This window comes from Cyprinus carpio, chromosome A21 (assembly GCF_018340385.1).
Source record: "Cyprinus carpio isolate SPL01 chromosome A21, ASM1834038v1, whole genome shotgun sequence".
Classification (NCBI taxonomy): domain Eukaryota; kingdom Metazoa; phylum Chordata; class Actinopteri; order Cypriniformes; family Cyprinidae; genus Cyprinus; species Cyprinus carpio.
This window is the reverse complement of record NC_056592.1, coordinates 14605043-14893400: the sequence shown is the minus strand read 5'-3', so window position 1 is coordinate 14893400 and position 288358 is coordinate 14605043. Positions and strand designations below refer to the sequence as shown.

At 37.5% G+C, this 288358-nt stretch overlaps 16 protein-coding genes and 2 long non-coding RNA genes across 22 annotated transcripts; 7 read left to right on the top strand and 11 right to left on the bottom strand.

Annotated features, from left to right (window-relative positions):
- Nucleotides 1–3394: 3394 nt before the first annotated feature.
- Nucleotides 3395–14316, top strand: adra1ba (adrenoceptor alpha 1Ba). Its single transcript, XM_019082829.2, is given in 2 exon segments — nucleotides 3395–4536; nucleotides 12391–14316. Coding segments are annotated over 2 exon segments (1485 nt in total). The 5' UTR covers nucleotides 3395–3608; the 3' UTR covers nucleotides 12948–14316.
- A 2911-nt stretch (nucleotides 14317–17227) lies between these two features.
- ttc1 (tetratricopeptide repeat domain 1) lies at nucleotides 17228–20218 on the top strand. The gene is made up of 7 exons (XM_042711013.1): nucleotides 17228–17382; nucleotides 17888–18352; nucleotides 18493–18553; nucleotides 18748–18860; nucleotides 19211–19247; nucleotides 19402–19550; nucleotides 20063–20218. The coding sequence occupies exons 2-7, from the start codon at nucleotides 17912–17914 to the stop codon at nucleotides 20201–20203; spliced, it is 942 nt and encodes a 313-aa protein (XP_042566947.1). The 5' UTR covers nucleotides 17228–17382; nucleotides 17888–17911; the 3' UTR covers nucleotides 20204–20218.
- A 7481-nt stretch (nucleotides 20219–27699) lies between these two features.
- Nucleotides 27700–34797, bottom strand: pwwp2a (PWWP domain containing 2A). Its single transcript, XM_042711012.1, is given in 3 exon segments — nucleotides 27700–29815; nucleotides 33535–34299; nucleotides 34301–34797. Coding segments are annotated over 3 exon segments (2991 nt in total). The 5' UTR covers nucleotides 34591–34797; the 3' UTR covers nucleotides 27700–27879.
- A 2490-nt stretch (nucleotides 34798–37287) lies between these two features.
- On the top strand, nucleotides 37288–38860 carry fabp6 (fatty acid binding protein 6, ileal (gastrotropin)). The gene is made up of 4 exons (XM_019082818.2): nucleotides 37288–37441; nucleotides 38260–38435; nucleotides 38549–38638; nucleotides 38721–38860. The coding sequence occupies exons 1-4, from the start codon at nucleotides 37375–37377 to the stop codon at nucleotides 38781–38783; spliced, it is 396 nt and encodes a 131-aa protein (XP_018938363.2). The 5' UTR covers nucleotides 37288–37374; the 3' UTR covers nucleotides 38784–38860.
- Nucleotides 38861–43052: 4192 nt separating this feature from the next.
- On the bottom strand, nucleotides 43053–53068 carry ccnjl (cyclin J-like). The gene is made up of 6 exons (XM_042711011.1): nucleotides 52876–53068; nucleotides 52194–52289; nucleotides 49383–49593; nucleotides 44516–44815; nucleotides 43675–43834; nucleotides 43053–43570 (listed from the first exon to the last, which is right to left on the bottom strand). The coding sequence occupies exons 2-6, from the start codon at nucleotides 52269–52271 to the stop codon at nucleotides 43096–43098; spliced, it is 1224 nt and encodes a 407-aa protein (XP_042566945.1). The 5' UTR covers nucleotides 52272–52289; nucleotides 52876–53068; the 3' UTR covers nucleotides 43053–43095.
- Nucleotides 53069–61668: 8600 nt separating this feature from the next.
- Nucleotides 61669–70233, bottom strand: slc23a1 (solute carrier family 23 member 1). Its single transcript, XM_042711008.1, has 14 exons — nucleotides 69411–70233; nucleotides 67289–67459; nucleotides 67030–67187; nucleotides 66858–66946; nucleotides 65895–65962; nucleotides 65630–65811; nucleotides 65421–65541; nucleotides 65021–65177; nucleotides 64724–64871; nucleotides 63791–63896; nucleotides 63559–63688; nucleotides 62785–62928; nucleotides 62582–62677; nucleotides 61669–62454 (listed from the first exon to the last, which is right to left on the bottom strand). The coding sequence occupies exons 1-14, from the start codon at nucleotides 69717–69719 to the stop codon at nucleotides 62198–62200; spliced, it is 2136 nt and encodes a 711-aa protein (XP_042566942.1). The 5' UTR covers nucleotides 69720–70233; the 3' UTR covers nucleotides 61669–62197.
- A 593-nt stretch (nucleotides 70234–70826) lies between these two features.
- On the bottom strand, nucleotides 70827–95746 carry pfdn1 (prefoldin subunit 1). Its single transcript, XM_042711010.1, has 4 exons — nucleotides 95599–95746; nucleotides 94802–94968; nucleotides 94628–94712; nucleotides 70827–71260 (listed from the first exon to the last, which is right to left on the bottom strand). The coding sequence occupies exons 1-4, from the start codon at nucleotides 95629–95631 to the stop codon at nucleotides 71177–71179; spliced, it is 369 nt and encodes a 122-aa protein (XP_042566944.1). The 5' UTR covers nucleotides 95632–95746; the 3' UTR covers nucleotides 70827–71176.
- Nucleotides 95747–96694: 948 nt separating this feature from the next.
- hbegfb (heparin-binding EGF-like growth factor b) lies at nucleotides 96695–101690 on the bottom strand. Its single transcript, XM_042711009.1, has 6 exons — nucleotides 101577–101690; nucleotides 100995–101207; nucleotides 100467–100653; nucleotides 99936–100091; nucleotides 99752–99840; nucleotides 96695–99679 (listed from the first exon to the last, which is right to left on the bottom strand). Exons 1-5 carry the CDS (start codon nucleotides 101617–101619, stop codon nucleotides 99765–99767), a joined length of 675 nt encoding a protein of 224 aa, XP_042566943.1. The 5' UTR covers nucleotides 101620–101690; the 3' UTR covers nucleotides 96695–99679; nucleotides 99752–99764.
- Nucleotides 101691–104203: 2513 nt separating this feature from the next.
- Nucleotides 104204–109547, bottom strand: hnrnph1l (heterogeneous nuclear ribonucleoprotein H1, like). Its single transcript, XM_019110255.2, has 11 exons — nucleotides 109412–109547; nucleotides 108789–108895; nucleotides 108532–108687; nucleotides 108293–108436; nucleotides 107734–107872; nucleotides 106276–106457; nucleotides 106069–106178; nucleotides 105843–105978; nucleotides 105667–105750; nucleotides 104876–104974; nucleotides 104204–104783 (listed from the first exon to the last, which is right to left on the bottom strand). The coding sequence occupies exons 2-11, from the start codon at nucleotides 108871–108873 to the stop codon at nucleotides 104695–104697; spliced, it is 1224 nt and encodes a 407-aa protein (XP_018965800.2). The 5' UTR covers nucleotides 108874–108895; nucleotides 109412–109547; the 3' UTR covers nucleotides 104204–104694.
- Nucleotides 109548–112207: 2660 nt separating this feature from the next.
- On the top strand, nucleotides 112208–123073 carry brd8a (bromodomain containing 8a). Its single transcript, XM_042711482.1, has 18 exons — nucleotides 112208–112405; nucleotides 112843–112936; nucleotides 113571–113640; nucleotides 114249–114298; nucleotides 114389–114511; nucleotides 114589–114669; nucleotides 115147–115211; nucleotides 115340–115464; nucleotides 115552–115743; nucleotides 117629–117722; nucleotides 117976–118110; nucleotides 118257–118441; nucleotides 119456–119747; nucleotides 120918–120961; nucleotides 121084–121352; nucleotides 122399–122491; nucleotides 122593–122661; nucleotides 122742–123073. The coding sequence occupies exons 1-18, from the start codon at nucleotides 112387–112389 to the stop codon at nucleotides 123049–123051; spliced, it is 2310 nt and encodes a 769-aa protein (XP_042567416.1). The 5' UTR covers nucleotides 112208–112386; the 3' UTR covers nucleotides 123052–123073.
- A 174-nt stretch (nucleotides 123074–123247) lies between these two features.
- On the top strand, nucleotides 123248–124952 carry LOC122134175. The gene is made up of 2 exons (XR_006153033.1): nucleotides 123248–123495; nucleotides 124559–124952. It is a non-coding gene; the product is annotated as an uncharacterized LOC122134175 (long non-coding RNA).
- A 3628-nt stretch (nucleotides 124953–128580) lies between these two features.
- Nucleotides 128581–136229, bottom strand: dnajc18 (DnaJ (Hsp40) homolog, subfamily C, member 18). Its single transcript, XM_042711481.1, has 10 exons — nucleotides 136199–136229; nucleotides 135960–136162; nucleotides 134358–134553; nucleotides 134138–134283; nucleotides 133364–133576; nucleotides 133092–133204; nucleotides 131837–131946; nucleotides 131590–131762; nucleotides 131366–131517; nucleotides 128581–128628 (listed from the first exon to the last, which is right to left on the bottom strand). Exons 2-10 carry the CDS (start codon nucleotides 136099–136101, stop codon nucleotides 128581–128583), a joined length of 1293 nt encoding a protein of 430 aa, XP_042567415.1. The 5' UTR covers nucleotides 136102–136162; nucleotides 136199–136229.
- Nucleotides 136230–136235: 6 nt separating this feature from the next.
- LOC109096642 lies at nucleotides 136236–138216 on the top strand. The gene is made up of 4 exons (XR_002018959.2): nucleotides 136236–136905; nucleotides 137438–137605; nucleotides 137756–137842; nucleotides 138083–138216. It is a non-coding gene; the product is annotated as an uncharacterized LOC109096642 (long non-coding RNA).
- Nucleotides 137600–139954, bottom strand: LOC109096638 (endothelial cell-specific chemotaxis regulator-like). Of its 2 annotated transcripts, none has more exons than XM_042711007.1 (5): nucleotides 139763–139954; nucleotides 139589–139687; nucleotides 139476–139509; nucleotides 139135–139202; nucleotides 137600–139007 (listed from the first exon to the last, which is right to left on the bottom strand). In XM_042711007.1, exons 1-5 carry the CDS (start codon nucleotides 139824–139826, stop codon nucleotides 138907–138909), a joined length of 366 nt encoding a protein of 121 aa, XP_042566941.1. In that variant the 5' UTR covers nucleotides 139827–139954; the 3' UTR covers nucleotides 137600–138906. The 2 variants fall into 2 exon arrangements, with proteins under 2 accessions (XP_042566941.1, XP_042566940.1); XM_042711006.1 differs by having other exon boundaries at nucleotides 138664–139007; nucleotides 139135–139205; nucleotides 139763–139951.
- A 93-nt stretch (nucleotides 139955–140047) lies between these two features.
- LOC109106179 (cell wall integrity and stress response component 4-like) lies at nucleotides 140048–143413 on the bottom strand. Of its 2 annotated transcripts, XM_042711541.1 has the most exons (6): nucleotides 143320–143413; nucleotides 143000–143077; nucleotides 142591–142710; nucleotides 142482–142523; nucleotides 140333–140428; nucleotides 140048–140174 (listed from the first exon to the last, which is right to left on the bottom strand). In XM_042711541.1, exons 1-6 carry the CDS (start codon nucleotides 143378–143380, stop codon nucleotides 140119–140121), a joined length of 453 nt encoding a protein of 150 aa, XP_042567475.1. In that variant the 5' UTR covers nucleotides 143381–143413; the 3' UTR covers nucleotides 140048–140118. The 2 variants fall into 2 exon arrangements, with proteins under 2 accessions (XP_042567475.1, XP_042567476.1); XM_042711542.1 differs by lacking the exon at nucleotides 142482–142523 and having other exon boundaries at nucleotides 140104–140174.
- A 600-nt stretch (nucleotides 143414–144013) lies between these two features.
- On the bottom strand, nucleotides 144014–195284 carry ppp3ca (protein phosphatase 3, catalytic subunit, alpha isozyme). Its single transcript, XM_042711480.1, has 15 exons — nucleotides 195118–195284; nucleotides 177490–177690; nucleotides 170159–170306; nucleotides 166056–166089; nucleotides 165363–165414; nucleotides 161005–161150; nucleotides 160734–160873; nucleotides 156086–156163; nucleotides 155606–155700; nucleotides 154976–155101; nucleotides 154472–154549; nucleotides 153748–153832; nucleotides 152353–152450; nucleotides 151798–151845; nucleotides 144014–145841 (listed from the first exon to the last, which is right to left on the bottom strand). Exons 1-15 carry the CDS (start codon nucleotides 195170–195172, stop codon nucleotides 145663–145665), a joined length of 1563 nt encoding a protein of 520 aa, XP_042567414.1. The 5' UTR covers nucleotides 195173–195284; the 3' UTR covers nucleotides 144014–145662.
- A 12673-nt stretch (nucleotides 195285–207957) lies between these two features.
- Nucleotides 207958–233052, top strand: cxxc5a (CXXC finger protein 5a). Of its 3 annotated transcripts, none has more exons than XM_042711005.1 (3): nucleotides 207958–208429; nucleotides 218031–219077; nucleotides 232219–232473. In XM_042711005.1, the coding sequence occupies exons 2-3, from the start codon at nucleotides 218255–218257 to the stop codon at nucleotides 232221–232223; spliced, it is 828 nt and encodes a 275-aa protein (XP_042566939.1). In that variant the 5' UTR covers nucleotides 207958–208429; nucleotides 218031–218254; the 3' UTR covers nucleotides 232224–232473. The 3 variants fall into 3 exon arrangements, with proteins under 3 accessions (XP_042566939.1, XP_042566937.1, XP_042566938.1); XM_042711003.1 differs by having other exon boundaries at nucleotides 207970–208429; nucleotides 218031–219073; nucleotides 232220–233052; XM_042711004.1 differs by lacking the exon at nucleotides 207958–208429 and adding an exon at nucleotides 208443–208661 and having other exon boundaries at nucleotides 218031–219073; nucleotides 232220–233052.
- Nucleotides 233053–265047: 31995 nt separating this feature from the next.
- On the bottom strand, nucleotides 265048–280475 carry zgc:100829 (uncharacterized protein LOC445149 homolog). Its single transcript, XM_042711002.1, has 8 exons — nucleotides 280343–280475; nucleotides 279101–279423; nucleotides 275308–275455; nucleotides 274363–274480; nucleotides 273101–273142; nucleotides 272947–272988; nucleotides 269818–270049; nucleotides 265048–265373 (listed from the first exon to the last, which is right to left on the bottom strand). Exons 2-8 carry the CDS (start codon nucleotides 279270–279272, stop codon nucleotides 265147–265149), a joined length of 981 nt encoding a protein of 326 aa, XP_042566936.1. The 5' UTR covers nucleotides 279273–279423; nucleotides 280343–280475; the 3' UTR covers nucleotides 265048–265146.
- Nucleotides 280476–288358: the final 7883 nt, after the last annotated feature.

The following is a 288358-nucleotide window of genomic DNA, read 5'->3' as shown; positions in this document are numbered from 1 at the left end:
GTAGGAGGAGTTCTAATCCTAAAATACCCATGTGTAACATCATCATTTTAAAAAACGTGCCTTATGAAAAACGAGCATTAACCTTCTAAAGCCACGCATCAGACATTGCATTTCTGAACTGCTGCAAAACGTGCAACAACCAACATAGTAAAACATTGCCTGATTCACGTTCATTTGTTTTGGATAAAACTGAACATTCTTTTAGCACCACTCACTGGACATTTCACTTTGAAAGTGTTGCTAAACATGCAAGAAGCAATGTAGTATCAGAAATGTCACCACAACCATGTTTTTCCAATGAGCCTAGGTTTGAACTTTTAGTTTACAAAAATACAAATAAATAGTCAGCTGGTGTTACTTCTCTATAGAAATGTAAAGCTAAACTTAAAGGAATAGTTTACCCAAAAATAAAATTTTTTTTGATGATTATTAACATCATAGATTATTCTTCTTATGAGATTTTTTGGAGTTTTTTATCATTTGTTGCCTTGCTCACCATCACGTCAGAAAAAAGTTCAGATGCTGATAAAAAACATCACAATAAATCAACAATAATGCGAATTTGATGTTTTGGAAGAACTATTCCTTTAATAGTTGGATTTCCAAATAACAGTTTGTGCCACAACAACAAATTCTCGTGGGAATTCATAACTGCTCTATGTTTTGGCTAAATTGTGCCAAATATGAAAATGAAAAAGCCAAGTGTGGACGTTCCTGCTTAGTATTTTCCTAAAAATCGTACATTACAAAATCGTCAACTCATAAAACAGTTATGAAACCATCAATATTCAAGCAGAAATTTATAAACCAAAATTAAAGAAAATTTATATAAATGTTCAGAATTTAATAATTAAAGATATAATAATACATGTAGGTATTTGATTTCTAAAGACAGTTTTGCTTATATTTGTACAATAAATTATTTTATCTGTTACTGTTGGGTCACCAATCGATGTGTAATTCAAAAACTAAATCAGTCTCACTGGTAAAGACAATTTTAATAAGCCCATTTTATAGACAAAAGTGTTTTTTGTCCTTATGGAAGATGAGCAAAACAATTTGACATCTGTGATATTATGGCTTCACAGGATGCCTACTAATTATACTTCCTTTCCAAGCTTTATTATGCCCACTTAATTATGTGCACTGCATAGAAAACACCTCTAGCTCTTCTGTTCTTTTTTAAATATCTTTTCACAAAACAATGAATATTTTGATTCATTATTTTAAAAGCAATTCTTTATTCAAGACATATATTTCTGTGGCTATAATGTAAATGTAAATGCTTCAAGAGAATTATTCCTATAAAGAAATGCTTTCTGTCCAATATGGAATATATATACTGTCACTCTGCCATTTGACAGATGCTTGCCATTGCACTGGGAGAAGATGGAGCAGTTTAGCGTGGTGCGGCTGACAACTCAGCATTTTTTTGCCTTTAAATCTCACCTTTCACTTCACATTGCCTTCTGCAATTCATCATCCAAAGCGGCGATGGTATTAAATGTAATCGCCTTAATTCACTTGGATTGTGTTTGAGCTAATAGTTGGATGGTTTTCAAGAGCTATACAGTGCCACAGGGTATGTGTGCACGCGTGTATACTGGTGGTCACACAGTGGTCTGGCTGCTGTTTCTCCTGAGCTCAGCACTGGCGTCGGGGTTGAAATGCATCAGCCATACATTTGGTGCGATCACCTACCGACCAATCCACAAAGGATATAACTTTCCCCTTCACGTCACATGCTCTGCTGTCTCCCTATGAGTCTCTGGTGGGAGTGCAGTTTAAGACTCCTTAATCTATTAGCTGTGTCTTTATCACTTTGTAATGAATAATTCTTAAGGTTTGGAAGCTTTTATGCCTCTGTAAAGTCTGATTTTTTAATGGCAAGGCTTATTTTGCCACTATAATTATTTTCATGAATGTCGGTAGGCTTGTTGCATTTTCTGGCTTTTTTCGATTTTTTTGGTTTTTTTTGTTTTTTTTATTTTTTTTTTGTTTTTGTATGGGTTTTTTTACATCTGTTTGAGTTATCTGTTTTTGTTTTTAGCACAAGCCATTAAGTACTTCATCACTGTCAAAGTATATTCCTGTTTGGCTGGCATTTGCGAAGAGATCGGGTTAGTGGCTAGTTTATAAAATTACAGATGATTTTCAGGAATATTTGGACACTCATGGCAGTCTTTAAAGATGGCAGAGTGTGGAGACCTCTGCCAGTGAAAGACTTTGTGCTTTCTGCAGTTCATTTGTGCACTACATTAGGACCAGACACTAGAAAATGTGCTTTGGGTCTAAAAGTGGTACTTAATATCTAAAAATAAATGTTTTTAGAAACTTGTGGACATATGGCATGTGTGAGTGATTGGTATTGTATAACTGCGTAACTGCGCAGTCCTTGTGGGACTGAAATGGGCACCTAGATACCACCGTGCATCAACAACCTTGATATTGTTTGCAAGTTTTCCATATTTTAAATCGCAAATGATCCTAAAAATAGCGTGGTTGGTATGTCCATTGGCATGCTTTCCAGTTGACATTGTATTGCATTACCTGACAGCAAGCTGTGAAGCTCAAGTGACTGATTTATTAAAATTTATATCGGTCAGCATGATGGCTAAATAGGTGTACATGACGAGAAACATTTTATTCTTTAAAATAAACTACAGTACCATCTATTTTTAAGTTAGTAGTACTAAATTTATACTACTTGTAAATAATCCAATCGTGGCTAGTATCTTTTACAGTTTCTCTAGTAATTAGTACTTATGACTCGCATTTATTAAAATAGTCACATAGTCACTATTTTAAAAGTGACAACAACATTTTCAGTGGTTCTGGTAACAAATCACACATTTGTGCCATTGAATATCATCAGTGATAAATAATGGTTCAGATATCAACTATTCATTTCCGGCTAGACTGTATTTGAAATATTGCTGGCACTGATTTATATTTCTATTACTTATACTATATGCTTTATTGTAGTGCCTGTTTCTGGAACTAGTCACATTTCTTATCTCAGTAGTTATATACTTAGTATTTACAATTTGTAAATAGCTAAATTATAGTTCAGTTAAAAAGTTGGTTGCACTTTATTTTAATGTGTTCTTGTTACAATGTAATTGCACATTAAGTACTGAGTAATATTAATAACCAGCATGTAGGATTAATTCTAGTAGTAAAAACATGTAATGTGTAACAGTGAGGGATTGTGTGGCAATAGGTCACTATTAGATTACTCGTTATCAAAAACAAGCAGATACGAGTATGTTTTAAGAAATAAAGGTTACAACGGCTTGCCAAGTAAACAGGTTAATTGCCGTGAAAATGTCTCTCCGTGACAGCCTGTATAGTCTCCATAGGGGAGGGGGTTATATGCAGGAGTGGTCAGAGGCAGTGCGCTGGATCAGACGGGAACACCGGGACAGACACTGCGGAGAACTCGGCCAACCAAGTTCCTGGACCTTATGCAACGTTTACAATTGTGGACTTTTCCTATTTCGCACTTTTATTTATTTTTTCGCTTTGGCATATAGAAATAGTAACAATTTGCGCATTTGTAGGTGAATACTGCTCTTACTTTGGTATGGAGGTATTGCAGACGCAAGATGAGTTCTGATACAGTTCATGCCGTGAACTTCTTGAGTAATGCTTCCTCCGAACTGTCCGACGCCTCCAATTCGAGCTCCGCGGGCAACGGGACCGAACCGAGCTCGTTCAGCCTCAGCCGTGCGATTCCACTGGGCATGGTTCTGGGCGCTTTTATTGTGTTTGCTATCGTGGGCAACATTCTCGTTATTCTCTCCGTAGTGTGCAACAGGCACCTGCGCATCCCAACTAACTACTTCATCATCAATTTAGCCATTGCAGACCTGTTGCTGAGCACAACTGTCCTGCCGGTGTCCGCCACGCGTGAAATTCTCAACTACTGGGTGTTCGGGAGGATTTTCTGTGACATCTGGGCTGCGGTGGATGTGCTGTGCTGCACCGCGTCCATCATGAGTCTGTGCGTGATCTCCATTGACCGCTACATCGGGGTGCGTTACCCGCTGCAGTACCCGAGCATTGTGACCGAGAAAAGGGCGCTCTTGGCCATGCTGGGTGTTTGGATTCTTGCCTTTGTCATTTCCATAGGACCTCTGCTCGGGTGGAAAGAGCCTCCTTCGGAGGATGAGACTGTGTGCCTCATCACGGAGGAGCCGTTTTACGCGCTCTTCTCCTCGCTGGGCTCCTTCTATATCCCTTTAGCGGTGATTCTGGCCATGTATTGCCGCGTGTATATAGTTGCCAAAAGAACCACGAAAAACCTCGAGGCTGGAGTGATGAAGGAGCGCATGGACTCCAATGAGCTGACGCTTCGGATTCATTATAAAGGCTCTCAGACGCAGGATGACTGCAGCAAAGGCCACATGAGGAGCTCGCTGACAGTCAAATTGCTCAAGTTTTCTAGAGAAAAGAAAGCTGCTAAAACGCTTGGTGTTGTTGTGGGCATGTTTATCCTGTGCTGGTTACCATTTTTCCTCGCACTACCCATCGGTACGTATGATGGTTTATTCATTAAAATGATTAATTATAGGCTAACCCACAAACTTTTAGGTAGGTATTATATGTCCATCCTCCCGGGTTCCACTGGTCACCAAATCAAAATGTTTCTTCATTTTATTTTACATTCAACATTTTTACAGTTAAATGTTTAACTTGTTTGAGCTATTTTGTAAACTTTGTTCATTTCTATAGATTCGTGATGCAAAATAGATTTATAGACTACTCTCAGCCTGTGAGTTTCTGTGGTGCTAAATGTAAATGTACCAAAACGAAATTTAGTATAATTTAAATGTAAACATAACAGACACTGATTTAAAACCTTTTTTTTTAAGTAGGACAGATCAGATTCGAAGTGAAATAGTGTTTTAAATCTTATAGCAAATATGTTTGCTGCACTTTATATGCAAAAAAAAAGTTAAAAGTAAAAAGTGACAAAAATTATAATTTTGGCAAATTAGGTCTATGACCCTATTGTAAAAACTGTGTTTTTAAAACACGTTTTTAATGGTTCAGCGTGGTCTACCAGCCTAATCAAGATTCCCACTAGCTAATCAGTCTGATCCAACATCTAGATATCAGATTTGTAGTTCATAAATTATAGGAAACATATAAACATAGCTATAAGCATTCTAAGCTTATCATCTGTCCCATTTAAAAGAACATTTAAAGCCTAGTTCATTCATCCTAGTTATATTTCTGACCACTCCTGCAAAGTGTTATTATTTTGACATAAAGGAGTCTCAGGGTAAACAGTCTGAGACAGTCTGTGCAGGATGCCCCATTATTTTTTTAATTTTTGGTAAGAATTTTTGTTAAAGTTTGTGAAGTTGGAGAGTATATCATGTGAAATTAAGTTTATAATTTGATTTTTATAAATATTTGTAGCGGCGTGTGTCTTCTGTAGAATTCATCTCCAATTACAGCAGTTCCTGAGGTGGATGATTAACAGTGGAATGCATGCAAATGATTCTATCAGCTGTTGAAGCATGTCATATACAATATATCACACGTTTCAAGAGGGAACCAGACAAACCTGTACAAGCTGAATATATTTTGGAGCATATTTAGGGCTGTCTTAAACTTTCATGTGACACTTTGCTGGTATTGCTCCATGTATTACATGAGACCATCTTAAAATATCATGCTATATTTTATCATAAAAATCATACAATGTCATGGTGCATTATATTTGAAATATATTTTATTTTAGTTTAGTAGTTACTACATGCAAGGCTGTTACAGTTGAATGAACAGTCACATATAGTGATATTATTTAAAATAATAATAGCAGTAATTTTACAGATTGAATATCAAGATAGTGCCATATCTGACACTTTAGAATGTGATCCTCTTGCCAGAAAAAACTACATGTCTCCAGCTCAAATGCTCCGTTGGTAAATTCATTTTCTGTTTGTGGTACCCAGCTCAGTTCTCTTGTTGTTCTTCAAAAACATCTTAAACTGTTAAAGTTCTATACGTTTACTCACAAAATGAACAGTTTCAATTTCTGTCATGGACGAGAGCCAGTGGAACAGATGCAGAAGGTTAATTGCAAAGACATAATTTATGACGTATGAAGTCTTCCCTCATGAATTTATTCATTTTTTGTTTTGAGTTGCGTATGTAATTTTGTCATGTTGTGTTGTCGTTTGGTTATTTTTTGTATTGTTTTGGTGACCAGACGTCACGTTTTCCCCAGGACAGTCCCGTATTTCAGCTCTATGTGTCCCAACTTATTTTGAAGAAATCATGTTTTGTCCCATATTTCAAAATTTCTTTGTGACTGGGTGATCAGAGCGAGTAGTAGTAGTGTTCTGTCAAGCAAGAACAGCCTAATCAAAAGTAAATTATGCCTGTGTCCCAATGTGCCTACTTATACTATGCCCTTAATGTACAGTACTCTTTTGGTGAAGAAAAAGTACACACTTTTGAGTGTAGAACAGCAGTCAAGCTTTGGGACATATGTCATACAGTTGCGTCTTTAATGGAATCATTCATCAAAGTGCAATGGATTGTGGGTAATATTAGCCATTAGAGTGTGCACGGATCCACACTTCTACAATCGACCTGAAATATTAGACCATCCGGGGACTTTTGGCATACTCTTTTCAACGTACTATGCTTTGGGACATACTTATTCTAATCTCACATACTGTTTAGGATGGATAGTATGAACATTGGGACACAGGGTAAGCTTGTCATAGAACAAAATTACCATCCAATCACAATTCGTTATGGATTAACTTGCAGTAAGTGAAGGTGGGATAGATAGGCGGAATCAGGCAGAATGACACACAACAGAAATGCTCTCTCGGCCGCACGTCTGCTCGATCCCAGTTCTGCGATCAGTTCTCCTTGCGCCTTAATTGTCAAATACACACATGTCTGTCAAAATGTCCATCGTGTGAAGTGTCTCACGTAAATACAGTCGGTTATGGCTTAAGTAAGTGAATGTAAACAGGTGGTTAAAAACTGGATATGTGTCTGTATATTACATTCATTCGGTCTTAAAGGGACAGCAGCCTTATTAAAGACCTGTCCGTCTCAGTAATGTTAATCAAACAACAAAAGATGTTAAATAAATGTATACATGCGAAATAAACCTATATGTAGTAGTAGTAGTAGTCGTAGTACTTTATTGTTCAGCCTAAGCTGAAAATTGATCTTTGGTCTCGCCATACAATCACAAAACAATTAACAATACACAACATCCAATAAATACATCTGTTAATGAAATTTTTCCTTCCTGATTGTTGGTTTTTGATATTATTTTCTTACATATTATTCAAAAGACTTATTGCATTTGGTACGAAGGTTTGTTTATATATTGCTTTCGTTGCTTTTGGTGTTCTATAATGACGACGTGATGGTAATAATTCAAAAACATGATTCAAGGGGTGTGTTGTGTAATCAAAGCTTTTCTCTGAAGAGCAATTTGGTATAACTGAGCGACTGACTTTTGCTTTAATCCTATAATTTTCCCAGCTACTCTTATAATTCTGTCTAATTTAACTTTATTCGTAGAAATAACTCGTCCGAACCACACAGTTATATTATACCCTAAAACACTCTCAATTAAACCTGTATAAACTCTTTGCAACACAGCTTTGTTCACACAAAATTCTTTCAGTTTCCTTAGCAAGAATAGCCTTTGATTTGCTTTCTTACAAATAAGAGCCACTTTATCAGAGAAGTTCAATTTACAGTCAATCATGATTCCTAAATACTTAAAAGTCTTCACAATTTCAACAGTCTGATCACATAACATTATTTCTGTTAGAGGATCTGAATGATTTAAAATCAACTCTTTTGTTTTACTTACATTTATCAATAAAGAACTTTCTTTACACTATTTTTCTAGTTTCAAAACCTGCTCCTCGTACTCAAAATGTACACAGTCTTTCCATAAAAGTGCCACAAGTGCCATATCATCTGCATATTTATATAGTTTGTAATTCTCATGCTGCTCTCTTATACCACTTGTATAAACAGAAAATAAAAGAGGTGACAGGACGCATCCTTGGGGTGCCCCCGTGTTTAAAGATATAATATCTGATTTGAACCCCCGAGCACAAACTCGCTGTGGTTGATTTGTTAAAAAATTCTTTATCCAATGAACTATTCCCCCATTCACACCTAGAACCAGGAGACGTTCCAAGAGTAAATGCATCTGCATGGTATTAAAGGCAGAGCTGTAATCAATAAAAAGAACACGCACATAAGCCTTTGCTTGTTGTAAATGGCTAGCAATTGTATCGACCAAAGTGAGTGTTGCGTCCTCTGTTCCTCTCTGTGATTTATATGCAAATTGCAGTACATCTAATTGTTCTGATATGTATGGTTTTAGATGATAACTAACTACTCTTTCCATGCATTTAGCTAGTATTGAGGTTAACGCCACAGGACGAAAGTCCTCTAGATCTTTTGCTCTCACTTTTTTCGAAAGGGGTCGTATAAATGATAACTTCCACGTACTTGGTATCGTCTGTAAGTCTAATAAAACCTGAAATAATTTTGTTAGGGGGTCAGTTAGTTCATTTACACATATCTTTAAAACTCTGCCCTTAAGGCCATCTGGACCCGGCGCTTTATAGGGCTTAATGCATTTAAGGGACCTTCTAATTTGGTCCCCTGTCAACCAAATGGGTGGCCCCACTGGAATCTTATCACTTATTTCTTCAATCTTATTCCATTTGTCGGCTGCATCATTATCTTCCATAAAACAAATTCAAACCATTAACCCATTTAAAAACATCCGTCCCTATAGTGATATCATTATTTACATTTCTTGAGTCACGCCCCATCATCTTATTCAAGCCTTGCCAAGCACTCCTTACATCTTGATTCGCTAACTGATCCTCTACCTTATGTTTGAAATCAATTTTTGCTTTCTGTATCATAGCTCTCAGTTCCTTCCTTTTAATTTTAAACCCCTCGTGATTATTTTCACGAAATGCCCAATTCTTTTCAATAAGGAGTTTCTTTAAATCTTTAGGGAGCCATGGCTTATTATTTGAGTAGATTTTAACCATTTTAGTGTAAACCTATATATATATATATATATATATATATATATATATATATATATATATATATATATATATATATATATATATATATATATATATATATATATATATATTAGATATAATGGAATAAAATTTGTCATATCGTGGTCATAAAGCTTGCTGAAGTCTCCTGGTGGAATGCATTGGAGATGCCAATGTATTCAGAGCTCTCTCATTCCCAGGCTCACTCCCTGTCTGAACCCAGAGGTTTCTGATGAGGTGTGGGAATATAGGAGAGGTACTTTTCCCATTACAGAAAAATCTGGTCAAAATTTAATTACCCTCCTATATTCACTTTATGACCTAGAAGCTTAGCTCCCAGTGACCTTCTAAAGAGTCGTATTAGCAGATGGGCCGATTTGTTTTTCCTGCAAATGAGTAAGGAATATTTTGATGGAAAATATATTCCATGTGTTTGACCTTGAGGAGTTAACTTCCCTTCTTTGAGTACCCTTTGTTTTCATATGCCATGTTATGAATATTGAAATGAATGGTGTATGAAAAGATTGTCATTTCTAGTTGCATTGCATCAAGATTTGGTTGTGATAATTAATGTCCACAGGCAAATGTTTGACTTCCTTAAACATTCTCATTTTTAATCACAATATCTATTATGTTTTATTTCCACAAATGCTTTTTTCAGTGTTGATTCAGCTCAAAAGGCTTGCAAAATTAATTTAATTTCTTTAGGTTGCAGAATAATTAATTTTCTCTTCTATATGGTAGACTGAATGCAAATTGAATACAGATAATTGAAAAATCTTTGTTTATTTTGTAATTAGGTTAATTTATAGTTTGTAGATTAAGTGATGTGTTTTTTCAGGGCATTTCGTACTACTTTTGGCTTTATTTAATCACAGATGGACTAAACAACTAAATAACAAAGCAGTAAGGTTTCTCTAAAGGTCAGCTGGACAACAGAACACAGACCATTTGCTGAAAAGAAACAAGGTTGCTGCAAGATTGTTTGTTGACTTCTTATAGCTGCATATTGTCTTAATTTATAGCTGCTCTGGCTGAGAGATGTCTGAGTGACATGTGATTTAGAGAAGGAAGAGATGAGAACATCTTAACGTAATGGAATAATTCACTTACTGGCAGAGATAGGAGCTGATCGCAGGCCTCACACCTGTGGCTCTTCTTGAAGTGTTGTAATGAACCTAAGTCTCATCCAGCTCTGTACTGATACATAACATAGTGAATTATACAAAATCATTCACTTCAGGCATCCATCCTGTCAGAGGAAGTATTTAAAGTAAATAACTTTAAAACGTTCTGATTAACAGAGTTATTTTTCTTGACTTATTTTGTCTTATTAGTAAGATCATAGCCAAAAAAGAAAAAAAAAGGGTATGGACTGCACATCAGGCATTTGCAGGCGAGTGAAAATGGTGAATTCCTCAGGGAAGAGTGAGTTAGTAAACTCATGAGTGAAGATGAGCTACAGTCAGAGTCTGGAAAATTATGATGGATCTGTGTGACCCTTTTTTATGTTTTGGAGACCGGGGGAGTAAAAACCTAAGAAAGATTTCCAGTTTGGAAATGGGACCTCTATTTTTTGGCTTGTTTCTTTAAATAGATTGGTTGTAGCTGGACTACAATTGTAAAAGCACTATAATTTTTCCTCATAAAACATAGATTTTGGAATTTAAAAACTTAAGATAACCATTTTAATAAAAGCTTACAGAGTGCACAGCAAAGGATGGGTTATTCAAATTATGCTCTTTATGACAGGATGAGAGTGTTCAAAAAATAGACTTACTTTTTAAGACAAAGACAGACTTAATGTTGAATTAGAGACTTAGAAATATGACAGATAAAACTTAATTTTATGAAACCTGTCAAGAACATATATGGATCTTATTCCACCCCAATAGCAAAACACAGAAATAAGGAAATTATATTTGCACAACTTTTATTGAGAACATTTTATTATTATATACATTTTATTTAATACCGTTTATATATTATATATAGGTTTATATCAGTTTTATATAGAGTGATTTTTGCCTTTGTGACACATTTTAATGACAAGCTATCATACTGTCCCACTTGCATTGTCCCAAAAAAAAAATTCTAATTAGTGTAAAGTATATATATATATATATATTTAATTTTTATTTTGTATTGTTACAGTGATGAGACTTATGAATTTTGATGTATTTTGTAGTGTTATTTATGTTCGAATAACGTTAATGAGAATTTGGGGAGAAATATGTTTATTGGCATTAAGATTATAAAAATTTACAAAAATTTTGATTCTTTAAAGGATTAGTTCACTTTCAAATGAAAATTTCACCCCCGTGTAATCCGAGATGTTTACGTCTTTCTTTCTTCAGCCGAAAAGAAATTAAGGTTTTTGATGAAAACATTCCAGGATTATTCTCCTTATAGTGGACTTCAATGGCTACCAGACCGTTGAAGGTAAAAATTACAGTTTCAGTGCAGCTTCAAAGGGCTCTACACGATACCAGACAAGGAATAAGGGTCTTATCTAGAGAAACAATCGGTCATTTTCTAAAAAAAATGCTTTATAAACAGAAATGCTCGTCTTGCTCTGGTCTGCGATGCGCGTCCATGACTTCACGTAATACATAATCACGTTGAAAAGGTCACACGTGTCGTAGGCGGAAGTATCAACTCAGTGTTTACAAGTCGAACGTGAAAAGACCAAGTCAAACACAGTTTACAAAAAGTGTCATGTGTGTCATTGAACATACAACAACTTTTGAACGGTCCTCCTTCTCCACATTTGTAAACACTGACAACAGGTGGTGCTTCCGCCTACATCAAGCATGAACTTTTCAACTAATTATACGTATTACGTGAAGTCATGGACGTGCATCGCAGAGCAGTGCAAGGCAAGCATTTCTGTTTATAAAGCATGTACATTTTTTAATTTTTTTAGAAAGTGGTTGATCGTTTCGGTAGATAAGACACTTATTCCTCGTCTGGTATCGTGTAGATGCCTTTAAAGCTGCACTGAAACTGTAATTTTGACCTTCAACCATCTGGTAGCCGTTGAAGTCCACTATAATGAGAATAATCATGGAATGTTTTCATCAAAAACCTTAATTTCTTTTCAGCTGATCTTGGATGACATGGGGGTGAGTAAATGATCAGGAAATGTTAATTTGAAAGTGAACTAATCTTTTAAGTTATTTCTGTAGAGTACATGTGAGTTGATAAAGTCTGCCATCTATTGGTAAAAGATGAAAACGCATTGTGCATGCAGATTTGTTTACAAATGTTCCCTTTTATTTCTCCTGATTTTTAGGGTCGTTTAACACCAGTTTACGTCCTCCTGAAACATTCTTCAAAGTGATCTTCTGGCTGGGTTACTTCAACAGCTGCCTGAACCCCATTATTTACCCCTGTTACAGCCGTGAGTTCAAGCAGGCCTTCATTCGGATCTTACGGTGCCAGTGTCAGCAGAGGAAACAACAGGGCTGGAGGGCGTACAACTACCGCGTCCAGACAGCCTCGGCCAACCAGGTCTACACAGACACTAGCTCCATTTGCATGAACAGCAGTCAGCAGACCCTGGCCCCAGTGCAACCCAGCCCAACGTTATTCAGCAGAGTTGTGGACTCTGGGTCGGTATTGGGTCTTGTTTGACATCAGGGCTTGTTCCAGTGTGGTTCCTCTTCCTCTCTATCTGGGAGCCCTTTTCCTGGTATGATGAGATCCAGTTCTAGGGCGATGAGTCCCTGCAAATCTAACAGGATGGCCTTGCTTTTCTCCAGTGGGCCCCAACATACCGATGGACAGAACGGGAAGCTAGAGGCAGAGCATGGGCAGATATCTAGACACACACCTGAGACTACAATCTAGCTTGGTGTCAATAGACTTTCATGCTCGTGATTTTTTCTGTCTTTCAGTTCTTTCTGGATGGATCTGATTCATTATTATAGGCGTGAAATACATTGGGCGTCTTGTCATGCATGTCAGCATTGTTTCATTTGAGAGTTGCAGTTGCTATGTAAGAGATAATGTACAGTCAGCCGGTAATGATCACAAAATAAAACCCGACCAGGTGATAAGGATGCAGAAACGAATAAGTAAATAAATAAATGGACATGAAATATTGATTTGAGTTTATATTATTTTATCTGCATATTGTCTTAAAGCTTCAGCTAAGAAAAAAAATAGTCCATTGCAATATATATAGTATATAGTAATATTAGTAACATTAAAGTTCTCTGAGTTCTCTGAGTCTAAGATGCATGATGGAGGCAGTTGCGTATTTGTAAAACGAGAGAGAACGAGTCTGGGACATGAAAATAGTGCCAGTTTCATGTTAAGAAGTTTGACTGCGTTGTCATGCATGACGGTGAATAAGTGCAACTGTTCCCACCGACCATTTTCTATCTGCCTTGGTTCTGGAAGTATTTTATTTCTATTTTCCCATAGAGATTTTTTTTAAATTATAATCACTAAACCAAACAAACCAGCGATTCAATTTAAAACAAAAATCTGTTTGAAAATTGTACAAGAAAAAACAGTCTCATGAAGTATTGGGAATGGCATAAATTAAAAACCATGGAGATTATTATTTAAAAATGTTGATTATGAATAAACAAACAATATGTTATGTTTATTACATTGCATATTGTTTGAGAGACTGAATTTACAGTGCTTCATGGGAGTGGGTGGGAGTTAAGAGTTATTTTGATATGATTTGTTTGTCGCAGTTTTTGATTGGTGGAAATTTCTTTGCAAAATCATGTGTAATGTAGTTTTTCCATCAGGAATTTTAATGTAAGACATGATTATTTAAAAAATAAGTTGAAATCATGTGGGCTGATGGCTTCTGCATAAGCGTATTCCATCGATTGACAACCTCATAGTTCACAGTAGGATTGTCTTTAAAGGTTTAAAAGTTAGAGTTAAAAATCGATTCCCCTATGGAGAAAATGAAATGGGATTTTTACATCTGGAACCCAACTGTTGCACTCTAATACTATATAGCAGTGTTTAATAGATTTAACTAGTTTACTTTTCTTAATTTAATGAATATAAAAAATAACTTTGCCAGATTTAACTTGTTAATTATTGCGGAAATGCATCATCACAGTCTGTGAAAAATCTCTGTGCATTAGAGAGACAGAAGGGTTGGAAATCTGAAAAACCAAAATCACTACTTTTTCACATTTTAACATCAGTATCAGTATTATTGTGTACATGTGTTTGTTTTGAAGATTTTTTATTTTTGTAGACTGTTTTTTTTTGTGGTTTTTATTTTTTTAGTTTGATTATTTTGGCTATTATGGTGGGTTTTGTACCTGGACTTGCTGCAAAGCTGTGAGCAGCACTGATAAAACTCAGTGTGACTTGCTCACTGGTCTGTTCACCTCATTTATTTATTTCCCTGTTTGATGTTCATGTTGTTATTCAGGTTGTGTCAGTTTTATAATAATGCTTATTGGACTGGTCAAGATTATCCAGTTATATTCATAGTTAGAGGTAAATCTGTGACGCCTTGTGATTTCCAGTTCAATAGGTGAGGGTGTTAAAGATGTCAGATGTCTAAACTGATTTTGGTTTTGGGTCATTACAGCACACTTTTTAACAAATGAATGGATGGCATGAAAAGCTAATGTTTGACTGAACAGTTCAAGGCACAAACCAACATATTGTGTGTGCTCTGAACCAGCAAATTGGATTCTTTCAAGGTGTAAATGTGATATATACAACAAGACTTTGTACTTAATAAGAAAATGTGGTCATTGGTTCTAAATTTTCTGTTCAATTACAGTGACTATAAAAGGAAAATATCTTTCACTTTCAATTTATTACAGTCTTAATTTGTTTGTTTTGTGCAACTGAAAAGTTTAAGGGAAACATCAGTGCTTTATCAACAAAAGAAGAATGTGTACATTTCTCCTGATATGCTTTTCTCCTTGTACATTTTATTTACTAAGTGGACCATATCAGATTTGTCTCCCTATATTTAGTGTTATATTGCGTGCTGTAGTAAATAAAGACTTATTTTCATTTCTCTCGAGACAAGTGTATAATGAAGAAATAAATAAAATTTGTGGAGGTTCCTGATGCAATGATTTTGTAAGTTATGCATTCTATTAAAGTGTCCACTTGACATATAAGATTTAAGATGATACCTTTGAAAATTACATTCAAGCATGTGTATTAGGGGCTTTTATATACTACAAGTCCTTTTGTATTTGTGATGTTTACATATGGACAACATGTTTACATTTAAAGGAAATTCAATATCCAAACTGTTCATAATACGAACTTGAAACTTTATGTTTTCTTTATTATTTCATATAGAGTGGAGATCAAAATTAGAGAACAATCTACAACTTGGCAGGTGAATGCAAATATTTATCAGAACATGCTGTTCCTTTCCTGCAAGCATCTCTCAATCAGCAATTTTCATACAAGGCGTGTTCTCTAATTTTGATCACCATTTCAGCAATATAAAGGTTTCTGTTGAAATGCCTTGGAAATTTTGTCAAAGTACATTTTGTTAGTAGAACAGCTAATATTCCTTCAAAATTTGAGTGAATTTTTTTTTTTTAACTATTAATTTACTAAAGACACATCTACAGGAAAAATGCTGTTCACATTGAAAAAAGAAAGACAGCTTGCAACTATTGTTTTAATGTAACCACAGCACAGAGCATCACTTCCTAATAACACTTAATATTTGTAATATGCTAATATACTAGAAAGTTTCTGTTATTTCTGTGACTCACTTACATTTGATAAACACTGTAGTAGTTCTGGCAGTTGTCAAATTTAGCATTGCTTGTAATGCTTTGTTTGGTGGTCTGTTTATGCAAGTTTTTGTGTTGCTTTTCTTCCCTATTTTGCACGTTTGTGTCTGTTTTTAATTTATATTTGTATAACAAGTGTTTGCATGAGCATAGCAGGATGTCACACAGACTTCTGTTACTATCTTGGTCCTTCTCTCCCCTTTTATTTTCACTGTTGTCAGTGGAAAAGTGAAGTCATACACTGCAAATATATGTGCATGTTATGTGTGAAGTTTTAAGGGCAGTTTTTTCCTGTCAGTGGGTTTTACAATCTTTTGCTATGCCAGGATGTACCAGGTGGCCCAAAGGCGAGCCAGACACAGAACATTGCTGGACGCATTATGAGCCAGAACTGTCTATCATGTCATTCTCTCAGCTCCTCAACACATCAAGCTGCCCAAGTGAGAACTCGGAAGTGAGAGAGGAAGACTGCCAAAACTCAGACTGGCTTCATATTAGTATTCCTGTTCTGCTGGCCTCATTTTACCACTGTTGCACATACACTCAGTGTGAGAAATATGATGAGATAGAGGAAGATTAACAATGCGGCCCATACAAAACATTTCATGCCAGCCGAAATACTAGAATGAACTATGCAATGGTGGGTGGGTGTTTGTTAGACTGATGCTGGAGCACTGATATAAGTTAAATGCAAACATAATTTTTTGTTAAGAATACAAACATTTTCCTTTTTCTACGAAAAGTTAAGATCTGCATCACTACTGGAAAATCATGTCATGAATAAACTGAGTTGGTCTTACCAGCTTGATCAAGGACGATGGCACCTATATATAGTGTAAGAGAATATCCAATCATGTTGTGGATTTTTCATGTGCTAACTGAGATCATTTAGAACATATGACAACTACACTTTTGACAGTAGCGAATGACTATTATATTTAATTGTCTCCTCTTATGAAATATATATATATATATATATATATATATATATATATATATATGGTGTGTGTGTGTGTGTGTGTGTGTGTGTGTGTGTGTGTGTGTGTGTGTGTGTGTGTGAAAGGAATTGTCTCACTTTACCTGCTGCCCCATTTTTTGCTTGTTCATTATTTTTAATAATAAAATAAATAACTTGTATCCTGATTCTTACAATCAGTAGCAATTTTTGCTTATATATACATTGTTGCTATTTATTTGAAAAAATAAATCAAACTTTCTCATTTTATTTATTTACGTATTTATTTATGTACTTACATTTAATTATCTCTTGATAATCTATCATGAAATTATTTGTTACACTTGTCACATTTTTGTTAATATATTATTATTATTCCTCTTCTCTTGGCTGTGAGGGAGTTGAGCTCGAGTCCTGATTGGTCTGGGGAACAGGGATAAGTCTCTGATCATTACCCACAGTAGATGGCGGTAGAGCTCTATTTCAGAATGCGAACCGCCAATTAAAAAAAACGAAGAAGAAGATTAACCGGAAGAGACGTTATGGCTCATTTCTAGAACGTGAGGCAGAGGTACCGAGTGATTGTTTTTATCTAAAATGTTCTGTTTTAAAATGTTTTTTCATCCTGTTTGTAAATATGAATACAAATGAAACTGTAAAATACTGGATTCGTGTTTCCCAAGTACTACACAGCTGATAAAGTAAAATCAGTCCTGTTAATATATGAGCTAATAGTATGTTTTGACTGATATTTTGGTCTGAGTTATTAATGCAAACAGCTAAATTCCATGTTCGAATGTTGTTATGGTTTCTCTTTTTATTTAATACATGCATGCAGAAACAGTTTAGTATAAACTAGGTTTGTTACGAGATATGTCAGGTCTAAAGTAAGCATGACATTTATGTTGATGATAATAGAGTCAAAACCTATATGAAATTTAATGGGAATGCGGTCTCTTTTTTCTTTTCTCTCCATATGAGTTTATTGTATTATCCTAATTTTATGATGTTTTTAAGTTTTGTAGTTTTATATGATTTGACGTCATTTACATTTACTTAACTTAAATACTGTTCAGGTTGTGACAGCACAACTCCAGACGATGGAGTCTGAGACCAGAGAAACCACTACAGAGCAGGAGGAAGACTGTTTCTATGACTGTGAGGACAAGTTACCTGGAGAAGATGAACACACTGACATTAAACGCACAGAGAGGGAGCACAGCGACAAGCAGGAGTCAGATGACGGGACAGAAAGCATGAATGGCATTGAGCGGCTGTGTTTGGATAACACATCAGCAGAGGATACCGAAGGGCACGAGGACCATTCGGCTGAAAAGAGACGTGACTCATTAACAGAAGACCTAAGTCACGAGAAAGACAGTGATGAAGAACAGGAGAAATGGGAGGGGTTTGTGGAGAGCGATGAGCAGAGAGAGGGCGACTCCGATTCAGAATTTAAAGAAGAGACCGTCAGTGTGAACGAGGATGATGAGGAATACCTGCGTGAACTGGAGAAAGACCTGACGGAAGAAGAAAAAGAGGTGAGCATTATTATCCACTTATTATTATTTTTCACATTCTTTAAAATCTCCTCTAGTTCTGCCTGTACCATATCTCACTCAATTGTTATTGATATTCTCTTTTATATATATATATATATATATATTTCTTCAAATTACAGAGCAGAAGAAAGGAGAGTTTAGAGCTGAAGGAGAAGGGCAACACACAGTTTAAGAGTGGAGGTAAGACAATCCCACAGTCAAAAATAAACACTCACATTTATTTTAGTGGCACTAACTTGTGTTTATGTATATATACTGTATATATCTTTCATTTTAAGCTAAACTATCCCTAATGTTTTTTGCATTGAGGTTGTTTCATAGATTTGAAAGATATTATGGATGAGCTTCTGTTCTGACACTGTCGTTGTTTACAGAGCATGTAGAGGCTGAAGAGTCTTATACGGCGGCTCTGAGAGTGTGTCCTGTGTGCTGCGGTAAAGAGAGATCCATACTCTTCTCTAATCGAGCTGCTGCACGCCTGCATCAGGTGAACTGTTGCTTGTCTCATGCAGATGCAGAATGCTTATTTCTTTGTTTGTTTTCTGAACACATTTTGTCCCTGTGAACTATTGCTTGTTTAAATGTCCTCTGTTTGCTCACTGTACTGCACCTCATAGATATTGCTCACAATGTGTTCTTATAATCTAATGCACACATTGTTTTTGTTTTTTGACTTGATGGTTAATAGATTTAGTATTTTAGAATGTATTGGATCCAGTCTAGTGTAATAGCATTTGATACAATCATTACTTTGAGTACTGAAATTCAGCTTTTCTTCCAGTGTTTTTGTATATGATAGTTTTGCATAACAACTTTATTCCTAATTTTATCTGCCAGGATAAAAAAGACAGCGCTATCAGTGACTGCTCTAAAGGTGAGAGCATATCCTGTGCACATCCAGAGAAAGTACACGACTCCCAACACACATTTTATGGCTATTTTATTATTTTCTGTCTCTGATGTATATCTTAATTTCCTTTTCCTGTGGAAATGTCATTTGAGAATGTGTAATATCTTGTCTTCCACAGCCATAGAACTAAATCCAAATTATGTCCGTGCCATTCTGCGGAGAGCAGAACTCTACGAGAAGACGGACAAGCTTGATGAAGCTTTAGAGGACTATAAAACTGTCTTGGAGAAAGACCCGGGCATCCCTGCAGCTAGAGAGGCCTGTGTGGTGAGTGGGATTAATAAACTGTCATGGGTGTAGATACATGGTTCTGTGCAGTAAGAGAGTCTTCATCAGTGTTTGTTTCTACATGTTACATATTCGGGTTCCCACTCTTTTTAAAAATAGCAGATAGCTGAAATAACTACTTAAACATGCATTCTTCATGAAAATGAATGTGGTGTTTTAAAATAAAGACTTTCCCACTTGGAAGTCTACTGAGGCCCCCTAGTGGGCCCTGAGAGCCACTGCTCTATATGATTGTTCTATATGATTGAATATATCCATCATCTAATGCATGTTGCATTATCATTTGAAAATTACATGTGTCTGATTCCTTTTAATATTTCATGATCTCAAATCAACAGCCTCCAAATATGGTGTTTTGTGCACAATGTATAAAAGAAAATGTATACCCATTTGAAACAACATAAGAATGAGCAATTGAAATTTTTTTCTTTTAAGACTTTACTGTCAGGACATCACAGAGTCTCAATTTCTCTTTCTGTTCTCTTTCACAGAGACTGCCACGGCAAATTGAGGAGCGCAATGAGAAGCTGAAAGAAGAGATGATGAGTATGATAACTTTTTTTCTTATAAAAATATATTGTGATTATTTTGTTTTATATTGCGATTGTGAAAGGACATTTCATTTCATATAAAAATGTCTTCTATCGCTACCTCTGAGACATTCAGACACTAAGAACTAAGTTTGTACTGCTAAGAAAAATTCATTTTAAGGGAGTTCACACCTGGGTTCATGCTTTACAAGTTGCAATACAAATATTTACGTCTTTCAGTGTTCAAACTCTCGAGCTTTAAACGTCAAATCCTCAAGCTTTTAATAATATTGGTGAAATGCTGTAAACTAAATTATACAAAATGATTCCCAAATGCATGTTAAACTCACACCACTTGCAGAGATGAAGTTTATGCGAAGCAGCATTTACTGTCAACCAAGCTGCTCTGAAAACACAGTATTGTAAGCTGCACGCAACTAAATGTATACAGTGCTGCTCTTCTCTCTGAAACATGCTGTTCAGCAATCTATTATACTTCTTTTATTAATTGCAGAATTTGATTTGATAATTGCAGTATTCTGTAAAATTCCCTCAAAATATTAGTAAATATGACTACACTGTAATTTAGCAACACTCATAAGGCTGCAGAAGTTATGACATTCTGTGTGATGTCCTCAGTCTCTAAGTGCTTCAGTGCTGTTTTTGTTTTGAAGGTTGTTTGGGAAAAAAACCTTTGGTTGCTATTAAGCATATTGCTCTTAGAAAGTTCTAGTCTGATCCATTAATTAGTATGTATCAAAGAGTCCTTTCAAACCAAAGAACCTTGGATTGAAGAAAGCCCTTGTTGCATAAATCATATTTGAAATCTCTAATGCAGTCTTCCTGAATTTTTCATTTCCACTAGACTATAAATTGCACTGCATTCAGACAAAGGCTTGTGGGCATCTGATAATTGGCCACACTTTGACACTTAAAGGGATACTCCACCCCAAAATGAAAATTTTGTCATTATTCACTTTCCCCCATGTCGTTCCAAAACCGTAAAAGCTCCGTTCGTCTTCGGAACACAATTTAAGATATTTTGGATGAAAACCTGGAGGCCTGTGACTGTCCCATAGAAAATAATAAATAATAAATGGCAAGTAAATAATAGTGTCAAGGTCCATAAAAGGTATGAAAGTCGACGTCAGAATACTCCATCTGCCATCAGATGTGCAATCTGGGTTATATGAAGCGACGGGAACACTTTTTGTAAGCGAAGAAAAACATAAAGTCTTTATTCAACAATTCCTTTGTCAACAGTCTCCTCTGTGTCTCTACATATCACCACATGCTCTTCTGTATCATCCGAGCCACAAGGTTGCACTGTTTTCTTTCAAATCAAAGCTAAATACATATAGAAACAGCGCATCCTTGAGGCATGGATGATACAGAAGAACATACGCAGCATACGGTGATATGGAGAGAAACAGAGGAGACTGTTGACAAAGCAATTGTTGAATAAAGTCGTTATTTATTTATTTTTTCACTTACAAAAAGTGTTTCCGTCACTTCATATAACCCAGATTGCACGTCTGATGGCAGATGGAGTATTCTGAAGACGACTTTCATACCTTTTATGGACCTTGACACTGCTATTTACTTGGTAGTCTGTGGGACAGTCACAGGCCTCCCGGTTTTTGATGATAAAACAACATCGGCTTAGAGTATTTTTTGGCCACAATTTGACACTTTACATTTTTCATAATAAAAATAAGTACAGTATATAAATGTGTTTTAATTCTAACATCTAATGTCTGATTATTTTGTTAAAAGCAGAAAAAATCAAAACAACAAAAATGGTTTATATATCGACTGTAAAACAATTAAACATTAATACGTGGGTATTAATATTGATGATAGAGATCGACTGATCTCTAATACAGTGACAAGTTTAACATTGATTTGTACAGCTTTCTCTGGAATCCATTACTAGTTAAATGTTACTGCACTTTCTCAGAGCACATGCTGGTGTTATCTATTTCAAGGTATTAATAAATGTTGCAGCCATTGTGTGTTTCCTCTAAAGCTCAGATTTCCAGTTTGAGGTAAAGACTGTTGCTAGCAGGCTGAATTTCCTGCAGTTCGCAGTGAGGGTGTGGCTGTTCAACACTTCATATTGATCTCACTGCAGTCCCAGTCACAGAGACAAAGCTCTCCACAATCACTTTACACCTTTAGAGTCCTCAACCTTTTTTGGACCAATGACCCCTTGGTGGTAGAGATTTGGAAGCAGGGACACCACCCCTTACATATTGCATTAAATTGAGTGTTGCATTTAAAGCCTAGCCTATGAAACAAATTTAGTACCATATTAATGTATTTACACACTTTATTAAAAGTCTTAAATTGATTGAAACTATAAATAAAAATACAAACTAAAAATAAAATGTTCATTATTGATGTGAAGAGTCATGTACTTTACATGTAAATTCTATTGAATGCATTTTAATGTAGGAGGGATAAACATTTAGACCAGCTTTTGGTTGTTAATATTGTAATTTTGTTTAAAGCACATTTTCATTTTGTTTGATAGAAAACCACTACTTTTTTAAGAAATTAATTCTTAAAACATTTACTCAAGAACAAATTTATTACATTTATATCCGAGGCATTGTTACAAAAGATGACTGTTTCAAATAATGTTTTTTCCCCCTCTATTCATCTAAAACAATTCTGGGAAAAAATAAATGTATAAAGGAGTACAACTATTTTCAACATTGTTTCTTGAAAACCAAATCAGCAATTAGACTTTTGAAGGATCATGTGACACTGAAGATTGGTGTAATGGCTGCTAAAAATGCAGCTTTGCTAACACAGGATTTTTAAATATAATAAAATACAAAAATCTATACATGTATATGTATCTTAAAATAGTTCTGTTTTTACTGATCGGATAAATGCAGTCTTGGTGAGCTTGAGAGACTTTCAAAAGCTTTTTGTTATTGGATCATGTATTTATCATCTCCTCTCTTCTTAGATCTCTAATAACATGTTGGTTATTTGTGTTTTATTTATTTTTGGTCTCTTTTTTTTCTAATTCTAGGTTGAAGGAGTTTGGAAAAATGGTTTTTAGTCCATTAATTTTGTTCAGAATCCCAATAACAACAACAGATAGCTATTTAGTGTCTTTTTATAGAGTGGCACAAGAGTGAACTGCCCCATTTTTGTGTATTGGTCATTTTCAATAACAGTTGGCTATGTAGAGTCTGCACTAATTCATTGATACAAGTAATGTGAAGCTGTTTTTCCATTGACCAGTTGACTTATCAGCTCATGTCAAGTGGTTTTTGGCCAACTTTTAAGCCTGTATTGTATAGATATTCAGTTTTTTGGCATGCCAGAATGTTAGATTTGCTGTGAAGCTGGTGTCAGTAATCCACAGAATGTCAGTCATGAGCAATTAGATGATGGGCTTTCATTACTTCATCTTTACTTGCGTTCACATTAAACCAGCGGATAAGATCCTGTCTGCATTGTCCATTGTGTCGTTTCTTGGATATAATTAATACAGCATGATTTATTACTAAAGAAAACACAGTACACACAGCTTGGTACAAGGCAAAAAACAGGTTTAATTTCATAGATCTATACATTTAATACAATAATAAAACCAATTTACGCCCACGACCACCATCTTCATATGTATACCCGGGATTGTACTGAAACGCACGTATGTACAACAGCGAGAAAAAGTGTGAGCGTGTCAAGCAGCTGTTTCTCGCTCACTCTAAATTCCCTTTTTACTGGCCTCAGGTTGAGCGTGTGCAATGAATGATGCTAACAGGAAAACCTTGAAGCAAAGACTGAGAGATAGAAAAGATGCGTTCTTACTGTCATGTTTGACTTGTATAGTTAGAAAATCATTTATAAATGGGGCGGGAGAAAGAAAGGTATAGGTCAAATTGTGGTTGTGGGTGATTTTTATTTGTGTTGATGTTGAGTTTGTAATTGAAAGTGTGATGTACCACAGAGTGGAAAACTTCAAGCTCTCTTCAAGAACAGTCTAGACTGTATTAAGGCTCAGAATTTCGCAATATAAAGGAGCACAGATGTTGGGAAAGAACACTGGGATTTTATCCAAGACTAGAAGCACAATAAGACCGATTCCTCTGTAATTGTACTGTGGAGCATAGCACGTGCAATATTTATTGCATTTTTACATCAAATATTTTAATAAGTTATCTCTTTCAAACACTTAAAACCCTGCTTTAACATGTGCTGGATCGCTACCTACAATCCACAATGGCCGTAACTCCCCTGTGCTGTTCAGTATTTGCAAGTGTCCTTTCACATGCTTTAAACGAAAGCCTGTGTAAAGAAAAATCTAGTTTGAAAAATTCATTTCAGCATGACTGATCGGGAAATAGGTGTAGAGTCTGTAATTCATAGTTATAAATATAGAATTCTTTTCTTAAATAAAAATAATTTCTCCATTACACCTGGTTCTCCAAGTGTGGATGGCTCCTCTCATGTTACCGGCTCTTGACCAATGGCAGTGCTTTGGGCAACAGACCAATCAGCAGCCCTTCAGAGTTGCAGCACTGGAAAAATATAAGTAAATATGGATATTGTAAGGATTGTTATAATTGATGTTTATTAGGTTTTTTATATTATATATATTGAAAAGATATATATTTTGTTTGTTAGTTTATGTTTCTAACATCTTAAAAAATAAGAAATTATCCAGTGTAACCTATATTTTGGCATCATCAACTGGCTAATAATAGAAATTAATTCACTTTTCAGAAAATGCTTAATTTCAGTCAATTAATGTTTAAAGAACAGAGAAAATCAGCTTCTTACTGTGTTTGTACAGTGGGCCATTGCACTTAAAATAACTGAGAGTATAATAACACTGAAGTTTGGGCTTATTCTGACTTTCAGCTACCAAAAATTATTGACTTGGTCCATAACTGACATTATTGGATAGAGGATTTGGTTCACAGAATTTCACAGAGTATAGAGATAAATGAGCTGTTAAAGTGGGACTGTTATTTTTTGATGTTGGTGTGGGAATGTTTTTTATTTTCTTTCAACATTTGATGTTTTTTCCACGTATATTCAAAGCAAATCAAACACTGAATTAAGTTATCTTTACATTAAAGTTTCATTTCATGCACCGCTGTTTTTTTTTTTTTATTTTAGGTTTTTTTAAGCCAAGAAAACGCTGGCTGTGACTGAATGAATGCAAGAATAGAATAGCAGGGATGGGCTGAAATGTCAAATCACTAAGACTATTTATGACAACCCCATGTATCTTAATAATTTACTATATGATGTGTAGTTACAGTCTGGCACATTTTGGTTCAGTCTGCCCTAAAGTTTTCTCATCTGTTTGCAGGTATGAAAATCTGTTCCATTTTAGTTCATTGAGAACTGACAGACAACAGTCACTAGTTTGGTTAGGCTGTCATGATTTGTCAAGTGTTTTGTTTTTGAGAAACACATGGAAAAACAGCTCTCCCAAAACAGGGTTGTGCACTAGGCCACACCTGAGACAAATACGGTTTGGAGTGAGAAATGGTATTAAGAAGATAAAATACGAAAATAATGACAACTAGATAAAATTCTTGAAGTTCACAGTTTATTTATATACTCTTAAAACATCAGAAAACATGTACACAATATCTTCAACTGTTACTTTTTTTCAATGGTTTTACAGCATTCTCTGACCTGCAAACAGATAGAAATGATAAAAGTAAAAAATAAGATGCTGAAATGAAACAAAGCCAACCACCAAAATAAATACAGTTTTTACTCCTTTACACAAACCTCCGTCAGTCAGTCAGTGTGGTCTACCAAGCATTGTTTTTTTTTTTTCCTCAAGTCATCGAGCTCTACCTGCTAAAGTCATGTGTGTGTGGAAAGAGCAGTGTATTTTAGTGTGTGTCTTCTCTTATGTGTTTATATAATATTACAGGGTTTTTGTGTGCTTTTTGGTATGTGTAAATATAACTGGACAGATTACAGACAAGAAATAAAATAATAATAATAATTAATGCTCCTCCATACAGATAAAATCGTTGGTTCTCAGCATTGAAATAAGATCCAGGCCATTTATCTTCAATTCGGTTAGGCAAAATACATTTTGAACACTTTACATACAAGACCTTCAGCCCTATTTTGCAAATAGTGAAATGACAGAAAATAAAGTTCAGGCACAACAAATAAATTTAAAAGCACAATAATCCTTAGCAAAACATTTCAGATGAGAGACAATGAATACTGGAATCATAACAAATCACTGAACTACTAAACCAGCCAGAGGCCTATAATTATGACGAACATATTCACACATATGAGATTTGCTGCGTTGCGCTCCAATACCCCACTTTGCAGTGAGACACCACAGTTGACAAGTGTTTGCATTAAGTTACTTACTGGAACTCATTTTAAAAAAGTTTTGCATTCCACTGCAGCTACATCAAAACTTATGGTTTGCTTTTTGATGTGATATGCCTAAATTGGATAAACATATGGAGCCATACAAAAGATGCTCAGTAATCCATTTAACACGTATGCACTCCCAAATTCATGCAAAAACAAAGTCAGAATAGCCAGCGGGTTGACTGAGTAACAGTAACATTTTCGCCATAATCAGACATAAAAAACTGTCTAAGATGCAAACATATGACAACGGCAGGAGGGAGCAAAACAAGTGGAGGAGAAAGAAAAAGAAGCTGTGAACAGGGCAAGTAGATTAAGGGAGGAATGAGCTTGGGAAGCAGATGTTGTAGCTGCGAGGGGTGGGGAAGGAGGACGCACAGATATGCTGGCAGGTTTCTCCGTGTTTGAGGTGTACTCTCTGCGTTTACAGAGTCGCTGTGCTCTCCTCACAGTGGCACTTGAGGTGACTTCGGCTTACAGGCACCTCCCCCCGTAACAGCAGCGCGACTGGCTGCAAATCCAAGGCTGGCCAAGAGCCACGCCCAGATCAACAGCCATCTGCTCAGATCACTGCACTTGAATTAGTCGTCTCAGAACGTCTGAGAAAGATCAGCACCAATTAAGTCCCTTTTTCTACCTGAGCGAGGCACTACCCAGCAGGGTCAACTTTATTACACAACTTCCATGATAAAAGAAAACAATTCAAGGATGGCCTAAGTGAAATCCAAGACTTGAGTTCATGTAAAGGAGACACATTACGACGTCTAGAAACAATGTAGTGATAGAAAATGCAGCAGGAATCTGAACCTGTAACACTTTCTCTGATCATCCAAAAGGAAGCATTAACTGTGCTGAATTAGGGAACCAGACTAAGTAGCAGTCGGCCACAGTTTAGTTGGTTTAAGAATGGGTTCAAGTAGACATTTTCACACATGCCTAATTCTTCAGGCGAAAGCTAATCAAGCTAAAAAAACCCACTCTTTTCATGTTTACAAGGACCTTCGACAGCAGACATTGAATTGTACAAATAAGTTCTATGTTCAAGGAAAACAAATACTGTTACCACTCAAAAATCCATAAAACCTTTTTTCTAGAACTTTCTGTTTTCAGTATAATAAATGTATGATGATATGACAAGATCAGAAGACTCGTTACGTAGGGGCGAACACTAGATACATGACATGAGAACAGTTTGCTTTCATTTACTCAATTCAATCACCTTCTCTTGCTTTCTCAATGAAAATAAATTAGTCCTGGTTGCCTGGCTGACGTTTTTCTGTGTTTCATTCTGGAAGCTGACTGGGTACAGCGAAGTTTGAGAGGTGTCAGAATGGGTACAGGGCCAACTCGAGTGCCTGTTTTGCCTACCTTATCGAGGCAATACCACCTCACGTCTCAAACTGAGTTAGCAAGGCTCTGACCTCGGGTGTGAGCTGTTTGGCAGCCTTGGCGGCCTCAGTGATGGCTTTACGATAGAGGCCCTTTCTCTTCTTGTCAAAGCGAGACTGGAAGTTTTCTAGAAATGGGGCAAGTTGAGTAATGGCCAGGAAGGAAGTGGTGGGTGACCCAAACCAAGAGACCCGGGCCTCCTGCCTGACTAAGAGCCCATTATCTTTGCGACTCACTGTGATGGCTAGGATGCGGGCGGGCCACCAAGGGAAGCCAAGGATTTTGGCCCAAACAATGTCCCCTACACAAATTGTCCTGCCATCCAGGGCAACGCACTTTGTGACGTTTTTGGAAAAGACGGCAGCTTTGAGGGATTTACTGCGCTTTTTGTCGTCCTTAGGAGCAGAGGGGGATGCAGAGGCAAAAGCGGAGGATGTGCCAGGGGCAGGGGCCGATCGCAAATCACCAGGAGGGGGGAATTCAAACGTTTCGGTAGAGCTACACTCAGAGTTTGATGACTTTAAGTCATCTGCACTATCGATGCTGCACATGGAGGTATTAGAGGAGTCGGGATGGCTGGGGTTAAGGGTCATGTAGACCACTAGGTTACCAGCCTTGCTCCCACGCGTCTCCCGCTTTTCCTCCCGCCCCTCCTGTTCCTCTGGCTCAGCTTGGGGTTCCCTGTATTCCGGGGCTGGGAGGGGCTCGGGTTGGGCCTGGCTGAGCAGGGACTCGATTGCTTTTTCTGGCCTCTGGGGCTCTACAGCTGTGGTGACTTTGCTTGCAGAGCAGGAGGAGGAGGAGGAGCGTGTGGAGGTGCAGTGGGGCACGGCTGGTTTAGGCAGCGTTAAACGGCCCCCTCCCGGCACTTTCTCCAAGCAAGGCGGCTTACATGAGGAAGAATCGTTCTCTTCGTTACGGTACCTTTGGGGCTTGATGCGCATCCTGGGTGGCAGGGGGTTGGAACCTGGACCTCCTCCACTGATCTGCTGCAGTCGCCTGGTGAAGTGGACCTTTTGGTGGGCTTCCTGGAGGGCAGCGGCCCTAGTTATGGCCTTGGTGTTCCCGCTACTGCCTGTGACTGTCTCTCTCTGTCTTCTCTGAGCCTTGGCCATCTTCAGCACCTCTCGTGCTTTGGAGTGGTCAACATTTTTGCTCTGAAGCACTTTTTTGGCATTGAGCTGCACTCGAGAGTTGGCCGAGGATGTGGTTGTAGTAGACACCCCCTTAACCATTTTGTTCCCTGCAGCTGCACCTTTGACCTGACTATGGCCCAGAGAAGAGGCAGTGGCCGACGACACTCGTACTGCCGAACCCTGCCGTTTGGGCCCATCAGTACCACGACCCTTCTCTTCAGAACGTGGATCACTACGTGGCCGCTTACCAGTGGCTGCCGTTGCGCTGTCATTACGACGTCTTTTGGCATCGTCACTTCGGCAGTCTGAAATGGGGCCTCTGCGTGTCTCACGCTTGTCCCCTTGCACCACAGCCCCTTTACATTTATCACACAGAACTTGTCTTGGTCGGAGCTTGATGGCATTCATTATAGAAGTGGGCTCCTCTCTATACAGCCTACGCTTGGGCCGCTTGATTTTGCGTGGTAGAGGCTGAGGTAACGACTGGTTGTAGGTGTCCCTGATGAACAGTGGAGGTGGATAAGGGGCCCCCTCCTGAAACAAAGGAGGTGGTTTTGAGGTCCATGGGTTAGGTTGAGGGTCGGGACGGGGTTGGGGCGCTGCAGGAGTCTCAGCAGGGTCCTTCAGAGGGGCATCCGGAGCATCCGCAGGGTCCTTAATGGGGGCATCACTAGGTCCTTGAGTGACACCCTTATCTGTCTCTGACTGGAGTGCTTCCTTCTTTAGCTGCATAGATTCTGGTTTGTCCTTATACTCTCTTTTGGGGAACACGGTTATAGGAATCCCATAAGGTCCAAACCTGAAGTACAGAAGAAGAGAAACAACAAAAACACTAAGATTAAACTCAATGTGGATGGGGTCTAAACCTTGTTTGCTCAAATCTAAAAAAAAAAAAATTCAAGCATGCACTACCAGGCTATATTACATCTACTCATATGCAATAAAAAACATCTAGCACATATATGATTATTCTTTCATACAACTGAAGAATTACTGTGAGGTCTTAAAGCAGGCATTATTTTACATCAGTCACATTATTGCTCTGTTTTTATTTAAATGTCATTTCATCTCGTCATGTTTGTATTCATGAGATGGGAAGGATGATTAACTGACAAAGCAGGAGTACAGATTATTTCCTGCAACAATAATACAGTCCCAACAAAGAAAATGCATGATAGAATAAAATGCCACTTCAGCTGACTGAAATACATGATAGGATAAAATGCCTCCAACTGTGGTGGCTTTAGTTTTCAAAATTACAGTATTCTTTCCAGTGTAGTATATTTTATTACATTATAATATTATATATATTTCTACAAAAGGAGGAAGAACAGGCAAGTCTAAAAAATGAACTGAAACATTCTTACTTTGTCTGAAAGCTGATCTTGTTTGGCCCAAAACGTGATATTAGAAGTAAAGTGCAATGAAAAAGAAGTTATAATTGGAGATACTTTGATGTAAGAAAAGGACAATGGAGAAACATTGCTAACAAAATGTTTGGATCTCACCCTGTTCACATTTTTCATTTTATCCAATGTGGGTCAAGAAGAACTTACTCCACAATCACTTATATTCTGCAGAGTAAAGTACTAACCACCATACAGCTTATTTCAGAAGTGAATTGACAACTTTGCACACAGCTTTAGCTTTAATAGGCATACAAAAACATGCATGTTCTATCTAATACACTGATACTTATGTGTCAAAATTAGATGATACATTTTTTTGTCTATTTTGCATACCGTCCTGTAGAATAAGAGAGTGTAAAAAATGTGCCCTGGAAATACGGCCCCATAAAAAAAATGTTGAGTTTGTGATGTTAACTGGCAGACGAATATACGTTGTACCTAACTTGCAATACCCAGCACTTAAAGAGGGAGTGCTCTGACAATCCTGAGATATGTTTCTCCCATTAGACATTTCATCCAGAAACTGGAATGATCTAATGTTGAAAAATGCAAATGAAGATAGCCTTTAGAGCATAAGCTAAAAATAAACTGGACAGTATGTCTGGCAAACCACTTCAACGCCATGACACTGACTGTTTCAAGTTCGCTCAGTGTACTGCAGTTGTTACGTCACAAAGGAACAGTGGGACCTTCAAAAGGAAATTATTCCACACCCAGGACATTGGCTGCTTTTAACCAATTATAGAATGAATAGCCATCTATCCATCCGTCAACACGTCCATCTTGCCACCACCTCAAAACATCAACAATTACACTAACCCATTAAAGACAAAATGGAAATTGAAGAAAGGAAGCTTGAGTTTTTCCCCAACACCCTGACAGATGCCTTACTCACAGGAAGAATGAAATTAGCTGAGCTAGTGACACTTTCTCAATTAAGAACATCTTTTTGCTTCTGTTTGAGATTCAGAGTGGAAACACATTTCATCATTAACATGTTAAACTCAAAACACCAATGCTGTGGGTCTTAAAGGATCATCATTAACATGTTAAACTCAAAAAACACGAAATACCAATGCTGTGAGATTTAAAGGTTTACTAAGTGTGGAGTTAAAATTTAGTGGTTGTAAGAGAACAACAGAGGGTTCCTGAGTTTAGCCAATAATTAATTATTTTTAGAAAAACATATGAATCATGAGTTTTGCGGATCATTAATTAAATTGAATGTTAAGTTTTGATTTGGTGTTGAGTGGTAGTTTCTGTGAAGTTATGTGTGGTACTCAAAACACCAATGCTGTGGGTCTGAGGCTATGTTTATTTCGTTCCATCTAAAGAGGAAGAGATGATGCTGCTTGAACGGAGGCACTACAGCGATCGGTCACAACACATTAAAGAGCCACAAAACAGTATTGATTGATTGGCATTTGAAAACTGAGACATGCAATGCTTAACCTACTCTGTATGTTGTGTCACATGTGCTGTCAGTGTCATCTTTTCTCTGCGACATTTTTGTGAGAACAGATGTGTGGCTGAGATTTCACTGGCTTATCACACGTAGCAAAATAAAAGCTTGAGGGTCAAAATTAAAATGCGTTCATGAAGCTGGACAGTTTGGGTTTTACAGCATTTCAGAAGGTGGAATTTAATACAGCAAAATCTGTCTTTTAGTGAGTTTAATATCAGAAAACAACGTGGTGTAAAAATAAAAGTTGCATTACTAGAATTTTAAAAAAGTTCAAAGCTTAATAAAGTTTGAAGGTTTTTACTTTACAATTGGTAATTTATATAATTATTTTCAAAGATTTTTTTTATCTTTTAAAAAGTAATTTACAACAGTAATTTAATTCAAAAATATTTATCTTTAAAAAAAATTTAATTCAAAAAGGTTATAGTTTGATTGGGTTCTTAAAACACTAATGTGAATATAATGTGGACTTAGACACTATCACAACTAAAAAGAAAGTTTAAATAGTTTATCTATTTACTTGCATGTCATGTGACCACTAACTGACCTCAGAGAACTGTAGACATGCAAATTTGTCATTGAATTATTGAAATATTAACTTGAAATCTCAGAGCATTCTTCAAGTAAATATTTATCGCTTAAGGGTTTCGGTTGACAAATAAGATTGAGAATCCCTGGTCTATGATATTAGTGTAAGGCTAAAGATGATGGCCATGTTTGGAATATACCCACAGCATCATTTCAATCCTTGAATGACTGATTACTTTTGATTTTATTGTTTTTGTTTATTGGGATTTTTATATTTATGTTTAGGTGTTGATGTTGTCCTGGTGATGTAATCACTTCCTAACAATGTTACGACACAGGCTCTTCAGGACACATTCCCTACACAGCAGCTTCACAAGAATGTTTCATGTTGACTTATCTAAAGAGAGAACTGATCTGAGACTGGAGATCCAACTATAAGCTGGGCTCTGCCATGATTCATCCCTGACACCCAGAGAAAATGTGTGAACGAGGGTGTTGAGACAGACAAACTGTGGGAGCAATTTGTAGGGTGTTAATCACCAGCATAACACTGTTATCCCCCGGATATTACGGTCATGAATACCTAGTGACAAGCAGTTATATGGGTGACATGAAAATTAAAGTAGTGACAGCCGTGTCCTGTAATGAGCGACTTCAACGTTTTTGTTTATTCTTGTGTAATGTCATTTTATGACCTGGATTACTTTGTAAATTTAATCAGTTGCATGTCACTATTTACACAGTTTATTAAAATGTTATTTAAAAATATTTATAATTATATTATTATAATATTGTTGAATGGTGGTGGCTGGTAAAATATGTATTTTTATTTGTTTTATATTGCTTTTATATACAGAATTAATTTAGAAGAATAAAACGAGTAAACCAATAAAATAGAACAGACAAAAACAGTAACATAAATGGCTTAATTTTTTATAAAGAATAAAGCTATAATCCAAATTATGGTGATAGTTTATGAAATAACAGATTATTTCTAAACCAATATGTAATGGTGAATACACTGTTTGCTGACGTTTTAGCTTGGAATGAAATGTTTGGTTAGTAAATTTGATGTATTTGTGAATTTGTCTTTGTTTGCGATTTTGCAATGTTTACCTTTTCGAAAGGTCCATGAGTACCCCAGAAAAGATCTTCTCGCCCAAGCGAAACGACACCACGAGCGCGTCGTCGATGATGTGGTCCAGCGTGACTCGAACCTCGGAGCCGAGCACCAGGCGCTCGACCGTGTCGGGCTCTGTCGCACACAGAACCGGGGCTTTCATCTCCGACTCCCTTTCGGGCTCGCTAAGGTCCGTTTTGAAGCTCTGCTGATGAAGAGGATGCGAGCGCATTTCCTGCGCCTCTGCTGTTGAGATGAGCGACTGATCCACCTCCGCTGGAAGTTCGGGAGAGTCCTTACTGGAAACAGTAGAAAAGTCACTCATGCAGCTCTGACCCACCGATTCTCCCAGCGAGGTCTCCTCCGCAGCGGACAGGGAGGTTAGGTGGTCCGAGGGGTGCGGGATGTCATGGAAAGCATCCTCGTGAGTTTTGAGTTCCGACCCGGGAGCATCGGTTGCGGGTTCGGGCTCCGGGTCCGGCTGCGTGAAGCCTATGAGTTCACACTCCAGATCGGTAGGGTGGCTTGACGCGGGGTTGGAGTCGTATTCGACAGCCAGAGACAGTCCAGTTTTGGGCTCCGACGGAACCTGAGCGGGAAGGGAATGCAAGAAGACCACAGAGGGCTGGGAGTCTGGGATGGAGCTGGGGAGCAGAAGGAAGGGGCTGGATTCGAGAGCACTGACCTCGTTTGCAGCCTCCACATTCGGCGAGAAGGATTCCTTGTAATCTGTGCACCTGTAGTCCATATGCACGGGCTGCTGTGCCCAAGCGGCCCCAGGAACCCCCCGTCTCGGTGCGCTCACAGACCGCATGGGCAGCGAGGGCTTTTCCCGCGGCTTGAAGGTCCGGCCTTCTGATTTCCATTTGGACCTGGCTGCATTCCTGAACTGCATCTACATCCTCGGGTTGGTGACAAAGCTCCATTTCTGGGACGGAGTGGGCCTCTAGGTCGACCACATGCTCTCCTGGCTCGGGTTCGTAGTCCACCCCGTCCCCCGCTGTTGTTGTTGATGCAGCAGCAGCTCCTGGCTCCGCAGCCACGGCCGCCATTTTCTTTCCGCTTTGCAACTACTACTTGGCCCTGTCCTCCTGATGAGATAAGAGCCCGCCTACTTACAACTACTGACACTTCCCATTGGCTGCTTCAACGTGCGGTTTTCATCGGTTGGCTCATGTTCTTGCCTTTCAAAGGAAATCTCTTGAAACACTATTGTGATTGGCTTCTATTATGTCAATATACTTTATTATGAAGATACAACTTTGGCGCCACCAGGGGCGATGTTGAGTTGTATATTTACGTCAGGGTTTGTTGGTGTGGTCCATTTTTATCTTCTTACACGTTGTTATTGCCAACTAGTGTTGTCATTGTTAACTAAATCTTGAAATTAAAGTTGAAATCAAATTAAATTAAATATAGATATTAGACGAAAGATTTAAAAACACAAACGAAAACGAGAAATGTTGATTTTGCAACCAAGTTAATTTTTTGTTGTTGTTGAATTATTACACATAATAAAAAATGTTTATAAAAATGTACTAAAACGTAAACTAAAATTAAAATGAAAACCGAAATTACAAAAATAAAAACTATTTCAAAATATGAATATTATAATAATATTCCCTCAATGTCACAATGTCATCTGAGTGAAACACTCTCTGAAAATTTGGGTTTTATTCACATTTTTACAAATGTGTTTTATTAAAAATGGTTCATAGGGCAATGAACTATGAACCATTTGGTTAATGGATAATTTCACTTGTAAAATGTAGCTATTTAATGAGCTAAAGGGTGGTATTGATTCATAAAATTTTAATGTGTGCCAATGCCATCTAGCTTTCAGAAGTCTTTTGCATATTTGATAAGCTCATCTTTATCAGCGGCTACATGTCATTGTATATTCAATGACCTACTGATCATCAGTTCACTGACCTTTCACCTTTCCTTTTGTCTGATGATACTTTCTCTTTTATTCTGTGAGGAGAAAGCTCAGCTACAGTGAATGAACTCCTCTAAAGAGGACTTGATTTGAATTTCTCTGAAAATGAAAGTACATCTTGCACATTTTCAGAATGGTTTAAGCTTCCAGGGCTGAAAAACAGTTAAACTAATTGGTAAATGTTCTGATTTCATGAAGAAACTGCAGGCAATCAGATTTCTTTGCAAAAGCAATTGGTCACCATATAATGTTTCAACATGACACATTTATTGTCAAACCCACAGACATTTGAAAAAGAATGGTGGTGTTATAAAAGTTTATGTTTCACTATGTGGTTTTCATTCATTAAACTTTTCTTTTGGAGACTATATTGTGAAGGACACAGTTTAACGAGTGTTTTGCAATCATACCATATAATTTAAGTGAATATGCTCTTCAGGGAGATATGAAAAGTACCTGCTTGTGTCATTTAGTAAGCAGGGGTTTACCAGTCTGTTTGCTAATATATCAGCTTTCCTAATCCATTTAATAAAGTGCAATACAATTTTTTATTATTATCATTTGAAACTGCATTTGCATTGTATTATGCTGTTGTAGCTACATATTCACAACAAAAGTGAAGAAAAAAAAATCTTCCTTGCAGCACTATCCCATGATAGACCTCAACTTCACTGATAATAATGACCTTTTGATGCTTCAGAAGTGCCCGTTCCCCAAGAATCAATGTGTGCTTTCAGAGGTGAGAGCTTGCAGCTAAAAGAGAGCTCCTGCTGTTCTCATCCTGCTTTTATCTCTCTTAAGCTTATCATTCTGCTAGATTTGTGTGTGGTGGAGATCTTTGAAGCTGAAATTTATCTGTAAATCTCAACATAAGACTTGAGGGGAAAAAATGAAAATGTAAGGCCAAGGGGAAGGGAGATGATGCAATGAAAGCTGTATTCTATGCAGAGGTTTATGTGCTGAAGGGCATTGGCCTGTGGCACAGATTTCCCTCCTTTAAACTTACAGACACTCAGTTTTAAGACGGTTCATCTGATTACAGTGTTTTTAATCGAATAATTTTAAGAATACTCCAGACAAAAATGAAAATGCTTATATCATTTACTCGCCTTCATCTGCAGAAACTCAAAAGAAGAGATTTGAAAGAACATTGGGAATCAAACAACACTGGAGCCCTTTGGCTTCCATTCAAAATATCTTCGATGTTCCAATTTTCAGAAATGTCATTTTTTGGTAGAAAATTCAAAGTAAAGAATAGCATATCCTGATTTTTTTTTTTAACCCTCTTAGTTGAGTTTTTTAGATGTATGAAAGATTTGTGTGGGTATGAATCACTATCTACTGGAACATATAGTTCAGTCTGACATGAAGAGCTTTCTATCTTTTCAAAAGCAAGGTCAAGGCAGATGGTCTTCAGGACTACCAAGCTTCAGGCTCGACAGCTGCAATCTAAAACCTGTTTTGTAGCTGGTTCATTATAAGAGATAGTCTGCACAAATGGGAGATATTGCTATATTACTCCCATTAATCATCTGTTTGTCGTGAATATTGACCATATAGATGGCAAGTGCTATGTCCATTATATCCAGTGTTGTGTCACTGTACACACTGTATTGGAAAAGATTTTAAGCATGAATGATTATCCTTCATTGCCCATGTACGGTACATCATTGCTACCGATGTACCAGGGTTGCTGTCATTGAGTTGATGAATTTTGTTTTTGTAATTGTGTTTTTGTGGTTTATTTCTTGGTTATGGTGATGGTGTGCCCATAATATCATGAAAAAAGAGGCAGAGTTGAAGATCGGTAGGGTATATAAGAGCAGGAAACTTCACCCATCAGTACTTCATCTCTCAGCTTGCTCTTCCTCTCTGCTCAACAATCAACGCCCAAACCATGGCTTTCAATGGAAAGTGGGAAACCGAATCTCAGGATGGATATGAAGAGTTCTGCAAACTGATTGGTAAGCTGCAACTTTTCAAACAACTGATTTTTGCTCTATTGATGGCGGAAAGCCACGCTCTTAAAAATAAAAGTTCTTCATAGGGTTCCTTGAAGAACATTTAACATCCACAGAACCTTTCCATTGCAAAAAAAAGGTTCTTTATAGAAGAATAAGGTTCTTTAGAATACCAAAATGTTCTTCACACAAAGAAAAACCCCCTTTATTTTTAAGAGTGCAGTAGAAGAGTTTATTCAAATGTGAAAAGATGATTTTTGAATTGCTGTAACTTGAGAATTTCTGGCTGCACTTCCATGCACTTAATCCCAGGTTGCTCTAGTTTAGACTGTCCTTGTACTATAAATTGCTTTGGAGAGAATTTATGTGTGCACTTCCATGCACTTAATCTCTGTTTTCTTTTTTTAATTTTGTTCTTGTACTTAAGAACCTAAAAAAAATTCTATAAATTATTGTTTTTTCTATGGCATCGCTGGAAAAATTCTGATTTGGAATCTTTATTTTTAGGAGGACACATTTAAATTTCAACTTCTACTGGTAAAATTTTGGTTTTGTAATAATATTTTTGTTTTTTTATGTTTCTGTTATAGTTTTTTGTATGCAAGGCAGCATTTATTTAACCAAATGCAAAGCAAAAAATTTACAGTTATATTATTTTACTGTTAATCAATACATTTTTGTGTAATTTTAATATGTTATTTACTTAATTTTATGGTGTAATTTAATTGTGTGATGTCTTAAGCGTATTGTGATCTTTTTTAAGTATTACATGATCCTTTAGAAATCATTCTAATATGCTGATTCGGTCCCGTACTCCTCAGGTATCCCCGATGATGTCATCTCAAAGGGCCGTGACTTCAAACTTGTGACAGAGGTCATCCAGAATGGAGATGATTTCACATGGATCCAGTTCTACCCAAATAACCATGTTGTGACCAACAAATTCACCGTTGGCAAAGAGAGTGACATGGAGACTGTTGGAGGGAAGAAATTTAAGGTAGGACATCGTAACTTTCATGAGAGATCAGACTGAAGCTACAATGACTTCAGTGAGATTCTTGAAGGCTATTATGCAAGTGATGAAAACTCACATTTGCATGTCCTCACTAGGGCATAGTCTCCATGGACGGGGGCAAGCTGGCCATAAGTTTCCCCAAGTACCACCACACATCTGAGATCAGCGGTGGAAAGCTGGTGGAGGTGAGATATCATGATATTTGACTTTGTGAAATGAGTTTTATTGCTTGTAAAGTAGTTAAAGTACTTTTGCTTTGCTTTGCAGACCTCCACAGTCACTGGTGCTAGTGGTCCAGTTGTTTTTGTACGTACAAGCAAGAAGATCTAACTGCATTACTGAGATAAATGACCCTGTTCTGCTCTGACCTCTCATTTACTTGAATAAAGTGTAATGAGCTAAACTGACTAATGTCTCCTGATCTCTCCACTTTATCCTGCTTAATGCATAAAGTGATTCAGTGATGAAATGAGTCACATTATAAAGAGATAAAATATCTAATCAAATTAAAATGATTGCTGGCTGGATGCCTGACCACCACAGGAGGGCAGTCCACACTTCAATCCTGCATGTACCCTGCAGGCCAGTCTCTAACAAAGACAAAAGCATTTTTTTTTAAACACTCATAACAAAGAAAGCAGGTGGAGGCTTGATTTATCAAGATACCTTTTTTTAAGATTAAGGTTTTCTTAAGCAACAACTAAAATGAACATTACAAGTGAATAAAATATATTAATAGCACATGGAGGATGGATGGGTACTTGGTTTTTCAAGGCAATTTTTAAGGTTTTTAAAGATTAAGAGATTTTTAATTAACAAATAAAATAAAAATACTGAGGGCAACCGTAATACATAAAGGAGGTGTGGCCTGATTTAAGATATTCTTAAGCAATGTTCAAAATAAAATAAAATAAAGCAAAATAAAATACTGAGGGCAAAACTAATAAAGAATGATGGTGAGTTCAACATTCTTAAGAAATGAAATAATAAAAACTGAGGGTAATACATTAAAACATTAATAAGGATGTGGTTCTTGATTTTAAGGCATCTTTAAGATTTAAATGTGTTTTTTGATTTTATAACAAATAAAATTAACGAAAAATAAAATTTTATATGAACAAATAAAATTAATTCATTACAAAATTGTAGCATGTTTAATCATTAACTGGCCAAAACACTGTTAATCCTAAACCTCTCTCTCACTCCATACATAAGCTAAATATCCATTTGAAGATTTAGCATGAATTAAAAAATAAATAAAACAAAAGCAGTCGAGGGCACGCTTCAGTTTAGAGGTACCCCCTCCTGGTAATTAAGTCAAAAGGTGCCAGCCCCTCCCCCTGCCTTGCTTTGCAAACAAAGGTTGTGAAAATGATCCATTACCCAACTGCCCCTTTTCTCAACCCCCAGCCCCCCGTCCGATTCTAAAAATCTTCATCATCACACAAACTCAGAAATACTGAAGCATCATCGCACCAACTCAGGCATGTGGCCCACCTCCCAGGGCCTGCCCATGCACCCCCCACCAGGATCATCACACCAACTAACCAATCTCTTTAATTAAACCGATAAAAGCCCTAATCCGCAACGGTGCAGCAAGCTCCACCTATCAAGAATTCATTCTTTACAGTTTAAATAGATACTCCACCTAAAAAAATAATTTACTTAGGCCATACCAGATCAGATGAACACAAATTAAGATTTTAAGAAAAATTCAGATGAACACAAATTAAGATTTTAAGAAAAATAATGATTCCATATAACGGACATGACAGGAATCCGATTTGATCGCTAAACGGACATGACAGGAATCCAGTGATCGCAGTTGACGAATCAATCAAGTCTTCTGAAGCAAAATGATAGATGTATAAGAAATGCTAATATTTAAACTTTTTTTTTTTTTTTATATGGCCTCCTAAAAGAACAGTTATATAAGGCTCCTCAAGTCAATTAAAAAAATATTATTTATTTAAGGTTCAGTTATTTAAGGTTTTTCAAGTTAAGTAAAGAAATTCATCATTCAGTCATTAAAAACTGACTCATCTTTCATTGTTTACCTTAACAAAGACAGAAAACATTTTGAAGAACGTTGAAACCCAATAGTTTTCATTCATTGACTTCAAATGTACTTTTTGTCCATACAATGGAAGTAAAAGGGAACTTGAAACCGTATAAAATAGGTTAGTCTTCAAAATATCTTCTTTTGTAAAGAAGACAGGTTTGGAACGATATGAGAGCTAGTAAAATATCATTTTCATTTTTGGGTGACTATCCCTTTAAGGACTAACACGTTAACCCAGCTAAATCATGGCTGTCTCAATTAGTTTTAAGGACTGTATTTAACTACCAACTCAGTTAGTCCAAAACCCCCAAGTCCAATTCTTCTTCTCTGTCTTTTGCACGACACAGATGTTTCCTTAAAACCCCCACTTACAGAAAAATCACATTTTGTCCATCACACCAAAACTACTGTATCTATTGTCGGCTGTTCTTTGAGCCCAATGGCTTTTATCTCTGAAACGATCAGTGGTGCTCAGTTGGATGCGCCTTATTTGTTTAGTGGTGTTTAGTGACAGGAAGAACCACCATGTGGGGCAGGAATCTACCCCATTGTCTTCAGTCCAGCGCGTTACATAGGAAGGGAGGAAGGGGGAGGGCGGTGGTATTTGGGGTGGAGTCAAGTGAACACAACCCCACCACCACCCAAAGACCTTTTCATGTGCAATGAGTCCAGACATTCATATGAAACAACTCGCCCCGAGCCATGCAAATCCAGCGTCTGAATAGCTTGTGTTTGGAAATTTTAATCCAGAGTTTTTGTGGCTTTTGTGCTTTTTTTCCATTTTATTTCTGGGGTTTTCATCCAATTTACACCCGTTGTCCCCTTCCCTACCCAAATACAGGCTTTTAAATAAACCCATTAGATCATTGAATGAGCAGAATCAGTTTTCTCTAGTCTACTTAATTTCTAGAGATTCATGAGACATTGGTTGCAATGTGCAACATTTTCTTGGTGGAAAAATAAATCACTGCATGTAAGCAGTAATAGTGTGTTAAAACAAACCAAACCAACGAAAAACTAATTCTACATTGTAAAAAAAAAGTAGTGGTACAAAATAAAAAATATACAGTCTAAAAAGTAACAAACTAATGATTACATATTGCACACACAGAGGCTTCAACAAGAGAATGGCTTGAAATATCAAACAGTGCGTGTCTGTTACAGTGAACACAGTTCTCTACCTATACAAAACACGGGACTTCAACACAAAAAAACTACGTTCTGGGTAAAAAAGCACTTGAATGATTTGACCGATCGAGAAGAAGAAATAAAATGAAAAGACGAGCCCTGCAGAATCAGCACGTAAATGGCAATATATTGAGGTAGTTTAAAGTTCAGGACTATAGGAGAAAGATTTTGATCCAAAGTCCAGTAAAGTGGTTGAAAAAGCTTCTCATTCAGCAGGACATAAAGCAGACACTTTGGTCTTAAGGCCATTCAACATACAATATAATTCATTGTGTAGTCTAAGAACCTTCTGAACAACAAAAAAGGACAAAAACAAAAGGAAAGAAATGTAGCATGTTTGGTTAATCTTCTCTTTAGTTTACAATAATAATAATAATAATAAAACATTTTGGACCCAATATTAAAGTCTGCTTAACAGAAACTAGACATCTGGACTAAAATGTTGATGCTACAGCTGAAGCACATTGTAATTGAAGATAAATATTTTATAATGTTGGCCTTTAGGTATTAGTTTTTAGCATTGTATTGGAGGTAAGTGTGATTTTTTGTTGTTAGGTTGAGGTAGTTTTTAGGATGCACATTGTATGTTGGTGTGAGGTACAGCACAATCAAGTCGTCTTCATAGCACTAGTTATTAGAATTTCCTTGGAGATCATTGTTGTTTACTTCAGTGGGGGGGGGTACTAGTTAATGGTTGTTTCCTCCAGGGTGGGGAATGGTGGGAGCATGGTTTCCTCCGTCATGTGAGGCGTCTCCCTCCATCTGCCTGAGGGAACTGGAACCTCAGCGTAACGTCAACCTTCTCCAAAGACCGCATCGGTTTAAACGGATTTGGCAGGAAATACGGACAAGAACAAAAGAAGCTACTTCATACAAACATCAGCTGGTTCAATGGTTTGTTGTGTGTTAGTATTAAAGTGTTCTGTACATCCCTGATATGTGGCATGTCACTGTAAACAAGACCAGAAGGGAGACAGGATTCTTGATCGTAAAGCCATCAGTTCATATAAAAAGGCAGCAGCATTAAAGGACCGTACAGCAAATCCAGTGTGAAAGTTCAAGGACTCATTTGAAAATGCTGGTGGGATAGAATGTGGAGCTCCACGATTTCTCTTCTTAAGGCTGTGTGCTTTAAAAAGGATCCCCAAGTCACAAGAGCATTAGAGTGTGTCTTTTTTTGGGGTTGATTTGAGAACCTTGTTTTAGTTTATCTGTTGTGGCACTGAAGGAAGGCTCTCATTTTTTCTTTTGTGGGGATGAAGGAAGGCCCTCACTTGGCTAAATAAGCTTAAAAAATAGACATCCTCAGTTCATAAATGCCCAAAAGGAAGCATCCAAATCGAAGGAGGTCGGCGGAAGCCCCAGGTTGAGTTTGTCCTCCCTCTCCTGGCGTCACCTGTCGAAGCAGCCGGCTGTGAACGTGTGGTGGGAACTCAAGCAGCCGCTCCCGTAAGTCAGACCGAGGCAGTGGCGCTCGGGCCCCATGCTCACCTGCATGGAGATGGGACCCTGGAGGGGCAAACCTCGAAGCCCCGACGCCAAGCTTGGGAATGATGTGAATGAGCTGGCCGGCATTGAGGCCGAAAGCAGACTGGCCTGGTGGGGCTGCAGATATTCCCGAGAGCCCACTGGTCCCAGGGCCTGGCAGTCGGCCAGCATGTGCAGCTGGGATAACGCCGGCGAGTGCTGGGAGAGCTGCGGGTAACTGCTGGCCTGGAGCAGCAGCTGCTGGGAGCTGGAGGCGGGCTGCCTTTGCAGAGAGGGGGTGGCGGGGCTGTGGGGGACGTGAGCTTGCGGCTGGAGGCTCTGACTGGTGGAAGGAGAAGATTTGGATTTGTTGGCTTCTTTTACGTCGTTGTCGTGAGCGCTGAAAAACGAATTAAAAGAGCAGGGTGAGGTGCAGCATGTGTGGTTTACTTCAGGGCACATTGTGTTCTAAGAATGCGAGCATATACTGTGGTTCGCTCTTACAGTAACATGAGCTGGATGCACTGCGTCAGATGATCCCAGGAGTAGCCCGTGAGCAGGTGGAGGACAGTGGTCCAGCTGGGGGAGATCTGCAGGCAGATTCTGGACGCAGCTATGCAGGCAGCTGCCACCTGAGAAGGCCTGAAGCTCAGGAAAGCATGATCTACAACAAAGACGCATACAAACATATGTTTTGTTATATCCTCAGTGATTTTACCATGGTCATCAATATGCTTATTAAGTCATCAATAACTGACATATAAACCATATAAAAATAACAGTAATTTATTTATTAAGCATGGAAATAAAACAGATATATTAATTGACTTATTAAAAATATATTAATTTTAGTTTTTATATATTAATAATTCTGTTAATGTCACAGCATGGAAAAGAGGTGAGTTAATAGACTATTTTATATTATTGAACATTGTATTATCTTATATAATTAATTATTATGTTAATGTGTTAGAAAGTTTGGGGTCTGTAGGATTTTTTTTTTAAAGAAATTAATACTTCTATTTAGCAAGTCTATATTAAATTCAAAAGTGACAGTAAAGACATTAATGTTATAAAAGATTTCCATTTAAAATAAATGCTGTTCTTTTGAACTATTTATCAAAGAATCCTGTAATGAATGTATTACTGTTTCCACAAATATATTAAGAAGCACAACTGTTTTCATCATTGATAAGAAAAATCTAAGCACCAAATCAGCAAATTAAAATGACTTTTGAAGGATCATGCAACACCGAAGACTGGAGTAATGATGCTTTTAAATCACAGGTCATCATTATTCCTTTATTTTTAGAATAAAAGAAAAGAAAAGTGGCATTTTTCTCACCTTGCAACGAAACCTCCAGGAAGTAGTGTGTGTATTTGTCCATGAAGGTTTTGGTCTTGGACATGGAGGAGAGGGGCCAGCCGTTGTGCAGGTCCCCCTCCTGGACAGCAGCGTGGAGGTAGTAGTCGATGAAGTGGGCAGGTGTGGGCATGCACAGGTTCCAGCCGAACGTCTCCAGCAGCAGCAGCTCCATCTTGATGAGGTCACGTTTGTTGAGGGTGAGGTTCAGACTGCACATGAAGCCAAGAGTGTTCAGCTGCTCCAGTTTGGGCACACGGTCCTCCTTCTCCTCAAACTTACCTGTGCAAAAACAAGCAAAAAAACAAAAGTATTTAAGCTTAAGCATTTCATTTGTTTGACTTTAAATACTTTGTTGCAATTACAACATTAAAATAAGAATGCATGGATTATCCTGCTGGTATTCCAGACATCACATCAGAGATATCTTGATGCAGATTCATGACGTTCAATGGATGAAAGCAAGGACCTTTTATAGCTTTAAAGCCTTGTTAAAGAATCTCCCGTTATCAGATATCACTAAGATCTAAGACATTCTTGATCTAAGAACCATGCATCGCTGTGCTTCATTCACATACTTGGGTTTCTTTAAAAGGATTTGCATTGACATCATTAAGGTGAGGCATTTTGGGAATTCCTGTAATGAGAGAGCACAGCTGCCTCATGGTGAATTAGCCCTTCTCTGCAGAATTCCTTTGTTCTCTTCGTGCTAGGTGTTAATATCTTTTCCCCAAAGTCCAAGGCTCTGTAGTATTGCTTCCCCCGCAGTCTAATGCTCCAACAATAAGGGCCCCACGACCTCTGACTTCTGCAGCTCATGCTTGAGCGCTCACAGACCCCCTCAGATCACTGGCTGGCGTGGAGGAGAAACAGTCCAAACAGCGAAGAGAGACCAAGGTCACACCTTCATTCCTCGGGACTTTCAAAAACTATTTCCTCTTAAAGGAAACGCAAGTACTATCAGGTCTTTTATACATCATGACACTGAGTTTCAAATACTTGCACATTTTTTAATACACTATTTAAATAATATACCATTTATTTTAAAAAAAAATTTGTTTTGTTTGTGAGTATTTTATATTATAAGAGCTGACATAAACAAGTGATTTATTGAGTCAGATATTATTTTGTTAAACGCTCTCACAGATTTAGTCAATTGTTACACCAGGTGTACACCCAGACAAACCTCTACAACCTAAAATATTTACTTGAAGTAACCCTTGAGATTAACCCTAGATCTCTTCACTTTTGGTTCAGTGGACTTTCAGAAAAACACAATTTTCACTCTGGGTCTAGATTCTCAAACGTGTATACAGGCTACATGGGTCACAGGACAATTTTTCTGAAGCATCCATAATGACATTCTTTCATATTTCATAATCATTTCACTTTTTGCTAAAATGTATTTTACCAAATGTATATCAATTAATATATTCATGATTGAAATTCTGTGTCTTGAAAAATATTTATACACAAAAGGCTTTTGAAAAGTATCAAAAACAAATAAAAATCTAAATATAATCGGCATATAATAAAGAAAAAAATTGTGCAAAGTTAGAGAGACAAACAAACATGAAGTATACACATTATTTATAAATTACCTTATTATTACATTATCGTTATATTTCAGTATAATTACACAATATTTTAGTACTGTATATATTTTATATAATTATACTACTTATATACTACTCCTGCCACAACTGTCACTAAATTAATTTGCAATTATGTTTTAAATTAAATTGTAATAATGTGTGATCCTGTCAGACTGCAAACCCAAAACCCATGAGTCATTTGTTCATGTATCAGGCTGCACTATTTGAACTCAGTGTGTTTTTGTGTGCCGCCCACAAAGACAAAGCATAGAAACGTGTTGCCTATTTATTGTCTTTCACATCATCACATTTAATTCAATCTAAAATACGATTTCTTTTGTCGTGTTACTGTAGATTCAGCAGCAGAACAGGAAACACTGGTGGACTTTCACGGTCAAAAATGCCCAGCTGACACAAAAGCCACCGCACAGTGCACAGCGTCTTTTCTTAATTATCTGGGGTGTACAAATTCTTTTCATTAGCATCAAACCACAGGGGGCATCTGTCACACTAATCTGAATTTTAGGAACCCTGCTGAGTGTTTCAGTTCAAACATGCCCCTCCAGGGCCCTCATCTCCCCACCCCTCCCTCATCGTTCTGAGGAGAGAGCCAGCCTGCATTTGACATGCTACTCTACAACGTTTCGTCAAAAAGGAGCGTGCTGCAGCTCCATTAGCTACAGGACAGATATACCATTTCAACAGGGCTTCTTGCTGAATATGGAAAAGTACCACAGGATTTGGGTTTCACCTCATCTTGTTTTCGTTACTCCTTCAAAATGCAGAAATCATACTGCTAATAATAGAAATCAGATTTGATTAAGAAAAACTAGTTTCACGACATGCATCATGAAATAAATTGGTCACCATTAAAACCCCCCATCACCCCAGCTCAGGACAGGAAATGAGCCTGATATCTCACCCTCTCCTCCTCCAAACGTTTTCAGCTAAAAGAATGAGAGTGGGTGGGTGTTGGGGGCTAATTGCACTGATAACATCAAGCTCAAGTGTTCGTCCATGCATATCCTCAAGCTGCAAATAGCCATCATTCATCCCTGGACGGTATCATCTGAAAGTCTTTAATGCATTTACTTTATTATTGTAAAGTGATGTTTTTGATTAGTTTGTTTTTAATGTTGAATTCTTTGCACGGGACAATTTCTGCTGACTCAGTCTTCAAGATGATCATCCTGTGTTAATACGGGGTTAAGGTCTGGCTTCAAATTACACAAGCTTAAACCTAAGTAAATGAGCTTTATTTGGGCAGTAGTGTTATTACAGTATTACTATTATAGTATTTATTTATCTTCAATTAGCTGTTATGTCTATATTTTAAGTTTTCGTCTCATTTTCATTTTTAGTTTAGTATTTTTTTATTAGTTTTAATTTATATTAATTTCAATTTTACTTTGTAATTTTAATAAGGCTGCATTTCTATTTTTTCCATCTAATATTTATATTTTATTTTAGCTTCATTTAAATTAATAAACAACTTTTAATAGTTTTAGTTAACGATAACAACAATGACAGGCACACAAACAATATTAATCCTTGTACTGAGCTGAAAATCCTTTACCAAATTTGGGGTTTCTGGCCAGGAATGACTGGCCTTTTAAAACTTGCTTGTAAATCTCTCAGTATGCTATATTAAATCACCAAAACTCAGATTCAATCTTTTTGTTAACTTGTTTTCTTTTGATTAGCAAAGGTTTTGTATTTCTTTTTGGAACTGACTGGTCATAGCCCCCACTCAGATTATGTGCATGATTATGTGCATAATCTCATATGAGATTATGCACCTCAATTTTTGAATGAAAAAGGCATCCTTTGTGGAAAAATTTTCATTTTGTAAATTCTCACTGCATAAGCATAAGCGCAGATCAAACACAAAACCTGTGATAACTGAAAAACGAATATGACAAAATTAATCAAATTTTTGGCAAAATAAAAAAAAAATATACAAGACACATTTGAATTGTAACCAGGTGGAGAATAATAGCGCTAAAATGATGATTTTTTTTGTGGCAATTGTTAAAGTGTAAGCCAAGTCAGTTTTAGTCCAGTACGATGACATTAGCATTTTAAGGAAAAAGAAAACTCTCTCCTGGTCAAAGTGACCTGAAGACAACACAAGGGTTAAAATGAATATTAAGATGGGATTTTTTTTATAATATGAAATCACAAACCAGGTTGTTCTATGCAAACACGGCAGCTCCCTACCACTGGTCATAATAAATCTTGGTCTGAATGGAAACTTTCCAATGCTCTCAGCTTTAAGCTGAGTCCAGCCCTGAACTTTGCTACGTTATTGGATTTGATTGTTGGGTTGGATAAATGCCCACAGGAGACTTTGTCTGTGGGTTATTGTTAGGGAGTGATATCTTCAGATTGAATATGTGAATTGGGGTTATTCATTCAGTCGAAAACAATTAATTAATGCCTGAACACTGCCAATTGCTGGCCAGCGCAAAACAACCCTCCCCCAATCAAGAGGCGGCTGTAATGAGGGTCAGAAGAACAAGAGACGCCATTTAAAGACAACCTTTCGATTATTCAGGTCATTATTGTATAAATGCAGATGCCAAAAACTCTCTGAATTAATTGTCATTTTGGTCGTTCCAGATTTTAATCTGTGAAAAACACCACCACATGGTTAATTGTGTTTTTGGCTGTATTTTTCTGGGTTTCAGATTTTGTTTTGTGGCAGACGTGTCACCACTGATAACATGTCCTGCCACATTACACAGCACTGATATATTATGAGTCAGACTTCCTTGTTTCCTGCACTACAAATCTCCTGGAGACATCAGTCGACACTTCTGCATCACTGCAAGATTGTCTCTCTCGTTCTGCTGAATAATGCTTTTGCAATCCACCTGAAACTGTCGGTTAGACTTGCAACATGCCGGAGCAGCTGTAACTTGCTCTGCAATGCCAAACTCGATCTGATCTGTGCATTGGATAGGTTGCCTTGGAGACTGACTCAGGGCTCTGAAGGACAGCGGAGGCCGTGGCCTCTTCTGCACACAGCACAATACAGCAGCCAGCTAGTGCAGAGAATCAGACACGCTCACTCGGTTCAATAAGAGCACCTGAAGTCATCTAAAAAAGAAATTTCGTCAGTTCAAATTTACTTCATGGAACCTGCAATGAGTTTACTGCCTGATCAGGTAAAGGTAAGAGGAATCAAACACTGGCATCACAGTCACATAAAAGCATCAAATGATGTGCAATCAAATTCATCTTCAACTTACTAGCCAGGAGGAGGCATGAGAGGGCGATGACGTACAGCTGCCGCACTGCTACATCATAGTGGTCCATAAAGAGGTCGAGCAGGTAGACGGCCAGGTGACGTGCCGTGGGGCAAAGCTGGTATCTGTTACTGAGAACAGCAAGCAGGTCGGCAAAGTACCGCCGCATCCCAATCTGTGGAGACTGGGCCTGGTACGTTGGCAACTTCAGCTCCTAAGGAGAAAAGGATGGTATTTTTTTTAAAAAATAATAGTATATATAATATTTGGACCATGGTACATTACAAAAAAATATCATGGTGTTCAGCAAGGATGCATTAAATCTATCAAAAGTGACATTCATAATGTTACAAAAGATTTCTATAATAAATGCTGTTGTTTTGTCTTTCTATTAATCACATAATGTATCACAATTTTCATAAAAGTATTAGAAACACTACTGTTTTTAACGCTGATAATATAAGAAATTTCTTGAGCATCAAATCAGCATATTAGTATGATTTCTGAAGAATCATGTGACACTGAAGGAAATGTGACAGCTTTGCCATCACAGAAACAAATTCTGTTTTAAATTATATTCAAATAGAAAATTAAGCATTACTTGTATTTTAAATTATATTAAAAATATTTCATCACAATATGTTAGGGCTTTAAATTTTCTTGACCAAATAAATGCAACCTTGATGAGAATAAGAGAGAACAGTCGTTTTTGTGTGAATTATTAAAAATAATTGTTTTATTCTGTGATATTACCATATATAATCTATATATAATATAGAAATGTATACAATCTGTGAAAAATAGTAGTAAATAAAATAGATTAGAAAATATGTCAAATTAAAGATAAATGTATGAATCATGATTATGCAAAAGTATTTTTAAATATTTGGTTATTTATTAATAGGGGTATAAATTTATGAACCATTTTTGTGAGATTTAAAAATTTTCATGAATGAGGCCTATTAAAGTAATTGCCTTTTGTCAGCACTCTCTGTAACCAACTAAACCAGAGCCATTCTCAAAATTTAATCCAACACCAACTGCGCAGAAATTACAACTCAAACATACCCTGAAAAATCTCCAGTCACACTTAATAAGCAGCTAAATTGTCAAACTCTTTCCAGACATGAGTCCTACAGGCAGAGTGTGCTGCTTTAGTGGCGGTTGAGGAGAGCGCTGGTTGCTTTACAGGCCTAGCCATCATGTCTCGCAGCCATCTGTCCCCTGTGGGGTGAGGGGCTGGGATTTGACCCTCTCAAGGAGCCCTTTTGTGGGGCCTGCCCGCAATTTAGACAGCCCTACAGCTGCTGCTGTATTTAAATGGCTGATCAGTTTATCAACTGCATATCTTGATGCAAACCTTTTTCAGCAGAACAAGATTTTCCAAAGCATCTATAAATAATATAGCAAGGTAAAGCTAGAGGAAATAAAACATTTTTTGCTCAGCAACCGCTTTGTGGTTTTACATTTTTGTGGGTTTCACACAGGTAAAATGGGAATTGGCACTTGAACATCACACAAAAAAGAGGAAACAGACTACAAAAAAGAGTGATTGAGTATTGTTTTTTTGTTTTCTTAAGACAAATTTAAGGCAAGTTTGATGATTGACTTCTTACAAAAAGGATTTACAATTAATTGCAAAGACCCTTAGGTTTGGGTATTGACGTAGTAGAAGTTGGCCAACCTCTCACACAAAACAAATTAAACTATAGCCTATCTGTCCAAAGATTTACACCAGCTAAACGTTTCTGCTCAACATCAACTGAAGATTGCATGTTGGTGAACAGAGAGAGAGATTGTTCTGTCTAAATAAAATCCACCAACACCAAACCTCCGATCTCCACATATTTCCCCAAACAGCTGAACCACTTTGCATCTGCATTGCATTTTTGCATCTTAAATATTGCTTTATTTCATAAATATAAATATATTTCTAACTAAGGTTGTGAATAGAATAGTTTGGGAAGAGAATATCATGCACATAGTACAACTCTGACTAACCAAGTTTGCCACTCCTTGACACGTGCTGAATAAACCCAGCAGGATTGTTCAGTCCGTTAATCTCAAGCTAACAGACAAACTCAAGTACAAACACACACACAAACAGACAGAACACTTCACATTCCAAAAGGGTTGTGAGAACACCCCGCAATAAACAGGATGGACAATAAAAAGACAACAGAGTGCACTAAATAAATGCACTTAAACCTCACTGTCAGTTCACATGGTTTAGCAATACACTTCCTAGTGCTCCAACACAGGTGTGTCCAGTTTCAAGAAAAATTTTTAGGTGTGTTGATTTTAAGATATTTTTTTTTCTTTTTAATTATATTTTATATTGCTTAATTATTTAACTTAATTTTCAAATTGTTTAATACTGTGGCTAAAATGACCCCATATTGTATTGTAGTTTTTTGTTATTTGTTTTTAATTTATAGAACTTTTAAAGTAAAATAATAAAGCTAAACTAAAAGTACACTGTACCACCTTAATGGCTTTGCAAACAGTCCTGGTTCTTGGTTGTAAATGATATTCAATATGATTATTAGGGAAATGTGTTTACAGTATGAATGCAGACAATACTAGACGGTGCTTTGGCCAGGACCCTTTATAAGGCCACAATCAGAGGATGTTTTCTGAGGGCTGTGTGACATTTCACACTTCCCCATCAAAGCTTGGACAAGCCAAACCAAACCTGGTTCAAGATGTGGCAATCGAGCCGTTGGAGACCTGGATGTTGACGTTTGGATTAAAAGTTTTAAAACTGCACTGTGATAACCTGTGATGAATGCAAAGCTGTTTATTACAACTCACCTTAATTCGCAGAGCCTGGTGGATGTCCGCTGCAAGCTGGCTTTTCCACCACTGGCCCTCTGATTCCATCTTTCCCATCCAGAAAGGGCCCCAATCCTTCAACGCAAACATGAGTGTGTGAGGGACAGAAGCAATTCGTGTTCAGTTTAAGCACTTCTGCCACACTACTTCTATTTCGGGTTTGTTTGCGAGAAAATGTCACAGTGCTTCAAGGGAACTTAAGACATAAGATAAGTGGGCGCTTGTGGGCAAGTCTTTTCTAAATTTGCTGAGCTTTAAGTCGTCCAGCAAAGTTCAAGCATCTCACGCTCAACTCCAACAGCTGCTTCGCCGAAAAGCACGACTTTATCCTATTAATTTGTGGAAGACTTTTCTAAATTTGTTGACACACTAGTCTAGCGATAAACCTTCCGTGTCTAGTTGTCGTTTATTTCTAAATAAAATAAATAAATCGTTCCGAAATGAAAGTGACCGGCGCAGCACATCCAGTCCTGCGGAACGCCACGAGACCCTTATTACAGCGATATCAAGTATAGATGAGAGTTGTAAACACAAATAAAGCGTAGAGTTTCGGTTTAAACGCGCTAATCAACCACGACTATCCAAACTAAAACAGAGGCTAAAAATGCAACATTATAGGAAACAATATAACGCTCTTTATTAAAACAACTGCGCGTCTTACCACTGAGACAACGGCGCTCCAGACCCCTTTGTTTCAAAACTGCCGCATACTGAGTTATATCCTTTAAATACGCGCGTGTGTACTTTTCGAAACAAATCCCATATCGAGGTAAATTCTTCTCGTGTATAACAAAGTCGCTTCAATGTGCAGTTGGGTGGGTTTTTTTTTATCAAAACACCGCCGCGTGTGTATCTAAATGTGTGTATTTGAGTTTTTTTTTTGGTTTTTTTTGGTGTGCTGTGTAGTCGGCCTGAGAGGAGCAGCTCTGAAGGATGTTGTGTGCGGAGCTGCAAGGTCGCTCTAAACGGGGAGGAGTCCGCAGCGCGGACATTAACACGAGCGTTGCTTCAAACAATCCGTCAACTTATTTCAAACGCTGATAAATCAACTGAATGGACTGAAATGTGCATGCATGTAAGTTTTATTAGAAAACAATCATCTAAATCTACAGGTAAAATGTGGTGATTATGGTTTGGTGAGATTACTGAGATTGTAATTGGTGTTGATGAAATTAATTTATGATATTAAGAATTGGTGATTGTCACGATAGTGCTGTTTGAATGGGTCCCACGCAATAGCAATGTTTATAAATTGAAAACTAAATCCCAGTTTTGTGAAATAAAGTGACCAATTTCAATTTATGATATGTTCTGCCTGTATTTGGCCAGCAGGTGGACCCTGCACTCTTAAACACCCTGTGTACTACTTAAAACTAAACCCCGGTTTCACAGCCTGGTCCCAGACTAAAATGCATTGCCTGGGCTGTTTACCCATTAAAGAAACTTGCACTGACATATCTTAAAATATGTCAGTGCCATTGTTTTGCCTCAAGATGCACACGAGTAATGTTACTTTCTAAGGCATGTTTATAAAAGATACTTAAATGTCCTAATTAAACTATGGCCTAATCCTGGTTTAACCTCAACCCTGTCTGTGAAACCAGGCCTAACTGTAGTACAGGATAAGGTGAAGTTCATGTATAATCTAATAAATAGTAGCCTACTATAGAATACAACAATGCCTGATCAATGTGCAAAGGATCCAGTTTCTTATAATAAGATATGATGAAGTTAAAGAGTCAAAAAATGTAGTTTTCTTATAAGTAGCAGTTTAGCTAAGCTATACTTAAAGTACTTACAGTATGTGGCCAATCTGATTATTAATGCCATTTTTAAAGTGTCATCCAAAATAATAAATACAAATGTGGCACAAAGATTTGTATACTCTATAAGAGGATGCTAATTTGATATTTACTGTATGTAACTAAATTTGGTTTACTAGGGAACATTTTTGTGAGAGATGTACTTAACCATCTCACAACCATTAAACCAAGACACTTACTGTATGTTCCTTGATTTTAAGGCTTTGGAGAAGTGTCTGCCAAACGCATAAATGTAAATATAAATGAGATATGTGGAAATCTTCACTGTTATTATGTATTATGCCTCTTGTTTCCATGTTTCAAGAATCTGTAACCATGTTTTCAGGGTGAAATGCTAGTATGGAAGTTATGTTATAGGCTAATGCTCGTAACTCCATGTAATGCTACACACTTCTCACAACTTAACACCACAGTGTTGCTGGTCCCCTCAGGTTTGATGTATGTGTTATTATGTGGATAAGAAACTTTTGGAGCACTGCTGGTGTGAAATTAAGCAGTCTTGTATCCTTGCTGCCCACTATATCATGTCATTAAACCATCAGGCACAGCCGAGACCAAGTGGGTCAAATGCCATAGCTGTCATGGCCTGCATGTCATGGCCAATTCAGTGAAAGTCCCGACCCAGAGTTGGCTGGGAACGCACAACATACACTTGAGAGGATGTGCACATCTGCTCTCGAACAACTGTGTGCTTTCGAACAACAGTGCTTCCTCTCATAGTTTAGTCGCCAGTTATCTATCTAAAACAGACTACATTTCACATCAAAATTAACTTCACACAAACAAAGTTCAGATCAATGTTCAGTTAATTTAGATATAGTGATACCTTTAATGCCTACTTTAAAAAAGGACCAATTTACACCATCAAATGATAACCTCCCAGTGAGACCATTCTATTTGCAGTGGCCGTTTAAAGGCCCAATACTTACCAAAGCGTATCCAGAAGTCTTCAGCCATATCTCCCTGATGATAGTGTTATGGGGCCTGGGGAACTATATTTAGCTGGCCCTGTGACTGCACTGCCTATGCTAGTCAGATTCCAAAGGGAACGCTCAAGCACAGCCAGACCAGCACCTGCTGTCAAAGCTGACTGCCACTACCTTAGCTACTGCTGGGCCTGGACCACATATCCTGATCCAGACCTCAGCAGCCAAAAAATAAGGTCTGCTTCATCTCATCTGCAGTCCCTAGCTTAGTGTACTTTTTAAGAAGGCACTCATTTCTTTTTATAGATATCTCGTCTGTTTACACAATTCTTTGACATTTTTTCCCCTTGATTTCTTACTCAGATTTAACACCTCATTGGTTTTTTATTAAATTTTCTTTAATAAAGTTGGATTGGTTCAGGTGGGTTGGGTTGTTTGAATTGGGGTTGAGATGGCGTCAAGCACAAGATCTGCAGCTGCCTCTCTAGAATACATATTTGCTTTGACAAACACTGTTAAGTCAAACACAATGCAAAATTAATCTGTTTCATCTTACATCTAATTTTCCTTAACCATAAACATTTCTGCACTTCCAATATAGGTCTGACCTGCACATCCACCCCACACTAGTGTGTAAAATGTCCAGTATTACTGCAACAGAAAGTTTTCAAGCAACACAGAAGGACAGTTTTGAAGTGAAATTTTAAAGAGAAATGTCTAAATCATCAGCATCTATCAAAGAAAAAAACAGTCTGTCTCTCCAACAAAGAGATGAAGGGGAAAGTGACCTAGAGCAGACTGATGATATCACTGATGACTCAGCAAGTTCATACTACACTGCTCTTTGTTCTCTGTGAAGCTTTGGGGACCAAACACACACTCTCTCTACAGAGCGTCCTGCTGAAGGTGGCACATTTGAGTTCTTGGATTGTGCTACCACAATGGAAGGCATCACTTCAAAATCCTTGACCACAGACACTACACTATCACAAGACTACAAAACACAAGAAGAGAAGGGTACAGAAGTGCTTCCTGATGTGTCCCAATGTGAACAGGATAAATCTTCATCAACTGAGAGTTTAGAATGTGAATCAAAACATCTGTTGTTGGGTACAACAGCAACAAATGTGGATTTGCAGTCTGTAAAGGCAGCCTATAGAAACCCTGTGCAAAAGCTGGATAATTCTGACGTGCTTAATTTATCAGGAGAAGATTCATTGGTTAAACCGAGGGATTATTTTGGAGGCAACAGGACTGTATTTCATACTAACATTAGAACCGCTGAGGAGCACAGCTCCCCAGAACCCATATTCGCTTTAAACACTATTTTGATAACGCCTGGGAGAAATCAATACAGCAAGGGTAGGGAACAGGAGCATGGTGGCACAGAGCCAAAAGAGGACCACGCGAAACAAAAGCAAAGACCCAGGGAACGTTTGAGTGCACCCAGGGCTGAATGCAGGCTTGAGAGAGGCGGGCATATTCTGGGTCATACGGAAAAGGAGGGGGAGGGCCAGGGTAGAGGGGTGAGTTGCGGAAAGGAGCAGGTTGAGCTGTCAGTCAGATCTAGAAATAGAAAAGCGTCTGCAAACTGCATCTCAACACTCACAGCCAGCAAGCAGGAGTCAAGAATCCCGCCGCACTGTTATTCAGAGCGTATCCCCGCAACCAGGCACCAACACCAGCTACAGAGACTCGCTGATACTCGGACGTTGGAAAAGCAGAGCCGGGAAGGCGCCTGGCAGTCCAGACCACTCTCCTGCAAGCTGTGTAGCAGCTCTTGGCAACCCTGCCACACTACAGACAATACCAGAGGATCAACCAGAATGGGAACAAAGCTTGCTGAGGCCAGTAGTAAGGTGGGGGGCCTTGTTAACCAGGCCCAGGTAAGATCTTCCTGTTCTGAAACTGACTACATGCATGTTTTCAGTTCAAGCTGTAGGCCCTCAAGTCAGCCCTCTGCTGAGGAAAACCACAACAACTGGACAGATGATGTTCTCTCTTTTAAAATGCAGATGTATTCAAACACTCAAAACACATCTGCTTGCTCAGAATCCAGCAGCTTTGAGTGTGTTGATGTGGCATTGGAAACTACAGATGAAGTAAACCGGGGCTTAAAGACTGTGCCCAAAAGACAAATCCAACTGAAGAGACGGGACACAGCAGAGGCGCATGCCAGAGAAAATAACAATCAAATCCTTCAGGTTGCAAACACACCTGTGCATGCCCGGGACATATTTCAGCGTCAACATAGCACCCCTGCAGCTTTTAACCAGGAGTCCCATGTGGCTGATCAAAGGTCAGTACAGGCTGAGAGAAAGCAAAGGCTTCAGAAGTCATTTTCCCTGGATGAAACATCCTGCAAAACCCAGATGGCTTCCTGCATCATAACAAATGTCCTATCAAAAAAAATGCAAAATGAACAGAATCTTCGTACCGTGGATGTTTCTGATAAAGCTTTTGCTTTTATCAATGTGAACAACAGGCCTTCTACCACCGAGGAATGCATCTATTTGTCAGGCAAGGAGATATACACTGAAACTACCAAACTAAATCAAAGTGCATCTCTTAAGAGGGAGGCCCAGAGAGAGTGCAGCCCTGTTCAAAAGCATTGCAGTGTTAACTTTAAAACGCAGCCCAAGCTGCTGAGCAAACATGGCTTCAATCCTCTTTTAAGTGCAATTGTCAGGTCTGAAGTTCAAGGCAGTTGCACTGAAATAATGGACCCTTCAGAGAATGAGAAAGCAGAGAAGTTGAGTCCAAGAGAGGAGGTGTTGCGGCTGCCTAACCTGTGCCCTGGTGTGAAGCTATTCTGTGACTCAGCAAAAAGCAGAGCATGGAATTCGAGTGCAGCAACAAATGTAGCCATCAGCACACAGTCCTCTGTGAAAACCACACCTGAAGAATGCCATACAGGGCAAGGAATCCATAAACAACACAATATGACCCTTACCAATGTGCTGGAAAAGCAACAGCAACAGGCTGGCATTATGGAAGGTACACTCAGTCCTACTAATATTGCATGCCTAATCTCTGATTTGGAAGCAAAAGCAGTGGATAACACAATCCTGCAAGCTGATGAGAGCAATGTTGGCAAGGAGCAAGAGAGTGGCAGAGAGGAAGTCAAGTCTCCAGGAGAGTCTGTAATCCTAGATATGCAAAGCCAAGGCAAATTGAAAGCCATGGCCTCTGTGCATGTAGTAAGAGATATGAGAAGCCTGGTGAAAAACACATACAACATGTCCTTCAAGGGCACAGGGGAATCAGCCCATGAAAAAAATGGGAGTGCTCCTTTGTTTCAGCCATTAATGCACAATCTATGCAACAACATGGGTGAAGGAAAGGGAAAGGATACAGACGAGTTGGGTGAAGGATGGTGAAGGGATTCAGGCGAGATGTTTAACTGGTGGTAAGGAGAGTTAAGTTTGCACTAAGAGGATGTTTGACTAAGGTAATGCCTCCAGTGGAATCAAATGGCAAAAGTCATACTGTTGGATTTACAAAGGTCAGCCCAATTAGTATAACCAAGGCAAACAGTAGTGCCTTGTCAAAGCCCTCAGAGACACAGGATAGCCAAGTTGGCATGAGTAAACCTGATGTTGTAGTCAGCAATACAAACTTGAAACCGACAAACAGGACAGACCTGGCACTGCAAGCTAAAGAGGAGGCCTCTACTGACAAGCCTACAAAAGGAGACTTGAACAAGGCAGAGCATGAGATGACCATCAGCTCTGACAAACTCTTCCCAGTAGCTCTGCAATATTGTCCACCCACAGCAATTTCTGAGCAACAGGACTATGGCAAGATAATCAATGATGGCCTCCAGACCCCATGCCTTCCTCCCAGGTCACAGAGTTCAGTGGGGCCTCTGTCTGCTTGCGTCCTAACAGTTGCTTCAACACCCATGGTTCCCTCATATTATTACAAACCTAATCCGCCAATCCACTACCAGACAATCTCTCCTCATATTGGAGCTGTTCATGGTTATGTTCAAGGGCCTGTCTTGTTTCAAACACCTTTTTACAACCAGCATTCTGCATCAATCAGTCATACCCCCCTACTGAGATCCCTCTCTGAGGATGGAAAAATGTTTGTGCAGCCAACAGATGGCTCAACCAGTCAAACTCAGAACGGGGAAGCAGAGCTGAAAATATCTTCTCCAGAAAGTCAACACAATACAATCCTTGTTGCTCCCATGAGTGCAGAAGCCAGGCTTGGGGCTACAGGTGTGCTGTATCCAGAAGCCGGAGGAAGTGTAGCAGCAGGACAAAACCCCTGCCAACTGTTACTAGACCCGGAAACTGGCTGCTATTTCTATGTAGTCATGCCTCAGCTGCCACAGTGCAAGATGCTGTTTGACCCAGAAACTTGCCAGTATGTTGAGGTCCTACTGCCACAGCAGATGCTTCCCAGTGCTGTTTTGCCCACACCGTGCCCACACATACCGTTTGCCTCTCTTCACATCCCACCCATGTATACCCCACAGTGCTTACCTTACGTACAGTCTCATCCTCAGGTGCTCCCACCATCAGTACCATGAAACCTGACAGGACCTATAGACCGGCGGTTCTCAATTCCAGTCCTTGCGCCGCCCAGCTCTGCATATTTTGTATGTCTCTCTTTGTTAACACTCCTGATTCAGATAACCAGCTCATTAGAAGTGAGCTCCGTGCATGAACTGTGTTCCCATTGACATGGTCCCTACACAGTGTTCATTGCTCCCTACTCCCTGAGCAGGGGAGATATTTTGAAGTTTACCTCACTTCGGAACATTCATTCACGGATTTACACTGCGCAACGTCTTTACACAAGGACAAGTGTGACATCATATACCTCTGTAAATAAATACAATTTAAATACACATCTCGCACACTTCAATGCACTTTGAATGGAACATATACGTTCGCTCCGAACTGGAATCTTGGCGGAATATCCTGTGATGTCCACTTTGCAGGGCACTTACATTCGAATAGAACAAACGTCTGAAGAATAAGAGAAACATACCAAATGTGCACAGCAGGGGGATGCAAGGACTGGAATTGAGAACCTCTGCTATAGACTGTAAAAGACAATAAGTCATGCCCAAGGATCAGATTACCCAGTGCCTATTAAGTGCTGGAAGGGAGCTGTTTATAAGTTTCTGGATGAGTGAAACATGTTGACCATCTGCTGCCCTTGCCTTAAGGCATCAAATCTGAAAGTGTATTCAGTTAGCACTGCATTCAACACTCCTTGCTTCGTAAAGGCTACCTCTGGACTTGGCAATTGACATGGGTGAGACTGATTATATCTGTTGAAATGTTGTAAGATGCATATGCATTCACACATTCAGGCTACATAAACAGAGCAGGGGCTTTGAAGGGAGAGGGGCTCAAATCACCACTGGTATGGGCAATTGAGACTCACCAAGGGACTGGAGTGTCTTGAGCTTGTTTAGAAGGAATGACAAAGGTCATGAATTTGTTATTATAAATTGTATTTATATTTACTAAATGGCAGTTTGAGCAAAACCATGGCTCTGCTTCATGTAAACCATGGCTTAGTTAAGCACTTCATGAGAACACTTTATTTTTTTACATTTGTAAACTTAAACATAATTTTAGTGTCTTATACTGTATCTTTTAAAAATTGGTAACACTTTATTTAAGGACCAATTCTCACTATTAACTAGCAAGCATATTACTAGCATATTGGCTGTTTATAAGCATATATTAATGCTTAACTCTGCATGACCATATGATCCCTTAATGCTACCCCATACCTAAATTTAACAACAACCTTACCTTCCTGATTATTAGTATTATTAATAAGCAGCAAAATGAGGCCAAAGTCATAGTTAATTGTTAGTTTATAATGAGAATTTGACTTTAAAATAAAGCGTGACCAAAATTTTTGATGTGAACTGGTTTCAAAATCAATTTGCCCCAAAATGAGTTCAATGTTCTCCTACTGACACCTGACACTTGTTTATTAGAGACCTTTGCTTTAATCCACAGAGCCGTTATCTGAGATTCAGGATGGCTTATTGACTATATATAACTGATACTATTGGCGCATGACCGAATGTTCTGGTGTCAGATGTGAACACAGTGAGAGGATGGATGAGAATACATAGATATTTCCCTAAAAATCAATAAAGAAGATTAAACAGGGCCGAACCTTCTGAAAAAAATTTTTTTTAGACCAAACACTGCAATAAATCAGAGCCTCTGGGCTGTATGGAATCAGATCCACTACATAATGTTTTAGTTCCCATGTTTATTTCCGCATTACTGTTTGTTGTTATAAATGTCATGAAGAATGAATTGGTAATCCTTTACAATAAGGATTTATTGGTTAAAATTATTTAGTTATCATAATCTGACAATGAACAGTACTTTTACAGCATTTACTAAACTTGGTTAATATTAATTTTTACATATACCCATACATTTTTAACACTTTAATATTTAAGATGTATAAAGTAAAATTTGTAACATGAATTAACAATGAACAATTCTAATAAATATTAGAAATAATTAAATTCTAAATAAAATGAACCTAGGTTAATAAATGCTGCAAAAAATGTTAATTGTTAGTTCATAATACATGATGTTTTTCTAACCTTTTTGTAATGTGCACAGACAAAAAATGTTTTAGACAGACAGAAAGACATTGAGGTTATATTTTAATACAAAATAACTTTAGCAAACTGAATGTCCACATGGTCTTTTGTTCTTTGGCTCTTATGGAATATATAGTACAGTTTTAGTATTTATAAACATTATTATTTACAATAATATGTATATAAATTATGGTTTCTGTGTATTTTAAATATGTAATTTTTCACTGTTTTCTGAAGCTAAACATTTCTGAACACATTTTGTTTAGTGTTAATCACTTGCATATTTTGTACACAATCAAGAAGTAATAAAAAATAAAAAAAAAACCTGACCTTCATTTTATTTTGAAGTAATTTCAATAAAACACATAATGCTTAATAATCAAATCAAATCTTACATTTGATTTGATGTTAAAAGAACAGAGACCCTTTGTTCTCAAACTGTTCATTCAAGTTTTCCTTTAAACATATACACCCATTCTCTAATGGTGCATTTTTCTTGTCTGTTTTAGATGCAAAACTGAACAAACAAGTCAAAATATTTGACAGCAAAATTGGTGCTCGGCTGTGAAAATGTTCAGCTTCACCCAAACAACATACACTCTATTAAACCAAGTCAAATAAAAACTAGGGCTAAATTTTGGTGCAGACTATTTCAGCTGGAGCATCGATCACACCTTCCTTTATTTTTATGTCCTCGTCCTCCTCATATTTGCGACATGATGGCTTGAAGCCCCGGAAAGTGGGACAGATTGGTAGGTAGTGCAGACAGCTTAGCTTCCGGACCAGACCCATACCAATTGGAAAGTCATATGTGTCTGTTTTTACTGTTCCTGCTCCTGAATAATTATCAGCTGCCCATTCAACCAGACCTCGCTCTTTTCTGGTGCCTGCACACAAAATGCAGAAAAGCTGAATGTAGAAAAACATGTGCAACAGCCTGTTTGTATCTTCACACTGCTTTTGTTGTCTGTTTATCCAATGACTCTGTATTGCCTCAGTAGCTCTGTCACATACCTGGGATTGTGTTATCAAGTACAAATGCTATGAATCCCCCTACAAACATCTCTGTTGTCAGGAGCACTGTGATGATTTGGTCCAGTTCTGCTACACCTGTTAAAATCAATTGAAACGTGTGTATTCACAGTAATAGGTGACAACAGCTACTGCTTTGTACTGCAAAACAAAATATATCAGAAAACACTGTGTGGCATATCAACCTGTTTTAATGCTGTCTGGATGAGTGTCCAGGTAATTAGGCAACATGAGGCCAAAAAACATGGAAAAACCCAGAACGAAAAGATTTCTGGACGAGTTCAGATCCACACTCTGTAGGTTTGACAGTCCAACAGCTGTAATCATACCTGTGTAACACACACACAAGTTTAAACTTTACAAAATACATATACAGTACCATTCCAAAGTGTGGGGCTGGAAGATTTTTGGAAGATTATTTCTCTTGCTCATCAAGTCTGCACTTATTTCCTCAAGAATGTGAAAACTGGAATGTTGTGAAACATTATTCACATTTAAAATAACTGTTTTCTCCTTTAAAATATTTTTTTAAAAATGTTATTAATTCCTGTTATGGCAAAGCTGAATTTTCAGCAGCCATTAGCCTACCCGAGTGTCACGTGAGCCTTTAGAAATCATTGATAATAATAATTTCTTGTTGTTTTTGGGGTGTAGGGATGTAGAATATGGTCATTCATAATATGTACTTTATAAGTAATAAATAGTATAAGTAATAAACAGCCATTATATGTTAATAATAGGCATGCTAATAAGCAACTAGTTAATAGTGAGAATTGTTGGCTTGATTATAGTGTTATAGTTTTTTGTTTGTTTTGTTTAATTCATTCATGGCAAGAAGTTGACTTGGGTGGAGCAAATCTGCAGTTACTACAGAGTTTCTGGACTCTTTACTGACACCATGTGAGCGAAGCTGGAACAAAAAAATCTGCAAATACAAATAGGTCCAACAAGATTGTTACCAAACAAGGTGCAGAACATCCCTCCGAGGATAGGGTCGGGTAAGGAGGCAAACAGGGCTGTGAACTTCCCAATAGTTCCCAATAAAAGCATTATGCCTGCTCCATACTGTATCACCCTCCTACTTCCCACCTGTAGGAGAAATCAAGACACCAGGGAAACCACTGCATGTCATTCAACACAAAACAAATTCTAAAAATTAACAGCACTCATTACCAGCTCCCTCTACCTCACCTTGGTGATGCCAAGCACCCCTATGTTAGGACTGGAAGAGGTCGATCCATTTCCTGTACCCAGCAGCCCCGCTATGATGCAGCACACTCCCTCTGTAAAGATCCCCCTAGGAAAGAAAACAGATTGATTTCTACCTGATTTAAGTTTTTCATAACTTTCCCCTCTCTCTCTGACATTAAGAATAAAAAAGACATTTCAAGTTTTAACACTTCTATGTAAAAGCTGTGTTGAGTTTGCTGACGGGTGCTGTGTAATTAGTTGTGACATGATACCAAAACAATCTGAGCTGTGATGAGGTGCTGCAACTCAAAATCAGACCGAAATAATCAGAGACATTGTTAAAAGCAATCTGCAGTCACAATGTTGAGAGCCTTCAAAAAGAATATGCAGAGCTGTAGGTGCTACACACAGCCAGGAATACCACAATCTTTAAAAGTGCAGTAAGCAATTTCTGAGAAATGGTGTTGAAAGTAGATCAGACTGAGCACCAAAAACACTTCATGATGGGGGAGTTGCCTGTGTTGCATAGCATGTTCGTGAATTTGGTATCCTTTTGGGTAGGGGCGTGTTTGTTTTGGTGATTTCAAATACCAATAGTGTTTCTCAGAAATCTAACTGCACCTCAACGGTTTACTTTGGTTAGTTGCTCTGTTGTTTAGGACAGATAGCATCTATCATACTTCCTCTTGGCTAAGATTCTCTAAATAACTGTTTACATCTAAACACAGATGGTCATGTGTTGATGCAAACATCTGCGTGACCTTACAACATCAGCTGTTGCTGCTACTTAATTTTAACCCTGTAAAGCCTACAGGCTTTACAAATCACACTTGTTAACTAAAGCCTCTACATTATAAAACTGTGAAAACTCTGAAAAACCTGTTGTGCACCTGTGTGTTGTCTGATTTTAACCCTTCAGGTTGTGGTCCTTACCTATTGATAGCATGAACAGGAGGAGGTGGAGCTCCAGAGAGACGAGCACAGGCGTAATAGTCTCCGATAGACTCAACAATACCAGCTAGAGTGGCACTAAACATTCCTAGCACTCCTGCTACCGTCACTGTGGGTAAACCCCACTGACCTGTGACACACACAAAATCATGAACATGATTTGGAAAGAGCTATTAACCCACCAATATCCTTCCCTCAAATCATACTTCTAATCATTTTAATGTGAAAAAAAAAATGATAGTCTTAGATTAGATATTAGCCAGCAAGCAAGATCCTTACATGGATAGGGGAAACGAAACCATGGTGCCTGGGTCATAATATCGCCCCGGGCGTCAGTGCGAGCCTTGTAGCCATATTGATTTGGGTCGTTCGGCAGCACATCCGTCAGGGTGAGAATGTAGCAAACCAGCCATACCAGCATGATTGCCATGATGATCTACTGAAATCAGGATAATCGATTACTAAAGACAAAATGTTTGAAAGTGAGCATTTCAATCTGTAAATGCACTGATAACATGTGCCACATGGGGTAATGTGAACTTCATTCAATGGCCTATCAGGGAGTTTAATTAACTGAGATGAATACTGCATCTATTGCTTAGCCCTATGGTTTAAGATATTGTCAAAATGCATGATGATATAATTATCATGGAGCTAGTTGATGAATGTTGGTTCATACCGGAAACATCTTGAATATCTGCACATGTGTGATGTGACAGCCTTTTTGTTTGGAGTAGTTTGGGAAAGGACAGGCCCAGTTTCTTAGATACTGAGCAAACAAAACAATGAGGAAGATGCACCTGGAACGACAAAACACACAGATGTATTAAAGCAAAAACATCTAGTATAGAGGTAAACCAAATGCATTTAAAGAGCTCAAGGTCTTACAGCAGGGACAAGCCCCACTGGCTGCCTGCGCGGTCTCCTGCCGTCTGGAAGACGGACAGGCCGATAAGGGACACTGTGGGAGTGACAGTCAGGGGTCCGATTGAATTAAGCAGGATCCCAGGGATTCCAGCAAACCCTATGACCACCTCAATCAGGCTGGAGATAATGATAGCGCCCTGAATCTAGAGAATTGACACACACAGGCATAGATCAGGACAGGACATTACTAAGGCAATGATGACTGGTTCAGACGCTGGCCACGCACCTCTCGTATCCGTGGTTGCCAAATATGAGAGGTGTTGAGAGGAAGAGTCCAATCTCCGTAAATCTCCTCTGTGAAACCCAAAAACTAGGTTAAGCATTAACTTAGAAACAGATTTGATCTGCACAATATGGAATGTAAACAGATTCTCACTAAACAATACGTTCTAGAAGAAGGGACAATTCACACAAAACTGCGCTGCATTTGAAAAAAAAAAAAAGTGTGTACGTAAATATGATGCTTGTTGCTTTTCAAGGAGAGTGCTATATTTTTAAGACACCATGTTAAGTTAAAAGCAGTTCAGCTTTTAAAAACATGTCACGAGACGTGCAGTCTTTTCCACTTTTTTTTGTTGTTGTTGTTGTGGAAACCGTGCTACATTTTTTCAGGATTATTTGATGAATGGAAAGAACAGCATTTATTTAAATAGAAATCTGTAGTAACATACTACATGTCTTTAATATCACGTTTGATCAATTGAATGCATTCTTCCTGAAAACCATTCATTTCTTCTACTTCTTTTTTTTATATGCTGACCGGGGACTGTATTACAGAAACATCCTAACCTACAATTTTAACAATGGTACTTTCAATTAAGAAACATATATATATATTCTGTCATCAAACAGTTAACGGTAGCCATTGACTTCTACAGAATGATTAAAAAAAAAACTATGGAAGTCTATGGTTTGGTTTGGTATCAACATTCTTCAAAACATCTTTTGTGTTCAGCAGAACACAAGAGTAAATAATGACTGAATTTGAATTTTTTGGGTGACCTTTATCTTTAAGTAAAGAATTAAGATTAGAAATTTGAGTAGTATAGCCTCTGAGGAGTTAACCATAGAAACAGTATCAGACAAAAAAAAAAAAAAAAAAAATTAGTTTGTGCAATTATGCAATACAGAAAGCTTCCCCCACTGATAGTCACTGTAAAACTCACACATTGTGTAACACTGTTTGTACCTTCAGGGGGACATTTCCATTTGTCCAGCCTCAGAATTGCCTGAGCAGGTATGAGAAAGGCAAAAGCACTTGCCTGGAACAAAGGCAACCTGAATATGGCATAGAAAAAAAAAATTATATTGTGACTACTAATCACATATTTCTATTCTAAAGCCCACATTGAATAACTCACCTGACACCAAATGTAGTCTGTATGAGCGTAGTGATCCCCACACAGGTGAAGATGGTGCCCACTAACTGGCTGACAGTGTACTGGTCCTGCCCCACACACATGGCTTCAGCCAATAGGAATGGTACAGCAATAGTTCCACTGAAGCATGTTAGGTAGTGCTGGGGATCCAGAGGCAGGACATACAGATAAAGGAAGGGTTAGAAGGGATGGGAACGTTAGGTGAGTCAGACTGTGGGAGAGTATGAGAATGTAAGTGTACCTGCAGTCCCAGCAGCACACACAGATACCAAGGCGGGACGTCCTCGATCCTGTAGATCATATCAAATCCTGCAGGCTGATTCTGACTCCCATCAGACGTCTTGGCAATGTCAGCAGGCATCTCTTGTACCTCTGTACCATCTGCTGGCACAGCTCTATCTGAAGGTGGGAGCTAATGGGCAATATTAAAAAGATAGAGTATAATAGAGAATAAACACATACACGTGCGTGCACACACACAAACACACGGTTCATGTGTGTGTGCACATCTGTTGATGAAGTCCAATAAAACATATATTGTAATACAAAATAGAAATAAAAATAAATTCAAGTTAAAGAGAAGCTTTAAACACACACAAACAGCACAAAATGAAAACTAAAATTATGAAAATAAAAGCTACTTTAAAATATGAATAAATACTACACTATATAGAAATATATATATAGCTATATATATATATATATATATATATATATATATATATATATATTTCTATATATATATTTCTATATATATATATATATATATATATATATATATATATATATTCAGGATACTGAGTATGAGCAGCCTCCATTATTCAAATAACTTATGTAATTTTTTCTTTTTCTTTCTTCTAAGAAAACTCTCTAATGCTCAGAATGATTGAAAGTAAGTTAAGTTAGGCTGTGACTCAGGAAAAGAACAGGGTCGACTTGACGTACTAGTTTAACACAATTTTTTGCAGCGTAGACATTTCCTTGATACGCGTGACAAGTTAAGTGTGCAATAAAGTGTTAAACCCATTTCAAAAAAGAGATAACATGGGTAAAAACATGAACATCACAATTCATCATTAAGCAGCCAGACTGTGTAAGGTTGTCATTATAAACAACATTATGCAGATGCTATTCCAAACAAATATAGCACACACTGTATCAATGCATGCTTACCGACAACAAAGCTTGAGAATGAGCATTAAAGATAACCAAAGTTGTGTGTGTGTGTATTACATTAATAAAAATGTAAAAATAAATAAAATAATTTAAAAAGCAGTTAATACCAAAACCTTTATTGGAATAAAATATGTATAAATTACATCTACATAAAACATTTTTTTTATCTTGAATTTGATTTATTCTATCACACACTACATATTCCCATCAAAATAATTGTGAAATTTGAATAAAAAATAAAATAAAAATTACATAAGGAAAAAGTGACATCATTTTAGTTTTCAGAGAAGCAGAGTTCAAAAGTTAGCAAGTTGCTCTCTCATTTAGCATTAATAATTGACTTAATATTTAACTACAGATAATGTATCTAACTGCAAAAGACAGCAAAAGTTAACTTAAAAGGTGGTTGAAGAAAATACATTTTAGGGAAAACAATTGTAGCGAACACAAAATTGATGGAAACAGTAAAAAATAAAAAATAAAGAAAAAGTAACAAACATAAGATCTTCAGGAATGTGGCTTGTAAAATCAAATCAATGGACCAGAACTGACATTCTTATGTCTCATTGTTATATGTTCTATCACATATAACTCCCCTAAAGCATTAAAGCTTTTCTTAATTAAGCTTCTTTTCTTTTTTTTTTTTAAATCCAAGTGCAGCGTATCCCAATTTGGTACTTTGAGTAAATGTAAACAAATATATAACAATGCAAAATAAATAATGAGTATCATTCACTGGCTCATATTGCCAAAGAGCAAAATTATAATTAACAAGAATGTATTTGTTTTTATTTACCTACTACTCATAATAACTTCTTGGTGTATTTTGTCCACTAAGCTAGCAGTTATTCTAAATAGTAATCTGGCACAATACTTCCAGCTTATATTTGAACATTTGTGCATGACAAAGACCTAAATGTTTTTCTTTGCATGACCAGAATTCAGATTTAAATTTGTAAACACTCAAGAAAAGAATATCAAGACATTTCCCTCCATGTAAAGATTTAGTTATAAAGAAAACAGCTGAGATTTCCTTAAGATGTCATTACAAATCTTCAGTGTTCCAATGTGATATTTAACCAACAAATGCTTGCTGTTCTTACTTTCTCTGAGATAAACATCTGCAGTGTGACCCAAATCAGTGTTTTCATTCACAACAATGACTCTGCGCTTTATAGATATTTTACCTTGAGCTCCTCTGCAGTTTCTGACTGATTCATTGGCCCTTGAAGGATGTGTTGGGCTCTGTGCTGCTGTCTCCCAGAGGCCATGTGAGACCTGAGACCTGGCTGGACGCAGAGGCTGGTTTTATGGGAGAGCGAGAGACAGAAGGGGACCAGATTAGACAGGTTAATAATCTGCCCTTGGTTCTGGACTTTACTCCTCCTGTCTGTGCTCATCAAAAGGCCGACAGTGTGAACAAAACAGGAGCTGTGTTCATGAAGCAATGGGACGCCTCTTTTGGATAACCACAGGGCCCTTAAAAAACAGAACATGTGGGGTTATTCTTCAGGGCAAAGACTTTTGAATGGTTATCTAAAATTTTTAAAGACTATTCATCTTCTTCTTAAGAAATGTGTGGTCTATTGCGAAAAAATGGGAACTGCAATATTATAGCTGCATCAATATTAGGCAAGATAACCCCTCCTGCAGTCCCCGGTAGATAGACCTCAGTGGAAACCGCAAACTTTCCACACTGTACTCTTGGATGCACCCTCGTTGCAGTAATGAACACGTGATTTCACGTGGTTCACACCTAGATGTGACAGAGAAGTGGAGTTGCTCGGTTCACTTCTGCGGCCAGTAGAGGGCGCTACAGAGCAACTACTGGATTAAAGACTCTTCATCTGCGTGGATCTGTGGATCAGAGTGATCTTTTTGATCTTCCTCGAATATTTTGCCAATAAACCTAGACAGGATGATCAGGATATCTGCAATAACGGTCAGGTTTACATTATCCCAATTATAACAAATGGACATAAGATATTGTTTTGAGATAATAAATCCAAAGAACTATGTAATAATAAATTAGTATGACTGAAAGTGAACTTTTAAGTGCATATAACCGCACTTAATATATATACACTGATCAGAATGAAGTAGTTAATAGGGCCATGTCAACATTAGGAGTATTGGGTGGCATAACAATGACATCATCAATTACAAAACTTCACATTTAGAAAGATTCTCTATTCCTTTATTTATGCAATTCATCATCATCCGAGGAAGTAGGATGTCAAGCTGACACACATCTGCATCATGAATGAATGAGACGCAGGCCGGCACAAAGGAAAAGCGCATGAAGGGATATCTTGAGAAGATTTAAGCAGAAGTCTGGGGTAATTCTCTTTTCTAGTTTCAAAGTTGTAGCCTGAAAGACAAGTTTCCACAGGCTTATGCGACACATTTTTCTCAGAGTCCAGCACAGGATCAGAAGAACACCAGAAAGGAGACAGAGACGAGACGAGTGGGGAAAGAGGATGTCTAGAGGGCCTGACAGGAAACCAGTGACGTAGAGGCACAAACACAGCAATGAAGTACCACATCATTCAGAACATATCAAAATTACTGTCTGCGGACGCTAAGACACACACGCACACAGATTTGTCTTTAAACAGCCACCTTTATTACCATGTTAACACCTGCTTGCATAAATTTTTTTTTGTATTATTCCAAAACCATAGAAAAAAAGAACAGTTGAAGAAAACAATAACTTAAAAAGTCTTGCAGAATACTCAGGTGTCAGAGGTCACACAAGTCAGTATTAGACAGACGGTCAACAGTACATTTATTTTTAACTATTAACCTAAATAAACTTCCTGTGTTCAGCTGACAAATGACTCCCACTAGCTCGGTGGTCACGAGTATTCTCGCATACATGCATGTTCAAACTAAGGGCACGGTGTACAAAGGTGATGGAGAAGGTTTTTTTTTTTTGAATGTGGAGCGTGTTTTACTGGGCTCTCCTGGACATCAGCATCTCTCTTATGTTGTCCTCCGCATCTTTAACGCTGCGCTCCAGGTAAGTCTTCTTTTGCTGCGGAAAAACAAAGGGAAAAGACAAAAACAAGTTGATTATAACTTCAAGTTCGGTCAGATCAGAAGGCTTTTTCTTGCTGAACACACCCTTTACTCCCCAAACTGCGTGACAGAGCTGTTAAAATTCTTTGTGATAAGATAAGAAGATGATCTTTTTTTGGATCGTATTCAAAAACGGTCTTGACGTGAATTAAACTTTGACTGCTCAGGCTGAATAAAGTTATAGGTTTCTGATTGTCTCTAAATATGAAAAACCTTTCCTTTTTTAGTCAGAAAATTTCAGGAAGACTGTTAAATCAAAGGTGCTGTTTGTTAGAGAAAGTGTAAATGGAACGTTACGCAACGCGTGCCAGAATGTGTAATCAGGCTGACACCTGGTTAGCAGCGAGATACTGTACAGTTACAGGCCTCTACCTGAAGTCTTCCGACAATGTGTTGCAAAAGAACTGAGTCAAATGCTAAGCGTGCACGCACTCACACAGTCAGAAAACCTTTGCCCCAGGCAATGTGGCACCATCTCATTAGAAATAAGCAATTTCTGACATTTATCAACACAAACATTGTGTAACACATATCACATTATTTATTTATTCTATCACATTTATTATTCTTGAACTTTACATGAAGCACCGCAAAGGTTTTTTTTTAACCTTGCATCACAATTTGAAGGTATTTGAGACACCACAAAAGAACCAAAAGTGCGCTGGATTGTCATTCTGTGTGGTTATAGGTCGAAACATGTGGCTTGTGGGCCCACATCTCTGTAATGATTAAAGTATAGGCATGTGTTTACATCTGTAACCAAGCATTACTGAACATTAGCTCACTGCTGTCTAGGAACCCCACCCTTCCTCCGTCCCCCCTCAGTCACACACGACTAGCTAGCTTAATGTAGCTCAATTCTCAAAAACCAAGGGATGTGACAAAACCAAAAAAATGTACAATTCTATCATCAACTACTCATCATCATGTTGTTCCAAACCTGTAAGACTTTCGTATCTTTGAAAAACAAATTAAGATATTTCTAATAAGATGACTTGAGAGATTTCTGTCCTGACATTGAAGTTAATTCCATCTCATGTTCTCATGTGAGAACGAAAGATCTCTCCATACAGATTTCGCAACTGGTTCAAGGTGGTTACATGAATTCTCTCAGTTAACCAACGAAAATCTGCTTGGCTTGAAAGTGACTTCTGTATTTTGCCTGTGAAATTTTCAGAGACAAAAAAAGTCAGTATATTGTCAGTAGTGTAGCAATTCATTAAAAACAGCTCACACAAAAGTCACACGAAGCTGCTTACTTTTAGTCAACGCGATTCTGCATGACCCACTTAACGCATTGCAAAATCTTGTCCTCACACGAAATTCCCAGTGGCATTACTTCCTATTAAAATATCTGTCATTCGCCCGTAAAAATTCACTAAACAATGGTAAATGTGAACACAAATTAACACGTAATCTAACTTTTGTAGTTTAGTACTTTCAACTTGTAAATCAATTTCTTTTCACACTATTAATATTTTTATAAAGTAACTAGTAGAGCTGTGCAATTAATTGACAGTTTCAATTAAAATTTTGGCCTCCAACGATTATGAAAATACAATAATCGAAATAAAATGATTACTGCATCCCATTCCACCCCCTTTCAAGTGGTGCGCTTTTACGCTTGGTGATTATACACATAAACCCTTGTCGGTTATGTAGTATATGAACGTAAACGGTTGAGAATGAAAATACAAAAAATACTGTGTGTAACAGTAAATTGGATATATGTGACTCTTAAAGTGACAGCAGGCTATATTCCTGCTGCTGACTGTGTGCTTAATATTAATCAAACAAAAAAAGACAAAGAGAAAGACAAAATCACTTTTGTAGCTTTAATAAGAAACTTCAGTGAAAACTATACTGTTTTATTTTACATTCACAATTGTTACATTTCTGTAGTAGGCTGTTAGCTGAATACTTCAGGCTTGCATAAAAAAAAAGCACAGTTTGTTTCATTTATATCTTTTTTTCTATTGTATTTGTCCTTATTACTGACCGTTTAATTATTTTCAATAATTTTAAAGGACTAGTTTTTGTTTTTACTAATATTAGTTACCCTGGTATTCTGCAGTTGGAATTGAGAATTGTGAAATTCCTCTAAATCTCTTTAATGTAAATGCCATAGCAACCTTATTTACAGAAAATATATATTTGATATATATTGCTATCTTAAATAAAAGTTTTGGTCATGTGGCCCACTCATGATCATAACAATGATTCCAATATTGACCAAAATAATCGTGATTATGATTTTTGCAATAATCAAGCAGTTACTATATGGTTATGGCCCATTTTTAGAATTAAGGTATGGTTACATTTGCTGTTGTTTGGCAAATTTTAATGGGTGAAATCCAGTCATTTCCACAGGAATCCATGCAATCGCAAATTGCGTGTGAGAGTGAATGATTTCTCCACACAGATTTTGCAATATGGATTCACATTGCAATATGGATATTGGAAAAAACTCACATTGCAATATTTTGTATTTCTGTGATATATATTGCGATATGGAAAAAAAAACAGATGACTTGAAAAGCTCTATTTGGAAAAAAAAATGATCAATGATTGGGGTGTAGGTGAGTTAATCAGCATAGAAAAATAAACAAAGTACAAACATAGATAAATATAATAAAACAAAGATATAAATTAAATAAACAGTGCTATTTATACTGGTTGAATAATCAAATGTAATAATAACACTGCTTAGTCTTCACTGTATAAATGAAATCTAATAAATGTGTGTTAAAGCTACAAAAGTGATTTTTTTCTATGCATTTTGTTGTTTGATTAACATTCATAATACTGAAAGCCTTAGGAATATTCTTTATCAATTGTTTACCTTCACTTAAGCCATAAGCAACTGTTGCTAATGGAATTCAGTGTTCACGTGCATCTGCTCTTGCCACAAAATACAATAGAACCTATTATAATCAGTGAAGCTGTCTACACTGGATGTGGCGCGACATGGCAAATCCCAGAGAATAAATCCCTTGTTCTTTTTATGACGTACTGTCACAAAGTTAACAGGATTTCCAAGGGTCGCTTTGTAGCATCCAGTGTAGATAGCGCGGGGCGGCGCGACGCAACACAACAGCAGTCACGAAAACAGTATAAATATAACAATCAGTATACTAAAAATCGCACATCCTGTGATGTGACTATCCCAGATGTGCACATTGTGATATCGATGCTGAAAGAATATATCATGCAGCCCTAATTCACACTGTCGTGAATTGAGTTTGTTGGTTTGTGATTTATTTAAGTGTGAGGGGCTTCATAAAACGGCAAACTATTGATAATAGACAGACCGATAGCGATTGTGTCTTAAATTTGTTGATTAAACTGCTCAATTCATATGGAAAACTTTTACATTCTCTTTATTAACTTTTTAAAGTACCTTTGGCGAAAAAGGCCAAATATAAGAAGTCTTTTATCCCGACGGCCGTTGACATTTTAAATAGGAACTAGGGGAGGGGGTTATCTTAAATTGTGTGGTTGTCTGTTGTATTGTATTGTTGTTAGCTGTGTATTGATAGTTGTACATTGTTTGTTGAGCCTCTTGTCTAAAGACAATTTTCTACCCCTGTGGGGATAGACAATAAAGCTTTTTTGAATTTGAATTTTGAATTTTTTGATGGAACAGATTTTCAATGGAGGGACAGAAATCTCCCAAGTTTCATTAAAAAAGATCTTAATTTATGTTTAAAAATTAATTACAGATTTGGGATAACATGAGGGTGAGTACACTTGCTGGGTAAATAACCATTCTTAACCCAAAATAAACATTCTTAACTATAGGTGGAGCATGTGTAAGGCTTGGGCTTAGCCTTCTCCTAGCAACAGTAACTTGGGGCAAAAATGCCACTAAATTGGACAAAAATGCACCTGCATAAACAAATTAAATCTATTAAGTCTGTTGCTAAAAAAGTGAATATGAATAGACAGTGTTGACTGCTGCATTAAATTAAGATATGCTCATGTTGCACCGTATTTCATTTTAGGCGTTTTACAGTGTTGCGCGTTTTAACCAATCACACACAATTGACATATCGGTAAGCCCCTCCCCTCGAACGCAGGTGAGCCAATGGCAGTCAAGTATCAGTTGCACAGGGAGCGGATTTCGGATGTCTGTAGGTTTCAGAGCCATAGAGAAACATTGGAAGATCCTGAGCTTGCATCGTTTTTATGGGGTTTATGCTTCAAAAATGGAAAAAAACAATATGCCTGGGGTACCTGTAACAGTGATTCCAGGTATCTTGAGAGGATAGGCAATGGAATTTCTTTTATTCTATTTCCTAAACCCAAACAAAACCGAGCAAAATGTCCCAAAGCATTCACCCCCAATCCCAATGAAGACAAAAATGTTCGTTTTCTGGTTGTCATACTCTCATTAAGTTACATTTTTCATCTGCTCAAGCAGAACGTTAATGTCATCTTGTGCTTTAGCATGGTATCTCTGGCTAAAACTAGCTTAAGGTTAAGTTTATTGTATTTTTAAAAAAATATAGAGTGTGTGTAAAATATATATAGGGGTGTTTTCTTGTATTTTGTAGTGTGTGGGGAAAAAAGATATATTTTGGTCTACAATTCACTGTCTCTTCATATTAAACTGGTTAAATGTAAATTCATTTAATCGTACCCTGCGATACATGAAGAGTGTTGATCCGGGATGTTGTTATCTGCGATCGTGACGAACGTAACATGAGGCTTCTCCCGCTTGCATTGTGATCTGTAAACCCTCGCTTTCAAATTAATACCCTCAATATTTTTTTATATATCCCTCCATGGCATATTTAAGTCCCACTTGAATGGTGGTCCTTCTGTGTACAAAATGTATCAAAAATATATAGGGGCAAGGTTTTCATACCGACAGCTGTCATTGTAAGACAGTTAGCAACTCCGTTCGTTTGTCCGAGTTCGCAACAGTAACTATGTCATGAATCTGGTCTATGAACTTCAGTTCACTTACCACCAGAGGTCATCCGCTTACTACATGGACTCTCACACTACACAAACTGTTACACATCACCCTGGACCACATTTCACATCATCCATTGCACTGATTGAAGAACTGCAAGGCCTCCTCCATCAGTTCCCATCACTGTTCCTGCCAAGGCCTGGACGGACCGAGCTCATCCAACATACCATACACCTCACTTATCAGACTCCTTCAAGACAGCAACCATACAGAATCCCCGAACGATTACTAGCTCCCCTAAAGGCAGAAATAGAGACTATGAAAGAGTTGGGTGTCATTGAACCTTCCTCTAGTGAGTGGAGCAGCCCATTAGTCATGGTACCAAAAAAAGATGGATCACTGCGTGTCTGTGTTGACTTCCGTAAGCTGAATTCCCAGTCGAAGTTCGATGCCTATCCTATGCCAAGGATTGATGACCTGTTGGAGCGAATAGGGCAGGCCCGGTACATTACGACACTGGACCTTTGTAAGGGGTACTGGCAGGTGCCCCTCGATCCAAACTCGAAACACCAAGTTACACTGAAGAAAATCTGCGGGTTAAGTCATCTCTTTTGGTCTCGTTTATTTGGGGTTTTTGACATCCCGCAATAGACTGAGGAGACCCATTCTGGGCTTATCATAGTCTGCTGCATCACAACCCAGCTGTAACCAATCACACACTCACCTGCAGTCAATCACACACACACACACACACACACACACACACACACACACACACACACACTATTACACCCAATTATTTCATTTTATCAGATCATTTTGCCGAGTATTATTTAGGGTTTTTTTATTGCGTTTGTGACTTTAATTGTTGTTATTTCTTGTTCTTAGTTTTTAGTTGTATTTTTTGCTTTGTTGATTTTCTTGCTTGTGTATTTTGGATTATCCTTTCGTCTTGCCGTTCGGACTATGTTTGCACCTTGCCTGAACTATTGCTCATGTTGTCGGATTACCCCTCTTGTCAAGCCCTCTGGATACTGTTAGCCACTGATCGACCATGCCCGTTTTGAATTACTCTTTTGTCCTGCCCTCAATATACCTGTTTGCTATTGTCTGACCCATGCCTGTTTTAAGATCATGTCTCTGTCTGAATAAAGCTTTGCATATGGATCCGTACGTCTCTCGTCTTGTCAGCTCCGTAACACCCTGGAGTTGGTTCACCCTCCACCTTACCCAAATACTGTGTTCAGCCTGCTGTGTCATTTTATTTGGTTATTTTTTTTAAATATTTTTACCCAGGTGTTGGGTAGTTTTTCTGCACTCTAAAAAATGGTGGGTTATTTATTTATTTATTTTTTTACTCAGAACTCAGCCTGTTGTATCATTTTATTGGGTTATTTGAACTGGAACAGCTTACTGGATTTAATTTTCTTTCCACAGATTCCCATTGGCTGCCCATGTCACGTCCTAAAAAGTTTACTAAATGTTTTTTTATTTTTTATTTTATGATTGTAAAAGTCTGACTTGCCACTGAATAATATATAACAGATTTTAGAGTGCATTTTTGAAAATGAAAAACCTTAAATTTTAAATTTAAATCCAGCACCATGTCAAAAAACAACCCAGAAAATTGGATAAATGTATAAAACCCAACAAGCTGGGTCAAAATAGCCCAGCATGTGTTCTGTCCAATACTTACCCAGCGCTGGGTTTCCAAATAACCCAGAAAGGGTCGTTTTTAACCCAGATTGTTTAGAGTCTAACTGACAGAATTTACATTTTTGGTGGAACTATACCTTTAAACTTTTGGTGACATCAAAAAAAAAAAAAAAAAAACAAGAGCAAATTGCTTGTTGTCCACTGGGTTCTGAGTGCATTGTCTTGTTTTCCTAGTAACAGGCACATGTGTCACGATTGTCGCATGAAAAGAGAGGTATTTGATTGCGCTTTTATTCATGCAAACATATTTTCCATTCAACTATGCCAAATGTGTCACAAATAAGCAAAACAAGGATGCGGAATGAGACGAATATCTGAACTCTGTCCTATAAAAAGCAAGAGCCAATTGTTCATTGAAGAGAAGGTTTATTTTTGGAACCTAGTCCGGCCTGTTTACGTACAAAGCTGCTCGTGTATTTTTGGATTTTTGCATGTGCGTTTGAAGATACAGATGATACAGGTTATCAACATGCTTGTTTTTAATGAGAGGGTGAGGTCTGATGGGATTTTTCACACCATGGCATCTGTTTTGTGATAAGTCTGCATGCCGTGATGAGGAGGAAAATATTCTCTGAGCAAGCATGATAAGAGATACGACAACAATTGATATCAGTGTGCCCACAGAAAAAAAAAAAACAGGTATTTATAGGTCACAGTGCTTGGAAAGGCAGAGAAAAGGTCATGAAAATATTTCAGAGGGCAGAAAATTACACAGGAGGAAAAACAATGGCCAAAAGGGGTGCACAGCATTACCCTCTCCATCAATCTGACAGAGTTGGACGAGTGGCATCAAAAACTACTAACATTCAAATGTTTGGGATGAAAGAAGCCTTTTATGCTCAACAAGGCCATATTTCTTGATCAAATATACAATAAAAACTGTAATATTGTGAAATGTTACTACAAATGAAAAATAACAGTTTTCTATTTGAAGATATTTAAAAATGCAATTTATATTTGTGAGTTTTCAGCAGTCATTCCTCCAGACTTTACTGTCAAATGATCCTTCAGAAATCATTATGCTGAGTTGGTGCTCAAAAACATTTCTCATTATTATCAATGCTGAAAACAGCTGTGCAGCCCAATATGTTTGTAACACAAAGCATGGCCTGTGCAGTCCGATTCCTGAGCAAATGAGTTATTTCTTTTAATAAATCATTCAAAAAGACTAATGGTTTCAATCAGTCTTCAGACAAATTTTTCATGGACTGAAGTCACTGTTCAGAGTCAGCTGCTGCACTGAAGAAGATAAACATTTATTCCAGTTGTTTATTTACTGATTTATCTTGCGTTTTGGGTGGGGCAGCTATGCTATTAAAAGAGCATTGGAACGTGAGCTGAACAAATGAAGGGGAATCCTCTTCCCTGTATGCTCTGTGAATCATATGCAAAAGAAAAGCAGCTTCAGATACACATGGAAAATTCAGCAGAAGACTGTTTGTGTTGACTACTATTTTATCCGTGTTTAGGAAAGCTGAATTAAGTGCAGGAACAGAAACGATCCTAACTAAGCGCCGGTTGCCTCCTACACAGCTCGACTGAGCCGAGTGTAAAACAATCAATCTTTTGACTCCATGAATGTCCTGCTTGGCATATTGTATGTGTGCGTCTTTCTCTGTTTTGGACATCTCCACTGAGCTCTCGTCTATGAAATAGAATCAGAATCAGAATCAGAATGATCTTTATTGCCAGGTATGTTTACACATACGTGGAATTTGTTTTCGTGATAGAAGCTTCCACAGTGCAACAGAATGAAAGCGACAGAACAAAAACATAGATGATAAAAGAATAAAAACGGAACAAGCAAATAGGGAATAACAATATACAGATTGACAATTGTATGTACAGGTATATTGCAATAGACAGTTTTGTATGTACAGATACATTATGTGCAAATTGGAAATGTAAACTAAGTATGTGTTAGATAAGTGTATAAGTGTATAAATAGTGTTGTGTGTTGTCAAGTGTTTATAAGATGAATTGCCTGATGGAACAAACTGTTCCTGTGTCTGGCCGTTCTGGTGCTCAGAGCTCTGTAGCGCCGACCAGATGGCAACAGTTCAAAGAGGGAGTGTGCTGGATGTGAGGGGTCCAGAGTGATTCTGCCAGCCCTTTTGCTCACTCTGGATGAGTACAGTTCTTGGAGAATAGGGAGGGTTGTACCAATGATTCGCTCAGCAGTCCAGACTATCCGATGTAGTCTTCTGAGTTCAGATTTGGTAGCTGAACCAAACCAGACAGTTATAGATGTGCAGAGGACGGATTCAATGATGTTGGAGTAGAACTGTTTCAGCAGCTCCTGTGGCAGGTTGAACTTCCTCAGCTGGTGAAGGAAATACAACCTCTGCTGGGCCTTTTTCACAATGGAGTCAATGTGTGTCAATGAGTGTCCCAATTCAAGTCCTGAGAGATATTGGTGCCCAGGAACCTGAATGTCTCCACTGTCGTTACAGTGCTGTCTATGATGGTGAGTGGGGGGAGTGCAGGGGGGTTTCCCCTGAAGTCCACGACCATCTCCACAGTTTTGAGCGTGTTAAGCTCCAGGCTGTTAAGACTGCACCAGGCAGCCAACTCTTTAACCTCCTGTCTGTAAGCAGACTCGTCACCATCCTGAATGAGGCAGATGAGTGTGGTGTCATCTGCAAACTTTAGGAGCTTGACAGAGGGATCCTTTGAAGTGCAGTTGTTGGTGTAGAGGGAGAAGAGCAGTGGGGAGAGAACACATCCCTGAGGGTCACCAGTGCTGATGGTGTGGGTGCTGGATGAGAATTTTCCCAGCTTTACTAGCTGCTGCCTGTCTGGCAGGAAGCTGGTGATCCGCTGACAGACGGGGGTGGGCATGGAGAGCTGAGTTAATTTGGGCAGGAGGAGGTTTGGGATGATAGTGTTAAAAACCGAGCTGAAGTTCACAAACAGGATCCTCACACAAGTCGCTGGTGTGTCTAGATTGACTGCATCGTCCAAAGAACTGTTTGCTCTGTAGGCAAACTGAAGAGGATCCAGTAAGGGTCCAGTAATGTCCTTCAGGTGGACCAGCACCAGTTTTTGTGAAAAATTTGAAAAATCCTTGTTTATCCGGGAGAGAAATATACTCATGAAAATACTGTAGTATCAATATAAGGACATGAAATGACGTGACATGACATGTGGCCAAGTATGGTGTCCCATACTTGGAATTTGTGCTCTGCATTTAACCCATCCAAGTGCACACACACAGCAGTGAGTAGAGAACAAACATGCACACAAATCGTGAACACACACCCGGAACAGTGGGCAGCCAATGCTACGGCGACCGGGGAGAAGTTGGGGGTTCAGCGCGTTGCTCAAGGGTCTCACCTCAGTCGTGGTATTGAGGGTGGAGAGGGCGCAGGAAATTTACTCCCCCTACCTACAATCCCCGCTGGACTTGAGACTCGACCATGCAACCTTTGGGTTACAAGTCTGACTCTCTATCCATTAGGCCATGACTAAGTTGTAAAATACATGCACCACATAATATCTGTAACAATGTCTCCGTATTTTTTGCAGTGTGATGCAGTGTAACTTTAACTGTGAAAGACTGTAAAAATGCAACAGTAAAAACTTTTGTTCAATTTTAAGTTCTCTCACTATATACAGGTAACATTTCAGAGTAAATATTTTTTTAGGAACAAACTAAATTAATAAATTAAACCCTAAATGGTCATTTAAAATAACAAACGCATACAAGATCAATCAATGCACCAAATACAGGATTAAACCGGTTATCATCAAAGGTATGAGCCCAGCAGTTAATGGGGGATTCCCCTTTGCCCAAACATGTTGTGTTATGGAAACACTATTCTCCATGCGGATAATGATACCTCAGAAGACTGACCTTCCCAGAACAATGCGGAAGAAGGCACAAAGAGAGGTCTTGTGGCTCTCTCTTCTGCGGTTCACTCTGAATCGGGCAGCAGAAGCCTTCATTGTTGTGGCCTGAATGGATCCTCTCATGGGAGTGAGGGCCGCCCATAGTGACTTCTGTCAGAGCACAGATGACTGGGCAGATAGTCTGCGCAGACACAGCCATAAAAGAGCCCTTTGTTGTTGTCGGCTCCGCTACGAGAGGCAGAGGTGACGCTTTTGAAAAGCGCTGACCTGCCGCAAAGGCCGATGGAACGGATGAGCGACAAAGAAGAGTTGCAGAACTTCATGTGTTGAGATTCAGCTTTAGCAAAGTCTGTCACAAACAACTGCAAAATGAATGTGGCTGCAGCAATATAATTCTAGAGAAATGGAGGTGGAAGATGACTCAGGGTAAAATGCATCATTCTGAAGTGAAAACACAAACTGGCTTAGAGCTGCAGGAATGTTTGTCTTGCAAAAACAAAAGGTGTATTCTTAGGAGCACCACTGAAACAGGAACTTTAGTCATATCTGGTGCATTGGCCTTGAATGCAGCAAAGATAAACTGTAGTTTTGGTGTTTGTTGTTATTATGATAATTACAGGAACACCTACAGAAAAATGGAGGGGTGAGGAATCCGTGAATTTCAGTGGTGACAGTGTGGTGGACATTTCAAATGACAAGGCAAAGTCCCCTTTCTGTGTTTGGGTTTTTATAGTCCAATTTAAATTCATGTTTCATTTGATGTTTACACAGTTTCCAGGTTACACGCATCAATAACCTCGTGCTATCAACAAGCGACCAAACCCCCCAATATACTGCCATTGAGAGTTTCGGGTCAGTAGACCCAGTGTTATATAATGTTAGTTAATCTAGCTGGCTAACATAGATGAGGTTTTGTCGAAACTGCAAAAATGCATCAATACGCATCAATAAGAATGTCTTAAAAACTACAAATCAATCAGTTTTCACCACAACTGTTTTCCATATTAATATAATAAAATTTTCTTCAGCAGCAAAACACTGAATTATTAAATATATAATAAATAAATATAAAATAACACAAATGTTTTTAGCATTGATAACAAGAAATGATTTATGTAGGAACATGTGACACTTAAGACTGGAGTAATTGCTGCTGAAAAATCCGATTTGCCATCACAGAAATAAACTAAATATTTAAATATAAAACAATTATTTTAAATTGTAGTAAAATCCTAATATTCAATTTAAAAAACATTTTAATTTTGATTTTAAAAATTAAACTTTCTTTTGTGGTGGGGCCAGTCCAAATTTTGGACTCAAGAGACGTATTACACACAATTATTTAATCTCGTATTTGTTTTATTTTCATACTGTACAATATTTTCTCTAACAAATTCTTTGAGAATGCACTAAAAAACATCCCTGCCAAATCTGACAGGCATTCTTAAAAAGAAAGTATAATTCTGTGCGACTGTCAAGATCAAGGGTACAAAGTCAAATGAGGGGCAGCACAGCGTGTGTGAGGAGACTCATCATGTGTCTCAAAGATGTGGGCATGAAAGTGCCATGTAAGGACATTTGTACCATGCACTGACACCCAAGCCATGCAACTAAATCTGCAGCATCTCCCTCCTGCTGCCTCTGGAGTATTAATAACAAGCTTCTCCCATCTTTCACTGCAAATGCAGCAAACAATACCCCGGTGAGACTCAGGGAATGGGTCTGACAGATCCATAACAGCCCCGTCAACGGGTTTTCTCACATGCTTCACAACAGACCCTCCCCCCGCTGCGGGAACGCAGCCCACCTGCATCACGGCCAATTATGAGCTCATAACAGAACCATGAGTAGGGTTATTGTCACCCCAGGAGTCATCAATCATGTATGGGGATCACGAGGGTGGTGTGTAGGCCAAGGCGATGCTCAGATGCTTACGACATTGTGTTACCTCGTAACGTATTGCTTTGCGTCTGGGCTGTTTGAATACTGAGGCCAAAGGAGTCATGAGTTCATTCGCTCTCTGTGGTCTAAATGCAGTCTCAGTATGTACTAGGCGGAAAATGGCAGCTATGCGGTTTGACTGTACACAGGCGTTAAAAAAGCAAGGAGGCTTGTGAAACATTTGTGTGACTCAGGGGTTGTCTTTCAAACGCTAACAATCACCATCATTATATCGGTGCCCTTAAAAGCCAATTCACACTGCACCGACTGACGCCAACAAATGGTAACAGACACGTTCGTTTGGTTTTGTTTGATCAGTGTGTTACCCCTGTTGGTATCTGTTGGCATTGGTTGGCGCTTGTTTTCGCCAACTGAACATGTCAAATCAGCGTTTGTCGGGACTTGAAATGTCTGAGAAGTGACGTACTGTATTCAGTCGACTACCAACGCAGTGTGAATTGGCCTTAAAACCAACAATTGATTATTTTTATTGTTGGGTGAAACCCTTTTTTGAGAAAAAGTTCTCAAACATTTTATTTTACTTATTTGGGAGTCCAGCAGGTCACCTGCAAACATTCTGAATTGTTCAAAAGCCAATATGAGCCCTCGATATATTTATTTTAAGTCTTTATTCCTATCCTGGAAATGTCTTCCTCTCTCTTTAACAGGAAGGGTGAATATTATCAAAATGAACATTCTCCCTAAATTTCTGTATTTATTTCACTGGCTTCCTATATTTATACCAAAATCTTTTTAATCGTTTTTCAGAAGAATATTTCATCATTTATATGGAATAATAAGTTGAAATTAATTAGTCAAAATCATCTCATGAAACCAAAATGCCTGGCTCTGCCAAATTTTCAAACTTATTATTGGGCAACGAACACAAGGAATATGCTATTTTGGGTACAGCATGACATACAACTTCAGAAATTCCAATGGGTACTGATGAAAGCTGCCTCTTGCTCCACTGCAACTTTAACGTCCTTGCTATGTGCACCCATTCCCTTTAAGTACACTACTTTAGTAAAGAACCTTGTTGTTAAACATTCACTAAGGATCTGGTCTCAGTTTTTTCTCACATTAGGTCTTAAGAACCATTCTTTAAGCACCATGCTTTAGGAGGAGGAGCTAAACCTGGTACTTGAGGAAAATGTTTGGGACTCAATCCTTGCTCGAATACACTCATCATCAATCAATGCTAGCATACTCTCATTCAATTCCAGGTAGTGCATAGAACTCATTGGTCCAGAACTAAACTTAAATGACCCAACCTGGCTTCGCTGTGCAACTGAACCAGCAACTTTACTACACTCTTTTTGGTTGTGTCCCAAATTGTCTGACTTCTGGGGGAGAGTGTTTAGGTATTTCTCTGATATCTCTTCTTTATCAAAGGACTTTAACCCCTTAATGCCATTCGTTGGTGTTTTACGAGATTATGAAAAAGCTGACCACACTGGAGGCTGACAGTGTAGCCTTGGCAACTTTATTGGCTAGGTGACTAGTCAGCAGTTCTCCTACCTATGGTCAATGGGTTTTTAACTTTCAACATGCTTAAAATGGAAAAGATCAGATTTGCAATGAGACAGAAGCATAAACTCTTTTTGATATGTCATAGTGCACCCCAACTCTACATCACACTCCAAGAAGTCGCAACAGCGGCTCCACTTTCTACACCTACTTAAAAGAGCAAGTCTCCCTCCACCCATCCTCACCACATTCTACAGGGGAACCATTGAGAGCGTGCTGACCAGCTGCATCACTGTCTGGTATGGGAACTGCAGTGCTGCTGACCACAAGACCCTACAGCGGACAGTGAACATAGCTGCAAAGATCATCGATGCCCCTCTCCCCTCCATTCTGGACATTTTCCTTACACATTGCCCCAGTAAAGCTACCAGTATCGTGAAGGACCCCACTCCATCCCTCCTAGCCACAGTCTCTTCCAGCTCTTGCCATCAGGAAGACGGTACCAGAGCATCAGAGCGCAGAGCATCAGAGGGCTGGACAAACCACCTGTAGAAAAACACTCTTTTCTCTCTGTATGCACTAGACACTTTCTTATAAACACTCAATGTTACAATGACTTAATAAGATATCACAAAAGTTTACTAGTGAATGCACCACAAATCATACTGCACTACTTGCTTCTTAACCTTAAATACCTCTTTTGTACAATATCATGCACAATTTGTATAGTCTGTCTTAGGTTATGTGTATGTATAGTCAACGATTTATTGTATATCACTGAAAACAATTATTGTGATTTTAACAGTAAAAGACTATATAAATGCTACAGTAAAAACCTGTTAACTGGTTAACAGTAAGTTTCCATACTATATTCAGTGAATACATGTAATTACATTTAATGTAATTTTACAGTAAAATACTATTAAAATACAGTTTTTGGAAGTGAAAAAGAAAAAGTCATTGTATAATTTACAGTGACAAACATTAAAGTGACACTCCCAGAATTCCCTGCATGACACTTCATATTTGATTTTTTTTTTTTTAATAACATGTTTCTTAGTTTTTTTTCTGATCAATTGTGTACATTAGGGTTTAATCTTACATCTAATGGTGTTAAAATAATGTTTATTGCATTATTTTAGTATCATGTGTGTCACCATGATGGGGTTTAGTGTTTGTGCGAATGACACCATGCACCTTCTATATATAAGTATTGCCCTCCTCAGCTCGTAGAAAAGTTGTTTGTGATGAGCTTTGGTTCATCAAGTGACTTTCTCATCACCACCAGTTTTTGATGGTTATCAGTGCATTACAATGGTTCAAAACAGATATTAGTAGTTCAATATGTTGGTTAATTAACATTACATCAGTTACTGAAATACAGTATTTTATTGTGAATTTAAGTCTGTAAAACCTAATATGTTGCTATCATATTTTTACAGTGAAGTTCTGGCAACCACAGATGCCGGTATTTTACCATAAATGTCACAGATTTTTTTTTTTTTTTTTACAGTGTATAGTTAGATTACTGCTTCAGATAGTTAGATCAGATACTGCCTACGTAGGTTTAAAAAAATTTATTTTGTCTAGTTTTGTATGTTTATATTATGTTAATTTATGTAGCACCGTGGTCCTGCGAGACACGACATTTCATTCAACTGTATGTCCACACATGTGGCGGAATGACAATAAAGCTCAACTTAACTAAGAACAATCTTATGGTTACAAATAAGATAAGAACATTATTAAAAAATGTACAAAATATTCTTAAATTTATTTTCAAGTTAGAAAATAAGAATAAAATATCAGTTAAGAATAAATTTATAGGAATGCTTGTAGAATCTGGCCCCTGGTCACTATGGGATATGTAACGGTCACAGTGCAATGAAACAAGCTGTCATCGAGTTTGACGAGGTACTTCTTACGATGAGGTTGGGCTGCACCACCAGGGAAGCCCTGGGCCTCGTTCCAGAAGTCACCAGCCCTGAATTTATTCAGGATGATGTCGCAGCCGAGCCTGGAATTGCACCCAAACTGCCCAGGGCACCGCAGCCAAAGACAGACAGGCCCAGACACGACGCAGAACACACAGTCTGAGCCAGAACACACACACAGCTCAGAAATACTGCACATGAGTAAACGCCTATGACCATACAGCCCTCATGTAAACTTCAGGTGCACTTCCTTTCAGCTAATTTGACTTTTAAATGCTCAGTCCCTGCAAATAATGTAAGCAGTATAAAGAAGTGTATGTGCATATGCAAAATGGGGAGGTGGATGAGTAATTGATTAGATAGAAAATACATTATTCAAACTATGCAAAGTATTTTAAATTGAATTTTTGTTTAAATATTGGATTGAATTTGAAATGTATCTCTGACATCATACATATGCAGTGCCACTCCAAGCAAAGAATATCTAACAGGCTATTAGACTAAATTTCAATTATTGTTTGATTTATAACCTGAAACAATAAAAATGGTAAAAACCCTATGTCCAAATATGCCTACTTCCATAGTATACTGTATGACTAAAGCAGTGTGTTGCAATTAATAGTCGAAAACTTCTTCATCGAGTCTCTTAAGCTTACCAAAGCTGCATTTATTTGATCAAATATACAGTAAATATTATTACAATTAAAAATAATGGTTTTCAATTATAATATATTTGAAAAGGGATTTAGGGTTGTGATGAAAAATCTGAATTTTTGTCAGCCATGAATCCAGTCTGCTTAATATTTAATATTAATGGCTTAATATTTTTGCGAAATTATGAACCTTTTAAAAATAATTCTTTGATGAATAGAAAGCTTAAAAAACAGACTGAATTAAAAATCTTTTGTAACAAAAGTCTTACCCTCACTTTTGATGATTGTAGCCAAAGGGTAAATACTTGCACAAGGTCATGACTTAAATGTTTTGATCTACATTTTCAACACAGACTCAAAGCTGGAGAGAGATGAAGAAATGGTTCTGCATGACACATCAGACCCAGACAGATGAAAGGTGAACTAGACCACTGTACCTGTACTTAATGTCTCATCTGTGCCTATGTATCATCACTTTATACACTCATATCAAGAGGCTCTGACACAATTCATCTGCACTGATAGCTCACATTCTGCTTAAACATGATCAATGTACAAACATCTTAGTCCAATAAGAAATCTGGATTATACCTAATGCATCTCTAATCTAAACCAGCACTGTGCATTGTATAAAATTAACAGTATTTTTAGAACATGGTTTTAGATTTCCATCATAAGGAAATAAATACTTCCTCTCATCCTTCTCATAAAATTTTCCAAACTTGCATGGTCTTAAAATATCTTTCAAGCATAATGAATAGAAGCACGATTTATTTTATGAAAAATTGATGGAAGGGTTTTTCGTTTTTTTTAAGATAGATGAAATGCTGTTATGTTTAATTGGAAGTTTGCAGCTGAATGGTGTTGTATCTTGAGTGTTAAAAATAACAGCAATGATCTGAAAGCGGTTTGAAACAGAAGGTCGCTGATAAGAAAGCAGGATCTCCCATGAGGCTTTAGCCAGGTGGTCAAACACCTGAACAACTGCCTTTTCACTCTGTCATTAAAGGTGCTGTATGTAAGTTTTTGACTCTACTAAAGCATAAAAATACTATAATATGTTTGCAGATATTTAAGAAACATGCTAAGTTAACATACTTGTTTATTTGAAAAACAATGCTACAGTCAGTTATTCTCCTTTGAAAATGTGCGTTCCGGGCCGGAATGTCTGTCTCTGTTTTGGTTTGTGAAACCCGCCCACTGCCAGTTTACCCAGTTATATTTCAGCACCCCGGGTTGCCAGTTGTCCGGAAACACCGCATATTTCATATCATTCATCATCAAGTGTGCTCGTTCCTGTTGGTGTCATCAATCTGGCAACCTGTGTGTTCGTGAAGTATGAGGAGGAGGGACCGGGTGAAAAAACCCTCTCCAATATTTTTAATTTGGACTGCAATACCTAGTTCAACCACTCGGTGTCAATCCTACATGCAGCACCTTTAACAATAACATATGTGAGAAGCTTGTGGACATTATCGGAACGCTTTTGTTCATGTTGTGACTGATGTGGTCACAAACTCACAAGCTCACAATCTGTTTCATGTGCTGCATAATGTTATGCTAGTATTAAACGCTAGTATTAAGCAGTGTTTACGGACTGGATACTTAACATAATAACATGCATTTGAAAAATTACCACAAAACAAAGTTTAATGGCCAGTTGCCATGCAAGGTGCTTACTTGCTTGTGCTGTTTAATGTGTGAGAGATGCTTTCTTCACCTCATTACTATCATGTCTTACTATTATATTCTATGCTGTTTAAATGTTAGGTCATGAGATGCTTTCTTCACCTCATTACTATCATGTCTTACTATTATATTCTATGCTGTTTAAATGTTAGGTCATGGAAGGAAAAAAAACATATCCTTGTGGTGCGGTTGACACAGAAGAGGTACGCCGCTTGGGAACTAGTCAGATTTGTCAAAATGTCGCTACGTTGATTTGGAGAGAAGAGTAAGACACAGAGGAGAGGAATTATTGAATAAAGTCGTTATTTTTGTTTTCTTCGCGTACAAAAAGTATTCTCGTTGCTTCATAACGTTACGGTTGAATCACTGATGGCAGATGGACTATTCTGACGATGCTTTTCATACTTTCCTGGACCTTGACACTGTTATTTACTTGGCAGTCTATGGGACAGTCTCAAGCCTCCCGGTTTTCATCCAAAATATCTTAAATTGTGTTCCGAAGACGAATGAAGCTTTTACGGGTTTGAAACGACATGGGGGTAAGTGATTAATGACAAAATTTTCATTTTCTGTATGGAGTAACCCTTTAAACATATACTTAATAAAAACAAAAAAATATATGACATTATTTTCTGTAAGATAAGTAAATTAGCCAATTTAGTTTAAATAAAGGATTTCAGAAATGAGTACACCCTAGATTTAATTCAGAAAATATATAATATTCTAGTACTAAGTATGTCCTCCAGAACTTAAAGTATACTGCTCTGACCCTTCCTGGCACTGAGTGTACAAGTTCATGACAAATTTTCACATCTGTGCGGTTTAACTCCTGGAGGATGACCTCCTTAAATGCTCTGACCTTTAATGGGGAGTTTTGCTCAGCTCGTCTCTACAGAATCCCCCACAGTTACTCAAGAGCGTTAAGATTGAGTGAAATACGTGTCCACTGAAAGATTTTCACCTTGGGAGAATGAATATAATTATTGGCATGCTGAAGAAATTCCTAATACTGCAGGGAATGAGAAGAGGGGAGCATCTTCTGTTTCAAGTTTTTGTATTACATCACACAATAGTGTGTGAACTCATGCCAGGATTGTTAAAGCACACCTTCAGCACTCATTCATCCCTATATCAAAGCTTTTGCTGGCTCTGAGACACTTGCATATTATTTCTCTTGCTCTTTTTCTAGCAAAAATCCGCTCAGCACTAAATGAAAACTTAAAGTGAAGACCTGATTATTTCAGGAGCCTTATCACAAGTCCATTGTTTTTTAATGTTGGTGCTACTTCTGCTATATTTTAATACTTAAAACAATAATTTGGTATTCCTCTTGTACCACTGTCCTTTTTATGCTAAGAAATTTTTTTTTTTTTTTTTTTTTTTTTAGTAACTTTCAGGAGGGTGTACTCATTTTTGCAACACGCAATTTTATCACTTTGATAAGAAAATCTTATTTTGCTGAATAATTTTGCCATTCTTCTTTGGTAATTGATCAAGCAGGCTTGTTGGAACATTACATCTCCAAATAACCCTAACCTGTCTTCTAAGTCAAGAGTAATTGCTGAATTTGTTAAGTTTTAGTGGGGGTGTACTCATTTATGCTGTGCACTGTATATATAATTATATTATCTACAGCAACCTTGGACTCTACCTATTTCATAATGTCTATGCTACATTAGGACACAATCAGAAATCCCTCCAAAACCCAACAAACAAGCAATCCAATTTCAATGGAACTTCGAAAGAGCAGATCATTTAAATTTGATGCTGGTGACACTAAAACCTGTGACAACATCTACGATTCAACACCCCACAAAAGGAAAAAGATGATGTGACACTGAATCAATTGCGTCAGTCATTTTCATAGAGGCCCACATATAGATGATGACGATGACATTTGCCATCACAATTTCCTTACAATGAGTTCTTGGTAAGTCAAATCAAGAATGAAGACATCAGCCCTTTCACAATTTCTTTCAGACCACCTACTAAGTTCCAGTGCAGCTTTCTCACTGGCTTAAATGACTGTCAGTAGACTGTGAATTTCAAAAGATCTTTAAGCAGTATTTTATACAAACAAACATGGGTGGTTTGACTGTACACGGTCCACAAATAAGGACTTTATGCAAAATGAAGCAAAGGACCAGGCAAAAGGATGACAGCACAAATAATATAACATTGCAGCATGTGAATGTTTATGAGAAGATATCATGAGGGCTATGTAGCTCATGTGGCTTTACCTAAGTGACGGGAACACTGCGATGTATGCCCATTATTTTAACCACATATACTTCCCCCTGAATGCACAGAGGAGCTAAAATAACACTGGGGGCTTCTGCCCACAAACCCCGAATGTGAAATTCTGAGTGTACTTGCAAAACTGTGGGAGAAGCATGCAAACATGTCACAGTGGAAAAAAATAACCGCACAAGCATTTGGGTTTTTAAAGAAACAGAAACTCAGCATACCTTTCGTGTAAACACTTGAAGCCACACACACAAAAACATAAGATTTTTCTGCATCAAAATACTATTTATACATTAATTAGCATCTTTAAATGTGGTCCAGTGTCATTCATTAAAATACATTTAGTCTTTTTCTCTGCATAGACATTTTATGAATCGTCTAAACTTTCTACTTCTAATGGTTTTAGGCATCTTTGTTATAGAACCATGACAAAGCAATTGAACAAGCTAACAGTTTTTACACCTTCTTTTTGAAATTCAAGAAGAGGAAGACACTGGCTCTGTTTACACCTGGTATTAACATCTGTCTTGGGTGATTTAATCACAAGTGGTCGACCTAACCGCATTGCAGCTTACACCACATGCACTTCAAATGCATTGGACCACTTGTGATTGGATTTCATCAAACTGGGGCGTTTTCCTTTCATGATTGCATACATCACTGTCACTGTATCAGTGCATGTACACTACAGTTCAGAACCAGTTTCAGAAATAACTTGAATATGCTGATTTGGTCCTCAAGAAATATTTTTTGCCATAATCAGTGTTAAAAACAGTTGTGCTGCTTAATACTTTTGTGTAAACCGTGATACATTTAGTCTTAAACAGAAATCTTTCATAAAATTATAAAGCACAGAATAATAAACTAATATTATTAATATTAATATATATTTATATAATAAAACACAAAGTTGCAAACAAAATCGAAAATACAATACAAAGTCGAAATACAAACCCGATTCCAAAAAAGTTGGGACACTGTACAAATTGTGAGTAAAAAAGGAATGCAATAATTTACAAATCTCATAAACTTATATTTTATTCACAATAGAATATAGATAACATATCAAATGTTGAAAGTGAGACATTTTGAAATGCCTGCCAAATATTGGCTCATTTTGGATTTCATGAGAGCTACACGTTCCAAAAAAGTTGGGACAGGTAGCAATAAGAGGCCGGAAAAGTTAAATGTACATATAAGGAACAGCTGGAGGACCAATTTGCAACTTATTAGGTCAATTGGCATGTTAACATGATTGGCTATAAAAAGAGCCTCTCAGAGTGGCAGTGTCTCTCAGAAGTCAAGATGGGCAGAGGATCACCAATTCCCCCAATGCTGCGGCAAAAAATAGTGGAGCAGTATCAGAAAGGAGTTTCTCAGAGAAAAATTGCAAAGAGTTTGAAGTTATCATCATCTACAGTGCATAATAATATCCAAAGATTCAGAGAATCTGGAACAATCTCTGTGCATAAGGGTCAAGGCCGGAAAACCATGCTGGGCCCTTAGACGGCACTGCATCACATACAGGAATGCTGCTTTAATGGAAATCACAACGTGGGCTCAGGAATACTTCCAGAAAACATTGTTGTGAACACAATCCACCGTGTCATTCGCCGTTGCCGGCTAAAACCCTATAGGTCAAAAAAGAAGCCATATCTAAACATGATCCAGAAGCGCGGGCGTTTTTTCTGGACCAAGGCTCATTTAAAATGGACTGTGGCAAACTGGAAAACTGTTCTGTGGTCAGACGAATCAAAATTTGAAATTCTTTTTGGAAAACTGGGACGCCATGTCATCCTGACTAAAGAGGACAAGGACAACCCAAGTTGTTATCAGCGCTCACTTCAGAAGCCTGCATCTCTGATGGTATGGAGTTGCATGAGTGTGTGTGGCATGGTCAGCTTACACATCTGGAAAGGCACCATCAATGCTGAAAGGTATATCCAAGTTCTAGAACAACATATGCTCCCATCCAGACGTCGTCTCTTTCAGGGAAGACCTTGCATTTTCCAAAATGACAATGATTGCATCAATTACAGCATCATGGCTGCGTAGAAGAAGGACCCAGGTACTGAAATGGCCAGCCTGCAGTCCAGATCTTTCACCCATAGAAAACATTTGGTGCATCATAAAGAGGAAGATGCGACAAAGAAGACCTAAGACAGTTGAGCAACTAGAAGCCTGTATTAGACAACTTGAGCAACTTGTCTCCTCAGTCCCCAGACGTTTGTAGACTGTTATAAAAAGAAGAGGGGATGCCACACAGTGGTAAACATGGCCTTGTCCCAACTTTTTTGAGATGTGTTGATGCCATGAAATTTAAAATCAACTTATTTTTTCCCTTAAAATGATACATTTTCTCAGTTTAAACATTTGATATGTCATTTATGTTGTATTCTGAATAAAATATTGAAATTTGAAACTTCCACATCATTGTATTCTGTTTTTATTCACAACTTGTACAGTGTCCTAACTTATTTGGAATCAGGTTTGTATATCCTTATTTTATCACTGCTATTTTTCCCACATGCAACACCCCTAAAATGTGGTTTCAGTGACTAGGTCAAAAACGCTTTAGACTTTGTTTACACCTGTACTGAACACTTGCAATTGGATTACAATATGTATTTTAATATCATATTTATCATATAATATGAATCCTAAGAAGTAACAGAGTTTTGAGGTGCATGACATGGTGACCCATACTCAGAATTCGTGCTCTGCATTTAACCCATCCAACACACACACCGTGAACACACACCCGGAGCAGTGGGCAGCCATTTATGTTGCGGTTGGGGGTTCGGTGCCTTGCTCAAGGGCACCTCAGTCGTGGTATTGAGGGTGGAGAGCTCGAACTCACAACATTTGGATAACAAGTTTTTTTTGTGGTCCTAACTTACCTCAAGATCCTTGATCTTCTCATCTGCCGTCTTCTGCTTTTCCGAAAGCTGATTGGCAATCTCATCTTTTGACTGCAAAATGAACCTGTAAAAAGTGAGAAGAAGGTCAAAACAATGAACAGGGTAAAAAATTCTCATTCAGGGCAGATTTTACACCAACAAAAATGCACATACATGCGTCCCGCTCCCTCGTACATGCGGGTGCTGTTAGGGAGTGACGTGATCTCTGCGTGCGTGAGGTTGGCGTGCTTCTTCATGCGGCTCAGCTGTTCGATCTGCAGGTCAGACAGCTTCACCTTCTGCTGGGTGTCAATCATTTTAGCCTGCAGCTCTCCAAAGGCCTGTGGCATACAGATGTGTGGATTGCAGTTTGAGGTAAATGACATCTTAACTGCAATATCATGAACTTTTCTCATGCCTTTAAAAAAGTTTTATTGGATGTGAATGAGAAAGTTACTATAGAAGAACCTGAAGAAGGGTTGTTCTATATAGCCAACTACAAACTCAACTATATGGACTAAAGTGCAGAAATTACTGAAAATTTACACTAGACAAACACTTACACTTTTGCAAAAGGTTTATAATTTTAATCATACATTTCATCAAAAAATATCACAGTTACGAAAAATCAGCAACAATTCACAATAAACATCAATTAACCAAAATGACAGCTATATTTTGAAAGCTTCGTACATCATTTGATGTATTATACATATTAATGTATAAAATGTTTACAGTAGTAAATGTGTAATGTCTATGATAGTTTGACTTTATACCAGGAATAAGTTAATAAAAAGGAAAAGGGTTCTAGTGCACCGAGGCTACATATTGGTATATCACATTGCTTTTACAGTTCCATGCCATAATTCTAATCTACCTGAGTTTACAAAACTCTTTATTCGCTTAATTTATAATAACGAAGCAATAAACCCGTTTAGGTTCTATGAATAAATCTGTATTCCCTCGTTTACCTTCTTCAACTCGAGGTCCACGGGTGCCGCCATGATGCCGAGTAGAATGAGGCACTGCTCTGCGCATGCGCAAGCTGGTCGCGAACGCTAGTGAAAGGTCTGCCTAGACACTAGCATTTTCTGTTTCGCACAGACGGCTGGGTTCTCAAAAATGTTCTCTAGATAGGCAGCACGGTAGGTTTATAGAAACAGCCTAAGTCTTAAAATAGTCTAGCACGGGAATGGCACAGTGCATAAGATATTAAACGTGTGCAAGACTTTATATTTATTGTGAATGATAATGTAAGCGTAAATATGTAATGCTGTAAGAATGGCAATGCCGCAAATGTTTTAAAAGCCAATGCTGCCTTTCCTATTTTTACAGCCAGTTTGCACTGGAATGTTTCACTTCAGTGCTACATTGCTCAAGAAAATATAATTATTAATTACTGTAATTATTAATATGTTAACATGTAGTTTTATTTTGTAAAGTCATGTATGTTCTGCACTATGGCTCAGTGAGTCACTTTATTTGGTTTCTTCTGCCATACAGGAGACAAACTATAGCTAAGCAAATCAACCAGCACATGCACATTCTATGAGATGTATACCAATACATAACATAACACAACATATTCATTCCCACCCAAGTGACCTCTAAATAGTTTAAACTTTACAATAAATAAATAAATAAAATTAATAAATATAAAAGACAAATATGCTACAACATATATTATAACATTATATATTAAAATAATATAAACACTGAAAACAAGATCACAGACATTCACAATGTTTATTAATTGTTTATTAAAGTGAAACAGTAATATCATTGGTTGAAAATGTTTGGTTATCATTGCTTAAAATTAGTAAATGAAATCATGTTATTTTATAGTATACACATGGCACTTAAAAATATTTTTATAAACATATTGTATTTTATTTCACTTAATTTAAGCTACACTTTCTCAGTAAGACCTACAAAGCCCTGCGTCTGACATTCCACCACAGTACGTGATTTAACTGATTGCATTTTTAGAGCTCCGCAAATCTGTTTACTTCACAGTTTAGCTATAATATTAAAACTTTGTTTGATTGACTTTTTTGTTTTATTGTTAAGACTTTAATAAGGGTTCTGTCCTATTATTATTTGATTGTATCTATCAATAATAAATATCTATACAATAAAAACACGTACAAAACTATCAATGCATTCAAACAAAATTGTTACATATCAAAATAAATAACCAATACATTATAAATAAATAATTACAAGTGCTTTGTGGTGTTTCCGACAGTACTATAGATTTAGACTGATGGGAGAAACGCTCTGGTTACTAACGTAACCTCGGTTCCCTGAGATAAGGGAACAAGCGTTGCGTATACAAGCTTATGGGGGAACTTCTGTTTACTCTGATACTGAAGCCTGATCTGTTCAAGTTTGTGTACCTGCATGAACAAATGGCGCTTCAACCTGCCAAAAGGGGAGGAGCCGACTACTATACAAGTTAGCTCAGAGCGCCATCCGTCAGAATCTTTCAACTGTCAGCTGCAGCCATCGACTCGCATGCAGACTTATAGCACGGCAACTTATGTAACGCTCGTTCCCTTATCTCACAGAACAGAGATTACGTTAGTAACCGGAGTGTTCCCTTTCGAACATTCTCTCCCGTTGCGTATACACGCTTATGGGGAACGCATCCAAATAGCACTGTGCTAGAAGTAATTGCATAACTAAGAAACTCTACATGCCGAAATAAGGGCCCTTAAGAAGCATGAGTATGAATGAGCCCTGGGATTAACTTGCTGGGGACTACATACAGTAGTAAAACCTACATAGGATGACCAGCCGGTGGTCGGACAGATGTCACAATAGAGATCCCACTGGACCATGCCCAGGAGGAGGCCATTCCTCGAGTGGAATGGGCCCTCTATGGCATAAGCAAGGGCTATAGCATTGACTATACAAGACAGTCATTGTTTCATAACCGGCAGCCCCTTAGAGCAGCCTCCGAACCATACAAAGAGCTGCTCCAAGTGTTGAATCACGCCAGAGCACTCCACATATACTCTAAGACCCCTAACAGGGCAGAGTGGATTGGGACCCTGCTCATCCTCTGAACTAGGAAGAGCTAGAAGGGTAATAACTTGTGCTCTAAGCAGGGCTGAGAGCAGCTTAGGCACATAGCCAAGGATGACTTTACAGTCTTTAGACCCAAACTTAAGACATGAGGCACTGACCAATAGTGCTTGCAGTTCACCTATTCGCTTGACCCATGCTAATGCCAAGAGGAGGGTGGTCTTGAGCGACAGGTGCAGCAAATCAGCCAACTGGAGCAGCTCAATGGGAGGACCTCGTAGGGCCCTAAAGACTATAGATAAGTCCCAAGTCGGCACAGAGTGAGGACGAAGCAGGTTCAACCACTGAGCTCCCCTCAGAAATTTAATGACCAGGTAATTTTTACCAACTTATTGGCCAGCCACTAGAGCATGATTCACTGCGATGGTTGCCACATAAACTTTGAGTGAGGAACTTTGGGTACCCCCTTTATCCAGCAACTCTTGTAATAAGGTTAGCATGTGTGGCACGTCACAAGAGGACGGTTCCAGGCTTCATGCTGTATACCAGTCAGAAAGGCATACAAGCAAGTGCTGGGCCAATCGTGGGCCAGGGCATCTTGGTGCTTCAAAAAGTAAATTGGGCAGTAAAAGTAGTCTTCTTAGGCGAAGAAGTCTACCTCTGCCCTCTAGAAGACAGACCAGATCATTTGAACCGGGCGAGCTACATTGCCCCTGTACAGCATATAATTTGGGTTGAAATGAACACTGTCCCCAGGAAGACGATTCACTGGCTGGGTGACAGAGAACGGTTTAGATGCCTGAGATCGAGAATGGGCCTGAGCCCACCATCTTTCTTGGGAACGAGAAAGTAGCGGTTACAAAAGCCTGACTCGCTGTTCGCTGGGGGAATGGACTCTATGGCTTCCTTTGCAAGCAAATTTGCACTTCGGCCTGGAGAACATGAGCATCGTTGTGCTGTACCGAAGTTTGAATAATACCTCTAAAGTGAAGTGGCCTGTGAGCGAACCGGAATGAGTAACCTCATTCTGTGGTTTTTACAACCCATACAACCTTACACTTTTACAACCTGACACATCCGGGATAGCTTTCCAAGCCTGAAGCCAGATGAACAGTGGTTTTAGCTCTTTTATTGGCAGATTGCCACTATAGGATAAGGAACTGACCACCGTGGCAGTGATAAGTGGAGAAACGCTCTTTTGAGTATGTGGGTCCACTATCACAGGTGTAATTTTGTTGGGCTGAAGGGCAAGTCCAGTTAGAACAGAACTTCCATCGCCCACAAGGCTGGGGAACGGAAAGCAGACGCGAGTCTTCTTTGAGGAAAATCTATCCTCTGTGAGACTTAGCCCTCTCCTCTTCCTCTCTTGCTGATCAGGACAGCTTTTGAGGCTCAGGAGCCAGCGTCAGATGTGGGCGGGGTCCTTGGCGTTTCAGAAACGGAAAATTGTTTTGCCTTCTTGAAGCGCTGTTCAAGTCCAGGCTTAGATCTCAGAGGACGCTGGGACTTTTAAGGGTGCAGCTTTGGCAGGCTGTTGAGCGGATGGAGCCTTCTGGTGACTTGTAGCAGATAACTTTGACGAATGGCGCTCTGAGCCGACTTATAGTAGTTGGCTGCTCCCCTTTTGGTGGGTTGAAGCACCACTTGGTACACAAACGTGAACAAATCAGGCTTCAGTATCAAGAGTACACAGTAGTTTCCCCCATAAGCGTGTATACGCTTAATGGGAGAGACCATTGGAAAGGGAACCAGAAACACCTTTTTTAAAATAAATAAATAAGCAACAAACAAAAAAGCAACTTGATTAAAGTCGCGATACATTCATTCAGTTCAGTCCTCTCAGTGTTCTCCACAAGGAGAATACATTGATAAGGACATTGTACTGCACATGGAAGCAGCATTCAAAACGTCCTTCATGCCAGTGTAGACAGCCACCATGACTGCAGGACATCAAGGGCATAGGATCAGTTTGAATGGGGGCTATCTATCCATGGGTCACACATCCTTTTGCCTTTCTTCGCCCTGTAAATCAAATATGGCCATTAAATAAAAATAAAATAAATAAAATCTGGCCATTCATTGAGAACTATTTACCTTTCTTCCCTTATCACTTCTGTACTGACGTTGCCTGAAGTTTGACCTTTTCTTCTTTTTCTACATCAGCATCCTCTTTTTTGTGGTACCTGTAAGAAAAACATGCTGAATATCTAAGGAATTTTTTGAAACAACAATGGTTTAATGATTAAGAATAATATATTGCTGATTCATGGTAACTCACCTTAGTCCCAGGAGAATAGCGATGATTGTGAGACACATGAGGGACAGGACCACCGCTATGACCGCTAGAGCTGTGGTCCGGCTGTAACGCTGTTCCCCCTTACCAACTGGTAGGGTAAATATATGGCATCTCTCTCCAGAGTATCCTTCTTTACAACTGTAAGAAAGACCATCCAAAAGATCAAAATGAGTTCAACCGCACAACAGGAGAATCATATCAAATAAAAGAATTCATTCATTTATTCAAATATTAATTTAGATTCAATTCCTATTCTGGAAAAACAATAATTATGTTATCTCTTATCATTCTACTTATTTCTGCCCTAATTTTGTGCTATTCTGATCTACTATTCAAACTGTATATTGTGATATTGCTGATATTAGGGGCCTTTATATCATTGACTGCTGGTTTTTTCCCTCATTTGTAAGCAGCTTTGGATACTGCTAGATGAATAAAGTAAAGGTTAAGCCTAAAACAAAAGATGTTCTTAATTTGTTGAACAAAAACTGGAAAAAACTGTATGAAACTCACACACAAGAATGAGTGTTCAACTCCTTCAGATGCTGACACGATCCGTGAATGCAGAAATCTTTGTATTCCTCCAGGCAGGGGTTCTTCTTTCTTCCCTTGCCTTTTCCTTTGCCCTTCCTTTTTCCTTTTTTTGTCTTCTCAGTAGTGGGAATCGCTGACGGATGTTTGGGTTTGGTGGAAAATGCCACTGTTGAGAAAGAAAGAGTGGTGATGTCAGTTTATGATGATCTAATATTATACAATAGTCTAACACACTCATATATTCATGTATTCACTAGCATTTCCTGTGGAAGTATACGGCACTTTGTTTTATTATTATTTTTAATACTAAAATAATAATCAGTCCGTTTAACATAAGTAGTCATTCCACAAAGTGTGACTTCAAAATTTACTTTTTTATATTTTAAACAATTATATTATAAAGTATATTATATTTTTTTGCAGTAAAATTTAGGTATATGGGCACTAAGCATTGAAACACTAACTGACCAATTTTACAAATTGCATTTAGAAATGAAGCAACTCTACCTCTTGGCTGGTTAGAGTCATAATCATCAGAGAGATAACCATCTTCATCATCATCATCATCCTCATCATCTTCATCCACAATAGTCCCACTGTCCACCTGGTGCTCTGTTGTGTTTATTTTCTCTAAAGTGTGAAAGAGGTTGACCACTGTTGTTCTGGGTTTGGCACTCTCATACCTGTCCACAGAGGCGCCACTGCACACATTGAGTAACACTGGAACAGAACAAGACACTTTATAGGTATATAAAACACATATTTTCTGTATCTTGGATACAGTCAATATGTAAACGAAAAAGAAACAACAATGGAAAAACTGAAAGCTGGTGGTGATTATAGATACGAGTAACGTTATAATGCAAAATGTTAAATTAAACCAAGGAAAAATTAGGGAATAAAATGAGTAATCTGTCAAACGTGGTTAGAATAAGCTCGAAGCAACAAATCATTTACTTTAAAAAACAAAAAAATGTCGCTTAAAAGGTCTCACACTCATTTAAGAACCTCATGTAACAAAGTGCCACATATTGGGCAGGTCCTCCTGCAAGCATATTTCATAAAGAAGCCATTGTTTTAAACACTTACCGAGACAATGGACGAGAAAGATAGTTATTCGTAACGTATTCATATTCCTTTTAGTATAATCCGAGATATTACAGGATCAGAAGTTGGTCTCACTGTAACGTTACCTCCCTGCCTGATGAGAAGTTGGCTGTCTGGAGGAAAGTGCGAGTTCTGGGGGCTGTGTGAGTGTTCTCGTGCGGAGTGCTGGGAACAAGAGCGTGCAGTTATATAGACCGACACACACCTCCCTTTTATGAATCATTGGCCACACCTAATCAATCATCAGCACATAAGACACAAATCTAATATATATAGTCTGTCTGGTCGAGATTGATTGAACATAAGGCATGTCAATAATTTTAGGGGACAGCAGTGTCACAGGTTTATTACTGTCAAGTTAATAATAATACATCGATTTTAAGATAACTAGTTTCTATGTCTAAACTGGTTGACCAACTACTGTGTTCCAAAAACAGATTAAACTTAAAACTGGTATGACCGACTCATAGCTGGTGTAGTGATTATCCACAAGTTTGGACCTGCTATGAGATTAAACTGAACCAATATATAATCTGTAAAAGACTGGGCCATGCTTTAAAATATTATAATTACAGGTGCTGGTTATATAATTAGAATATCATCAAGAAGCTGATTTATTTCACTAATTCCATTCAAAAAGTGAAACTTGTATATTATAATCATTCATTACACACACACACTGATATATTTCAAATGTTTATTTCTTTTAATTATAACTGACAACTAAAGAAAACCCCAAATTCAGTATTATAATATTACTTAAGACCAATACAAAGAAAGTTTTTTTTTTTTTTTTTTTTTTTAAATCTTGGCCAACTGAAAAGTATGAACATGAAAAGTATGAGCATGTACAGCACTTAATACTAGTTGGGGCTCCTTTTGCCTGAATTACTGCACCAATGCAGCGTGGCATGGAGTCGATCAGTCTGCGGCACTGCTCAGGTGTTATGAGAGCCCAGGTTGCTCTGATAGTGGCCCTCAGCTCTTCTGCATTCTTGGGTCTGGCATATTGCATCTTCCTCTTCACAATACCCCATAGATTTTCTATGGGGTTAATGTCAGGCGAGTTTTCTGGCCAATTAAGAACAGGGATACCATGGTCCTTAAACCAGGTACTGGTAGCTTTGGCACTGTGTGCAGGTGCCAAGTCCTGTTGGAAAATGAAATCTGCATCTCCGTAAAGTTGGTCAGCAGCAGGCAGCATGAAGTGCTCTAAAACTTCCTGGTATGCGGCTGCATTGACCTTGGACCTCAGAAAACACAGTGGACCAACACCAGCAGATGACATGACACCCCCAGACCGTCACTGACTGTGGAAACTTTACACTGGACCTCAAGCAACGTGGATTGTGTGCCTCTCCTCTCTTCCTCCAGACTCTGCGACCCTAATTTCCAAAGGAAATGATCAATTTACTTTCATCAGAGAACATAACTTTGGACCACTCAGCTGCAGACCAGTCATTTTTGAAGTGAGACGCTTCTGACGCTGTCTGTTGTTCAAAAGTGGCTTGACACAAGGAATGCGACAGCTGAAACCCATGTCTTGCTTACGTCTGTGCGTAGTGGTTCTTGAAGCACTGATTCCAGCTGCAGTCCATTCTTTGTGAATCTCCCCCACATTTTTGAATTGGTTTTGTTTCACAATCCTCTCCAGGTTGCGGTTATACCTATTGCTTGTACACTTTTTTTCTATCACATCTTTTCCTTCCCTTTGCCTCTCTGTTAATGTGCTTGGACACAGAGCTCTGTGAACAGCCAGTCTCTTTTGCAATGACCTTTTGTGTCTTGCCCTCCTTGTGCAAGGTGTCAACGGTCATCTTTTGGACAACTGTCAAGTCAGCAGTCTTCCCCATGATTGTGTAGCCTACAGATTTAGACTGAGAGACCATTTAAAGGCCTTTGCAGGTGTTTTGAGTTAATTAACTGATTAGAGTGTGGCAGCAGGTGTCTTCAATATTGAACCTTTTCACAATATTCTAATCTTCTGAGATACTGAATTTGGAATTTTCCTTAGTTGTCAGTTATAATCATCAAAATTAAAAGAAATAAACATTTGAAATAGATCAGTCTGTGTGTAATGAATGAATATAATATACAAGTTTCACTTTTTGAATGGAATTACAGAAAAATAAATCAACTTTTTGATGATATTCTAATTATATGACTAGCACACACACACACACACACACACATACATATATTCTAACTTTAGTGTTTCTGTGATTTTCTTTAAAGAGAAAATGGATGATAAAGAGGTTAAAACAAAAAATAAAACTGTCTAAAATCATTGATTACTGTTAAAGACATGCATTTGCATATATTATTTCAGCATACAGAAAACGTTCATTAAAAATTGTGATCATCTGTAGTTGGATCGCTGGCACCACCTTGTGCTCAAAATAGTTATCTGACAATATGTAGACATAAATAATCAATTCAAATCCTTTTTATAATCATTAGCGAGGAGCTGCCTAAAAGAGAGCCTATATTAGTCCAGTCCTAGTAACTTGGTTGTTCTAGAACTACATTTTATTGTTGGACCTTTGTTTTAACCTGAGTTTGTCTGACAGAAAAAAAGGACAAAACATTGTGCATAAAGCAGAGACAACACATTTGTGAATGTTTATTAACCATGAGAAATCAAAGACAAACCAACAGAGGGGATTGCGACCTCTACAATAATGAAAATTAAAATATGCACCCTGTGAAGCAGCCAGACAAGAAAAGAAAAACATTTTCCAGTTTATTTTTAAAAAATCATTTTCAACAAAGTTTTTTCCGCATTATAAAAAGTGGAGTTGCAGCACCTCGTGCCATGTGAGGCTGGTGCTCTATATAGTCTCTGAAGTGAACAATTTATCTGGAGGATATTTACAAGCATGGGGCTAATGGACAATCACCATGACTTGAACTCAACAGCTGACCCGTCAACTCAGGAATTGCAGGAAAATGTAATACTGATTCCAACACTGAGCTTCAGAGTACAGGTGGGCAAGGAATGAATCTGATTCTTCCCATAGTCATTGTCAAAAAACCAAATCCAGATGGCCTCAGCAAAATTGAGAAGACCCAACACTCAAATATATTCCTTCAGGTGCGTCTACATGCCCCAGCCCCCTCCCATGCCGTTCATGCTGACCGATCCACGGCTGCTGCCATAATAACTGTTGTTCATTCCGCCCTGGCTATCTGTTGAAGTACAGGAATAAACATGTGAGAACCAGAAGTGTGCGCAAAATTAGAAATTATACAACTAAAAATGGTACAAAGTTAAAACACACTGTAGTCATTGTAGCCTCCCATGCTGGACTGGTTGCTGTATCCTCCAGTGTAGGCTCCACCCATCTGCTGCCCTCCATGTCCATAAGACGACTGGTTTCCTAGAAAACAAATAAATATATATATATAAAATACTGAAAATGTGTTTAAGCACTGCTTCAGTCTCAGACTCAGGACAGCTGCTTCACTATTGTCTGTACAACAATTAATACAGATTAGACTAATTGCATGCTGGTCTATTATTCAGGGTTTCTCCAAGTTTTATGAAGGTAAATTGAAGACCAAGTTCAAGGAATAAACTGTCAATATGGTCTCAAAATGGAATGTATTATATTTGCAATGCTTCAAAGTTTGAAAACACAACTTCCAACAGTAATTTTACAAAAAAAAAAAAAAGTTTTTGGCTTAAATACCTCTACTCCCAGCCACTAGAATATGGAAATCCTCTGCAATTTTGTCTTGCAAAAGTTTAAAAATTCTTTTATAGATACATTTACGTGATGCGAAGCAAAATGATACAAGTCTAGTTAAGAAAACAACATTTAATTAAATTTAAATAATTCAGTTGTTCAATTTCCCAGAAACAAGACTTCATATCTTCAATTTGCATCTTAAGTAAATGTGTCTTGATTTAAGGATGTTTTGGAAAACATCTGTATTGGAAAATGTATTTTATTTACGAAAACCTTTTAAGACCTGCTGAAACCCTGATTATTGTTCCATTAATATCACATCAACTTGCCCTTCTTAATTTAATATAAAAAATGTCACAGTAGTTATACCATTAACTTACCCATTCCCCCCATCATCTGCCCACTGTAGCCCCCATTACTGCCCCCTGCTGTTGAGTTTAAGAATAACTCAACATAACGGTGTTCTGAAAAGGAAAAATGGGACTGTTTATAAATACACATTTTGAATGTAGTAACACAAAAACAACTCTTTCTAGTCAGGTTACACCTAACTTACGCATGTTTGCTTTGTCCTTTGACATTGCAGCCACTGCATCTTCATGTGTAGCAAATTCCACATCAGCCTCACCAGTTACTCGCCCATCTGGACCAATCTCAATGTGCACACGCACCGGGTTCAGAGGAGAGAAAAACTGCACACAAGAAAAGGTTTAAGTTGATTTTAAAACTGTACAAAAATGTTTTAAATTAATTTAATTTTATTTCAAACACCCCCAACTCACATTGTAGATATCGGGTTCTGATGCACGGTAAGGCAGTCCCCTCATATGAACACAATGGCCTGTGGTACTCTGAAAATTACCACTATCACCATAACGTCCATCTGAGGCTCCTATTAAAAACAAATACACAAGTTAAATCAAAGAAAGCACATGCAAGACGGCTAAAGCACAAAAATGTGCCACATTGGTAAAAGAAGCTGGTCTCACCTCCACCGTATCCTCCACGTCGCACCCGATCAAAGGATCCCCCACGACTCATGCCGTTGTAGCCCCGGCCTCCTCCGCTGGGTCGGTCGTAAGGCCCGGGTCTCTGCATGCCCATGCCTTTACGTGGGGGTTCATAATTTGTCCGCACTTCAGCTCGGCTGCTCTTAAAGATCTCAATATACCTACAACCGTACACATGAGCATTAAGGTGCAATGCAAGAACTCAACTCAAACACTCCTGTTCAGAAGCAAAATGGACACCAAAGAAACAAAATTATAAAGTAAACATTCCCCTGTGCTACATGTCCAATATACATGCATTTGAGAGTTTGATTTTAGTACGTATTTTTGACCACCTTATTCACAAATTTATATTTTTCTTGATTTTGGGGGTTTGTTATTAGTGAATTATTGACTTTAATAATAATAATAATAAATATAATAGTATATCTTTAATAGTTCATCCAAAAATGAAAACACATTCACCCTCAGGCATTCCAAGATGCAGAGGAGTTTATTTCTTCATTTAAACAAATTTTTTCTTACCAATGGATCACCCTCAGGCATTCCAAGATGCAGCGGAGTTTATTTCTTCATTTATAAGGATTTTTTCTTTTTAATTAGTATTTTCTGGAGTAAAATGTGTGTTTAAAATATATGTTGTTCTTTCATTTTAATTTTTATTTTTCATTGATTGATTTTTGTCTCATATTAGACACCAAAAAATGGAGAAAGCAATTTTACACACATAAATGGTTTGAATTGTAAAATGTTTTTAATGATGCTGTTTTGTTTTTTTTTTTTTAAATGGGCAGCTTTGTACTTCAATAGACGTTATTTGATGGACTGGACTTGTGTGGATTACTGTGATGTTTTTATCTGCTGTTTGGACTCTCATTCTGACGGCACCCATTCACTCCAGAGGATCCACTGGTGAATGCTAAATTTCTCCAAATCTGTTCTGACCAAGAAACAAACCCATCTACATCTTGGACACCCTGAAGGCGAATAAACGTTCACGAAATATTCATTTTTGGGTGAACTATTCCTTTAATTATTTCTTTGCTCTATCCGTTTGCTGTGCCATCTATGCATTAAACTCTAAGGTTTACTTCAGTGTGACAGTAAATATTGTCCCGTTACACAATCCAGCATAAAGTGGTATTCAAACTGGCTGCTGCAAGGCACTTGTTTACATGCTTAAGAATTAGAAATCCCATGATGCCCAAGTGCACCATTGCTACACACTAAATATGCATTCAGCCTTTTTGAATCCAGACATTTTCATGACAAATAAAATACAATGATGTAGAAGTGAAAAAAGTGGGAGTACATAGGGGAAATGGGAGAGTGGTAGTGTCCATGTGTAAGTTCAAGTTGCATACCACTTTGAATGTTTACTGTAGTAGGTGTTTACCACATGAAAAACAGCTTAACCATCCAACCATCTATCCCCACCTGTGCCCTATTCTTTCCTTGTGTTTCTTTAGAGCCTTTTCAGCTATTTCCTGTGAAGCAAACTGCACGAAGGCCTCCCCCGTACTCCTCCCCTGGAAGTCCACCGGCAATGTTATCCCATTTGGCACGATTTCCAACCCCAACCCAAGGACAGATAACCCCAACGGGTACATATTAAATAAATCACATTCCCATTTACAATGTTTGTTTTGTTTTTTTTGTCTTGAATGAAAATAAGAATTTAAAACAAAAAAGCATATTGCAATGAAGCCTACTGGGAGAGTTCCACCACTTGGGAACATGGCCTACAAGTGGGCAAGCATTCCACTAACTTGGCTTAGAGTTGATGAAAAAGTGGCCATCCCAAAAGTTGGTTTGCTATAAAATGAAACATTCCTAAAGTAGCTTAGGGCTAGGGTTAGGGTTTATGTTATGGTTTAATTTGTAAAATTTTTTTGGTAACAATGGGATTGTTCTAGTTGAATTATTTGAGGGGTAAGCTTTGCTGTTTTTTCTAATGAATTGTATGTGAAGGGCTACAGGAAGAGTTTGAAAATACCTGAGAAAAACTGCACAATTTCTTCCTTGCTACATCCAAAAGGAAGGCCGCGCAACCTGACCAGTCCATCTCCCTCAGTCTCTGGACAGTTTGGGCCTGTGTGCTTCATAACCCAGTCCATTTCCACATTGTTTGATTTGAATACTGAGAATAAGAACAGAAAGACGACAATTCAAATTGTGAGTGCTGACCCCTAAATTTCTTAACAGCAACGTACATAAAAACTCTGATCCTCGTACCTTCCACATATCTATGCCCCATTGTCTCTCTGTCTTTTTTGATTGCAAATCTCAGGTCTTCCTCTGACTCCAACTCCACAAATGCTTCTCCACTTGGTCTGCCTTCTCGTGTGTATGTAAAGTGGATGGCTGTTCCATTGTTGGCAATTTTGCAGCCTGAAAAGAGATGTTTCATCTTTGTTAAATTTAAAGCTCAAAATATATTATGAGGAATATATTTAATGAAGAGTATTATGAGGATCGGTATATATTCTTACCTGAAAAAAACCTGGACACTTCTTCTACAGAGCACGACCAAGGCAAACCCCGAACACGGACGACAAATCCTTCATCATCAGTCATGATAACACAATGAGTCTTCAAGCTAGAGAAAAACAGTTGAGAAAAAAAACATTCATACACCGCTCAAGTATTCCTGATGAAGATACTGAGAAACATTCAAGTCAGTCTGAATCAACGGTGACTGCAAGCACACGGACTATTTATAATCTTTACAGCTGAAGTAGTGTCCCCTTCTATCTTTAGCGTTAGCTGGCGTACACACACACACACACACACACACACACACACACACACAGTAGTTTTTTTACACACACACACACACACACACACACACATATATATATACATACATATACAAAACTTTATTAAACTGACTAAGCACTAATGTTTACTATGGAACAAAACCAGCATCTGCTGACTCTGTTATGAAGGCGCATATACACGGCCAGGACCGGAACAAAGAGCGCGCGCAGGCCTCTGAAGGCCGGCAGCTTCATAACAGATACTCCTTTAACGCAAACAGGAATTCAGCCTGTAAAACTCTTAAACTGTACATTGTGAATATCATTTTTAAGAAAACGAGTAATACAAATGATACCTTGATATAATTTGTATGTTCTCTGCTCGGCGTGGTCACGTTGGAACGTTTTTCTGCTTCTCGTTCAGTGCGCAACATGACAACTTCCGGTGACTTTCCACGCCCACTTCCGCGTTCTTCTTCTTTCGGGTTTTATGACGGTTGGCAACTCAACTTAAAAGGTGCTTTACCGCCACCTACTATACTGGAGTGTGGGCAGCAGAATGACATAAAAGGAAAAGGGGGGGAAAATACTAAATTCTCTCACTTAACCCAGTATATATATATATATATATATATATATATATATATATATATATATATATATATATATATATATATATATTTATTACATAATTTATTAATATATTGTGTACTTTTCCAGATGTTTTCCCTAATAAATGCTCAAGTGTCATGTTTTGTTTACCAGTTTGTGTCTTTAACTCTGCCCTATCCTCCTCATACCTTTTGCAGTCTAGTAGTATGTTTTGCTGTCTCTTGTACATTGCAGTGGGTGCGTAGCCCAGTGTTTTTTTTTTTTTTTTCTGTTCTATGTAGTGTTGAATTTAAACCAGCATGACCTATTCTAAGACGTGAGACTAACATCTCTTCCTTTGCGTCTCTGCCCTTCCTTATGCTTACGACTATTTGTTTTTATATGTTGTATAAATGATGTCATGTGTCAGCTATGTCCCAATGTTCCTGCCAAATTTTGAGTGAGTGTTCCTTTATCATGGTTTTGATCTCTGCTGTACTTGATGGTATTTGTATATCTACTATTTCATGCTTTATAGAACTTTTTGCTAGAATATCCACAATCTCATTTCCTTCCATCCGTGGGCAGGAACCCAAAGGAAGGAGACGTCCATCCCCCGATTATGGATTGTGAGAAGCAGATGTAATGTTTGATAAATAACATCTTGTCTACATGATGTCTTCCCAGATTTGCCTACTTGATAATGCTGATGAACTGTCTGAAGCTATGTTGACACTTTGTTTCTGATTGTAATGCCAGTAAGATTGCTACTAATTCCACAGCGAATACTGACAGATGATCTGTTGTTCTTTTTTTGATTGCTACTTCATAGTTGAATGAAAAAAGCAGCATCAGTGTGGCCTGTTTTCGGCTGTTTTGATCCATCTGTAAATATGAATAGTTCATCCTGATACTGCTTTACATAATTTTGAACTGTTACCCACTGTGGTATTATTTTTGATTTATCCTTTATTATTTGTTGTAGGCTTATCTCTACAAAGACGGCTTTATAAATTTCCAGGCTGGTTTCATTGATGCTGCCATAGTGGGACTTATGTGCAACTGATCAAGACCTGCATTTTGTGCTTTTGCATTCCCATCCGAAACTATAGTAATTGCTTTAATTGTGCTCTGAGCATTCTTGTAAGATAGTCTTTCTAGGGTGTAGCCTACTCTACTATGTCCTTGTAATTTAGACCAATATACCAACATGATCTTGACCCTCCTAATACGCAATGGCATCTCCCCTGTCTCCTCCTGTGATGCAGACACTAGTGATGATTTAAACGCTCGAGCACAAATCCGGAGTACCTGTGCCTGTTCCACACCAAGCCACGTTTGCATTCAGAGCCAGCGTGTTGCTTTTGAAATAAAACTGTAATTTATTTTGCTTAAACTTTGTTGTAGTTGGGTTATTACCGTCTATATGTCAGTGTTGTGGGTCGACATCACTGTATTTAATATGCTGTTATACCTGTGTGACTTAAAGATACTTTCTACCAAAGTGCACCTAAAACATTGCATTTTCCCTAATGTTTAAATGAAATAAAGAAAAATTTTGTGCTTTTTAATAAATAATAATAATTATTATAATTTTTAATAATAATAATTAAAATATATGCAATTGGTTATAGTATTAGAAAATATTTTAGTATTATGCATTATGATTATTATTATTATTATTCTACTACACAAACATTCAAAGTAATCGTTTTCCCCGGAAAGTTTGGGCCCCTTCACGCGCGCAGCGAGCGCTCTGCTGCTCTCTCTTGACTCACACAACACACTCCATGACGTATTTCATTCACGCTGGATTCAAACTCATTGTTCGATATATCTTAGAAACAATAAACGCTGTGATTAATAATAGCCTATAATGAATGATTTGGCGATCAAAAACAACAGAGTTCGTTCTGAATAAATGTATCTGAATAAATCTATTTTATTCATTTCACTTCCGGTAAGGATCAGCAAGCCAAAATAAAAGCTATAATAAAATGTTCGATTTTCGAAGGTGCTGCTCGTGTGAACCAGCTCATTACGTCTTCTTATTAATATTTTTGTTGCTGAAAAATTTGTTTCTTCATTGTGGTAAAATCGTTCTTCATAGTAGGCTATATAATACCTCGGCATATCATAATGAAATAAAAGTATCCAAAAGTATCCAGAGGTTTCAGTACTTTTTGGTTTTAGTTGGTTCCGAGGTGTTTATGTATAAAGTCATTTTTAAAATGTAGGAATTTTGTTTTGAAAAGTGTCTACTTGTTTTTATGTATATGGTATTTTCTAAATAAATGGATGTTCTTTACACTCAAAAATTACATTACATGGGACTAAAATAAGGAAGAAACTTTAATTCACAACTGAATTTAGTAAACCAGAAGAAACGATACCAATGCTGCTGCTGATGATAATAATAATAATAATAATAATAATAATAATAATAATATTTAGTATTATATTACAAACAGCACGTCATTCAATTACACTGATATACCTTCCTCTTAAGTGTTAAGAAAATGTACTACATAAATGTGCATGCCAGCGCAAAATGCTGGTCAATCTGACAGACTTTTATAAATTCAGCAATGCACATGTGACTTAACTACACTGGCGTTATGCAGACCTTAAGAGCAAATATGATTGTTGGAAAATTCACACCGGATATGCACATTTACATTTGATAGCCAGACACTTGTCATGTCAAAGGAGCAATAGAAAACAGTCCAGTCATGACAAAATGGCGAGCGGAGTTGGAAGTGAGTATTGCTCTCTATATTTCCATCATACACATGCATGCACGGCGTCTGTCCTGCATTGTGCGGAGGGCAGATTGTAATTGATGCATGTCAAGCGCGTGCATAATGGATTCAGCGGTGCGCGTGCATGTTGCGGGATTCGACACGCAGAAGTCATGATTACAGTGTGACGCTCAGTGGCCGAATCACTGACACTTTACAGAAACGACACATTTAAGACTTGCTTTCGTGAGCACATCACATTTCCCATCTTTCAGAGGAATGTGAGATGCCGATAATGTGTCGATCATCTAAAACGGCATCATTATTAGATGTCAAACTGCCCACCCACTGTTGTATAATGCGTCTCACAGCGCAGCACAGAGATGTGTTTGAATGCTGTTTACACTTGAAATGTGTTCTTCTCTTTATATTCTGTCTCTTTATTCTTTGGACAGAACATAAATTGCTGTTGGGCCCAACAGAGCCATGGTCAGTTAGGGAAAAGCTGTGCCTCGCCTCATCTGTCATGAAGAGTGGAGACCAAAACTGGTGATTTTTTTATTTTTATACATGTATATCATTGCGTAAATCTAGTGGTTCTCAACCTTTTTGATTCCAAGGCTCCTATTGTCTAATACAATATTCAAAGGCCCCATTACTTTTCCAGTTGTTTGTGATTTTTATTATTTAGTTATTTATTTATTTATTTTTTTGAGCTTGGCATAACTAGAAAAATGTAAATTCAGTATAAATAAATATTACATATAAGAAATGTCTTTATTTTTAGTTGTTTTGGCTCATTTTAGTGCTTGCTTTGTTCCAAATGTATTAATAATTATGTTTAATTTATGTATAATTTAAAGTCATTTATAGTATGTAAGATATTTTGTTTACAAAGCTCATATGGTATTTTCCTAATAAAAGAAATAATTGCATAATGTGTTTTTTTTTTCATTCCAAAATATTACGTGAGACTTAAATAAGCACCAGCAAGAAACTTTTATTCACTACCGATACAATTTTTTAGAGATATATAATTAGAAATATGTAAATTACTTCAACTTTAACTTGTTTATTTCCATCAATTGAGAACCACTGCTTTAATGTCAGTAAAGCAAATCTGGCTATTCTCATATCAGCCTAATTTTACAGTCATGTGTTTTGTACATGGGTGTTGTTCCAGGGTGTCTGTGAGCCGAGCCATTAAGCCATTTGCAGAACCTGGACGCCCTCCTGACTGGTTCTCTCAAAAGGTATTAGGAGAGCAGTAGAATAATCCAACAACATGGAAAACTTTAAGGAATAGTTCACCCAAAAATTAAAATTTGCTGACAATTTACTCTCAGGCCATTCAAGATTGTTTCTTCACTGGAACAGATTTGGAAAAATGTAGCATTACATCATTTGCTCACTAACAGATCCTTTAAAGTGAATGGGTGCCGTCAGAATGAGAGTCCAAACAGCTGATAAAAACATCAATCCACACGAATCCGGTCTATCAGTTAGCATCTTGTTAAGTGGAAAGCTGTGTGTTTGTAAGAAACAAGTCCTCCATCCATAATATTGCTTTTGCAAAAAAGAAAAAAACATTTTGAAGTATGCTGCCCTTGAATACAATGAAAGTGGATGGACACTCTGCTTGTTGAGCCCCAAAATGGACAAAAAAGCTACAAAAGTAGACCATAAAACTCATGCAGTGTATTCCAAGTCTTCCAATGCTTAATGCTTTGTCATTTTGGGTGAACTATCCCTTTAAGGATTAATTAATTAAACATTATATGATATATAATTCTAAAACACTATTTTCAATTTCAATTTAGGTGAGCTTTCTCTTTCTCTTTCTCTCTCTCTTTCTTCACAGCATTGTGCATCACAATACTCTGAGCTCCTGGAGACAACTGAGGCCCCAAAGTGAGTCCACTTTCTGTTCACTTGCCTTCCAACATCCACTTTGTTTCTGACAGCACTTAATGGTGCACTTTTATGTGTGCACGTTCTCAGGAGAAAGCGAGGTGAAAAAGGGGAGGTGGTTGAGACGGTGGAAGACGTTATTGTTCGCAGGTTGACAGCAGAGAGAATAGAGGAGCTGAAGCGATTGATCAAGGACACACAAGAGAAGCACAGGTACCAGATGTTCACATGCTTACTTTGACCAACAGCTGCCTTCTGCTGACTGTAACTCTGTTACTGAGTCCCTCTAGGAAACTGAAGAGAGAAACTGAGCTCATCCAGGCAGGACATCTGGACTCTAAACTTGAGGAGCTATGGGAGGAAATTGTACGGTAAGAATCACTGAACCATGTATATCCATCGTCAACTCATTATGTTCCTCACATAAAGCTATCATATGCAAATCATATCAATATAGCGCATGGTCATATATTTGTATACTATTGTAGTATTTATTAATATTTTGAGTTTTTATTTTGATATTTTGAGTTTTCATTTTACTTTTAGTTTAGTTTGTTATGTGCCTTTTTAATTCTATTTAGCTTTAATTGATTTTTATTTCTGAAATGAATTTATTTTTCAATTTTTTAGGTTTTATAGTTTTTCATCTAATATTTATATATTTGATTTTATTTCAGCTTTATTTCAATTATTGAATTTTAATAGTTCTTGTTAACAGTATGCAGCAATGCAACAAAAAGAAGCTGAGTAATTAATAATCACAGAATTTTCATTTTGGTGAACTATCCTTTTGAGATTGTAAGTGAATGTTTGTCAGTTTAGTGATTTAAATTCTGTATGTCCATTAGGAGCAGAAAACATGAGGAAGAGGAAGCTGAAGTGAAAAGAAAGGCCACAGATGCAGCGTACCAGGGTATATAAAGAAAGCCCACAAAGTGATGTGATCTGAGATTCTATATGACCAAAAAACGTTATTCATAAATGTAGTTTCAGTTAATCATAAATGCTTAATAGTAAGAGCTGTTGATCTTTTCTTTTCAGCCAGGCAGGCAGTGAAGAACACTCCTAAACGTGTGGCCAGTGTGACAGTGCGCTCCCCCACTGGGGCCTGCTCTCCGAGCCTGGATTTTCCTACTGGAGACCCATCTGAAGATCCTAGCACAACTGTGTGTTTCTTTGTTTGGAATTTTTCGATTTTGATTCTTCAATCTGAATTTGTCATTTATTTTAATAATCATCCCTCCCCGGTGCAGGGGGCAGGATCAACAGTGTTTGTGCCCCTGACGGAGCTGCCAGGTCCTGGAGTGGTAGAGGCGAGTTTGGGGTCACTGCTGGATGAATCCACACAGAAGAAGCTTTTGGGTCAGAAAATCACGCCGCCTCCCTCTCCTCTCCTGTCAGAACTGCTGAAGAAAGGCAGTCTTCTGCCCACCAGCCCCAGACTGGTCAGAATTCACAAAGTTCTACACATTGTGTCTTTATAAAAACTGTAAAATATATTTTGGCTAATTTAAAGGGGTCATATGATGTTGCTAGAAAGAAGATTATTTTGTGTATTTGGCGTAATGCAATGTGTTTATGCGGTTTAAGGTTCAAAAAACACATTATTTTCCACATAATATACATTATTGTTTTTCCTCTATGCCCCGCCTTTCTGAAACGTGTTGATTTTTACAAAGCTCATCGTTTTGAAAAGCGAGGTGTGCTCTGATTGGCCAGCTATTCAGTGAGTTGTGATTGGCCGAATGCCTCAAGTGTGTGACAGAAATGTTACGCCCCCAACGAGAGAAAACCAATAAAACCCATTACAAACGAGGCATTTGTTGCATCCGGTGGGGACATAATTAATGATTATAATGACTTATACTGTCTTTTTATGCGTTGCATTGCGTATCGTGCTGCGTAAACACAAAACCATGTCTGCATTTGTGATTAGAGAAACGACAAACAATAAGCTCTGCTCTACACTGCTCTTTACTCGCGTTTGAATTGTCAGTGGCAAATTCATTAAATATGAAAACGTACTTACAGGTTGTGAGTCAGAAGTGCCAGACTATCCTTGCAAAGTTGGAATTTACCCCACTTTATAGAAACAGACACCGGCATTGTAGGCTACTCTCCCAGGTTCAGGAAACAGTCTTCCGTAAAATGCGCTGCACACACTTGAATATTTGGGTTGAGCTGTTCTGGAACAGTGCTGTAAATACAACTTAACCACTGATTTCTAGTTGTGTCCTCTTTTGGAAGACCAAAAAAGGAGTTTCGCTTTCACAACGAAACAGCGTCTCCACAACATGGCGGCGGCAGCAGTACTACAGCAAGAATCAAAGTTATGCCTTCTTTCTTTGCGTGAACATTTGGACGGCGTTATGCAAACCTTCCCACACAGTGACGTAGACATGTGGGGGCGTGTTTAAACGAGGCGTTTAAGAAGGCCGTGGACAAATCTTAACTTTTATAAAGAATATCTCTTTGTGTCTGAAACTATAGTCTTTGCAACTTTCAGGATCTTATCTATTCACAAACAGCTTGTAACACGCCGGAGAGAAAGGAAAACTTGAAATTGCATCATATGACCCTTTTTAAATAATACTTTTAGCTACCATTATAATGCTTTGAGTGAAGAGGATGCAAAAAAATAATTATTTTGGTTTGGGTGAAGATTACCATATTGGTATTTATTATTTAAGACTCAAAAAAATTAAAAAATACAGTAAAAACTTATATTGTGAAATATTATTACAATTTAAATAGCTGTTTTCAATTTTAATATATAAAATAAAGTGCATTTTCAGCTTTTCATCATTACTCCAGTCTTCAGTGTCACATGATCCTTCAGAAATCATTCTAATATGTTGATTTGCTGCTCAAGAAACATTTCTTATAATTATCCATCATGAAATTGTTCTTCTATTTTTGTGAAAACCGTGAGACATTTTTTTGATTCTAAAAAAACCCTCAAAATACCAGGGAATGTCAAAAGTGTTATTTTCAGGTATGAAAAAACATGAAAATTAATAAAATATTAAAAGATCATGAAAAAAAAAACATATTTCTATAATCAGTATAAATTAATATAAATTATTTATTTGGCTCTTTGTGAGAGCAATTGCTATAAAAACATTTTAAAAGTCCTTTTCCACAATGACTGGAAAAGTCATGAAGTGTGGAAACCCTGTAGAAGTGATACAGAGTGGTTTTGTTTTCAGTGTGGACACACAAATTTCTTGTCACTAGAAATGTCTTATATCATGCCTGTTTATGACTGTTGGATTCTTTGTATTTTTTTGAGTCAAATCTAAAGCAATCTAAAGAAAATCCTTATTGCAGGCAGTTGAGGGAGAATCTCCATCTAGTCAACTTACAGGGAGTCACGATAATCAGATGATGACTTCTTCGCTCCCTGCCTCTCAGGCAGCGACAGGTATGAATTCACACATACTTGTTTGTACAGCGAATCTAGCAATGTCACAGTTTAGCATCTGAGCAGTAGAAGCGAAGTGACAAATTCTGTATCATCAAGATCTTTGTGTTTTCTGTCTTTGTGTATTAGAGTCATAATATGGGTATCTCTTGCAGCTTAATGCCTAGCCCGCTCTTTCTGTGCACCATGTGTGTGTTTGTGTGTGTGTGTGGGTACGTCGTGCCACACTTGTGTTTGTACGCATGTGTCTCAGGTGCTCCCACACTGTCTCGTCTGCTGGAAGCTGGCCGCGCCCAATTTCCGTCTCAGCTGAGCTCATTGGCCACTGCAGACTCCGCCCTCAGCGCTGCCTCCTCTGCAGTGGACACCGCTGCCCCACTCGGCACAGGTCTCTAGACTGTAGACACTGTCTTATCCTTCTCCCATCTTTAGATCATAACTGATGTGTTAACTATTTTGTACCCTTGCTCAGCTGTCTCTTGTTTGTTTGGTTTGTCTAAAGTGGGTTTGATATGTGTCTAATACTTTAAACAGGAGGTGATGGAGCCCCCATGGCTTCAGTGGATAATAAGGAGGCAGTTTTAGGGGAAGAGGACCTGGTGACTGTGTCCTATATGGCAGAGGAGCTGGACTTAGAGACAGTTGGGGACATTATAGCCATTATTGAAGAGAAGGTAAATCAGACATGCACTTTTATCATACTTTTTTTAAAATTATTAAATGTATTTTCTTGATGTCCACTTACATTTTTTTTTGTGCCAGTGTTCTATTTTTTAATATACGATATTTAATATTTCATGTTATTTGGTAAAAATACAACAAAATTAGTAATATTGTGAAATATTATTACGATTAAAAAATATATATTATAATATATTTAAAAATGTCATTTATTCCTACAGCTTTTACTGTCAAAATTTAATGCATCCTTGCTGAATGTAAGTAGTTAAAAATACTGACTGAACTTTTGAACTATATGTGCAGTTATTTATTTATTTTAAAATGTTCATAATAATGTTTATAGATATATTATGGTATTTATGTATATTAAATTAAATGATTAAATGATTTATGTTTAGTCGTGGCCTAGTGGTTAGAGAGTTTGATTCCTAACACTAAGGTTGTGGGTTCGAGTCTTGGGTCGGCAATACCACGACTGAGGTGCCCTTGAGCAAGGCACTGAACCCCCACATGCTCCTCGGGCGCTGCAGCATAAATGGCTGCAGATTGCTCCGGGTGTGTGTTCACACAATGTGTGTGTGTGTTCACTACTGTGTGTGCACTTTGGATGGGTTAAATGCAGAGCACGACTTCTGAGTATGAGTTACCGTACTTGGCTGTATGTCATGTCACTTTCACTTTAAAGAAAAGGAAATAAAAATAGTAGCTCAGTAGTGAGGAGGAGCTAGGCTTTCAAGAACAACATTATGGATAACTACTTTGAGGTACAATATCTACCATTTGAACACAAGGAAAACAGTATACTGAGTAGAATGATATAAATAAAATGTCAAAGCGGATCAAACTAGTTGATATTACAGAAATACATGATTGTCCATTAAACCATTACCACTCAAATCTTTCCATCTGTCTGATGTTTCTTGCATAGTCCAAGCAAAAAATAAAAAAAATAATTTTTGTGTTGACGAATGTTGGGGTGATTGGTGTGGCGATGGATTGTGCGGTGGTGGTGTGGGATCTGTTTTTTTTTTGTGTGAAGGGGTGGGTAACTGTCAGGTACCTGGGAGCCCGACCCATTCAGGCCCATTGGCCCTGAGCCCTCCAGCACTTCAGAGGTATTAGACCCACATTCCCTGCATCTGTTAGAGGGGAAGCGAGAGGGTCCTGACATGTGTGGATGCAGCAGTAGCGGCGCACAGGGGTACACAACACCCTCCACCACTGTCCCCTCTTTTCCTCAAGACCCTACTCAAGAGCACACTGTCGAGGCCCAGGATGGGGGGCCAGAATCACTGCATGCTGTGATCAAAAGTGAGACTGATGAATGGACACAGTCTCAATCAGGTACTCCATGTTTTGCATTTACACCAGGGCAAATTAGTTGAATGGGTTGACAGTGGTGAAAGTGAACATTGTACACTACTGTTCAAAAGTTTAGGATGAGTACATTTTGTTTTTAATTAATACTTTTATTCAGGGATGTAGATTTCTATTCTAAATAAAAATCTTTTTAACTTGTTATTCATCAAATAATCCATGAAAAATTATTATTATTAAAAAACTTTAATAATAACAATATTTTTTTAGCACTTAATCAGCATATATTAGAATGATATCATGTGACACTGAGGACCAGAGTAATGGCTGCTGAAAATTCTACTTTTACATTTTAAAAAATATTGTAATAGAAACCATTTATTTTGAATTTTAATAATATTTCACAATACAAAAATACTGTTTTAAAAAATATATATTATTGATCAAATACATGCTTGGTGCTCATAAATGACTTCTTTCAAAAACATTTGAAAATTTTTACCCCAACTTTTGAATGGTAGTGTATACTTCAATACACCTCTTCTGTAATGAACATGTTTTTAATTTCTATTTTTGGGAATAAAGTCAAAAATATATACTTGTCCAAATGAAAAAAAATGAAAATGAAAAAACAAAATCAAGTTATGAAATTCTTGCAAAAAAAAACCTTAGTTTGGCATAGACTTTTATGAGTATTTCTTAGTGGTAAAACAGTTTTGTTAAAATGTTCAAGATAAAACATAAAACATGAAAGTTTTAAGACAAGACAATGATAGTTTAGTTTGTATAATGGCAAGTGTCCCAAAAATCATATTTATATTTATAATATTTGTAAAAAGATATATTATATAAATATATATAATATATATTGTATAAAAAGAATATATATATATCTATATATATATATACACCTTAAAAGTGTATTTAAAACATTTTGTAATCTAATGACAGGAAGTTTACATTCAAGTCATTAAATTGAAATCTTTTTTAACCTATATGAAACCAACAAGAATACAAAGAGTACATTTCTAAGAACATGAATTTTTGTAAAATATTATTCCTTTTCTTTATTTTGGACACTCTTATGTCACTGACCCTGGTTGCATGTGATAATACGTTAACTTGAACCCTAGTTTGCACACACCCCCTGGAAACACGATTTTGGCAGCAACTCACAGATGTTCTGTTCTCTTCCAGATACACGGTCAGAAGATGACCCAGTGATAAAACAGCACTCAAAGGTGTGGTGATGCTGTGACTGTGTGCATACGCTAACACATAATGTACCACCCACGAGTACATATAGGCCCGGAAACCATTAACTCTGCCCTTTTTAGTATTTTTTTACACTCCTCGTTAACAGGAAGTGAAAGAGGAGGAGGAGGCCGTGAGTGATGCGGAGGAGGGCAGTGTGTCGGAGATGAAAGCCGGATTAGAAGGGGATGAAGTCGAGGATTGTGGGGGAGAAGAGGATGGAGACGGAGTTTATCTCTCAGAGCCTGAGGGGGAAACAGAGTTGGATCCTCCGGCCAGCGAGAGCGAGGACGGCTACAGCATGCGCACGGCATCCTCTTCTGTACAGCTCCACACAACTGCAGACTCCATTCCCAGCAGCCCTGCCTCCTCACAGTTGTATGTGCCAAAACTACACATAATTAAGGAACGTTTACACTTAGTCTGATTGTAAATAGTTCTGCTGATTATATTTTAAAACTATTTAAAGGAATAGTTCACCCAAAATGAAAATCTGCTGAAAATCTACTCTCAGGCCATCCAAGATGTTGATGAGTTCGTTTCATCATTGGAACATAATTGGAGAAATTTAGCGTTCCATCACTTGCTCACCAATGGGATCCTCTGCAGTGAATGGGTGCCGTCAGAATGAGAGTCCAAACAGCTGATAAAAACATTACAATAATCTTCAAGTTATCCACACGATTCCAGCCCATCAGTTAACATATTGTTAAGCGAAAAGCTGCGTGTTAATAAGAAACTAATCCATCAAAGCATTTTAACGTTAAACCATTGCTTCTGGCCAAAATACGAGTCCAAAATCCATAATAATGCTTCCTCCAGTGAGAAAAAAAGTCCATGTCCTGTTTTCCTCTCACATCAAAATCTACTGACATATTTGTTTAGAACTATTTAGAACTGTTTTCGCATATAAATGGTGCTTGATCTGTGCATATTTCTCTCCCAAATCAGACTAGACAACTTTTTCATTGGAGGAAGCAATATTATGGATTGATGGCTCATGTTTTAGCTGGAAGCAACAATTTGAAGATTAAAATGCTTAATAATTGATTTGTTTATTACAAACACGCAGCTTTTTTTTCACAATACGTTAACTGATGGACTGGATTTATGTGGATTGCTTGTGGATTACTGTGATGTTTTTTTATCAGCTGTTTGGACTCTCATTCTGACGGCACCCATTCACTGCAGTGCATCCGTTAATGAACAAGTGATGTGATGCTAAATTTTTATAATTATTTTCTGATGATGTGTTAAGTTCATCTACATCTTGGATGGCCTGAGGGAGAGTAAATTTTCATGAGTGAGTGAACAATTCCTTTAATACTTTTTGTGTAATTTAGTCACATCGGACTTGGTGTAAACAGACTCAAATTATTCAACATGCTATTATTACATAATGTTCTCATTTTTATCCTCCTCAGCTCTATCTGCAGTGAAGATCAAGAAGCAATTCAGGCTCAGAAGATCTGGAAGAAAGCCATTATGTTGGTGTGGCGAGCAGCAGCCAATCACAGGTGAGTCTTCATTACTCTGTACCAAACCCCGCCCCCTTTTATCAAAAATGCCTCGGTTCTGTGCAGCCAGAATGATTAAACTGAATGGTCATTTTAAACAGGTATGCAAATGTCTTCCTGCAACCAGTGACGGATGACATCGCCCCTGGTTACCACATTATTGTGCACAGGTGAGAGCGAAGTGTTGATGGTAAATTCAAAGGGTTTGTAATGAGGAATCCAATTGTCCTTGACACTTTTGGGTTCTTAGGCCAATGGATCTGTCCACCATCAAGAAGAACATTGAGAACGGGCTGATCCGCACCACAGCTGAGTTCCAGCGCGACATCATGCTGATGTTCCAGAATGCAGTGATGTACAACAGCTCGGACCATGATGTGTTCCACATGGCCGTGGAGATGCAGAGGGATGTTTTGGAGCAGATCCAGCAGTTTCTGGTGACACAGTTGATCATGCAGACCTCGGAATCAGGCATCAGTGCCAAGAGCCTGCGTGGGAGAGACGCCATCTGCAAACAGGACCCCAATGACAAGGTGGGATGCTTGTATTATATGCCATAGCATTTTACACTTTTGCACATTTCATCAGAATATTCTGGATAACTAATGTTAGTTCATTGAAACAGGATATGTATATGTAACATCGCTGTTTTTTTTGTAGTTAATATAGTAGCTTTTTTATCATTAGTGGGGATTCTTAGATGATGGTGGTTTATTATTTTATGTGAGGAGAGAGAGACTGCTGAGTGATATGAAAGACATTACATTAGATGTCTAAATTTGGTCAGTCCAGTTGAGTCGCACCTTCTGCAGATCATTGGACTGATATAATACAGTCAAGTTTTACAAACATTTATGAAACCAGATTCAGATCTTTCTTTTCTTGCCTTTTTCAATGCAACATCCACCTATAAACTGCTTTTGCATTTGAATGTGTATTCGACCTTTGTCTTCTCACAGGACTGTGTTCCCATGGCCTCTCCTGCATTCCTTCTTTCTCTCTTTGTAAGTATCCTGTCTGCTTCTTTTACCCCTTATCAACGCTGTTTTTTACAGATATTTTGAAGTACGTTGATCACTAACAATTGCTGGTAGCCATTAACTTTCATAGTAAGAAAAAAATACTATGAAAGTGAATGCTACCAGCAACTGTTTGGTTATCAACATTCTTTACAATATCTTCTTTTATGCTGAACAGAAGAAGAATTTTCATTTTGGGGTGAAGTTAAAGCCTGTCGTTTTTTTGAGAAATCACCTTTTTGTTAACTGGAGACTACTGGCAATTTTTTATATACCATAATTGTCAGATTTTATGCTCTGTTTAACATATATTTAAAAGTGATCTGGAAAAGCTGCTGTAAAAAATTGTGACCCCAAAAGTGACTTGCTTTAAAGGGATACTCCACCCCAAAATGAAAATTTTGTCATTAATCACTTACCCCCATGTCGTTCCAAACCCGTAAGAGCTTCGTTCGTCTTCGAAAGACAATTTAAGATATTTTGGATGAAAACCGGGAGGCCTGTGACTGTCCCATAGACTGCCAAGTAAATAACAGTGTCAAGGTCCATAAAAGGTATGAAAGTTGTCATCAGAATACTCCATCTGTCATCAGACGTGCAATCTGGGTTATATGAAGCGATGGGAACACTTTTTCTAAGAGAAGAAAACAAAAATAACTTTATTCAACAGTTTCTTTGTCAGCAGTCTCCTCTGTGTCTCTCCATATTACCGTATGCTGTGTATGTTCTTCTGTATCATCCGCGCAACAAGGATGCACTGCTTTCTTTCAAATCAAAGCTAAATACACATAGAAACAGCGCATCCTTGTGGCGCGGATGATACAGAAGCGCAAATGCAGCATACGGTGATATGGAGAGACACAGAGGAGATAGACACAGACAGTCTCAAGCCTCCCGGTATCATCCAAAAGATCTTAAATTGTGTTCTGAAGACGAACGAAGCTTTTACGGGTTTGGAACGACATGGGGGTAAGTGATTAATGACAAAATTTTCATTTTGGGGTGGTGTATCCCTTTAAAGTGACTTTGACTCATTCTCTCTCTGCAGGACGGGGGCACCAGGGGGCGACGCTGCGCTATAGAAGCAGACCTAAAGATGAAGAAATGAGCAGCCAGTGGGTGGATTCCTCTGAAATGATAATAAGTGACTGAGTGATGAAGACAACATAGGACAGTCTGTCTGAACCATGTCTCTAACACGCTTAAACAGCAGAGTTCGTGAGGGTTTCACTGGAGTGTGGTGTTTGGGATTGGACAACGATGGGACTGTCTGAAAACCTGTGCATATATGTCTGTGTGTATGTAATTTTGTGAGATGTGTTTTGTGTAGTGCTAAAGATTTGTTTTGTGTACGAATAGTGCCTTTATAGGTATTGGTGAATGACCGGTCGAAAGGACAAAAAATTTAAATTAAAATGCCTTCTTATGTAAGAACAATGTTACTGACATTTTATCCTGTTTTCACTCTCTGCCATGATGTTGTATTCTTGTGTCGTTCCAAACTAAATTACTTTTTTTTTTTTACTTAGATTTTAAATAATGTTCACACATGTAACAGGTGAGGACCAATGACTTTCAAGCAACAACAACAAAAAAAAAAGGTAAAAAAAAAGCATCACAAAAAAGAGATCATATGAATTTTGTGCTATATTCAAAGTCTTCTGAAGCCTTATGGTATAATGGTGTGAGGAACAGTGTAATGATAATGCAATAGCTGTATGGACAGATCTTTTCTTCCAGATTATGACATACATCTGAGTAAAACAGGTTATCAATAATGAAAACAAAATGTAGAGCAGGAACTTGGTTCAATGCATTGGTTGTTGACTGGATGGAGAAAGATGGGAATGCGAGCTTGTTGTTGATTGTAAGAAAAGGACTGGATTTAAGCAGATGATATGATCGAAGGAGTCTGATTGAGCTCTAATTCACCTAAAGATTTGGCAGAGACATTTTGATTTAAATGACGAGATCAAAAAACAAACTAAAACATGAAATAATATCAAATTTTTGTCATTATTTATTGAAAATCTTTGGTCACCATTGACCTTAAAGGGATACTCCATCCCAAAATGAAAATTTTGTCATTAATCACTTACCCCCATGTCGTTCCAAACCCGAAAAAGCTCAGTTTGTCCTCAGAACACAATTTAAGATATTTTGGATGAAAACCAGGAGGCTTGAGACTGTCCCATAGCTGCCAAATAAATAACAGTGTCAAGGTCCAGGAAAGTATGAAAAGCATCGTCAGAATAGTCCATCTGCCATCAGTGATTCAACCGCAACGTTATGAAGCGACGACAATACTTTTTGTACACGAAGAAAACAAAAATAACGACTTCATTCAATAATTCCTTTGTCAACAGTCTCCTCTGTGTCTCTCCATATCACCATATGCTCTTCTGTGTCATCCGCGCCACAAGGATGCGCTGTTTTATTTCAAATCAAAGCTAAATACACGTAGAAACAGCATGTTCTTGTGGCGCGGATGACACAGAAGAGCATACCAGAGAATGTCTAATATGGCGAGAAGTTTCACTCTCACTACACTTCCGGCTTCTGGTTGCAGTTCCACTCTGATTCCATATGAGGGTGCTCACAGGACGAGTGCAGAATGAATGGAGGTCAATGGCGGTATACCCCTCAAAATCCACTTTTCTCAGGATATAATTTTTTGTCTAGTAATTTGAATGTTGTATTCGAAAGGATATGCAAAGGAATTACACATTGCTGGGTGTTAGATGTTTTAGTCACTTATTTGCTTTAAAAAGTCTTTTAAAATGTCAATGACGTCATACGTTATACGTTCATTAGCAGAATGCTAGCGTGTTATGGGCAACAACAACTCGACCTGTAAGAAATCGAAACGGACATAAGTATGCGTTCATTCAACTTTCGACCTATAACGCATGTTGAACTTGCAAAATCTACAATCAGATCTGAGATTTCTCAACCGGCAATCTGGGTGAAAGGGACAAATTTAGCCGTCCAGCCCCATAGACTCCCATTCATTTTGCACTCATGGCGATCGCCCCCAGTGAAACTCTGGTGGAACTGCAACCAAAATTCGGTACAATAGGACTTAATAGGGAGGGGGAAGGCTCCTCCGTAGACGGGCTCTGAGAATACAGGCATATGGTGATAATGAGAGAACACAGATGAGGACCGTTGACAAAAAGAATATTGATAAAGTCGTTATTTTTGTTTTCTTTCTTCCGCTTTACAAAAATTTTCTTATCCTTCTTCATATAACCCAGATTTGCCTGTGGACTGTTTCCCATTCGGATGCCAAGTAAATAACAGGGTCAGATAGGTCCCTGTTTATAAAAGGTATGAAAGTTCATCAGAATTACTCCATCTGTTCAATCAGACGTGCAATGGGTTATATGAAGCGATATTGGGAACACTTTTCTAAGAGAAGAAAACAAAAATAACTTTATTCAACAGTTGTCTTTGTCAAAAGTCTCCTCTGTGTCTCTCTCATTATTGACCGTATGGTGTGATGTTCTTCTGTATCATCAGCGCAACAAGGATGCGCTACTTTCTTTCAAATCAAAGCTAAATACAAGTAAGAAAAGAACCCAGCGACCCTGTGGGCTTGGAGGATGAGTACAGAACGCGCAAAAAATGCTAGCATACGGTGATATGGCGAGCCGCAGCGGAGATAGACACAGACAGTCGCACGCCTCCGGGTCTCATCCACCGTTATCTCCATTTGTGTTTGCACGACGGACGAACGCCGCTTTTCCGGGTTGTGGAACGGCCATGGGGTCAAGTGATTAATGGTACAAAAATGTCATTTGGGGTGGTGTATGCCACTTTTACAGTGACTTTGGACCCTCCTTCTCTCTTCTGCAGGACGGGCGGGCACAAGGGGGGCGGCCGGCTGCGCTATAGAAGAACCGACCTCAAGATGAAAAAGAAATGCGCAGCCAGTGGGTGGATTGTCCTCTTGAACTACCACGTGATTTGAGTGGTGCAGCCATCTCAGGGACACAGACCAGTTCAGTGTGTCTGAACCATGTCGATAAATCACGCTTACAACATGCAGAGGTCGTGAGGGTTCACTGGCGCCCTGTGGTGTAGGATTGGACAACGATGGGATCTAGTTCTGAAAACCTGTGCATATATGTCTGTGTGTATGTAATTTTGTGAGAATGATTTTGTGTTCGTGCTAATCGATTTGTTTTGTGTACGATGCGAGTGCCTTTCTAGTGTATGGTGCTATATGCCAGTTTTTTGTCTTCTTATCGGTCGAACAGAGACAAACATTGCACCAGCCGCGAACAACCACATGGTTAAATTAAAAGGCCTTCTTATGTAAGAAACAGATGCTTACTGAGCATTTTAATCCTGTTTTCACTCTCTGCTCATGATGTTTGTATTTCTCGTGAGTCGTGTTCCAAACTAAATTACTTTTTTTTTATCCTAAGATTTTAAATAATGAGTTCACACATTGGTAATCAGGTGAGGGCCACAAGGACTTTCCTAGCCGGCCGCATGACAACAAAGACAAAAAAAGAAGTGTAAGAATAAAAAACTATCAGGAAAAAAGAAGACATATGAATTTTGTGTCTATATCAAAGTCTTGCTGAAGGCCTTATGGTATAAGGTGGTGTGACGGAACAGGGTAGTAATGAGTAATGCAATAGCGGTCATGGCACCAGATCATTTGTCTTCCAGATTATGACCTTCCATCTGAGTTCGCAAAACCTGGTGTCTCAATAATGAAAACAAAATGTAGAGCAGGAACTTGGTTCAATGCATTGGTTGTTGGACTGATGGAGAGAAAGATGGGAATGCGATGGCTTGTTGTTGATTGTAAGAAAAGGACTGGGATTGTAAAGCAGATGATATGGGATCGATATGGAGTCTGATTGAGCTCGAATTTCACCTAAAGATTTGGCAGAGGACCATTTGATTTAAAATGACGCGTATCAAAAAAAAAACTAAAACCATGATAAATCATCATCAAATTTTTGTCATTATTTATTGAAAATGTCTTGGGTCACTCATGACCTTAAAGGGGATACTTCCATCCCAAAATGACTAATTGTTTTGTGTCATTAATCACTTATCCCCATGTCGTTCCAAACCCGAAAAAGCTTCGAGTTTGTCCTCAGAACACAATTTAAGATATTTTTGATGAGTTGAGATAAACCAGGAAGGCTTGAGACTGGTACCATGAGCTGCCAAATAAATAACAGTGTCAAGGTCCAGGAAAGTAGGAAAAGCATCGTCAGAATAGGTCCATCTCGACATTCAGTGTGATTCAACCGCACCGTTGTATGAAGCGACCGACAAGATACTTTATTGTACACGAAGAAAACAATAACTAACGACTTCATTCAATATGTTCCTTTGGTCAACAGTCTCCTCTGTGTCTCTCTCCATAGCACCATATGCTCTTCTGTGTCATCCGCGCCCCCAGAATGCGCTGTTTTATTTCAAATCAAAGCTAAATACACGTAGGAGAAACAGCATGTTCTTGTGGCTGCGGATGACACAGAAGAGTATACCAGAGAATGTCTTAAGATATGGTGTTGCGAGAAGTTTCACTCTCACTACACTTCCGGCTTTCTGGTTGCAGTTGCCACTCTGATTCCATAGGAAGGGTGCTCACAGGGACGAGTTGCAGAATGAATGGAGGGTCAATGGCTGTATACCCCTCAAAATCCACTTTTCTCAGGATATAATTTTTTGTCTAGTAATGTGAATGTTGTATTCGAAAGGATATGCAAAAGGAATTACACATTGCTGGGTGTTTAGATTTTTTAGTCACTTATTTGCTTTAAAAAGTCGTCTTTTAAAATTGGTTGTCAATGACGTCATACGTTTATACGTCATTAGCAGAATGCTAGCGTGTTATGGGCAACAACAACTCAACCTGTAAAGAAATCGAAAGGACATAAGTATTTCGTTCATTTCAACTTTCGACCTATAACCCATGTTGAACTTGCAAAACCTACAATCAGATCTGAGATTTCTCAACGGCAATTTGTGTGAAAGGGACAAATTTTTAGCCGTCCAGCCCCATAGACTCCCATTCATTTTGCACTCATGGCGATCGCCCCCAGTGAAACTCTGGTGGAACTGCAACCAAAATTCGGTACAATAGGACTTAATAGGGAGTGGGAAGGCTCTCCGTAGACGGGCTCTGAGCATACAGCATATGGTGATAATGAGAGACACAGAGGAGACCGTTGACAAAAGAATTATTGAATAAAGTCGTTATTTTTGTTTTCTTCGCTTACAAAAATGTTCTTATCTCTTCATATAACCCAGATTGCACATCTGATTGCAGATGTATTATTCTGATGACGACTTTCATACCTTTTATGGACCTTGACAGTGTTATTTATTTGGCAGTCTATGGGACAGTCACAAGCCTCCAGGTTTTCATCCAAAATTTCTTAAATTGTGTTCCGAGGACAAATGGAGCTTTTACGGGTTTGGAACGACATGGGGGTAAGTGATTAATGACAAAATTTTAATTTTGGGATGGTGTATCCCTTTAACTGTATGGAAATGATTTATCAAATTTTTGAATTAATTATTGCTTTTATGCAATAAAAAGAGCTGTAAAATTACAACTATAATTTATGATACTGACATGATCACCTCTTCCTGACAATTTCTTTTGGTCAATACTTAATGAATTCAGCATATAAGCATACAACTTGTGAGAATCACAGACCACAGAGAAACCATGTTTGATTAATGTTTTATTTAAGCAGCACAAAAACACACTCAATCCAAACAAAAACTTCCAGCAGTTTTTGGACTGCATGGAAACAAGATCAGAATACCACCACTGGCACAAACTCTCTACGTCACATCCAACACTCTATTTCATCCCAAATGAGTGGACGCTTCCTGTAGCACTTCAGAACATCCTAGCCTTCATGCTCAAATTTGTGCTAAAGATATATAGTATGTTATTATATATAGAACATAGTGTTCAGTGACAAGAGTTAAAACATTAATTGTAGTTCAAAACAGATGCTCAGTAACGGTTATTTGCCTAGTTATAATTATTGAAAATAAACTTTGCCAGTAACACCTTTGAACACTAACAAGGCAGGGAGAATGCATGGATGGATGCATGCAATAACATGAGAACTTAAGACAAATAAAGTGCCAAAATATAAATCAAACACTGCAGATTAATAAATCAGAGGTAATGGCATTTAGCATTTCTGTCAGTGCACTAAACATTTTTACCTTCTTCACACAAAAAAAAAAAATAAAAAATAAATGAGCATTTTAAATAATAGTTGAGAGGTAATGTTTTTATGTTTATTTGTTAGTGCACTGTAACAAAGGACTGAAAAACTATTTAAATTTAATGCACATAAGTTTTTTTTTTCTTGCTACGTCTAGAGAGCTTTGAAAAGCTGTAGTGGTTTATATCCCTGTATTTGAGAACCATTTGTTTCCAAAAACAAAAAAGTAGCTTTCTATTAAAAGTTGTTGATGAATGTAATTCACAGCACAAATTCAGAAATTAAATATGTTATGGAATAAGTTAAATTCCTATTAACAAATAAGCTTAAATGCAACTAATAAACAACAATCACTAGCTTTAATCCTGTTGGCCAGCCTGGAGTTGGTGCTCCTTAATGTAAGAAAAAAAAATACCAGGCGCTCGCATGAGTTACCCACAGTTGTGCATCGCAGCTGAATCAGATGAGCCAAAGGCCATCAGACTTCACCCCATTCATGGATGCTCTTCAGAAAATCAGCTTGGGTTCCTTCATTAACACATCTCTTCCTTTCTCCTTCCCAAAAAGATGACCCACCCGAGTAAATTGAAATATATAACCAATTCTAAAAGCTCTTTGATTAAGCTGACCATGCTGTCTTGGAGGGCGTTTATGACTAATTCTAATATCTGTTTGATTATGAAGAGGTTGATGTCTGGGAGGGCATCCAGCTTCATGGTCTCTGCCTTCTGCTTCAGCCGCTCGTCTCGGTACAGCTGGCCCAGATTAGCTAGTTCAGATCCTGAAAAGAAACAACAGCTTTAGTAATACAGGAGTTTATGTTCATAACCTAATGGATGAAAAGGCATCATACTCTGCTGCTTCTCTTTCCAGCAGCTGGTCTGTAGGTGGTCAATATAGTCGTTCTCAATAGTCTTCTCCAGCTCGTCCAGAGCAGCACCACGGTATTCTTTCTCAAAACTCTTATCCACATAGTATGGCACACCCATGTGCTGGGTTTCTCTGGACACCACCAACCCCATGGACCTGTGAGAGACAGTATATGTCAGGTCTTTTCTTCTAAAGCGGATGTTTTGAACCATGTGTCATGGTTGACTTACGGTTTGTAGAAGAGGCTGTAGGGGGGGTTGGTGGCCATCAGCTGAGTGAATACAGATATCAGAATGAGCACTAGCACCGGCAGCAGCTGCAGCAGAGCTGTGAAGTTGTTCTACATGAAGAGAAACGGGAACAAGTATTGTTCATTTTATAGCATTTTACTTGATAGGAGAGTATAGCAGTGACATGAAGCAAAGTGGGTGAGAGAGAGGGGGGCCGGATTGGGAAAGGTCCACGAGCCAGGAGTCAAACTCAGGACGCCGAGTTATATATCGGCGCACTGGCCAAAAGGCTATCGGTGCCAACCATGTCGTTAAAATTCTGAACAAAAATGTATTTCTGTTCTTATATCAAAGAACAAGGGCTCACTAAAAGGAATAAATTTTATTTAAAATTTTAAATATTATCATTACACAAATATATAAAAAAACTGTTTATTAATATTTGAAAAACTTCTGTCTGCCAACAAGAAATTCTACCATGCAGATGACCTCATTACACCACATAACATTCAATGTCATGTGGATCAACTAAATCAACTAAAAAACAAAAAAATAAATAAAACATTTTTGGAATCAACTAAATGTTATTTTAAATTTAAATTTTTTTTTTAATGTCATAAGTCATTAAACTAGCTAGTTTTTCTAAACCATATGAAACCAACTTGAATACAAAGTAGAGGTCGACTGATATGGGTTTTCCTCTGGCTGATGCCTATGCCAATATTTAGAAATCAGGGCAGCTGATTGGCGATATATGATGCCGATTTTTTTTTCCCCCTTCATATAATAAAACAGAGTTTGAGTAAATGTTTATTGCAGGGTACAAGATAGTGATAGAAGTAGTAGCCTAATTCATAGTAATTACACCTTTTATATAATAGATCTGATTTTTGTTTTTTGTTTATTGCAGGTGACAGACACCAGTGTTTCCCCACAGACTTGCAAATGCAAACTCATTCTGTGCCAGCAGGAGGCGCTATTGGAGCGGGAGATATAGCGGTTTCCCCGGTAACAGCTGTAAACAAATAAGCTCTGTACTCACAAACTCTACTTTATCAAGCATTACAGGACAAAATTATATATAAATGACATTTAAGATTTTCTGATAATCAGTCGACCTCTAATACAAAAAGTACATTTCTAACGACATAGTATGTGTTTTTTTAACCTTTAACCCTATTTTTAACCCTTATTTGCTTAGTCTTCTATTAGCTCATAACTAGATTCCTCACCTATATGATCAAGATCTTCTCACCTGACTGTGGCTCTCCTCCACCTCTTCTTCCCGTCTCTCATATGTACGCCGTCTGCGGGGCTGGTAATAATGAGCGTAAGAAGCTCCTCGGTTGGTGTATACGTGGATGTTGCCTGCATGAGGATAAGAGTTGTTTGTTTTTTTAAATACGTGACCAAAATATTTAGCTTGCATTGGATTCATTACTGGAACAGAGAAATGTGATGGACACATTAATGCAAATTAATGAAAACGATTTCTATAGCTGTAATGCTTTTAACAGAGGTTCAGACCTGTAGGAAACCTGCCCCCGAAGAAGATGTTAAAGAGCTCCTCTGGAGAGATGTCAGCCTCAAAGTCTCTGCTGAAGGTGCGGTGGTGTCCATACGTATGAGTAGGCTGGGCTGAAGTATGACTGGATGTCTCTCCAGGGCCCTGGTCCCCACACTGATCATATTGCTGCCTTTTCTCTGGGTTACTGAGCACTGCATATGCATTGCCTATAGCTGAATAGAGAAAAAGAGCAGAGAAACCCAAATATTAAAGTTCAGTATGAACTATATATACATTATTCTAAATATAAATATAAACGTTGGGGAAAGTAAGAAGTCTCTTATTATCTGATTAAACGAATGCAGTAAAAACAGAAACATTGTAAACTTTGATTACAATTTAAATGTTTTCTATTTGAATTTTAAAATGTAATTTATTCCTGTGATGGCAAGCTACATTTTCAGCATCATTACTCCAGTTTTCAGTGTCACATGATCCTTCAGAAATCATCTTATATGCCAATTTGGTGCTCAACAAACATTTTTTTATTATCAATGCTGAAAACTGTTTTTGTGGATTTTTTTTTTTCATAATTCTTTGATAAATGGAGACATCAAAACAACAGCTTTTATTTACAGTAGAATTTTTTTGTACCAATCTAAAAGTATTTTGTGATCACTTTAATACATCCTTATTGAATAAAGTGTTCATTTTCTTTAAAACCAACCCAAACTTTTTAGCACCAGCAGTGGTCATAATGGTCATATGAGAGTCATAGTGGTCATATTAGATACCTTTAAAAGCATCAGTCGCTCCAGGGGCGCAGTTCTTATCCGGGTGGAAGCGTAGCGCCAGCTTCCTATAGGCTTTCTTCAGGTCGTCATCACTAGCATCCTTTGGCACCCCCAGAATCTCATAGAAGTCTCTGCATCTCTTTATCCTGCACAGGTTTAGGCAGAAGATAAACAAACAATGACTGATTTCTCATTTTTGGGTGACTACTCCTGTCAGTACCTGAGCACTCCTTGCCGCTGCTCCTCCGTGTAGCTCTTCTTGTCGTCGCTGGACCCCTCTGCTCTCTCTTGACTACTGGGTCGCCGATGTGGAGCCGGGCCATCGTCTTCAGAGCTTCTCCAGGATGGTGGAGGTGTGTAGGTACGCTCCTCTTCAGGGGGAGTGCCGCCATTCTTCACAATTGCATCAATCAGTACTAATAATAGAAATCAGATAGAAATTTTAAATTGATTGTAATGACATTTCTTTTAGCAATAACAGTAAATTATACATAATTGCATGCAACTAACCCTAAACCAAACCTAAACCCTATGTACATGTTGTTATTACTCAATGTTTATGTTGTTTTTAAAAAATATTTATTTAATAGTGTAATAAAGTTTTGTAAAATAAAAACTAACATCATGTATTAGTATCAAGTTTTTTTTTTCTGCTGGTCCCCCATTTCTATTAACAGGATTTCTGCAAGTTTTATGAAGGTGGATTTAAGACTTTTTAAATAGCTTTTTACGATCAATTAAAGAAAATTTAAGGACCAAATTGAAGGGAACACTATACATCAACATGTTCTCTAAATGTAAGTTTCTAAGGAGAACACAATGAGTTACATAAGCACCACTTCAGAGTTTGAAAATAGAACTTCTAACCAATCTCCATTGCTTTTTAATTAATTTTACACAAACACACAGCTAGAATATGGAAACAACTTTCATTGTACCTTCTGAACACACAGCACGAAAGTGATGTTCTTCATCAGAATTTGTTGTTTCAGTGCAAATGTTAAAAAATTCTTAAATTAAAATATATGCAAAAATGAACTGCATGTATAATTAAAAAAAGAACAAATATCTTGTGCACAATTATTTACTGGTTTCATACGTTTGATATTTGTTGTTGTTTGTTATTGTTATTTAATTTGGTTTAATTTGTTTAAATTTAGACTTCTATATACAAAATTCATTTTGCATCTCAAGTAAAAGTATCTTGATTAAAGAATGTTTAGATACTTGTATTGTAAAACAAAACAAAGATATAGACATAGGTAATATTTTGCAGTCTATGCAACATTTCATGCCATAACTTGAATTTAATACATTCTGCTCTAGTCTCAAACCTCTTTAAGGCCTTAATTTGTGGAAACGCAAATCAAGAGTTTTTAAGACCCTCAGAAATGTTAAAAAAATGTTTTGGGTCCCACTGATTTCTACTGTATTTTGGCCAGACAATGGAAGTCAGTGGTTACTAACATTCTTCGGAACCACATGAGGGTAAATGATGACAAGTTTTTCATTTTAGATGAACTGTTCCTTTAAAAAAACTGCGAAAAGCTGAATTATACAGCTTATCATACAAGTTCTTTATTTCTTTCTCAAGACTGAATTCCAACAGGACGTGTTTCGCAAGATCATTCTCCACTGAGAGGCACCACAGCTTTCAAAACGTCGTATGTCAGATCTTTTCAACCACTGGGAGACTCAAACCCACCGCTGACCAGGGGACAGATTATATAACGCACAGCAACCAGACGCTGCACTTTCTATTTCAGGGCACTGACCAAACACACCTGATTTGTCAATCAAAGCATAACAGCATGATACAAACCTCTGGCCCGGGTGCTCGGGTAGATCTTCTGCGCCTCGTACAGCAGCTGCAAGGCTTTCTCTTTGCGACCTGAGCGCAAACACAGCTTGGCTTTCTCTATCAGCCTGTCAGACTCCTCTCGGTCCATCCCAAACGGTGACATTTCCAGCAATGACACCTCCTCAAACCCGCGTGAAATGACGAGAGTGCACGAACTGAAGCAAGATTGAAATGACGTGACTAAGAACTAACAGAAGTAAAATAATCAAAACAAAGAGTTTTGGATTGTAATAGTGCGCTATGCTAATGAAACCACAACAATTTAACTTCCGATGTCAGACATCTTCTTTTTAACGCGACTTAGTCGGATATGAATTTATTATCAAAAAAATTCATGTTTGACCTTCTATATTAGATTTGGCTTCGTCATTGTAAAATGTGCGAGAAAGACAGAAATGCAATACTGCTTGTAACCTCCTCCATCGCTAAACGGAAGCGGAAGCGCATGTTGCGTTGGACTACAACTCAAACAGCCAATTAGAAGGCGACATGCCTTGCCGTAAATGGCATGGTGGCAATACCATGAAAATCCTAAACTGGCACTCGGGGATAATGAGTGATGCTGCAGTGGGTGTTCATCGAGTTGTGGGTGTTATTTGTTAGCTTTTCCTCGCATACACTGACCACAGTGACACTGTTCGTTTAGATTAGAATTATTTCAAACGAACTCATAAAACAACTCACCTCGCTAGGGTTTCATATGTACGTACAGCACATACAACAACACAAACAAACTACTGAATGTCGGCTGTTAAGGGATGCACATCATTTTCAAGATGAAAGCGCTGCCTGTCGTCCTCTTGTGGCTGTGACAAGGAGTTTTTGTCCTCCAACATCATATCTTTGTACACATTATGATAAGAGTCAACTATGAAGGTAGCTCAACAGGATTTTTCATTAATATCAGGTGAGATCAAGTGAAACGTGTATTAATACACACATTAAATCACACAATTATATAACAGTGGTATGATACTGTAGTATGATGTCTTTTAAGCTTTCACCATTTCAAGTATTGTTGAACTGGTCCAGAAATTTGAATGTATCATACAGTGGCCTCAAAAAAAAAAAAAAATATATATATATTTTTGTATATTTTAGCCACATTTAAAATGCATGTCATTGCATTAGCTAAATTATCAAATCGGCAAACAAATTCTAGAGATTTTCTCAGAACTACTCAGAATATGTCAAGTCAAGATCACAAGATCAAATTTGTTAAATTTCTGGCCAATGCAGCTGAGGTTACAATTTATTATATTACAGTGTAATAATAATGATAATGATAATAATAATAATAAGAAGAACGATGAGTATTATTATTATTATTGAATTTACACCACAATAATTAATTAATATGTAGGGTAAATAAAAATAATTTAATAAAAATATACTGAATGTAATAATAATAAATAATAATATCAATATTATTATTAAAGGAGAGAGAGGAGAGAACGAGACAAGATGAAGAAGAAGAAGAAGAGGTTTCGGCGGATATTTGTCTCATCCCAAATTCACCAGAGCTCAGGATGAGCAGGTGGAGCAGGGTGAGGTGCAGGACACTGACGAGGCCCCATCCAGGAGATGTACTGATGGTAAAAGACAAGGTCTCTCTGATCATCAAAACGTCTCCTAATCATTTAATCACAATGTAAACATCACAGTCACACATTGTAAAAATGCAGATCAGTTACTTGATAGAAAGCGAGTGTAACATTGAAGATAATCAGCAGACATCTCTCCATCTTTCTGCACAGAATGCTGCCGTTTTATCCGAGGCTGTCTGAAGAGTGACCCAGAGCAGAGGAAATCTGAAGGAGATGATCTTCCATGACTGGTTTAAGGTACCTAGTCAAAGACAAGCTAAAATGATTTTGAAGACATATTGATATTTTTGTTGTTGTTTATTTTTGGCTTTTTGGTGGTTTAGTTTGATTATCGGAATATGAACATTAGCTTCCTTATTTTACCTTTCAATACCTGCAGTAACTCATATAGTCAATCCTCATACACTGCATAAATAACAAGTTTATACCTTATGAAATATTTTTGTCTAATTTGTACAATCTGCATTTGTGTTTCAGGCCCCTCTGTAAGTCATGGAGGACAGGGTCAGCCTTGCGTCTGGATCCTTTCATGGCCCCAGTGTTTGCCATCACTGGTGTGATTCCTCCATTAATATATTACACCTGTGTGCCACATTAAAACACAGTGTTTGTGAAAATAAACACAAAATGTGCTGTTTTATCAGGAAAACAATGATCTGGACATTAATCTGGTTTACATTTACCACTTTACCAGTCAAGAGTGCCAGGTAAGTACAGAAGGTCAGATGTGCTGTATATAATTGTATTTTGCCATTTTCAAACTTTTCTAATGCCTGATGGAAATACCAATGTTTCAAGAACTATAATGTACAGCAGTGATTTGCAGTTCTGGACTCAAAGCACATTTTCTATGTCTCTCTTGGTTTATGAAGCTCTGACCTCAGAATAAGGTCATCAGGACAATGACACAAAACAAATATATCATCCCAAATGTGGCCTATACAGGAACACACACACATTTGTGTAGTTGGACTTTTGACTCAAAGCCTTACATTCCATATCTCACTTTACAAATACATTACATTACACATTAATCCACTCTTTTTTTTTTTAATCTGAAAAAGAATATCAACACAAAAGTGACATTTTATTTATCAATGAAGGATGTGTCATGTTTAATATATGAGAGCATGTCTGATATAGGAGATATTTTATATGCAGTGAGTGCACCAATGTATGTCATAAACATGATGTGTTATCTGTACACTGATCATCAGCTAGAGGCACATTAGTTCACATTCATTTAACATTATAAATATAGTATGCAGCCTCCAATCTCATGCACTATGAACTGAGTGAAATCACAGTCCATCATTGATGAACAGCAAGTCTCTGCAAAATTCTTGGTCTTCATTATCCACTATAGTGCTACGAACTGAAGACATCTGAGGAGAATCTGTATCTGCACAAAGAAGTGAAGTGAAGTCTTACAGAAGGACATTTACAGTTTCATATATTAGAATAAAATAAAATGGGATGCTTTTCTCTCGGTATCAGTCACAAAATCACTAAGGAAGGCATGTACTTACTGTTTTCTGTGTTTATAGTCCTCACAGAGACAAGAGTGATGCTCTCTTTCTCACAGTTGCTGGTCATGTTTTGATCAAAAATTTAGACAATTGTTTAATTGCCAACATTTCTGTTATCTAAATATAGTACATAATATTATAGTAAATGCATTTAATTTGTTTGGTTTTCTTATTTTCTGCTTCTTATTTTTTACATTTCCCATTAGTACAGTATATTAACGTCACTAACTTCATGCTTGTTTAATTTTCATATTTCATTTTTTCTTATTATATTATATTATTTTATTTTATATGTAAAACAGACAATGATGATAACCACACATGCACAGTCAAATCCTCACCTGTCAGACACCACAGAATCACAGCTTTTAATACCTTTATTATTATAAAAAAAAAAACATTAATTACTATATTGCAGTAATCTTGAAACTGACAGAATTAGAGAGAAACCCACTCTTGTGTTGTTTGATGTCTCTACACCGTCCCCTGAGGTTGATAGCAGTCACCAAGACCACCATGACAACAATTAAAATGAGTATAAGACTCATCACACCTGTAATTGCAGATAGGAAATATTTTAGCACTAGAAATAATTTGTATCATGAGATTTTATTGGTATAAAACCTACCAAAGGCGAGCGAAGTGAGGCCGCTGTCTGGTGCCTGTGAAGGTGTTGCCGTCACCTCTGACATGCTGATGTTTGAATTAGCAGTATTTAAAGTCTTTGGAGTAACACCCACTGCACACGGAGCAAACACGTGAAATAGTGTTTTAATGTATTCTTAAATGATAAATGCTTGACTGTACTGTACAGCATGACCAGTTTTTCAACATACACAAATGCTCAAAATGATCTTCAAATGACATTTTTTTCCATACATTTAAGATATACAAATATACAAACTCATCTACATCTTGGATAGCATGAGGGTAAGTCATTTAAGCAAATTTTCATTTTTGGGTGAGCTATTCATTTATCAGCAGTTAATAATTACTACCTGATGTTTTATGCGAAGAGAGGCCAGATCCATCAGTACTGCCTGAGCAAACAATGGTACAGGTTACATTACTGTCATTCACTTCCACTGATTTTGATTCCCAAACCTCAGCTATATCTTGTCCATTACATGTTGTCCTTTTACATTTATAATGATACTTACTGTTCATATATTGGCAAATAAGAAGAAGGAGGTAAAACCTGTTATTTTGGACGCTGTGGATGAGGTGTAATTTAGAGTTGTGTCAGTGTAGGATTTTGGTGTTGTTAACATGGAGCTGGTAATGCTGGACTGTCCTGTAATACACAATTTTATAACTTTAATACAATTTGTGTTAACCTCAGTTCTCAGAATGAATTTCACTTAGTAGGCAAGCAAAATAAGCCATCAACTTGCAGTCAAAATAATGAAATTGCAGTCTTCTCCAAACATATACTTCCACTATATATAATGAATATTCTAATTATGATGCAATTTCAATTTTTCCTTTCTCTTTGGAGTGTTACAAGCTCTTGGCGCATAAAGAAGATCTGTAAAGTTGCAAAGACTAAAGTCTCAGATCCAAAGAGATATTCTTTGTAAAAGTTAAGCATCAACCACGTCCTCCTAAAACGCCTTGTTTAAACACGCCCCCACATGTCTATGTCATGATGTGGGAAGATTTGCATAACGCCGCCCAAATGTTCACGCAAAGAAAGAAGGCGTAACTTTTATTCTCGCTGTTGCCGCCGCCGCCATGTCGTGGAGACGCTGTTTTATTGTGAAAGCGAAACTACTTTGTTTGGCCTTACAAAAGAGGACACAACTAGAAATCAGTTGTATTTGCAATACTGTTCCAGAACACTTCAACCCAAATATTCAGATGTGTGCAGCACATTTTGCAGAGGACAAGGACTGTTTCCTGTGAGAGAAGTCTACAATGCCGGTGTCTGTTTCTATAAAGTGGAGCAGTTCCAACTTTGCAAGGACAGTCTGGCGCTTCTGACTCACAGCCTGTAAGTACGTTTTCATATGTAACGGATTTGCTACTGATGATTCAAATGCAAGTTTTGAGCAGTGTAGAGTAGAGCTTGCTGTTTGTTGTTTCTCCAATCACAAATGCAGACATGGTTTTATGTTTACATGGCGTGATACGCAATGCAATGTATAAAAAGACAGTATAAGTCATTATAATCAGTAATTATGTCCCCACTGGATGCAACAAATGCCTCGTTTATAATGGGTGTTATTGGTTTTGTCTCATTGCGCCGGGACACACGGCATCACAATATGATAAGGGGCGTAACATTTCCGTCACACGCTTGAGGCATTCGGCCAATCACAACGCACTGGATAGCTGGCCAATCAGCATAAACCTTGCTTTTCAGACCGATGAGCTTTGTAAAAATCGACTTTTCAGAAAGGCAGGGCATAGAGGAGAAACAATCATGTACAGTATGTGGAAAATAATGCGTTTTTTAAACCTTAATCCACATAAACACATTGCATTACACCAAATACACCAAATAATGTTCTTTTAAGCAGCGTCATATGACCCCTTATATAGAATAGTTAACCCAAAAATGAAAATTTACTCACTCTTAAGCCATAAAAGATGTAGATGAGTTTGTTTCTTTGTCAGAACAGATTTGGAGAAATTTAGCCTTACATCACTTGCTCACCAATGGATCCTCTGCAGTGAATGGGTGCCGTCAGAATGAAAATTCAAACAGCTGATTAAAACATCACAATAATCCACAAGGAATCCAAAAGCCTCGACCATCAATTAACATCTTGTGAAGCAAGATGAGCCATTCATGTGTTTGTAAGAAACAAATCCATTATTAAGGCGGTATAACTTTAAACCATTGCTTCTGTCCAAAATGCCAGTCTGAAATTATAATGCTCCCTCCAGTGAAAAAGTCGATCCTGTGTTAACCTGTCACATAAAGATCAACAGACATATTTGTTTAGAACTATTTTGGATTGTTTTCACTTGTAAATGGTGCTTAATTGGGCATATTTTTCTTCTGATTCAGACAAGACAACTTGTTTACTGGAGAAAGAAATATTATGAATAGAGGACTCATATTTTAGCTGGAAACACCAGATTTTTTTTTTTCAGTTCTCAGTTCACTTTTCAGTTCATGTGGATTACTTTGGACGTGGATTATTGTGATGTTTTTTTATCAGCTGTTTTTTATCAGCTGTTTGGACTCTCATTCTGACGGCACCCATTCACTGCAGAAGATCCATTGGTGAGAAAATGATGTAATGCTAAATTTCTAAAATCTGGGATGGCATGAGTACATTTCAACAAATTTTCATTTTGGGTGAACTATTATTTTACCAGCACTTAATAATTAATACCTGATGTGCTATGTAGAGAGAGGCTGGATCCATCAGTACTGCCTGGACAAACATGTACAGTCCACATTACTGTGTATTCACATTAACTGAAGTTATATTTGTGCCTTACCTGTGTGGCTAGAAGATACAGGAGCTGTGGTTGTGCTCACAGTTTTTGATGTGTGGCTGGTCATGTTATTCTCATATTGAGATGAAAAAGTAGAATTTGTTGTTTTTTCAGTTTGGACTTCTGAAATAAAAAAAGAGATATATTTACATAAAGATAAACTGTAATTGATTTTTCTTCACCACAGATTAAATAAATAAAAACTATTTTATTTATAAATTTTACTACTATACAGGCTGAAGGAAGAATGACATTTAGTGCTTCATGTCTATTTGTGCAAGTAAAGTTACACCGTCACAGACGTTTACCTAACAATGGTAAAATGTTGGTTATCAATTGTTCAAAACATCTTTAATATGGAAAAACCTTGTTTGAATATGAGAATTATACACAATATAATAGAAATACTCACCTGTTCTTGAATCAGCAGAACATGGAGAAGTAGCATTTGTGTTTGGAGGTAACGTAGTTTGTATGCTCGTGTCATTTCCTGTGCAAGTTGCACAGATATCATACATTTCATAAAAACATATGCTGTATATAAAAAATGACCACAGATTTTAGGGCCACCATACATAGTCAGTGACTACTGCAATTTAAGCCAGAAAACATTTGATCAACTTTGATCACTAGCAATAATCCCCCCATTTCAGCATTAACTGTTTTACACTTTTCCCTTTCTTTTTACTATATACAAAAATTATATATAAAATTGGCTTCTGATCGACTTACCTGCTGAGATTAAGTATGAAGAAGCAAATACGTGAATGAGAAGAAAAAAGAGCTGCTCCATGTCTCAATCCAAATGCGTTTTTTTATTATCATCATACTAAGGAGGGGTGGTATGTTTTGTATGATATATATAATGATTTTATTAATTTAATTTTTTTTGATGTAAAAAATGAAAAACAAAGCCGAAAAACTACGGAAATGTTCTTGAGCGAGTGAATTTGGTTGAAGCATCAACCAGTATGTCCAAATCTGTTTCCTGTTGGATATAATAGCAACACATCAGGGAGTGCACATAGTATTATAAAGTCCTGCTGGGAAGCGTGTGTTTGGGTGTGTGTCAGTGGGCACCGAGCTCTGGTTTGAGGGAGAAGTAGCTGCGGCCCCTTGAGCTTCCTGTGGAAGAATAGCAGGAAACAGGTGGGATGCCCTCATGGAAAAAAGCCCTCACTGACTAACTAAGCCTTTAAGGCTTTTAAAATTTCAAAAAAAACAAAAAAAAAAAAAAACTAATACAACCTGTGGTCTTTGCATTTTTAAACATTAAATTTACATTAAAAATGACATTTTGATTGTTGATTCTTAATTAAGCATCTGTTGAATAATCAATTTCCTTTTTTGAAAGAAATTAAATAAAATAAAGACCTTTTTTTCCAACCAATGTTTTCAGTCCATCATCGAAAGGGGAAAGACATTATTAGTTCATGCATATTTTATTCAAGAGTAAAAAAAGTGATTTGTCCCATAGGGCATGCTTACAATATGTGTTTTCATTTAGGAAGTCAAATGCGAAAACTTAGTTCCAGAGAAAATTACAAGAAAAATAGTCACAAATCCATAAAATTCCTTCTTTGAAATAAACCACGTCTGGACCAAACAAGGATCAGAAAACAGTGGAAATGAAAGAACGTAAGCTTAATTGTAAGAATAATAAGAAGATCATCAAGATTCATAATGATAATATAGTTTTCCTCTTCAAAGTGAGACACTGAATTTTCCTCATGTCCAATTAGTTTACAATTTGAATAAACCATGCGATCATGCTTTGGCAGCCTGAATGTTGCTTTTCACTGAGTAATATGTTCATTCACACTACTGAACAACTTCTGTACACCAACTGAACAGAGAGAACCAAACCAAAATAAAGAACTAAAAAAAAGATGATGAAAAACACTTCGGAAAGAGCGTCAGTGCCTGTACAGCGAAACTACAAAAATAAAATCAACGATAATAAAATGATATTGATGAAAAAAAGAAGAAATTAAATAAAAGATTACAAAATCATATCTATTTATAGAGATATAAAAACAAACTAGACCTTTACAAATATAATTCGAAGGGAAATAATTCAAGTCTACTATATTGAAACACATCACAATTATAATTTCACATATCAATAAGGAACTTAATTGCATGCACTGATGCGTTCAGTACCATAGATGCTGTTACAAATCATTGTCCTCGACCTTTGTTAATAATCATATATTTAAATATATTTATATATATTTATTTGACTTGCGAAATGTACTATGTGCATTCTCTCTCTTTAGATACAGGCAAGTGAGAAACAATCAGGAAGGTGGTGCCAAAGGTTGAGCTTGAGCTCCATCCGAACGGTTGCTTTGATCGAGAGTCTACGGCGGACAAGCAGCACTGCTCTTCTCCTCTACTGCTTCATGGCATCTTACCAAAAACCAAATCAAGAAATAAACCCCCCCGGGTAAGACTGCATCGCAAGTAATAAAATGTACAGGATTCGTCGTTAAATGTCCTTTCTTACAAACATTTTTCATTTTTTGTCATTTCAAATTTGTATATTTATTAATACTAGTAGCAAAACATCGTCAACAGTGAGATCATTTCATTATAAGATGGGATCATGAAGAAAAACTCGCAATCAAAAGAGGAAAAAAGTGTGCATGGATCCGGTATGGATTCATCACCCGCACCGATGAACTGGATGGATCAGGCTTAAGAGAGACTTCCTAAACACCGCCCACTTGACATGTGGGTGGAGTCGGAAAGGAACTGAGACCGCCCTCTCTCTGATAAAGACACTTTCAGCCTTTCACAGGCAAATCACCCCCCACCCCTCCTTCCCATTCGACACTCCCAAAAAAAGGCAGAAACTTGCCGTCGGCAAGGTATCCGCTTTTAAAAATTGCAAGCGGCAAACTGACAGCAAGAAAACAGTCTGCCTCTTTTCAGTGAAACATTTAAGATATATGGTGATGTCATTGGGTGGTTTTGGAAGCAGGAGGTCTTAAATCACGGGTTTGGCGTTGTCATGCCATGTGTCGTGGCGGAGGCATGGACTTGGGTGCAGGTGAGTGGGCAGCCGTTTCATCACTGGATGTTACTGTTGTCATCCGTGCCATTGGTCTCGGACATGTTCATCTTGCCCATGGAGTGGCCCACATGGTTGACAACATCCTTGCGGGGTGGCATGCGCTCGTTGATGCGGTCCAGACCTTTAGCCTCTTCGAAGCTGTTGATCTTGTGCTGTGGAGAGAAGCCGCGGATGGCTGCGGAGAGACGGGAAAAATCCACAATGAACAACTAGACTCTTGGTTCTCATTAACGTCCTGTAAATATAACTGTTTTTATCATATTTTTGATCAAACTAATGCATCCATGGTGAGCATAAGAGACTTCTTTAAAAAAACATTTTAAAAATCTTACCACCCCAAACTTTTGAACGGTAGCTTGATTATTCAAAAAATAATATATGGAGGACTAATAGAATAAAATGAAATTAATTATAAATTTATTAAACAATAAAAATGTAAAAATGATGCATTAATAAATTATTTCAAATTAACAGATACAGACATATAAGTTAAACAAACTATTACTTAGTATAGTTTTTAGTACAACTACTACTATTATTTGAAATATTTAAACATATAATATTACTATAATATATATAGTAAATACTTACTACTAATTTATTTTAAATTAAATATGTATTTTTGTGATTTTTTTTAAATGTAGTAAATAATTTAATTGGTCAGTTGCACTTCCTAATCCATTTGCCAAATGCTTTTTTATATTCATTTTTATCCAACTGGAAAATGCCAATGAACCAATGAACCTTAGACTGAATTTTACACACCACACAAGCCTTAGAGCTTCCTCTGAAATTTCAGAGAAAACATATAAATATCAAGTTAAAAAGTCAAAAGACTGGAAATATGGAGATCACCCCACCCTACCTGCTATTTGAACTACTTTATCGCTTTTTGTATATATATACACACACACAGTACTGTGCAAAAGTCTTAGGCCGTTAGTATTTTCACCATAAAAAAAAAGATGAAAAGAAAATGGTTTTAAGCCAGTTATTTCTATCTTTTGCTGTAGTTTATCAGTAGGAAATATCAATTTACATTTCCAAGCATTACTTTTGCAATTAATTGTAATAATCCAGTGAGATTTTTGTTTGCATGCTTGTGTAATCAGTCCAATGGAAGGGCGAGACGTCATAGGCGGGTGACGTAGCGATCAGGAAGTTATAAAAGCACGTGAGGTGGAACCGGCGTTCGCTTTTTGTCATTCAGCGAAGTGCTCTGTGTTGTTTCAGTCATATCTCTCTTGTGAGTCTTATTTGGTGTTGTTTGTCCTAAAAGAAAGATATAAGAACAATGTCCAAGGCCACAGAGAAAACACAACATAAGGGTGAAAGTGAGCAGCGTTTCAGGCTGTGTGTTCCTCCCTGCCCTTGCTATATCACGAGGGGGGATACACACAGTCTGTGTTTTCCTTGCTTGGGGGCGAAGCATGTGGCATGGGCTCTCGAGGGGGCCGACTGCCTGCATTGTGAGCGAATGCCATTGCGCTTGCTTCGCTCTTGGAAGGCTCTTTCTGAGGAGGGAGCCTTCGCCAGCATTCCTGGCGGTGCTGGTCCTGCTTCAGCAGAGGCTGAGCAGCGGCTGCATTCGTGGGGTTCTCAATTGGATTTGGTAAAGGGAATGGAGGCGGGCGAGCCCCTATCTCCTTCCTCACCCACCAGATCCAGTGCCCAGTCTCTGGGATCGGAAGCCCGCACTGTGGTTTCTTCCCCCCGGGGAATGGGCTCGACGCTCCGCCTATCTTCCTCCAAGGAGGTTGATGTGGAGAGCGTCGAGGAGGATTCGCCCTCTTACACAGCACTGTATGAGGAGTTATTGGAGGTGGTTACTCGTGCCATAGCTAAGTTAAGCATCGATTTGCCGGCCAAGAAACAAACTGAACCGCAGAAAAGCAAGTTAGACGAACACTTTCTGGGGAGTAAGCTGCCACCTCCATGCCGGAGCCTACCGTTCTTCTCCGATCTCCACACCGAGGTGTCAAAATCATGGGCTAGACCGTATTCAGACCGTATGTCTATTTTCCCCCTGCTTCCTCTCATTATGCAAATGTGGCGGGGGTTAGCGATCACAGTTATAAGGTGAAGCCCCGGGTGGAACAGATGCTCGCGAGCTATCTGTCCCCCGGTGCGGCATCATCCTTAAAGGATCCGGCATTGCCCTCCAGGCCGTTACGTGCAACATCTAGCCTGGTGGGAAAGGGGTATATGGCGGCAGGTCAGGCTGTTGGATATCTGCACACTATGGTGGTGTTACAGGCATACCAAGCCAACCTGCTTGGTATGCCTATTGGGGAACAGCGGGGTGCACCATTGTATACGGTGTCCATCTCTCCTCAGTGCCCTCGGGAGATCTTTCTGCCAACCCTGCCATCAACGAAGCTTCAGGACGCAGCGGTCTCCAGCGAGTGCTCCCCTCAGTTTCTTCCACCTGGCAATGAGGCGGGGCTAAGGGGCATGCTACCCCTTTGGGGGTCTCCAGAGCAGCTAGTTCGGCCGTCTCCTGCTGGTCCTCCACTTCAGGGCACCAAATTAGCATCCACAAGTACACCAGAGGCCAGTCTCGAGAGACTGGTTCCCTTAGTAGATTATTTAGCAGCATGGAAACTACAGTCAAATGTGTCTCGTTGGGTCCTGCACACTGTAGAGAAAGGCTATTGCATTCAGTTCGGCCTTCCTCCGCCACCGTTCAATGGGGTCTTTCCCACACTCGTGGGCACCAAACAGGCTCTGGTATTAGAACAGAAAGTCAACACTCTCTTGAGGAAGGAGGCCATCGAGGTGGTCCCTCTTCACAACAGGGAGTCCAGGTTCTACAGCCGGTATTTCAATGTTCCAAAGAAGTATGGGGGGCTGCGTCCTATTTTAGATCTACGTCAGTTGAATTGCTCAGTCATGAGTCATCGCTCAGTCAAGCGATTCTGAAGTTCAGAAAGTTGTTTCTCAGATCAGATCCGACGTCTGGTTTGTTACGATAGATCTTAAAGATGCATACTTTCATGTTTCCATCCTTCCCACTCACAGGAAGTTGCTGAGGTTTGGTTTCAGGGGCGAAGCTTACCAATATCGAGCTCTTCCTTTCGGCCTAGCACTGTCACCCCGCACCTTTATAAAGTGTGTGGATGCTGCTCTGGTTCCACTGCGACTCCAGGTCATCCACATACTAAATTATATTGACGATTGTTTGATTTTGGCTCTTTGGCACCACAGCCTATCGTGCTACAGAACTTTTGTCCTCCTCCCTTCAAGGAACCAGACCAGCAGAAGCTTAATTGCATGTGTCCAGTGCAAGCACATCCACATACGTACATACATCCACAGAGCTGCCCTGTGGAGAAGGGCGGACCAACTGCTTGTTTGCTATGGTCCTCATAAGCGGGGTCTCCCTGCTACTAAGCAGACCCTCAGTCAGTGGATAGTTACTATTGCCTATGAGTCCTCTGATCTCCCCTCGCCAATGGTGGTCAAGGCTCACTCGACCTAAGGTATGGCGGCCTCCAAGGAATTCTTAGCAGGTGCGTCTATGCAGGACATCTGCAACTCAGCAAGATGGTCCACACTCCTCACATTTGTCAGATTCTATGGTTTAGATATGCGAGCCACTCCTGGCTCTTCTGTTCTCTTGTCTTAGTTGTGCTCTTCCACAGTAGACAGGAATTTGCAAGTCTGGCGGCATGGGCATTCTCATTCCCATAGTGTCTTCAGAAGCAGCTCGAGTTCCTGAAGGGGAACGTCACAGGTTACGTATGTAACCATGGTTCCCCGAAGGGAACGAGACGCTGCGTCTCAGAGCCATACTTCCAGCATCCCTGCGAGCGCTTGCTTCATTCCTAGAAGCTAATGCAGGTTCTACCTCACGTGCTTTTATAGCTTCCTGGTCGCTACGTCACCCGGTTATGGCATCTCACCCTTCCATTGGACTGATTACACATGTGATTCAGAGCATGGTCATGCCGGGGGGCGTTCCCATAGTGTCTTCGGACATACGTAACCTGGAGACATTTTTTCTGTTTCTTCATGTCATTCCAGACAGACTTGATGATGGTGAGATCAGATCTCTGTGTGGAGCACTGACTGCTGTCAGACCCCTTGTGCATACAAAAATCTCACTACATTATTACAATTAATGGCAAAAGGACTGCTTTGAAAATTGTAAACTGATATTTCCTACTGACACACTACAGCAAAGACATATAACTGGCTTGAAATTTTTTTTGTTGTTGGTAAAAAAACTAGTGGCCTACTGTATGTATATATATATATATATATATATATATATATATATATATATATATATATATATATATATATATAGAGGAAGTAGAAACCAGTGTCCAAACCCCTTGAGTCCATCCATGTGTGTATCACTGAGGTGAGCTGGTCTCAGAAAGCGAGAGGTTGTAGAAGAGGAACACACTCTGGTTGGCTGAGAGTTCCTGATTGGGGTTAATCACATGCTATGCCCACACTAGAACCATGAGGGCCAGAGGAAAAGCAGCGCCCGACAGAACATATCCAAAAATCATGCCTCCAGTTTAGATGCTACCTCAAACCATCATGCAAGTAATAAAAGGCATGTTCCCTTAATGTCACCACTCCAAAAGGGCACGGCAAATATCTGATAAAATTACAGTTGCTGAAAAAAAACCCTTAAAACTCTTGACTTTTTTGACATTTTTTGTGTAGAAATAGCATCTTGTGATGCCTTAGATAACGGCTGTGTCTGCAACCTAAAAAAATCATTGCATTAACAGGCAATATATGGAGGTAGGAAGGGAACAAGGCAAATCTGAATCTGAAGATACTAAAATATTTCCATCTGGTCAGTTTCTGAAAGCAGCATATAACCTGAATGCAGTTTGACAGTTGGTGGATTTTTTTTTTCTTGTTTAAATGTATAATTGCATATCAGCTGAGTAGGTATCAAGTATATCAAGTATTGTAGTCATTGCAGGGCTCAACAATAAGGACAGCTGACCTGGGGTCAGTGGCCTGTGATACGTTTGTCACATAGTAAGAATGTGAAAATAAAGAAAAAGTAAATAATTAACATTATACATTTAAAATGAGAAAAATTATTATTGGAAATATACATTACCATCAAGTGTTTGGAGTCTGTAACATGTTTTAATGTTTTAAAAAAAGAATTATGCTCACTAAGCCTATTTATTTGATCAAAATATTCAGTAAAAACAGTAATATTGTGAAATATTATTGCAATTCAAAAGAACTGTTTTCTATTTTAATATAGTTTAAAAAGTAATTTATTCCTGTGATGGCAAAGCAAAATTTATAACAGTCATAACTTCAGTCTTCAGTGTCACATGATCTTTCAGGAATCATTCTAACATTTCTCATGATTATCAGTGTTGAAAACAGTTGTGCTGCTTAATATTTTTGTGGAAACCGTGATATTTTTTTCCAGGATTCTTTAATAAATCAAAAGCATTTTTAATCGAAATATTTTGTAACATTATAAATGTTTTTACTGCCAAGTTAATGAATCCTTGCTGAATAGAAGTATTACTTAAAAAATTACTGACCCCAAACTTTGAACACTAGTGTTAAATTACACATTTAAATGTATATATAGAAAAGTACAAATCAGAACTGAAAAAAATGTGTTGAACCCAGCATTGAATATTTGCTTGGTTGTCTCTAAAGCTCACTTGAATTTGGTTTAAAACCTTTGATGTGATGTTATGGTGCTTAAAATCCACTTGTACTGTCTGTTTAGTCATTGACTGACAGGGAACTAAGGCAGATGCCTTGTGTTTCGGACACAGTCACAGTGTTAACTATTAAGCAATCCAGGCTATGACAGATTACTTAAAAACTATTTGACACCAAACTGTACCCAGACATGTGCAGTGCCCATTCGTAGTGATTGGTGGCTTTCTGGTATTGTTGCTCTTCTCTAATGTAGTGTGTTAGTTGGTTAGAGCAGTCAACTTTAGAATGTGGTGACCCTGGCGGAAAATCCAGCATACGACGATAGATGTGTTTTGAAATGTCCCAACCGGTACGTTCCATGTTGAACAAGAAACAAACCAGATACCAAACCATCTACCATTTTCCAAAACTCATCTACCATCTTATGTTGGATTATCCCCAGATACATGTCCTGGAATTACCTTCTCCGTCTTCGTCCGTCTCGATGGCTTCAATGGCTTCGATGGTTGCTGGAGGGAGAGGAGTGGAGTGTGTTATATTTGAACAAGCCATGCAACAGCAGTAACGCACAGGCAGCAGTTGTGCACAAGCAGCGGCGGGCGCCGGGACAACCCCGCGAGACGCATGCATGCCAACCAGACTATGGACCACAGACTCAGACAATCCCCTCAACCATTCGCACTTTGCAAGAGACATCTCCTGCTTTCCATGCTCTCTGTGCTCTAGACACCCCACGGGTCTCTCAGAAACTCACTCTCACCCCAGTTTACCATTGACGGGTAAACCGACCCACTAATGTGTCCATGCTTTGGGGGAACTAAAAGAGCAGCACCCCAAAGCTTGGAGTTGTCAGAGGATACAGAAAGAGACAGATGGAGAGACAGGTGGAAGGGACAGACATAACAGAGACAGAAGAGGAGGAAATAAAAAGAAGCAAGAGAGAAGAGGAGGAGGAGGAGACAGAGGGAGACAAGAACCAAGAGAGGAACATGGCCAGTACTGGATCGTGTGCTCACCACTCTGTAGAGTCTGCTTGCCTCCAGAAAGCACCCCGCTGGGGAGCATGCCGGTAGGGGTCAGGCCCTTCAGGGTCAACACATTCTCACTCTCCTCTCTGCAGGAACAGCATATTAAAATCAGAAACAATAAAATGCACATCACTGATATTAAACTTACATTCAAACATTTGGGGTTGATTAGTTTTTGAAAGAAGTCTCTTATGTTCACAGAGCCTGCATTTATTTGATCAAAATATTAAAAAACGTTATTACAATTTAAAGTAACTGTTTTCTATTTAAATATACATTTGAAATTATATTAATTTATTCCTGTGATGGCCAAAAGCTGAATTTTTAGCAGCCATTATGCCAGTCTTCAGTGTCACATGATTCTTCAGAAATCATTCTAATATGCTGATTTGGTGCTCAAGAAACATTTGTTATTATTATTGATGTTGAAAACAGTTGTGCTGCTAATTTTTATTTTTTTGTGGAAATCATGAAACATTTATTTTATGATTCTTTGATGAACAGAAAGTTCAGCAGAACAGCATTTATTTGAAATGAAAATCTTTATAAATTATGAATGTCTTCACTGTCACTTTTGATTAACTTAATCCGTCCTTGCTGAATTTAATTATTAATGATCCCAGACATTTGAATGGTAGTGTACATATGAAAACGTCATGAGTTTTTCATCTAGCAGACTAAACCAGGAGTTTTCAAACTGGGATCTGTTGAAAATTTCAAAGGAGAAAAAGCTAATATTTACTGAAATTAACATTATTAGAGATTCATTCTACATTCTAAAGGCTGGACAAAACATGATATAAATTGTGATCTTTTTTTATTATTATTATTTAACAGCCATAGTTTTTAACAGTAAATAAAAGAAAGAAAGAAAAAAAGAAAGAAAGAAAGAAAGAAAGAAAGAAAATAAATAAATATATCTGGTCATATTTGGCTTTAGTATACTGTCAATTTCATGAATGTTTTCTTCATAATCTAACTTTTACTGGTTTTCTCACAGAGTATAAATGGCCATATATATAACAAAAACAGCTGCCCTTCAATTTTAGGAAAGCAGTCTTTGAAAGATACTTACTGACATTAATAATCCTCTGCATATAACTTGCAATTTTATGTTACAACCACAGATATCCATAAAGAGCCCAGAATCTATACTATACCTATGATACTTTCTTTAAAATACTTTGCGTTAGTTTGAAATGGATTTTTTGCTTTTTATTTTTATGTTGTTTTTTATATAAGACATTTTTGTATTTTTTTTATGGTTTCTTGCATCCAAGTTTTGTGTTTGATAAGCTGGATTTATATAATAATATAAGCATAAGCATGTGACCCAGCTGACCGCAGACTGAATGACTCAGCTTGAGGAAGCCCCATTTGTACCTGAGCACGGAGAACATCTTGGCCATCTTCCCAATGGCACGGATCTTGTTCCTAATCACCTCTTTCCGAGCAGCTGCTGCATTGGCTGTGGGCGGAAAGAAAAAATCAAGCAGTCTCAGTCAGAAACTTCCAGAAACCAGAAATTATGTATATTGTGTTGGTGGCAATTTTCTGAGTAACTAACTTAAAGAAGTGACACTACTAACTATTTTTTCAAAGTATTTTCTTCCCAGTTCAAGCTACGTTTTCACTCACATTGTCACATTGCATAGGGTGTAAAGTATTTAGCATGCATTAGATTCATTGATACAAAACACTCATTGTTTTTTTTTTGAGTCAGAGAAATACTGCTTCTATTAAACGAAACAATAATTATTACAGCTTGTAGTTGTAGTTTACATGTTGTAGTTTACATTTCTTTAATTATAAGTAGCTTGTAGCTTGAAAAGTTTCTCTAATACTGGTTGGTAGTAGTTTCTTTAGCGGCTAACAAAGTCAAATACTAAGATGAAACATAAGGGCTATTTATAGCACAGTATCACAAGAGTGCTACTTAACATGAAATATATTGAAAGAACTATGAGTCATAATTTAGGATGTACCTGACGTCAAAGAGAAATGATTATCATGATATTTTTTGAAAGTGGTGTGATTATAAAATATGTTTATCATCTAAATGCAATACAAGGGACGCTGGTGGAGCAAATGACTGAAGATGTCTCACCGTCAAAGATCTCGTCTCCGTCATTCATCAGCTCATCGTCAGAACAGATGCTCAACACATTAACCAGCATCTCCGTGACTGCAGACAAAACAACGACAACACTCAATCACAACATATCAAAACAACATTCAGTTGATTTCAGACATTAGCAAAAGCTTTTTTGTTGTGTCTCTTTATTGGAGAGGATCAAGTTTCGGGTTAAGATTTTTTTGGGAAAGAAATTAATACTGTTAATAATAAAAAGTGGCAGTAAGAACATTTTTCTTTTGAACTTTCTAATCATCAAAGAATCCATAAAAAATGTATTTTTCATAAAAATATTAAGCAAACCAGTTGTGTTCAACATTGATAATAAGAAATATTAGAATAATTTCTAAAGGATGAACGACTTCTGAAAATTCATCTTTATTTTTGATCAAGTACATGCAGATTTGTTGAGCAAAAGAAACTTATATACACACTTATATATATATATACACACACACACACACATGACAGGGGTACCTTTCTCCCCCACAAATGGAAGTGACCAGGTAAAGACATCCATGAAATTTGGCAGCCAGTAAGGATGAGGGGAGCAGTTAAACTGCCGGATGTTCATTACATTGTTCTCATACTTCAGGACGGCAGCTGAGGAAGTGAATAATAAGAAAAAGTGAGCCTCCTGGCTTTGAGCATTCTTGAATCAATAATATGAGAAATCATCTCAAGAGAGCATAGCTTCCTGAGCCGCTGGGTTTGTTTCCTAATCAACTAATTCAAGTGGAATCATTTTTAGCTAAAACTGTGCGTACACACAATGATATGACAAAACCCAGCCTAAATGAGCTCTATAAGGAAGAACATGTCAATCAAATATACAGTATATCAATACACCTGGATATAAATATACAGTATATTAATACATATATCTGGATATACAGTATATACATTTTTTTGTGGCTGAACATTAATTTTCACAAGAAGCCTCCACTAGATGGTACTGCTGAAAGGTTGACCCTGTTCCATCAGCGGATGATAAGACCACATGGATGGAGTCACTCAAGCTGATGGTCCTGCCCACGCTCTCATCCAGCTCTCTGTTCCCATCACAATGCTCCATTTATCTCGCACATAAGGAGAAACAGGACTCACCTTTATTGTTGTAAACATCAAGGTAGTTTGGTGCAGAGAAGATGGTAATTAGGGAAGGGAAGCCAGTAGTCTGACTCTTCCTGTACATCCGATACCTGATAGAAGAGAGAGAGGGAAGACAAATCACACTGTAATTGACTTTTTATATTAATTCACTTTTTATAGAAAAGTTGTTGTGAGAAAAAGGTGTGTGTTTGAAAGTTGTGTTTAGTTAATTGTGTAAGCCTAAAGCAGGGCTCACCAAACCCGATCCTGGAGGGCCGATGTCCTGCAGAGTTTAGCTCCAACTTGCCTCAACACACCTGCCTGAAAGTTTCAAGGATACCTAGTAAGACCTTGATTAGATGTGTTTGATTAGGGTTGGGGCTAAACTCTGCAGGACACCGGCCCTCCAGAACCGAGTTTGGTGACCTCTGCCCTAAAGGTTGCATATTATTACACAAAAACTGAATTACAGAGTGAAGGACAGGTAATACATACCCTGCATCTTGTGCTTCGTGTGCTCGAATGATTGATAACAAGTTATTATTCTGTAGGAAGTCACAGACAGCCGGATAACTGCAACACAGAGATTGAGAGAAGGAAAAGAGAATGAGAGAGAAAATAAGAGCCAGTATTCGCAAACTGTGGGTGGACGTATCTCATTAATGTTGTATTGTATTTTCTATGTCGGCCAACCAAAACATTCATGTGTGAATGGAGCACAAGTGCAGTTCAACATGTGCCCAGCAGAGGCAGTGTGGCGCTCAACTGTGCAGCATTATCATGTTATGTTAACAGATATCCTGAGAAAGAAATCCTTGTTCTTACATATTTGCAAGAGTTCATATATGAATAGATATTGAATACATTCACAGACATTTTTCTCTCACAGTCTCAGCAGACCCTGGTATGATTGTGTTTCAATGAAATTAATATTGTGATAGTATTTAACATTGTTATTGTATCAGTAAGTATTGTGATAGTTTATCTCACAATGTTGTATCAATATTTTCAAGCCAAGGATTTTAGTAATATTGTATTTTGCAGTACATTTTTCTCAAGAATATTTTTGGTAAAAAGAAGACTGACCACCATTCACAGCAAGTCCGTAAGAACAATTAAGTTTTTTTTTCAGTTACAATTTGAAATATATTTTCATTTGATAACATTAGCTATAAAATACTTTAACAAATGTATTGCTCCTCATTAGTTAATGCATTAATGGTAACACTTTAGTTTGGGGACTAACTATTAACCTGTTCTCACTATTAACTAGTTGCTCATTAACATGCATAATACTAGCATATTTGCTGTTTATTAGAACTTATAATGCACATACTCTTTATAACAATATTCTACATCTCTAATCCTGCCCAATGCCTAAACTTAACAACTATCTTACTAACTATTTATAAGCAGTAATTAGTACTGAGGCAAAAGTCTTAGTTAGTAGTTAGTTAATAGCAGAGAATTGGACCTTAAAATATAGTGTGACCGCATTAACTAATGTTATCTAATAAGACCTTATTGCATAGTGTTGCCATTGTTTCTTTTCAACCACAATTGCTATACACTAAAATAATAATAATAAAAAACACTGCATTATCATATAGAGTGCTTTATTGCCCGCCCACTTTTTCAGTGCCGTTGGTTCCAACAAGCATTTTTATTTCTGAAACCATAGGGTAAAAAAAGTCTTTGTTAAAGTGTTATAAGCCATTAACCAAGCCAGCCAGATTCACCACATTACAAACTTTGATTTGAAGCAAAAAGACAAAATTACAATTGTGCACTCAATGGCTTTGGTGAGGAAAAAAACTACAATCCCATGAAGCACTGCAAAGGACAGAATTAAAACCGATGGAGAGTTATAAAACTAATCACTTTATATTTTTTTGATTATACCTATGGAAACAATATATTTTAGGTTTATTGCAAAATATGCATAACTACACAAATATTGAAGTATTTTAACTTCATGGGAATGTGGATTCCCTGCAGAGCACTTCTGGTACAATTTGCTTGCCATGACTCTCTGATTAGTGGAATTTTCTGTACAGAATCATGGGTAATGTAGTTTTTTTATGACAAATTCAACCATTAAACAGAATTATTTTAAGAATAAGTTTTAAAAAGAAGGAATAATGCAAACGAATAGCTTCAATAAAAGCATATCAGTTAGCAAACTTCCGAGCTCACAGCAGGTCTGCGTTTAAAGGTTTATACGTTTTTGGTAAAAGTCACACTGCTCTTTCTATGCATTGAAAATGAATGGAGATAGATGCTGTCAAGCTTCACTGAGAGAGAATCCGAACATATGTTTGCCTACAACCCATAGAGTGTGTAAAGGAGGGTGTGAGCGGCTCTCTGTCTTTTCTCTCTCTCTTGTGTCGTCGCTAATGAGGGGGCACTGCTGCTTTACCACTGCTCTCTACCAATCACTTCTTCCTCTGCATCTGTCTTTCTCTCTAGCTATCACTCGCTCCAGTTTGGAAAGAGGAAATGGGTTGTCATGGCAACACCACACTGCAGAGCCCTTGGGGATTGTGGGATAGATCGCGTAGCTGAGCTGCCGTTGCTGGCCGCAGTGTAAGCCCATCACTCCCTCCCTCCTTTCATCTCATTTTTTTTTTTTGCTGAATTAAGTTCGGTGGGATGGGATGGAATGGCATATCTCCTCATCTGACAGCTTCACCCTAGTCTCTCACGGCCAGACGTTTGATCAGCATAAAGCCTGGTTCACATCCAACTTAATCTGACAAAGAAACCTCCACTATTTTTTACATGTTAGAAACCATGGTGGAATATATATGAATTGGGAAAAGTACACATTGTTTGCAGACGTAATTTAAAGGAATATATTTTACATTCATTCCAAATTCATCTCAACTGACAGCACTTATGTTGATGAACACAAAAAAAATATTTTTAACTTTTCTCTTGATTTCTTTACAAAAAAGTGAGGTGCTTAAGGTGAGGATGCATTTATTGTTGTTTATGGGTGAAATCTAGTCAATTCAATAGAAATCCACATAATCTTAAATTTCATGTGAGAAGTTCTCTAAGCACATTTCACAATGGGTTCAAATTGGTCACGTGGGTTATACACAATTAACACGTATATTGCTACACAATTAACAGTAGACAACAGGCTGCTACATTTTGCCAAAATTTCTAAGGTGTGGGTTATAATTTTGATTACTTCGTATATAGATAATTAACTAAATTTATCCAAATTAAAATTATATAAACAAATTAAAAACATGCTTTTAGTGTGAAAAAATCATTTACTAACCTTTCTTGTGTAAAGTTATATCCATTTTTAACTTTGTTGCCATGACAATGCTAAGTCTAAACTCCTAAAACTTATTGTAAAAATGAAACTCAATTTTAGTTTTAAAAGACAAATTAATGTAAGTATGTTTGTTTAGTTTTGTTCATGGATAAAATATAATTTATTTGTATATTTTTACTAATTTATACTTATAAAAATGAAACTCAATTTTAGTTTATTTATATGTTTTTATTTGTGTTTTTGTTTTTTTGGGTGAAATATTGGAAAAGGATTGTGAATGTGTATGAATGTGATCACATAAACAAATGGAGTGAATGGAATGAAATAGGAGTGATTAAACACCAACATGGTGTTACAGGGAGGTGGGCAACTCGAGGAACATTGACAACACAGATTAAAACAAATGGCTTCTGTGAGCCTTGCATAACAGAGATATGTGTGGGTATGTATCTGTCTAAGTAGAGTATGCAGCGTTGTGTGTGAGCATGTGTGATGAATTCAGTTGTGTGTGTTCTGTAACATGGCTGCCTCCGGTATTATGCATATAACACAGAGACACAATAATGAATGTAGGGCTCCAAACCACTGGCCCAAATCTGCAGTTTACACCAGACATACAGAGAGAGAGAGTGAGAATGAGAGAGAGCGAGAGATTAGGAATTAGATAGATAGATAGATAGATAGATAGATAGATAGATAGATAGATAGATACCCTTAAACAAAGCTATTGTATGGTTCCAGATGAATAAATGCTAATGCCAATGCTAAAACACAAACACTTGAATGCTGAAAAACAACAGACGAATCTTCGATCTCGTTCTAACAGAAACAAACATTCATTCTCACATACACAAGTGCAATGCCCTTCCATCAAATTTTCTGCAGTGTGTGAAATATTAAGAGGCTGTTGCTTTACACAGTCAGAACCGAGGACAGAAAACAACATCAACCCTGAGCACCTGGAGAGACCCAACAACCCCCCACCGACTCCTGCTGTCCCCACACATACATACACACAAATATATCCGCCCACATATGTGCACAATATGTTACACAAGATCAGTGCACACACATATGCACATTCAAAGCATCGTGGCAGTGGCATTAAGACATATATATATAGAATCTCACAGAAAACCCTCTGAAATCAAAATAATTTTTGTGAATTCTATCCTCCAAATTAAAATCCTAATATCATAATTTTCTATATCTATTGGTTATATTTTTATATATATATATTTTGAAAACATACTAAAATATACACCACCATTCTAAAGTTTGGGGTCAGGAAGATGTTTTTTAAAAGAAATGAATACATTTATTTAACAAGGATATGTTAAATTGATCGAAAGTGACAGAAAAGGCATTATAATGCAAAAGATTTCTATTTTAAATAAATACTGTTCTTCTGCTGTTTGTTTATTAATTGGAGAATCCCCCCATAAAAGGTTAAAGAAGGTATCATGGTTTCCACAAAAGTCCACATCCATTTTCAACATTGATAATAATAAGAAATGTTTCTTGAGCAGCAAAACAGCATATTAGACTGATTTCTGAAGGATCATGTGACTCTAAGACTGATGTAATGACTGCTGAAAATTCAGCTTTGCATCACAGGAATAAATTACATTTATTCACAATATTTTTTGTTCAAATAAATACAGCATTGGTGAGCATAAGAGACTTCTATAAAAAAATTTTTTTTTTTAAATTTACTGACCCCAAACATTTCCTTTCACATTTTTGTTGTTTCATGAATTGTTTTCCTAATTACATTTCACTGAAAAGCCCATTACAGGCTATTTAAGACACACCAAAACACACACCCTTAAACACACAAAAACCACCCACCTGTAGAAATATGAGCATCCTCTGACTGTGTTGTGGCTAAAGTACTCTTGGCTCTTTTCATTGCCGAAGTCCTCCAACGGATCGGACCAAAGCAAATCACACATAGGCCCGAATGCTGGGGGCTCCTTAAACCGGTCCAACTAGGTCACAGAGACACAAATATAATACAGAATACAGAAATACACACACATATACTGCTTTCTTGTGGCCATGCATGAAATCCTTCTCCTCCCACACAGAGTGCTGCTGTTCATGCATGGCTTGGCAGTACCTTCTTTATGTCGTCTAAGGTCTGTATTTCTGGGGACAGGCCACCGTGGACACACAGGAACTGCTGGTTCATGAGAGCTGCCAAGGGCAGACAGTCAAATGCGGCCATACAGGCATCGTAAACCTGCTCTGAATACTTGATTTTACCTGATACACAGTGAGGGGGAAAACAGCAAGTGAGTACAAAGAAAAAAAGGAGTCACTTTGGTCACACTTTAGTTTGAGGACCAGTTCTCACTATTAACTAACCGTTAACTACAACCTTTGCCTCAATAAACACCTAATTTCCTGCTTATTAATAGTTAGCAAGATAGTTGTTAAGTTCAGGTATCGTGTAGGATTAAGGGATCTAAAATATGATCATGCAGAATAAAGCATTAATATGTGTTTATAAGTACTAATAAACAGCCAATAATATGCATGCTAATAAGCAACTAGTTAATAGTGAGAATTGCTCCCTTATCTAAAGTGTTACCATCATTTTTTTATGTTAAATACATTCTCTTATCAAGCCAATATCTGTTTCTCTGTTTTGCAAAGACATTTTAATGCTAGCATAACAAAATTAAGAGCAATAGATATGCATTATGTGTGTAATTGATGCTTTCTTTCAGAATTTTTATACTTGTGCTGCCACAGAGCATGATGGGAAATGCAGTTCGGTCACACACATCTGTCTCCTCATAAACCCACTGAATGAGAAGCATTTTTTTTTTTACTTTATCATTATTCTTTCTTAAAAGGTACTATCAAAATAAATACCATCAACAATTCACAATTACTTTTAATGATAAATATCAGATTAGCTTCTGCTAAGAATCTTTAATGGACACGCTGTTAAAATTCTGTGTTTAAAAAAAATCAACAATGTAAATACAACATTGTTATGGTGTTCATGTGCACTCTCTATTATTATTATATATTTTTTTATTCATTTTATTTTATTTGATCTTATTTTTTATCTGAAAACCACTTTTAATCTTAGTCAAGTGTTCGAAACAGGCTATATTTGCTACTGTACCTTTAAGACAAGAAAATATAAGATGTAATGATTAGTTATTTTCAGCTAATGCCATACATTTACACTGTAGTTGTTATCAAGTTGGGTCATATTCTAATAAAGTAAAAATTCTGACATCATAGGCATGACTGGGACTGCATTGTTAACATTAAAGTTCGTTTACATAGTACATCAAGTTCATTCATTTCAAAACAATCAAAAATGTTTTTTGTTTTTCTACAGTATGCCTCCTAAGGGTAAACCAAGGTAAGTCATTATGAGAAAGAAACAAGCGGTGACATCATTTTTTTTTCTTTTGCAAAAACAACCTAATATTTGTAGCAAACATGAGCTATTAACATGTTTTTCTCTGGTATAATTTGTTTTGTTATGGGAGCGATTTTTAGATGTTTTTCCCATGTGTCTCAGTGCGTCACAAACACTTACACACAAGATAAACAGTGCCTCCAGACGGAGGAGGGTTTTTTTTCTCTCAGTGTGTCGACGCGTGTCCTATTCTCATTATGTCTCAATACGCCGCCTCTCATAAGCATTTGTAACCATGGCGACAGGTCAGTGGAATAGACAGAAAGAGTTTGCCGTCAACTCCACACCTCTCCCTCCCACCTCACCTGTCTCTGCTCTTCGCCGCTCGGCCTCATGGGAAAGCTCCATTCTGAAGCATTACCTCATACTCCACATCCCACCCCTCCTCCACCCCTCAACTGCTCTGCGTTATAAACCTCATTCTCTTTAAATGGAAAGATTTGTCCTTTCAGGAACAATAGACATTGTAGGAATTAATCGAAGTGCATTGAGGGTTGTGCTCTGTTATTCTAATTTGATTATTTTCAGTGAAATATAGGGAGATGGAATTTATATAACCCATTAAAACTTTTTCATTGTTCTGAAACATGAACTGCAATACAAATATAACATATAAAAACATTGCATGCAAAATCAAATCAAATAAAATGATTTATTCCAAGTTATGAAAAATTATATCAAACAAAAAAAAATACACATTGTATATAAAATTATGATAAATCAACCTGTTCTATTAATACTGAAAAACTGACAGGTCTGATATAGGAAAATATATGGATATGGAATTCATGAACTCCTTTTAAAACATGAATTACTAATCAAAAATACAAAAATCATTACAAATGTTGAAATATAATATAAATATAAATTATATTACATTTATATACACTACCGTTCTACAGTTTGGGGCTGGTAAGATTTCAAAATATTTTCAAAGTCTCTTATGCTCAACAAGTGGGGCTGGGTATTGTTCAAAAATGTTCGATTTAGATACCGATACCGATACCTTGACTTCAATACCGGTTCCTGAACGATACTTTTTTCGATACCAATTTTATGAAATCAATTTTAACAAGATTACATTATCTAAAAAAAAAAAAAAACGGTTTTATTTTTTTCAGCTTTTTGATGTTTATACAAACTCAAAGACTCATCTCCTGAGCCACTGCACAAAGGAACAAAATGTAACCGACACAATAAATCAGTGCAAATTTTAATAATGTTCAAATAGTCTTCAGTTTACACATCTGTTAGGCTACATTTACTAGTGCATGTTCATTTTAAAATGCATTGCTCAGACGTCAGAATCATGATTTCTATTTATTTTCCACTGACTGACTGATGAGCATTAGCAGCTTCCAGCACTGTCTGCCTGTGTTCTCTCTTCCATGATCGCTGCTCTGACTCATAGGTAATAACATATTTAATTTCAGCAACTTTACATGGCCAAAACACACATTAGATGGCAATTGGAAGTTATTACAAACATTCGATGGTGGTTTAAAGTGAGTTTTGAGTAAAAGCGGAATATAAATCTTATTTACATGATTTTAAAACCATGGGAGTCCACAGACATGAAGACTGTTTTTAGCGATTTTTAGCCTTATAATCCTCTGAACGCACACACTAGATGATTCGACCACGAGACCACACACTTGATGATTGTAGGAATGATTTCACAGTGACACTAGATCTCATGGACACTCGCGAGATCAAACGTGACCAGAGAAGATAAACAAATGGAGAACAACTGGCGTTTTCAGCTGCCTCTCCTGGCACGCGTTCTGTTGTACAGTGATAAACAAAGTATAACGAAGAATATGGAAGATACATGGGGTTTTAAGCTGATTGTGATGGAATGGGTTTTTTTGTACAGTGATAAACAAAGTATAACGAATAAGTGACACTGCTCACTCTCATTGATATAAAATGGGAAAATCACGTCATATTGTGAAATGAGTGTATTACCGGTGTAAACTAGTATTGTTTTTCGAATTCATTATGACATTAAACTGTCAGACCGATCGGTGTATTACAGTGCACGAGAGCTATAGAGAGAATTTCACAGATCCTATAGAGATCATTATAAGAGAGAACTTTCAAATTCAGTTCTCAAAAATGTATTATTCTTATTTAAAAACGACTGTGCCTCGTAATATTATTTAATTACTTTATAATTAATATACAGTAAAATAAAAAAAAAAAAACATTCTATGATTTTAAAACCCCAATCTTTTGTAATAGCATACTACTAGTGGAAAAAGCTTAATTTTGCATTTCAAATTTTTTTTTTTTGCCATTTTTAAATAGATTATTGTATTTGATGTTTTTTATTGCAGAATTGTAGTGATAGTTTATGTGTTTAGATTTTTAAACCCTTTTTTCTGCCATTATAAATTATGTCGATCTGCGCCACATTCCTGATTTAGTCAAACAAATAGCTAGTGCTGCAGGCTTTTCGGATTTCACAGTGACTGATGAGGTACCCCAGGTATCGAAATTTGGTACCAAAGGACGAGAGATTCGATACTCTATGGTATGAACAATACGGCATGGCCTAAAAAGTATCCATTTAGATACCTAAAAAAGCCATGCTAATATGCAGGTCAGCGCAATGTCTATTGTATATATTTAATGATAGTCTTGCAATTCAGCTCAGAATTACATATTGTTATTTACATACTACTGTGCCTGTCCCCATTTAATTAATTATATAACTCGCTGCCCTAAAATATAATTTTAACCATATAGATGTCTTTACTTCACTTTTCCTCTACCTTAACTGCTGATGAATAAAAACAAAAACAAAAATCATAAACTTTTGAATAGCAACCAGGCTGACTAACTCATGCTGATCTAGTATTTTAAACCCTTTTTCAAATTAAAAAGAATTCTTCAGCATAAAACATTGGTGACGCTAGAGTAATTTACACATGAGCATACTCAATTTAGCATTTTTTACTTTTTTTTTTTTGTAATTATGTTTGAGTTATTTTTTTATATCATTGCAAGCATGACCAGGGGATACTCACATTCTTGTTTGAAGGTGAAATATTCTGTCAAATGTCTACATTCATGATTTATTCAGCTGGCCTCTCCATGATTGAACACCATGCTAATGCAGGTCCCGCAATGTGTGTGACAAAATTATACTCTTGCATTAAATTAATATGTTTATCACATCTACTCAGTCCCCATCATCACTCGCTGCCCTTGACCAAACCAAATGGGAATTTCAGTTACTGCTAACAACAAAACACTTTTGGCACTGTTCTCCCAGGCTGGCACTCATGCTGGGCATCATGCATCGCTTTAACAAATAAAAATATTATGCAGCGTTTCTTCAAAGCGTGAATAAAATGAACAGTCGGTGACTATGTGTTTTTGAAAAAAAAGTCCTGCAAAGATAATGTTGGAAAAATAATGAATTTAGAAAGCGCTCACATGATGATGAATTATGATAATGTTGTTAAACAAGGGCTGTCAAAATTAAAAAAAAAAAAATTCGAACACAGGAATATGTTAGGGGGTATGTTTAGCTTCTCTACAAAGGACACAAAAACGCATCGCGCAAAATAGTAGGCTACGTTCTTCAAAGCGTAAAAAATAACATACAGTCTTTGAAAAAAAAAGTGCAAAACGCCATAAAAAAGTCTTATAAGACATGTTATTTTATAAAGTTTGAACTTTACTAAAAAAAAAAAAAAACAAAAAATGAAACTTACATCGTCGTCGAATGTTAGTGCACCACTGATAAGGCTGCCGAAAACCAATGCACAAAATTTGAATGCAACTTTTTTGCATTTAAAAATGTGGATTTCTTTTTTTAAATGGGGAAATATTCGAAAGTCTTGAGAATGTTTTTTTTTTGACAGCCCTACTAGAATTAAACAATTCTTTTATCAAAGGAACACATGAGCTCTTACAAGATAAACTGGGACGTGCTATCAGCCGATAGACCGGGCCTGCTTCTGGAAAATGTGATAAATGTATTTCATGCTTGCATGCGTTTGTTTCAAACTGGATATTGAACAAAATGAAAAATGTAGATTTACTTTTTTTAGTCGAATTTTAAGAAAAGAATAAATGTAGGTAGGCTGCCTGGACGGCAGTCAGCTAAAGCTGCAACAAAGTTTTTTGACTACGAATATGGATATCTTTTTTTAGGGATGCTGAATTTATATTATAACCAGTTAACCGTTAACCGACCGTAAGAATTTTGACCAATTAATACAATCAGTTAAAAGGTTTAAAAGTCATTTATTTATTTATTTATTTTCAGTAATTTATCAAAATATTTAAAAAGGTTTGCTGCATGGTTAAAATATGCTACATGTATAAAAAAAATAGTTTTTTAGAGGGAGAGAAACAGACTTTTATTATTTCATTCAGAAATAGGCCTAATGTGGATGCAAAATGTTTACAAACATTATAATAAACACTTTAAACATAGCTAGGCTATTTTAGTTTCCCTCACTCCACAACAAATCCTTTCAATTAACAGTATTTAGAAAAGAAGAAGAATTAAAAATATAAGACGCTTTAGCTATATAAACGACAAGCCAAAACGAATTGATTTAGGCTAAAACAAATTGAAACCAACGTTGGGTCTCTCATTAGTCATAAAATCAAATGTTTCCATATTCGTGATATATTTGGATGCCAAAATATTCTTTATAAAACGGAGAGTTCCTGTCCTTGATTCTGACTGGTTGAGGCTGTTAATTACTGTAAATTACACTATAAACATACACCTTTGTTTACTTCTGTGTGTTGCTCGGCAACCACTTTGTTGGAACCACAACTGTTTCTGATGAACTACATTGTTTGGTGGAAGAATACTGTTTTTATTTATATCATTACATTTTATTTGCTTTGTTATTCTGTGAAACCTTGTTACGTATATGGAATAACTGTTTTATAAAAGCAATAAGCCCTGTGAAGCTGTCGTTTACAGTGAACCACAGCTTCTTGGGGCTTATTGCTTTATTATTATGTAGACTACTTCACTCACGTTCCAATATCCACGTAAAACAAAATGTTTTGCATAACATCACGGCAGTACGGTGATAACGCTTTATGATTTTACTAGTGTGATTTTTAGTGTTTTTTTTCCATATGTTTGACAGACTGTATTTTATTATGATAATGAACATGCTGCATTGTAAAGGTAGCGATGTTTAACTGTTTGCATGCGGCACCAGCGCAATCACTTGAATTTTTTCGTTCTAACGCCGGTTTCACACTGCAAGAGTGAGCGGTGCGTGAGCAGCACGTATTTTTTCCGGCGTGCATGTTAATCAATGAGTGCGTTCACACCGGCAGCAGGAGCAGCGCGTGAGTGTCGAGCAGGAGCGCAGCGTGAGCAGCACTGCAGCAATGGTTTCGACACCAGGTCTATTTTTGCTGCGCCGCTCACGCTCAATTAAAGTGACAGCACACTTTTGATGGACAAAATAAATATGATTTCACACAAAACGTGCTAAAAATGCACAGAACAACAATGTCTAGTGTTTTTTTAACATGAATTGGAGTATGTCATGAAAGAAAATGAAGAATAAAAAATATGTATAGAAGATTTAGCCATTTTAACTTGTTTTTAATTTTTAATTGCCATAAGCATTATAACTTATAACTTAACTTTATAAACATTTTATCAAACTCACAACAAACAAATCATCTTGCTCAGGATCTTAAGTTACAATGGAGTAGGCTATAAACATAAGAAATTCATTATTCATTCATTCATTATTGACAGCTTCTGTAAATATTGTATTCTGTAAATATTGCACGTGTTCATTTACGATTGACATGACAAACTTACGCCTTTTATTTATTTTCAGTTCCACAGTTACAAAAACGGAGCTATAGACACAATAAATGCACATGAAACATACTGACATATTCAACATTTGGCCTAATAAAAATATTATGAACGCTCAGCGTGTTCACCTTGGTTAGAAACACACCTTTTCATTTTTTAAATGAATCTCTATGAACAAATAATGACAATTAGCTAAAATAGAATGAATATTATATTGCTCCAGGTCTTCAGTTACAAAAACAGACAACAAGGCACAAATGACAAACAAGGACACAGACACAAAAAGTAAATAAATCATATTTACAGCTTCTAAGAAAAATATTAAGCTTTAAATTACGATTGGCTAGAAACGCATAGCCTACTTTTTTTATTCAGCTCTACATAAATAATAACTTAAAAGATATGACATTCTTTGCCTCACGATTAGTTAAAATCCAACGAATAATTCACATTTCTTTAGTTATACATTCACACATCAGTTACAAAAACGGAGCTTAATCACAAGTAATTTACATAATGCATATTGACAACTTCTATAATAGACATGTAGATTATGGACACACACCAAGCTATAACTTAGTTAACAGTGTATATCTGGGTAAGCGCCTGGGTAAAATTATGTATTAAAAAAAAACAGTATAAACAGCACGTTCTATATTTGAGTCTGACTGAAACAACAGGAGCTGTTCTTGTTGTTTACCATTTACACGCGAATCCCTGTTTTCACAAATTTTCAAGACTTCAAAACATTCAAGTTTATGACTGACCAACATCTAAAAACAAATTTATAGCTGTCTATGTAAAGAAATATGTAGCTTTGGAGCCGCTGCTGTGATGCTGTACAAACGCTTCCAGTGTGAATACTCCGGCGCATTTGGAGCTGCAGTGATGCTGTAGTTACGCTCACGCGCCGCTCGCGCTTGCAGTGTGAAACCGGCGTAACAGTGGAAGCAACTACTCCTTTTAATCATAAAAAGATAATTGGAATGGTAAAAGGTTTGCCTTTATTTGTGTACATTCACAATAAAAACAAATCTTTGTGCTTTTGTAAAATAAGCCTAAAGAAAAATAGGATGGAGCATTCTGCGGTCCGGTTTCCTTTCACGCAGCACAAAAATGAACCGAAACTCTGCATACTAGGCTACTTGTTGCACAGTTTATATATATATATATATATATATATATATATATATATATATATATATATATAGCCCAGCTTTAGGTTTAGTCACATGGTGCAAGAAGTTACAGCAGTGTCTTACAATTTGGTAATTTATCGTGAATAAAAGCTTATTAATGCTTTTATAATTATAATGCTTCTTTATGAGCATTTATTGATTAATTAAATAGTTATACTGTGTATTCATTTAATGAATTAACATTTAATATTTCTTTTTTTAAATGTCACACCTTATGTTTTTTAATTCATTTCTATAAATGTTTCTGCACTAATATATTTATTATAAAATGCAACCTCTGCAGGTTTTCATAGAATTTGTTTGTTTATTAAATATTAAGACAAATGTAAAACTCCTTTGTAGCTATTAATAAGAGTGCAGAGAGACTACATGGAATATTTATTTAAAAAAAAAAGTGTCACACCACGCTTATACATTTTTAATAGTATTTAGCTAAGTATTGTTTAAGTTAATATGTATACATTTTTATTTTATTAATATTTATGCATGTTTATTTATTAATATTCATCATCACATTTAACCTCTTTTGTAGTTTCTGTAGAATCTGTTTGTTTATTGGACGTAATTTTAATAATTTAATACATTTAATAATGCTTTCAGCTACCAGTAAGAGTGCAGTTACTCTTGTATTGTTTAAATTAATTTTGCAAATTTCCCCAAAATCAGTATAGTGAATTCTGCATATTGAGTCTGGACCTGGTTATGACTCAAATGATCCTATTCATTCAGATGAATCAAAATGAACCACTTCCTTCAATTAACATGATTAAAAATGGTGAAATCATAGATGGATGGATGCATATACTATCCCAGTGAAACTTTTCTCACCTCGATACTGAAGTAACCCCGGTCCACATAGTCACCCAGGAAGAGGTATCGTGTCGTGGCTGGAGAGCCTCCCACCTCAAACAGTTTCATCAGGTCAAAGAACTGCCCATGGATGTCACCGCACACTGCATATGAAAGAGAAGGCAGCAGAGAAAGAGTTAGGAAAATATTGAATAGCTGAGCTGGATGCAGACTCAACTGTTTGTTCAATATACAGGATATACAAACATTAATCCATGGCGGATTCATATAGCTATAGCTATTAAAATCATACTGTAACTGCAGCTCTGTGCTAGGCGTAATCCCTTAATATCCACCACTAGACTGCTTAAGCCATAATGAACTGATCGAATTGAACCACCTAAGAGCCTATATGAAACATAGCAGGCCTAAAGATCTATGTTGGTACTTTGCAAAATAATTCTCTCTCGATGAGAGAGAGAGAGAGAGGGAGAGAAATGCAAACTCCTGTTGCCATGGAGACATGAATTTGATGAGAATAAAGAATGAAATAAATGAGGAGTTTGCGTTGGCATGGAGATGCTGCCTAAGTGTTTGCCCCAGAGGCCTCTCAGCCTGTAGTGTGTGTGGGTGTGGCCACGGACAGAGAGGGAAACACACGCATTTAAAACCCTCTTAGCTCATGCATCACGTTAGAATACCCAGATATCAAGCCCACATCACTGACATACAAAGACAGAGGTTGAAATTAGCAAGTGTGTTTGTTCTGACTCTGAGCTTGTGGGAAGGGAAACGAGTTGGAGAATTTCAGTCGCTTGAGGAATCTGATTTTACAGCGAAGGTCCAGATTGTGTGATATGACCTACTGTAAGTGCGTCACCATGCTTGAGACCTGTGAATAAAATGTGGAGCATCTCACTTCCTGTTTCTTCCTCTTTAAAGACACCAAGACATCGCTCAACAAACAGTTTTCAGCATGATTACTCCAGTTTTCAGTGATCCTTCAGAAACCTTTTCAATATGCTGCTCAAGAAACATTCTACTATTATAAATTTTCAAAAAAACATCATTTATTTCAAATAGAAATGTTTTGTAACATTATATATGGTCTTTACTGCCACTTTAGATCAATTTAATGCATCATTGCTAAATAAAAGTATTAATTTCTTTCAAAAAACTTACCCCAGTTTTTCTTATTGACCTCAAGCTTCTGAACAGTAGTATACGTTCTACTGAAACATGGCAAGACAAATAGAATAAGGGTGTGGAAAGTTCGACAAAATTTCATGGCAAATTTGAACTATTTTACGTTTTGATCTTATCCAAACATTTTCATAATGGTGGCTCTATCAGTGGTTATGTTCCAGAGGTGGACGGTCATGCTCACGTTTTTCAAAAAAATTTTCATTTTTATATGATTTGCATCACACAATTACATACGACATTGCCACCATGTAAAAAAGCTATGTTTTCCGTGAAAGCAGGTTAGCAACACTAAATTTTTTTCCCCAAAATCGACTAATCAGTGTGTTGCCTGAATGAATAGTCAACTAATCAGTCTTCAGGGAGTCATGTATGACAGGTTCACCAGACCCCATTAGAATCCAGTTCTTATGAGCAAATACGTCTGTCCTGAGTGTATATAGCTGTAGCTCAGCACAGGATCTGCATGCTAATTAAAGCGCCACCACTAATAATATCAAAACAAAAAATTAATTAATTAATTAATTAATAAACAAGAAAAAAAAAAAAATCTTTTTAGAAATAACAAATATACTTAACTTACATCTCAATCATGATTTTCTACTTGCTAGCCGGTTGGGGAGGGGCATTCTCATTCTAGAGACAATTTGATTGGACAGAAATCAGTGTAGTGCAGGATGAGTCATCAATATTTTGGACTTGTTTTCCCAGAAGAAAGAAAATGTATATTTTAAAGTTGGCAGAAATGGAATTTGTGATTGTTTTTTCTTCAAATCAAATATCCGAGTGAAACTCTTCTCAAAGGAGAGAAGGCAGGGCCATGAGGAATAGATTGTTGTTGTTTGCTAATTTCCGTGATCTCATGTGAGTGACAGGTTGTTAGAAGCAAGGAATTATTGTCCAGCCCTCAAGTCAGTGCACACGCCATCAGAAAAAAAGAGAGGGAGGGGAAGTTAATGTTTTTGATTAAAGATTACAGGGGCACATGAATTTTTAACAAATAATTATGTGCATGGATAAATAATTTAAACATGAAAAAATAAGAATTGTCAATTTTGATTTCAAAGCGACTTTAAATGCGTGCAACTGCTAAAAGCAAAATCTGTCACCATTTAGGTGTACACTAACATCAAAACAGACAAAGACTAAAAGCCAAATAAGTTGAATTCTGACTGGGTATTTTAATCAACTCTACAGGCCTTCCTCTAGTCTAATGTTTGTTTCCTCAGCACGCCAGCATTCATTTTTCAATCTTAATGAAAATATCATGTTGGCCTCCTTTTCTTCTGCTAGTTCATTATAGGGACACAAGCATTCTGTCAGGCTCTAACCAAACAGCTCTTTACTTGGAGATCAATGCTCAAATCAATAGATCCATTCCTAAAACGACCACTCATTTAGCCTTACACATCTCAGGGGATCTGCTTAAATTAAGACTCCTCATATCAAACGAATTAGTGGACTTATCTGGCCTAAATCATACAGCAGCCTCAAGCAGTCCACCGAGTCTGACATTCATGCAAAATGGGCCATTATCATGAACCATTAACACACATTATAGAGCAAAAGCCATAGAAGTAATCAAGCACTGCAGTGATGTCAGGAAGATCGAAAGCTTCTAGAGGAAAAGATGTTGAGAAGGGCTAAAGGGACCGTTTTCTGGAAGGCCAGGGCCACAGGGGCTGCAGTTAATGCCGTTTCATTCTCTTTCTTTCTGCTGGAGCAAGGCTGATGAATGACAGGGAGGTGACAAGTTGAACTCTCTCTCTTGTCTGCGCGCTCTCGCTCCTCTACCAACTGGTAAAGAGATTCTTCCGCCCCCTTGCATTCAGCTGCTACCGCTCCAGCCTTCTCACGCTGTGCTTATTTCCCTTCTCTCACCCTGCCTTCTCTACTGCACCCAAGCCATCGATAAAAACTCAGATGCATTGTGGGAAACGGTGCACGACACCATCTGATTTCGTCTCATAGGAGGTGGGAGATCTAAGATGTTACGAATCGAATGCAGTGGGTGATTAGGGTCATTAAACGCATTTATTTCATCCGCATCTGCTGTGGTTATGTGTGCATCGGAAGGGTCTTACAGGAGCAGAAGTTCTCCATATATACCCAAGCGGGCTGTTTCCCTCTGGACGCCTCGTTTTCTTCTAATGTGTTGAATGTTTTTCTCCTGACAGGCGCCTGGTTTTGTCTTGAAGACTTGTTGTTTGATTATTTGTTTAGGTTTATATAATCTGAGGAAGAAAAAAATTGCAGATATGCCCAGTCACGTTGCAGAATCAGAACTGCATAATGCATGGGCAAATCAGATGTGACCGGGCTGTGTTAGTAAGTGGCGTTTACTGTATATAAATGAGTGGATCCTGCATATTGAGACATTACATTATGCATGAAGAGGTATATAAATTGTGCATGAAAATTATCCCAGGTCCCGGTGTTAAGTGCTTCTGTTTAAATGAACTGGCTGGTTCGCTGAGCTGATTTTAACTGTGCTTGAGGAGAAAGAGGTATTAAATGTGCAATTAACATGCTTGTTCACATTCTCGGGTCACATGTTGCCCGAGTGCGTGAGGAGAAGAATGTAGATGGAATCCAATGTTTGTCACAGTGACTCTGTTAAGATCTTCCATCGCATAGACTGAATGCTGTTTGTCTCTGCACTTCTCCTTTACTCCTGATATCTGATCAATCTAACAGCTCACACCTCTCGCTCCTCTCTGTTTATCTCCTCTCATGTCTTATATGTCTCATTTTGTATGCTTGTCTTTTCTACTCTCTATTATTTCCTATCTCCTATCTCTTCATTCCTCCTCCACTTTTTTCCTCCCTCTTCCTCTCCTCTCCTCTCCTCTCCTCTCCTCTCCTCTCCTCTCCTCTCTTTTCTTTTCTTTTCTTTTCTTTTTTTTTGTTTTGTTTTGTTTATTTTCTTTTCCCCTCCTGATTCCCTCTCACCTCATCTGCTCTTTTCCTCCACGCTCCTCTAATTTGCTCCTCTTCTGTCTTCTGCTGATCTTCTCTACCTTCCATCATCACATGCATTTCTCTCCTCTCCTTTCACTGACTTCCTTCTTCTTTCTAATATTCTTTCTCTGGTTTTCTCTGTTCACCTCCTCTCCTCTCACCTCCTCTCTGCATTCTCTAACCCGTTCTTATTCTCTTCATCCCCCAACTTATCTGCTCCTCTTATTCTCCCATTTGTTTTCTCCTCTCTGCATCCTCTCCTCATCTGTTCTTCTCTTCTCTCCTTTTTCCTTTCATCTGGTATTCATATTATTTCATCTGTTCATCTTACCCTCTTTTATCTCCATCTCTCATGTCTTCACCTCCTGCCCTTTTTCCTCTTTACCCTCTCATCTAATCTGCTCTTCTCCTCCTCACCTCACTCCTCTCATCCTTTCCTCTCATATCTCAGATCATATAATGTGTGTTCATAATAACTTTCGTCTCCTCTTCTGGACAGGAACAGAATCTCATCTTTTCTTCTTCTCCCCATCTTCTCCTTTCACCTCTCCTCTTTTCTTCTTCCTCTCATTTCGTCTGTTCTTCTCATCTCTCTTCTTTCCTCTGATCTCTTATTCTCCCATCTGTTCGAACTCCTCTCCTTTCACCTCTCATCTGTTCTTCTTCCCATTCTCTTCTTCCCCCTCATCTCCTCCCTTCTTTACATCTCATCTGCCCTCTTCTCTTTCCTCCACTCTCCTCATCTCCTCTCCTCTTCATCCTCGCCTCTCATTATGTAAGCTGGACTTAATGAGCAAGCAGCACACAGCACAAATCATTCTCAGCATAAATGAATGGGCCTGAAGCAGCACTCTGTGCATGTGTGTGTGTGTTTGTGAGTGTGTGTGTGTACATCTGTGTGATTGTGTAAGCAGTCTTGATTAACAATAGCATGAGGTGATGGCCATACAGCTGGGTGAAGGTAGTGACAAATGGCAGAAGATATGTCTTTGTTTGCCATTATGTTGCATCACAAAAGAAGCGGTTCTACTGACAATGACGGGTCCTTGTGTACACTGTGCCTCCTGCATATTTCATATCCCTTTGATATTAATAATAGACGATCGGCAGGCATAAACTTCACTTGGCCTAATTTTGGCTGATCTGGGCACAAATTCTGAGCACAGGGACAGACATCACACATTCGAGCACCTACCCACCCACATAAAATTCACTTCGCCCACACACACACACACACACACAGTAAACTCTAAATGGTGATAATTGTAAGTATCTCTCTTCATGTGTGGCAGTGACTGTGCAGTGCTGAGTGTGGAGGGGGGAGATGCTTATTCTCACATCACCCACTGCAGGCACACAGGGTGCAAGCAGAACTGGATCATGGGAAGAGATTTAAAGAGAGAGAGAGGGAGAGAGAGAATATTGAGCTGTTAGATGCAGATGACTCAGAGGTGTAGGTGTGTTCTGCAGCAGAGAAATGCTCTCTCTCTCTCTTTATCTCTCTCTTGCTCTGCAGGTCGCTCTGATCAACTGATGGATTTTAACAGCTGCACTGTACCAGACAAATCTAAGTGCATGGTGGAATTGAACTCTTCCTGTGAGAATGTGACTGAACCGTGGTGAACTTAAATGCTTTGTGTCTTAAAACACAGCGGAGAGTGACTCCTGATGCACTGAAGCTTGTGACCGTGTGACTTTTTTGGCTGCCAAAAACGGCCTTTGATGCAGTGATTTTAACATAAGTTGTCTCAGTTTTACAGCCCACGCTTACTGAAACGGAATTTGATGAAGTGATTTTTTTTTTGTAATCAGTATTTTTTTTTTCATTAGAAATACAATTCTAATAAAATCTTAATAAAACAATAAAATGAACACACACTCACACACGAAAATTATTATTAGTGTTTTTCGAATATATTTGAATATATTCATGTTTTTTATTTACTGCATATTTTATAAATCTAGAAAAAACCAAGCGAGGTTTATGCTTTAAGCAAAAGAAAAATATTTGCCAACAGAGTTAGAAAAATTATACATTTTATTCAAGATCTTTTATCTTTTATATTGCTTTCCAAGTAACTTTATCTTGATTTAAGTTTTTTTATACCTACAAAACAAGACAAATATACTTATTAAAAAATGTTTTTGCAGTATAAATCTTCACTTCTTCGTTAAAAATGAAATCAACCAAAACACAAAAAACAGCATTAAAAATACTGTAAGTATTCATGCCAGCGTGAAGGAGATTTGGATGAGCAGAATCACATTACAAAGAAAAATTAATCAAGCTATGTCCATTATCTCTGCGTATTTGTATTTTTTTGTGTGTGGTTACACAAGGGCCTGTTTCTTTCAGGAGTAAGCGGCTCATACGCGGATGAGAAAGCGGAAATCACAGCCAGCTGGTGTGCTGACACACTCCTGCAGATGGACGCGGGTACCAAGTACTCAACTCTATTGATTATCCACAGTCACTGATAAAAGCGAAAAAGCGCTTCACATTCAGACGAAGAGACGCACAAGGCATCGAATAGACAAAGACATGCTTTACATGATATGTACATTACCCTAGTTTTAATTTACAGCTATTTTTACTCTATTCTCACCTCATAGCTGATGTGAAGACAGGTAAGAAGGGAATTAATACACACACATATACACTTTCCCACGTATACAAGGGATCGAACTTAAAAGTGACAGCTACCTTTACAGGTAAACTTCATACGGAAACACCTCGAGCGCTTGCTCACTTTGCAGCCTTTTGTTTTTGTCGGCCTTGTTCATGCTTTGAACTCCCAGTCGGGTGTTTTGGAGTTTATTTTTGTATTTGAGGTCAAGATTGTGCATTCTTTCTCAAGCTCTCGCTGTCATGCTTCTCTTTAGTCCTGTTTGCTGATGGTATCAAAGCAGGTTGTCACGGATATACAGTTAACACGTGCAGACGGCTTCAGATAACAAACTGCATTAAGTATACACACAGATGCTAATGCACAGACGGTCTTTATCGACTAATGTGTGAAGGTTTATGATAAAAATGTTGATTATGTGCACACATAGTTGCTAATGTGCATGTCAAATGAAACCATCCCTTTTTACTACTTTGTATATTTATCTTCATATTGAATGTAAGGTGAATGTGCCACCATAATAGCCTTTAACAAGGAGGAAAGAATTGGGTAGTACCTGTGACAGGTGCCTCTATGTCCAGCATGGTCTTCTCCTGGCGTAAGATAGAGGCCCCTTCGTTTACGATTCGGAGGGCCACGGTCTCCTCCACTCGGCCCTCTTTAGTGAGGTGGGCTTTCAGTAGATCCACCCTTGGTTTCCCCTCACAGTCAAACACCTCCTTCATGGTGAGGCGATGACTCAGGGGGAAGGGAACGGCTGAGATGAACACAAAACAGAAAGAAAACAACAGAACTTGATTGTTACAGTCACTATTGATATGATGTATAAGCAGAACTCAATGGTCAGCTGCAACTGTTCTCTGGGGATATTTTGTTACTACATAATTTTATGATTCAGATACTTTTTGAGACCACACAATGTGTTTATTAACAGTAGTAGGCCTACTGTATGTTTAAAAATACAAGTTGAAGTATTTGTTAGAAGACAGTTAGAAAGATTTTTAAAAAAATGTATTTTAGAAGTATTTTATGCTCACAAGGGTTGCATTTATTCGATCAAAATTTAAGTAAAAACAGTAATATTGTGAAATATTAATACAATTCAAAATCAAATTCATAACGTTCATTATAACATAAACTTATTTTATTCACATTAACATCTATGTTATTTAAAGTAAAAATTTTTTTTTTTTTTTTTAGTTTTAGTTATTATAATAACTCTGGTCTTTAGAAATCATTCAGAATCAGAATCCTTCATGAATCATTATAATATGCTGTTTTGGTGCTTAAGAAATATTTCTTATTATTATCAATGTATCAATGTTAAAAACAGCTGTGCAGCTTAATATTTTGAGGAAACCATGACCCCCCCCCCCCAAGATTATTTGATATATAGAATGTTCAAAACAACAGCATTTATTTGAAACAGATATCTTTTCTAACATCTCCAACAAGTATTTCCTGTCACTGTTCAACTGAATGCATTCTTCAAGAAAAAAGTATAATTTCTTTCAAAAAGAAACAAAGATGTAAGATAGAGGATGTTCAACAACAGCTGGATGGAGTTAGCATGCTAACAGCTAACATGCTAAATAAAGCACCATCACTAAAAATAAAACGAACTGACCTCACTTATTAATTAGATGATAGTTAGAGTCAACTAGCCTAGATGACCCACTCTTCTCACACATAATGACTCTCTGTTAACTTAACTCCTCACAAAACTGTTTTCTTTTAATCATGGCTGCCTAGCATCATTGCTTGCCCGTTAACCTCACTTACAGCCATGCAAAATTGGCCTTTTATTACAAAAACAAAGCCAGAACTGCTATGAGTTAGTTGACTGACAAGTCATAATAACAGCTGCTTATTAAGCTTCCAAAGAGCTGGATGTAAATAATTAATAAAGGTGTGGCAGACAACGTGCCGTTTCTCAGCTGCGTGAAAATTCAATTTAGAAATTAGACAGAAGAACAATATCTGCACCGAAAATTGGGGCAAAGGCAGTTTTGTTCAGTTATGACTCACTAATGTGTACACTGATAATGTGGGACTTGGCTTCAACAAAACATTGGCATGGTGAATTATTTACGCATGTGTGCTTGCGAAGATTCACCCCACACTGTACAGAAATAATTACTGAGTGCAGTTACAGTGCCATTGAGAAGAAATGCTACACATTGTTCATTGTACATGATGACATAGTCACTCACAGTAGGATTTCAGATTAAGACTTCGGAGATATGGGTAATTCTGTGAGAAAAACATGTATTTTGGATTGCTGAGTAGAGGCTAGCAATAACATACACACACACACACACACACACAGAAATACAGTAGGGGAGCTGGGGAGGGAAGCTCGGGGCAGGGACTCAACGTGATCAACACAAAGCTAAATAATTCATGTTTGACTTGAGGGGGAAAAAAGAGAAATCTCATGTTTCTGCTGCTGTGATAATGAGACTAGGCCTAGCACAGGATTTTAACAGCGTTCAGAAAACAGACCATTCAATTGTGTGTGTGCTTGCGTTGCTTCTGCATATTTGCATATGTTTGGTCTCCTTGGTCATGTCAATTTTAATAAATCTAAACATCATTCACATTAGTGGAATTTCACTGGAAAAAAGTCCATTGTTTATTGTCAGCAGTGTAGTAATGTATGAAACACAGCTCACACTGATGTCACTTTCAATCCGAGCAGGTTTCTGTTGGTCAGACCCAATTTGAACCCATTGCGAAATCTCTGAGGAAATCTTTTGCCCTCACACGAAATTCCCAACCGTGTGGATTCCTTTTGAAATGACAGGATGAAAATTCACAGAATGATGTGAAATATGACCGCATATTAATGTTTCATATGTTGCCTTTAATGTAAGATATGTGTACATGACATCCAGAAACCCCATTAATATATACTGCTGCTAGTCAGCTAGCCTTTAGCATGAACAGCATAAAGCCATTTTGTTGTAGTTATCAATCACTGGAAAGCACCGACGGCAATGTTCACACAGATTTTCTGTGGCTTGCTATCCATTCCACTGAAGACAAATGTGTCAACATTTATTTGAAAATGCACTGACGTACAACTACATTTTCGGTTTATTAAAATGAAAAGTTAGATTAAGGGGGACTAGAACCCAGATCCCAAAAAAACACAATGAAACCCAAAATAGCACTGAAATTATTTAAAAAATTTGTAATAGCAACATAGGCTACTTGATCTCCAAGATCAATACATCATATAGACATTGTTTATCGAAACAGTGAAAGATTATGTTAAATAATTTCTGCATACGGTAATTAATATTCATGAGACAAGCTATCACCATTTTGTGAAATCAGAAACAGCACAAATCTCTGTGTTCTTCAACTGTCCAGACATCTTTTTTAAACAAAGTGTTGCTCTGTCTTTTTATTGCAGACTTTGCTATTTTGGGAAAACCGAGGACAATGTGAAACACTGCTGAGATCTCTTCTGAAACATCTGAGGGGACTAAGATTACTACAGCCTTTTTCTCTAGAGAGAAAAGCAAAAGCAAAAAAAAAAATTTCCTGTAGCTTTAAGAGCTTAAAAATTAACAATATTAGCACTATCAATAGTAATTAATCATGATTATTCTAATGATTTTTTGTTTTGTTTTTGTAGTTAACTAATTTTGCTCATTTACAAGAAAACAAAAACATGTCTTTTCAGCATTTCTGTTGTAATTATGACAAATCCACTTTATTTTACACTTTTTTTTATTATCGGAATTTTTTTTTGTTGATGGTTTTATTAATATAAATTCATTTTGTGACCAGAAATTTCAAGAACCGCTTGTTCTTCAATTATTACTATAGATATTAAGGTAAAATAAATATGATTTTAAACATATTAGTTGATTTTATGGTTTTTTTTTTCATGTTGTAATTTAGTATTAATATATATTAAATCGATTATTTAATGTTGTAGATTATAGATTTAATATTCAAGTTAGATTATTGTAATATATTAACAATAATTTAATTTAAATATTTTTAAGTCATCCCGCATCCTAGTCCACTACTGTAGAGGAATATGCTTATTTATGAATCGCTTTACTTCATTAATGCTAATGCTATCCAGTTTATCATGAGCTAAAATAAACCAATTTCTAGTTTGTTATTGATTCGGGGGCCCTTGGCCATTTGACGGGTCTGGGGGAGGGTAAAAAAAAAAATTAGAAAGCACTCACCCAGCACAAACAATGGCGATATGCAAGATTTATGCATTTGTTTTTTTTATGCATTTTTTTTTCTTCTCAATGTGAAGAAGCAAATATGTGTAGCAGAGACAGCATTTCAACAAATCTTTGGCACTTTTCTGACTCAGTGTGCGAGTCCACCAAAAGACGTCACGGCACAGTCAGACGAAGAGAGAGAGAGTGAGAAAGACAGACAGACAACGCAGAACATAATGCTTCTTCCACAAGAACATAATGTCCCTATTTGTCCCCATCTTTGCCTTCTCCTAGTACTCTAGAGGGCTGAGATGTGCTTGCACAGCATCCTGAAAGACAGAAGGATTACGAGATAGACAGGCAGTTTTTGTATGTAGTATGAACAATAATGAGATGGTCCAGAGCACAACATGTGGCTTATCAGAGTCAGAAGAAACTTAATAGGAAGAATAGACAAGAGAGAAACAGGAGAATGTGTGAAATGCCTGATGAGCAACAGTCTCAGTAGGGAGGAATGGAGAGCAAATGAATAGAGAGAGAGAGAGAGAGAGAGTGGTTCAAGGGTGAGATGGAAAACAGCAGCTTGGCTCTTTACTTCACAAGATGTTGGACTGTGGTGCATGTTGCTGAGCAACAGCCGGTGACTACTGAAGTGTGGCCGGTTCAGACACAGTATACACTGTGATTTGGGATTAAATCTCCAATGTGCAGGTCTGCAGCAGCTCTTTCTTTCTATACACACACCACAGACACTCTGAAATATTCTATTCTGCAGCTAATAAGCAGTAAACTACTGTATGCTTCAGCTAAAGAAAAAAAAGGCAAGGCAAGCAGAAAGGAGAACTGCTCTTAATGGGTGTACCTCAGGGGTGTATAATTTACACATTTTTACATATAAATAAAAACATGGTACACCTAGAGCAAAGCATACTCATATAGAATAGCATGTACAAAAACGAATCAAGAAAAAGCTGCATTCATCAAAATTCGATGATACTGATTCAGATGCACACTGAAGTGTTAATTTAGTATCACTGAAATAGTATTAGTATAGTTTTGAATGTCTATATTAATTTTGATTTTAGTTATTTCAGTACATATTGAACTAAATGAAAATTACAAATGTTGCCTTGGCAACTAACAGAAATTAAATAAGTTCAAGTTTTTTATTTATTTATTTTATTTTATTTTATTTCAGTTAACGCTTATTTTATGTCAAGTCACAAATATGTTTCTTTATGGTTTGCGTTAAGTATAATTACCCTGGCACAAGGCAAATTCAAATTATACTAACATGCACAATGCCTTCATCACTGATTCTTAAATAAGCACCTGTCATCTTTTTCTTCCCTGTTTGCTTTTTAACCGTAAAATATAAACTCTGTTCCAAAACCTAGCAAGCCGTTTTGTTGTCTAAGCAGCTACCTTCTAAGGGAATATCCTGACTGTCATGGGACTGCATAAGTGCTCTACATAGTTAATCAATGTTGTGATTAACCTCATAGATGGCTTGTTTAGCTCATGGCTTAACTCTTTAACAAAGGCTTTTTTTTTTTTTTTTTTTTTTACAATCCCTATGGATAAATATAGCTGAAAATCCTGCTGGATAAAATGCTTAAATCAGTACTCAAACCACTCTAAAACAATCAAACAGCAGGGATATCTGTCACTGAGTCACAGTGCATTGTGGGTTTTCAAACTTCGTGAAAGACACAAAGCTGGTTTTATGCTCAAAATCAATTAGACAGATTATATGGTGCCTTAAATGCTGTCTAGATAAGCAAGTTTTAAAACGGAGCTATAGTCTCTTCTCACATGCAGTAGTTAACCTAGCGTAGCTCTTTATTTTCTCAAGATGTCATTCAAGCTTCACTTTCATTAAAAGGGAAATCTTGACTCTACATTCCTCTATGGAAGAGCCTATTGTGGTTTCGCTTCATCTTACATTCATCTTAACAAGATCTGTTATGGTTGCCTGTCTTCATGACTGTCTTACATTGTGCAACCGACGGCTCTATTGCACCGAACAGGTTCTCTCTTCCTCTCTCTCTCCTCATTTGCTCCTGTGGGAAAGTTCTGGATGCCTGTGACTGACAGTAAACCTTTAGCTGAAACCTGGAGGATGTAAGCACATAACATTCCTACTGTGTGTTAGACTATGATATGGGAATAACCCCTACGTGTGTGTGGCAGAAAATGCACAACTGTTCCGGTTGTCTCTCTTAGACAATTCATGCATCACCAACAAGCACACCTGGCATAAGAGTTTATATGCCTGTCAATGCCCTTATGTTAACATAAAAGCTTCAGCCTTAGGCCAAAACCACAAACAACTAATGCTACTGGAGATGACAAGTCAAATACATGCCGAATTGTCACTGCATGCAGCATATATTTAAAATGCATGCTGAATATGCTGACAGAGCAAGCCTCATGATATGGACTTACAAAAATGATATAATACTGGAATATTGTACCACCAAAACCATAAAAAAAATATTGTGCATGTGCACACACACACGCTGAATATAATAGGCATAAAGAACAGGGACAGACATATTCTAAAGTAAAAGCATGACATTGTATTTTCAGTAAGAGTATTTAAAGAATTAACATTTAGATTTAAAATAATTCGATTTTTATATTTCTGCATAGGCTGTTAAAATAACATCTTGATGAAAGGGTCCATGCACGTTAATATTACTACGATGTTCTGTATATTCACACATTTGGGACACAAATGGCACAGTTTGGCATTAACACCATATGAATATTGAACCACAGTGCTCCAGATGTTACATTTAGTAAGGTATTTTGAAATGTATCCTTTTGTATATTTTGTAATCGTAAGGTGCACTGCTACAAACTAATATTGTGGATTAAATGTGTATTATAAATGGTGATATGTATGGTGTGGGCGTTTTTGTGGGAGATTTTGAATATAAGTTTAAGTCTAATTTTTATTTATTATTTCTTTATTAACCCTCAATTCTATTCCAAGTGCAGCACACATGAAGTTGTCAACATGGTGTAAATGTTAAACAAATCACTTGTTAAATATCTTTGCAGAAAAGATGCAAAAACTACAACTATATATTGTACAAACTTGTCTTATACATAATGTGTCCAGAAATAATATGAGAAAAATTATTTTAGAAAATCTCAAAAGTCAAGGTAATTCAAATTCAAAATGACTGAAGGTATAACACCAGTAGACTTTTATTAACTATAAATGCTCTTTAAAAACAACAGCAGCTTTCAGCCTGTCACCATGATGCAAACATAAAATATCAGACATACAGTAGTAGTTCTTTACAGGTTTTTTATTCGATTGCGCTGCTTTTCTATTGTTTTTTCTGTGTAAACATGGATGTTGTTTGATTGTTGCGCTTGCATCTCTTGCAGTGTCTCATGCATAAAACGGCTTTCTAAAAATACTGCACTCAAGTTAAAATAAGTTCACTCCCATCTTCCTGCATGTGTTTCCTATTCCACTGCTCGCGTTGCATCTTTGTCAACACAAATGCGCATTCTGTGTGAATGGCGCTTAGCGCTATATTTATGGTCCTTCACAGAGAACTTCACACACGAGCGGCTAATCACGTGCGCAGACATGTAGTTAGATTGTTCTTTTCTCTTTACTGTTATCACCGACATATTGTCAAAATGTCCAGTTCTAACACTTGGTAATACTTCTATTGAAAATCGCGATTCCTCGATTTCTAAAAAATTAAATCGTGGTAAAACAATAAATTCGAATTAATCAATAAAATCTGAAAAATCACCCAGCCCTACTGAAAAGTGTCAATAAAAAGTTCCTTGTAATAATTTTACCAAATACATGTTGTGTGCTATGTATTTTTATGTTTATTAAAAATAATAGCTAAGCATCATGCTAATGTCAAATCAGTTACTTTAAGAGCTTTTATGTGTGGTTAGGATGCTATCTATGTGGCACTAAGTAGTAAGGCAGCCAACTAGGTTTTGGAATAGAGTTTGCGTGTTAAAGTGCACAAAGAAATGGAACAACAGATCTTTTCTTCTGTATTTTGATGCATATCTGAATGTAGTGAATTATCAGAAAACAAAAAAGTAATAGGTATACTTCAATACTATATACTGTAGTAGGCAAAAACAGTACGCTAAAAAGAGTAGTATGTCCAAATTCATATTTGAAAAACAGCAAACAGAAAGTACCTGGAAAACTTCCTACTTCCATCTAGATTCTGGAGTACACATTTGATGGACACTTTACTATCGCTTACGAAAAATAAGTTTATTCAAGTGTACTATTAGTATACTTCTTTTAAACTAAAATAGGAAAGTATGCTTTTAGTTTACTTTTTATGTACTTCTTGGAAATGGGCTTTATGTACTCCTCAGAAATATACTTAAAATGACATTTAAGTATACTTGACTTATACTTAGAAAAAAGTCTAAATATATTTGAGGTATACTTATGCTCCTAGAATCTGTGTTTTCATTGTTATAAGGTAGAGGGCGCTAGTACACATCTTCTGTACAGAATTTCCAAGAAACACAAGTGAAGAAGAAAAAGAAACAACAGATACTAACACATGTGACACGATCATCTGACATGAAACAGCATCAAAACTGTAACGTTATGGGAATAAAATGTTGACCGATGAAGAGGTAATAATTACAGTCAAGCTTTGGGGTGTTGATCGACTCAATCTATGTTTTGATTATCATTCTGAATCCAATTCAGTCTTTTTTCAGCTTTTTGTTCAAAATGTTATTTATTAATTTTTTTTATGAAACTTGAAACCCACAAAGTGTTTAAAAAAAAGAATGCATGAAGCTAGATAAAATAAAAGATAAAATGTTTTTGTTTACAAGCAGATACCCTGTTCTTTCTTTTGATGTTTTGTATGTTTAGATATTCATATACCAAAATATATACAAATTAATACCTAAATAGGGACATAGTAGTATACTTAAAGTATGAAGTAAAGTTCACTTAAAGAAAACTTATGAATATACTTGTAGTATAAATCTACTAAACTAGTAGTTTACTGAGACTATACTTCAAAGTGAACAAAGTATTTAATTAGTAAACTATCAGTTTACCTATAAGTTCACTTTTAGTATAATTGCAGTACAAACTACAAACCTAGAGGTAAACTAGTTGTGTACTCAAAATTTGCTACTGTTATACTTAAAGTATACTTAAAAGTATACTTTTATATACTAGAAATTGGGCCAATTTAGTCCCAAGGAGTATTGAAACAGTAAACTTATACTATTAGAACACTGATATTTGTATATTTGCTACATAAAGTATACTTAAAAATATACTTGAACTTTACGTAAGTATACTTAATAAAATAAACTTGAAGTATACTACTTTTTGGTAAGGGATGGCATTCATGAATGGCAGTGAAGCAACGCAACTGACACTGGTAGGTCATGTAACATTAATGACATTGCAGATTTTGGAGAAATGAGAGCTTTCATTGCTCATTTTGCTTTTGACTTTGTAACATTATTTTTTTACTTTTTTAATTGGAGTTTTTTAATTTTGATCATGACACTGTTACAATAATTTATGATTTTATTTTGTGCACTACAGGCTAACAATGTGTCTGTCACCGGCGCACGACAAGCCGCTAACGTCGCACAGCGGATCTTTTATCAGTGTACCATTTTAGGTGTTTCAGAGGTGGCGGAAAGCTGTGGAACCTGTTAAAAAGTACAGAGAGAAGTGGACATGTTGACAGGACATTATTAATAACCGAAGAAACTGGATTACATAACAGCTTCCACAGTGTCTACTACATTAACTCTAACAGGATCAACTGCACGGCGTGAAGCAGCGCATCTAGGAATCACTTTGGACTAGCGATTCAGATTATCGCCCTCCAATCCCGACGCCGTTGTGTCCGACTTCTGTTGTTGTTTGGATTACAAAAAATAATACTTATGACTAAATAGATCTGGCAACCAGAATTGGGAGCACTTGTTTTATGGGACTCGACTCAAAACATGAGCACCGCTTGTGTCGAAATGTGTCAGTGGTTCCCGCAACATGCACAGACCTGGACTGTGCTGAGCCTTTACGTGTTTATGGGCTGTGGGTGTGTGGCAGCTTGCAGGCCTGAGCACAACCCATGCATGAAAAGCCAATATGCTTGAGAAGGGAGAGATGAAAGAGATGGAGTTAGTTTGGCTGCCCAACCCTGCTAAAAGGTATGAGAATGGGGGGGGTAGGGGAATACAGTATATATCGAAATATAATCAAAACAGTGCCACGCTTCACTCTGAAACATGCAGCGCATATACTTATTTGCTGGCAAACAGTCAAAATATAAGCTCTGTAATGTTTGAAGATTAAGACATAAATATTAGTATTGTAATTTTACAGTATATTGTAAAAGTTTTTTTTTAATTACATTAATGTAATGAAAATAATAAAAATTGCATTTTCTGCAATGCATGTCACAATTTTATCATCGGAAACATGCTTAAATTCCAAAGTGACTTAAATAATGCAATTTAATGCCAAGCACACACACATTTGGATTTGTGCCAAATGAGAGAGGAACCTGAGCCCAAGTTTACTTGTATAGTGCATTTCCTACACGCCTGTAGTTTCAGTGTATTTTACATTATTTGTTCATGTAATATTGAAATCTGTGTTGTTTTGTCTAAATAATATTATTTTGATCCGATGCGACTTTCTGGAAAATACGGTAAATTCTCTTCATATCACAATATATAGTGCAGAAAATAAAAATGTTCAATATTGTGCAGTCCTAATTGGAAGGGTTTTTATTAATTTGTGGGTTTGAAAACCTTTGTATTGAATGAAAAAAAAGAACTCATGGGGAAAAATCATGCAAGCTAGAATAAAACCTGCATCTCCCATGCAAGTACCCCAGCATAACATAACTGCTCAGTAGTTTAGTGTATCATATATACACACACACATATATACATATATATATATATATATATATATACACACACACATATACACATATATATATATATATATATATATATATATATATATATATAAGATGGCTCAGAAATTATGAAAATAATAAATTCAATGTGAAAATTCAAAGTCAGTGGCTACCATCAACCAACATTCTTCAAATGATCTTCTTTTGTGCTCAACATAAGAAAGAAACTCATACAGACACAACTTGAGAGTGAGTAAATGATGACAGAATTTCCATTTTTGGGTGAATTTTCCCTTTTGATGAAAGAGTGACAGCATTAGTGATGTTTGATGTGTGTGAAGGTTTGAGTGTTTGTTGAAGCAGGACTACTATAATAAGCAGACACTTCATCCACAGACTTGTCATGTATTTGTGCAATTTACAAGCGTTCTCATGCGTGGCTCTCCTTCTGTCTCTAATTCTTTCCTATCGTATTATTTCTCTCCCCCTCTCTATAGTGTCCTGCCTGTCTACTTTAGCCTTCATCTGTCACTTTCTCCTCACGTTCATCATATTGCCTTTCGTTGCCCTCCAGATCCTTTGTCCACCTTTCTCCATGGAAACGTCTTTATGTCTTCTCCATCCTTCTCACATCCCCCATTCCCTTTTTCTGTTTCCCCTAACTAAATACCTATTCACACCCAGCACAAAAACGAAAATGCAAAACGATTTGCAGTCAAAATGTATATACAAATATTAAAACAAATGTAAATAATTATTTGTTAGAATTAAGTGATTAACAAATACTTTCTGATGGAATAGGTGGTGCTGAACAGTACAACAGATGACACACACATCTGTCAGTATGTAAATATGGAGTTTAATTTAATTATTAATTTGACTAAACTAGATAAGCCTAATACATTTCTCTTATTTTCATGAATTCATAAATTATTTCAATGTATTTTGCATTAAATGTAGAATGTATTAATATATATATATATATATATATATATATATATATATATATATATATATATACAGTATATGTATATCTATATATATATATATACACACACACACACACACACACACACAAACACATACATAAGCAAATTTTACATTATTTATAAATTACTTTTGTTAATAATTTTTTTTTATATGAATTATTTTCAAAATTGTATTAAAAATGTTTTAAATATGTATTTTTTTTCTTTTCTTTTTTCTAGTGGACAAAGACAATAGCATAACCAATGTACTTGTATACTTTGAAAATAAATCATAAAAATATAGTCAGCAAAAATAATTTATAAATAATAAAAATTTACTTACATATTATATATAAGTTATTTATTATATTATTTGAATTATTTAAATTATATATTTTTATATTATTTATTTTCAAAGTCTGTATTTAAATAATAAATAATTATATATATATATATATATATATATTTATATATATAATATATATTCAAAATATTTAAAAATTCAAATTTTTCTCGTAATGTACAAAGACAACAACATAACCATATGTTGTAGACTGTAGCAGCAGTGACTTGGGAAATGTGATCAAAAACTAATATGTTACTGGCTAGTCAAGGACACAAAAAAAAAATCACTGCAAAAAATGTTTGTCGGCAGAGGAATATTCACCTCCGGATATTCACAGACCCATAGAAACCTAGCGTTTTTATTCAACATTATCCTCTGACTGAACATTTGCAGTGAATATTCACATTGGGGTGAATAGGCCTTAAGATTGTTCATCCTTTCTTTCATCTTTTCTTCTTCGTTCCCTCATCTCCCTCCTCTTCTCCATCTCATCAGCAGACCTCAGGGAAGTGTTGTTATGTAAGAGAGCCATGTGAACTGAAACAGTGCTGCAAAGCAATGCTTAAATAATTCACCCACACTACGATACAAAGCCTACATGTACATATCAGGCAAGCGGTTCCCCAGCATCCATCTCGCTCCCTCTCAATCCTGTGAGTAATTACTCCACCTTACCATCGACCCTCGTGCACCTGCCCCCTACCACTGCCTCTGAATGGACTCCTTCATCTATCTAACATATTTTGCTTTGAGTTTATTGCTTTGAGTTTATTTCTGGATCAATAGTTCTGGGAGTTGACTAATTGATCACACTAATTAAAGGGAAAACACAGGCTTATTAACTCATTAAAAAATGTATGTGATAAATATGGGAAACTGCAACAGCTTGGCCAGAGAAGGCTCATGCTGAGCTATTTGTAACAACCGATCAAGAAACCGAAGCTTAAATGACAGAGTATTTGTTTAAAACCATTTGTTTGGGTGGATTCAATAAATGCAACCAGTTGGTCATACCATTAATAACAGGGAACACTGACACTAAATATCGACACTTTTTGTTTCAACAATTTTTATGTAACTAAATAAATAAAACTAGTAATGAAAAAAAAAATAGATCAACTGGTAAGACTAGTCTAAGCAGTTTATGAAACCGACCACAGAACACCATAGCAACTGCATAGCAAATACTCTAAAAACCAATCTAAGAACATCTTAGCAACTGCAATGCCATGGAAACCACCCACAATGCCTGAGCATAACAGCAATGATTATTAAAATTCTGGGCCAGTATAAAATGGTTACATGTTATGACTGATAATCGATACAAGGCCGATGTTAAAAATCAATACTAGTTTGTCAAAATAAATGAAAAACTAAAACCAATCATTTGAAATGCTACAAATTCATTTAAGCATGACATTTTAAGGTAACACTTTACAATAACCTTCTTTAATGAACCTTAGTTAATGTTAACTAGCATTCACTAACAATGAACAATATATTTGTTACAGTATTTATGAATCTTTGTTAATGTTAGTTCCTAAATATACATCTGTTCATTGTTAGTTAATGTTAGCACAGGTTCATTAAATAATATTAACAGATGCAAGTTTTGATTTTAAAAAATTATGTTGAGACATTAAGGATTTTTTATTGTTATTTCATGTTTTCTAACTAAGGTAGTTTGTTAACTAAGGAGGTTTATTGTAAAGTGTTACCCATTTTAATATACGTCATATAGAAATTAATTTATTTTAAGATTTGTTACAAAGTACATTTAGTAAACAATTAGTGTTTTAAAGATCAGCTTTAAGCAACGACAAACGTAGTCTAATTTTAAAAGTGAGTATGCACAATTAAATATCCAAATATTGGTCAATACCGATCAATTAAAATCTATAATATCAGCCAGTGTTTGATATGTTACCGATATATCATGCATCTTCAATGAGTTTCTTTCAAGCACCACCATTTATTTTTTTTCAGCAATGAAATAATCTAATTTGTTCTTTTAGTTAGAATATTAGGCACTTTGCCACACAGTGACAAGTAAACAACAGCACATCTTACTTGGCAACATTCCTTACTAGTTTGCATGACAATGTCAGGTCAACAGCATTGTAACAATGTTCTTATCAGAACATGACCCAGAGAACCATCACCGCTAGGTGACTCACCTTTCTGAGTGTCCCGTTTATATCCTGACAATACCTCTTGAGCCCCATGTGGCTCACCAAGCCCCATCAGAGATAACACAGTTAATGCCCTAAAATTGGGCTCTCTAAACTAGGCCGTTCTAAGCCTGGCATAAAGGCATCCCAGAACAGTGAGTGGGCTAGTGGCATCTACACAACAGAACTCAGAGGCGGAAGCAACACTTGACCTTCCTCCTCTGGGCTTTAAAACCAGGCACTGATTGACATGTTGTGTTTTTGAAGAACACTGTTTAGTAAGTGCATTAAACATTCACTTTACCTATCACATCCTCCCCAGAAACACTATAAACATCTATATCAATGTTTAGTATCTCACTCAAACTATTGTGCCTGTTTATATGTATTATTTTGTTCAATAATATCGCAACTACAGGTGTGTGCCCTTTTGACACATTTGTATATAGACCAACAATAAAAAAAAAGTGCAGAAAAAAACCTTGTGTGATCAATATACATTATAATTGAACGGCATTCACAGCACCTGCAGAAATTCACGGTTTAGTTTGCTTTAGAGGGGTCTGGGTTTGTTTGGAGCGTTCACAAAATTTTGGCCAATTTCTTGACACGTCACAGATTGTTGCAAAAAACACAAAAAAGCACATCAACATGCTAGAAGGCAGAAACACACATGTAAAAAAATATACTTGTATTATTATTATTATTTTTTTGTACATTTATTTTTGTATATATTATTTATTAAATATTATTAATCAAACATACTTATATTAATATACAAACATATTAAAATCTAAAATAAAAATACACTATTATTAAGTATATTAATTAATAATAACAATAATAATGCAGTCTGAATTTTAGTTGGAGGTGGAGCAGCGTCTTCAGTTTTAAGCGAAAATGGAAGACTGCAGTTATAGACAAGGTGATATTAACAGTGTAAAGCAATTACTGCATGTAAATTTCAAATTTTGTAAATGATAAAAAATTAATACAACCACAGAATAGCCACAACAATCAGCTTCTGCTATAAGACAGACATGAACGAAGCATCTTGACATCCTTAGTCTGTTTGAACACTTCACAGTTGCAAATCTGTAAATGTTTTTCTGCATTGATATATGGGTAATAAAGGAATGTTGATTTGCAAGATGGATAGTATTTTGATTTTGCTTTTGGTGTGGTTTGAATGTTTTTTTTTCGCACACAAAGACTGATGCACAGTAAAGCTCCCATGAGACGAGGCGATAAACCAGCATATCAAAACACTAAATGGAAAGCGGCATAAAATCCATTATGCCAGTGCAGGAATGAAAGGCCTAACTCCAGTTGCACTTAGTAAATGAGACTCTGCAAATCATACACCATGCAGTGTTTTATGAAATCCTGCTTTGCTGCTGTAGGGATTCTATGCAGAGACAAAGTCTTTGTTTGTCTCCTGTGTTTGTAGCTGCACACTGCTAAATATGAATGCTTAGCAAACCTCATCACTGGGATTTTAGATGTGGTTATTTATTTATGCATTTTGTTGATGATAAAAGCCCTCAATTATACATAAGGGGGGAGAGGAGACAGAGGTAGTTCAGAGAATGCCATTACGGCCAAAACAGCCATATCTAAAGTACCTCTATAAGGTAGCCGGTGCGTTGGACGGGGGTCACTACTGTGACTCATTACGTGTGCCAATGACTAATGCAACCTTAACTTTTAGAGAGGTCAGATGACTTATATCAAAGCCTGAGTTATAATGGGCCTTGTCATAAGATTCTGCATTCAAAGGCAGATACAAATCAAATGTTCTGCCAAAAAATGCCCACGTCAACAAACCAGGACCGAAACGATCTTCAGGTTGATATGTGCCATTATGCACAACATCCATGCCATAAATCAGCCTAACATCTGGTTTTTGGGATAATCATATGGGATTTAAACAGTAAATGATGACAGATTTTTCATTTTTGGGTGGACTATGTCTTTGTCACAAAGGGTGTTTTAAATGCTAATGCTATTTATCGAATCAACACGGTAGAAAACACATTTAAATGTGGCCACATTAGCATGCAAATTGAGATATCCTGGAAATTGTTTTCCTGGAAAAGTACACAAGCCCACAGATTTTTGCAATTCAAATCAATCAGCTAGGCTGAAGTGTTAATTTGTGTAAAAACAAGAAAAATATTAACATTGGGGGTTTACTGTTCTGAAGAGGCGGAATACCTATATAGGCTGCGATTCAAACACACATCTTCAAGAATATATCTGTTATTAATATCACAAATTATATAATATATCCATCACTGGACCAAAAAGACAAAAGTATCAGACCTGAGAGGAGAAGGAAGAAATCATTCAAGTGTAAATGTGACCCATTAGCTGTCATAGATGGTTGGAACGCATCAATGAAAGCCAACAGCACAATAAAACTGAAATATATTTATTTAAGAGATTTTGTGTGTATTCTATATGTTGAATGTTTTATGTTTTTTTCTGTTTGTTACTGTGAAGATAAGTAAATTGTTGTTTACATGCCAAATAATACTCGTGTTTTAGACTGTATACTGACACCTATTGGCCTGGATGCATTAAATTTTCTCACTAAATGCTGACACTACCAAAGCTGTTTGTGTGTTTTGTTTTGTTTTGTTCCTTTTTAAATTTCTGGTTTTGTGGCTTGGGTTGTCATTTTGTTTTTAACTTTTCATTCATCTGGTGGGTCGCACACCTGATGATCCACACCGAAGCTCTGTTTTGATGTTATGTCAGTTGCTGTTAGAATGTACATTTGCATTTATGCTTTGTAAAGCATCCTTGCAGAAGTATTATTGTAACAGGGTCAACTGTATCAATATTTCTTTGTAAAGCATCCTGGCAAAATTATTTTATCAGTAACACGATCAATTGTAGTTATTGTATTGGTTTGAACTGTATCAATATGTGATCCCAACATGGCAGTCCCCATGAAGAGACCCTGCCATTCATGTTAAACGTTTTTTTAGTTAAGCAAAAAAGGACCTAGTTTAATTTAAATTAAGTTTAGTTTATTTTTTATTTTTTGAGGATTATATTTTGTTTAGTTTATCTCTGGTTTTTTTTTTGTTTTTATGTTTGTGCATTATAAATGTGCGCTACGTGACCAGTAAATGTGCGAAAATCAATCAGACGCAACGGGGGCGCGACAGTTTCCAGCTCGATTTACCTGCAGACTCGAGGCTTTCCTCGAGAAAGCAAACCACTAAATATTAATTTAAAACCTTATTGCTTTATTGTCTCTGAAGAATACACTAAATGCTGCGTGATGCCACCTAAATCCTGCTGCATCACCGCCTCGACTGGATCTGCCTTATTTAACACATCTCCCTCTGCCGCCCATGACTCAATTAACATCAGTCCATAGCAGAGAAAATCATCGCAACGATCTCTTATCTCAAAAGCATTCAATTCTAAACATGAACTGACCATATTAATAAATGCAATCGATCTCAATTAGCCGTGGCAACATTTTAACCATTAGTACATAAATAACGGCATGACATTCACTGGTCACAAAATAAAGATGCGGGGCTACACTTACATTTCACTATCCGATCGGTGGAGTTCAAGACCATGTCAGCGTTAGACATCTTCATGGGCAGTGGATGTCTCCAGGCGAATGTGTTTCTCACTCCTCGCAGAAGAAGCGCTTTATGCTCGGCGTGTTTTCGCGGTGGCGAGATGCGGTTGGTGCAGTGGCATCACTCGGATGCGCGCAGTGGCACCTCTTGAGTTTGTGTGTGTCCGTGTCTTGTCGTGGTGCGGTGGTTGTGATTGTTGTGGGGGTTGGGGTGGGGCTGTTGGGGTGGAGGCGGTGGAGAGAAACAAGGGAGAGAGAGCGAGCGCGCTCGGTAGGTACTTTCTTTGAGTTGGTTGAACCAGACATGGAGGGGGGGGGGGGTAACTCGCACGCGTGTGTGTGTAGGGGCTGCGTGATGCTGCCATCAGGTGGAGGTGAAGGGCTTTCCCGAGAACGCGCAGCTCGCTCTTTGCCATGACTGATAATCAAGTTGAAACGACACTCAGGTCTGTGAGAATGTGTCCCGCTGCGCATGTGATATCGTCGCCTTACCAGTTTTTAAGTGGAGCGGTGATTTTTTATTTTTCTAAATAAGTTTCTGTGCTCTTTTAAATGAGAGTTATGAATAATGATTTTCACAATTATAGCTAATGACACTTCAACAAAAACAGAATTTGGAATTAGCCAAAAACTGTCAATAAAAAGACATTTAATATATACAGATTATTTCAAAATATGGCTGTAGTAAATATGGTTTTTCAATCTTTAAACAAAAGTTATTATGAATGCAAAAATTACAATGAGAATTGTTTAGACCAATTACTTCAACAAGTCCTCTTGAACAAGTAGGGGGTTACTCTTATTTTTTCTGTAATTAAATTACAGTTACTTCTGATGTAATTGCATTAAATACTGCATAGACTATAGAACAATTATATATAAAACATAGTGGATTTAAAATGTCTAATGTTAAAATGTAACCTTCTCCCTTTAAATACTTCAGTTCAAGAATAATTTATTCAAATGCATATTATGTATTTGAAATAATTAAAGGGAGAATGAATTTGAAATAATTACAAGCAGTTTCATAATGTTCAACTGGTCAAGGTTGATATGGGATTTAGTATTTTTTTAGTAATCAGAAATGCAACAGAATTAGAGTGATTAATTAGTAATCAAATTTCACTGTTGATGTAATTAGTTATTAAAATATTAATTAATTAATGAATTACTATCTCAGAGCAACTATACTTATTATATATGACAACAATTTTGCACACATTATTGTAGTAAATATTGTATTTAAAAACAAACAAACAAACAAACAAACAAACAAACAAAAAACTTTAGCTAGTTTAAGAGGGTCTTCCAGCATGACCAGCCAAAACCCATTTAAAACCGGTCAACAGACCAGTTAAAAACAGCAAACCAGCTTGGTTTAAGCTGTTGTTTTCAGCATGGTAATGGACAGTCTACCAAAATTACCATGGTAACCACTGTATCAGCTATAATAAAATATCATTTATTACAGTTATTGGTACCTCACATAAAATTGTGATAGCTGGTTATAAGACAAAATGGTATAAAAAGTCAATAAACAAAATTACAATTTTTGTAATAATAAAACATTAAACAGCTAAGGCTGATGGTGAAGTGAGAACGTGACCATTAGTATCATTTATCAGGTTATGTTGAATGTAATATTCATATTTTATCATCCTTCAGTTGATTTAAAGGAACCCAAATTCTCAAATGGACAACTCTTGGGTGGATCTAATATAACAAGTCAAATACCATTAGCTTTATTTTATATTGTGGTGTTAAAAGATATATAGTTACCTTATTTACTTTTTTCACATTAGTTGTTTTAAAGTCTACCTGTCCCAGGGAGACACTGACCGAAAGCTGAACCAACGATGTGCAACAGGCAGTCAGCTTTGACCTGACACTGCGGAAAGACATTAATGCGGCTTTTTCTTGCTGGTGAAAAACACAGCTGCAGGGGGCTGAACTGTTTTTGCATTACTACAGTTTTGCAATACCTTATTCTTCCCATAGAGGTCAGGGCAGGCTAAAGTTATGCAAGCACAAACAGCACATTCAGCAGTGCAGTAATAGTGTTACCTCATTCAAGTTGATGTATACACTGTATTGCTGTTCAAAGAATACATTTGCATTTAAGTACAGATTCAAACAGTGATCTGAAATTAGTCTTTTTCAATATGTGCTCCAACCTATCAAACATGGAAAGGAACAGAAATATTAATCAGCTGTCATTTGGCAGCTTTTACTAAAAAAAAAATAATAGTTAATCGGAAAATTACATGGTTTCCCCACCATTAAAATGTAAACTTGCATTCTGATGTTTATGAGACAAGCAGGTAAAAATGGCATTTAGTGTCACTGAGGGACCAAATTTGAATATACACATGCAATATACACTACAGTTAAAAGGTTTGGGGTCTGTAAGATTTGTTAATGTTTTCGAAAAATGTCTCTTATGCTCAATAAGGCTGCATTTATATTTTGACATATTATTACAACTTAAAATAACTGTTTTAGTTTAATATTATTATGATGTAATTTATTATGCATGGCAAAGCAGAATATTTAGCAGCCATTGTCACACTATCCTTCACACATCATTTTAATACAGTATGTTGATTTGGTGCTCAAGAAACATTTGTACTAGTTGTACTGCTCAATATTTTCTGTGGATACCATGAGAGATTTTTGTTATGATTCTTTGATGAATGGAGAGAAAAAAAACAGCATTTATTTAAATCAGCAATGCTTAGCAACATTGTAAAAGTCTTTACTGTCACATTTGATCAATTTAATGCATCTTTGCTGGATAAAAGTATTGATTTCTTTTTAAAAATTGTAGTGTACATATGTAAAATATCATTTTCAGGTTACTCCTCACATTAAGCTATTATGTTATCGTATATCATTTATTTTTCTTTCTTTTTTCTGCATGGAAAAGACTGAAATTCTTTAAAATATTCCCTTTTGTGTTCAGAAGAATGGAATACAGCTTTGTCATAATTTACTGACCCTTTAAGGTGTGCTAAGCAACTCTGTTCAGATCTAAATCACTTCTAGATCCGTGACTCATTCACAAGCAAACATTTTCTGAATATATGAGAGTAACAGATAAACACACTTTCCCTTTAACTTATTCAGTTAAGTCTGCAATGCAGCCAGATGACAACTAGATGTTGATCTTTCATTGTAGGTTTTTCTCATACACTTCATCTCTAAATTACTTGAGAACCAGATTCCTTCTTTGCTACATCACTATGCATCTGTTCATTGTTTCATAGTCATTTGTGTGGTTGACACTCTTAACATGCGCAGTTGGGCTGATGGTTCGTGTTTAGGAATCCTTGATGAGAGAACAAAAATTTTTACATTGTACCATAACGGCTCTGTCTCATCAGCATCTCCTATGAAAACCTCAGTATTTTGCCACACCTGTTCATCTGATGACAATCCTAGTCATTTTGCTCTTGAGTGTTTCTTCTAATTCACTTTTGCCTGCCAGTATTCAGATGGATGTCTGTGCATGAGGGTTCAGTTGGAGCTTGTGGTCTCTCGCTCTCACTCTAGGACTACTAGGTCAAAGGCAGAGAGATAGTACAGGTTTTTTGTGTCATCCTGTCAGGCTCAGCTTTTCACAGAAAACCATATGCTCTTGAACGCAGAGGGATAGACAAAGTACTGCTTGTTCTATAAACTGACACTTTTGATGGGGGGGGGAAATGGGCTAAACACAGTCCAGAAGAAACAAGAGTTGTGGTAAACAGCACTGCAATTTAAAAAACAAAAAACAAAAAACAACCCATGAATTGACGCATTAGTGAAACAGATCATGCAGACTGATGGGAAGCTTGTTGTGCTGAGGCGGCGGTGGGAGGTGAGCATGTAAAGGAGTGCTGGGCTGTGCCTCGGGGCAGAGAGGAGAGAGCGGCACTTCGGTGTTTGTTTGGAAATCTCACACAGCTCGCAACATTCCTGAGTGTCTGCGAAACCGGACATCTTTCTCTATTCGCTCTCTGGCATTTCTTTTTTCGGGCAGTCTTCTGGGGCACTCCTGCGGTGCTAGTCATGCAGCTGGAGTGGGAAGAAGTAGGCAGAGTAAAACTAATACCCCCCTCTCCCTCTCTCTCTCTCACTCTCTCTCTCTCAGGAAAATGCCTCTGCCTTGTCTCACGCAGAGCGAACGCAACAAAGATCTGAGTGTGGCCTTAGCCCCGGGGCAAGTGCGCCCACCACGGCCTCTCCTGTGTCACGCATTGCTGCTCCCTACCAGAGCAGTCTTTCTCTTTCAGGCAATGTTCAGCAAAACAGGCAATTCAGCTTAGTATTTTCTACTTTGCCATTACGTTTAGAATACATATTTTTAAAAAAGTATTTCTATAAACAGTTAGTTCACCCAAAAAATGAAAATTCTGTCACCCTTTACTCACCCTCAAGTTGTTCCATACCTGTATGAATTTCTTTCTTCTTCTGAACACAAAAGATATTTTGAAGAATGTGGGTAACTAAATAGTTTCTGGTACCCATTGACTTCCATAATATTTTTTATTTCCATACTATGGAAGTCAATGGCTACCAGCAAGTCTTGTTAGCCACATTCTTCAAAATTCGTTACCAAACAGTTTCTGGTCCTCATTGAGTACCATAGTATTTTTTTCCATGCTATGGAAGTCAATGGCTACCAGAAACTGTTTGGTTACCCATATTCTTCAAAATTCATTCTTCATTTTGTGTTTAGCAGAAGAAAGAAACTCATAGAGAAATTCATGCATACAACTTGAGGGGTGAGTAAATAATGAGATAAAAAAAAAACATTTTACAGTAAGGTTCCATTTGTTAGCATTTAAACATAACATATTTGTTAACATGAACTAACAATAAAAGATGCATTTAGTAATCTTAATTAATGTTAATTTACTAACATTTAATAATACATTATTAAAATAAACAGTTATATCTGTTAATATTATTTAATGAACCTATAAGCTAACATGAACTAACAATGAACATTTATATTTGTGAACTAATATTAACAAGGATCAATAAATGTTAACTAACGCACTAACTAATGTTAACTAATGGGACTTTATTGTAAAGTGTTACAGATTTTGTTGTTTTTGTACACATTATCTGTTCAGGGTCCTAAGATTTTGAAAATGGGGTGATAAAAACTGCACATTCAGTATGCAAATGGTAATTTAACCCTTTTACTGATGTCATAAGGATACTATTATTTATTTAGAAGCAGTTTTAAGGCATTTGGTCAGTGTGCGCAGCAAAAACGTTCTGTCACTGTTTAGTGTTTTTAATTTGTACTTTTAAGAAGTATATTCAAAATATTTATTCCTAAAAATGATATGGATACAATAAAGTAAAGTGGATTTCTAGGAAAAAATTGTTCTGTTAAGTGAGACTAACAAGAATTTCAGATTACACATTGATTGATGATGCCTCATGCTGTATCAGCTATCAGAATTCTATGAAATTCCTTACTCTCAGAGAACAGAGCCCTGGTGCAAAGATCATCACTTTACTGTACGTGCAAGTCAGCACTGCATTAATATTCTTCAAACATTCAATTTTCACTTTCCCTCTGAATACAGATTTCTAGAATTATTTCAGCCTAAACCACTTAACACACTTCCATACAGTAAATAGGACCTTTTTTTTTTTTTTTTTTTTTTTTTTTTTTTTTTTTTACAGGATTTACAAGTAGAAATGTGAAGCTTGTAATTATATAAAAGTGTTTTTATGACCTTTTCTGTTATTATTACTTCTTCGGTTATTAAGTAGTGTATTATTTGAGCTGTAAAGTTGGTTAAATAATCTTTTTTTATGGGGATTAGTGTTTATGGTGTTGCATCTTCATAAGGTCATAAAAATTTATATAACTTTAAACAGAAAAATGTGTGTTTTTTAATATTAAAATAATGTTAACATGCATATTGCATAGGTCTATGTCTTGTGGCTGTACTATTAAAAGAGTGAGTATTTTTGCTTTTAGAAAAAAAATGGCCCCATCTACTTGTTTTACAAGTGAAACACTGTAATAAACATTTTTTGCTTTTTTTTTTTTTTTTTTTTTTTTTTTGTGAAAAACTGATGTGGAAATTTATTTTTTTTGGTAATCAAAATGTCAATAAATCTGTCAACTGATCTTAACTTGTACTGAACTTGAAATATTCCTATAAGAATTAAAACAACATTGAACATTCAAAATCCAACCAACAGCAATGATGCTATCATAACATACTGAATTCTGGTCCTCTTCTAACATGAGCATGCATACAGAATTTACCCTTCACTCTGAGTTTGATTGACAGGTGAGCTAACCAATCATAATGCCAACAAACAAACCAAACAGGAGAGTAGATTAGTAGATTAATGTCAGTGGACTTGAACTTGAAAAATTGTGTCAATTGACATCTTTCCACATTTATGTTCATTCATGTTAATTTAGTGCAGTAACTGGTAGTAAAGAGGAAGAGATGATCAGCTCACATGCCACTTGAACTGTGGTGCTACAGTGATCTGTGATGGCAAATTATACATTATATGCTGTACATAGTCGATGTTATGTCAATAATGAGTGTACAACTGATGTACACTCAATGGCTAGAAAATACCCATAATGCATTGTGAGGGTTGAGCTGAATGAATTCCTGAGTCATGCCAGAAGATGGCACCTGCAGCTGAATCATTCATTCATCTATTTTAAAAACTGCCTGTCCAGTACAGTGTAATATCATACAGGTATACATTCCTTTATTTATTTATTTATTTATTATTAAATAGTTGAAATAAAGTTTATATATGCTAGTTTCCATGACAGAGTTCAAGATAGATCTCTTCTTTACTACTGGAGTTGCCAGTTTGCTAGGTTTCAAATGATTAGTAAGCAGTGAGCACAAACTATGCAAAAGTGGCAGCCCTTCCAGCGAATCCAGTGTCTGAATTCACTCATTCGTTTTTATGCACTCTTTCAAGTGAACTATATTAGCGGACTAATGTAGGCAATAGTGAATGATGGTGTAGGGTGCGATTTCGAACACAGCTATGGCCAACTATGGTCGCAAGTTCCATCATTACCAATATAGTTCAAGGATTCGGCGTTTCCCGAAACCATAGTTCAAATGAACATTCGCAAAAAGCATTGCAAACTTACATTGTTGGAACTACAGCTCTTGATCTGTGGTTAGAAGCATAGTATCTTGTTAGTTAGACAGACTTAAATTCTGCTCTTGGGCACAAAAAGTCCTCAAAATAATGAAGTCATCATCAGCTTCCTTGAGATCTCGAATCGATGAATTAGTAGAAGTTTTATTACTCCACCACCTGCATGTGATATCATTAACAACCATCCTATATAGTTGAACCCATAAATACAGTATGTATAGGTTGATGCAACATTCGACCGCTCCAGACACGTCGACGCGTCCGCCATCTTGGAACAGTCAAGGTGTCGCCACTCACAATAAAAATCAATGAGTTTCAAAATGCCACAACATTGCGCAGCCTCTGGTTATAAAAACCGCCAAAATTTTAATTCTTGAAGAAAATGGATGAACTTTCACAGGGAAGAATTTGTCGGTTTGTGTTTTTAATGTATTAATTCAATATTACAGGTTTTTAAACTTTAGTGCCTTTTAAATGTGGTTAAAAAAAATTAACCACTTATCTTTTAATGGCTTCATCTGGTTGTATTGTATTAGTTTAGCTAAATCATCTGCTTAAATCTCTTGCAGATCTATAAAAGGAACTTGCTCTTGCTCCTGTGGCTCAGTGGTAGAGCATTGCGTTAGCAGTGCAAAAGGTTGTGGGTTGAATTCCCAGGGAACACACATACTGGTAAAAAAAATGTATAACCTGAATGCACTGCAAGTCAAGCGTCTGCTAAATGCATAAATGTAAATACATGTCTTGAGTGTTCACAGACTGGCTTCGACCATTCCAATATGGTGGACAACTTACATACAGCGGCCCATAGAAACAGGCGCTAATAGGGCATCTACCTATAGTTAAACCAACGTGTTTTAAATGACGGAGATGTTTGGGAAACAGTTATGACTAGCTGGTTAGCTTCTACAACAATGCCTTTGACTTTGATGGTTAAGCAGCGAGATAAATTGTTGTAAATGTTGTATGTTGTACGGACCCTGTGCAGTTGCAAACTTTGCACAGCCATGCATCGGTTCTGGATCCCAGGGTCAGTCTCTATCACTTTTATCCAATGTCAGTTTCTTATCCTGACAATTTTTAGAAATGCTGGGGTCAAGCTTGGAATGCTAAGAAGTCTCAGGGTCAGTCTCATGCAATGAATCTAGAATTGTCAGGGTTTTAACACTTTCTGATTTTGGAGGAGTTCAGTTCAGTTTTGAGTCCCTATTATAGTCAGGGTTAGCTGAAACGGATAATGGAGAAAAGTATGTTTTTTCTTTCGGGTGTCATGATTTCATCAGCTTGTTGCCACTATCATTCTGTTACTTTAATTACATCAGCCTGATTAGTAGTAATTCACTCACTTTTTTGTTTCTTTATTTTCTTGAGTTTGATTATTTGTTATTAATACAGTTCCTGATTAGATTTATAATTAACATATTTAGACACACAAATTTTCATACACACACACACACACACACACACACACACACACACACAAATATAAAAAAAATGCTGGGATCAGTAAGATTTTTTTTAATTTTTTTGAAAGAAATACTTTTTTTCAGCAAGGTTTTATTAAATTGATCAAAAGTGACAGTAAATACATTTATAATGTTACAAAAGATTTCTATTTCACGGTTTCCACAAAAAAATATTAAACTGTTCTTAACATTGATAACAATAAGAAATGTTTCTTGAGCACCAAATTAGAATATTTTCTGAGGAATCATGTGGCACACTGAAGACTGAGATAATGGCTGTTGAAAATACAGTTTTGCATCACTGCAATAACTTACATTTTAAAACGGAAAACAGCTGTCGTCAAACGTCAAAACATGCAAGCATTATTTATCAGTATCACGCGATCTACAGATGTACATATCACAAATATATTCCAAAAATTAAGTGTTTTATTTAAAACTCATTTGGATAGAGCTGTCGGTTTGCTCACCAACATACTATAGGCTATAGGTTAAGAGCAACAAAAATCCCTATAAAACAGTCACCATCATCAGTGCTTACAAAATTGTTTGGTTGTAGGATAATGTTTCAATCTTAGGTGCAGATACACTTTTGGTGGTGTTTCTGGTGGTATTTAGAGTTGGCGGAGCCCAGGCACAGAAAGCGGTCAGGCACTTCGACATGGAAGTGATTTTCAAAAGCAAAAGGAGGACGAACGGATTGACGTCTGCTTAATGTAAGATACGGTGAGGCCAGGCACTTTGCCAGAGCCATAGAGACACTCAGGGGATTACGAAGCAATGCGTGTCCAATTTATTCACGCCAGCCCGTCAGTGAGGGACTGGATGCGTCCATTGTGCGCTTATCTCTCTGACGAAACCCGTGCGTGTCAGCCCACGACCACGAAAATATGTCAGCAGTGAAACAAAAGCTAATTGTCAAACTTAGACAACCCGTGTAACGCAGCACAAACCTGGATTAGAAAACAGTGGCCTCTGTACATGCTAGATATTTTTTTTCTCAACTGAGAAGAATCTGTATTGTTGATGTTCTATATTTTGACAGCTAATAATGAGAACAGATATATATGCCACAACTTATTGCTTAGCATATTTTTTTTTTATTTGATAGGATTTATTTATTTGTTTAAGGTTATTTTTTGGTTAATGACATTTAGGCATATCACGGAGCTATTGCTGTGTACCGTAGGTCTTGTATTTTCACACAGTAACATTGTGTGTGTGTGTGTCTATATATATATTATATATTAATATATGTATCATATCTTGTATTATATATACAGTTATATTATATATATATATATATATATACACATAGATACATACATACACATATATAAGCCTATATATAGCCTATTCACATATATAAGCCTATATATAGCCTCTTTCCCTTTTCTTTACCATAGATTTACCAGTACTTTTTTTGGCAAAACCAATGCTTTTATGGGTGTTACCATGGCATCACCATTTGGCAAAACCAATGCTTTTATGGGTGTGACCAAGATGTTTTGAATGTTACCCAAAGACATTGCATATCTACTAAGAGGTTGTCTTGTAGATCACTTTGTAGGCTGTTTAGCATGGCGATATGCATGCAGTTGCACTGCTCTGAAATACCTTAGCATGATATTACATTTTTTTTTAGATGCCTTTAATTTGACATATGGAAGTCTATATTAATCACCATGAGAACCTCGTAATGTAATGCACAGATCTATGAATGCCACTGGATGTTGCAAATGTAGCAATGTCTAAAAGTTGGCAACAACATTTAGAATGGGATCCAAAATCAAATATAAACCAAGTTTGAGTATTCTGAAAATTTTAAAACAAATAAGCACATTTCTGTCTTATATGTTAGATGTTCTTCTTCCACTGAAGCACAAGATGCTCTTTGGAACATCTCAAATAATGCTGGGGAACACAATTATCAGGTTTGACACAAAATTTCACGAACTTTTAGAGCAAAATATTAAGAAATTCTGAAATATACATTTTTCAATTCAACTTTTCTCTCAAATTATATGATAATGTTATCATTTATAACAGAAAACAACAAGAAAAACATTCATTTAGAAATATGCCAAAATAGAAGCATTTTCAGTAGTGTTCAGACTTTTGGACCCCATTGTATTTATATTTAAGTATCGGCACACTTGCTAATATAAACCTAGCCTATAGTTGCAGCCAAAGCACATAGAGGCGTTTCGTTTGGCTAACTTTGACAGCTGGGGAAAAACAATATCCTTTTAATTTTGATGAATATGATAAAATATCCTTGGGTCAGGAATAAACTGTCTTTGATGCGGCTTCCATGAAATGAATGTTTAGTTTAGCCGATATTTGTGTGTGATAGGCGAGTATTGGTAGCACATCCCCTCCCCGTTCTCTCTCTCCCTCGCTCGCACGCGCGTTATTTTCCAGCTCGGAGCCTCAAACCCGCGCGGCTCGATCGATTCGCATTGATTGTCCCTGACGAGCTGCTCCACTTTCTAGCCAATGTCAGCCCGTCTGCGATCGGGAAGGAGAGAAATGAAGGAAAATCTCTGCCGCCCTGGCGGTGTCATTTCCACACACTTCGGTTGGCCGCCTGCCAGCAGACAGGACATTCAAAAGAAGCGGAGTGGACTGAGAGAAACCAGGAGCCGAACGACCACAGCTGACCCCTGTTTACCACAGCAGACCACACTATTCATGGCGGTACAACGTGTGATCTGCGTCACTAACCTGCACGCACGTTTAATAAGAAGTTATTCATAGGTTTGCATTTCACACATTTACAGGTCAATAACAAATAACAATGTCCGAGTTTATAAAAAAAGAGGAAATATCTATTTGTTTAAAATCAATTTTAAAAACACGTGCCAAATTCTTAGAAATGTAGTCTTTGCATACATGTTGGTTTCATATATAAAAAAAGTTATACCACTTTCTACAAAATTATTTACTATTTATCATTATTCAAAAAAGTAACTCCCAATAACTCTTTAATAATAATATTAATAATATTTAATAAAATTATTCATTAATATCAAGTGGTGTAACCATCAAGTAAAAAAGACTAAATAATTTACTTGCACATTAAATACACTTGAGTATACACATTAAACAATGTACAGCTTTAACATTATTAAAAAGTATCCTTAAAATATTTAAGACATTAGATAAAAACCCAGATGCTTCATTTTACCTGGAATAAAAACATGCCTTTCCTAAAATATGTTTAATATGTTTAAAAACAGAATGTCCTTGACAGCTATGAGGGCTCTAAAGGGATCCTCTCAGCTATGAGGGCTCTAAAGGGATCCTCTCTGTTTTATGATTTTCTTATCACATGACAACGAAATGGCTACTTGCATGTTGGTTACTATGTCACTGATTTTGATTTTTTTTTTATTCCATGATGATGAATTTGATTATTGATTGTTGTTTTATTTTGAAAAGATTATGTCAGACTACTTCCCCCCAAGAATCACAGCCTTTTCATGAACGTTTTTTCTCTTATTTACAGTCAGTTACACAACTAGGATTTATTTGCCCCTTCTATAATTATTAAAATCATTTTTTTAAACATGACCCCGAACAAAGAGGTAGAGACTTTTATTTATTTATTTATTTATTTATTTATTATTATTGTTATTTGGCAATAAAATATAATAATAATAATAATAAAATAAAATGCATTTTAATGGGTTTTTGAATAACTTCAGAACTAGACTAAAAAAATTAGCATCACATCACTCATCCATAATGCATAAAATAAAATGGCAGCCCATAAGATGTAGCTAGTATCGCTGTAGAATTTACTCGGAGCTCCACTGATGCGGAATATTAATTAACACAATAAATATATTAATATTATATTATTTGCATAACAAAGTTTCAAAAAGTTCAGACATGTGTTTATACTTTTTTTATACTTGCTTTTATACTTTATTTTCCCATAATAATATATTCCGTAGAGTAACAAAAATATCTCGAAATTAAGCCAAACAGTAGGATTACAAAGTCATGCAGTCACCACGTGCATCCTTCTGACATTGTTTGATGGTAAATATGAATGTGTTGAAGGGAAGTTCAGTCTTAAAGCGGTATGACGACATATCAACTTTTGCTCCTAGAGAAAAAAATATCACAGTCTGCACAGTGCAAAGTGGGACAGAGCCGCTACAAATCTCCGTCCGTAACATTAACCCTCAAATCTTTCACAATGCACGTGCACATCGAGAAACACCCTACACGTTCCGTTTCGACATTTAAAACGTCGCCAAAAAGAAGCGCCGCGTAACGCGAAATGTCTTTGTTTATCAGTGTGTTTTCTCCGTCTCAGCGACGCCGAAAGTCCAGTTCGGTTTTTACGTGAAGCTCCAAAAATCTATGAAATGTGTTTGCATGTTCTTCTGGATGTAGAGGTGGGATTGCGAGAATCGAAAGGTTGGTGAGCCCACACGCTCAGCTTCCCAGAAAGTACGTTTAGCAATAATACACTATTCTCTTCTTCACGCGCTCGGCACGGTCGAAGGCTACATGATTTCTGGAAGTGGAGAATAAGCTTTTTCTCTCTTCTTTTTGCCATCAATCTCTGCGACAGGCTTGGAGAAGGGGCGCTCGGACAGTGGAAGCCCTCCCCTCTGCTCGGATCTGCCTTGGTAGGTGCGAATAAAAAAGGGGCCAGTGTTTGCAAATATGCAGATACATCGAAAAGGGGGGGAATCGTACTTTGTTGAAGTCTGCTCAAAGTTGGGATGTCATCTTCCTAACGATCTTGTTGGCTGGGAGAACGGGAGAATGATTGTGCCGTACATTGTCAGTCGTGCTGCTGCAGACCGTACACTGGCACCGCAGAGACCCAGGTTTCAGATCATTGAGTCTAGACAAAAGGTATTTTTGTGCCGCTTTAATGTCAAATTAAATTAAGATCGGGAGAATGTTTTTAGATAATTGAGAATATTGATTAGGTATTTTTGATTTGTGCTTTATTTTTCTTATGGAAGCACGATTAGCCTGCGCTTCCCAGGAAGTAATATTGCTTTTTTTTTCTTTAGAATGCAAGTATCACATTTAATCAAATGACAGAATATACAAATTCTAATCGTATTTCAATGCTGCGGTGGGCTGTACAAACTTAACACTCTCTTGGATAATTTGCTAGTAAAATTATGATACCGATGACGTTTATGATAGTTGCTCCAGCATGTAACGACAGGTGGTATTGTAGTTTATGATGCGTTATGTTATAGACGCGGAACTTTTGGTCTGCCAGCAGCAGCAGAAGCAGCAGCAGCAGCACACCTGTGTGTTACTGAAACGCGGTGGTCGTTAATATAATGGTATACTGCAAATTACAAAAGGTTGTTTTTGGATTGTATTTCAAATTCTCTGTTTAGTCGCTCGTGATTTATGGTGATTTGTTGAACTCATCACGGAGGAATTAGGCACAAATGTTCGCTTCATTGTTCGCCGAGAGGATATTATCAGGTTGATGTCGCCGCGGAGAGCGCGCGGGGATTTACTGCTGCAGTCCGCGGCCGACAGCGCGCGGCGCTCATGCACGCACTGTTTGTGTGATTGCCACCAGTCATTAACTTTTCGCTATTACGCAAAGAGTTGGAGAAGTTTTCAAGCGCATTTAACTTTGAGCTATGCAAATGCTCAGGGCGCCGCTTGGCAAAGTCCACATCTGGCGGAGCGAGCTTTGAAAACATGAATTATTGTCAACGTTCTCTGGGTCTCGTGCGTAAGTGTGTTCGTGTGTAGTGCTTGCGTGTGAGAGCATGCATGCGTGAGTATGTGTGTGTGTGTGTGTGTGTGTGTGTGTGAAGCGGTGTGAGGAAGAAAGACAGCTGCAGGGGGAGATAGATAGGTGTGTGTGTGTGTGTCTTGAGGGAGATGTTACGTTGGACTCCGCATTACCTGAATTATTTGATATCTGCCTGCGTGACGTTGAGAAGTAACCTCACAGTGATTTTTTTTCTGCTCTTTGCTTCAGCTCTTCAGTGGCAATGGTTTATCCATTACTTTAAATTTGTCTTGGACATTTTACAAATATTATAAGTTTAGTGTTCTTGATTGACAAACTCTAAAAAATTGTTTTTGAAATAAATGGATTGTTTTTGAAACATAAATGTATTATGATACAGTATTATATGATTTGGTTATATTATTGTTTTATTATTATATTTTGGGCTATAGGCTTACAGTAAGACACACACACACACACACACACACACACACACACACACACACACACACACACACACACACACACACACACACACACACTCATGTTGGTATTGGTGGTTTAAATGGACTCTCTATAGGGGTAATGGCTTTTATACTGTACAAACTGTATTTTCTATCGCCCTATACCTAAACCTACCCCTGACACAAAAAAAAAACATTTAGTATTTTTTATTGTAATACCTGTGTCATAGCCCTGCCATTATACAAATTTGTGTCCTCATAAACCACCCAAACCAGTGCACGCGCACACACACACACACACACACACACACACACACACACACACACACACACACACACACACACACACACACACACACACACACACACAGATAGATAGATAGATAGATAGATAGATAGATAGATAGATAGATAGATACAAAATAAACTGCATTAGGGAAAATATTCCCCCTCTTAGTCTTTCATTTCCCACTGGGGTGAGAGAAACCAAGCAATCCTGAAAAGAGAGAAAACATGTAGGTCTGTTAAATAAATAAAAATACATAGATACAGTACATACATACATACATAAACTCCACACTGAAACTGCTGTCAAATAAATATGTATACAATTGATTAATTATTATAAATTATAATAAAAAAATAAATAATTATTATAAACTATACACACACACACACATAACACACACACACACACACACACACACACACACACACACCACACACTATGCCTATGATTTACAACATTTACACACATATATACAGGAACACACACACGTGATTAATGATGTAATGAAAAACATACCTGACAGTAAATGCTATATGGGTATAATAGTATATATATATATATAAGCGATGATGCTAAGTTTTATTATATTTTAAATTATTAAAAAACGTCTTGCTGGCAAATGCAAATGGGTAAAACTTAGTGGTTTGAAAGATTGTGTCAGAGATGGGTAAAGATTTAAAATGACAGTTAGCTAGGCCTACTTAGTATTTTGGGTCTGATCCTTAAATGGAGTCTTTTAATGTCATCTAATGATTCTTGTTCTAAATGCCTGACAAGACTTATTGGTATACAGACTATTCTTACACTGACATTTTTGACATTTTTCTGTAAAAATAATGGTAAAAATGTATGACAGTCATTGCGAATTCTAATGTATGAAAAAAAAAATTATGCTGTATTAAACTTTTAGATTTTGTATACATGCACTCCACACACATACTGAATATGTGTGTGTGTGTATATGTATATATATATATATATATATATATATATATATATAGTGTGTGTGTGTGTGTGTGTGTGTGTGTGTGTGTGTACAAAATATGTAAGTTTAATACAGCGTAATTTTTTTCATACATATATATATATATATATATATATATATATATATATATATATACATTACTATATATATATATATATATATATATATATATATATATATATATATAAAACTGATACTTCAAAACTTAAGTATAGTTCACTGCAGAATTGTCTGTTTTAGAGTTGTTATTCAATAGGGGGAGGACCAATTAGTCGCATGTTTGACCCTAGGGAGTAGGCATAAGCTGCCTTTGCAAACAGCTTCACATGATATTACCATTAGAGCCCTTGCAAACCTAAATATGCATAAGTTAATACATTTTGTCAGTTAACATGAATGTTTAAATAGTCTACTGCGGAGACATGAATGTGTGTTCCAGTTAATCAGCCGAGATATAATTTTCATAACTCCAGCCAACATAAAACAAAGTAAATTGTAAAGACACATTGTAACTGTCATATATGAACAATAATTGTTGAAGACAGCAGATGGAAATTAGAGGAGAATCTATGCCTATGATTTAAAGATTTTAAGGATTTACAGGAAGCAAAGTTTAGTATTTCTAAAACCGTCCTCTCAAATTGCTGTTTGGGTGTAATTAGCCATTACTGGACTTCTTTCCTTTTAATGTAGCGATATCAGTCATAAAACTCTCCAGACTCATCTTTATGGAGCTATTATCTTGTGCTTTAGTACATTAATGATTCTGCTGAATATGAGTGTAGTGGCTATCACAGCCACACTACTTTTATCTCTTATACTTTTTGACACCCAGGGTATTGCAGTTACCCAATTTATAAATGCTGACCAAATCAATATTATTTGACACTTTTCAGACACATTTTGCTTTTGCCATCTTAATATTTTAGAAATATTTATTTATATATTATTAGTGTCCTTGACTGCAATGACTGTGAGAGAGGAAAAGATGAAGCCCAAAATTGTTACTCTGTGCCATTGTGTCATTGTTGTGCGACAGATTGGTTCAAATTGATCAGAACATAAACACAGCTTCAGTCAGTCCAACTTTAACAATACAAGCTTCGAAGGTATTAGTATCTTGAGTTATTGAACGTTTACTTTATGAGTTTTGTATGTGTTTGAGTATGCAGTAATTGATCAGATAAATGTATATGTCAAATAGACGTCTGTGTCACATAACAGTTATAGCAACACTGTTAGATAGAATTATTTTTATCTGATGTTTTAGTGGTTTTAAAAGTTGTATGGTGTGTGTTTCTTTTTACTGTTCGGCTGTGTTTTTTTTTTTCCTTTTTGTCTCTTTTTTTTTTATGAATGCTATCTTGTCTTTTCGGTGTGATTTCTTTTTTCATTTGATCTGATAATAGAATAATATAATGCTAATATCTTACATTTGTGACACCTTGGACTTGAAGCGAAATAGAATATTGTAGTTTATGTAACCTAATGACAAGTTTAGGAAAGAGCTGTTTATTTTCCATCCTCACTTTTAATGGGTTCATTTCTGTTTTTAGATCATATGAGGTTGCCGTTTGCCATTACAATACCAGTACCGGTCCTGTTCTTTGTTTTTTCTATCCTGTCAAGTATTATTTTTTTTGTTGTGTAGAGTGGATAGGTTAGATAATAGACTGGTGAGTTGATTTGATTGATGTGTTTTGTTTTTATATTATATCAATTTATTATGTTACTTTCACTTTAAGGATGGAACAAAAAAGCGTTTCTTACATTTGTATCTGAATTTCGTGTGAAGCGACTGACAGACGCAACCAATGAATGATTAATCAGCTGAACTGATTCTGACCATATGACAGATGAGACTTTGTCTGTGAATGATGGTCTTGCTTGAGACAGTTTGTTCTCAGTCTGATTATTCTTTTAGTTGCTTTATTTATTGACTCATCTGACTTCATGCCTTTTTCTGTAATATTTCGGAGCTTTGACATTCCACATTAGCAATAAATGTGTCATTATGTTTCCTCTACTGAGCTGCTGATTACATGGTTAAGGGTCTGATTACACAAGCTCTATTTGAATGAATACAAAGCATTACAATCATTCATAACCATGCTTTTGAATGGGCCTAGGTTAATTGCCTTGGGATCTGGCTTGCCATCTTTACAGCTGTGAGTGAGGCATTGCGCTGCCGCAAAGGAGAGAATGCAGTGTGTGGCCTGAGGTACGGCATATATCTCTTAAAACCGAGCACACAATCAGGTGCATAAAAATTTTTCAACCCTTTGCTAAACCTGAACCTCACAACATCTGTGTCAGCTATTGGTGTACCCTGAGTCATCTACGTAACTTGTGTGTTAAGTAATTTTTTAACAGGGACTTTTAAACATGGAAGTCAAAGCCTAAGAAGGTTAGGTTTTAGCCAGTAAGTTTGAAGTTATCCTTATCAGTCTGAATAGTAAAAAGCTGATCTTCGGTAGCCAAGTGATCATGGGTTTATTTCTAGTTAGCCTTCCTAATTTTAATCACAAATATATATTTATTTAAATCCTGCCTGTAAGATCAATTTTTTTTAAAATTAAAAGTAGTTTTCAATGTGACTTTTAAGGTGAGCATTTTTTGTATTCAGTCTTACAAAAGGTAGATAGATATCTAATATCTGCCAATATATTGCCAGTCGCCTTCAAAAATATAAATAAGTATCATCATCATATCAGTATCACCTAAAATTTCCATTTTGTGCATCCCCTATTTCTATTTTGGTGGCCCCGGCTGCTTTTAAATGTCATTTGTTGTTCCGAAATGTATCTTCACAACTGTACTGTACATTGAAATATGTTCTGAGATTGTGTCACATCATGCAGCCGTATTGAGTTCAGTGTGGACAGACAAATTGCTGGTACTGGTCATTATAATAGCATAGCTAGTAAATTTTGATGGATTTATGCACATGCAAAATGCATGGAAATTATATACGGTGGAAATAAAATACTGTCAAGGAGGAATGAGAGAAATGAGAGTGCTGCAATAACAATGATTTGACTTAATTTGAAAAATCTGTGACTTAATTTGAAAAATCTGTGAATTAATTAGACAAAAATGTTGGAAGAGCGCGTTTTTCAGACAAAAGTAAGTGTGTGGGAGTCTTTAGTTTTTAGATGGAAGTATTGTTAAAGTTAGGTGATGGTTGTGGACATAATTTGATTTGAGTCCTCAGTGAAGACTGTGACACAGGTGCAGAGAAACTGGAAGATAGTTTAACTTTGAGGTGGACCTGATGTTGAAGAGGTTATTGTGATTGACGGGAGCAGATGTGGAGGAAGCGGCAGACAAATTCACTTATTTCAGCTTTTACAAGACCTCTGCAAACACAGGTCATATATTACAGGAACAGATGGAGACAACAAAGAACTGACAATGCTTAGTAACCATCACACACTGTGTTTGCATTTTATTTACTTTGAGATCAATGGTAGCGTATTACCGCAGATAGCATCCGGTTCACTGGGAAGTGTGTGACTGAATTTACTCCTAACGGGAAAAAAATTCTGAAAACAGGAGGAAGCAAATCGATTCATTTATGTCCAGTGGGCTTATTTGCTAAGTCATTTTGTGGGCCCATTTCCATCACCCTAATGGTTACTTTGGGAGCAGTGATTAAGCAAGTAGTGCTAACATTGAGCCACCTGTCCCTTGCTTTTTTTCTTACCCCATCTGACTGTTCACTCTTCCTCTTCCTTACACATTTTGCGTTTTGACTTTATCTGAACGTTAAACAAAAGTTTGGTGTTGGTAGGATGTTTCAAGGCTTTGGAAAAAAATATCATATGCTTACCAAGGCTGCATATATTTAATAACAAAATAGAGTAAAACCAGTAATATTTGTTTCTAATTTAACATATTTTAAAATGTAATTTGTTTCCATAATGGCAAAGCTGAATTTTCAGCATCATCACTCCAGTCTTTAGTGTCCTTCAGAAATCATTCTAATATGCTGATTTGCTGCTCAAGAAACATTTCTTGATATTATCAATATTGAAAACAGCTGTGCTGCTTAATATTTTTGTGAAAAACATTATTACTGGATTCTTTGATGAATAAAAAGGTGAAAAGAACAGCAATATTTTGTACCATTATAAGTGTCTTCACTGTCACTTTTAATACATTTTAAGCATCCTTGCTGATTAAAAGTATTGGTTTCTTTTAAAAAAGAATGGTAGCATACATTGGTCTTGGATTACAGCATATCATAACCTGAATTTCAAAAACAAAACAATAACACAGATAAGAGTGTATATCATGGGGATGGACTGTGACACGCTGCTAGGATAACGTTTGGTGTGTGGTGGTGTGTGGCCAACTGTTGGCTTGGTGCAGCAACCATAAGAGTGGAACGGATTTGAGATGTGCCATATAGCCATTCAAAGCCAGGATAAAAGAGAAACCATGGGCTGTCCATGGAAAGCTAGCACGGTCCGTTAGAGACATGTTTTTCTCCTTAGCTTTGGATGGGAAGTGAGTCATTGCTGCTAATACTGAATGAAAATGCTGCTATGTAATTTCAGTGCTTTTGGGACGTGAAGGTTGGGTGCTTCCATAGTCCCAGCAAGAGATGTGTGTGGCGGGGAAGGTTTGGCAGGCGTGAGGTAAGGCAGCCTGGTGCAGTGTGGCCCCTGGTTTGGGAAGGAGAAAGAGAGAAAGAGGCTGGCTGTGGTCCGCTGGCGCCACAGACCCCTGAGCTGGGGAGAATGCGGGGGCTGCGCTCCTGCCTTTGAAGCTTTACCTCCCACTAATTCTGGCCTTCCAATTTCCACACACTGCGTAGATCCCCTCCACCACCCCCTATCCTCTCCTCTCTCCCTCCCTGTCCCTTTGTTTTCCTTATAAGGACTGGCCCGGCCATTTCCTCAGCTTTTCTCAGTGGGGTTGTGTGTGTGGGTGTTTGTGGATGTCTCTGTTGTGGACTGGGGGCAGCCAGTAAAAAACAAGAGTTGAGTTTTTGGCATTTGGAGTCAGTCATGAGGTAAAATTCTGTGTCCGGTCGTTCAGCGGCATTCTGTCATGTGCCATATTTAACTGCGTGATTGACAATGGGTCTCTTTGGATTATGTTACGAAATAGGCGCCTTTTCAAGTTTGCTAATGTTATTTTAAAAGTACATTTCTCAGAGATTTTAAACATTCTAACAGATAAAGTGTTAATAAATTACACAGTGACATCTTAAACTACCGTTAATACATTTGAATTATTCTGGGATAAAACACTCTAGGATATAATTAGGCCCTTGGGGAGGTAACAGGGTTGAACAGGTTATTATTTTTATTTTTTTGGACATTACAAGCCTTGCACTTGTGGTCATAAAACTACATATGTGCTTCTTAGAACTCGATTTTGGTAATTCTACAGACATTCACTTGTCAGTTATCAACTATTTACTATAAAAAATACGGTAGCATGGATGACATTTTAAAATGGGGGACTATTCTCAAAAGTATAATGATAAAAAAGAGGAGACATTAAGTGTCCTTGGAAAGTTAACTTCTTGAAAATATGTCTTTATGAAGTAATTAGTTTAGGCACAAAACATGATGGTAACAGGGTTGACATATAACCTGGGTTCTAAAACTAAAATCTAAATACTGTATACAGAGAGCAAATTAAAACAAAATAGATTTTATTTCCATATATTTTGTTTTATCAAAATGTGGATATTTGCTAATACAGTAAGAATTTGTTTTGTTTTATATAAATGTAATGTTCTGTTTAGAGACATATCTATATTAGCACATAAAAAATGGCATATGCTGTTCATTGTTGAAGTCATTTAACAATAGATAGCTGATGCATCATTTACTTTAAATAAATCATGTTTTTTTTGTAGAAATATTTATTTATTTATTTATGAAAAGCACAGCAGATATATGTTATTATAGATTATCAAGGGTATCACGGTAACATTCAGATTCACAATGTGTCAGTGAAATATGTAGCAAAAGTGTACATATGGTATAGTAGTGATGTGCTGCATTTTTGAGTGTTTTTTTTTTTTTTGGTGTGCATTTGGGAGTGTGTTGTACTTTGTTTCAAAGAGTATTTTTTTTGGAGGGGAATTCTTCCTGTGCTCTGTACATTGTTTCAAGGAGGGTGATTGGGTTTATGCTTGCACAGGTGACATCACACTTTTAAGAGGAATTTACTTCATTGAGAAGTTGACTGAAGTGGCCAATAACTTTGATTTATTCACACTATGTGTTATCGTGTTTTTTATTGGTTTGTTGACATTAAAGTTAATTGGTTTCTTCAGTCAAGCTTACTGTACAGTGTGTTGTACTGTTTGCTTTACCTTGGGTGAAGCAACTCTGTCTCATCTTTTACAGAAACAGTAAGTTGTGCTTTTCTGAAAAGTAAACCAATTTGCTGTGGAAAATGAATAATTGTGAAATAATGTTTTCATGGTTTACTTATTTCCCATTTTCTTTTATTATTCGAGGTGCTTTTTGTCACAGCATCTGGCTGTGCTACTGTTCACGTCTGTCTCATTTTGCTTTACTCCTTCTACATAGTGTTTGAAGATAAATGTACATATTGATTTCTCAGGCACAGTAGGGGCATTGGTACAGCACTCAATAAAATGTTGGAGTCATGCGAGAGAAAGGCCCAAATTGCCGCTCACTGTTCTCAGTTACAGCTTTTTTGCAGTCAAGGTCTCTTTTAAGAATCAGAATGCTTTCAACATCTTTCTGTCTCTCTCTCTCTTTGTGTCTTTGTGTCTTAGTCTACAGGTTGCTGGCAGAAAGATGTGGATGAGGGCTGAAGTCTAGAGTCAAGGGCATTGGGGTCTGCCTGCCATTGGCTGGCCGTTTTGCCCGTTAAGGGGAGGCTCCACCCTCACCTGGGCACTGAGCGGATTGCGAGCGCTGCCTGGCTCCTCCTTTCGCCAGCCCCCGTCCCCTCCCCAACCCTGCCCCCCCTCCCACGGTCACACCCCGTGGCTGGACCATGTCTGGCGGACAGCCGGAGGGCAGCCGGACACCCAAGGCCCAGGACCAGGACACGGACCAGGACCAGGACAAGCGCAGTTGTGGGGAGGACAGCCCTGTTATCGAACGCCGCAACCGGAGTGGCATCATCAGCGAGCCCCTCAGCAAGAGCCTGAAGAGGTCTCGCACCCTCTCGCAGTACACCGCCGTGTGCCCCCAGACTGCCAACGGACTGAAACACAACGGCCAGGCAAAGAGCCACGCGGCCAAGCCCCAGCCCGCCCAGCAGCAGCCGCAGCAGCCTTCCGTCTCGGCCTTGGTGCCGAGCAAGCTGGACCGAACCCTGGAGCAGGTGTTGGAGGGACAGAACGGCCTTTTGCACTTTGCCCAGGCAGCTGCGCTACTTAAGCGGGCGGGCATGGAGCACATGTTGCTTCCGGGGGGAATGGGAGTGGGCGGGGGCGAGGTGGGGACGGTCGACCTGGAAGGGGCGTCAGTGGCTGAAACGGTGGGGGGTCACACAGACTTCCCATACGGTGTGGGCAGTGGCGGCTTCCCCTTTAACCCAGGGTTGTTCATCATGACGCCTGCCGGAGTCTTCCTCGCCGACAGCGCGCTGCACATGGCCAGCTTGACGGAGTACCCAGTGCAAAGCGAGCTGGCCTCCGCCATTAACTCCGGGAAGAAGAAGAGAAAACGCTGTGGGATGTGCCCACCTTGCCGGCGCAGGATTAACTGCGAGCAGTGCAGCAGTTGCCGGAACCGCAAGACGGGCCACCAGATCTGCAAGTTCCGCAAGTGCGAGGAGCTCAAGAAGAAACCGTCTGCTGCACTGGAGGTAAACGATACTGAGACTCTGTGAACTTACTTAGTTGCATTTGTTCGCTAATGTTACAGAGAGTATGTTTTGTGGCCAGAAAGCGTAATAACCTTCCTTGCTTCTAATTTGGGTGAACTTTGTACACGATGGCGGTGTCTGCTGAGGGTTAGGCTGGGAGATGAGGCTTTGGGGTGACAGGTGGCACTGACAGTAGCGGGGGAGGGAAATACGGCAAGATATGCACCATGGGGTTTGTTCTAATCTGCCCCCACTGCGGCATCACGTCACTCTTCCCACATCCTGCCTCCCTGACAGTACTAGGACACTCCTTAGAGACATGACGCCCTCCGGTATGGCCGCTTTTATAGGTCCCTTCATTCATTAGTTTGGTTTTACAGAGCAATGCAGTTTTAGAGATGCTGTTTTTGTTAAGATCAAGAATTATATTGAAGTGGTTTCGTCAACCTGGTGGTATGTTTAAAGGATTAGTTCACTTCCAGAATAAAAAAAACCTGATAATTTACTCATCCCCAAGTCATCCAAGATATTCATGTCTTTCTGTCTTCAGTCACAAAGGAATAAAGTTTTTTGAGGAAAACGTTCCATGATTTTTATCTATATAATGGACTTAAATGGTGGCCAATGGGTTGAAGGTCCAAATAGCAGTTTCAATATATTTTCAAAGGGCTCTACACGATACCAACTGAGGAATAGGGGTCTTATCTAGCAAAATGATCTGTCATTTTCTAAAAAAAATAAAAATGTATATACTTTTAAACCACAAATTCACGGCTTTTACTAGCACAGCGATACGCATCTGCAAATTCACGCATTACGTAATCACCTTGGAAAGGTCATGCATGGATAGCTCTTTGTCTGTGTACTCCGGTTAAAAAAGGTAGGAAAGAGCAAAAAATTCCATCTAATTTTCCAACTTCAAAATAGTCAGACATCGTTGTTTTACCTTTTTTTGTAAAGGGCATTTGACTTTTTTTGCACGTTCGCTTTGTAAACACTGGGGGCCCTATCATACACCCGGCGCAATGCGACGCAAGGCTAGTTTCAGTCCGGTGCTGTTCGCATTTTCCCGTCCAGCGCCACGTCGTTTAATTACCAAATGCATTTGCACCCATTTCTGCACCCATGGGCGTGCTGGTCTAAAAAAAGAGGTGTGTTCAGGCCCATTGCTGGCGCATTGCTATTTTAAGGAGCTGAAAATAGACTGCGCCATAGACCAACTCAAACCTGGTCTAAAGTCTGGCGCAATGTTTTTTCTTAGTTATTTAAAGAGCGTGTTAGTATAGGCGAGTCCACAACCCGCGTACACACTGCTTATTAAACACAGGGACGCAGAGCAGCACACAAACATGCCAAATATTAAAAATTAAAGGATTGCAATGCATAAGAATTTTTTGTACGCTAATTAAATATAAAAATGCCTACATGTCATAATGGATAGTCATCGCATGTATCACAATTGGGCTATCTATTTGCTCGCACACGAGTAGCTCCGTTTCATCTCGGAGACGCGTTCTGTCTTTGCGTTTGCCAAATTCCACCATGTAAATAACAAATCCGTCATGGCACGAGCGCAACTGGCTCTTAAAGGGAATGGAAGATGAAACTCTGATTGGTTTATTGCATGTTACGCCCAAAAAACACGCATTACTCATTAAAAGAATAGGGACAACTCGTTTAGACCATGCGCCCGGGCGCGCCAACTGTTTTTCCGTCGTTAAAATAGCAAAAGTGGATTTGGACATGCCCTGAGTGCACCTGCGCCATGCGCTTTACACTTTGTGTTTAGATTTGTGTTTAGTTAGTTTAGGTAGGTGGGTTGGTTGTTACTTCTGTGTATTTTATGTGTGTCCCTTCCAATCTGACTAGGTAATACGTGAGGTCGGGCTGGTGCAAGATGAGCTTTTGTGGTTAAAAAGTATATAAAGTTATTTGCAACTGAAGAAGGAAAGACATGAACATCTTGGATGACATGGGGTTGAGTAAATTATCAGGACATTTTTATTTTGGAAGTGAACAAATCCTTTAATGATGTTGCAGTGGGCATGATGTGGACGTATATGTGTATGTGTTTTTATGTAGAACTTAATCCATCTGGCCACAGGGCTGTCATCTGGAGCACCAGGTGTCAGTGACGAATGGCCCACCCCTCCTTTCTCTCATCAGTGGGGGCTGATGGTCCTACAAACTTCTTGCTGAGGTCAACCGAGTTATTTGGATTATACAAGGCCCCAAATTTGAATAATGTTAAAAAAATTTGAACAATTTACAATAAAGTGAAGTTTTTCACTATATTCTAAAAAATAACATTATTTTGTATTTGGTGTATTTGGTGGTTTAAGGTTCAAAAAATGCATTATTTTCCATATACTGTACATTATTGTTTCTCCTCTATGCCCTGCCTTTCTGAAACACGTCATTTTTTACAAAGCTCATCGTTCTGAAAAGCGAGGTGTACGCTGATTGGCCAGTTATCCAGTGCGTTGGGATTGGATGAATACCTCAAGTGTGTGACGGAAATGTTACGCCCCTTACCATACTGTGATGCCATGTGCCGGTGCAACGAGACAAAACCAATAAAACCCATTACAAATGAGGCATTTGTAGCATCCAGTGGGGACATAATTATTGATTATACTGACTTATATTGTCTTTTTACGTGTTGCGTTGCATCGCACCGGGTAAACATAAAACCATGTCTGCATTTGTGATCGGAGAAACGTCAAAAAACAAGCGCTACTCTACACTGCTTAAAACTCACGTTTAAATTCTTTAAATATGAAAACGTACTTACAGGCTGTGAGTCAGCATTATTTGTCAGAACACCGGAATATTTGGGTTGTAATGTTCTGGAATAGTGTTGTAAATACTTATTAACTGATTTTTTGTTGTTTTGTCTTTTTTTGGGAGGAAACAAAGAAGTTTTGCTTTCGCAACGAAACACAGCATCTCCACAACATGGCGGCGGCTGCAACAACAATACTACAGCAAGAATCAAAGTTATGCCTTCTGTCTTTGTGTAAACATTTGGCCGCTGTTATGCAAATCTTCCCACACAGTGATGTACATATGTGGGGGATATATGTTTAAATGAGGCGTTTTAGGAGGGCATGGTCGAGTCTTAACTTATATAAAAAATATCTCTGGGTTTGAGACTTTAGTCTTTGCCACTTTAGGGATCTTATCTATTCACAAACAGCTTGTAACACTCCAAAGAGAAAGGAAAACTTGAAATCGCATCATATGACCCCTTTAATAAAAACTCTAGTGGATAATGACCACCAAATAATCACCAAATACACTAACATTCAAAAGTTTTGGATACGATTTTGTAATATTTAAAAAAAAGCTTTTTATGCACAAATGTAAAGCTGCAGTTATTTAATTTTTGATACAGTAAAAATCATAATATTGCAAAAATATTACTAATTTAATATAACTGATTTCTATTTTAAAATGTGTTAAACCAGAAATTTACCTGTAATGGCAAATCTGATATTTCAGCATCATTACTCCAGTCTTCAGTGTCACATGATCCTTCAGAAATCATTCTGATATGCTGATTTGCTGCTCAAGAAACATTTAGAATTATTCATGTTTAATTTGTGCTACTTAATATTTTTGTGAAAACCTTTATGTGGAATAATTTTTTTTTCAGTGTTTTTATGAGTAGAACATTTATTTGAAATAGAAATCTTTTGTGACAATAAAAATAAACAAACATCTTTACTGTCTTAGAAAATATATTTAAATAGAAAACATTTCTTTTAAACTGTTTTTACGGCATTTTGATCAAATAAATAGTCTTGGTGAGCAGAAGAGAGGACAAATTTGACTGGTAGTGTAATTAATAAAAGATTTCCACAAACGAAGCAATTCTGATTTAGATAAACATTCTAAAAAGGTCATATACTGTACATTCTGAAATATATCAGTAGTTTCAATTTAATTGGTAGAGTTTACCATGAACTGATCTGTGGTGACTCTTGCTTGTCTAAAAAGAACTTAGTATATGCTTGTACTGTCTGGTTTGAAGAAAATAATACATTTACAGTCTGTTCATCTATCTCCACTTATAATATATATAATTATTTTTATCTCTTCAAGTACCTCATGTTTGATATTTCGGTGCCTAATATGCATTAGGCTCTTTTTAGTTAAAAAAGTGCCAAATTATTAAATTAGTCTGAAGGTACTTATGTTTCCTTTTATTTGACATCTGCTATATTCACGGGGATTTTAGATTTGTCCATTTGATGTCTTCCACATAAATAAAACTGTAAATAATTAATTATTATCTTTTTGGTTGTTGTTTTGTTTGCTGATTACAGACTCATTGAAACACAATCCGTAAGAATAATAATGGAAGGGTGGTGCTGTGTCACTAACGTTTCAGTCATTAAAAATGGTTGGATAATTCCAAGCCACGTCTGCTCCCCCAGCTGTCCAGTCAGTGTGGAGTCAAACAAGGTCACGTCTGATGGCGTCTCAGGGAGCCCATGTGATTAAAATGTGTCTAAAACATAAAGCGCTGCCGGTTTATGGTTTCTTAACTAGATGTTAATTTGAGCGCCTATCACGATGGGAATAGTTTGCACTAAGCGTCTGAGATGTGCTGCACCTGCTGTTTTATTGCTACTAGACAGAGTTGAAACAGCGCTGTGGAAACCAAAGAGAGCACAACATATCAATTTATAATTCTGGTTCTGGTCTGGTTCTTGGCCTGCATGAAGCTACAGTGGGGAAAATATTTATTTGATCCCCTGCTGATTTTGTAAGTTCGCCCACTTACAAAGAAATGAAGGGTCTGTAATTTTTATGGTAGTTTTATACATATAGAGACAGAATACCAACCAAAAAAAACAAAACAAAAAAAAGTATTTGATCCCCAAGCAAAACATGACTTAGTACTTGGTGCAGAAACCCTTGTTAGCAAGCACAGAGGTAAGATGTTTTTTGTAGTTGGTCACCAGTTTTGTACACATCTCTGGGGGGATTTTGGTCCACTCCTCTTTACAGATCCTCTCTAAATCCTTAAGGTTTATTGGCTGTCGTTTTATCAGCTCGAAGTTTGAGCTCCCTCCACAGATTTTATATAGGATTGAGGTCTGGAGACTGGCTAGGCCACTCCATGACCTTAATCTGCTTCTTCTTGAGCCACTCCTTTGTTGCCTTGGCAGTATGTTTCAGGTCATGTCATGCTGGAAGACCCATCCATGAACCATCTTCAGTGTTCTGGCTAGGGGAAGGAGGTTCTTGTCCAAGATTTTACAGTACATGGTCCATTTGCCCCTCAATGCGGTGAAGTTGTCCTGTACCCTTAGCAAAAAACAGCCCCAAAGCATAATGTTTCCACCTCTTGACTGCTTGAATGTAGGGATGGTGTTCTTGGGGTAACAGTCAGCATTTCTCTCACTCCAAACACGGTGTGTCGAGTTAATGCCAAAGAGTTTAATTTTGGTCTCATCTGACCACAGCACTTTCTCCCAAGCCTTCTCTGAATCATTCAGATATTCACTGGCAAACTTTAAATGGGCCTGTACATGTGCCTTCTTGAGCAGGGGGACCTTGTGGGCACTGCAGGATTTCAGTCCATTGCGGCATAGTGTGTTACCAATGGTTTGCTTGGTGACTGTGGTCTCAACTGCCTTAAGATCATTAACAAGCTCCTCCCGTGTCGTTCGAGGCTGATCCCTCACCTTTCTCATAATTATTCTTACCCCATGAGGCAAGATCACCAACAGTTGTCTCCTTCTCACCAAGCTTCTTGCTGATGGTCTTCTAGCCCATTCATGCCTTGTGCAGATCTACATTCTTGTCTCTGACTTCCTTTAACAGCTATTTGGTCTTGCCCACGGTGGTGGGAGAGGTTGGAATGGAAGATACAGATTGTGTGGACAGGTGTCTTATACACCTAATGAGCTGACATTAGGAGTAACTTCTTAAAGTGACAGGACTAATCTGTGTTCCACATGGGCACATAACCAGTCTGTGGGAGCGAGAATTCTTGCTGGTTGGTAGGGGATCAAATACCTATTTCACTCACTGAAACACAAATCAATTTCTAATCTTAATATAATGTGTTTTTTCTGGATTTTTTGGTTGATATTCTGTCTCTATCCATTAAAATAAACCTACTCATTTCTTTGTAAGTGGGCAAACTTACAAAATCAATATAAATATTTTCCCCACTGTAGTTGGTTACCACCAAAATACTCTAGATTATTAAATAATTTAAGAAACCTGGTGGGGACACCAATACACCAGCACTGCATGATGATCACCAACATACAAGTATGTTCTGTTTTGTATGCTGATGAACTGGTGTCCCCACCAGACTTATTAACTAGCTTAACCAGCAGATATACCTGACCAGTCAGTGTCATGCAGACTGACTTTCACAAGTACAGTTTTGCCATTTTAATGGTTTAGAATTTTGTGATCATATTCATGTTGATGAGATGCTATCTATCAGCATGAGGGTCTTAACTAACATAACCAGCAAGACTAACTTGGAGAGCTGGCTTCATGCATGCTGCCCAGTTTGACCAGTAAAGTTTTCCTGTTTAGACCTCTTAGCATCTCATCATCATTAATAAGAACATGAAATCATATCCATCAGCATGGAATTTTTAACCAACATAACCAGCAAGACTAACTTGGTCAACCAGCATCATGTAGGCAGACCAGTTTCACCATTTAGTAATGTTTTGCTGTTTAGACTGCTTAACATCTCATCAACAGTAAAATAGAACATGAAATCCCATCCATAAGCACGGTATTCTTTTAGCTTAACCAACAAGACTATTTTGGTCTACCAGCTTCATGCCAGTTTTACCAATAACATTTTGCTGTTTATTCTGCTCAACATCTTATCACCATTAATTAGAACATGGAATCCTATCTATCAGCATGGGATTCTTAACTTAATTGACAAGCATGACTAATCTAGCCAACCAGCCTCATGCACGCCGACCAGTTTCACCGGTAGAGTTCCATCATTTGGACTGCTTAACATCACATCATCTTTAATTAGAAAATCGAATACTATCTATCAGCTTGGAATTTTTAACTAACTTAACCAGCAAGACTAAACTGGCCAACCAGCTTCATGAAGGCTGACCAGTTTCAGCATTAAAGTTTTGTGTTTAGACTGCTTATCATCTCATCACGTTTAATAAAAACATGGAGTCTTATCTATCATCATAGGAGTCTTAACTAGCTTAATCATCAAGACTAACTTGGTCAGCAAGCTCCTAGCAGGCTTAACTAAGCTATATTCACGTTTGTGTTTGACAGTTGTATTGTATTGGTGTGTATATGGTAAAGTAACAGTGTGTGTATGTGTTTTAAGAGAGAGGGTAAAGGCAGGGAGTAATCTTGCAGTACTGGGTGTTTTGCAGCTTTCACAGTGCATTGCTGGCATCTCAGAGAGAGCCATAAAAACAGAGGGGAGAGTGAGGGGGGAGGTAGCGTGCAGACGGTCAAGGCCTTTGCCACCTCACACCTCAGTGACTGGAGATGTGAGGAATTATTTTAGGAAGCCTGCGTCTGAATGGATATAAAAGAAGCACAGGAGAATTAGGAGCGTGAGGCCCGCCGGACTGACGCTCACGTTCATCCCAAGATCTTAGAGCTCTGCTTGCACGTGGCTGCATAACTGCTCGTTCGTTTATTTTAGCTGTGTTAATGGTCTTAGGTTGTTTTTCATTTTAAGATTTTTTAGCTTTGGTTTCTGTTGGCTGCATACTGTGATTTACATTTTTATACATACCTGCTTGCACGTGGCTGCATAACTGCTCGTTCGTTTATTTTAGCTGTGTTAATATATTTTATATATATACATTTATATATAAACTTTTTCTTCCACTTATGAATGTTAGCTTCTAGCAAAAAAAAAAAAAACCTTAAGCCAGACTAAGCTGGTTTACTGGTCTTATCTGGTTAAGCTGGTCTGTTTTGATTCAGAAGGGTTTTGTTCATCAGCTGTTGAGGCTGGAAGATCAGCTAACCTACCAGCTAAATCAGCTCAGTTCTAGCTAGTCCAGCTCAAACTAGCAACGCCTACTTTATTTATTTTTATGAAGAATTAATAGATAGATTGATTGATTCATTCATTCATTCTAAAGATACAAAAGGTTTTCATATGTTTAAAAGTGTAACCTAATGTAGTCAAGGTGATTCAATCAAAATTGCCTAATATTTTTCACTGGAATAAATCAACTTTTCAGTGTAAATATAAAAAATATAATGTATTATAATGTGTTTTTTTTTTGTTAAAATGCAGAATGTGTTCTTCTAGGGTTAGGATATTGTATTTATGGTGATAGTTATATTTTAAACCAATAGAAGTCTATGCAATGTCCCCATTTCAATCGCTAAGTAAACGTGTGTGTGTGTGTGTCATGACAGTCATATTAGAGAGTGCAGGGTTGATTTGAGATGATGGTGGTATCAGAGCTCTGAAAGGGGGAGACGGTCTCTTCTTGGTATGGGTACACAGAGAGAAGCTGTCACCCTGCACCTCCATCTGACACCCTATTGGTTTTCTCTCTCTGTGTGTATCTGTCACACTGAATCTCTATCTGACACACATACACACACACATTCGCACACACACACACACACACACACACACACACACACACACACACACACACACACACACACACACACACACACACTCACACACTCACTCACAAAGCGAAGGTACACATGACCACAGGGCTGCATACAGCACACACACAAAGACATGGAAAGCAACAGACAGATCAGCAAGGACACTTCCTGAAAAAATTTGATATGGCAGTATGAGACAGTATATGACATTATTAATCACAATATAGTTGTTTTTGCTGTAAATTCAACAAGAAAATGTTTGTTCACAACTGGTCAAAAGTTTGGAAGTCTCATGCTCACCACGGCTGCATTTATTTGATCAAAACTACAGTAAAAACTGTAATATTGTAAAGTATTGTTAAAATTTGAATAACTGTTTCCTATGTTAATATATTATAAATTGTAATTTATTTTTTTTTGATGGCAAAGCTGCATTTTTAGCATCATTATTTCAGTCTTCAGTGTCACATGTTCCTTCAGAAATCATTATGCAGTAATTTGGTGCTCAGTTATTATAAATTATTATGCTCAGTTATTAATAATAGTTCTTATTATAATCAATAAGAGCTTAAAATGAGTTTTTGGCTGCTTAATATTTTTGTGGAAACTTTTTTTTTTTTCATATTATAAGACATTATAAATGTCTTTACTGTCACTATAAATTTAAAGAATTAGTTCAACCAAAAATAAAAATTACTCGCCCTCAAAGCATCCTAGGTGTATGTGACTTTCTTCTTTCAGACGAATCCAATCGGAGTTATATTAAAAATTGTCCTGGCTCTTCCAAGCCTTTCAATTTCTTTAAAAACATGTAAAATTTGCAATTATTTCAAACATTTATTGTATACAGTTGTGCATATTTAATAACCAGTGTCAGTGCTGTTTTTATTTTACATTTAAGTCACTAAACTTAAAAAAAATAAAATAAATACTTTGATGCAAAAAAGATGATTTATTTTAAGTCTTTTTGACAATGTTTTAGGTAATGCTTATTTAATTAATTTTAGTGTTAATTTGATATTTTTTAGATAGGTCTTTTTTAAAGGTAAAGTGTATAATTTGCTTTTGGAAACTGAACCCTCAGCAGATTGGAGCGGTAACTTATTCATAGGAAAATCAATAAACACAGATTAAGATGGTGGATCTTTTGGTTGACACCTTGCAGGAATGATGACCTTGGAAACTCACGCTTTTGAGGAATGATGAGATTGGAGAGGTGAACCAGTAGGAACCTTTATTTGTGTAGATTTGGGTCAGGTGTCACAGTGGCCGCCTTCTGAAAGAGGATTGGGCGTTTGGATTGGCGATAAGCCAAAGGTCAGGGTGTTAGGGTCACTTCTAGTGGTTTGTGGCGTCACACCCACAGTGTTGCATTTTATTTTTACATGCAGTCAGCCGTATGCATGTTGCATTGTTTTGAAATGAGTATTTACTTAAATTTTCATTTAAGTCTCTTAAATTAATACCACAATTAATATTTTAATACCACAGATACTCTGTGATGATAAACAGATATTTTAAAGACTTAAAAAGATTAAAAAGACTTTGCTGGAAAATTATGGCATTTGATTTCAAAATATGCTGTTTATAATTTATAATTATTTGATTGTCTTTGTTGGAAAGTTTTTTTTTTAATATTGTGTTTATTATTTATTTTTTTTTTTTTGAAATTAATACTTTTATTAAAATAAATGCCATTCTTTTGAACTTTCTAGTCATCAAAGAATCCTCAAAAAGTGCATCACACATCAAAATCACATACATATGCATCTATAATATATTATATATATATATATTTTTATAATATATTATATTCTTTTGATATTTATATATATATATATATACATAAAAACAATTTTATAAATTATTTTCAGACACCCTGTTTTGTATGAAACTCTTCTAAAGCTGTTTGATGTTACCATGTTGCTAAGCTAACAATATGATGCTTCAATAAGAATAAAATAAATTCCACACATAAGTACTGGGAAAAATAGTACTTTTGCAATTATTTCTACCAATATATTTTGGTATTGAATTAATGAGCTTATCTCAATGCATTCTGGGATAGTCTTCTCCATAAAGGAAAATTGCAATTTTGCATTCAATATGGATGTTCAGTTTTGATGTTTTATTGTTTTTATTGTTTTCTGACATGATGTATGTATCTTTTTATTTTTTATGTGCCATAAAAAAAAAAAAAAAAAGGCCTGACAATGAAAATGACAATGAAAATGTTGTTTCATCCAAGCAATACTCCTGCAACCTTGATTTACAACATGATATAGGAAGTGCTAAATTAAAGTGTTAAGAGTTAACATATGCCCAGCTGTTGTCACTCTAGTTTAGTCCATTAAGTCTAGCCCATATATTTCTGTGTGTGTTTAAAACATGTTCATCTTAGTTTGTCTCGTTCAGGAATGCTTGAATGATATTGAGTGTGAGTGTGTGGGCTGGTGCATGTGTGATCATGTGAGCGGGATGTGTTTGCTGCCCATGGCTTGGGCCAGTGCTGGCAAACGTTTAAGATTATGTGCCGCAGTAGTGTTGCATTGTTGGGGGGAAGGCGTTATGTCTTTCCAGCAATGCCTGAGCTTTAGTCCCCTTCAACCTCAAAGTTGCCTCACAAGGCTTCTTGCTTTTCCTCATCTGGCCTGGACTCAGCGCCCACCTGAGTCCCGCCACAGACGCCAAACCGACAGACGCGCAGCACTGAAAGAATACAGAGAGAGAGAGATATATAAAGAGGCCGTAGTGAGAGCAGTGTGGTGGGTGCTCGACGTGACTGCGTGGTGACTAAATAATGAATGTGGCGTATCGGGTTTCACGTGGAGCCAGGGCCATGGCCCATGGCTGGAGAGGAGGAGGGGGGCAGGAAAGACAGAACAGGGAAGGAAATGGGGAGAAGAAGGAATTAGATGAATCACACGGCCGCAGAGGAGAGCGAAAGGATGCAAAACAACCAAAGTCTGTGGATTTCTGTATTTTTGCCTGGAAACAGTTTCTAAATGGTGTCTGCTTATAGTAGAATGAAATTTAGAATTTAATCACATAATTTTGTTCATTTGAAGCTTCATTGCTTGTCAAATGCTTGTCTTTATCCACGTCACATCTGTCCCTGCATTCAAATATATGCATGCTTCCATACTATATAGTGGGGAAAAAACACTTTGTAAAATTAGCAGTATGTCAGATTTCATAATATTCATAAATAGTAAGCGAAAAGTACTGACCTACAACTTGCATCTAAATATGCATTCTTCTATACTATATAGTTGGCCAAAAACAGTATGTGAAATTAGTAGTACTGTATGTCAAACTTTGTAGTGTTCATAAAACAGTATGCGGAAAATACTCGATGACCTACAACTTGTGTCTGAATATGCAATCTTCCATTCTATAAAGTTGGCCAAAAACAGTATGTGAAATTAGTAGTATGTTAGACTTTGTAGTATTCATAAAACAGTATGCGAAAAGCACTCAGTGACCTACAGCTTGCATCTGAATATGCATACTTATATACTATATAGTTGGTGAAAAACAGTATGTGAAATTAGTAGTATTTTGTAGTGTTCATAAAACAGTAAGCAAATAGTACTCAGTGACCTACAACTTGCGTTCGAATATGCATACTTTAATGCTATATAGTAGGTGAAAAAGGGTATGTGAAATTGTTATTACGTCGGACTTAATAGTATTCATTTAACAGTAAGCTAAAAGTACCCAGTGACCTACAACTTGGGTCCGAATATGTATACTTACATACTATGTAATAGGCAAAAAAGTTTGTGAAATTAGCAATATGTTGGACTTCATAGTACTCTTGAAACAGTAAGCGAAAAGTACTTAGTGACCTACAAGTTGTGAAAAGCAGTATGTGAAATTAGTAGTATGCCACATTTCGTAATAGTCATAGAAAAGTGAAAAGTACTTGATGGCCTACAACTTGCACGAAATTTAGTTATTGTCATAGAAGTTTTGAAAGTTCTTGATGTGCTTAATTTTTTATATTATTATGCTTTGGTTGGCAACAATGACAAAGCCAACATGGCGGACTATGTACGTTTGGATTTCAGTCATAATACAGACATTTGTAGGCCTACATTTCAGTGATAAATTTTTACATTTGTGTGCATAGTTTGTAGTTATTTTTTGGATAAATTTTTTAGTTATGAAGTGGTTTGGTGAACACCTTGTGAGACCCAATTAGCTAAATGCTAGTCCGTTGCAGGTGTTATTCGGAGGTGGGGAATTCACGTTCTAGAGAGCATGTGATTGGACAAAAATCTGTGTAGTACAGGATGAGTCATCAGTATTTTTGCTGTGAAAAATGTTTGTATGCGTTCGAGAGTCATCAGTATTTTAGTTGTGAAAAAAGTTTGAATGCGTTCGAATGAATGTCAAGTTTTTGGTTTTAACTAGTTTGTAATTAGCTTTTTTTTTTTTTTTTTTATCTAGCATTTAATTTATTTAGTTCTGTATGTTTTTGTTCCAATCCCGCAATTTATTTTTTTTTTACGTAATTTCTGGGTGATGCTGCCGACGGGTGCAGCGTTCCGGTGGTTCCAGTAGGACTGTGACCTCTGACCTCCACCCAAAACTCTGCCATCAAGTGCAATGCCAACTCTCGCTTGGATCATCTCGGGCACCAACACTGGCTGACAAACACAAACTACGTGAAAAAAAGAAGAAAAGAAACACAAGACAACTATGAAAAAAAAAACTTCATCACAAGATACAGAACAATAAAACAACAATACAAAAAGAATCAAACGAGTAATGGATGCACCTACTTATTCCTTGAACCAAAAATTTAAACATAAAAATATCTATGGCAACTTTCATTCCCTTTTATATGTTTCCATTTTGGTACCTTTTTGTCCCTTTTCCAGCAGATTTTTTTCTGTGGCTTAGACATGGAACTGTTCATTGACAGACAGAAATGGCGGACTCAGTGTGGACAATCAACAAAATTTCTGTGTTTGGTGTTAATGTTGTTCACGTGTGGAAAGATACAGTACTTGTGTAGAGAATGTAAATTTTACGGCTATATTTTAAAATTAGTGGCTAATGGCAAGCACTATTGTAATTTAGGACCATTGTTCTTACTTATAAACTGTATTTTATGATTGTTTCTTTTTTTTTAAGTTTGATTTAAATTTATAGTTTTAAAAAATGATCAGTGTTTGTCTTTCAAGGGAAAGTAAATATTCCAAAATCTACAAACCCAGTTTTATAAATAAACAAATATACAACATACATTTTTTTTTTAAAAACCCTACTATGATGACGACTTAATTGGAAGATAAAATTCATATTGTTTCTGTAGGGTTGTTACTACTGGAAGCTCCAAACTTTAAATATTTCAGTTTGTTTTATTGTACTGACAGCCTTTTGTTATATCATGTCAGATTACATCATATCATGTCGCGTAATATCACGTCGAATCACGTTCCACGTGATGTTACGTTTTATTACGGCTCGTCACATTATTGTTCTCAGTGTACAGGTCTGAATTTTTACGGAGCCCTCCACAGCACTTGCTCGGCTCTATCAAACGCACTGAAAAAGATTTAAATTTTTTTGTTTTTGTTTTGTTTTGTTTTCATTGACGTTGGCTGTATCTTTTTATTTTAGAAGAGATGTTTTGTTTGTATTGGATTAGAACTATGGGCTGGTTTTGTGAATAAAAACAAATGCATGTATTTGTGTCAAAAATTTACAGCTCTGACGTCTGTCTATTTGCATGTTTTTTAAGAAACAGCAACAAACGTACAAAAAAAAAAAAGTTATAACAATATGGAAATGTTCGCAGAATCCTCTAGATTGTTCCCTTTTCCATTCAAACAGTAAAATAAAAAGCAATGGGACAAAATATGTCATTTTGAGATGCGATAAAGATGTTTTATCAAGAGTCTTTGATTTCTTCATCTTCTTCTACTTGATGTCTGACACACTTATAACAATAACAGTGAAGAAGAGTGTGCTGCTGGCTTTGTCTGTGGCTCACTGATCTTAATATCTTTGCATTCCTGCGTACGGTACAGTCTGACATTTAAAGGTAAAAAACACAATTAAAAGACAATGAATTATTGATACTCTGCCAATGTCTCTTGACTGGCAGTCTGTGAAAGCTAATCAGTGTTAAGGTAAATGGGAAGGTAAGGCTGTTCTGGCATCTGGATTTTTCTTGTTGTTATGGCATCTGATGATAACATCGGGGAGGGTGAATTGTTTGGATGGATTGTTTGTGTGTTCTTTTGGGGGAATAAACCTTCTGGCATGGATACTTGCTACCTACAGAATTATTATCTATGTCCATAGACCTTAATCAGGTTAGACGCCATGTTGATATTAACGTGGCTATGAGGGACAGACTCGCAGTCACACTGTAAAAAGGTATTAGATCATGGCAATTTCACAACTTTGAAAACTTTTGTCTACTGAAAGTTTTTTTTTCTTCAGAAAGACGTTGGTAAAACAATTGGTATATTGTTAAACAACAGTACAATCGAATGAGCGCACTGTACTTTAATCCCTCACATCGGTTTCATGCCTGTTGAAAGTTAATTGTTTTTATATTCCTGTAATTAGTGATATGTTGAAGTTCAATTTCTAATGTTTTTTAATATGTTCAAATTGAAAACTCATTATCTAATAGGAATATTTTAAATTGAGTTGTGTGAGGGATATTTATTTCCTGAAGTACAAGATGCAAGATTAAATCTTGCTTAAAGGGACAGTCCACCCAACAATTTTGTCATCATTTGCTCACCCTCATGTCATTCCAAATCTGTAAAAATTTATTTCTCCTGCTAAACACACTAGATATTTTTGAAGAAAGCTGATAATCAAACAGGTTTGGTTCCCATTGACTTCCATTGTATGGACAAAAATGTATTGGAAGTCATTGAGAACCGAAACCGTTTAGATACCAACGTTCTTCAAAATATTTTCTTTTGTGTTTAGCAGAAAAACGAAAACCATGTAAATTTGAAATGACATTAAGAGTAAATGATGACAGAATTTTAATTTTTGGGTGGACTATCCTTTTAATTTAAAATAAAAATAACAATAAAATAAACAATAATTTAAATTGCTTGCATTTTTAATGCATTTTTATGCAGGAGGATGAGAGATCCACTATATCGCTTATAACCAGGACCACCGCTAACTAGAGGGAAGTATTATACTTACTGTAGCAAACTTTTTAACGACTGGTAAGGGGAGTGAGCTAGCCTCCGACAGCTACTGCAGCAGCCGAGTTAATTGCAGCTTTTTAGAGGGTCTGAGATGAAAGACGGCGGACGAAAGCCCCCCCCTAAATAGGGTCAAGCGATGCCTGTGGGACACACTGAGTAATGAGACTTCTGAAAAGTAATGATTAACTCTGAATAAATGCAGAAAATTGCAATAGTCGTTATTCTCCTGCATACAAGAAACACGGTTAGTATTGCGGAATTGCGAAATTATGTAACTAATTTTACAATGTTTTTATGTATGAGTGGTGGAAGTGTGGGTGTGAAGGTTTTGTGACTATGTGAACACGAGCAAAGCATCGTGCTGCAGGAGAGAGGTGGAGGTACCAGCTGCAGGCCTGGAGAGCTGGATAGAGTCCTCAGTGCCGTAATGAGCCCAGGTCTGTGGTGCAGTTATCAGAGCAGGATCTGTAATGAGCCACAGTCTCGGGTGGAGGCCCAGTTTGGTGGGGTTTGTGTAAAAGTGTGTATGTCTGTGTGTGTTTATGTGAGAGAGACTGAAAAAAGTAGAGCTCGAAAGAGAGAGAGAATGTTCCCAGCTCCCCCCTGGTGACAGCGATGGGCCAGTGCCATGGCCACGGCGCTGGGAGGAAGCCGAGGCTCTGCATTATTAATGTGTGCCGCGGCGTCCTAGCCTCTTCCGAGCTGCACATCTCACTGCGCGTCCTGCCATCACAGAGTAAGGGAGAAAGAGAGAGAGAGTGAGAGAGTGAGAGAGAGGTATGTATTGGGTGGAGGGGGGGGTATAAAGAGAGCAAGAGAGGGATGGTAGTGAGGCTGTGCCTGTTAGTGAATGCAGTGTGTTTGTGAGTGTGTGTGTGTGTGTTGAGGGATGAAGAAACAATGTTTTTTTTTTTTTTTTTTTGGTCAGTGTGAATATATATATACCTGAGAGAGGACATAGTTTTCAGCTAATATATCTACAGATACAAAAAACGGGATGTATAGCCTATCTATGTGTGCTGAATAGACATATTTTTCTGTCAAAAATATCTGACTTTAGGGAATAAAGTGTTATACAGTTGTCCGCACTGTATCCAAAAAATACTGACACATTGAAAGTTAGTAATTTATGTTAGCATGAATTTTCTTATAGATAAAAAAGAAATACAAAATTCGGCAACATGATTGACCTTGAATTTGAGTATTTAGCACTTTTTGGTTTTTTAAATAAATCCATTGGTTAATGTTATATTTTCTAACATTATTGTATTTACATCCATTTATGTTACATTTTGTATTTGGTTCTGAAAGATGCATATGTTACATTTTGTATTTACTTTATTTACCGGCAGCATAAGTTCTAAAAAGTATTTTTTCCATTATTTTTTCCAGTTCTAAAAAGTCTGTTAAAAATCTATGTGTTACAAATCTTTTTACTTGAAGCAAAAAACTATATGAAAATTTAACAAAAAGACAAAGATACAACGGCTTTAGTCAAGGAAAGAACTACAATCCTATGAAGCTTTGCAAATTACATGATCAAATTAAAAATAGAAAAGTCTTGAACCTGCAACACTGTTGTTATGAGGTTAGGCCCAAGTTTAGGCCCTAATATATCTAAAGAAAGCTATCTGTTAGCATTTCCATCCATCTCAATGCCAGTTGACATTTATGCATTTGGCAGATGCTTTTGGAAGTGACTTGGAGCACCCTATCTGTTAGCATTTCCATCCATCTCAATGGTTTTTGACATTTTTTTATTTGGGTGATGATTTGGATGTGCTTTTCTGTGAACATGTTCCACAGTATGTTGAATGATCCATCTTTACTATAACTCATTTAACCAAAGCTCAAGTTGCAATTTTAAGACCCATCCAAAAAATGGTCACTGGTAAAATACTTAATATATAATGAATATTATGCTTCTCGCAAATAATAATAAAACATAAGTCAGAAGACATTGCTACTTTTGAATAGCTGTCAATGTATAAACATGTTTTTGCTTGTATAATGGTGTATCCTCTTCAAAAAGTGTGTTTTAATTATGTTTGATTGTTTGTGATTGTTTTAAAGTTTTTGTTTGTATGTTTGTGTTGAAATTTGGCTGGTGGTCAACCTGGTCTCACAGACCAAACCACCTGAACAGTGCATGAAACCCCTTTAAAACCACCCAACAGATCAATCTGACCAGACTAAGAGACAACTAAACCAGCTCAGGCTAGTTTAATGTTTTTTTTCAGCAGGAGACTAGTTATGATAGACTAGTTTTGGCATCTACCAACAGGGGCTAAGAGCCCAAGTAGGTAGTTAACTTGGTGGTCATCTTCGTTTCTGGTCAAGAACAGCCTCTGTTTACATAAATGGTAAATGACTACTATACAGTCTCATAAATGTTGCCTCTTTTGCTCAAATCAGGCAAATAAATAAATAAAATAAAATAAAATAAATAAAAAAATAAATAAAATAAATTTAGGTTAGTTAAGATAATATGTACTTTTTGTGTGTATGTTCTAGAGATGTGTTTCAGATTATGCTTTTACAAATGTAGTGATTGGCTATTTTAATTGATTATTTTAAGTCAAGATTTCCTTCCTACAGCTGCCAAATTAAGCCTTAAATTTCATCCAATCATTTGGTTTATACAAGCTATTTGGGTTGCAATTAGCTATAGAGTAGGTTAGCGTTAGATGTTGCAGGTGTGTTCATGTAGGAGTGTGAAGCTGAAGGAGTCTCTGGTTGCACATGAAGCTGTAGATGCTTCGACAGGGTTGGAGGCTTCCGGGAAGGTTCTTGTGGCACGTTGTGGGCGTTCTTGATGTATCAGTGAGGTTGTGGTTTGTAAATGTGGTACTGGACTCTTTGGTGGATGGTGAGGTAGAGTTAATCACGCTGCTGTGGAGTGGAAGGTCAGGGTACCAAACAGACCTGTCACAGTGGGAGAATCCTAGAATCTTATCACCGCCACACAGACATGCAACTGCGCTGATCTGCTCACCCTCATGGCCAACATGCGCATGCCCTTCCCCCAGCCCCACGCTTGCTTCCTCGCGACGGCCTGAGCCAAGACAACAGCGACAGCCAACAGATCCCAATAACCCTGCTGGACCGCTTTGCTGGAGACGTTCAGCGTGACATACAAGCAAACAAGAACGGGCTGAATATCAAAGCCTATTTCATAATCGGTAATTGATTCCAAGATCACTGATGTAAATTGGATCATTTTGTGTCCCTAACATTTTCTAACACTTCAGAAGGTGCTATATCCAAGATTTTATCTCAAATATGAAAGTTGCTGCACCACTAGCGGCACCAAAGGAGGAAATCAGCCCACGAATTGCTTACTTTTAGTTATCTCTGCATTTAATTTTGGGATAAACAAAAGTACATTAACTTCACTAAACCTAACACAACTATTAATTTCTTTAACATTATATTTAAAATGCAGTTCACAAATACATTGACTTGATTATACCTCTTCCAAAATCTATCAATCTATGGTGTCTTTTCATTTAATTATGTTTATGTTTCACAATAACACACGGTGTCTTTTCATTTAATTATGTTTATGTTTCACACTGAAAGAAGTGATTCTACTGACAAATTAAAGTAAATGTTTCAATATTTCTACTTTTTTTGTTGTGTTTTTTTTTACAGTGTATAACCAACATGAATACAAAAAAATACATCTCTTAAAATTTTTCACATGGCACATTTTTTTTTCTTTTTCTTTTTCTTTTTTTTCCCTTATCATTAACCAAAAAGTTGAATCCAACAAAAAAAGTGAATCTGACAACTTTGATTATTCAACATTTACACTGATTACTCTGTAACTGAATTAGGGTGCGGATCTCAGCAGCGACCCTGTCCGACTCTTGTTGTGAGTGTGTGGAGTGGCGTTGGGTAGAGGGAGAAGAAGAGAGGCTCCAGAGCTGTGGGAGGCAGAGTGCCTGAGGGCCTGGTCCTGTGGCTGAGTGTGAGGCATGAATAAGCAAACCCAATGAGCTGCTGCAGTGGAGGAAGACACGTCACCATCGCTGTGGAGATCTCCAAGTTAACACACCCCACAACTGTACATAACAATACACCTCAAAACCATAACACACAATATCTGCAAGCTGTTTCATAAATTGGCGAGTTTCTCCTTGAAACACTGCACCAGAATATGTTCACGTCTGGTGAGCTGACTGATGTCCCCTCAGACAGGTACCTGTCTCGTAAAAACAATGACAGGTGGGCATTGTTTTATTACAGTACATGCATGAGGCATGTATTGCCTAGGGTGCATATGGTAGATACATATACGCACATCCTATAAGGGCACATGACACTCTAGTGTATGTACTTACAATAAAATATGACTGACACAATTCTACCCACCTACTGCTATGAAGGGAATACTATCATATACCTGAAAAAAATAAAGCCATGGCAGTAAAGTACATTGCACGACAATTCATCTACTTTGGGTTTTTTAATGGGATTGTTTCATATACCTGAAAAAAATAAAGCCATGGCAGTAAAGTACATTGCTTGATTGTTTTTTTTACCTGTATATTTTTTTTTTTCTTTCATTTTCTTTTTTCATTTTTTTCTGAATTTGTATCAATTATTTTTTTTTTTCAGATCTTTTTTCAATTTTTTATGAATTTTTATTTATTACAGGTAATTTTGTTTTTTATATTAATTATGCTTTTGTTAATATATTTTTGTTTATGTTTATTTTTTTTTCTTTTTTTTTTATTGTAAAATTTATTTATTATGGTTAATTTTGTTTTTTTTATATAAAAATATCAATCTAGATTACACACTAATTAAATTTGTAAAACCATTAGCAAGACAACAGCAATATCAGATATATATTAAAAAATATTTAATTTTTTTAAATCTTTATTTAGATGTCACTTTCCAAATGATTATATTACTCTCTATTTTTTTTATTTTTTGTTTTTGTTTTTTCATTATCTCGAATAAATGCAACTTGAGAATCTCAGTTAAATAAATGGTACCTCTCACGCGCTCACACACTCCCACCATCAGCCCCCCCATCACACGCACACAATCACTCACACACGTACACACAAACACACACGCGCACGCAAGCACACCCGCAGAAACAGATTAAGCTCAAATCAATGGCTGGAGCTGAAGCGGAGGAGAGATTTCACCCTGGCTTCTCGTTAAGGCCTGGCTGAGGCGCGGAGGCTCGGGGGAGTGTTATTACCAGGGTGATGGTTGATAAGACGCTCGTTCCTCCACGCCGCGTCCTGCGGGACAGATACATCGCGCAGCCATGGAAACCGTAAGGCTAGGTGTTATGCTATAATTGGGCCGGTGCTTTTAACAGCACAGCCACACAGCCAGGTATGCCAGCGTCTTCAAATGAGAAATTATACCATGGTGTGTGGAGGAAGAGGAAGAGTGAGCGAGAAAGAGTGTGAGAGAGAGAGAGAGAGAGAGAGAGAGCGGGAGCGAGTAAAAACCTTGGACCTTCACCTTTTCTAATACGCAGCTTCTTTCTTTATTTCGCTCTCTTTCTGTCTCTCTCTCTGCGTCTGTACCTCTCCATATATAGCCTAGATAGTTTCCAAGGACCCCCCTCATAATGTGTGTGTGTGGTGCTTAGCAGGGGTACTCTTAAATTTATAGGAAGGGAGTGGAATGGTTAAATTACGCTCCAATCAGTGCAGATTATGTTATTTTTTAGTTTTTGAATTTGATTGTTATAATTTTGAATATTAAATGTCATAGGAAATTCTGTTCATTTTTAATGGTTAAATTAAATTGTAATCAAAATGCACATCTTCATCATGACGTCAATGGTGGAAGGCCAACTCAGGCTAAAACCAGAGTCAAAAATATAATAAATGAAAATTGGCTGTGTCCATTTTTGAAAGCAGATAGGCTGCATAACTCGCTACTGTCCTATCAGGCAGTGACTTTGCAGGCACATCCCGACACTGATTAAGGACAGACTTATGATTAATGATAGTCTATTGTTATGGAAAGAATTTTGAATAATAATTGTGTGATTATTTTCAGGAAGTGACTTTGCAGGCACATCCCGACAGCTACTATATGATGGGTTTCGAGTTACTGTTTATTTGTTGGTATATTATATTATTTTTAATTTTTTGGCTGATGTATTTATTTACTATTTGTTTAATAGGATAGTAATTCCGGGAGCATTCCAAACCAAAGTGATCAAAACTTGCCACTTCAAAGAGCCCTTATGTTTCGAAGGGTACACACTATGGACACTTATGCACATTATCCTTAGTCAGGGATCATCGTCGAGTGTCACCTAAATGTATGTAGGGGTATATTTTGTTATCTATCAATATTGTGGTGTTGAAATTTTGTATGTTATTATTTTTTTGTCAGTTTTTTGATCCAGTAATGTATAGTATGTGTTATTCTAGTCACTATCAATCGTCTAGTGTAGAAATTATGTAGGACACTAATCACACTCTCATTAAAAACGGTCAGAGAAGTAGTGCCAAAAATAAGTGTTTTTGACGCTATGTTCGCACTATGTTGGATGCGGTAATGGAATAGTTAATTGGTACGGCATTGTTTGGTTTCATAAATTGCGAAATTTTGTGTGAAAGAATTGTGTTATATGATAGTAATTGTGGTATATTATAGGCGGTGAGGTATTGACCTAAAATTATTTGCTACCTTTATATGCTACCTCCCCGCTTTTGAGAACTCCTGGCCAGATTTTTTCAGCTTTCAGACACAGTTTCGGAAGGCAGTGGATTGTTTTTCTACCGAAGGATTAAGCCAAAAAGAGTGTGAGTTTTTTACATTTACCCTATGGAAGTATTAAGTATTTAGTTTTTCAGAATGCATGCTTGAAATAATGAAAATATGAAAATTAAAATATGAAAACACTATTTCCTGCTTTCAAGGATATAAGATATACTTAACGAATTAAGTGTAATTGTAATTAAGATTGCTTATGTTATGTTTGTTTGTTTTTGTTTGTTACTTATTTTTTTTTTGGACAGGACAGTTTAGGTTTTAGAGTTCACGGCTTTGGTTTGGGTGAGTTGGCTGCTCTTCACCAACTGTGCAAACTAAAGGCACGACAGGAAATGATGTCACAGCTTAAACACTCATTAGCTTAGGAGGACTATATTGTTGTTTTGTTTTAAAATGTATATAAGCATACATGCATACACAAATATTATTTTAAATAGAGGTAATCCTTAATTAAATTAGTAATATAATTGCATAAATATTTTTTTGTTTAGAGGTGGTAATTATTTAATTTAGTTTTGATTTGTTTTTAACTTAGCATATTGAATTTTAATTTACTTTCAGAAATATGTGCTATTGTAATATTGATATTTTTTGTTATATTTTTTTAATGGAGATGTTGTTTTTTTTTTTTTTAGGGAAATGTAGCCTTTTTTTTTAATGTAGAATTTGTAGCCTTTTAATGTAGGCGCTTATACCTACACAGGTTAACCAACTTACACAACAAAACATACACTGAACACGCACACACACACGATCTAGTGGGTACTTGCAGTGGGTGATCGGGGATGTGGGTGAAGGTTGGTGAAGGGTTGGAGAGCAGAAGAGAGGAGAGGGGGAAGAGTTTCGACGGGCAGCCGCTCGCTCTGCAGGCGCTGTTGATTACGATCAATTTCCCTCGTATCGACGCACGCTCTGGCCCTGAGCGCTAGTCCCTCCTGCTTTTTACATGCTACGTGCTTTGTGTACCATGACACTTCTCTCTCTTCCTCCTCACTCGCTCTTTCTTTCTTTCTCTCTCACCCTTGCTTGCCTTCAGTTCTTTCCATCAATGGCCTTTGGAGCGAGATGTACCTATGACTCATACTGAATGTGAGGTTTGGAGGTCTCTTAGGATGGCAAAGTGTGAGCAGTGCAATTAAAAACAAACAAATAAACAACAGCAGCCTGTCTCGAACAAGGCTTTTCCTGTTTTCTGAAATAAGTGCTAGGTTGTCGGGTGGAGCTTGGCAGCTGTTGGGATGCTGGGCTGGTGTTGTCGTATTGGAGGCCATGTGCAAGCAGACGGACGGCGGATAGCCATAATGGAAGGGAAAAAAGTGCTCTTCTGCTAGAGTGAGACCGCAGGCAGGCAGAGTGTGAGAGGGTGCACTCCTCATCGCTCTATCTCTCCGCTCTTGGCAGCCTCCATCCAAATTAATTGCATCTCCGAGAGAACGGGAGAATGAGAGAGAGGGAGAGAGGGCGAGCAAGATGGCCCTACCGCTAGGCTGGTATTGCTGTGGGGGAATCATTTAAAATTCTACTTCCCGTGTGGTTCCTGGTTTCCAGTTTAATGACCCCCACCCCTCTTGCTCTTACTATCTGCACCCCTCCCTCTGTTTCTTTCCGTCTTTCTGCTCGCAGCCTTCATCTCCCTAGTTGCCTCGTTCCCCAATCCGTTCTCTCTCTCACTCTCAGGCATCTACAGAGGACTCTCTCCACCAATGCCGACGGCTGCCGCAGTTCCATGTAACGCCCCTCTCGCATGTTATGATTGGCAATTGACATATTTTGCATCATTTATTGTGTCTAGGGATTGCATCTCTACACCTGTTGTCACAGTCGACAAACGAACCCTTTTGCTGATTTCCGAGAGTCACGTGACCAGCACAGCAACGTGTTTGAGAAAAGTGGAAGCAAAAAATCAGTTTGATTTCTTTCCAGAAAGATTTGAATCAAGCAGTGTCGAGGACAGAGAGGGCATTGGGGGTTTCTATATCAGGATGCCCCATGAACACCCATTGACATTTACACAGAGTTTGTCAACTGCGTGACTCACCTGTGACTAGAAGGTATAGCGTGGAAGACGAGAGGAAAATAGGAGACAAGAAAAGAAAGAGACCTAGAAGCAGGGGGAGATGGGAACGGGGAGGTTGTACGCTTTGGGTCGTGGCCCACCTTGACAGTCACTGGGGTCTGGGACCATCTGGCCTGCGTGTGTGCAAGCGTGTGTGTATGTACGTGTCCTGCCAGGTCTCTGGGCTCCTGTCACCTGCATCAGTGGAGGATAGCAGGAAGGAAGTGCTCTCATTGGGTGTGTGTGTGTGTGTGTGTATTTACGTGTCTTTGGGGTTCTGTGGGCTGCATCAGTAAAGGCTTTGTACAAAGGCAAAGCCCGTAGCATGATTTAGGCTAGCGTCCTATGCTTCTCTATGCTTCAGTGTGTGCTTGTGTGTGTGTAAGTACGAGGTTGTTTTCTGTTTGGTTTTTTTTGGGTCGCGTTGTGTCTATGCTTGTTTGTGTTGTTGTATGTTCTGGCTCCCCTGGTCTCTCCCCTGTTTGGTCAATAGCAGTGCACAGGCTGTGGTGCGAATAGATGTGGGGTGAATGGCTCTTTGTGGTCGTGCTTATTTGTGTTGGTTTGGTTTAGTTTTTGTTAGAAACTTGTTTTTTTATGAGTGTTTTTTTTGTGTGTGTATCTCTGATGCGGACTCACTTAAATACGTCAGCAGCCTGAAATTAGAGACGCGGTAGTAAATCTATGATTTAATTTGCTTGGTTCGCTACTTTATGTTTTAACTTTATTTAATGTGATTGTGTGTGTGTGTGTGTGTGTGTGTGAGAGAGAGAGAGGTAGGGATTTTGTAAGTACTGTTTGGAGTTAAGGGTAAGTTGAACTGATATATTCGCAAGAGCTTATCTCTCATCTGTTTCTACTCTCCTTTCCTCACCTTTCCACACATCTGCGTCCAGGCCAAAGTTCTGCTCCACCACAGACCTGAGGGTCTGCTTTCACCGTTGGTTTATATTTCATAGCTATGTTGTTGTGGGCTGCATGGATCAATGGTAAGGGCGTGTGTTTATGTTACACGGGAGTCAGACAGTGAATAATTGATTGCAATGAAGGTAAATAAAAATGCATGGACAGAGAACCTATAAATATATCTTGGATATTTTTGCATGTTTTTTATTTCACCACTGAAATCACCAGGTTGGACTGAATTTTTAGTTCTGGTCTAGATAGCTTTTACCTGGTTGGTAAAGCTAGTAGCCACCTGGTTGGTAAAGCTGGTATACTTTGTTAATAAAGAAAGCATCCCATGAATCTTTGCAAAGAGGACATATTTATGTATTTTTACATTTATTCTTAAGGTGCGATGAGTCACTTTTAGGTGAAGGGAGTTTTTGCATTAGCACACTAGCAATTGATCCAAATGCTGATTGATCTGCATATATCACACTTCATTGACATATTGGTCTGTGGCCATTTTGTGTCTGAGGTTACAACACCCTCTTCTTTATCTCTCTGACACACAAATGCACACATGCACAGGCTATTTGAAACACATAAAGAGACCTAAGTGTCCTCGTCCCGTGCGTCAATGTTCCAGATCTCGCTTCCCTTCCGAAGCTAGCGCCGTGATGGAGAGGCTCCTAGCGAGCGGAGCAGCATTATGATAATTGTCATTACCGAGACTGGAGCGGATGCGTGACTGACGCCATTAGAGAGAGTGCAATTACAGTAGGGTTTGGCGACCTTGCTGACTGGAGGAGGTCAGGGCTTCTCATTAGAGCGGCGTGGAAGGCAGCCCAGTGTCTCCAGCCTGCCAATCAATACCAGCGCTCCCCTGGCCTGAACTAATCACAGACCTGCCGCCCAGACCCACCCTCTCAAAGAGAGCCCAGGACGAGGAACGTTGATGATGTGATACAGACACACACACACACACAAAAACACACATGCATTGATGTTCACAGCTAAACCTGCGTGTATAGATCTGGTCAAAGAATCTGAGCGTCGGTTCTGATTTTCAAGGCTGGGCGTCGCTTGAAATTTGACACTGTGATCCGTCCCTGAAACTGGAGCACTTTAGCTGAGATTGGTCACACAACATGTCTGATATTGGAGAGAGTTAGATTGTGTTTGTTGCTCAGATTGTCAGTAATCTATCTATCTATCTATCTATCTATCTATCTATCTATCTATCTATCTATCTATTTATCTGTTTGTATAATTGTTTATCTATCTATCTATCTATCTATCTATATGTCTGTCTGTCTGTCTGTCTGTCTGTCAATCTGTCTAACATCTTTCCTTCCTTCCTTCCTTCTATCTATCTATCTATCTATCTATCTATCTATCTATCTATCTATCTATCTATCTATCTATCTATCTATCTATCTATCTATCAACTGTCTATCTATCTATATGGATACGTGTGTCAGAGAGCTATGTTTTTGCTGTGTATCTATATCTAGCGCATTGTGTAGAGTCACCTGTGTGCAACATATTGATGTAATATGCAATTACTGCAGTGTGTGAGTCAGAGTAATTGATTTGTTTGCAGTAGAATATACTGAGTAGTCATGTGTTTGATGTAGTTTGTAGATTCATACGCTCTGAGATGAATGTGCGTGTGTGTGTTCGGGGTAGGCAAGCTCTGAGTTAGTCGTCCTTAGAGACAGGGAAAGAGAAGGGGTGGGTTGGTATTGTTGGGCCGGAGGGCTCCAGGCTCCAGCACATTTCCGCACTGTTCGCACTCCACTGCCTCAGTCACCAGCCGTGCCTATTAAATCAAGGGCCCCACTCTACAAAGACTGCCAATTATGCCCGGCCGAGCCGCCATTCTGCCTGTCTCCCTCTCTCCCCATCTCTCTATTTTCCCTTCCGCTGTTGCTTTTCTGGGTAAAAACCCAATGTGGAAAACGTGATCCCATCTCCACCAGTCGAGGTGAAAACATGTGGAATGGTGTATCAGGAAAGAGTTTCATCTGAGCTGGATTATAGATGACTTTAAGACTTGCCAGGGTGTCTGAGCCAATTCCCATGACTGATTCCTAAAGCTTAAAACAAAAGTTTTGGGATAGTGTATTCATATAATCTCCTCGGTCCTCTAGCATTCCTCCTCCACCCCAGCTCACCCTTTATATGTCCAGGTGTGAGGAAAGTTTAAGGCTCTACCCAAGAAATGGTAATATATCTGGAGAAAAATAATTGTTAGTATTGCCATTAATCCCAATGACTGCGATTTACACTTGCTATATTCTACACCTGCTAACATTCTCCATTGATTCGATCACAAGTGGTCAGCAGAGAGTAATAGCTGTTTACTCCTGCATTAACATGAATCTTATGTGTCCTGTGACCACTGTGATTTGATTTCATCACTATGTCAGCATGTTACTGCATGTTTTAAAGCTACAAGTTGCTCTCAAATTCATACATACATTTTAATCCTGCCGCAATAATCTCATTCTAATTGCTGTTTATTCCATGTTCATTACATATCAGAATAACTCTTATATACCATGATGTGTAAATTCTCAACAATTTCAATTATAATTTAAATAAAAATGTCAAAAAATAATTTGCACAAGGCACAGAACATTTACTTGGGAAGCAAAATTACATAAAACAAATTTTTTTTTTTTTTTTAATTTTACAGTTTTCTTGCTCTTGAAGCATAAATTAAAATTTAGATTTATTCTTCAAAATAAATAAATAAAAACAACAATGAGCTATATATTTCAAGACGTGCCTGCTGAGAGATTAATAGTATCACATTTAAATCAACATATCTGTCTTATGTAAACACAAAGGGTTACAGAAGTAACCAATTATATCAATGCTATTTCTGTAACAATATTTGTGGCTTAAATGACATATGTGTCCACTACATTTTCGTGCTCTTGAATTTTTGCCCTTTGAATTGCCAATAAATGAAGACCCATGAATGAATAAGAATGTTTGAAATTGTAGCTTCCAAAGCAAGTTATTTTTTTGTAAAACTAGTCAGCTACACTACAGATTGCTAACAAGAAGCAGCTAACTACACTGAAGCTATATAAGAAGGAAATATCAGATATTCTTTGAAATCAGAGAAATTATTTGGTAGAAAGCAATAAGAATCTATCATTTTAACTATAACAGATTTTTATATTTACACTGAATACAAACAGAGCATTTTTCAAATATTTTCATTTTAAAAAATGACATACAAAATATGCACAGAAATTCAAAGGAACTGATTCCTTTGAACAGCGTGATCATTTCCTACAATGAAACAGAATATGTGCTTAATATGAGAAAGTGCATTATTGCTGAAAAATGTAGTTATCATACATTTTATCTTATTTTTGATATCTAGTTACTTCCTAGAAGTGCTGTTTTGCAGATTTCACTGTGACCATGCATGTCTATACATGTAAAGGCATGTGTTTTTGGGGAGGTGGTGGGTCTGACAGGGTTGCCTTATGAAAGTGACCCCAGGCAAAGCTGTTGTTGTTCTTCATTGCCTTCTCCCTGTGGAAAATACGAGTCCTTTAGGAGACCTAGATACCAGACAAACACCCAGACACAATCTCCCCACACTGTCTCTTTATTCCCGTAAATCTCGCACTGAGACCACTTCCAAAAGCAGCAGACGAAGACCAGGTTAAAAAGGAACGTTTTTGCATGAACCGCAGGTGATCTTGGAAATGAATGTAAGCGATAATATTCTGTATTTCTCTCTTTATATTGCTCTTATAGCACGGAGGCATATATTTCACGGCTGCAGAGCTTTCCAAGTGTGAGTCTTTCTCTTCTCCTCTGCCTGCTGAGATACACAACTGAACCCCAGTGGATAAGAGTGGTGAGATAGTGGAGAAGTGTCAGTGTGTGTGTGTATGTGCTACATGACCAGGGTGACGGCCGCTTGTTTACCGGCCTCATTATGTCAGCTCGCTTCCTCAGAGGCTGTGGCAGGTCACGCCAAGGCCTTCTGTCCACCTACACACACACTTGCGCGCGCACACACACACACACACACAATCAAGTATTGCAGCAATGGGGTGAAGGACAATGCAAACAATTATTTGGGATTGGACATCTCAGACAGACCACTGAAGTGGCCAGTACCATTGAGCCTTTATTAAAACATGTTCATAATCTCGTAAACACTAGTACCACACCATCTTGTTAGGAGTTTTTGCGAAACTGCGAACTGCTAAACTTTACATCTTCATATTACGTATTTATATGTGTATTTTATAATTATTTTTGTAATTTTGCATGTTTTGCCAAATGCTATTTCACCCTTCTTTCCAATTATAGGGAGATACACTCACATTATCTGTCAGGACAGTTGGGGCAGCAGCAATAATTGGGCCAGTACTGAACTTTCAAAAGTTGTCGGATTTGCAAAAAGCACATATAACTAATGTAAACTACTATTATTAAGTAGCTTAAAGTTAGCACAGCAGTTCATTAAGGGATATTTTTTTTTCTCCTAGCACAATTCTATGTATAATTCAAACATAATTCAATGGGTTATTGTGTTGTTTAATTGGCGATTGTGCATATGTGGTATGGATGTGTGGATGTGTGTGTTTGTTTTTTGTGTTCTTTGTCTCTGCAGTCTTCACATCCATAATCCCTTTTATTGAAATCCGTGTCACCTGCTGCCTGCGTAGTCCAGCACCCTGAAGCGCCAGCCGGCTGGCACTATGATGGGTTCACTGATGAGAGAGAGAGAGAGAAAGCTGAGATTATCAAGGCTAGCTTACTTTGAATGCCTTCATAATTAATCATACATTTCTACTTGTACATTTCACAAGATCATTAATAATAAGATTCCATTACAAAAATGCATCAATTAGATCATCGCTGCTGGATAAACAAGCTAAGCTGGTTCAACTGGTGACCTCAAATTATCATCTTGTTGCTAGTCACCGGTACAAGTCATGTTTAGGGCTTTGTTGTTTTTGCTGGTCATCTTCACAGGTGGTGTGAGTGCAGGACAGAAGAATGTTTAGCTTTTTGGGTATGATGTGTGTTTATATAAATATACATATTGTATTGATTGGTAATAATGGTTGCTGCCCATAAGTGATAGTCTATGATCATTTTCCTCACCTCAAATCTACTGCTAGTGAGAAAGAAAAAACTGACTCTAAGTCAGTAGCTGTGTGCAATTAATAGATTAAACTGAATACATGTTAACTATGGTAGAATTAGTAAGTGCAAGTATGACAACTTGAAACAATAACTATCTTAAAAGTTGATGAGTGTGTATTTGAATTTAATCGACCCTTTGCAGGTGGTTTGATCTGACAAATCATAATGCTGAATCTGCCATTTTTGTCCAACAAACAAACCAGACAGGAGAGCAGAATAACTTTGGTGGAGATGAACATAAATAATGTTGTGCATTTATGTCTTTCCGTGGTTACCTTCTGATGTTCATTCAAGTTTATTTTGTGCTTTAAAGCTGCAGTACGTAACTTTTTTGGTTAAGAATTATGCAAAATCAATATTTGAGCAAGTACATGACCAGCCAGTGTTCAAAACTATTACCTTACTTTAGTAAGCTTATAATATTTTTTTTCTAATTTGAGTGGTACGGGTAGGTTTTCATGGGAAATTCGAGCATGGCACGTTGTGATTGTGTATAGTCTGTAAAAATGATGAAGTTGTCCCGGCTAGTAGGCTATCGCATGTAAGGATCCTGCAGGTGGTGGATCATTTATAGCCTTTTCTCACTACAGCTAGAATAATTCATTTTATCATTTTGATGGTGGATTGCAATCCAGAAAGGATTATGTGTTTATGAAACACATCTGAATAAAATTCAATTATATTCCAGTTTTAAATGTGCTTCTGATTACAGATAGCTTGGGAGTACACAAGCTCTGTATTTTAAAGACAACCAGTTCGAAGGGAGCATAATTTGCTTTTTGAGTTAAAAGAATTTCTTAATATGAAATTCGAATGGTAGGACAATTAGAGATTAGACTGTATAGAAACTGTAATCACCCGCTGATACACACTATACACAGTCACGCAATGCTGATGTTGTTAACATTAAGAATTTGAGAATAAAGTTTAACAATAATAATAATTTGCATGGTCTGATGTGATATGAGCTATACACATAGTCACGCAATGCTGATGTTGTTAACATTAAGAATTTGAGAATAAAGTTTAACAATAATAATAATTTGCATGGTTTGGTTTGATGTGATGTGAGCTAACAGCCACACATTCACCTCAAAACATTAGATTCATCCGCGCTGGAGCTGAGCTGAACTCAACCCACCCATGGAAGATAATTCCGCACACAGCTGCAATTGCAGGTTTTTAAACAGAGATGGCGACAAAGAGGCAAAATGTACAGACTGCAGCTTTAAGTAAATATGAAAAGATGTTCATGTGCCGCTTGAACTGAGGCGCTACAGTGATTTGTCACGATACATTAAAGAGCCACAAAATGGTATTTATTGTTTGAATAAGTGACAAAATTTGAAAGCTGAGACTTTGTTTCATACTAAAAGTAACCTGCTCTGTCTTGTTTGTCGGAGTGTTGTCAGTTCTCTCTTTGTTCCGCAATGTTTTTTCACTGCACGCCACCATGATGTGTGGTGTGAAACTGCCATTTCTTGTCAGACGTAGCAACTGTAACTAAGAAGGGCGGATTTTTGCGAAGGGTCAATTGGCCACAGACCAGTTGAATAGGAATTACAAAAAAAGTGGCTTTTACTGATTTAAAATTTAGTGAAATTCAACAAAGGTAATTTAAAAGGTAAATTAAGTGGTCTCACTCCTTGGTCAATAAAAAAATAAAAAAAGTATAGATTTCTGTCTGTTTGCTGTAAAGCTTATGAAACCCTCAAACTTCAAGACTTTAAGTTCTTTAAACTCTATTATTGTCAAGCAATCATTCAAATTCAGTCTTGCTAAATTAATTTAATTAATTTTAGAAATCCACATTAGAATTGGAGTACTGCATCCTGTTTGTTAACTTAATTCAAAATTGAATTTAAATTCAATAATTAAACTGAAAAAAAAAAAAAATCTATTCAATTCTGAATGGTGCACAACCAAATTTGAAATTAATTTGGGTCCGTCTTGCAATGTAAGCTAGTTCAATCTGGCCGAAGCAACAATACGAACGTATTGTTGTCATAGACCAGCTACTTTGTTTTGTTACACAGCTCTTCGCTTTGTAGATTTGGGATTATTTGTGTATTATTCTGTCAAGTATATTACTTGATCTGGTCTGGTTCTGGTTTCCAGCCTTGGGGTGGATGGGCGTCTGTGGGCGGCCATTTTGTGATGTGAGCTGAGGAGAAGAGCATGTCCTGCGCTCCCTCATGGTTCAGCTCAGATGTTTTCACTCCCTCTGCTGTGCACCTGGGAGTGAGGGCCATGCGTATCCGCCGAGAAACAGAAAGAGAGAGTGAGAGGGTTGGGAGGGGGTGAGAGGAGAGATAGATATATTCCCGTTCAAGCCTGTGACACATTAATTATTAACAAACTCAGAGTAAATGCGTAAACTCTCCCTCTCCTGTCCTCTCATCCCTCTCTCCTCCACTGCTCACCGTCTTGTCTTCAGTCATCCAGTTATTCCTTCAGCGCTCTGTTTCCAACAAACACCTCTCCCTCTTTTTCTCTTTCTCTTCTACACACAGTCACCCTCTCCAAACCTCTGTTTTTTTCAGTGAGTTTTCTCTCGTTCTTTTTTCTTCTTTTAGTGAAGTGCAGTGTGCTGCTCGTAAAATGAAGTGGAGCATGTCGATTCGGGGGGGAGGACGCGGGAGGGTGGGTGACAGCGGTGTCAGGCACAAGGCCCCTAGAGAAAGACAAAAACTCAGAGAAAGAGAGAGAGAAACTGATGGCGTGAGATGGGCTTTGTGACTTGTTTCAGGTGTGGAGCTTAGAACAGGAAGCTGGGGTTCAGTGGAAAACTCAGTGTGAAATGGCCTTCGCAACACATTTCACTTCCATATTGTGACGTATTTCCGAGTGAAACAGGATATTTAGTGAGAGGGCTTGATAGAATTTTAGCCATTGCTAACTGATAGGATTTTGAGAAGTTATGTACCAGAATGGATTTAGGTGGTTAGAAAAAAAAATGCAAAATTTGCACTTTGTGTAAAAACAGTCTGAGAAGAAGAATGTTGCAAGGGAAAGGGGACATTTTTTGATAGAAGATTATAAGGACAAAAAATTGAAGAAGAAAAAAGACATGCATGGATAAATCACTTATATTAAACACTGCAATTTTTCATTAACAAAAAATTAGAATTTGCCATTTTGATTTCAAGGAACAAATAAATTCAGTAATATATGTAATTTTGTCATTCTTCCCTGCAAAAAAATTATAATTTTGTCATTATTTCTCATGAATCTAAAACAATTTAGTTATATTTATGCTAAAAAAAATTAAATAAAAAAAATTAAACATCAACATATATTTAATTGAGAACCAAATTTAGACTTGTTTTCAGAGATTGTATCCTAATTGAGTTTTTTTTTTTAAACAGACATCAGTAAATTTTTATTTTACTGTAAATTGACTACATTTCAATCTGTACAGACTGAAATAAAATTTATGTTTAAAGAATAACATTTGAACCAAAAACCGACACACACAGACACACCCTCACACAGACTTTAGTCCTCGATTAACTTCTGCCACACTGTAACCTCTCCCTACTTTGCTTTACTTGGACCTTGTGATGAATGTAGTCTCCATGGACACTGTCTCCATGGGCATGGTCTCTACGGACAAAAATCTCAACACTTTGTGTATGTGAAATTGTGAGGTCGCAGGTATGTGTGTATGTGCAGAGTGGTATCTCCAGACCAACACTGTAGCTTTCATCAGCGCGCCCTTGAGTGGGCCGCTTTCACACGAGCAGACTTACAGGACACAGATTCGCTGCAGATGGAAAAACCCGCTGCTGCTGGGACAGGAAGTCCAGAGGCTGCAGTGGTGAGGTCATCACTTCTCTCCCGGTCTGGGATGACGGTTAGAGACTGATCAGCGTCCACAGAGTTGAAGGACACAGGCACACCCTTCAGATGTAAACTGTGTATGTGAGGGGTGTATGTGAGGTTTGGAGGTCTTGGTTTGGTGGTCTGGACAGCAGTAATGGAAAACAAGCACAAACCATTTGTTTTTTTTTTTTTGAGAAATATTTTTTTTGTTCTACAAAAAACAACTACTCAGAAACACGCACACGCACGCTGTTGACACACATCGGGAGGACAGCTGCAGTGAGCGTGGAACAGAGGACAGTGTCTCTGGCCCTTCGGTCTACCTCACCATGGCAACACTTCCTCCTGTTGTGAAGATTTTGGATGTGGAAGATACATACACAAAAGCTAACGTGGTTTAAAGCCCGAACCTGGCCTATTTTCTGTTTTTAGATGTTGTGTTGAATATAATTATTGTCTTGGTATCTGTGTCTGTGTAACCTTCTGAGGGACAGCAGGTTCTTGAGAGCTTGTTTAGCACCTTGTGAAATTTTTATTCCTACCGCCACAGCAATTCAAGTTTGAAGTGGCACCTTCATGTTTTTGCGGGTCATAGAGACTTGCATTCAACAAAGTACAGGGGTCTCAGGATACATTTTCAAAGTGAAACTACTTTTAACATCTCACACACACCAGTGGTGGTCATGGCATGAGGTGCTGAAAAAACCGCAAGATGAAATGCAAAAAAGCACTTCGGACAAATTGGCAAACTTGAAAGCCATATGGATTGCTTTAGAATATCAGCAAATATTGATATATACTATTAATTTTATTAATTATCTTGCATATAACAAGTGTAATCCTGAGTCAGTGTGGCTTTTTGCTTATTTCATCACTTTTTCACACACACCTGGATTCATTTTAGAAATTGATTCTGCACCAGGGAGCAGTGTGTGAGATTCACGTATATTAGAGAGAGAGACTGAGAGGGGGGCTGGAGTGTGGAAGTGGGTCATCTGTAACAGAGCAAGTTTCGCACATGAGTCCAGCCTTCCTCTTCTCACCTCCAGATGTTTCTTCTCCGTCTTCCTGTTTCTGTCCCCTTGTCCTTGGTACTCTTAGTTTCCAATTGAAATGCAAACATTCGGTAACTCTATTAGCAACAATTAGAGGAATCGGTCACAAGGTGTGTTTTTTTTTTTGAACATTGTCAGTAGTGTTGCATTGCATTGTATAAAGCACTGCACACATAGATATCATTTTCAAATCAAGAACCTGACTGACCAGCTTGAAACCGGGAAATCTTTTGGCCTCATACAGGATTCCCAATTGTTTGTTTTCTTATTGACATGACTGGATTTTGGCCACGAAAATATGCAGAGTGGTAAATATTACCGTACCAGAATATGTACACTCACCGGCCACTTTATTAGGTACACCTGTTCAGTTGCTTGGTAACACAAATTGCTAATCAGCCAATCACATGGCAGCAACTTCATGCATTTAGGCATCTCGATGTGGTGAAGACGACTTGCTGAAGTTCAAACCGAGCATCAGAATGGGGAAGAAAGGGGATTTAAGTGACTTTCAACGTGGAATGGTTGTTGGTGCCAGACGAGCTGGTCTGAGTATTTAAAAAAATGCTGGGATTTTCACGCACAACCATCTCTAGGGTTTACAGAGAATGGTCCGAAAAAGAGAAAATATCCAGTGAGCGACAGTTGTGTGGACGAAAATGCCTTTTGATGTCAGAGGTCAGAGAATAATGGACAGACTGGTTAGAGATGATAGAAAGGCAACAGTAACTGAAATAACCACTCATTACAACCAAGGTATGCAGAATACCATCTCTGAATGACAACACGTCAAACCCTGAAGCAGATGGGCTACAGCAGCAGAAGACCACACCGGGTGCCGCTCCTGTCAGCTAAGAACAGGAAACGGAGGCTACAATTTGCACAGGCTCACCAAAATTGGACAACAGAAGATTAGAAAAACGTTGCCTGGTCTGATGAGTCTCGATTTCTGCTGCAACATTCCAGTTGTTGGGTCAGAATTTCGTGTAAAGAACATGAAAGCATGGATCCATCCTGCCTTGTCTCAAAGGTTCAGGCTGGTGGTGGTGGTGGTGTAATGGTGTGGGGGATATTTTCTTGGCACACTTTGGGCCCCTTAGTACCAATTGAGCATTGTTTAAACTCCACAGCCTACCTGAGTATTGTTGCTGACCATGTCCATCCCTTTATGACTACAGTGTACCCATCTTCTGATCTCTACTTCCAGCAGGATAATGCACCCTGTCACAAAGCTCAAATCATCTCAGACTGGTTTCTTGAACATGACAATGACTTCACTTTACTCAAATGGCCTCCACAGTCACCAGATCTCAACCCAATAGAGCATCTTTGGGATGTGGCGGAACGGGAGATTCACATCATGGATGTGCAGCCAACAAATCTGCAGCAACTGTGTGATGCTATCATGTCAATATGAACCAAAATCTCTGAGGAATGTTTCCACCACCTTATTGAATCTATGCCACGAAGAATTAAGGCAATTCTGAAGGCAAAAGGGGGTCCAACCAGGTACTAGTAAGGTGTACCTAATAAAGTGTCCAGCGAGTGTATAAAGACAAATAAGGTGCAATTCTTGTTGACTTTAAATGTGTAATGTGTTATTTCCTATATTTTTTTATGTTCTTGTTTGGATGCATAAAAATATTTTACATAAAAACAGAACAAATAGTACATTACCTTAAAAAAGTATCTTGTGTCATACAGTGGAAACCATGGAAAAACATATTGTTGTATGAAAATAAAAACCATGATATTATTTTTGTACACTGCATTTTAGATTGCATATAGTAACCAAACAGTACCATGGTATATACAGTATTAAATAACATGGTACTGCCATCTTTTATCGCCATAAAACTGACTTTAACTGTATATGTCTGCAAGTGTAATACCGACCAGTGAAGGTCAACTTTAATGTCTGAGTTCTACGAAAAAGCAGATAATGGTAAATTATAAAAGAACAAACTGTAGCAGTATTTGCTAGCATCCTGATAGCATGTAATTATTCCAGCAGGTATGAGGGAAACTGTTAATGTTATCTGCCTCATTGCACTTTCAAGTGTTTTTTAAACTGTCCCTGCCGTACACAAGCTGAGATGAATTGAGAATCATCTATACCTCACTCACTCACTCACTCACTCACTCACTCACTCACTCACTCACACACACACACACACACACACACACACACACACACACACACACACACACACACACGTACACAAGATGAGGTTATGTGAGAATGATCTCTTCCTCTGCAGCCCATGGTGTTTCCGTTGGGGTGAGAGAGTGCCAGCTCCGTCCCCCCCCTGCTCCCCAGTGGGGTCCTGCCTCCTGGCATCTGTCAGGGCAGCTGTCTCTCTACTCATATCGCGCCCGTCCTCCACGCAGCACTGCACGCTACAGACTAAAACACATGCATACTGGCACACACACAGGTTTGGTTATAGTAGTGGTTGTGATTATCACGATAACACACAGTTTACTTTAGGCAGACTTACACTTTTTTTTCTCAAATAAACCCAACCATGCTCGGAATCATGGGAGTGACATCTGCAAAACTGACATACAAATTAATTTACATAAATAGTACAATACGTGACAGTGCTGCAGGACCATGTGTCAGGAAAGACCAACATGAACACGACAGCTTTAGCCACTGATTTGGTTGGAAATAATGACTCGACAGGTGAAAACACACACAGTGGTGGCTGATTGCAGTCTTATAGCACACACACAAACACACAAAGGCAGCTAAGAATCACATCATGATAGGAAGCTTAAACCAAAAAACAGCTAAACAATCAGTGGAAACCTGGAAATTTTCAGCTAAAGGAGCTGGTGTGAGTGTGGGTGTGTTTATGTGCGTGTTTCTTCCCATGTATGTGTGTGTGTGTGTCCAGGTGTGCATGCACCGCAGGAGGTAAAAAATGAGAGAATGTGAGGTTTGCAGGTGTTAGGGAACACTCCGTCAAGCCCAGTAAACACGCACACACATGTAAATGAGAACAAAAGATAGCACAATAACTAAACAAACAGCTTTACAGCACTTACAAAAGTTAGTTACTTCAAACACACCTCAGTGACTTAAACTCATTTAATGAAGTTTCTTGGTCACTTTTGCGAGCACACACACACACACCTCCTGTTAATAGGGAGGGGGCAGCCAGCATGGATGCGGCCCTGATTAATTGGCCGCGACACAGGGAAGTGGGTCTGGAAACTACCTGGCAATTTCTTGAAACCCCCCACCACTCCTCTTCTCCCTCTCTCCCACTGTCCATATCTCTCTCTCTCTGGAGTGAAGAGAGTGGGCAGGTGGGCTGCTGGGAGGAGTGGCGGCAGCTCTGCGTTGATATTCCACTGGCGTCCAGCTTGCCCGTCGCCCTACATAGCAGGCGCTCCCTCTGGCAATGCCTGGTTTGGCTCTAGGCTCAGAGCTCTGCACACTGCGGCTCCGACAGACTTTACACACGTGCACACACACAACACACATCCACGCCAGCTTAGAAATACACATGAAGAAATATGCTAACCTTCAGATGCGCTCAGTAACACACACACTACAAAGAAAAAGCAGGCCAGTGCTGACCAGAGCCGTCCAAAGAGAGAGATATTTCATTGTGCTGTGAATGCTGCAGTGGGTATGAGCTCCGGCTGGCACCTCTCTTCTTGCTGGCCAGTGTGCCTTGACAGATAGAGAAAAAGAGAGAGAGTACCATCGTGTCTATACTGCAAGCAAACAGTGTTAGATCGCTCCCATTATAATCAACAAAGCCGCTGTGTGCTAGCAGGGTAGCTTTGTTGATTATAATGGGAGCGATCTAGTTTTGTTGCGTCACTTTCAACAGAGTCGAGGGAGAGAGAAACGAAACAGAGGAAGTGGAGAAGACAGATATTCACTCCCTTTTCTGAGGACTGTAACATGTGCGTATTACCCTACGGAACAGGACAGAGACTGCCTTAATGAAAGCACAGGAAGAGGGCAGCAGCTGGTGGCGTGTGTTTGAGCCGTGAGGATAAGACCCTTGCGCTGGGCTCGCCATGGTCTTTCTACAGAACCACTCGCACACACACAGGCACACACCCAGAGAGACTGAGCTTCTTTGTCCGATTTGCTGCCGCCCATGCTGGAAGAGGGCCCGGGCTGCAGGGCCCTGCCTGCCTGCCCAGGAGCCAACAGCACTGCCTCAGCCACAACTACAGCCGAGCACAAATCCAGCCCAGATCAGACGTTGCTCTCTTCCCCACAGCTCCAACTCCACCATGGCTTGAAACATTGACAACAACAACCACCACAAAAACAAGGGAAGAACAATGTCAATAAAGGGTATAGATAGAAGATGAGACACTGACAGATTGAGTTTTTTAGCTGCAGATAAGAGTGTCTATAAAGTTGATTTGTAAATGTTATGTTGATTTTTTTTTGGGTGTGATTCCTTGTATTCGGTGAGGTAACATGAACATAATTATCTCAAACTGACAAAATATTAACATCTCTATTAAGACAAGAGTAGAAATAAGTTCACAATGATGTTGTAGACAGATGTGGGGCAGTTTGTTTCCTTTCTGCCCACAGCTGGAGAGATATCTTTCAAGTTGAAAGTTTTCAGCCATCTTGGTCTTGCAACCCAGAGAGGGTGTGACATGTCACAGCATGTGTCTGTGGCATGCTCATATCTGTCTGCATCTGCACACATATGTGTGGTGGGTTTCCTGAAGCCATGAGCGGCGTGCAGATAACGGTGAGATGAAGGAGAGGAGGGTGAGGAAGAGAGGGAGGATTTGGGGGATGGGGGCTGGAGTAGGTCTTAGGGGCACCAGGGAGGCGTAGATCCAATTACTGCCCCCCACACTGAGTCCTTTGTGTGTGTGTCCCTACTGATAAATGAAGCTCTGAGGCTCAGCCGGGCTCACGCTCAACAGCAATATACCAGCATCCACTGCAGCTTCTGCAGAAGGATTGGCGTTGCGTTATAAGCCAAGTTCACATTACCCATATGTGTGCACTCATGTTTGCATGCATGTGTGCTCTTGGTGTTGTTGCAATGGGATTCAGATGCATTCTTGAGCATTGACATCACAGGTTTTGTAGAACTCATGAAGGATGTGAGACCTTGATAACATCAAAAGTAACCTCAACTAGTAAGTTGTATGCAGCACTTTGTTGAATCAGTGTTGGGGCTGTCGGGGAGACTGAGAACTCTGATTGGATGTTAAAATGGTAAACAAGCTCTGCATGTTGTACATCTGCGTATATCTCATATATCCTTGTTTTGGTTTCTCCTTTTGTTGGTTGTTGGTAGCTGATTATAAGTGCTGTTAATTGACATTTTATGCTTTTAGGCGGAGGCATGTGTTAGTTTGCAGTCAGTGAGGTGTGTTCAAGTGCAGCTTTTTGGTCCAGTAGCAGCCGACGCGTAGCAACAATACTGTTCAGTTTTAACCAGTCACCAATGTGACACAAAATTTTCCTCAGTGTGATGCCCATTGATGCATAAATTCTTTTGTGGCTGTAACTCCTCTCCAGCACACAACTCTTGCTGGCCAGTGGCATCTCTTAGCAATGCCAGCCCTAGTCCCACTGGTGACGCCAGCCCCCTGAGAGCCCCAAGTCTCCCTCAAAGTCAGAACCACCATCTCCTGGCAACAGTGCAAGCCTTCTACATCTAAAACCTCCGGTCTCCTGGCAACCGTGTTCATAGTGGTGGTCACAAACGGTGGAGCTTGTGTTGTGCTACAAGCTGTGTGGCCACAGGTGCTGATGGCGCCCCCTTGAGATTGGTGGTGGCATCACAGGTGTGGAGGTTAGGGGAATGTCCACGCTGTGGAAGAGTTTTGGACTGAGTTTGTTCCAACTAAAAGAGTGGAGGCCAATCATACAATCATACTCCACCTCCTACCCTGCCAGGCGTCATCCTCCACCAACCCCACGGAAGTCTGTCTCCTAGCAACGCTGACTGCGTGCTCTCCGGGAGGGATCCGGAAGTCCACATGCTCAAGCAGTGCCGTTCTTGGAGAGCATGTCAAAGCACCCCCTCCAAATCTCTTTTCTCTCTCTCTCTCTTTCCCTCTCTTTGGTCTACTCCAACTGGCTCCCACGCTCGGATTTGGAACGGCTCCTGCACGCAGAGCCTGGGATGAAAATAACAAGGCCACAAAAATCTTCCGCTTTACAGAGTTTCTCTCTTTAGGCACCTATCATTTCTCGGTTATGAGTAATGGGCTAATGACCTCAGATAGCTCAGAACTTTAGACAAAATTGTAAATATCTACTTTGTAGTAGTCCCATGTTATCTTGAAATTGAGGACTGTTTGATTGACCCCAAACTGCTCCAAGTTTTATTTTAAACTTGTTTTTATATATTTTGTTGTTTTTAGTTCTATGTTATTTTGATATCACTTGTGATTTCTTTTAGGTGTTTTTAATTTGAAATGTTAGGTGTTTTGCTTACTTTTTGCTTAACACTACTTGGAACCAATTTTTGTGGTAAATATTTATGCCGTTGATTTTGCCAACAGCCTTAAAGTTGGATTGGGTATCGGTTAGTATCAGTGAGAAAGTATAAATTTTTTTGATTAATTTAAAAGGCTTTAATTTCGATAACAAATTAATTGTTTTAAAGTGACTAGACCAGCTCATTAAGGTTGGCATCACACTTCTCTCTATTTCCGTGAGTCTGATGAAGCCCCCCATCTTCCCCACCCACTCTCAGTCCTCAGAATTCCCACTGCAGCTCTCCAGACTCTCCTCAGGACTCCGGGGAGTTCTGCTTTCCAACTACTCAGTGGTGTCAGTTGGTGAGCAGCTCCAGCCCACCTTCTGCACATCAGAGAACCTCTGTGAAATTCTAATCCCTAGAGCAGGGTGAAACACAGGCCCGGCTTGCCTGACCTCTTTGGTTGCCATGGATACAGTGCACTATAAATAAAACAGAGGTTTTTTTAAAGCAGTTTGGCAGGGCTGTGTGGACTGGTGGGGTTCACTGTACAACCTGTGGACTGGTGGGGTTCACTGTAAAAAAAATACCCCACACACACCATACCCTGTTTACAACCTCTACTGTTAAAATTCAAAACAACTATCAGTTGGGGTTTTTGGTTTTTCTTGCTTATATGAGTCCAAACCTGAGAAAAGTGAAATTGAAAGAGGGAGAGAAAGACAGGGAGGGTGAACAAAATGCAAGCTCTTGAACTGGCCCTCAGGCATTGAGAAAGCCAAGTTGTTTGTGGGTACCATTTTTGGGAGAGTTTAAATCTGTCGAGTGTAAACAGACTGAGCTGTCCTAATGGAGGCCTGTTAAAAAAAGGAGGCCCATTTTCTTCAAAGTGGCGGCACAGAGGCGTTGAGAGACGAGGGAGGCTGCGTGTTTGTGCACTGAATCAGGGCTGCGCTGCAGATTTTTGTCTGGCGAGGCGAATCTCGGGAGGCTAGGAAATAATTTGGTCACGGCTGTGGGAGGTTGCTGGGGGTTGGGGGGTGGATGACTGTGGGAGGGGTTTGGGGGGGGTAGGGTTTTGACCGTTTTGCTGTGGTGAGAACATGCTTGACACTTTATTCCTTTCCAGTTAATGCAGTGTGGACTGTGGGAGTTTAACCCTCTGTTTGCCTGGGCCTGGAGTTGGCCAGAGTCTCGGGAAATGACCAAAGAGCTCCACTGCTGCATATGTACATTGAGAACTAGTCTGATCACAAGCAACCAGCAGGACAACCTGTGGAGTTTCATAAATATTATATGTGATGAAAGTTGTTGAAGACCTGTGGAGTTTCATAAATATTATATGTGATGAAAGTTGTTCAACACAGAACATAGCTGCATGAAAAGTAGGATAAGGATAAAAACTGGATATCTAGACTTAACAGATCTCTTCTTGTCTTCTTCTTTTGGGATGTTCTTATCTGCTCCGAGGCACAAGTTTAACATCCAGTGACCATGTTCAAGCAGCATGTCAATAGACAAACATCCCTGTTACTTCCTGCGTGCAGCCTCTCATGTGACAGAGGCGAGACTGAGCCTGTGGCAAAAACAAAGTCTCGCTCCACTTTCCAAACAAACTAACCCTGCCTCTGCTGCAGGTGGACACACTGGCTCACGTACTGGCCATCAACCCAGATTTTTTGTGGGTGTGTGTGTAGCAGGAGAGCAGGGAGTTAATGCGGCAGGCCTGTGGCGGTCCTCCTGCCCTCAGCCAGATTAATCATGCAGCAGACCCCGTTGCCTCTGCCTGGGGGCCAAACCGTGCCCGCATGCTCTCACTATCACATGGCCCAGGCCCCCTCTCTTCTCCTCAACACAGCTCCTCTGGGGTAGTAGGGGGATTGGGGGGTGGAACGCCCCAGAACGCCACGCTTTGCATCCTTTCCTCTCTTTCTTTCTTCTTTTTCCTTCTGTGGGCATTAGGAGATAGATGCAGGGAGAGAAAAACAGAAGCGTCCTTCTCATCTTCACTCCGCTGCAGCGGCAACAACGGCCCCTTTTTATCGCTCATCGGAGGGCCCTGTCGGCAGTGGCCAGGCTTTGCGCTTTGCAGGGGATGGGGTGTGGTGGGAGGGGGTTTGGTTCTGTTTGCCAGGGGCCTCCTGCACTTGCCTGGAAACAACTCTACCGACGTCTCTGTGCATTGGAGAACAGCCGATGCTATTGTTGCATCCACTGTTGCAGGACTGGGCACCAGCTTCCTTTTGCCCACATCTTTTGATTGGTTAGTGAGCTGGTGTGTGTGATCACACAGGGCCTTTGATGCATTTAAACATCTAGATGATGTCACACACTTAGAAAAAATAAATCTTGTGTAAATCACAGTAATATCTACAAACACTTGTGCTTAAAATTTGGGGGAAAACTCTGGGGAGTAGCATTATTGTAATTAAGGGACGTGTCCCCTCAAATTTTCCAATATAATCATTGTAGTTCAACAGTTTTGTTTTGTATGGCAATGATGTGGTATTGTGGAATAGTTTTAAAAATAATAATATTTCAAGTGTTTTGTTTTGCATTTGGATGATGTGGGACTGAATGAAAGCTCATATTGTACTAAGTCCTAGTGCAAGTTTTAGTGATAGCAAGTACAGTAGTGTTATGTAAGCGTTTTAATGACTCTCTTACAATTTATTTATTATAAACATGAAGTGTTATTGTGTACATTTATCTGACTTGATACCCTCACTTTTTTTTTTTTTCAAATTTGTTTGTTTTATTTTTTTTTTTTTGCAGTGTGCTTTTTTGTTGTGATCTTATTGTAGGGGTGATGTGTTATTGTGTTCACTCTCTTTTGATGTGTGCAATATTTACAATCTATACAGCTTGTAAGCCCATCAGCTCATTCATGCATGATTCAAACCATTATATATTCTGATTAGATGTGCAGTGAAGATGATATGAAATGTTCTTGGCAACATGACTTGACCACAGATGACTCCAGTAAATGCTTGTCACAAGCACATGTTGAACATAAACACAGCCTGAAGCCTGTCAAGCATCTGAGGATAAAATTGTAACCAGAAGCTGAAGGAGGTTTGATCATTTTATTACAGAGGAAATATCCCACACTTATCCTGAATGTGTGGACAGGACATTCAAGCCTTACACAGAGTTATTATATAAACTCTTCCAGATCACAACACGTAAAAAATAGAATTAAGTGCAAGTAAATGTGACCGTGAGAAAACAAAATACATGAAAGTGGCTGGTGCTCTACTGACCTGATTACCAAAAATTGAACATTTCAATATAACAAGACCATGAACCTCAAAAAGTAAAGGTATGGCTATAAGAAAACCAGCAACATAAATACTCATAGAGGCACAGCTGGTCATTCTGTGTAGTGTCAGTTCCAAATGTAACTTTGTCAGTGATTTTTTTCTTTATTGTAGTGTCAGTTCCAAAATGTAACTTTGTCAGTGAATTTTCTGATACTTTTAGTGATTTTTTTATAGTATTTTTTGTGAATTTTTTAAAATATGGGAATTATAATGGCCACCCTGCCCTCTAGATATTGCAAAAAAACAAAGCAAAAACAGTTTAATCACTTAATCACTAGATATTGCAAAATCATCACTTCATGACTTTCAGAAACAACCAAAAACAATTTGATCACTTATACTTTCATAACAGCTCCAGCCTTCATGATGTAAGCAAGCAAAATGTATAAAACAGACTCTGGTTTTGTTTGGAGTTTACTCAATCTTGTAATGGTGTTGTAAACATGCATCTAAGTTCAGTTTAATGATACAGCCAGGTCAACAGTACTGCCGAAAGGTTTCATTCCTGCTGAAAAGTTTTACAAACCACACATCCCATGTAAAAAATAAAAATAAAGAAAAACATATTGCAAAAAAATATTGCAGAATTGCTTTACTTAAATTGCAAAAAAGCATTACTTAGTTCCTGAGAGAGGCTAAGTACCCACACCCATCAAATGTAGCCACTGAAGAAGACCCCTGGCTGGAGTCCCTTGGGGATGGTCCCCTGTTTACCTGAGAGAGGGTGAGGGGCGGAGCCTCAAGTGGGTAGGCTTTTCTGGGATTGGAGGTTTGTTGCCACAGGGCGGCGTTTGGGAGGGCAGAGACTCACTGGACACACTGAAGGTTTTCATGAGCTGAGCAACCCGTCCTCGTCCCAAACAGCTCTCCTCAACTACCTCAGAACCCACATCCACAGAAAACGCCCGTTTAGAGGCAGCGACCACTCGGAAATCACCTGCAAATGGAGATAGAGAGTGTAATGAGACAAGGTCTTATGACTTTCAAGGTCTGTTTTTATAGGTGACAACCTCAAAACATTCTCACACTTGTCCTCTCCCACACCACACTTCTCTTCTGCCCTTTTCCCCTCACTCAATTTTTCACTTTTTCTCTTCGCAAGCTCTTCTTTCCTTTTTTTCCCCCGCCTTTTTTCCAGGGCTGCAGACTGCCAGACCGGAGGTCGTCGGCGCAGGAAGTAGAGCAGGGACGCAGCTGGGTGTAGTTGGTGTATGTGTGTGTGTTTGTGTACACTGTTATGGGTGCATAAGAGTGTGTATGTGTGCGGTTATACTGTGTGCGTGTGTAATTGAGAGATGGAGGGATGGAAGATGAGGAGAGGAGGGCCGCAGGGATGGCGGCGGAGAGCAGACAGACGCTGCTCAGACACCAGAAGGCTTGAGGAGCTGCTTATTTTTAGCCACGTCCCCAGGGGACACAGATGTGTGAGTGCGTCCGCTCTCTTTCGCTTGCTCTCGCAAACACATATACCCCTTCTCCTTTACACACACAAACTATGACACACATTTTACCCCCTCGCAAACTCTTTCTCCTCAAAACACACCCTCACGCACCCTGGTCAAAGACACGATCACACATGTGGCTGTGTCAGTGGAAATGTCCCAGTATCGAATCACAAAACATCAGCTTTAAAGCAGACACTAACAGAATTAGTCTCACTTTAAGTGTTTTTTCTCTCTCTCTCTATTTAACCTATTACTTGGGTAAATCTCATGAAAACAACAAGCATTTGACAAAAAGAAATAACAAAAACTAAATCTTAATGGTCCTGAAAACAGTCTAATCAATCAAAAATATGATTGATTTATAATTGTTTATATATGAAATATTTTTATATTATACTACATTACTTTTTGAAAATGGTTTCCAGGATTTTGCATTATTATTGTTTTTGTTATTTTTTTTTTTTTTTATTTTTATTTTTTTTATTTTTTTTTATTTTTTTGTTTTATTTTTTATTATTTTTATAACATTTTTTATTATATAATTTTGTTAAAATTATGTATTTTCGAAAATTAATATGTATATTCAAAGTATATACAATAATAATAATAATAATAATTTTAATAATAATAACAACAACAACAACAACAACAACAATATATGCAAACAAAATCTTAATGGTCCAGAAAAAAAAAAAAAAAAAAAATCACATATAAAAATAATATTAATAATAAATATATGACCTAAATAATAATGCAAATATAATGTAGAAATAATTCCTATGTTTTAAATTATATTTTTTCAGTTTTAAAAATATTATATATTATTGTAAATTATAAAACAAAAACCTCAAAAGAAAAATAATTTCTTCTTTGTTTTGGGTTTTTTGTTTGAGGGGGGGTTAGGACCCAGATGTGTTTGATGCATTTCATGACATTCACTTATTTAAGTTACTTGCTTCTCAAGTCCTCCCCTATCTTCTTCTTTCTGCCCTCTCCCCCTCCCTCTCCCCCCTCCCTCCCTGTGGCCCCTGACCTGTGGTTCCTGTGTTAATGTCCTCTCGCCGCACTGCGTGGGCCTGCCACTGATTGTCTCACTGTGTTGTGTGGTCGCCACGGAAACCCTGGATAGGCTCCAGCGACTGAGTCGGACACACATGTGTGCGCAGTGCTCTTACACACACACACACACTCACAGAGTCACACTCGTGATCTAAAGCTGTTTGTTCCACCGCATTTTCCACGCCCCACTAGTAGTCGGTTCCGTGTCCTACAAACACACGCATGTGTGTGTGTTTGCGTGCCTGTCTGTGACTCTGTTCACACACACACACGCTGTTAGCTGACACTAGAGTAACGACTACGCCTCTCTCCCTCGTCGTTCACCGCCGTTTGCTGTTTTCCATCCTCCCATAACCTCCCTGAACCTTAGACGCTTTCACAGAACTGTCACATCAAAAAAAAAAAAAAAGGCTGAAACCAAACTCTGTCCAGGCCGGGCCAAAACTGCCCCCGCCAGCCTTACCGTGCAATCACTTGTGACAAAGCTTGTAAGCACCTGATCGCAATGAACTGAACGGCAAAACCACTCTCTGTTTGCCCTGTCAGTAACTGCAGTGCGTGTCTGTGAAAGCGAGAATGCATTCGACGGGATGTTTCCAATTTCACAGTCACCATATGCAGACAGAACAGATGAGCCGCACTGACAGCTTGTGCCGCTAAAAAGCACGCTATCTCTTTAAATGCCCCCACCTCTTGGGGGTGGGGGGTGGGGGAGGGTTTGGGGGGTGGGGGTTTGTGGTCTGAGCCAGGCCGCGGGGGTGTCACGGCTGGTAGGGGGATGTGGGGAGGGGGGCCCAAGCAGAGGCTGGGGGCCCTGTCACTTATCAGCTCCGGCCGAGCGTCGCCCAGGGCCAGAGTCGGGAAGTAGCACTGGAATGTGTGTCCTTTCCTCTGAAGGTGAAGAGAAGGGACGCACACACACACACACACACGTGCGTGCAGAGACGAAGCAAGCAGCTGTGGGAAGCTGTTGCTTTTACGCACATGCCAGGATGAACATACACATTATTCGTACACATTCTTGTGACTTACATGCTCTTGATCGCATTACAAAGTTAACCGCTCACACAAATGAAACACTCCCATGTAGTCATCCAAGTGCAATTTCAAGAGATTTATATTTTTACAAGCAACAAATTAGAAAAATATGTAGTCTGGATGACCATAAATTATATTCTAGATCAAAAAGTGCTCGTTTAACCTTACCTGGCTTAGGTAACGTTAGGGCTTTGAGGGAGTTTATAGGCTGCATTTCTTTTATATGTCCAGCAGGGGGATTCAACTGAAACTGCAGAAGTGTAATTCATAATAATACACACTGGATGGCGTAATTTGAGCTTTTTGAGTGAGTCATAACATCTGTTGAGGTGATTCACACCACCAGGATAGTGTTTAGAACAAATGTTCATTAAAAACCACCCAGGAGATGATCAAGAAATCTTTTCTTAGAGGAACCAGAAGAGATTTCAAACAAATGAGAAGCCAAGGAAATCAGCCATAATATTTCAGTGACATTTGTTTCTGCATTTCTGCCACTTTATTCCGACTGTTACAAAAAGAACTGCAAGATCTCAAAACCTCCAGTAACGTGTCTTTTTTAGAGAATCTTTCTTTTATTCTGTTTTTTTTTTTTTTTTTTTTTGCAAATGGGTGAGCTCGTGAAGGCTGACAAGAAACATGCAATTCATATTTAACCCAAAAATAAGAAATGAAAAATTAAGAAATAATATTTTGAACAAGAAAATGTGACCTAGTATGAAAATAAATCTTTACAATCAGGGACAATTAATTCCCTCCAGTTCTCATTACTGTAATGCATCATCCTGACATTTCACTTATACTGTTATTATTTTTCATGCTGATTCTCATTTCCTGTACTGTAAGGAAATGAAGACTGCATTACAGTTAAACAAGTTATACTATGAATTTAAAACATAATTAAAGGCTATATTGCAGAATAATGCACTACAGTTCATAAGAAATAAAAAACGTACATCATATTTGAATAAAAAAATTAGGTCTAATATAAAAAATAAAACTTTACAAGAATTAATTCTTTCTAATTCGGATTACTGTAATGCATCCAGACATTTCTTATATTGTTCTTATTATTTTCAATGAAGTTTCTAATTTTTTGTAAGGAAATGGAGACTGCAATACAGTTAAACAATACTGTTTATTTATTTATTTATTTTTCATTATAAATAATAATTAAATAAGTATAATTAAAGGCTATACAGCACATAAATATTCTGCAACTTATAATATATAATTTCTGAATTTAATGAAAATATAAAACTTGCTTTGCATTATGGTAAAGACAAAAATGTAATGGACTACATTAACTTTTTATCTTCTTACAGCAAAATATAATTTATTCATTATTATTATTATTTTATTTTGGGGTGAAATATAACCTTGACATTTTCTTAAGAGGTTCTGTTGGGAATCACTGAAATGCAATGACAGATTTTTGCCACTTTTAATCCTCTCTAACTATATCAAAACAAACTGAATTAAATGAAATGTCTAACTGTAAAAGTCATGGAAATCAGCGTTACAATGAATGTCATATAGAAGTGTTCATGCTCAGATTAGCAAAAGAAATGCCAGCATTAATTTCCCTGACTAAGGAATATACATTCTTAGTCTGAAAACAACAAAAATAAAAAACAAACAAAAAAGCCCCCATAAAAAAGCCCCCAATTCACACAGACGTGTGTGAGTATATTATATTATATATATATATATATATATTATATTATATATATATATATATATATATACACACATACACATACACACACACACACACACACACACACATACATCCACACACAAGGAGAGTGGAAAGCTACATAAATACCAGACTCTCACCTCTGTTGATCTGTGGTTTGGGGGTGTCTTGGGGATGGAGTCTGGAGGTGTCAGGTAGCTGATTGGTCGTTCTGTCCTCCGTGTCTTTGTAGCCAGGTCTGCTGAGAGCCGAGGGTGTCAGGAGGCAAGATCTCGAGTGGGCCCGATAGCAAATTGAGGACAAGAGTGCTGAGTCATCCTCCGAGTGTCCTGACTCAGCCTTTTCTTTGGACTCCTGAGGCTGATGGGATACCTGCCATACAAATAAATAAACCATTTATAAAAGAAGTACAAGTTGGACTGAGTATCCAGCTACGGGCTTAAACTGAGCACTGTAACTGTCCTAAAACATCCGATGGGGAAAGGGAGAAAAAACCCACAGATGAAATCTTGTTTAATGTCTTAATTATTTCTCATAGACTATGCAAGATTAAATATAGAGCAAATGGGAACTTCAGCTAAAATCTCTCGTTTCTCAGATTTGTCTCCTGAGAAACAGACCACAGCTATTTTTTATATTTTCTTCTAATGTTTATGATTTTTTTTGAAATGTTATAAGCAATGTTAGGAGATTTTTGTATATAATTGATTATCAAATTCTTCCCAGATCAAATTACCAGGTCACATCAAGTCAACAAGCATCTCGTCTGTCTCATATTTGTCCTAAGGAATTTTAGGAGGAATATCTAAGATAATCCAGTGAGATTTTCAGATCTCCTAGGCCATGAAAGATTAAGCTCTGAACAATAACATTTTCCCCTGTAAACTTACATTTAAGACAACACCAAACAATTGTTATTTAGTAAAACTCAAACATTGTGTTAGTGCCTTCAAATAATGTCAAGATGGCTCCAGGTGGTTTATTTGTTATATAAAATGAACTAAAAATAATAAAACAGCCTAAAATTAACTAAAGTAGCCAAAAAACAACCTAAAATAAAACAGCCTAAAATACAAAATAAAATAGTCTAAGAAAAAATAAAATATACAGTAGTAACCCAAATAAAAAATAGCCTAAAATAAAATATAGTAGCCTAAAAATGACCTAAAATAAAATAGAGTAGCCTAAAGTAATCTAAAATAAATAGTAGCCTTACTAACAACTTATTTAAAAATAAATAAATAAATAAAACCGATATAGCCAAACACCACAACATAAAATAGTCTAAAATGAAATCTACAACAAATAGCCTTAACTAGCTGAAAAAAAAAAAAATTCAAATAAAAAACCTCGGGAGCTGCCAAAGATCGCAGATATTGCATGCCTGAACAGTAAGAAGCACAGACCATGTTTAGTGTTTACACACACACAGGATGGAAGAGAAATGTGTGATGTGCAAGGACTTGCCCTGCCCAGGGGCTTGTGGATATTGAGGCATAAAACTGTGGTGGAAGAGAGAGAAATGGAAAAAATAGGGGAAGAGAGGTCCCTGCCCAAAACCCCAGGGGACAGTCCCACAATCCCATCCATCTGTGACTGACAGGCACGCCGTCTCGCACGCTTTAATTCCCCGATCAACTTCATCAACCATCTGCTTTTGAAGAACTCAGGGACCGAAATCAGCCCTTGGGCTCTCTCAGGTCCTCCTGCAGAGCACACACAGCATGCCTGTCCTCATGCTCTCTGACACACAGGCCACACACTGAGAGCAATGCTCCATACTCTCCTTCAGCATTTAAAATGAATTACATATGTAATACGTTATATACATCTCAATCAGTTAGGCTAACATATATACATTTTAAGTCTTACTCTTCTGGGTGCGGGAATGATACGAAAAATGGGAGGGACACTAATTATCAGGTTGCACATGAATATTAACTGCATGACATGTTCTGATTTGCTGCAAAGCAGACAAACTTGGGAAGAACTAGTTTTAGATTCAGATTTACACTCTGTTTAATGCGTATCATGTTTAAAGTGTATGTTCAGCTGTTGTGGGGTCAAGAGTCTGAAACAGGTGTGGTCAGAGTGGCGGAGAGCGACAGCTGAGGGTAAAAGGATCTCAAGATGAGAGCACAAGGACAGCTGCTCTGACCTCCAGCCCCCCCACCTCCACCCAGAGCAGAGTGCCAGAAGAGACCACCGACATTCTGGAGAGGACATTCCTTTGCACAGACAGCATGTTTACACTGCAAGCAGATGAATTAGAATGTACTGGTGTCAGTGTAGACGAGACTGAGTTGAACATATGCTGACCCATTTTTATTTACAATATTAATAGGTTTAATAATAAATTTTTAACATCACAAATCAGTTACATTATCATCATCATCGTTAATATAAAATGTATTAAATAATATATAACTAAATTAGTATATTCATAATTTATTAATATTAGTGCATGAGTGCAGAATACATATTTCTTACTCATTTAATATTATTATTTCCAGAAAAAAAAGGCAAACAGGCAGACAGAAAGGACAGAGAATTCATAATATGCTGATCCGCTCAATGAACACAGGCTGTTAGATGGTGGGACTTTCCAGGGGCCTGTGGCGTAAATGAGATCTCTCTGGTCATATAGCATATCACATCAGTCCAACCGGCCAGTGATTGTTAAAAATTACTTGGAATTGTGAAGAGTTTCAATTCCCTGTACCAAAAATTTCTATACCTGCTTCAATCCAAGAGGAAAAATTGATTGTTGGTAACATTAGATTACACAAGTTTCATGCATTATTTTTTATAAATGTTTTGTGTGTTATAATGTAATAAATATATGTATTATATTATGTGAAACTGAAAAGAAACATCTTAGTGATTTAGAGTTATTTTATTTTTTTGTAAGTTTTGGAAAGTGTTGATGTATTTTTTTTTAATTTATAAATAACACATATATAAATTTACAATTCAGATTCAAGTCAATATTTTTTTTCCATTTAGCATTTTTATCACGCTCCTATGTTTAGGTTCAGTAATTACACTTTAATGGCAATGAAAAGGTTATTAGCATTAAATGCCTTATTTTCAAAAATCCACTGCTATTTCACCTATACTTGTTCTATATATCACATATATATATATATATATATATATATATATATATATATATATATATATATATATAAAATGAAGAAAGGTATATATGTGAAAACTCTAACTCTACTAAACTATACATGCTCTAAGAAACAAAACACGATACTTACATTTTCTGAAGGTGCTGATGGCTTTTCTTCATGTACAGGAATCTGTGGGATATAAAGAGAATGCATTTATAAGATACATAAAATGGATATATTTAAAGTATCATCATCTCACTTAATTTTTGAAAATCATATCTGCCGCAATACCAAAACACACCTGTGGAGGCGCCAGAGTCCTTAACTCTTTGTCACTGTTGTCCTGTGAAAACAAAAAGACTTCAGACTGAGCAAAACTCTTCCACACTCCTATATATCCTTTTATCATAACAAAAGCTGATGCAATAATCACATTATTATATATAATAATCAACTACTTTATGATCAGGTAAAAATCTGAAGGTGTTCAGATGTTTTTTGTGACTCTTGTGTGGCTCTCCACTAATTGGCAACTATGAGCCACATGTGCCACTGTACAGGGACAGATGCTTGTGTTTAGCAAGTAGAGGATCATAGTGTGGTGATACTGGCCAGCAAATCTCCTTCCAGGAGTGTGTTCACTGCGCAAGGTGTTGGGATTGTTAGCTTAAAGTGCGGTGTTGCCATGGAAACCCTAGTGCGAACCCCCAACCTACCGACCCACAGGTGGTGAGATCTCCACATATAAGGTGAAAACCTTGCATAGACAGTTTTAAAACACACTTTGTGTCCGAGATCCTGACTGAGATACAAATTTACATAATTCAATAACACATTCAACTAAAGATGACATCACTGCACTTTCACAATGCATCCAAACCCACAAGAAATTCTGTTGATCACATCCACCTATTTCTACTGTATTGTGAGGGGTGGCCCTGCCCACTCTGAAATCTCATTGGTTTGAAATCCTGCTTTTCATAGCGGTGCATTAGATATCAAGTCAAATATGTTTTCAGCACCTCACACTGCTTCAAATTGCTTTTCACATGGTTGGAAAGTTGTCGCATCATTCCTGTTAAGGACACGGTGTTACTGCATAATTTAGTCTGTCTGTCACTTCAAAACCGCATGGACACCAACTGGCCACACACAGACAGACAGACAGACATATTGGTTGCATGAGTAGAGAGATGGAGCCATAAAGAGCTGCGCAATGAAAGAGTTGTTGTGCCTGAGAAATGGAGAAGAGGGTGCGTGTAGTGCTTTTTTTTTTTTGAAAGGATAAGAAGAAATAGTGGAGGAGAAGGGAATGAAAAAAGGAGGAAAGGAGCACAAAAAGAGGAAGAGATGGAGGTTGTGATTTATTTGGCTGTTGAACGATGACTCTCCCTGTGGAGAAAGTTCTTCTCTCTGCCCCTCGGCTGTGTCCGAGATTAATGGCAGCAACAGGAAGGTCACCTACACACACTCGCACACACAGCTGCATGAATACACAGCAGCACCAATTTAAGAGTTGAGCGAATGTGGAAGTAAACAAACACATGCACGTGAGCAACACACCTTTAAGTTCAGCTGAACTCCTGAGTGTGCTTTGGGAGGAAGGTTTTCTCTGCCTGACCGTACAGGTTCCGTTGTTGTTCGGTTTATCAAGTTGCTCTTCAAAGTGCTGGGCTGGTTGCTGAAATACATGAAAAGACACGTGAACACACAACAAACACATCTACGCCCTTCACGGTCAAACACGTTTTCATCATGACAGAATTTCATTCAGATATTCATTTACAGATGAGCTCATAAGCTTACTAGCCCTTTTTCTCATTTGTTTATACACAGCTCGCAGAGGAGAAATAAAATATTAAAACATAAAAATGGTTAAACTACATTTATTTACACATTAAAAAAGTTTGGGGTCAGTTAAAAAAAAAAAAAATTCAGGAGGGATGCATGAAATTGATCAAAAGTGACAAATTAATGCATGAAATTGATCAAAAGTGACAAATTAACACTGTTCTTTTCAACTTTCTATTCTGAGTATTTGTGACTGTTCTTTTCAACTTTCTATTCAAAGTATCTGTGTATGAACACAGTTTCCATAAGTAAGTAAAACTGAAATTTAATGTTTTGTATGACAGGAATGAATTACATTCTAAAATATATTAAAATAGATAATAGTTTTATCCGTTTTACTGATTACTGTTACTGTACCTTTTATAAATAAATGTAGCCTTGGTGAGCATAAAAAGACATAAAATACCTTATTGACCCCCAATTTCTGAACAGTAGTATAAATAATATTTATACATCAATATAACCCCATTTAAAAATCAAAATGCAATTTTAATGCACAATTTTAATGATATTTTTCAGATACTATCAACCAAACAAACTGGGGACTAAAACTTGTATTATGGGTGGTTTATAGCATTAAATATAATTTGTTTTTATTCAGGTGTAGCAGAACATCTTTATATCCTGATGCCTTTGTGTTTAAAGTTTTGTCCATACTGTGAATTGTTGAGGACGCTGGCAGTTTTTCTCTCTCCAAACCCTGAATACATGATCTTTGATGATTTGAGCTCATCCATCTCTCCAATGACAATGACCTGCACGTCTCCATCTCGTCCCAGCAGCCAACTAACACTCTTGCTATTAGCTACAAAGGGAGAGAGAAAAAAAACACACAGAGTCTTAGTGGTTTGTACCATTAAGCCTAGTTGAAACACAACAAGCCTAGTTTAAACATTTACATATTTAAACAGATTATACTTCACAATTATTTATGCAGTGTTTCCTGTTCTTATGAATGTACTCAACCATAACATGATTCAATGTTAAAAGGAAAAAATATTGAAAAACAGTTTAAGGCTGCATATTGGATCAATAAAGCTAAACATTATTTTATCACTACATATTACTTTATGAGAAGCTTATTAATTACTTGTCAAGTCTAAAGAGCAAATAGTGCAACCAAATTAAACACAGAGAAAGACAACATGAGATACAATTGTTTCAATGTGAAAAGTGGCTTGTACAGTACTGTATAAGAAGAGAGAGAGAAAAAAACGTTTGATGGCAAATAAGGAAAACCTTCCCATGATAAACTGGTTCTTCTTGCATGCCTTGTGGCATAATAATAAGATTCCAGTTGAACAGCCTGACTGACACACTCGTGATCCCAGTCAAGAGAAAACACTCGTGTCAAACCAAACAGGCTAAAGCGACCGTGTGTAATGATGTGGAAATGAGCAGAAACCAAAGTAGAAAGAGAAACCAATCGTTTTTGTTTTACCAATGCTGATAACCTACCATAATTTATGATTCATGTTTTTGCTTGTTTTATTAGTAGTAGCAGTCAGTGTTGTAGTACTTGAGTCCAGAAAAGACCAGATTCAGGTCCATCTTAAGTCCAAATCCATATTTTCAGGAGCATTGGGACTCAGCCAGGACTCGCTTTAGCTCATTTGAATCACAGAAAATATGGTCTTGGACTCCGACTTCTTTCTTTCCTCCATATTAGGCATTAAAGAGGTGATGACAACAAAACAGCATCTTATAATAGAGATCAAGTCTATGCAGCAGTTTAAGGCTAAAACCTTTTTTCTTTTTAAAACCTTAAACCTAGATGTGCAACTAGTCCTGGTCTCTCCTTCATTATACAGTACACTATTGTTCAGTTTGGGGTCGGTAAGACTTGTCAAATGTTTTTGAAATATGTTTCTTATTCTCACCAAAGCGACATTTATTTAATCAGAAATACAGTAAAAACTGTAGTATTGTGAAATATTATTATACGATTTTCTGTTTCAATATTTTTTTTAAATCCAAAAGTCTTCAGTATCACATGATTCTTCAGAAACATACGTTTTTACTGTCACTTTTGTTTAAATAAATGCAATTATGCAGTGCAATATGTAAGACATGTTACAAAACCAATAGCAAAAAGCAAAACAACAAACATCCACATCATCTTTTCACAACTGTTGATAATTGATTCTACAATCTCAACGTTCTTCCTTTTTCTTCCTCTTCATGTTGTTTTGAGTGCCCGTGTTTCCTGTATACTTCCTGCTTTGTTGGCAGTCATCTATGTTAGGGAATGGAACTTGGCCTGGCTGACATTTCCTTTCTTGCTCTAAAAACTGGGTCAGTAAGAGAAGTGTTTCCTTTGCCTTGTGTAGCCTGCTCACACAATGCAAGGGTCAGGATGTCTTCAAAGGCTCTCTTTATTGTGTTATTTTATTACAGTTTTGCACTATTGTGAGACAGAACCTTGAATGACTTTGACTTTTATCCACTTTGCTTGCTAACAGACACCATGGTCAACAGGACAGGGTTGCAAAGAAGCAGTCAAGATGTTGTATCAGTATGTCTTTGGGAAACCACTGACCTGCAAGAACAGCTGCTGTTGTCTCAAGGAGATAAAGGACTTGCTGTTCTCCTCTGAGGTCTGAAACTCAGGGACCTGATAATAACTGCTTTGTTACTAAGCAAAGACGACTTCCTCCTGGATTTATGCATGTCAACCTTCACGTAATGCAGTGAACGTCCTTATGAACACAAGAGAATGGCTATACAGTGGCCCCAAAATGTTCCTGGACACTTAAAACTTTCATTGCATTGTAATAATTTTACCTCATTGACTAATCTAGTTGAGGATGATCTGTCAAAGTTCTGGCTCTTCCAGTAACAAAGCCGATATGCCAGATTCCATAAGCACTCTGTACGTCTAACCAGTTTAAACGGGTTTAACTTTTGCTAAGCAACGTAAAGTTTCATTTTTCATTCTTTTGTTTGCTTTTTCACAACTTCACAGCCTCTTTTGCATTTTACAGATACCCTCTATCTCTCAAATGCATTCCTCTCATATCTCAGCTGTTTACTCCTCCCTCTTACCAGCTTTTAGACAGCTGTCCTCCTCACGGAAATCTTGTATCTGTGAGTTTTGTGTCTTTGATTTTTGTGAATTTGTGTAATTAAGGGAAAAAAAACCCAGGTTATACATGGTTCTTGACTGGATGTTTACAGTGTTTCAGTGTCACACTGAGGAGATCCTTTAACTAATATCAGATTTTGCTAATATTGGCCATGACATTTGTCCAGTGATGTCTGGACATCTCCTGTTTAGTCAGAAGACTGTAAACCTGGTCTTGTGTCTTGTCTGTGACGTAGATGTTCCCAGTTGTAGCTCTCATCTCATCGAATATAATTACTCTTGTGTTTCAGAGCACTTTCTGTTGTCTAAACATCTGTCCCCCTCTGAGAGCCTATTCTGACATCACAAAATGTTTTTCCATGAAGTGAACCGGGTCCTATCAGCTAAACTATTCTGTCCTGACTGAGTCATGTGCCACATTAAGATTCAGACCATATTAAGTCATTTAAATCTAGCAATAAAAAGCAAGAGTTTTCTGTGGCTTACAGATGTGAGAATGGTAAACGCACTGATGAAAGATTTGCATTAGTAATTCAAATGTCCCACATTCAAACCTCAAGATGTTGTAGATCTTTAATCTAGACAGATCCTGATGAGCTGCATTATTACCATGCTGCAAAAAAAAACTTGAACTTCAGGATGACTGTCCTTCTAAAAAGTCAACTGTATGTCTTTTGCAGAAGTGCCATACCCAGTCAAAAAAGAACATGTCTAAATATATGATTTGCTTAAATTTTATTTTGAAAATTTATAAGCTGTTTTAATAATCTACCCACCCTCAAGTAAAAATAAACTCATGAAATCTTTCCTGTGGAACCAAATGTCAACGCTGTTTTTTCTCTACACAATTGAAAACGCACTGGTCAGTCATTTTCAGTGGCAATTATGATGTATTTAAAAATAAATAAATAAATAAATAAATAAATTATATACATTATATATATATTAAACTGAAATTGCATCTGAACAAAATACAAATGGAGAAATAACATTATTTTTTATTACTACTATCATTATTATTATTCAAATTATTGCACTACAATTGCAAAAACAAAATACGACTAAAAATAACTTAATTATGATAATATAAAAAAACACAGAAAAATAAACCTGATGGTCAGGATTTTAACGTTCTATGCTAGGAGGATTATTTTTGATGGTCAATAATAATAATAATAATAATAATAATAATAATAATAATAATAAATTGATTAATAAAATGGTCTCAGTCCAGGAGTAAATAAACAGAGGAAATATTTTAGCACTGTTTAAAGTTTGTTTAAATTAAATACATAAAATTGTAAATGTAATCTACTGCATCTACTTCAATAAAAATATTGAATAATATATAAACCCAGTGCCCACCTGTCTTTGGTTTGGGTTTGAGTGGTTCCCTCTCTAGCTTCTCCTCTCGCTCCTTCCAGCGTCGCACCTGCTCCTCACGCATCTTCAGAAAGAGCGTCTTCTTCTGCTCGTCGTTCAGAGCATCCAGCACATCTGGGTCGATGTACATATCGTTCAAGATCTGCTGCAGCATGGCCGTGTGTGTGGTTCACCTGATTATATCCTGAGATTCAGCAACGGTCCTTCAGTACGAGGATGATGGTGGTAAAGACGATGAAGCCCAGCTCGGTCCGTTCACCACACACAAGCTCTCATCACTAATTAGCAGCCATAAACTGGACACGCTGTCAGAAGAAATGACAGATTACAACATCTGGATGCAATCTGATCTCTTTAATAGTTTGTTTGCTCTTACCCTTCCTGTGCAGCTTTAGATAGTTTGTGTTTTATGTTAAATAGAAAGTCAAAAAAGCCTTGATCTTTCTTTTTTTCCTCTTCTTTTCTTTCATTAATTCATAGATTTAATAAAACATTTTAGAGTTGTAAGAGTTAACTTCAAATATATTAATTATGCAATTATTTTAAATATGTGTTTTATCAAATTTTATATCGTTTCTTTTCTGATTTTTAAAGACTAGTTGGAAATTAAGAGATTCTGATTATTTTTATTTTATAAATGTATTATTTGGTCATAGCTTTTAAAAACCAAACAATCTGGTTATTAGTAGAAAAAGAGAACTAAAAAAGTAAAAGATAATGGTAATCAGTTTTCAAATAATAAAGAATGTTTTAAATATTTACATAATGATCAGCTTTATTATAATGACATTGTAAACAACCTCTGCTAAAGAGCATATTTTACTCAAACGCATGGTAACCCGGCTCTTTTTAGGCCTAGACTGTGGGGGTTCCTCAGAAACGGGGCTTCGCTTCTGTCGTCAGCAGATCCCCATCCTTTCACAAGACTCTTCTGCTCTATTTTTAAAGTTGTCTTATTTTGGCCACAACTGAGCTTGCATGCTGTGACCTCTTTAGGAGAGACGGCGGGTGTCTGCAACTAAAAAAGTCTGAGATCACATCGTACAGACAAAAGCACCGCAACAACAGCAACTGTGACTGAGACAAAACAGTGGATGTCTGCCTGACTGCCTACACATATCACAGACTGCAGTTAATGTCTAGAAACGAAGACAGATATGGTGGCAAACAGAAAGTTGGAAAGAGATGGAAGAAAAAAGCCTGTGTGAAGTAAAATGTACTCACAGCTGGGTGCGGACGCTCCACGGCAGACTTTACTATAAGAGGGAGAGTGAGTGTTTGTGTGTCCTTCTTGCCTTTGTGTATGACTTAGCTGGTGACATCACAGCATTCCATAGTCTCTCTCTCTCTCTTTTTTTTTTTTTGTTTTTTTTAAAAATGTTATTTTAAACTGTGTCTTTTGTTTTCACAAACACGCACTTCCTTTCTGTTCTTGTAACTCTCTCAGGCTGGAGGGAAACTCAGGAAGCAGACCTCAGCTGTTGGCACTGCAAACGAAGTACTGTAGCAGCATCCTGTTTAACAGAGACAGAGGAGGGAGAGAGGAGGAGGGGCGGCTGAAAGAGAAGAAGAAATAAAAATGACAGAACTAACTTCCTCACTTGAGCAAAGGATTTTACAGAAAAACACTTAAGAGTATGAGTCGATCTTGACACTGTGCAATGCACTTTCAGTTCCTCTCTCACTTAAATTTTCCCAATGATTACTTGTACTGCAGAAAATCTCCCCTTGTAATTTATTTTTAAATCTTTCTTTTTTTGTAAATTAGCATGCAGGAAGGATAGATTTACAAGCTTAAAGATGTTGTAAAAATGAATAATTAAATAATAAGTCATATTTGACACAAATCCAGCCACTCTGGAATCTAGCTTTCCTTGTTTTTAATCTTATTCTTCTCTCTCAGTTCCTATTGGATTGGATAGTTTTCATCTGCATATGTGTACTGATTTTTAACTGAATACTGAAATTTGCATATGGAAATGTAGGCTGCATTTGCTTCGTTACTGTTTAAATACTGAAGTTTAACCAACAGCGCCATCTACTGGTTTTCGAGGACCGGTCTGTTATGAATTGACCTAACAACGTTGATTTAAAGGGATCGTTCATCAAAAAGGGAACGTTCTGTCATAATTTACTCACCCTCATGTTGTTCTAAATTTCTATGGCTTACTTTTGTGGAACATAAAAGGAGGAATTCTTAAGAATCATTACAGAGCTCTTCAAAACAAGAACAATTCATAGGGACAATGATGTCAATCTAATTATGTAACTCAAAGTCATTCAAAGCATTTGTGTAACAACTCAAAAATTTAATTTACTACTTAACTTTTCCCACTACTGAAATGCATAGTTTAATTGGCTATCATATTCAGATCCAAAACACACACACACACACACAAACACAATTTAATACGTAAATTTTCTCACAAGATCACACACACACACACACAAACAAACTCTTAATTTTGTAGAAATTTATACAGGTTTGGAAAAACTTGAGTATGAGTAAATGATATTTTGGGTGAACTGTTCCTTTAAGCCTGTTCATCACACACATTTATACAGTACTTTTATGTTTTGTGTGTGTGTGTGTGTTTTTCCATCCTTTTGGAGCTTGACAGGCTCAGCCTCTGCTTAGTATGAACTACATTTTTCAAAAACATTCCTTTTCAATAAATAAATAAATAATAATACTTATAATAATAATAATAAAAATAATGGATTACTATGAACTGTTGGTATACATGTTGCATCAACATTTAAAAATATATATAAATACTTTTATTAAATATATAATAAATCTATTTTAAAATAAAAATAAAGAATAGTACAAAATATAGTTATTGCTTTGTTAACGTTTTTTTTTTACTAAAACATTATTACACATCTTCCATTTATTTAGTCATTTATATTTTAGGAAAAAAAAATTACAGCATCTATTTGTGTGCTTTTTTTGAGTAATGCACAGAGTTACCATTATGTCATAAGTGCTTGTTTTCCCATGTTCTTTGAAATGGTCCCAATCTTTAATAAACTTTCAAAATTACCACACTTATGTATCAGCTTAGACATCAATGTTTTGGACTGTTGGACTGTTATTTTCAAGGTTATTTTGCTCACACCAAGGGTCAGGCGACAGAATAAAATCAAGTGTTTTTATGTTGAATTGAAACAAAGTGATCTGAAACTTACGTGGAAACCATTTGTATAGTAAAGGACTGCTGTATTTTCATGAGCAAATTACTTGTATCACAAGAACAACTAAATGAATAGCATCTAAAAACATACTGACTATGGGTCATGTTATGCAAGACTGGTTATTTCTTTACAGATATAATCAGTAAATAATATTACTTATCTAGTGCTTTTGATAATGTTTGGATAACGGCAAAAGTGTTATGGTTTAAATATTATTATTCCAAATTGTATTTATTATTTTTACTATTAAATGGGTCATGAACGAGAAATCAAATTTCCCTTGATGTTTTGACATATAACAGGTCAATTTACTATAAAAACATCATGATTCAAAACTTTCTCATTAGTTTAAAAACAACTTTTTATTGAAACCAAGCTCAGAAAACTACTCGTTTTGGAATGTGCCACTTTATGACTTAAAAGTGTGGCTAAGCACCGCCTCTACAGGAGAAGATCAATACCTGCTTACATCACTGCCTCTTTAGCTCCGCCCACTGATACACACTTGTAGTAGGAGGAGAGGAAATACTAGAGAGATGCAAACAGAGGATTAGGCCTTCTCCATCAACAGAACCATACAGATGACATTACAAGACTACAAGTTGGGTTTGGACTAGGGTTGGGAGATTATCATGATAAAAATTTTCAAATCGGTGGATATCGATAATTATCCCGATAAATTTCAAATCTTTCTTTCTTTCATATTTTTGCTTTTAAGTGAAAGTTGTAGAAACCAGACTGTGGTTTTAAACTACTCTTTATGATCAGAACATGACAAATGCTTCACATTTTTTAATTCTGTACACTTTTCCAGTCAGTTGTCTCTTTGAAATGCACATTTGACAGTAGCTTGAGTTGACAGTACAGGTGCATCTCAATAAATTAGAATGTCGTGGAAAAGTTCATTTATTTCAGTAGTAATTCAACTCAAATTGTGAAACTCGTGTATTAAATAAACTCAGTGCACACAGACTGAAGTAGTTTAAGTCTTTGCTTCTTTTAATTGTGATGATTTTGGATCACTTTTAACAAAAACCCACCAATTCATTGACAAGCTGCGCAAATCCACGTTCATTATCAGTGTTGATTTGCGCAGCTTGTCAGTTAACAACGGCTCTGTGTAGTAACAGCTGCTCTATTTGAAATCACACACACCTGATGGAATTTACCGCTGATTAGAGAACCGGCTTTACTGACGAGATGGGCATTAATTATCGGCCGATATTTATCACGCACCCCTAAAAAAACAGGATAGAAAATAGCCTATTACTTCTAAATTATGATGTTTTTGATGTAAAAAAAAAAACAACAACAAAAAAAAAACATCACACATACATTTTAAGTTAACCTCAGAGAACACTATAAAATAATAATAAATGCAGTTCATGACCCCTTAAATATTCAGCCACCAGATGGCGCACCTCAAAAGAGCAGATGAGAAAAACTAAGTCAATGGCAAAGGGACTTCACTGGATGCCTAAAAGACACATTCAAACGTTCACTCCATCCAGCATGGCAACTATAATTCAGGCTTGTTCACACTGTTGATCTGCTCCTTAAGACGCTTAAGACTGAGGCACAGACACATCTGCTATGTCCAATAAGTACAGATGTTCAGAAAGGAGCCACATAATTATGCTAGCTGTAGATTTTTCAAAAAGTTCAAATATAGGCCTACTGTTTAAAGTAGTTGACAAGACTACAGCTTGGCTCATTATGAAGGCGCAACTGACTGATTACTGAACTAAACTAAACCAGACAAGGTTTGTGCTCAGGATAGATAACTCAAAACTGGCTTCTTGATGAAAGCACCACACCCAACAGCGCTTTAACACAGAAATAGGTCACTACTGACTCATATGAGGTGCTAAGAGTAGTGCTAGATGTCAGGACGCTTTAGAATGAATGAGAATCAATGAGAACAACAGATAACAGACAGAACTTTAAATGGCCTGAAAAGTTTTTGAAATTGCATTGCTTTCCGTAGCGTTTATTACTATTATTAATTATTTTATTTTTACATTTTCAGTTTTCATTTTAATTTTAGTTGTTTTATTATGTGCTTTTTTGTATTTCTATTTAGATTTATTTCATTTCTGTTGTAGTTTTAGTTTTATTTCTGTAGTTGTTTTTGAGCTTTTTTTTTTGATTTTTTTTTTAGTTTAGTTTTCATTGTTTTATTTTTATTTTTATTTTAAGCTTGTCTGCCGTTCAGATTTTACTTTAGCTTTATTTCAACTACTGAAAACAATTTGACAGTTTAGTTATCAATAACAAGACATCTATAGACTAGCCTACTTATCAGACGTTTAACATCTCTTCCTCTATTTTAAAGGGTCTCATCCAGTCATTTGTGTCTCTTACAATTTGTTTGTTCTTTTAAGCGATGTTTTTATTTTCTTGCTTTAACTGGAAGCTTCTGAGCCATAACGATTTCTCAAAGGTTATATGTTCACAATAAAAACTAAATTGGTCTGCAGTTGCGGTAACCATGTTAAGTCGTAAGATGGCGCCAAAGTATTCTAACAGAATAGGGTTGCACGACTATGACAAAATGTTGCTGTTATCTGGCTACATCAACACAAGACGACGGCATCTTATCGTCAACTTCACAGTGTGCAGCGTTAACGTTACTTTCACGTTATAAATGAACTATAGCCTACAGCCTTATAATCTACTCTCTTGCGAATATTACAATAATAACGTAAAATCTTTTATTAAAATCAGTTAAGATGTCTATTTCATGGGCGTCTTCACCATAACTAGAAAATCCAAAACAATTCGAGTTCCCACACTCTAAAAATGGCTGGGTTAAAAATAACCCAATTGGCAACCCAGCGCTGGGTAAATATTGGACAGAACACGTGCTGGGTTAAAGTAACCCAGCATGCTGGTTTACACATTTTAACCCAGAAGGCTTGGTTGTTGAGAAAACCCAAGATATAGTCATTTTTTACCATTTGTGGGTTTGCATTTTGGTGGTGCTGGGTTATTCTTGCTGGGGTTATTCTCATAATTTTCTCTCTATGCTTAACAAGACAATCATGGATTAATAAAATAATGAAGAATACAGGTTATTTAGACTGTTTAAAAAGTTATTTTTAATGCCATCTGACATTCACAAATGTGTCAAAATTTGTACCAATGAAAAACTACATGCAATTTTCTTTTTTTTTGTTTTCAACAAATGCAAAAAATCACAGAAATACAGTTGCAATAAATAAGAAAATTAGTTCTGAATGACTAGCTGTTTAATTATTACTAACATGTTTAACTATTTAAATACACAGTGAAAATTACATTGACAATTAAAATTTAAAAAGACAGAGAATGCAAAAATCATTGTAAAAGATGTCCTAAAATTTATAACAGTATATGACTCCTAGGTAGATGTACACTGCTTAGGGTAGTACAGGTATAGGTCACCCAAAAATGAAAATACTTTCATTTATTGCTCACCCTCATGTCGTTACAAACCCTTAAGACCTTCGTTCAGCTACAGAACACAAGTTAAGATATTTTCGATGAAACCCGAGAGCTTTCAGACCAGGGTGAATAATTACTGACAGAATTTTCATTTTTTGGGTGAACTATTGTCAAACCACTTAGAAAGCTTTGAAGCAAAGATCTACAGCAGCAGTGAACTCTGCTATAGAGCCTGTATATGGAAGGACAATTTTCAAAAGGAATTGGAAATTATATTTTCAATTGCGTTTTCCACGTGACAAATTGCGACATATCAAAACACAATTGCAAATCTTGCATTACTTTTTGCGTTTTCCACGAATGCACAGTGGCAAAAAAATCAGTGTCAAAGCAGCTTTACAGTATTAAATAGGAAAATAGTGTGTAATAATGCAAAAGGACAACAGTAAATACTCAATTTTCAGTTAAAGTCAGTTCATCATTGATTCAGTGATTTATCGTCCAGCTGTGCATTCAAGTAGACGATATCGCTGGATATTAAGTGTCCCCAGCTAAGCAAGCCAGAGGCAACAGCGGCAAGGAACCAAAACTCCATCGGTGATAGAATTGAGAAAAAAAAACCTTGGGAGAAATCAGGCTCAGTTTGGGGGGCAAGTTCTCCTCTGGCCAGACCAAACCAGCGGTTCAATTCCAGGCTGCAGCAGAGTCAGATTGTGTGCAGTGGACCTCATCTGGTTCCCGATGACTTGTGCCGATGTCCGTCTAGGAGACAACTTTACAGGGGATCTGTCTCTGGGGCTCATCTAGTTGTCCTGGTCTCCGCTGTCTTTCAGGGCTGTAGAGGTCATCTCTCCACCATCTGATCTGGATACAGACTGGATCTGGGTGGCTACGGTGACCTCGGAATAAGAATGAAACAGACTAATGTTAGCTTAGATGCATCATAAGAACAAGTACATCGGGTGCTCAGGATATTAATTACCACGTCTGCTTTTTCACTGTGTCGCACATGTAACATGCCAAAAATGAAATGGAATTGCAATAACTTTAGCATCTGAATTTCCAATGCCTCACATGGAAAACTGTCAAATCTGTGTCAGGGGTGGGGACCATACTATGGGGCGTGTTTGTATTTGGGAGGTGACATCACTCAAAGACAATTGTGCCAAATGCTTTGGACAATGGAGGTAAAGGCACTACTAAAGCAGCTGCCACTCCGAGAGATGCGTGTTAAAGAACAGACAGTGCAACCCGGGTCTCCCTATATCCTTGGCACCTTACACAATAAAATAATCTTTTTAGTTCATTTTTAAACCCAAATGCAGCTACACTCCCCTGCGAATGGTGGGAGCCACAATGGTACTATTGGTCAATATTTTAACCAAATGCTTTTCACCTGGAACATAATATAGGGTAAGTTGCAAATAGGCAAATAAGAACTAGAACTGCAAGGTTGCTTTTTGCTGACGTGCATCAAGTGCAAACAGTGAGAGATTTTAAAAACTACAAACTATCGCCCAATACAAACATGTCCCATAGTATAGTCCCACCCCCTGACACGGATTGACAGGTTTCTGTGTAAGGCATCTGAAATTTTTTTCAATTGCGTTTGGTCTATGTCACAATTTATGCGTCCACATGTGGAAAAATGCAATTAAATATACAATTTGCAATTCCTTTTGGAAATTGTCCAGAATATCCTTACCTGTCCATTGATTATGATCAATGTCTGATAGATCTGCTGGCATTTTCAAATTGCCATGACAAATGGATGGGGTTTTGTGGACTCTGCTCGTTTAAGGAATTCCACGTTGTGTTCCAACCTATAAAATAAAGTAAAACAAAATACAGATTTTTAATAGCGGTGATTCAGTTCAATAAACTGTGTGAAGTTCATCATGATTATGAGTTAAATTCACCTATGAGTAGGTCTACAGAAGCTGAAATATGCTATAGTGATTGGCTTTCAAACTGTGTAATCAATAGGATGTTACAGTCAGTATAATCACAGTTTATATTAATATGCGGCTGTATCGAAACACACAATCACAGTCACTGGCACAGATATGTGAGATCACACTGCATAGTCAAAAACACAATCTGGAAAAAATGGGTATATAATGTATTCGCTCATTATAAAATTATGTACATTTGAACACAAAGTTACAAAGTGCAGCTTTAACTACAGCACGAAACAGAATTATATGTGCGTTTAATTTACGCAAAGTGTTAGTTGATTATCACAGACAAACAATTATGTATGTAAAATGTATAATAAACATGAACTTACCGTTAGACGTCCTCGATAAGACTGCATTCGACGAGTTTTTTTCTCTCACAAATGTATCCATGTGCTCTTCTGACAAGAAAAAAACAACATTTTGAATTATGACTTACCAAAAACCTTTATTTTACGTATGTAAAAAGACTTTATAAACCACACAGGCATCAAACATCACCTCACTAACGCGGCCTACGTCAATCGCTGTGCGTGCGCGCACTTTGAAATGTATCGAGGCCCTGAGACGTCGATTCTTTTCCGGGAATCACTTTGTCCGAGAATTGATGAACCGGTTTATTTGAACCGGATCATCGGTTCTTTTAGACCTGCGGTCC

Excerpts from the sequence above, each read along its gene's own strand:
- ttc1 (XM_042711013.1), top strand. The coding sequence starts at position 17,912 with ATGGAGTCTGAGACCAGAGAAACCACTACAGAGCAGGAGGAAGACTGT. Across the intron at positions 18,353-18,492 it reads TGACGGAAGAAGAAAAAGAG|AGCAGAAGAAAGGAGAGTTT; the intron begins GTGAGCATTATT and ends TTCAAATTACAG. Across the intron at positions 19,551-20,062 it reads CAGCTAGAGAGGCCTGTGTG|AGACTGCCACGGCAAATTGA; the intron begins GTGAGTGGGATT and ends TCTCTTTCACAG.
- fabp6 (XM_019082818.2), top strand. The coding sequence starts at position 37,375 with ATGGCTTTCAATGGAAAGTGGGAAACCGAATCTCAGGATGGATATGAA. Across the intron at positions 37,442-38,259 it reads AGAGTTCTGCAAACTGATTG|GTATCCCCGATGATGTCATC; the intron begins GTAAGCTGCAAC and ends CGTACTCCTCAG. Across the intron at positions 38,639-38,720 it reads GCGGTGGAAAGCTGGTGGAG|ACCTCCACAGTCACTGGTGC; the intron begins GTGAGATATCAT and ends TTTGCTTTGCAG.
- ccnjl (XM_042711011.1), bottom strand. The coding sequence starts at position 52,271 with ATGGGAAAGATGGAATCAGAGGGCCAGTGGTGGAAAAGCCAGCTTGCA. Across the intron at positions 49,594-52,193 it reads ACCAGGCTCTGCGAATTAAG|GAGCTGAAGTTGCCAACGTA; the intron begins GTGAGTTGTAAT and ends TTTTCTCCTTAG. Across the intron at positions 43,835-44,515 it reads CCTGGAGGTTTCGTTGCAAG|ATCATGCTTTCCTGAGCTTC; the intron begins GTGAGAAAAATG and ends TCTTTGTTGTAG.
- slc23a1 (XM_042711008.1), bottom strand. The coding sequence starts at position 69,719 with ATGTTCTGTTTTTTAAGGGCCCTGTGGTTATCCAAAAGAGGCGTCCCA. Across the intron at positions 67,188-67,288 it reads GTGTGCTGCTGGGACTGCAG|CACTACCTAACATGCTTCAG; the intron begins GTACACTTACAT and ends CTGGATCCCCAG. Across the intron at positions 65,963-66,857 it reads ATGGAAATGTCCCCCTGAAG|AGGAGATTTACGGAGATTGG; the intron begins GTACAAACAGTG and ends TGGGTTTCACAG.
- pfdn1 (XM_042711010.1), bottom strand. The coding sequence starts at position 95,631 with ATGGCGGCACCCGTGGACCTCGAGTTGAAGAAG. Across the intron at positions 94,713-94,801 it reads TACGAGGGAGCGGGACGCAT|GTTCATTTTGCAGTCAAAAG; the intron begins GTATGTGCATTT and ends CACTTTTTACAG. Across the intron at positions 71,261-94,627 it reads AGAAGATCAAGGATCTTGAG|CAAAAGAAGACTTACCTGGA; the intron begins GTAAGTTAGGAC and ends GTTTTTCCGCAG.
- hbegfb (XM_042711009.1), bottom strand. The coding sequence starts at position 101,619 with ATGAATACGTTACGAATAACTATCTTTCTCGTCCATTGTCTCG. Across the intron at positions 100,654-100,994 it reads TGACTCTAACCAGCCAAGAG|TGGCATTTTCCACCAAACCC; the intron begins GTAGAGTTGCTT and ends CTTTCTCAACAG. Across the intron at positions 99,841-99,935 it reads GCTATTCTCCTGGGACTAAG|GTACCACAAAAAAGAGGATG; the intron begins GTGAGTTACCAT and ends TTTTTCTTACAG.
- hnrnph1l (XM_019110255.2), bottom strand. The coding sequence starts at position 108,873 with ATGACTGATGATGAAGGATTTGTCGTCCGTGTTCGGGGTTTGCCTTGG. Across the intron at positions 107,873-108,292 it reads AATTGTGCAGTTTTTCTCAG|GGTTGGAAATCGTGCCAAAT; the intron begins GTATTTTCAAAC and ends TCCTTGGGTTGG. Across the intron at positions 104,784-104,875 it reads GGGAGGCTACAATGACTACA|ATAGCCAGGGCGGAATGAAC; the intron begins GTGTGTTTTAAC and ends GTACTTCAACAG.
- brd8a (XM_042711482.1), top strand. Across the intron at positions 117,723-117,975 it reads TGCCTCTCAGGCAGCGACAG|GTGCTCCCACACTGTCTCGT; the intron begins GTATGAATTCAC and ends CATGTGTCTCAG. Across the intron at positions 121,353-122,398 it reads AGCCCTGCCTCCTCACAGTT|CTCTATCTGCAGTGAAGATC; the intron begins GTATGTGCCAAA and ends TATCCTCCTCAG.
- dnajc18 (XM_042711481.1), bottom strand. The coding sequence starts at position 136,101 with ATGTCACCGTTTGGGATGGACCGAGAGGAGTCTGACAGGCTGATAGAG. Across the intron at positions 133,577-134,137 it reads AGCGACTGATGCTTTTAAAG|CTATAGGCAATGCATATGCA; the intron begins GTATCTAATATG and ends TTCTCTATTCAG. Across the intron at positions 128,629-131,365 it reads ACGCCCTCCAAGACAGCATG|GACAAACTCGAAGCTTTTTC; the intron begins GTCAGCTTAATC and ends TTGTGTTCTGAG.
- LOC109096638 (XM_042711006.1), bottom strand. The coding sequence starts at position 139,826 with ATGTCAGAGGTGACGGCAACACCTTCACAGGCACCAGACAGCGGCCTC. Across the intron at positions 139,688-139,762 it reads CCTCACTTCGCTCGCCTTTG|GTGTGATGAGTCTTATACTC; the intron begins GTAGGTTTTATA and ends CTGCAATTACAG. Across the intron at positions 139,008-139,134 it reads GACTATAAACACAGAAAACA|ATACAGATTCTCCTCAGATG; the intron begins GTAAGTACATGC and ends TTCTTTGTGCAG.
- LOC109106179 (XM_042711541.1), bottom strand. The coding sequence starts at position 143,380 with ATGGAGCAGCTCTTTTTTCTTCTCATTCACGTATTTGCTTCTTCATAC. Across the intron at positions 142,711-142,999 it reads TTCTGCTGATTCAAGAACAG|AAGTCCAAACTGAAAAAACA; the intron begins GTGAGTATTTCT and ends TTTTTATTTCAG. Across the intron at positions 140,175-140,332 it reads CACAGCGTCCAAAATAACAG|GCAGTACTGATGGATCTGGC; the intron begins GTTTTACCTCCT and ends TTGTTTGCTCAG.
- ppp3ca (XM_042711480.1), bottom strand. The coding sequence starts at position 195,172 with ATGAAGATGTCTAACGCTGACATGGTCTTGAACTCCACCGATCGGATA. Across the intron at positions 166,090-170,158 it reads AGAAAAGTTTCACTGGGATA|CCTTATCAGTGGTGCACTAA; the intron begins GTATATGCATCC and ends GGTTTTCGGCAG. Across the intron at positions 160,874-161,004 it reads CCTTAGACGACATAAAGAAG|TTGGACCGGTTTAAGGAGCC; the intron begins GTACTGCCAAGC and ends TCTGTGACCTAG.
- cxxc5a (XM_042711003.1), top strand. The coding sequence starts at position 218,255 with ATGTCTGGCGGACAGCCGGAGGGCAGCCGGACACCCAAGGCCCAGGAC. Across the intron at positions 219,074-232,219 it reads AACCGTCTGCTGCACTGGAG|GTGATGCTGCCGACGGGTGC; the intron begins GTAAACGATACT and ends CGTAATTTCTGG.
- zgc:100829 (XM_042711002.1), bottom strand. The coding sequence starts at position 279,272 with ATGCTGCAGCAGATCTTGAACGATATGTACATCGACCCAGATGTGCTG. Across the intron at positions 275,456-279,100 it reads CAAACCCAAACCAAAGACAG|CTAATAGCAAGAGTGTTAGT; the intron begins GTGGGCACTGGG and ends CTCCCTTTGTAG. Across the intron at positions 270,050-272,946 it reads CATCAGCACCTTCAGAAAAT|GTATCCCATCAGCCTCAGGA; the intron begins GTAAGTATCGTG and ends TTTGTATGGCAG.